General features: G+C 44.1%; 1 protein-coding gene across 4 annotated transcripts; it reads left to right on the top strand.

Moving 5' to 3' along the window:
• The first annotated feature begins 154,131 nt into the window (after positions 1-154,131).
• On the top strand, positions 154,132-287,431 carry SEMA6A (semaphorin 6A). 4 transcript variants are annotated; one of them, XM_039257534.1, is made up of 19 exons: positions 154,133-155,011; positions 224,079-224,216; positions 226,669-226,786; positions 231,774-231,834; positions 232,807-232,869; positions 233,598-233,699; positions 239,237-239,327; positions 242,528-242,647; positions 243,343-243,431; positions 244,295-244,512; positions 248,648-248,779; positions 250,989-251,144; positions 252,625-252,801; positions 253,153-253,293; positions 253,382-253,462; positions 255,884-255,942; positions 258,287-258,307; positions 263,795-263,959; positions 283,253-287,431. In XM_039257534.1, exons 2-19 carry the CDS (start codon positions 224,117-224,119, stop codon positions 284,449-284,451), a joined length of 3,093 nt encoding a protein of 1,030 aa, XP_039113465.1. In that variant the 5' UTR covers positions 154,133-155,011; positions 224,079-224,116; the 3' UTR covers positions 284,452-287,431. The 4 variants fall into 4 exon arrangements, with proteins under 4 accessions (XP_039113466.1, XP_039113465.1, XP_039113467.1 ...); XM_039257535.1 differs by lacking the exon at positions 253,382-253,462 and having other exon boundaries at positions 154,132-155,011; XM_039257536.1 differs by lacking the exon at positions 263,795-263,959.
• Positions 287,432-288,358: the final 927 nt, after the last annotated feature.

Genomic DNA, 288,358 nt, shown 5'->3' with positions numbered 1-288,358 from the left:
TTGGGGGAAGGAGAGCACAAATGGGAGAGAGACAGAGAAAGAGCGAGACAGAGGACTCGAAGTGGGCTTGGCGTTGACAGCAGTGAGCACCATGTGGGTCTCAAACTCACAAACCCTGAGATCTTGACCTAAGCCAGACGCTCAACTGACTGAGCCACCCAGGTACCCCGCGTTATCAAGGCCTTCTGAGGGATTCTGGAGTGAACCTCCAAGGACCTCCCTTACCCAGCCTCAAACAGCACCTGCAGTGAGTACACAGGAATTGCCTCTCCTCCAGCCTTGACTCCCTGCCAATCCCAGCTGATCAGCGTGATGACCAGTAGTGCCGGGCTGAGAATGTGCCTTTGGCTGATTATCCTGGGATCAGCGAACAAAGGCACCGTGAGTATTGGCCACCATACAAATGCAGGAAATGGAGGTGTGACTTAAGGGTCTGTTGCATCACTTTGCTTTCCATGGTGTGTTTGTGACCTGAAAGCACACATTTTTTTCCAACCCTGCCTTCCTCTCCTGAAAACTTCCACCACACATTATTATTATATAATTCTTATATATTATTATATTTTGAGAGAGAGAATGCACATGAGCCAGGGGAAAGACAGAATCCTAAACAGGCTCCATATTGAGCGTGGAGCCCGACATGGGACTCAATCCCACAGGATCCTGACCTGAGACAAAATCAACAGTCAGAGGCTCAACTGACAGAGCCAACCGGGCACCTGCCACCACACATTAGTTTAACTTCAGTTGATTGGTTGTCTCTTCGGAGTGCAAATCTTTTTCATTGTAGGGGTGAGGGGCGGGGCTGGGAGCTGGGAGAGGACAGGTAGCATGCTGGGTAAATCAGACTCATTAAAAGCTTAATTCCACTGTCTTTATCAGACCTGGCAAGGGGTTCAAACTGGGAGCTGTGGAAGCTGGTGGAAGCCTCCCCACAGATGCGTTTTCCTGCACAAGCTCTGAGGTCAGAGGTGCCCTTCAACTTGACCACTCGAGACAGAGCACGACAGGCTCCCATCCTCCCGCCAGATGACACCCAACACTTACCCGAAGGCAGGTGTCTCAGGTCGTTCCCCTGAATTCTGAGTCTCTTCCACCTAGGACATGGCATTGGCTATTTCCCATTGAGCCCTGAGCCACAGGGAGGCGACAGGCTCAGATGCAGAGAGAATGGGGCATCTTCTCTTTGGGGTAAGCAAAGCGGTAAAGCAAGACTGAAAAGGGGAGGCTGCCAAGGGAGAAGGGTTACTGAGATACAATAAAAACCTACTTGACAGTTTTGCTTATAATGGAGCCACCGCAGTGAGCTTTTAGAGTGCCCACTACCGCCAGTTTGCAGAAAGGCTGACCCTTCAGCATGCGACCTCAGCAGAGAGAGGAGGTCCCTCACCTCCTGGCACAGGGCAGCAGGGTCGATTTACCTCCTAATCCCAGACTCGGGGAGTGCGTGACCTGGCCAATAACTTCCTACTCTTTGGAAACGTGTTCTCATTTGCTTGTTCCTATCCTCACCGCCTCATGACAAACGGTCTCTTTGTAGAGTCCACGGTCCTCGGCCGCCCCATACCTCGAAGAGACTCTTATTGCTTCTGATCTCCTTTTTGTTGAGCTAACCCCTTTGCATGTCGGATTTGTTGTTTGTGTACGCTCTTTTTAAACTGATGGAAAAGCAAAGGGACAGCAGGGCATTCTTCGATTTTTGTCTCCTGCACACGGAAGATGGATTCCCTGTGTGTGTTCAGAAGTGACTTGTTTCCTCCCAGATTTTATTTTCATGAGGTTAAGAAAGCAATTGAACAAGGAGTAAGGATTCCAGGAACTGCGACTGCAGCGTGTATTAGATACGTGCCACTCTCTGCTTGTGTTCAGACTGGGTTCATCAAGCAAGTGGAAGCATCTTTTCCTGCGTGCTTCTATTCTTCACATTAACATGTGAAATTACACTAAGCGACAGGATTATTATTATTGTTTATTTATATCTGCTTTGTTCCAGAAATGATTTAAAGCAGCATTATGGGGGCGCCTGGGTGGCTCAGTGGGTTAAGCGTCCAACTTCGGCTCACCTTAACATCTCAAAGTTCATGGGTTTAAGCCCCACGTCAGGCTCTGTGCTGACAGCTTGGAGCCTGGAACCTGCTTCGGATTCTGTGTCTCCCTCGCTCTCTGCCCCTCCCCCACTCTCATTCTGTCTCTCTCTCAAAAAGAAACATTAAAAAAATTTAAGCAGCATTATGTATGAATTTCTGATCTATGTGCAAGAGCAGTTCTATTTATTTTTTATCAAATCCACTTGTTAATGATTGATATGTTAATGATGTGATTAATCCATTGGGCTTGATTCGTTTAGATCATCATTTACATTTCATCAAGACATGTTTTCAAGGCAATACTTGATGTCCTTCTCAAAATGCTCCATTTCTCAGCATGAGGAGTCTCTCTTTTCCATAAGCAAACAAAATCTGAACTGCACATCCTGACTGGCAGCAAGCTGAAATCTAAGTGTGGGGAGGTTAAGTAATCTCACCAAGGTTTCCAGAACACTGGAGGAGCCCGCTTTTCCTTATGCCTATGGTTTTTCTATAACGTACATTTCTCTATGAGATATACAAGTCTGGGGGCCTGGGTGGCTCGGTTGGTTAAGTGTCTGATTCTTGATCCTGGCTCAAGTCCTGATATCAAGGTTCATGAGTTCAAGCCCTGCATCAGGCTCTGTGCTGATGGTGTGGCACCTGCTTGGGATTCTGACTCTCCTTCTCTCTGCCCCTCCCCTGCTTGTGCTGCCTCTCTCAAAATAAATTAAAAAAAAAAAAAAAAGGTACAAAAGTCTGTACAATTCCTCCAAGAAATCTAGGAGACAATAGTCACCACCTACCACCAGTAGGCTGAAGAAGTGCCCAGAAAGCCGCAGGCCCCAGGCACAGGCTTTCTCCAGCTGGTGGAGAAAACTGTGCCCATGAGCATCCTTTTCTGATGCCCCACAGTCAGGATGTGACCTTCTGGGCATTCTGAGTAGGTACCAGCAGAGTCGAGATCATGTGAAATAGAATGGTCAGGCCAGAAAGGTGGCACGTGTTTTTAGTAGGACACAGGACGTCAGAAAACGTTGAATGCACAGGGAGAAAACTGTTCTCTGCTTTCCTTTTCATGTTCAATTCCTTCTCAGTGCCTGAAGTCTCCCCTGAGTGGTAGCAGACATTTAACATCCGTCTCCCTCCGGCTAAGTTTATCTACCAATCAGGAGCTGACGTCAGGTAAGAACCTTGGGCAAGCAACAGGAACTTGCCACAATCTAGTGATGATGCTTTCTTTTTGCTGTATTTGGATCAATGTTTACCTTCTCTTTCTTGTTTTTTAAGTTTTTTTTTAAATGTTTATCTATTTTTGAGAGAGACAGAGACTGAGCAGGAGCAGGGGAGGAGCAGAGAGAGAGGGAGGTACAGAATTCCAAGCAGGCTCCAGGCTCTGAGCTGTCAGCACAGAACCTGACGCGGGGCTCAAACTCACAAACCGTGAGACCATGACCTGACCTGAAGTCTGAAGCTTAACCAACTGAGCCACCCAGGCGCCCCAATGTTTACCTTCTCTTTCTATCAAGTGATGCTAGTTGTCCACTCAGATAGTGATATAAAGTTCTCATTTAAAATAAATGTATTTAGGGGCGCCTGGGTGGCTCAGTTGGTTAAGTGTCTGACTTCAACTCAGGTCAGGATCTCACGGTTCGTGGGTTTGAGCCCCGCGTTAGGCTCTGTGCTGACTGCCAGCTCAGAGCCTGGAGCCTGCTTCAGATTCTGTATCTCCCTCTCTCTCTGACCCTCCCCTGCTCACGCTGTCTCTCTCTCTCTCTCTCAGAAATAAAAACATTTAAAAATTTTTTAAATAAACACACTTAAGTATTTTTAATTAGTTTTTTAAAATTGAAATAAATGATGTATAGGTGATACGTTTTTTAAAGTTTATTCATTTATTTTGAGAGAGACAGAGAGTGAGAGAATGAGAGAGAATCCCAAGCAGGTTCCACAGTGTCAGTGCAGAGCCCAGTGTGGGGCTTGAACTCACAAACCCTGAGATCATGGCCTGAGCCAAAATCAAGAGTCAGATGATTAATTGACTGAGCCACCCAGGTGCCCTGCTAACCATGACACTGGGGTAACAGGAAGAAAAACATAAAGGGTCTTCAATGAAAGACAAGAAGTTGATGTCCTGGGAGCAAAGTTGGCATCAATCTCAGAAGAGTCAAGCCTGAAGCCAGTACTCCTACTGATAAGCCATGGAAGGTGAACGTCTGCTTATCGATCACCCACTGATAAACTGGCTGTACTAAGGAGCACCTGGGTGGCTCAGTAGGTTAAGCATCAGACTTCGGCTCAGGTCTGATCTCACCGTTTGTAATTTTGAGCGCTGTGTCGGGCTCTGTGCTGACAGCTCAGAGCCTTGAGCCTGTTTCAGATCCTGTGTCTCCCCCTCTCTCTGCCCCTCCCCCACTTGCACTCTGTCTCTATCTCAAAAATAAATAAACATTAAAATAATTTTAACTGGATATAATAAAAATGTTAACTTAGGCTGCCTGGGTGGCTCACTTAGTTGAGTGTCCAACTTTTGATTTCAGCTCCGGTCATGATCCCAGGGTCGTTATTATATCAAGCCCCCTATCGGACTCCATGCTGAGCATGGAGCCTGCTTGAGATTCTCTCTCTCTCTCTCTCTCTCTCTCTCTCTCTCTTTCTCTCTGCTCCTCCCCTACTCACTTTCTCTCTAAACTAAATTTTAAAAAATTTAAAAAATATATTTATTTGATCTCTTCATAGGTTGGTGTTGAAGGATCAAATGAGAATGTGTAAGGAAAAGCCTGTGACAAACTATAAAGTTTTACATCCATGCAAGGAATTATCACAATAAATGAGCAATGGGGGAGGAGTAAGGGAGGATCAAAGCAAATTAGCTGGAAGAAAATTAATTAGCTAGAAAGAAAAGTCTACCCTCCCATTAGGTAGATGAACCTGGGTTTTGGGAATGCAGGAAGCAGTCCACGTTATCATTTGGTTTGTACGAGCGCAGGGATCAGAAGACGAAAAAAATCAAAAACAAACAAACATAGCCTCCTTCACTGGGAAGACCTACATGAAGACAAGAGAAAGCTGGGGAGACTCAAAATCTGGGTGACACCGTCCTGAGGGTCCAGGCACCTAATAACAGGCTCTGTGCCCCCTTCCACACTTGCCCTGGTCCCTGCAAACACGGCTGTGTCCTGACAAATCCTGGCATGTGCAGGTGAGCGCTTGGGTCCAGAGCCCATGAGGCTGCTTGAGGTGTCATAGATGAAGGGGTCAGGAACGGGCAGTGGAAGTCCCACGAGGCAACAGCGTGGTCGGCTGCCCTTGGCACTTAACACCCAGAAGCCAGTACAGGGGTCCAGGGAGCGCTGGTTTGGTGAGTGCAAGGAAGAAGGTGGGGGAGGAATGGAGACGGAGAGACAGAGACAGAGAGGGAGGAAGGAAGAGGAATAAATCTCCGGCTTCTAGACCCTCCCCCCCCCCAAGCTGAGGCCAAGGTGGGAATTTAATCCCATGCCTCCTGGGACAGCAAGGAGACATTGGGGGTGCTGAGCGTGGGGCCGAAAGTCCAATGGAACTGACTCACAACCTCCCTTGGACCCCTGCTGTGACTGTGGGGCGCTGGGCATGCTCCTCCTTCTCTGACTATGAGTGTGTCTCACCGACACCATGGAGATGGGCAGCCCAGCCTCCCCTGGAGTTACTGACATTAAATGGGGGGAAAATATGCGCACACAGTGGATGAGCCAGAACTGTAGCTTCAGTTGTTAACGGTTGTTGGTGCTATCACATACACTCTACGAAAACGCAGGGGAATTATTTTGATTCTGTTAAAAGTGTGACACGATATGGATTTTCATTCCATAAACAGATTCTTATAACTTTGCTTCCTAATTAGACTGTATCTGTCATGTCTGTAATTCCTGTGTAATTAAATTGAAATTAAATGTCAATTTACTTTGAATTACAGAGTAATTCTATGTATACATGCTACGCAATCTGCATTTTGTTAGGAGACGACAAGCAAAAATACCCTGACAGTCCCTCTGTAATTACACAGTGATCTGATTAAGATCAGCGTTGACAAACGACCTGCCAAGGCCTGAAGAAGAGAAACTGTGGGCTGGTGGAGTGGTTGGCAGGGGTTAGGTGCAGGAAGGAGGGGGAGAGTGAGCTCACCGATGACCCCTCCACTCCCCCAGGAACCCACGCATCCTGCTCCAACATCAACGGCTTGTGCAGGCGGTGGGGGTGACCCTTTAAAAGAAAAAAAACCCAGGAACCTTACATCCTCAACATGCTAACTGGCACGGCTCCCTCTTCACTCTCAGGCCCAGCTGTTTTAATTAGGTTGGCGTTTGAGGTCCTGCATCCCCAGGTCCCCAGAGACAGTGACAAATGTCGAGAGAATATTTCAAACCTCACCCAGGAATGTGATCTTTCTGTAATACATAAAATGGCTTCCATCCTCCAATCTTAAAAAAAAAAAAAAAGAGGGAGAGACATGGAAATAATTCCTATTCCATTCTTATAATATCAGTGTCATTACTGAGTGCAGGGGCAGTGGGAAAAGGTGAGCTAAGTGGGGAAGAGTGGGGAGGGGAGAGCCAGGACATGGAGGAACCAGGTCAGGAGCAAAGGTGGCAGCACAGAGACAGAAATGTTGCCCCTTGTGCTTTCTCCCTCGTTTCCTTCCTCCAAGTCCACTCTGTGGCCAAGGAAGGTCACTTTCCCTCAGCCTCCTTGCCCTTGGCTTTGCCCCTTGGTGTCCTGCTTTCCCAGATATGGCTTCTTTTGGACACTTCACCAAACTCTACCCCGGCATTCCTGTGGGATGAGAAGCTGGTTATTTCCCGTTTACTCAGTGGAAGTCTCCTTCTGCTCCTCCCCAGGCCTCAGACTCCCCTCCACCCACCCCTACCCCAGCAGAGTCTGCAAGACCCCCAGTGTCAGCCTTCAGAGGTGGGGGGGAGGGTCTCGGAGATTATAGGCCACCAATGCCCAAGACAAGGGGCCGGTCACAGGCTCTCTTTCTTACAAGCTATGACCCCAAGCAAGTCATTTAACCTCCATGGGCCTCCGTCCTCCCAAGTATAAATGGAAATGAATACAAGCTATCCTGACTATTGCAGAGGGTCGTTGGAAGAGCACATTAGCTAATGTAGATGAAGATGTGCAGGAAAGACTAAGGCCTGTCCAGGTCTCCTACTATCATCCTTCCCATAGGAGGTAGGTCAGTGTTCTCTCTTTCGCAGATGACTAAAAACCCAACCCAGCCTAAGGAGACGGGGGTATGGGGAAGGGAATTGGGTTTCAGGGACTCTCTGAGCTAAAATGTCCAGGGTCAGTGTGGTTTTGCACCTGGCCAGGTGCAGGGATCACACAGTGTCCGCTGCATGGACGATTCAGCTCACATCCTGCTCAGTTCAAATTTAGTGACCAAGAGCATGTTCCAGAAGCTCTCTCTCCAATCTCAAGACTCATGATGCTACCATCAATTGGTCACACACAAATCACCGTGGCCAAGGGGCAACGAGGCGTTCACGGGTACGAGTCCCAGCTTCTGGTCCTGGGTATCCTCACTACCTGAACCGCACAAACTGACCCAGAAGAAGGGGATGGCTCTCCAGGGCACGGAGAACAAGTAAGAATGGAAGTTGGGCAGGATGGTCACACACATGCACCCTCGGAAGTCAAGGGATTTGTGGTTAGACTCAGTCTTAGAACAAGAAGGAAGCAGATGAGCTCAGGTCTAAGGACAGAGACACTCCTGTAGAGTGCCCACGTAGAGAAATTCCTGATTGAAAACAGCAGATAAGGTGTCAACATTAAATGAGCAAGTGTGTCCCTAATTTATGCAACTTAGGAACGGCACACCTGGAGGGTTCTCTTACAGAAGAGGGAGCGGAACAGCTACTGATTGACAGGAACTCAACCCAAATGACAAAGACAAGAGCTAGACGTGCAGCAAAGGGTTGCCTGAACTCTGTTTTCCCATCTGGAGGCTGGAACCCCCCATCTCTGTGTTTCTCCCCAAATGGAGTGTTCCTGTCACCTAACTCTGAATAACATGCCTCACTCTTTTATTTTTTTAATATTTATTTATTTTTGAGAGAGACAGAGTGTGAGCAGGGAGGGGCAGAGAGAGGAAGAGAGAATCCCAATCAGGCTCTGCACCATCAGTGCAGAGGCAGATATGGGACTCGAACCCACGAGCCGTGAGATCATGACCTGAGCCCAAGTCAGACACATAACCCACTGGGCCACCAAGGTGCTGCATTATTTTTCTCACCTTCTCTTTAAAGTGAAAGCTAAGGCACATCCCTAGACCAGCTTCTGTGAGGGAGTCATTCAGCCAGCCAATGGCTCCCCCGCTGGCCAAGGACATTCGCAATGTGACAAGAATTTTCTTTCAGGTCATTGCGCTTGTGGCGTGCATCTCTTGTGTTCTGAATATTTCAGAATTTTGCATCACGGCAACATGAAAAAGCCAACATTTTTCTTCTTCTTTTTTTTATCTGCCAAATTCCATGAAGGATATTAAAAAAAAGTGCAACTTTTCTATGGAAAGGAAATTGTTATCGCTGAGTAGCTCTTAAACCTAATCCTATTACTGCTCAGAATGCTAAGCCATCTATCATCCGTGATTGCCTTTTGTGTCTATTTGGTCATTTTGGAATTAAAGATGTGTCTCCAGGACTTCGGCTCTACACATTATGAGCTTGGCTTTTCCTTTAACATTGATTTTCACTTGGCATGGTTCTCTCCATCCAGAAGGTCAACTCAGCTGTTCAGAAACCAATAAAGCCACATGTTGGTCCTTGACTTTATGTTTTCCTTTTCATTTAACTAATTATTATCTTTTCATACACATGGATGTCCCATGCCTATAGAAATTGTTTATATATATATTTCACTTTTCCCATGAGGGGCACATAGTGTGTATTTTTTTGAAATTTGCTTTGGCTTCAGTTTTAGGTGTTTTTTAAAAAATTGTTTTTATTTGTTTTTGAGACAGAGAGAGCAGGTGAGCATGTGTGGCAGAGGGAGAGGGGTAAAGAGGATCCAAAACTGGCCCTGTGCTGAAAGCAGACAGCCCCACACAGGGCTGGAACTCACAAACTGTGAGATCACGACCTGAGCTGAAGTCAGACGGTCAACCGACTGAGCCACCCAGGAGACCCTTCTGTTTTAGTTTTTAATTGAACACTATGTCTTGGAGAACACTCCATACCACCACTCACGGATTCTTCATTTGAGCAGCTGTGATTTATAATCATAAACTAAACTGTCAGATTAATTATTAGTGGTAGAACTGTCTCATTAATTCATGTGTGCATTTGACTGTTTTTAAAATTATATTAACTTTAAAAGTTATAGGGGTACCTGGGCAGCTCAGTCGATTGAGCATCCAACTTCGGTTCAGGTCACGATATTGCGGTTCGGGAGTTTGAGCTCCACATTGGGCTCTTCAGACATTGTGGAGCCTGTTTGGTATTCTTTCTCTGTCTCTGTCCCTCCCCTGTTCTCTCTCTCTCTCTCAAAAATAAACTATAAAAATATTTTTAAAGGTATAAAAGTGTATTTATGACAAAGTAAGCTTCCTGAATACCAGTGTTTGAAAGCCATTCTATTTCCATTCCTTCTGTTAACCTGTTTTTTTATATATCCCTAGAAATGGAATGTTCTACACCTCTCCTTTTCTCACTTAACCATATATCTTGGCTATTTGGCCATGTATCAGGATATAAAGAGGCTCTCATTCTTCTTTACAACTAAATAGCATTCTATAGAGGGATGTGCCACAATTTAATTCAGCCAGTCCCCTTTTAACGGATGTGTAGGTTATTCTCCGTTTTTTTGCTATTTCGAACAATGCTGCAATAAATAATCTTCCAGACACATCATTTGGTGAAAGGACGAATACATCCACTGGAGGATACATTTCTAGAAATAAAACTATTGGGGCAAAAGGTAGCTATGTGTTAAAATATGGTAACTATTGCCAGACTGCCTTCTATGGAGGCTGTTACCAAATTACATTCCAAAGGAATTTATAGGAGTATCCCCATACTCCCACCTTACCAGAATACACGTAATGCACAAAGGAATTTTTTTATCTTTGCCAAACTCAGTGGTATTCAGGGAAATTGAATGGTATTTCATTATGGCATTAATCTGAGTGTCTCTTCTTACGAATAATCATTTTAGTATGTTTAAAAAACATTTATAGGAGCGCATGGGTGGCTCAGTCGGTTAAGTGTCAGACTTTGGCTCCGATCATGATCTTGTGGTTGGTGAGTTCATGCTCCGCGTTGCGCTCTGTGCTGACAGCTCAGAGCCTAGAGCCTGCTTCGGATTCTGTGTCTCCCCTTCTCTGTGCCCCCTCCCGCTCACACTCTTGTCTCTCAAAAGTAAATAAACATTAAAAAAAATTGTATTTCCTTTGCTGTGATCTGACCTTTCACATTTGTCTATTTGTTTTATTGGTTTGGTGTTCTCCTTACTGACTTGAAGGAGATTTTTGTACACTAAAGCAAGGAGCTCTTTGTGCAAACTATTCAGTCACAATTTCCCATTTGTCTTCGACTTTACTTTTTTGTCATGCAGGAACATGGGACTCTTATATAGACTAATTATTGATCTCTGGTGCTAAAGGCTTTCTGTGGCACATAGAAATGGCTTCCCCAACTTGGAGGGTATTGTTTTAATTTTTTTCTTTTCTTTTTTTTGTTTCTGGCATTGTTTCAAATATTTATAGATTTTGCCCTTAAATTTTTGGCACATATTGATAAATTGTCTTGCAGAGAGATTATACCCACCTACACTCCCAGGGACCCTGCATGCTTACTCTTAGAAGTGTCTGTTGCTTGTCTCCTATGAGTTGCCCATTCTTGCCTCCTTAACAGCCTTGGGAGCAAAGACTGTGTCTTCGATCTAATCCCTCTGAAGTCGCAGCACGGGATAGTGCACATAAAGGATGGTCACGAGGGTTCTCTTATTTTACTGGGAACAACTTCTGACCAAGCATGGATGGTGTGCCACATTGCTGGCCACCTTCCACGGTAAGTGGTGCTGGGAAGGAGGGCCACAGGGCATTAGAGATGACAGTTTGGGAAGCACAGATTAGAGTCATGGCTACTTGGTTTTGGATTTTAAAGAATTTATACATGAAAACTGACAGAGCACGGTAGTTAAAAACCTGCTGAGTGTGTATCATGGATCTCCTTTATTGAGGGGAGGTGAATGCATGAAGTCGGGGCTCCTCCCAAAGTCCAGAATGATACCAGTTAGGACACTCGGGGAAATGCATTGGATCCTGCAGGGTGAATCCCTGGGGAAAGTAGACAAAGCAAAGAGAGGGACTGTGCCTACTTGAAAGCATGTTTAACCCCTAAATAGGGTGTCTATTTTTGCATAATAGGAGACTTGGCATATAATTTCTGGAATATTATTAAATATGGACCTATTGGTACAGAGCAGAAAGGCTCTTGGAAAACAATTCTCTTCCCTGTGGCCTGCTCTCAGCTTATATGGAAGTTTAATTTACTCCCTTAAATTAAAAAAATAATAATAAGATATAATGAAATATGGCCCTTCGGCATAATGCAAAAGCCTTCCGATGAATTCAACTCTCTTTCCCATCACATTGGCAAACAGAGAAGCATGTATTGTATAAATTGGTAGAACAGGAGGCTGGGGGAAAATCAGACTCACACCTTTCCTACAGTTGCTGGGTTTCTACCAAAGAATAGATCTCAGCTTCGTCTTCCCTTCCTAAGACTCCAAAATCTTGGTGAAAATCTCCAAGGTGAAGGCTTCATAATTAAGGGACTTAGGACCTAATGAGGTAACAGTGGACATCTGTGGTCCTTTGTCAGCTCAGTGTGTTTCCTCTTCTGGTTACATCCCCTCAACGTTCCTTGAGGCAATTACCTGTCTCCACTTCCTTCCTGTGTTTTCAGGTTGTGCTTGACCCCATCCCTGGGGGACTGGCATGTTATTTAGGTTTGTGAATTATTGTCTTCTATTCCTTAGCTGTGGTGGTTAGATCAGGAACAGGTACGCCATCCAAGTCCCATTCAATGTGACCTAGACCTGAGGCTTTTTTCGGAACAGTTTTAGGAAAAAGAAGTGCTCTTTCTGCTGGGATAGCGCAGCTGAGAGCAATGAGGTCAAGGATCTGCTTGAGAAGGAAACCAACTGGATACAAAGTAAGGCTGAGGGAAAAAGGGAACTCTCCGGGCCTAAACACCCGATATGACCTCCTGGATACAGCTATGCCAGAGACGGTCAACAGATTAATTCCTCACCTCCCCTGCTTTAAAATTTTAAGTCAGGGCCACCTGGGTGGCTCAGTCAGTTAAGCATCTCGACTCTTGATTTCAGTTCAGGTCATGATCTCAGGGTTTATGAGAGCGAGCCTCACGTCAGACTCCATGCTGACAGCGTGGAGCCTGCCTGGGATTCTTGGTCTCTCCCTCTCTCTCTGCCTCTCCTCCACTCACGCACACAGACTTTCTCTCTGTCTCTCAAAATAAACAAACAAACTTTTAAAATATATATATTAAAAAAGAAATCCACACAGGAAAGAGGTACACAGGCACACTCAAATACCCACATGTGATACAACTTCATGACAAGTAGCCTCATCACTCACCTGTATCATGGATGATTTAGAAAGAAAATTTAAGGAACAATTTAGTGACAATGAGACAGATTTTTCATAGGCTGATGAAAACATTTCCAGACTCAAGTTCTCCAGAGCCCTCCAAATGTAGGATGGGTATCTTCACTTGTTAAAATCAGCTCTGTTTAATGGCAAGACAGTGTTCTAGACCAATGGTGCCTAAGCTTGTTTGTGTATCAGAATCACCTGGAAAGATGATACACACAGATGCAGTTTTCTGCTGGGGGAGCCAAGCTGACAGACACAGAGTTAGGTCCTATACTATACCTTCTGACTTAAAACCTGCGTGCCAGTCACAGGATCTAAATCAATAATAACAGTCAAGTGTATGGATATATGTATGTATATTCACATATACATAACTGCAGACACTCCTTATTTGTGCCATGGTCTTATTAAATCCTCATGATAACCCTACAAATTAGGTACTACTAAGCAATGAAAGAGTGCCAATGGTTATGTCTTGTTACAGATTAAGAATATAATGTTTAGAGAAGAACGGGCAAAATAGTGGGGGAGAGGGAGGGAGGCAAACCATGAGAGACTCTTGAATGCTGAGAACAAACTGAGGACTGATGGATGTGGGGGGGAGGGGTCGGGGGGTGATGGGCATGGAGGAGGGCACTTGTGGAGATGAGCACCGGGTATTATATGGAAACCAACTTGACGATAAACTATTTTAAAAAAAGAATATAAAATTTAGGGGTGCCTAGTGCCTGGTGGCTCAGTCAGATATGCATCTGACTCTTGATTTCAGCTCAGGTCATGATCTCACGGGTCTTGTGTTCCAGCCCCATATCAGGCTCTGTGCTGAAAGCGTGGAGCCTGCTTGGGATTCTCTCTCTCTCCCTCTCTCTCTGCCCCTCCCCTGCTCTCTCTTGCTCTCTCTCTCCTCTCCTTCTCAAAATAAATAAATAAACAAACTTAAAAAAAAAAAAGAATGTCAACTATCAAGAGTTTGAACACCCTTCCCGAGGTCATACAACAGGGAAAATCCAGGACCTGAAACCCAAGACTCTTAACCACTCCACATACAGGTACGACAGCCAGTGTCATGACTGGTGCACGCAATCAATAACTGAACTTTACTAGCAACATTATTAGAAAATTGAACAGGGTAACGCTGCTCACAAAGGGAAAATAAGCAATGCAAACAGTTCCTAAATATAAAGACAGGTATCCAGAGAGCTGAAAGCAGCCTCTGCTTAACTCCTTAGAAGCCAATTTTAGAGGACAAAAAAAAAGAGCTGTTGCCAGGTTATGTGAAAGGTCTGCATACAAGAAACCGTATCCCTTCTGTTACTACCAAGACCTATGCCTCATCTCTTCTCTTCTCGTCCTTTAATTAAGAGTCTGAGTCCCAATAGATGTCTTGGGTGTTGCTGTGTGGGTCCAGGGAGGGGCGTCACACAGGCATCTAATTCATGCCACCAAGAGCCACAGTAACAGGGTGGAGACCGGGAGTAGATTTCACCAGTGTGTAAATGACACAAGTCCTCTGTTTTTTGCTTTTGCTCCCCCTTAACTGCAACTAAATGACATTAAAAAAAAAATCCCTTTTAGAGGCAGGCAGGATACAGGAAGATTTTGAAGCCATCCTGAAATAGTAGCAACTGCTATACATTAAAGAAAAGATTCTGAGAGAACACCAAATTGCAAGGGTCTGTAAAGGGTAGTTTAAAGAACTGGCCCTGGGGCTCCTGGGTTGGCTCAGTCAGGTAAGCAGCAGACATTGGCCCAGGTCATGGTTTCACTGTTCCTGAGTTCAGCCCCACATCACGCTCTCTGTTGTTAGCACGGAGCCTGCTTTAAATCCTGTCTCCCCCCCCCCCCGCCCCGCCCATTCCCCACTTGCTTTCTCTCTCTTTCTCTCAAAAATAAACAAAGAAAGAAAGAAAGAAAGAAAGAAAGAAAGAAAGAAAGAAAGAAAGAAAGAAAGAAAGAGAAAGAGAGAAAGAAAGAAGAAAGAATTGGCCCCTACACTGGTAATGAACACAGCAGTACAATCTCAGGTTCCTTCCCAGCTCTGAGTCACTTTGTCTTCCCCAGGACACTCTTATTGGGAAGTTATATTTTTGATGCGTTAATAAAATCAGGAAAACCTCGCGATGCTGTACAGGTTATTTATATCTCAATATTCTCTGCCAGTGTCCATGCATTTTGTATAAACAGAACGTCAGGCTTTCAGCTCTGGCCAGCAGAGCCTCTAATGGTACCAGGAGATTGCGTGAGCATTTTTAATGGCGAGCATCTGATATACTACTGGTTGCCAACATCCATATGCTTTCGCCAAATGTCCTGCTGTTGGGTACTGAACAGCTAATGGAAAAATCGCTCTTTGATAATAAAACATCAGTGCTTGACTTTCTGGCTTAGTAAAGTTTTCTCACATTAGGGATGGCAAATGGGGACCTATCATGATGTCTCTCGAAGACATAAACATTCTTGCCATTGTCCTTCAACAATTTCTGAAGATGCTAAAGTAAATTAGGATAAACTTGACAGATATTTAAGCATGTTGATGCCTTTGATAGGTCTTCTGTATTTTTTAAAAACTTTTTTTTTAATATTTGTTTATTTTTGAGAGAGAGAAAGAGAGCAAGTCAGGGATGGGTAGAAAGAGAGGGAGACACAGATTCCAAAGCAGGTTCCGGGCTCTGAGCTGTCAGCACAGAGCCCAATGTGGGGCTCGAACTCACAAACGGTGAGATCAGACCTGAGCTGAAGTCAGACACATAACCGACTGAGTCACCAGGTACCCCTCTGCTCCCCCCGCCCCTCCCCATCTTTCGTGTTTTTGTATTTCCATTCCTCCTAATATATGGCAAAGAAAACCTTTTGGTTCTCTGGATCATAGGAGAGTACTGTGTCCCTCCTTCCTTCCCTCCCTCCCTCCCTCCCATTCGTTTATTGATCACCTACTATATGTCAGCTCTTGTCCACAAACACTACATGAAGACAACGCATTCCCAGCCTTCAGTCCTCACAGTCTAGTGAGAAGTGAGGAACAGAAAATATAATCAAGAAGCAACATCATCTGAAATAATCAAAGACTGTAACAGAAGTTTGGCCAGAGGGCAAATGTCACCTCCTAGTCTGGAGACTGAGGGATGTCTTCTCTGAAGAAATAATATTTGAGCCAATGTTGAAATAAAAGTAAAAGTCAATGAGGAAAATAAGAAGGAGAGTCAATCCCAGACAACTGGGGATGTGCAAAACCAAGAGACTTTAAAGAACGTGGAATTCATGGATTCAGAAAGAACTCTGGCAAAGTTACATAAACAAATAGATGAAGGGACATGTTGGGAATTGATGCTCTAAATATAACCAGGGGCAGATTCTGACGGGTCTTATAAGGCAAGCTGAGGGGTTTGGTGTCACCTCATAGGCAAGAAGGAGCTCTTTATGAACAGGGTCGTAGAAAGTTGGTGACAAGCTCAAATAGGTGGTATGTTGTCGGTACTACCTCATCTCACTGAGGCAAACCAACAGGAACAAAACAGTTACTCCGTGGCATGAGACATCTCACTGAAGCACAAAGGAGTATTTAGAGTCAGGAACATTGGCTAAATTTCAGAATGTGTTCCTCAGAGAGGTTGGAAAATCACCTCAGAAGGTCTTTAAGGATAGACTAAATTGTAATTTGTTTGAGATGCATCAGATGTGATTGCCCGTTAGGGTGAAGGGACTGACTTGAAGTCTCTTCCTGACTTAGAGTTCCATTGTTCATAGGATATTGCAGTGAATAGGGCCCTGCATTGGTTAATAATCTGTACTTGATCCTGTGGTTGCAGATTACGAGATCACAGAAGCAGAATGTGCACTTGAGAAATATGCATAGAGTGAACCCCATATGCAAGGGAAGCTATTGGTCTGCTGAAGGTAGAGCAACCTGGTTTAGGAGAGAGGTAAATTTCCCCTGACTTTCTCAGAGGCTCGTGATAGAACCTTGATGTAATTCCATTTTTCTCAAGGCTATCTGAACAGTAGAGCAGGTGCCCTCAGGCACAAGAAGACCCAACAATGAGCTCTATGGGGAATAAAGGAACTCATCCCGGATTAACTCACTATGTGGGGGTGCCTTGCGTCAGTGCTCAGGAAACTAGTTAAAACTAGCTATTATGGAAAGTGCCCTCTGAGACTATTAATAATCCCCCCAAATGTCATAGTTTTAGAGTTTAGCAAGCACATCCATGTGGATTATTACCTTAGCTGCTCTTCCCAAGAACACTGGAGTGAACAGGCTTTGACAAATGAGGACACTGAGGCCAGGAAATTTCAATGACCAGCCCCCTCTATTTAGCTTCCAAGTCGCCTAACCTGGACCCAGCCAATCTCAAAACATGTTATCTAACTCTGAGTTCCTAGTACTCTTTCCAAAGGAAGGGAGTGACAGTTTGGAGGGATAGGAGAAAGAGAGGAAATGTAGCAACAATCTCAATAAGATAATGCTAAATAAAACGATTCCAAAAAGCCAGAACTTTAGTTTCATCTCAGGGTCATGAATTATCCCAAAGTGGATTTTCAAGTGGCAAATACCTACTCTTGGTAAAAATTAGCTTTTGAATGAAGAAAAATCTCCTAAAACACTGATGAGGTAACAGATTAAGGAGAAGCTAATAATAATGATAATAATGAATTAACCATAATAGCAAGCTCTCCAGTGTACCTCCATGTGACAGATCTCATCAGCAACATAAAATAACATTGGATTGATAATTTCATTAAACTATGTATAACAACTGAATTTTATTGGAACTAAAATATCACCGATTATAAGATGTACTATTACCTTATGTCCTATGAAAGAAAAACACTGCCAATTTCAATACGCCATTGATTTATAAGGCATGTCATGATCCCGAGGATGCTAAATGAAGAAAAAATTCTGCATTTTAATATATGTGAAACATAATGGTTAAATACATTTACACCAGGGGGTTAATAATAAGTGGAAGGGGCGCCTGGGTGACTCAGTCGGCTAAGCATCCAACTCTTGATTTCAGCTCAGGTCATGATCTCATGACTTATGAGTTCATGATAGCACAGAGCCTGCTTGGGATACTCTTTCCCATTCTCTCTCCCCCTCCTCTATCTTTCTCTCTCCCAAAACAAATAAACTTTTAAAAAAGTTTTTAAAAAGTGCTGAAAGCACTAGGGACATACCCACCTCAGGGGATACGGTTTCACAGAGATTGGTTTCTGTGCCAGATTTTTAAAGAATGGTGGACCTCCTATCTATTCATGAAGAAGTCATGGTCCATGAGCTCAGCTATTTTTGTTTGTTTTTTATTTTTTTAACGTTTATTTATTTTTGAGACAGAGAACGAGTGGGGAAGGGGCAGAGAGAGAGGGAGACACAGAATCTGAAGCAGGCCCCAGGCTCTGAGCTGTCAGCACAGAGCCCGACCCGGGGTTTGAATTCATGAACCGAACCGTGAGATCATGACCTGAGCTGAAGTCACACGCTTAACTGACTGAGGCCCCGCAGGCGGCCCAGACAGCTTAGTTTTTAATGCTAGAAACATCATTTTTAGACGTAGACAGTAGAGGGTTTTGTTTGGAGAAACCATATACAAGGGAATAAAAACAGGAAAGAGGAAAACATTTTACGAGAGCAAAATATTCTAGGAACCACGGAGTTGTAGATTCATCTAAAGAGATGTAGGGTAGTCCTCTGACCTGTAGAAACCACAAACTGGAGAGCCACCCAGTAGATTGATCCTGGGGTATGTAGACTTCAAGACTGAGAAAAGGAAGGTCCCTGAAGCATCCAGTTGGCCCTTGCACTTGTCAGTAGAGAAGCTGCAATATAATAAATCCTTGAGGTAGTGTTTTTCTATCAAAAAGTAGAAATATTTTTAAATGTGATGAGTACTATCAAGTTGCCTTCCAAAATGTAGTAGTTTATAAGCATAAAAGTGCATGGAAATTCTCATTTTCCTAGAACTCCACCACCCTTAGGTATTATCAGTGATGAAATAATTATAAATATAACAGGTAAAACATGAAACATCATATCTCATTTGAATTCAAATCTCAACATTAGCAAGTTTTAGACTGATTTTTGAACATCTGAATTTACTGTTCCAAATCACTTGTTCATAGGTTTTGTTACAGTTTCCTATTGGGTTACTGTCTTCACTTCGTTGTTTAAAAACTTTTTACATATCACTGATATGATACTATATATATACACACTTAAATAGAGTTATTATAAATGTACTTACAGATCATTTTTTGATCTATCATTTATTCATTAATGTAATTTGTTGTATAGATTCTTCTTTCTTTTCTTTCTTTTCTTACCATATCATGCTTTTAAAATTTTATATACTATGTATCTTGGGGTACCTGGGTGGCTCAGTCGGCCAAGTGTCTCACTTCAGCTCAAGTCGTGATCTTGCTTTTGTGAGTCTGAACCCCATGTCGGGCTCTCTGCTCCCAGCATGAAGCCAGCTTCAGATCCTCTGTCTCCCTCTCTCTTTGCCCTTCTCCTGTCCTTGCTCTCTCTAAAAAATAAATAAACATTTAAAAAATAATAAATAAATATATTCTATATAGTAATGTATCTTAATCTTTTTCTTTGTGATTTATGAGCCTTATTTCATACTTAAAAGACTTTAGTTACCTGAAAATAATAAAGTACTGCCTTTAGTATTTACATTGTTCTGTTTTTTATGTTTAGATCTTTAACTCAATGGAATTTATTTATATATTTGGTACAAGTAGATACTTAACTTTTTATCTTCAAACAAAAATTCAATTGTCCTAATGTCATTTATTACAAAATATTCCTGCTCCACAGATTTCAAATGTGATCTTTTTTTCTCCCAAATCTCAACGGACCCTCTTAACTGTTTTATTGATTCATTTATCCATTATGTACCAACGCCACAATGTTTTAATTATATCATTATAGAATGTATTAATACCTAGTAAGATAAGTCTCCCCACAATAAAATCACTTTCAAAAAAACTGTTTGATTAATCTTTTGAAATTTTTTGCAAGTGTTTAAGCAAACCTTCACATACAGTCTTTCAAATAATCTTTAAAAAAAGGTTGGCAAGTCTCCTTCCACTGACTTTCCATCAAAACTGCATTACAAAATATGACAGACGTTTCAAAAGATTGATAATAAGAATTTAAGAAAGAGGCCATCCTGACTGCTACATTTATTCAGCCCTACATCTTTTTGGGCAAAAGGCCACTGCTGACTTCATGAAGGCTTACATTCCTTATCACCTCTCGTCTGAGACTCTCCACAGTTGTTACTATCATTAATGAGAATTTTAAAAGCTCATATTAAAAAAAATTAACGTTAATTAACTACTTGTTGTTGGTAGAATTAAACTACCTCTGTATATTTACCTTGCTTCCAAACACCTCGGTGAACTTTATGATTGGTTTGGATACTACTTCACTAGGTCCATTTCACTTTCTAGACATATGGTCATGTTTTCTGAATGTAATGAATGGTAACTGTGTCTTTTTTTAAAGATTTTTTTAAATGTTTATTTATTTTTGAGAGAGGGGGAGACAGAGTGTGAGCAGGGGAGAGGCAGAGAGAGGGAGACACAGAATCCGAAGCAGGTTCCAGACTCTGAGCTGCCAGCACAGAGCCTGACATGGGGCTCAAACTTGCAAACCAGGAGATCATGACCTGAGCCTAAGTCTGATGTTTAACAGACTGAACCACCCAAGCGTCCCACTGTGTCTTTTCTAATACTGCATTGATACTTTTCTTACTGCATTAATTAGAATCTTCTAAAATCTGGGGGCGGAAATGAGGGGAAAAATGACAAATGCCATTCCTACTCGCTTCGAATTTAAAGAGAATACATTTAGTATTTAATGTGACAGTTGCTATTTATGTCTAATACTGTTCTTTTTTAAGATTTTTATGTTTAAGTTATCTTTTCACCCTATATGGGGCTCGAACTCACAACCACTGAGATCAAGAGTAGCACACTCCACTGACTCAGCCAGCCAGGTGCTGCCCCTGCCCCGACTTAATTTTGCATATTTAGGAGTTTTCCATTTCTTCCTATTTGTTTTTGAGCTTCTGCAAAGAATACATGCTAATTTGATGGAGTTACTAATGTACTAGCCTTGTATTCTTTGAATAAGTCCCATTTGATTACACTCTATTTGCTAAAATAATTTAGAGCATCTTGGCATGCCTAGAATAAATCTCATTTGACCAGGAAGTCAAGTACGTGAGTCTAGTAAGTAAGACTGCCTGTAGTTGGGGCACTCTTTCTGCTCCCTTGCACTCTGGGAATCTCTGAGCACCTAACTCCCCAGTCATCCTTTGGGGGCTTCGTGGATTTTCTCTTCATGCAATCTCAGCAAAAACCTTAGGAAAAGGCAATGCTGGTCTTGAAGCTCATGCTTCTCTACAGGACCTTCATTTCTGGAACTCTGCACTGAATGTCTGGTCCTTTCAGCCCCCCATGCCCAAACTTCACTCCCTATTCTCCACAACTAAGCAAGGCATTCTTTTTCTTGCGTTTCTTATTCCCATGCCTATGTTTGAGTATCTCCTGCCAAGATCGCAGGGCTTACCTCTTGGGCTCCCTTGTCTCAGGGATCATGGTGCGTGCTGTCCGTTGTCCAATATCTAAAAATAGTTGTCCTGTAAACTTTGTCCAGTTTCACTGCCAAAAGTTGTCTGGTCATTGTTACTCTTCCAAGGATGAAAATGGAATTCCTAATGTCTTTTTGAGGACAGAGAGTTGATATCCTTTGTCATTTCTGCAGTACTTAATTCTTTGTTCAGTTTTGGTTTCGTCCACTTCTCTTGAAGCAATTTTTGTCATTTTAATTCTCTTACAAAATGATCTAATTCATCTATAGTCTCAGGCTTCATTAATTATTCTATTCTACTGGTAACAGTGCCCCATGGAGCAAAAAGGAGCAACAGAGGATCCACAGTTAACTGCAAATTTCCAGGAAACAATAAATAATAATTTAAGTATGTGTCATGCATTTGGGACATTATTGGGAATATCCCCCACCCTAGATTATTTGTTGTTTCTCAGAAATACTAATTTGACTGAGTGTACAGTATTTTATCTGGGAAGCCTATCTATTATGCATCTTTATAAAACAAAAAACAAACAAAATTTTGGTTTTATGGATTAAGTCCAGTGTATTTGTTCGTTTGGGTGGTAGGTTTTTAAATAATTTTTTTAAATGTTTATTTATTTATTTATTTTTTTCGAGAGAGACAGAGCACAAGCAGGGGAGGGTCAAGAAAGAGAGAGAGGGAGACACAGAATGGGAGGCAGGATCCAGGCTCTGAGCTGTCAGCACAGAGCCAGACACGGGGCTTGAACTCAGGAACCAGAGATCATGACCTGAGCTGAAATCAGATGCTCACCAGGTGCCCTAAGTTTTTTTTTCAATATAGCAATTTCTGCTTTACATTTATTAATATCTTGCTCTCTTGTTCACATTTGTGGTTTGTTACTCTTTTTTCTAGTTTTCTAAGTGTTTGAGTCATTTGTATTAAAATTAAAAAAAAAACATTTAAAGTCATGAATTCTGCTCTGAGTACAGCTTCATTCACATCATGGAGACTTTTCAGTGAAGAGAGATCATTTGCATAAATTGCTAAAGCATTTGTAATTTTGGTTTTTTATTTCCTCTTGATTCAAGAGTCATTTAGAAAAGTATATATATTTTCCAAATCCTAAGTGGTTTTTATTATTTTGTTTAACCATTGAAATCTAATATTTTGGCTTTTTGGTCAGGATGAGTTCTACAAGTGTTCTAGTTTAAGAAAAAAAATGTTGAACCTTTTTGCAGCCCAAGTGTTTAATTGAATTCTGCACACACTTTATAAGCAGAAGAGGGTCATAGATGTATTCCATCTTTATTGGGTTCAAATAGAGAATTATAAAAAAGTTGGGTAATTGTATTCTTTAAATCCTTCAAATTTTTACTTGTCTTTGGCCAGTTCACCTTGAATGAGATCCATCCACAATGAACTTGTGCTCAAGATCTGCAAATGCAACAAGGTTTACTCTCCATGATTTATGATGCATTTTTTCAACATGGCTGAATAACTATGAAAAAGTGTCCTTTCACAGGGATTTATTAGATAATATATCATTGAAAGCCAATTAGCCTCTTGTTCAGAAGATGGTAAAGACCAAAAACATGAATGGGATTATGTAGACAAGATGCCTTAGACAATTCACCAACACCAATTTGGCCCATTCTTCTATATAAAAAGCATGATAGTCTTTGTTTCTCTCAATGGATTGTTTGAGGGGATGTGGAGAAGGCTTTGAAAGATTTTTGCAACGTTTGAAGTGAGCCTCTGGAAGGAAAGTCTGGAAAGGTCAAACTAGAATTTTACTCACTGCTAACAAGTTGGTGAAAATAACAAAAAACCCATGAAGCTTGGATGCCACTAATAATAACGAGTCAATTACAAAATGAAAGTGAGAAGAAAGGCCACATTTACATGTAATTATGAAAATTTCCAAAATGGAGTTGTTTTCAGTTTTCAGCCCTATCAACTACAGATTTTTGTGATATAAGTAGACAAGACTTTCAAAGTGTGGACGTCTTTTTTTTCAGTTTTCTGAGCTTTTCAATGGATGGCACCTAATTTTTTGAAATACAGTTGATCCTTGAACAATGCAAGTGTTAGGGCACTAACCCCCTGAATGGTCACAAATCCACATATAACTTTGGACTCCCCCAACACTTAACTACTAATAACCTACCACAGACTGGATGCCTTACCAATAACATAAACAGTTCACTAACAAATAATTGTTAGTTATACACATTGGACTGTATTCTTACTATAAAGTAAGCTGGAGTAAATATTAACAAGAAAATCATAAGGAAGGGAAAATACATTTATAATACTGTATACTAGGGACGCCTGGGTGGCTCAGTTGGTTAAATGTCTGACTTTGGCTCAGGTCATTATCTCACAGTTTGCATGTTGGAGCTCTGTATCGGACTCTCCATTCTCAATGCAGAGCCTGCTTCAGATCCTGTCTCCCTCTCTCTCTGCCCTTCCTTGACTCTCTCTGTCTCTATCTCTCTCAAAAATAAAAAATAAATATTAAAAAAGTTGTATAATACCATACATGTATAGTACTGCCCTGTATTTCTTGAAAAAAAAATGGGGAAGTATAAGTAGACACATGTAGTTCAGACCCATGCCGCTCAAGGCTCAGCTGTGCTTTCTGAACTGACTAGACCAAGGACTGGTATTACAATCGTAAAAACACAAGAAGTCTGGAAGTCTCTGTGATGCACTGATACAGCCAGTGCTCTCAACCTTTCTAAGTTTCTCAGGGAAACCAAACCTTCACTAACCTTCATCTACTTGACAATGTGAGGCTTCCGGTGTCTTTCTCTACGAGGATTACGGCATCATGGTTAGAGCAGAAGTTGGGAAATTAGATCACAAAGGCTCAAATTCTAAGTCTAACACTTCATAGATAAATTATGTAATCTCTCTCCAAGGCTCGGTCCCTCCATTTTAAAATGGAGATGATGATAATAATGCCTTCCACCAACAAAGTTCTCATAAAGCATCCATCACAAACCTGACACTTGATAAACAGTACGTATTGTTAGATGGTATATTGTAAGTGTGCTATCTTGATTTAGCAAAATCTCTAAACAGAAATGGTTTTCACATGGCTTCTTTAAAGCACTTCAACATCCTGGTCCTTATGCTTTTTAAGAGCAATACCAGCCACACCTTTTACAATGAGCAACCCCAATCAATTTTAAAGATGATCAATGGTGCCATGTTCCAATCACTACAATTGTATACTATTTTAGAAAATTGAAGAAAGGGGTACACCCAAACCACTGACCAAGTCAACTCAATGACCTCCAGCATATAGTACATATGATTCTCCCCAATAAGGCTACTCACCAAGGCTTCTCCCTATAACCGATCCCAGAAGGATAACATCTGGTAATTCGCCCTACACTGAAAACTGAAAAAACAAAAAAAATCCTCTGCATTTGGATTGTAGATTCCATAAGAGTCAAGATCCTGTCCTTTTTTTCTATGTTGTATCCAGAAGCTAGAACAACGCCTCACTCATATCGAAAGTACAATACGTATTTTATATTGACATATAATTGACATGTCACATTGTATTAGCCTCAGGTGTCCAATATAATGATTCAGTCTTCGTATATATTGCAAAATAATCTCCATAGTAGGTCTAGTTAACATCTATCGCCAATACATACTATCAAACACATTACTGCACACGATACTGATAGTGAAATTAAAGAAAGTACATTCTTAAATTCTTCAGTGTGTATAAAAAAATGAAAATTTCAGGTCATCCGGCCAAAGCCATCCTGAAATTTCAGTCTGATTTTCAAAAATTGTGGTAAGGCTTCAAACGGAAGCAAACATGCCGGGCAACCAGTGTGGTGTAATGGAAAGCCCAAACACTGGGAGTTAGAATGCTAGGGTCTCCAACACAGCTAGGTTGTTAAGCAAGTCACTTATTCTCCCCAAGCCTTAGTTTCCTGATTTGGAAAGCAGCTGTTGCCTTGCTGGTGTCACAGAAAAGTTCAAGCAAGGCAGAGGATTGGGATGAAAAGGCTTTGAAACACAGAAAGTACCGCACAGTACAAATGAGAGTTAGAAACATAAGGTGTAGAACTGTATTCGTCGCACCAAGCACATAAGGACTAAGATGACTCATTAATGGAAAAGCACAAGAAATAGAAACATGCAGCAGAACTATTTTCTTAAAACAAAAAAATCCAAAAGGGGTGTCTCTATAGCTGATGTCCATTGTTTGATATTTAAAAAGAACATCTAATAATATATGCAATACTCAACTACCAGAAAAAGCTATTTCCTTTTGTACACTTTTTCCTCTTTATTTTTGCCCCAAATTAAACTTATTAATGGTCACCATTTATAGAACAAGAAATAGCTCTGCTGCTTACATGGTGTCTTTCCTAACCTGTCAACAGAGCCCAGAGAATGGATGAAACACGCTAATAGAAGAATTCAAGAATCTCTGAAGACACATCTACTAGTCTCTGTACAAACACAAAAGATTGCAGAAGTAAAGAGAAAGACAAAGAGGAGGGGACACACACATGCAATGCGCCAACACACAAATTCCTACAAACATGTCTCTGAAAAGCAACTAGGGAAGAGATTTAGTAAACTTGCACAGGTGTTTGAACTGCAGGGATAAGAGTAACTAGTGACACAACTGCTTTGTAAAGATGTTGAGGTGACAATGAAATGCTCGTTGAACCTGCTTTTTCTTTTACTGGGTTGCCTGATGCAAGTCTTTTGTTCTTCCATTTTTTTTTTTTTAAGGTTATCTCTACACTGAGCATAGGGCTTGAACTCAACCCCAAGATCCAGAGTCACATTCTGTATCTACTGAGCCACCCAGGCGCCCCCTAGATGGAATACCTTTTTTAGTGATCTGGCTACTTAGAAATTATCTACAGAGAAAAGAGACCATGGACAATGTGAGTAAACATTTAGATAAGCAGGCAGCATATAGAACCTCTTCATCATGAATGTCTAAATGTTTTGCACCTTTATATACATGTAAGAACAGGGGCGCCTGGGTGGCTTAGTCGGTTAAGCGTCCGACTTTCGCTTAGGTCATGATCTCGCAGTTCGTGGGTTCGGGCCCCGCGTCGGGCTCTGTGCTGACTGCCAGCTCAGAGCCTGGAGCCTGTTTCAGTCTGTGACTCCCTCTCTCTCTGACCCTCCCCTGCTCACACTGTCTCTCTCTCTCTCCTAGAAATAAATAAAAACATTAAAAAAAATTTTATATACATGTAAGAACATAGCCACTAAGACAACATAAGATCTGTGATTCATGCTTTGGGAAATAATGTTTCTGAAGGGAAGAAAACTTATTTTCTTAATTTCAAATAGTCACAAAGTTTTATGAATCATTTTCTTCTGGCCAGCATCCATCGCAGTTGAGCAAACTTTTAAAATTCCATTTCTCTTGAAAGTCTACATTTCGTTTCCTTTCACTATACTTCCTGGGATTATCATCTTCTTCACTGTATCCTTTCCATCAGCACACAAACACTTTGTTATTTCTTCCATTTAAAAAATGTCTTGATCTCCTGATCTCTTCCACTATTGCCTCATTTCTCTGCCTCCTTTTGTACCAAAACTTGGTGAAACAACAGTGTATAGCATATGTTTCTTCATCTCACCTTCTCCCCTCAACCCACTCCAGTAAGGATTTGGTCCTCACTGCTCCTCCGGAACCACTCTTGTGGACCTCACCGAGGCTCTCCATCTCGCCAAACATTTTACTCCATTATTCTATGACTTCAGTTAAACTTCAAATGATTCCCACATTTCCATCTGAGTCCAACTTCTCGCCTAGGCTCTAGACTCATATACATGTAACCACCCACTCGACATTTCCACTCTGAGGTCTAACAAACCTCACATTTTCAGAAGACAACTCTGCAGTCCACCCTCCACGCCATGCTCCCCCCAGATTTTCCCTTCAGGAAATGAGAGTCCCACTCACTCTCTTGATCAGGCTTTGGACTGGCATCATCCTTGGCTCCTCCCTCCACAAGTACTTGGACTCTTATCTTCATGATGGATCCAGCATCCGCACTGCTACCACCACAGCAAGCCACTGGCATCACTCACTGGCCTTTGCTTTGGGAGGGGTCTCCTTGCACGTCCAGTTCATCTGCTAAAGACCCTTCCCGACCCAGCAGCCTGAGTCATCTGCTAAAGACAAACGTCCTGTCTCTTTACATTCCCTTCCTCATCACAGGACTCCAGTCTCATACGGTCTGAATCCATCTTCACTTGGTCAGTTCCCTCGGGTCATTCATATCTGTTGTTCAGATAATACCTCCTCAAAGAGAATTTCACAGCAAACCTCTTTGAAAGAGCTACTCCACCACCTTGCTCTCCATCTTCTTTAACAGCAAATGTATTTTCCTTGAAAGCCCTTGTCGCAGGAGGAGGGACTAATGGGGACAGTAGTCCTCTGAATGTGGCTGGTGGTGTAGCACTTCCTAAGGTGAGCCAAAGTGTCTTCTACGGTCTTTTAATTATACACCTGTAGGACAGCTATACAAGCGCTAGCAAATTCTTCCTGTGTCAGTGTGTGCAGCGACAAAAGCACAGTAGGGAGCTGAGTAGCGTAGGCAATAACACTGACTCCAATAACCACAAGAGAAATAAGTGAAAACAAATCATTCTCAATAGCCATTTAACCCGTAAATATAGGAAAAGACGCAACCTTGTTAGTAATTGAGAAATGCAAATACAATTATAATGAGATGCTACTATTCAGCCCAAATGGCTAGAATTAAAAATAATCACAAGACCAAGTGTTTATCAGCATGGAGAACAACATGAACTCTCACACACTGCTGGTGGGTGTGTAAATTCATGTAAGTGATATGGAAAAATATCTATTTTCCATATCAATGGGTATAGCTTGGCAGTATCTATTACAATTAAGATTGGTTAAAAAAAATACCCCAGTTCCAACAATTCTATGCCTGTTAATATAACCAAGACAAATGCAGGTATGTGTATATGAAAAGGCAGGTGCAAGAAGTGTTCGCAGTCACAATATTTGTTATTATAAAAAACTAGAAAAAACCCTAAAAAGCCATCAACCATACAAGAGGTGAATTAACTACAGTATATTCATACATGTAATAATGCTATTCACCCGTGTAACCAAATTAACTCTCATTCTTTCTGAAACCTAGAAGCTCGCTCAAAATAATACACAGTACATGACTCCATTCTTATAAAAATTTTAAAACAGGTAAAATTAATTCATGCTGTTGGCAATCAGGAAAGCAACAGAGGAAAGGGGATGCCTGGGCTATGAGGGACATTCTACTTCTTGACTTCATTTGTAGTTACACGGATGTGTCCTCATATTCCCATTCCAAAATAAATTGTGATCTACTCATGTAATATAATACTATCAACAAATATAAATGAATGCATTGCTGCTATATCCCAAATCTGGGCTAATCTCAAACATAATTTTTTTAAGATGAGTGTGATTAACAACAATTTTTTTAATGTTTACTTATTTTTGAGAGAGAAAGAGAGAGTGCAAGGAGGGAAAGGGCAGAGAGAGAGAGAGAGAGAGAGAGGGAGACACAGAATCCAAAGCAGGCTCCAGGCTCTGAGCTGTCAGCACAGAGCCAGACACAGGGCTTGAATTCACAGATGGCAAGATCACAACCTGAGCTGAAGTCAGAGGCTGAACCGACTGAGCCACCCAGGCGCCCCTCAAACACAATTTTTGGCAAAAGAAGCGAACACAAAACAGTACACACTATGCGATTCCACTTCTACAAAACTTGAAAAGCCCACCAACATGAATTAAAGGTTTTGAAAATCAGGAGGAGAAAGAGGAAAACAAGGAAGAGCTATTTATGTTTTTCGATGGAAGCACCCAATTCCACGGGTTTTTCTTTGGCCCAATTTTTCCTCTCCTCTAGAAGTAAACCTTGTCTCCAGGCCCGGGATTGCCCAAAGATCTCTGTGAATGTAGGAGATTGAGGGTGAAAAGCCTGAACCCTGGCCCAGGGCAGAACGTCCATTCCTGGAATACTTACTTGCATTCAGCCTGCAGGCCAGGAGATTAGCATTTCCAAGAGAAAACAACATGGCCTTCCTTGTCCTCTGGGTCCAGCCCTCTGAGGCACTCCCTTCCCTTGAGGCTACCCTCTTTTCTATACCAGAGAGAGCAGCCTTGGTGGAGATAGGGCAGATGACTTCAGAATTACATGCAGTTTGTGAAGGGCTTTGCTGTATTTGGGGCTAAAAAGCACTTCGGAAATACATGCGATTATTGTCACATTAGAAGTAAACCTAGGATAAGAAAAACCCATTAGCAAGTGTTTCTGCCGAAAGCTCTCTCAGGTGGCCATTCGGAGATACATCTGAAGACACAGAATGTACCAGGATCCAATTATATCTTCCTGATAAGAAATACTTTAAGGGTCCGACAAGAGATAATCATGGGAAGCCATTGGCGAGCTGCAATTTGAGCAAAAAGCAAATCCCTCCTTTAAGGGTAGCAGCCTGAAGATTTGCTTAAATAATACCATTTTAGAGGCTTCCAAAATAACTTGCCTGTATTTACCCAAACAAAAGGTCACAGTAACAAGTCGATCTCCCAGTCTGTCACCAGCCTAGCATATCTGAAAAACCTGGAATTTTCTATTCCTCTCTTCAATCTGTAACATTAGGTCAAAGCCTATTTCAAATTAGGGTTGAAGTGATAGCAGAAATTGATGGGCGTATTTTAACACTAGTAAGGTGACTTACATTGTTAAAGATCCTTTAGAATTTATAAGTAATGCTTAGGGTCAGCTTCTGCCTGTGGGTGAACACTACTTTTCAACCAAAATGCAAGTGAAATCTGTAAACCATTTAAGCCCCTGAGCATTTAATAGACACCCAGTGAATGTTAGTTACCTTCTCTTTTCCTTTGTTCTTTCAAATTTCTTTCTTTTTTAACTTCTTTATTTGAGAGAGAGAGAGAGAGAGAGAGAGAGAGAAAGAGAGAGGGAGGGAGGAGGAGGAAGAGGAGGAGGAGGAGGAAGAGGAGGAGGAGGAGGAAGAGGAGGAGGAGGAGGAGGAGGAGGAGAAGCGTGGAAGAGGGAGAGAGAGAAAGGGAGAGACAAAATCGCAAGCAGGCTCCGGACCACCAGTGCAGAGCCCAACACAGGGCTCAAACTCATGAACTGTAACGTCATGACCTGAGCCAAAGTCAGATACTCAACCGACTGAGCCACTCAGGTGCCCCTCAAATTTCTTTAATCTCATCTGAAAAAGAAAAATAATTACATCAAAAACAAGAAGTCTAACTATCTTTCAGTTGGTGTCTAGGAAATGTGGTCATTGTGGAAACTACTATACATTAAATATTCTCTAATTTGACCAAACTATGGGATACATCGTATCATTATCCCCATTTTACACATGAGGCTAAGAAAATCGTCCACAATTTAGATTATATACAAGGAGGATCGTCTCCTCCCAACACTGGTCACAAGGGAATGACTACAGATTTCTTTCCACACATTGTAATGAATCTTTGGGACTGAAGATCGCTGGTTCCAAACTCGGCACTCTTTACATGCCTTACCAACATCCTGAAATAGTCAATTTTGCTAAAGAAGATTGGTTAGGTCTTCTTCTATGTCCAGAACTCATCTTTCAGGATTCTGTGTTTGTGGATGGTGACTAGACCCACAGAGTTAGGGTCTGGAAAATTTCTTTCAGTTTTCAGAACAAACGGCTCATTTGACTTTCTTCAGGGCAAATGTGTAAGTGTGATTTCCGTAAAGCCTCACAAACATGTGGGGGTGGGGGTGGGTGTAGCAGAGCACTCAGGATGCTGTCAAGGCCAAATGGAACATTATCGTTATCGAGAAGTCCTTCAGAGTTCAGTACTTCTCATCCTTGAAAATGAGTTTAAATTCCCTAGTTAGTGAATACCTCTATATGATTCCCCATTGCTCTGCCGCAGAGCGACTACACGGTGTTTCATTAATTACTTGCAACTATCTATTAAATCTTCTGAGAGAGCAAGGTGATTTTCTATGCGGGATCATTTTTCATAATGAAAGAAAACATCACTCTCCAAAATAGGTCCCATTCATTCTGTTTTTTTTAAACATTTATTTATTTTCAAGAGAGAGAGAAAGAGAGACAGAGCATGAGCAGGGGAGGGGCAGGCGGAGAGGGAGACACAGAATCCAAAGTAGGCTCCGGGATCTGAGCTGTCAGCACAGAGCCCAACGTGGGGCTCGAACTCAGGATCATGAAATCAAGACCTGAGCTGAAGTCAGACCCTTAACCAACTGGGCCAGCCAGGTGTGCAGGTCCCATTCATTCTTAACCCTGTATCTTCACTCCTGTCATGGTCCTTATTGGAAAAGCCACACCTTGATCTTATTTATTATTTATTTATTTAAATTTAGTGCCTTTATTTCTTTTTTGTTTAATGCTTTTACTTTTATTTTAAGTTTAAATTCAACTTAGTGAACCTACAGTGTAATAATAATTTCAGGAATAGACTTTGGTGATTCGTCACTTACATATAACACCCAGCGCTCATCCCCACAAGTGACCATCTATTTAAATTCTAATCCTCCTTCAAGGTCGAATAATTTGGGGTCTGTAGCCACCACTGAGCTCCATCTGCCTGTTGCTTTCTTGATCATGTACACCTTACCTCTCTTCTCTTGGTTCCTTTGAAAAGAGCCTTAGTGTCCTACGTATAATGGCACTCAAAACATTCTGCTGAGGATATGTCATTTGTGACCTGTGTACACACTTCAGTACTGAGTCATGTGTTGTTTTACATTGTTCATCTCTAAGCCATAAGCATTAGTCTGGCACGTTTAACTGAATTACATGATCCCTAAGGGCAGAAATTAAGTGGTATATTTCTATCTTATCAAACATATAACTAAGAACATAGTCGTGATGAATGAATAGAATCTTAGAATGGCTAAACAAGTCACACACACACACATACACACACACAAACAACATTGTGAAACCTAAATGAGATGATTTAGGCAAAGCTTTTAAAATAGCAAGCTCTTGGCAAAATTAGGCACCTACCAAGTACACACATGTACTTGATTTCTATTTAATCAGAGACTGCCATCTTCATTTGAAGCAAGTATCACAGCACCAAAAAGGCAAAGACAATTCACAGTCAGTGTTAGGGAGAGTGTAGGGACAGGGCACTTTCATCAACAATGAAAAGCGAAGAAAATCAACATAGCCTTTTTGGAGGGAAATTTGGCAGTCTGAAGCAATGCCCCCAATAATCATCTGTTTCTTAGATCTTTTAATTTTTTTAAAAAGTTTTAAATGTTTTTTATTTATTTCTGAGAGAGAGAGAGAGCGTGAGCAGGGGACGGTCAGAGAGAGAGGGAGACACAGAATCCGAAACAGGCTCTAGGCTCTGAGCTGTCAGCACAGAGCCTGACATGGAGCTTGAACCCATGAACTGTGAGATCATGACCTGAGCCAAAGCCAGAGCTTAACTGACTGAGCCACCTAGGTGCCCCGTAGATCTTTTAATTTTTAAACTCAAAATGTTTCCTACATTAAGACCCATGTTACTTTTCTAACATATATGCCAAATTATTGTTGAGAACATAGTGGGGTAATGATCAGTGATAAAATATCCCAGAAAGAAGCGCAAATAAAGCAAACACGTCCTACATCATAAGTAACCCTTTGGACCATCAACAAATGAAGGACAGTTGCTGTACTTTGGTTCCAGAGTGCTTATATTTTAAGTTTTTATTTATTTATTTATTTTGAGAGAGTGAGTGACATTGTGGGGTATGGGCAGAGAGAGGAAGAAAGAGAGAGGAAGAAAGAGAATCCCAAGCAGGTTCTACACTGTCAGCATGGAGCCCAGTGCAGGGCTTGAACTCACGAACTGAGACCATGACCTGAGCCAAAATCAAGAAGCAAATGCTTAACCGACTGAGCCACCCAGGTGCCCCTCTCATATTAAAATTTTTGAGGGATGCCGGGGTGGCTCAGTCGGTTAAGTGTCCAACTTCGGCTCAGGTTATGATGTCCTGTTGCGGGTTTGAGCCCTGCGTCAGGGTCTGTGCTGACAGCTCAGAGCCTGGAGCCTGCTTCAGATTCTGTGTCTCCCTTTCTCTCTGCCCCCACCCTACTCATTCTCTCTCTCTCTCAAAAGTAAATATTAAAAAAAATGAGACACTGCTGTAGTGGCTGAGAACACAGAGGCTGGGGCCCAGGCTACTTATATTCTAGTCCCAATTCTGTCACTTACCAGCTGTATGATCTTGGACAGGTGACTTAACCATTTCTGTGTCATTTTCCTTATCTGTTAAATGGGAATAATAGTAATATCATTTTAGGACTATAGAGATGATTGTGTTTGTAGATCTCACACTGAAAGCGGTGGTATGAAGGGCTTCAAAATGGTTCATTTTATTATTGATATCACTATTTATTAAGTACCTGTTAGGTGCTAGGGGCTGAGGATATAGTAGTGAAAACTTCAAGAGACTTAGATTCTAATAGAAAAAGTTATATAGGTTATAACAAACATAGTAGGGGACTTTAACACCCACTTACATCAATGGAGAGATCATCCAGACAGAAATTCAACAAGGGAAGAGTAGCTTTGAAAGACACAGTAGAGTGTTGCCGGGGTGGCTCAGTCGGTTAAGTGTCTGACTTCGGCTCAGGTCATGAGTTCGAGCCTAAACCCTGCATCGGGCTCTGTGCCGACAGTATGGAGCCTGCTTGGCATACTCTCTCTCCTTCTCTCTCTCTCTGCTCCTCCCCTGCTTGTGTGCATGCTCTCTCTCTCTCTCAAAAATAAACATTAAAAAATTTAAAAAAAGATAGAAACATTAGAGCAGATGGCTTTAACAGATATATACAAAATATTCATCCAAAATTGGAAGAATATACTTTATTTTCAAGTGCATGTGCAACAGTCTCTAAAATAGATCACAGGTGAGGTCACAGAACAAGTCTCAATAAATTGAAGAAGACTGAAATGATATCATGCATCTCTTCTGTCCTCAACACTAGGAAACTAGAAATCAATGATAAGAAAAAAATCTACAAAGAACCTAAACATATGGAGAGTAAACAACATGCTACTAAATAATGAGTGGGTTAACCAAGAACATCACAAGGAAAATAGAAAGGCACAGCAATCCAAAATCTTTGGGATGCAGTAAAAGCGCTTCTAGGAGGGATGTTTAGAGCGATAGAGACTGACCTCAAGAAAAAGAAAAAGCTCAAACGACCTAACTTTAGAACTAAATGCACTAGAAAAAGGAGAACAAACCCCAAATCTAGTAGAAGGAAGGAAGTAATAAAGATGAGAGCAGAAATAAATAAAACAGACAAAAAAATAGAAGTAAAAAAGTAATCATATAGGTTGTTGACTAAATCGACACACAAACTCTTAAACCTGTGGTAAATATCCTACTAGAAGAATCATAGTTAAGAATACAAAAGATACCAAATACACATTAGGGGTTGGCAGTCATGTAGGATAATCGAAGAATCAATGGGAAGAAGAATGCTCTAGGCAAAGAAGATATGCAAAGCACATTCAATAAACTGAAGAAAATAAGATGGATGGCTCAAGATCAGGGAGTGATGGAGGAGAGTGTCACAAGATGAAATTACAGAGGTTGGCAGGGGTGAATAGAGCAGAGCCATACGGACCGGACCAGACTTGTGTTACAGATCCGGGATATTGTCTAAGTTCAGCTGAAAGCCAATGAAGAATGCTAGGCAGGAAGTGACATGATCAAATTTATATCATCCTGGCTGAAAAATTATGTAGAAGATCTTGAGTTCTTAAACACGAGCACAAAGACCTGTACAATAAAATCTCCACACTTGGAAGAGTGCAACCACACATGACTGTGAAGATTTGTACTATGCACAGTGAAAGTTATTACGGATCCAATTTCACCTTGCAGGGGCGAGGCGGTGGGGGGGGTAGGTTCCCTGTATTTCCAATAAGCAATTCATGGAGACCAGTAAGGTGTTCAAGAATTCAACTCAATTATGATACTTCCTACCCAGAGACAGCATCAGATCCCACAGGTTAAGGGCTCAGTTCTGAAAGATGCCCTCCACCACAGTTCAGCCATAAAATGAACGATATACATCTCTTCAGACCAAAATGGAAAGGTTAAGGGGGAAAACAAGCAATTTATAGGAACACACAATGAGTAATAATAAGATTTTTGTGAAGATAAAAAGTAAATATGAATCACTGAATAAAAATGTCAATGTTTGTTTATCCAGATCTGAAAGTATGCACATCACACCATCAGTACTGATGAATAGTAGGATCCTTGAATAGTAGGATCAAAGAAATGCTGAGTATTTACTTCAGAGGCTTCTGATTATTTGAATTCTTTATAAAGAGTATCTGTCAATTTGCAATCAAAAGCAAGCAATAAAGAAGGGGCGGGCACCTGGGTGGCTCAGTTGGTTGAGCGGTTGAGCTCTTGACTCTTGATTTCCCTTGGGTCGTGGGATCAGACTTGGTACTGGCACTGAGCATGGAGCCTCCTTGGGATTTCCTCTCTCTCTGTCTCTCTCTCTATCTCTCTCCCACCCCCCCAAAAGAAAAAAAAAAAAAGGAAAGGCAAGCTCTAAAGATAAAAAATAAAATCACATCCAAGCTTTGCTTTCTATTTAGCCCAAGTAATTCATAGCATAATAAATAATAAAGTCACAAGTAGTGAGTGAAGGGAAAAGATTGATCTCTGCTATTTATAATTTTTTAAGAGTGGCATATAATTAAGGTATTTCCTGTTAATTACTGACAGGCAGAATTAAGGAATCTCTGTCACCCATTAAGGATCAGGTAATACAACCTGATGTCAGGCTAATACATGACCTGTAGAGGACTGGGCTTCCTTCTACACCGGATTCCTCTTCCTTCTCTTAATCTGCCTGTCTGCTTCAATTTGTCTTTTTGCGAACACTTGGACATTGAAAGACTTTGATCAGAGCAGATGTAGAAAATCCAGCTCTACTAATCAGTGTTCCTAAGTCATGGAGCCTCTACCTTGTCCACAGGTGTCTGAAAAATATCATGAACCCTCTTTACCAGCTCATAATTAGAGGGACAAGCTAATTGTATCATACTATTAAGATGTACTCAACAGAGACATGAGAGGGTAAAGCCATCTAATTCAGTATGATTCACTTCTCTGACTCAGCTGAATGACAGGTCCCAAAATACCAGGCTTGCCTTTCAATAGTTTCAAGGCAGCTGCCTGGAGATTGTACCAACGTTTTTTTTTATTTACCTCAATGAGTTCGTCATATTGTGGACCAGCCATATTAAAGCCAGGCTGTTCTCCAGAACACTAATTTCAAGTGCAGTTTTTAGGTGTCAGGTGCTTTTAAAAAGCAGGGGTAGGTTATTGATTAAGTAAACTTTGAAAATGCTGAATAGGGGCACCTGGGTGGCTCTGTCGGTTAAGCATCCACTCTTGATTTCTGCTTAGGTCTTGATCTCAGGGTTCAGTTCTCGGATCGAGCCCTGCTTGGGATTCTCTCTTCCTCTCTCTCTGTTCCTCCCACACTCGCTCTGTCTCTCAAAATAAATAAATACTCATTTTTTTTTTAAGTCTGAGTAAAATGAAGGTATGGAAGTTTTTTTATTAGACTTTTTAGAGCCACTAATGTGCTCATATGAATTATGCATCTTCAGGATATTGATAGAATAGATAGTATTTTCAAATACCCAATTATTTTTCTAGGAAATCCTTTTATTGGTGATATTAGAGGCATATGAAGGATAATATTAGGGTTTATTGTTCTTTTGGAACCTCATGGTCGATCCTCAATTTGGTGCTTAAAAACTACAAACTATAAAAAAATTTTTGGTTGCTTTTTTACTTTAATCATTAATCATTTAATGATTAATCATTTACTTTAATCATTAATCATTTAAAAGAGTTTTGCCCTCAGGGGCCCCGGGATGGCTCAGTCGGTTAAGGGTCCAACTTTACCTCAAATCATGATCTTATGGCTCATAGGTTCGAGTCCCATGTCGGGCTGTTTGCTGTCAGCACAGAGTCTGCTTCAGATCCTCTGACCCCATCTCTGTCTGCCCCTCCCCCGCTCATATACATGTGCATATGCACTTGTTGTCTCCCAAAAATAAAAATTAGGAAAAAAAAAGTCGTATGACCCTCTAAGACAAACTTTGCCATTTTGTCACTCTCTCTAAAGAATGGTTTTGTCTTCATCCTATTAAAAATTTCTTGGGGCGCCTGGCTCAGCCGGTTAAGCATCTGACTTGGCTCAGGTCATGATCTCATGGTTCATGGGTTCGAACCCCACATCGGGCTCTGTGCTGACAGCTAGTTCAGAGCCTGAAGCCTGTTTCAGATTCTGTATCTCTCTCTCTAGCCCTCCCCTGCCCACGCTGTGTCTCTGTCTCTCTCAGAAATAAATAAAAAACATTAAAAAAATTTCTTTTCTCAGGATCCACATTTGATCTTCCTTTTAGGAAGTGATCACCAAAATACGTGGAGGAATGATTATGGATACTTTATTCGTAATAACCACAAAAAGATGGTACTCACACAACAGAACCTTACTTGGAACTTTGAAATGATGCTGTGGAAAAATATTTATTAATGTGGGAAGATACATATGTCCATACATACACATTTTTCTTTTTTTACTAAGTCATTTTGAGAGAGAGAGAGACGGTGTGAGCAGGGCGGCAGAGAGAGAAAGAGAATCCCAAGCAGGCCCCACGCTGTCAGCGCTGAGCTGAATGTGGGGCTTAGTCCCAAGAACCATGAGATTATGACCCGAGCTGAAATCAAGAGTTGGACGCCCAACTGAGCCACCCAGGCACCCCTATATGTGCATTTTTAAGAAGCAGATATACCTGGGGTGCTTGGGTGGCTCAGTTGGTTAAACATCCGACTTTAGCTCAGGACCTGATCTTGTGGTTTCGTGGGTGTGAGCCCCACATCGGGCTCTGTGCAGACAGCTCAGAGCCTGGAGCCTGCTTCCCTCTCTCTCTCTGCTCCTCTCCCCTTGTGCTCTGTCTCTCTCTCTCTCAAAAAAAAAACAAAATCCACCTAAATTCTTGGGTACATATATACTGGTATAAACTGTATCTGCATAGATTATATGGAAGAATATATAAATTGAAAACAGTAGGTACATCTGGAATGGAGAACTGGGAGACTGAAGGATAGGGGAAGGGGAGAGACTTTTTCCTCTATTCTCTTGCTCTGTCTGAATCGTTTACCCTAATAAATTAAAACAGGAATAAGAATGAATGGAAGGAAGGAAGGAAGTGTGGGAGGGACTGACCCTTTGATTAAAGAAATTAGCAAACAAAAGGTGTCTTCAATCTTGCTTGTAGCCCAAGTAATCAACTCAGGATACTGATAATTCAGGCATATCAAGTTTGAGAATTGTTATTCAAATTCTCTACAGTTTACTTTAAATTTTGCTCATTTGATGTCTCAGTTTCTTAAAACAATGTTAATATACATTTTCTCCTATTTTTAGAGATTTCTGCCTGAGGTGATTTGAAATGATGAGTGCTTAACAACCTTTTATCAGCACGATATAGATTGCTTTTTCCCTTTAAATAATTTTAGCCTTGGATTTGATCTTCTAATATTAATATGTTTGGCTTTTGTTATCATTATTGTCACTATTAGCATTTGCTTAGATTATCTTTACTCATCCATATAGTTTCATCTCTCTTGGGTCATTTCATTTTATGTGTCTCATAAAGAACATAAGGATGGATATTAATTTGTCTAAGCTGTAGTTCTTTGTTTTTTTCTTAAGAGGGTTCTTTAATCCATTTACATTTATTTCTTACACTTTTTATTTGTCCCAATTCATTGTTTTGGTGTATATTATATTTGTTGTGCCTTATGATTTATTCTTTGGTAAATGTATTGGATTGATTCTATCTGTTTTATGCATTGGTTTTATTCCAGGTTTTTGCTTTAATTGTTTGGATGTTATTCTCCTGCTTCTGTTTCTTAGTAGTTTTACCCAAGTGTCTAATAGACATATTTAAACTTATGTTACATTTACATAAAGGCTTACATTTATCTATGGAAGCCTAGCTTATAACCTTATAACCTCCTGTCCTCTCCACTTCCCTCTGACCTTCCACACTGTGACATTATGTGGGAATTTAGTTCTAAATTGTATTAGATTTTAAATAATTGATGCTTAATTAAATAATTGATGTTCAATTATAAATTATGTTTATTTTTCTGCTTTGTACTGCTTCCCTATCTTCCTTTTGAGTTGGCTTTTAATATTGCTGACGTCTATTGTCTATTAATCATTCCGTGTAAGGTTCACAAATGGTATATTTTTAAGTGTTTTGTTGCTTAAAACGTCCTATTTTACCTTCATGCTGGAATGACAGGTTGACGTGGTATACAAACAAAGCTGTTTTCTCACGGCTCTCTGAAAATACCAATTATACACATTCTAAAATCTCCTTTTGGTTGCTCTATTAATTATGTCTCTTCAGATATGTCTTTTTTTGTGTGAAACACGATGCCTGCCTTTCATGATGATTGCTGTCCCATAAAGTCGCATGGCTTTAGGCTGTGAGGTCATTTTATTAGCCTTTTCCTTTTAGCATCGTCTGTGCTCAGCCTCTGAGCAATGACCAAAGCGGGCGCAGGGGCTCATCTCACCCTGGGGGCTTCACCAACCACCACAGACATTCCCCTTCTCCCAGCTTTCCAACTGCTCCCTAAAACCGGGAAGGAGAACGCCCTCCCAGCAGCTCACAACTGGGTCCATCCTGCCCTTACCTATTGCCACCCAGCCCACAGCTCCCCTGGGACCACCACCACCTCCATCAACCCCCTCCTGATCCTGTTTTGGGCTGTGGATTCATGCTTCAATCTAATCTCATCTAAACTCCCAACTTTTGGGGCACCTGGGTGATTCAGTGGATTAAATGTCCGACTGTTGATTTCAGCACAGGTCGTGTTCTTGTGGTTTGTGGGATCAAGCTCCCGCATCGGGTTCTCGGCTGAGGGCAGGGAGCCTGCTTGGGACTCTCATCTCTCTCTCTCTCTCTCTCTCTCTCTCTCTCTCTCACCCTCTCTTTCTGCCCCTCCCCACTTGCATTCTGTCTCTCTCCATCTCTCTCAAAATAAATAACCATTTAAAAAAACAGACTCCCAACCTTCAGAGTCTCCTCATTATTTCCAGTTCACTAACATTATGTCCTCTCTTTACATGTATTTAAGATTTGTGTCTATTAATTCTAAGGACTTAGGGATAGAGGCGGTTGGGGGTAGAGAGAATGGGAGCTGCTCCATCCAGCCCTTTGGTCTAACCCCCAACCTTACTAACATTTTAAGTCACACACACACAGACACACACACACACATTCTCTCTCTCTCTCTCCATATTCTTATGCTAAGTCGAAATAATTAGGCCTGCATCGCATACTCTCACAAACAGCAAACCACAGTATTTCAGTGATGTGCTTAGATTGCACAGCTTTCCCTTACATTCTTTCTACCCAAGAAAGAGTTCCCTGAATTTATTTCGATCTCCCATCCAGAATGGGAGATCAATTCCCAGCTAAGGATGCCTGCTTCTTGGTTTGGTGACCCCTGTCAGTTTTGGGCACTTCAGGGCCCCTCTCTCCCTCTCTCTCCAACCGCACAGGACTATCCTGGGATCTGGGGTTTGGCAGATTGCAGAACTCCTCTCTTTTCTCGACATCTCAACTTTGGAATTTGCATTTAGATGAAGACACACAGCCCCTGTGTCAGAGGCCACAACTAACACACTCAGGAACAAATGGACCAGACTCTAAAAATGTGGTCCACTCAATTTACTGCCACACACACGCTATGCCCTTCACATCCGTCAGCCTTGCAGGGAAAATGTCTAAGGAGAGTTACTAAGTTCTTAAGTTCTGTACAGAGATGTGGATGCCTATGCGTAGGGCTGAGCTGTTTTTGTTTTTGTTTTTTTGTTTTTTTGTTTTTTTTTTTGGTCTCTGAGATAAATCTGCTTATGACTGCCTCAATCCGGCCACATATTTCCCCTTACTAGGCTATGAACATACAACCAAACAAAATGTACCTGTGACAACATTCACAAGGGAAGCCCATCTAGCACAGTGATTAAGAGCTCAGTCTACGGCCAAATTCATATTCTTCTATTCCAGTGTGGGATCGTAGCCAAATTACTTAACCACTCTGTGCCTCTGATTCTCTATCTATAAAATGGGGACGATAATGATACTAAATTCTGGGAACTGTCACAAAGATTACACAGCTTAGTGTACACCAAGTGCCCAGAACCAGCACACAGTAGGCCCCTATACGTATTTGCTGGCATGACTAATACTACTAGCAATTGCTCCTACCCTGTTCAGCAGAACACACAAAGCTGTGACTCTAGTTCTGGAAGGCGTGAGTATCTCTTGGCACTTTTCTGACTCCCCACAAAGACATTCTTGCCGTGGGCATCTCTGCACAGCAGACCACACGAAGGGGTGCAGATGAGAAGCCTCTGTCAGACTCTTGGGCTGGTGCCCAGGCACCCTCAAGAGATGTGTGGCTTTCCATCCTGCAGATCTCTTAAGATAGTCCAGAGGAACTCCCTGTAGCTCAGTAAACTCATCAACCCTCATCTGTTCAGGGGACCAACTGGCCCATGAGTACAGTGCCGCTGTCCTCACACACCCTCCAGGCACCACTCAAAGAGCCTGGCCCCAAGGTGCAGACAGCCTACTTCCGCCTGGATCCCGTGCACACTTTGCTGCTGCTGCTTTAGGCTCTGCAGATGGCAAACGGCCGTGGGCATCCTGGAGCCCTGCTCAGCTTCTAGATGAGAACATCTCCTAATCAGTCCTGGGGGTCCAGGCTGACTGCGATCGCCCCGTGAAGGCACCCTCCCAGCCAGGCCCTGCCAACAAGTCTCTTTCATCCCCTTATCTTAATTTAGCCAGCATCCGTGCTTTGTGGATTACCAGCTTAAGCGCTTGAGGGCCATGGGGAGGGACAATGAGAAAAGCAGTGAAAGATGGTGTTGCTCTCTGGTTATAGAAAAGAACAGGGCTGCTCATGATTTGGGGGGTGGAAGTGGAAAGAAAGAACAGACTAATGAAAGATTTCCACCCCCTCTTCTTTTCATACTGATCAGATAGGTAAGAGTTTGAGCAAATATTTCCTTGGCTTTCTCCCTTACCTCTCCCATTGTTACGGTGGTCACACAACCCCATCTGAGCATGCATTTGTTTGCATTCCTCATTAACTCGGCAGGTCTATTTACTAAATCCTAGAAATCGGTCGTCTGCTTTGAAGGCATGGGCCCTTGCCTTGCTTTCCTGTACGTGCACACACACGGGTCTCTGTCATTTCTTTGATGGTCAGCAGACATGCAAAATCTTACCAAAACCGAGTCGGACACTAAAAGCAGCTGTCAGAACAATGCTTTTCATCAGAGCATGCCAGGACCACGTGAAGACAGGCGGGTGCCCCAGAGACTAAAATTTACTTTCTCAGCCAATGGATCTACATTAACATATTGATAAAAGAACACCTGTCGGATAAATTAAGAGGGGAATCCAGTCCCTGTGGCAGCTCACCTCCTCTCTGCTACCCCAAGCAATCTACATCTCCCTCTAACTTGCACTCCCAACTCTGCAGAACAAAAGCCCTGCAATTAACCAAATCCCCCATCCTTAAAGGCAATTTAGCAACTTCAGGACCTGCTTACGGCTGAAAGTTTCCTTATACCCCTACACGCAGAGCACGGTGCCAAATTATTCCAACAATGAAAACAAAACCATTCTCAGCCAGAAAGGAATTCTGGTCAGTATAAATTTCCCACTCCGTTATAGTTCCAGGGGTGCTGTGGTGCTGTTTATGTATCAGCGCCCCAGACAGCTCCCCAGCCCCATGAGCGCAGAATGGGAACCAGGCAGGAAGAAGGAGCAGGGGAACGAAGGGAAGCTGTGCTCTTAGACTCAGGCCAGGCTTTCGGGAAAGCAGAAAGACCTGCCATCCTGTGAGCACGAGGCCATTTTCGAGATGCAAATCCAACAACTTTTCAGAGTCCACAGGAGGAAAGGGACCCAGAATGTGAAGTCATGGTGAAGTGCCAGCTTTGATCATATCATTCACAGAATTCACAGGGACTTTGTTTCCAGTAATCTCTCTGGTTTCCTCCCTTTGCAAGTTCCTTAACAGACCACTTGAGTTGGTCTCAGAGGAAAGGTAGTATCTACGTCTTCCATAGCACTGATGCCCAGCAGAAACTAATAAGAGCCATAGTGTATAACTGTTAAATTTTCTAATAGCCACATTTTCTTTTCTTTAAAAAAATTTTTTTAATGTTTTTATTTTTGAGACAGAGAGAGAGACAGAGCATGAGCAGGGAAGGGGCAGAGAGAGAAAGGGAGACACAGAATCCGAAGCAGGCTCCAGGCTCTGAGCTGTCAGCACAGAGCCCGATGAACGGCTCAAACCCATGAGCTGTGGAATCATGATCTGAGCGCAAGTGGGATGCTTAACCAACTGAGCCACCCAGGTGCCCCAATATTTTCTTTTTTTAAAGTTTATTTTATTTATTTTGAGAGACAGAGAGCTTGATCAGGGGAGAGGCAGAGACAGAGGGAGAGAGAGAATCCCAAGCAGTCTGTGTGCTGACACAGGGCTTGATCTCCAGGACTGTTAAGTTCATGACCTGAGCTGAAACCAATAGTCAGATGCTTAATTGACTAAGCCATGAGACACCCCTCTAATCGCCATATTTTAAAAAAAGAATCAGGTGCCAATTAAATTTAATATCCCCGTTAGCCCAATATATCCAAAAAAGCATCATTTCAACATACAGAAATATTACAGTGTATTAATTGTTTTAATACTACATGTTGGACAATGCAGGTATTAAGGCTTTTAGCCTCAGGATATTAGTTCTTGTTCCCAGGAAATTTCAGTCTGAAGAAACAATTTGAAGAGTCTCTGTCTGGGAGTTAGAGTTACCTGAAGGTCCCATCCAGGAAAAAAAAGCAAGCAAGCAAAGAGGTACTGTAAGTTAGTGATTGGAGGTCAAGGCTCCAAGCTTAGACATAGATCCTCAACTCTGCCTCTTCCTAAAGAAGAAACCTTGGAAAGTATACTCAGATTCTCCAAGCTTTAGTTTCTTGACAATGTAAGGCTGTTTTGAGGCTTGACCCTAATAAGTGATAGAGAAATATTAGTTCTAATTATGCAAATTATGAAATCTTTATCATCCATATTTTTATGAAGTGTTGGGCATAGTCTCTCATCTCCAGATCACTGAAGGGAAGATTTCTAAGTTATCAATAGCTGATAAAGCCCTATAAGGAGAGTGAGAAACAGAAAGAGAGAGAAGAGAGGTAGGTAGTTAATAGATCTAGAGAAAGAGAATGCGGAAACAGAACTCCAACATTCGGGAAAACGATTCCCTGTAGACAGATACCCAGATGCTGGATTTACCCTGTCTCTGAAAGTATTAAAGGAAGGACAAATTCAGCATTTAATAAGTGGGGACATTTCCTGAATTAGGACATCAATGGACAGAATCATAAAATCTCTGAAGTGCTAAGAACGTACATAGCCCAATCTCCCATTTTCCCCCACTGTCCCTTTCTATGGGTCCTAACAGGGTCTTGATTCTTTGATTGGCCATTTGTTCAAGTAAGCTCTTTGCTTGATAAGGTGTTAGAAAGATCTCCCCTACATGGAGCCAAAGTAAACTTTCGCTGTAAGTTCTAGGTCACCCTGGGCATCGGTCTTGCCCTTGGGACATGCATAATATAGTATCTCTTCTACAGGCCAGTTTTCAAGTCCACAAAGGCGGCCATCACATCTCTCCTTTGTGTTTTGTGAGTGTGTGCCAAAGGAACAACTTAGGATTCTTTAGTTCCTTTCTCGTTCATCAAGGTCGCCAGGCCTTTCCTGGCTCCGGAATCTGCTGCGTTGTTTGAATGTTCTCTTAAATTGCAACGCATGGCGTGGAACATGCTCGCCCTGCTCTGCACTGAGCAGTGACCAGCACAGGGGGGCGGTGGCAGCACCACTGCACGACCGCCTTACCATCCTCCTGGCCAATCAACGCCCCCTCTTCTTCTCCCACTGTAGATGCTCTCTGTTCTCCCTCCCACACCATCTCTCCTACCTCATCCATGCCACCCCAGCCCCGCCTCCGCCCAGGGTTTCATCATCGCTCACTGGGATTACTGAGATGGGCTCTGATGGCTTTACTGATCCCGTCCTCTCCCATCTGCCATCCATCTCTCACCCTGTTGTGAGACGGTTCTTTCTGATCCACAAATCAGTTCAGGTCACACCCTTACACAGAAACAACCACAACTCCCTATGGCCTTCAGAATAAGTCTTAGCCTCGTGGTATAGTTCCAACTTCCAGTGATCTGGCTGTAAAGCTATCTTCTTGACCTCATTGTCCTCTACACCCTTCCAGCCATGCCGGTTGCCTTGCCATTTCCTTTGAGCCTCAAATATTCATATTTGATTCCTGGTTGTAGAAGCCTTTTTGATCATCCTTTAAAGCCCAAAGTCAAAGTCATTCTTATGATGGCTTTAACGACCTTGGAAATCCTACAGCATATTAGCTTTATTTCCTTATTGGGCCATTCACTTGTCCTTTCTTTTGCTCATCCCCTCCCCCCTTTCCTTTCCTTTTTTAAAGTTTATTTATTTTGAGAGAGAGAGAGAGAGAGAGAAAGAGAAAGAGCGGAAGATGGGGCAGAGAAAGAGGGAGAGAATCACAAGCAGGCTCCGGCTCAGAGCCAGACACAGGACTCGATCCCACGAAATGTGAGATCGTGACCTGAGCCAGAATCAAGAGTCAGGTGCTTAACTGAATGAGACACCTAGGCGCCTCTTCCTTTCCTTTTCAACCAGACACTCTCCCTATACTAAAGGAGGTTCTCACTCTAATGAGAGAAATGGACCAGCAAAAAGCAGACAGAATCATGAATGCTCTGAGGGAGGACAGCTATGGGAACGTTAGGTGGAAGGGGTAGGTGTCTAACCAGACTGACTTTGGTGACAGGAGTCTTCACAGAGAATAGGTCATTAAAACAGAGTGGGAGCTCCAGGCTAAGGGAGCTATGTGTGAAGAAGCCATATGTCGAGTGAGATCATGAAGCACTGAGAAAAATGAATATGCAGATCTGTGGCTGCTGCTCAGAATAGGGATGGGCCATGGAGAGGACAGAGCTGGGAGGCTGGCCGAGGCTGGTTCACACAGGACACTGAAAGTTACAGTGGGGGGCAACAAGGAAGGGGTTGAGCAGGGGACTTAGGTGCAGAGATTTTGAGCTTAGAAATACCATTTTAGCAAGCGTGTGGAGAGTAGCTAAGAGCCAGTCTGGACTGGAGTCAGGGAGACCCATTTTGAGGCTAGAGTAAAAACTACAGCCGTCAGGCCAAAGATCAGTGAACAGATTCTAAACCACAAAGGAGTAAGAAACATCAAAAGGTGAACTTGAACGTGAACAGAGAAGGATAAATGCTGAGTCTCTAATTTGTCTTTTTTGGTATAAACTGCCTCCAAAGAGGGAACACCTCCCTCAGCAAAGCCTAAAGTCCCTGATAACAGGCATAATCTCTCAATCGGCTATAGATCCTCCATGTTGACTTGACAATATTTTGCATAGGTAGTGTCTTCTTCTTCTTCTTCTTCTTTTAAAGTTTATTAATTTCTTTTGAGAGACAGAGAGAGTGAGCAGAGGTGGGGCAGAGAGAGAGAGAGGGAAGGAGGGAGGGAGGGAGAATCCCAAGCAGGCTTTTTACCATCACTGCAGACCCTGACATGGGGCTTGTATGGGGCTCACAACTGGGAGACCATGACCTGAGCCAAATCAAGAGTCAGATGCCTAACTGGCTGAGCCCACCCAGGTGCCCCAACACAGGTAGGGTCTTAATAAGCTTTTGCCAAACCTGGTTAAACACCCAATTTTCGGTAGGCAGGTTTAATTTATGACTTAAAAGAGGGTGTGCTGGCCATGCCAGGTTTGGCAAGAGCTTATAAACAGTGACTGGGTGACAGCTTTGAGGTTCAAAGAATGGGGAAAGAAAGGCTGAAGAGAAAAATCTGGCTTTGTGCCTCTTGCAATGAGCATCAGCATCAAAATGATAGCCATGGAACACTGGTCTCTTCCAGTTCGCCCCCAAAAAGAAACAGAGGTAATTTCTGAAGTTCTGAGGAGAAAAACTGGAATAAGCAAAGATCACAATGGAACCACAAACTGAAGGGAGATATGGCAAGCCCTCTGATTTCCTCCACCCTGTTTTTGCACAAAGTCTTTCCTATGCCTTAGAGAGCCCAGAGAACTTTCTAGAATACGGAAAAAAAAAGACTTAGAACCATTTAATCCTATAAAGAGGGAGATTATCAATGGCAACTGGGCCTCTGATGAGCAAGTTCTGTTTTGTTTTCTCTTATAAAGATTAAAACACGAGGGCCTGCCGTGGTATTTTAGTGACAATCCATCGCCCCTGTCCCGACTCTCCTCCACAAAACAACCACCAAAAATTTCCCCATCCTTACAAGAGAAGCCTGTTTTCTATTACCTCTGGATCCGAAGATGACGGTTCCTTTTCTGCTCGCTATAAATGTGGTTGGAGCCACACTGTACACTCTGGGGTCTTGGGTTCTTTGGCCCAGCCCCTAGGAATTAATCCATGCCCTCGTAGTTGAATGGTGCCCATGTGTTAGTGATCTCACAGATACACCATTGTAATGCTTTATTATGGTTTTCCTTTGTGGGGGAAGGGGGGAGGAAGCCAGGGGTGGGTGGGTGGGGGGAGTTCTGTATGAGTTCCAGCATGTACAAAACACTGCTGTCAAAATTTTACCCACAGTAGTAGCCTGAGCATGTCATTCTAATCACAGGGGAACCATATTGGCTCCTTGTCAAATGTTGAATTGATTTTCAAATGGCTTTGATGACTTATATATTCAGCGCACAGTCTGGGGCCTCTGTTTATCTCTCCGTATGAGCCGAGTCACAGCTTGAGAGCATTTGGAACTTGTTCTGTTGGCCATTTGAAAATATAGGTTTAAGTCACTCTTTGGTTGCAAGAGACTCACATTTGGATTTCATTCCTGGCTGGCCTCCAAAGTACTGAATGAATAGATCTATTTAAGATGAAATTTGAGTTTTATCTCTACATGGAATGCTTTTGAATTAAACATATACATAAGTTGTGCATGATTTTATTTGAGGTTATATAGCATATGAGAGCTTGAAAGAAGAGAAGAGGAGAAGAAAACAAAAACACCACCCAGCTTCCTGGTTAACTTGGTCACATGCTGCCTAGTCTACCTTCCAAGTTCAGCCAGGTGTTCTGTACGGCAGGAGATCTGACTTTTGCCTGAGTCTCCCTCCAGGATAGATAAGAAAATCTTGCCAGCATGGAGTGAAAATTCAGAATTGGACTAGAAAGATGAGACTTTTGCTCACCTAGGAATTGATTAATAGATAAGACAAAGGAGGAAGGGAGTGAAATAAAAACCAGGAGGAAATCTACACCTGGGATGTGTCTGGGGCCGGAGAGGGGGAAGGCTAAGCTTTTGTGCAATGTGTTAGATTAGTGAGGATGGTAATTAGTTGAAATTAGGAAAATGGGAAGCAAGACAGGAATGTGAGAGCCTGAAAACCCATAGTCGCTGGAGCTCTGCTTGTCTGATCATGACTAGCACAATTTTTCCCAGGTGGCTGCAACACAAAATTCCTTATGCTTATGGACACGTTTGATGGATTAAATGAAAATCCAACCTGGGATATCTATTACATTGCAAGATGCATGCTCAATACACGTGGACTTGGTTGGAAATGTTTATGACAGGAGGCAGAGATGAGTCAAGCCTGCTTTTTAAAATTCATAAGGTTAATGCTTATGTTCTCCAAGGTCCAGAGAGCTAATGATTTCACTTTCTGATCATGCTTTGTTCCTATCTATATTGGAAAGAATTCAGTTGTTTCAATTCTGTCTCCAGAGAATTAAAATACCCTTAAGTCATCACCATGGATGTAAAAGGAGAGCAAGTAAGCCCTGAATTAGCTAGCATTCCTCATCCCATTTCAGGGTTCGATGTCCACTGGAAGAGTCAGAAGGAAAGGAAATGAGGTTATAGCCAATCCTGGCCATGTTCTACCAATACCAGCACTTCATTTCCCAAAACTAATAGGTTCTAAATGCTGAATTCAACATAGGAAGGGATGTTAAATCTGGGACATGAGGACAGCTAAATTATTCACAGCTCTAAGGTTGCCAATCCAGAAAGGGTGAAGACCTGAGGTCAAGCCAAGATGGGATCAGTCTGTCTCTGCCAGTCAATAGGTTTCCGAATAATGGTTTTAAATCTGAACATTTGAGGTAGATTTCCAATGAGGCCAATTACTTTTTTTTTTTTCTGGTTATTTATTTACTTTGAGATGGCAAGCAGAGAGAAAGAGGTTCTACACTGTCAACACAGAGCCAGATGCAGGGCTTGATCCCATGAACCATGAGATCATGACCAGAGCTGATATCAAGAGTTGGACGCTTCCCGACTGAGTCACCTGGGCTCCCCTCCAATGAAGCCAATGCCATTTAAGCTTCAGGACCCCTTGCTTTGTATAGAACTTGAAAGGGACCTTAAGTATGCATTCTCATGGTCATGTGTTTTTATAAAACTTGTAAAAGCAAAGTCCTTTAATTACCATGGAAAGAAACTATGGTCTACTCTGACTTACTCTCCATCATACTTCCCCTCATGTTGGGAGGTCTCCAGAGTGGCTGTGCTTATGCTGAGTATCTAATAAGGGAAAGTCAAGTTGGGGATCCCTTGGCTTGGGTTTAGGATGACATATTTATGAAGTTTTCAGCGGCTTCTGTGTATAGTTAAGTGATCGCTAGTCATGCCAGAGTAACAGTGACTTCAGAGGTGGCCCAATCACGCACAGTGCCAATTCTTCCACTGTTGGTTCACGAAGGGACAAAGTCTGAAGTAATATTATGAGATGAATTTCTCCCTCGGTAGATGGAAACCAAATGTTTATTGGTTGGAAAAGAGAAAAAAAAGTTGTGCAATGCTTGGATCCAGAAGCCATTTTGGCTTTTTTACTGGATTTGTGATGTTAGTGGCATTTGATAGCTGTTTTAAATGTATGATTTGTTGTGATTTCTTTTCTTATTCTAAATTAATATTTATTTTTACATCTATTTTTGTTTTTTTTTTGAGAGAGAGAGAGAGCAGGGAAAGGGGCAGAGGGAGGGAGGGAGGGAGAGACAGACAGACAGAGAGAGAATCTTAAGAAGGCTCTATGCTCAGGGCATAGCCCAAAGCGGGGCTTGACCCCATGACTCTGGGATCATGACCTGAGTCAAAATCAAGAGTTGGATGCTCAATCAAGCCACCTAGGCACCCTATATTTTTACATCTAACTTACATTTGTCATCATGTATCATTTTTCTACAGAGCCCTAAGTGATTCAACCCTGCCAATGATCCAAGACGTCAACCAGATAGCATCAGAGACTACAGACACAGTTAGTATAATAAAACCTTCTGGAACCTGAGATTCCAGAAGCTGAAGGAACAATTCCAGCATTGTTAGAGATTCTAGTATAGCCTCAAGATACGCCTGCTCTGACCAACCCTGTCTGACCAGTCCACCAGTGGATTCTGAATAAGGTCTTTCACTCTAAACAACTTCTTCCCAAGAAGGACAAACCCTTGAAAGAGGGTCATAATCATGTGCCATGTTCCTTCCCGCAACAGCTGCCATCCTCCTAGGGCTGGATGGAGTACCCTCCTGAAAAAACTGTGATAGTCTTGTCTTTTCTTCTCCTCCTCCTCCTCCTCTCCTCCTCCACTTCCCCCTCCCCCTCCTTCTCCTTCTTTTTTTTTTCTTTGAGGGAGAGAGAGAGAGAGAGAGAGAGAGAAAGAGAGAGAGAGAGAGAGAAAGAATTCCAAGCAGGCTTCATGCTGTCAGCACTGAGCCTGACATGGGGATCGAACTCAGAATTCCTGAGAACATGACCTGGGCCAATATCAAGTCAGATGCTTAACCAAATGAGCCACCCAGGCATCCCAAAACTGTGATGTCCTATCACATATACTTGGTTTAACTCCTATTATCACTTAACCTCAAGGTAGGAGGGGTCAAATCCCAGAGCCCCTCCCTATCACCTCAAATCCCCATTTGTGTTTCTCCAGGATGCCAACCTCCTCACGCCTTTCAGGATAAAAGAAAATGAAAACCAAGCTCAATATGATTTACTTAATCGCTAGAACACACTCTTCTCTTCCAATCCTTAAAGCTCCTGAAGTATTCTTTTCCACAACACAAGGCTTTGTTACATGTCCTAACATGATTTCATTATCTTTCAACCTCTCTGCTTCTTTCAGAGTTCACCTGTAAACCATTCTCCAAATGATGTTAACTAACAGAAAAAAGTAGCTGATGGAATGCAGTGTGGGGTCAGGACCTATTATCACACATACTTCCTTCTATTGAGACACTATGGCCTCGAGTAGTGCAAATCCATCAAATGGGTATAAGTAAGGTATTTTCGATATAGGCTATTTGCATGTTTATTCTTGCACAGAATTATAGCAAATTCGAGACAATTCAAAAGAAAATATAATTAACTTTGGAAGAGTAAAGAATAGGCAAGTTTACATCCCATATATTAATACTAACAAAAAGTTCACAGGTATATGAAGCTATGTTAAAGTGTGCATGCATTATTTGGACACTTCACACCACTGATGCTATTTATGTGTCAGCAACCAGCTATAAAACCATTCAGTGAGATGTGCTGTCAACTATTCATTTAATGAAGTTGAATCTTATGTTCAAAGGCATTGGACTGCAAGCACAATAATAAAAAAGTCCCAGCATTAAAAATACTTTTTTTAATGTTTATTTATTTTTGAGACAGAGGGTGAGTGGGAGAGGGGCAGAGAGTGAAGGAGACACAGAATCTGAAGCAGGTTCCAGGCTCCGAGCTGTCAGCACAGAGCCCAACACGAGGCTCAAGCTCAAAAACTGGGAGATCATGACCTGAGCTGAAGTTGGACACTTAACTGACTGAACCACCCAGGCGCCCCAACATAGTCCCCGCATTTCAAATGTCTACAAGTAAAGACAACACTGAACATCCTAGTCTTAACTATATCCTTTACCAACAGAATACAAATAGTCAAATTTTACCAGAAAGTTTCCCAAACTGTAAACAGCACCCTATGATAGCCAGCCTCCAAGATGGCCACAAATGACTACTGGTTCTGGGAATTCACGGCGCCTGGATAGTCTCCTCCTGAACTGTATCGGATTTGGCCAGCGTGGTCAACAGAATATGGCAGAAGTCATGATATATCACTTCTGAGATTAGGCTATAAGCTTGTGGCTTTCAGGGCACTTTCTTGCTTTTCCATTCAATTTCAATTCTTTCCTCCCCCCACCCCCACCCTTTCTCTCTTTCCCCTTTCTCCTCACATCACTTCTTCTGGTGGAAGCAAGCTGCCATGTTGTGAGCTGCTCTGTGGAGGGTGCACGTGTGGGGAACACTCAAGCCTCAGGCCAACAGCCAGTAAGGGACAGAGGCCTGCCAACGTCCGAGTGGATGGAGACTTGACTGGTACACCACCCGCAGCACCGCCCCCCACCCCCACCTGCTGCTCCAGAACCAAGTCCAAACTTCAGTAACTACTGGTTGAGGGCGGATCTCTATGACCTCATAGAGATGAATGAGAAAAGCCTGTGTGTACATTTGAAATGGAGAGGGTCACATGCTGAAGAAATAATCACCTCCCTTGTTCAACCCAAATACAAACAAGTGTACTTAAAGGCCATGAGAATGAGCCAGAGCACAAAGAACACCATAAATGGTTCTTTACTGTTTCAGCTTTAAGTACACCATGTCTTCTTAACGCAGGAGGAAGAAACACGCTTAAACCTCACATTTTAGGGGCATGTAAAAAGTGCATGGGGCTGGGTGGCTCAGTAGGTTAAACGTTCGACTTTGGCTCAAGTCATGATTTCACGGTCTGTGAGTTCGAGCCCTGCATCAGGCTCTGTGCTGAAAGCTCAGAGCCCGGAGCCTGTTTCAGATTCTGTGTCTCCCTCTCTCTCTGCCCCTCCCCTGCTCTCTCTCTCTCAAAATAAACATTAACAAAAAAAGTGCAAGGCATGGAATTTCCTGCAGATTTCTTTGATTGACTATGCATTTGCTGTGCATTTAGAGATTGTTCCTGATAAGTCAATTAGTGCTTTTCAGAAACTGTTAACTCATGCAATATGTCAAGTAAGCAAAGACTTTTTTAACCTACCAAGGGAGTAGAATATGAAACATTCAATTCTGAAAGTTTCCAGCGGTAGAGGTCAATAGGAGCTAATTCACTGGTATTTCTGCCACAGATTCTATAGACAAGAAGTCAATATTTTGACCCCAAAACTTTGGAGAGAAGCAGAGTGGATTTCCAAGCGACTGTGCATATTTTAAGAAGCCCCTTTCTTTCTCGTTCTTTCTTCCTCCTTCCCATGTAGAACTGTCACTGATGACTCTTCTGCTACCATACCCTGGAGGGGACAGACTGTGTCTAGTTCACTTCTGAGTCCCTTTCACAGTACTTCTCACAGAGCAAGTAGTATCATAGACATAACAAATGGTTTGATGGTAATCAAGCCCTTCCTTCCCAGGTGAGAGCCAATGAGAACCAGAGTCAGTGAAATAAAAAGTGAGTAACGTTCTAAAACAGCAAGAAAACTAATACATACGCATCCTGCGATATCCTCCTCATGAATTCTTGTTTGATTCAAAGACGAAATATACTCAGTATACTAAAATAGAACAAGAGCTAGTGTGTAACCAAGAATGATTTGGAGCCAAAGCAACATATACGGATTTGCCAGAACAAAGTGGGGATTTTTCTGATTCCATAGAAATCTTTGTACATGTGAAACAATGAAAACAAGAAAAGTGCTGTGTTTTCATAGGTAATAATGGGTTGTAGTGAGCAACTTTTCCCATATGTGTTCCCACCAAAAAATGTTTTTCCACGAAGAATTGACTGCTCCTCAATCCAGGAATTTGTCTCATAAAACCCACACGGAAATCTTCTCGGTCTTCTGGTACATGTCATAAACTTCTCATCCCAGGCATCCAGGAAACAGAACTTTATTTACAAAGTTAAAATAGAAGCTGCCATAAATAATTACTGCCAGAAGGCTAAAAATAACTTTTACTCCTAATTACTATTAAAATAATACAAGGAAATGTTGGAGCCGTATTTCCCAGAACTTCCTGGCTATGCAAATGCCAAGGAGTCACTTGGCAACGGGGAGTCAAACAACAGAGTTTTGTGTCAATCAAGACAAAGCAACTGGGATGCCTTGGGACCTTGGGAGGCAAGGCGGGGTGGTGGGGAGGGCAGTTGGCAGTTCCTTTACGAACAAGATTATTATCTGTACCCTACCCCAGCCCTTTCGTATTTTTATGCTTTTCCCCCAAATCACTTGTTAATTTCCCATTAGACTGAATCAAGAGGAAACGTTCTCAAGTATTGAATAAGCATCTGGTCATAATGCAAAACAACTGTGTCAGTGAATCAGCACCTTCTCTAAAATTGAGTCTGACCAATGAAGCAAGCAGTCTAGGAGAACTTTCGTGTTCGACAACATCTGGCACCAACGGAGATATTTCCAACTGCTCTAAGTTTCCTATCTGCTAAATAGTTCCCACATCACTAATCCATTCAGTCTGCCTTTGCTAAGCCAGTATCTTCAGGGCGATCGGATACCAAGTACATACTGCCCAGCAGAATGGACTGCCGGGGTTTGAGGCTCACTGTACCGCTTACTAGCAATGTGACCCTGGTGAAGGAACTTAATGGGCTTTTCAGCAATGGCAAAGAGGAGAGAAGAAAAGAACCTATTTCAAAGGGTGACTCTGCATACTGAAAGAGGCAAATGAGCATATCACATGCTTGGTACAGTACTGGGCATAAAGTTAAGTGCTTAACGAAAGAGTGTTGGACCTCATTATTCTTGCTATTTCTTTAAGTCTTATTTCTGTTGTTAATATTATTACTAGTCCAAAACTATGAGGTCTGACCTCCTAAAATAAATGTCCAGAGGCATACTCCCATGTAAAAGCTTGACTGAGTCCATGCATTCATAGGCTATGTTATTAAAGGCCACATTTATTAAGCCCACACCTGTGTATCGATCTATGATAAGTATGGAAGAAACAGGGTATGGGCTTTACACCCTCAGAATCAATCATGCATGTTCTTTGGACCTGTTTTGAGTCATCAAGCTGTTTCTCCCAACATTCGGCATGACAATTATTTCACATCTGCTATGAAAACAGATTCCATTCTTCTTCTTAAACCCAGACTCTTACACCCTTCATAGGAATTCTCAACTTCTCCAGTGATAGAATTCACAGTATAAGGGATGAAGAGAACTTCTAAGAAATTCAGCTTCACTCCAAAGAACAAAACCATAGCCAACAGGGATTCTATAATTTACTCATGTCCTTATTCAAATTAAGATATGGAGACACCGATAAGGGAAACCAGGAAAGCTATAGGTTAAATAGCTCGCCCAGAAGGAAAAAAAAGGGGGGGGGGGAAGGGTGGCTCTGAAATGAAGTCTTCTTCATAAAAGCAGAATTCCTGCAGGGCAAGTCAGCTGATTGGTTTTTAATGGAGTGCAAAGTTTAATCCAGTTACACTAAATCGTACCTAAATCAAATCGGAATCCCTCCAGCTGATAATAAAAAGAATCTAAGAGGGTACCATCCCTGTTACTGCCCTAAACATCTCACACCTCCATGCTGTGGTCATCATTCTATAAAATATAGCAATCATTGGGGCGCCTGGGTGGCTTAGTCGGTTAAGCAACCGACTTTCGCTTAGGTCATGATCTCACGGTTCGTGGGATTGAGCCCCATGTCGGGCTCTGTGCTGACTGCCAGCTCAGAGCCTGGGCCTGTTTCAGTCTGTGACTCCCTCTCTCTCTCTGACCCTCCCCTGCTCACGCTGTCTCTCTTTCTCTCTCCTAGAAATAAATAAAACATAAATATATATATATATAGTGATCATTTACCAATAACTCTTTGAGTCTGGATTTACATTTAGTCAACTGCCTTTTGGGGCAAAAAATAAAATAAAAAGTAAACTGTCTTCTCTTCCTACGGTCAAGAATAATCCAGGGCTTTTTTGAAACAATACAAGAGACAATATACTTCAAAGAGGGCTCTCAGTCATGCAAAAGTCAACTTTCATCTATTTTAAACTTAGCAAAAATAAACCAAGTAGCGGATGTGTTTGAAGGTCTGACAAACTGAGAAAAAGATCATTTAGGTCAATGGGTAGAACGCATCTGGCCATGGTAAAAAAAAAAAAAAAAAAAAAAAAGAGAGAGAGAGAGAAAGAGAAGAGAATGTACCATTCATTGTGAATCTATTATGTGTCAAACACTAATGTTTTATGTAAATTGTCATTTACTCCTTACAACAATCCAATGGTGAGAATATCATTGTCCCCATTTTAAGGATAATCAAAGAAATGGATATTCAAGGAACTTGAAATGACTTCGCCAGAGTCCTCCAGCTATTAGTGACTCAGCCACCAGAGACCAAAAACCCATCCCTGGTCTCTACACTAGACCATTAACCTACCAATGGACCAAGCTACTTTACACAGTCACAAAGACATTAACTTTTAAGCAAGTTAAAAAAAATTATTAACTTGGATATTGGGAACTCAAGGTGCATTTTGATATAGACATAACCGTATAAACGACAGACATGTGGACCACTTTGCGAACAGGTAATAAAGCCAGAATGTCGCAAAAGTAAAGAGCTGAATAGCTTTACTGCTGTTGCATAATTGTTGGTTATTTGGTTTTCCTTGATTTTCCCAGATAAGGTATTTCAGTCCATGGGAGAAGGAAGATGAAGAATTGCGATTAGTGACTGCAGATTAGCTAGGGACGATCTGGCTGCAAGAACCAAAACTCATTTAAATTAGTTTAACTAAAACAGGAAGAACATGGAGACAGACTAAGGCCAAGACTGGCAAGCTGGTACCACCAGATATTCCAACTTCCAGTCCAAGGGTTCACTTCTTGCCTTTGTTCTGATCTGTGAGGCTGCTTTTTTCTTCTCTCTCTGTGGATAATTTTCCCTGCCTTTTTTCCACATTCAGGGGGTGAGGGGAGGCCTACTTTTATCATCTCCCAGTTCAAATACTTCCCTGGAAAAAAAAATCTCTGAATACATAGGCAAATATTCTTTAGAATATGTGGTTCACTGGAAACTTAGATTTCTTTTCTGTTCCAGCAGCAGAAGTGGGACTCTTCAAACACTCAGCTCACAGGCCTGTGTTTTAGTCTGCTCAGGTGGCTACAACAAAATCCTCAGACTGGAGGGGCTCGAACATCACACATTGATTGCTCACAGTTCTGGAGACGGGGAGGTCCAAAAGGCAACTATAGACAGCTGCCTTCTCAGTGTGTCCTCAGATGGAGGAGAGAGAAAGAACTCTGAGCCTCTTCATGGTACTGTAAATCCCATCATGGGGATCCACTCATATAAATCTAATTACCTCCCAAAGGCCCCATCTCCCTATACCATCACCCTGGGGGTTAGGGACACACACATTCAATCCATAACAAGGTGGCTCACCCCAGTGCCTTGGTTCTCAGCGTCCCTAAGGGAGTCCTCGTCCCACACTTCCTGGCCTCTCCTTCCATCCCTAATCTTTCTTCTGCTGCTGACACTTCTTTTTTCTCTGTTTCATCGACTGGCAAAGCTCTGGAAGAGCTGTTGGCCAAAGACTTTGGACCAAGTGCACTTTGGGCATCAAAAGCTCTAATAGCAGGTATATAGCTCTGGTGGGGTCTCTGGTGGAAGCAGTCCCAAACGCAGCAGCCCAAGAGCAGATTTAGGGATCGCCCATTCTGGTATTTTTTTTTCAGGAACCATCACCTTTTACGGTTATCTTGGGCACTGCGACCATGACGCAGTGTGAACTTGCCCTCCATTCATTTAACCTGAAGTCTATGTAACTGGACTAAATGCTTAAGCTACATCTACGCTCATATTACAAATTGCTTTCTCTCCATACCTGTGAACACACTGATTTTTAGTTCTTCAAATTTCACCATCAATCAAAAAGCTTATGTTGTGCTTATGAGCTCTTCACGGCAACTTGCACTCCAGGGGAGTTATTTACTCATTCATTTCTTTTGACCATTGCTTAGTGGCATGCAGGAAAGGGTAAAGACATGGTACAACCTCAAAGGAAGCTGAACTTCAGGGGAAAGAGAAAACCAATCACCGTCAAACAGTAGCAGAGAATATTAGCAGCTTTAATGAAGGCTAACCATTACAGCAGGCCAAAATGCCTTTAAAGTTTGGAGAAACTGGAAAAACATCTCAGTGATGTTTGCTGGATTTCTAAATGTGTCTGAGAAAGCTGAGTCCGTACCAGACCAGCTTCAATAAGCTGTCTTCTAGGGGAATTAACAAGTCACAAAGATAGACCGCAAAACTGAGCATGAAGGGAAACGGGGGAAGGGGTATTACTAGTTGGATCCAGGTCCAGTTCTTATCTTTCTGCTACAAGTGGAGAGGGGAGTGGCAGAGAAGGTAAGGGTTTCAGACATCTCACCTTCATGATGTCATACTGCACTGGGACAAAGGTGATTCACAGAAGGTCCAGCCAGCCAGCTGTGTGGGTCTTCCTGGTCATTTCATTAACGCCCATCACCATCATCACATAAGCCAATAAAAGAAACTCATGGTCTACATGATTGAATTTTCCCTACCTGTATCAGTCAGCGCTCCTCAGAGAAACAGAAATCAGTCTACCTACCTACCTGCTTGCTTACCTACCCAAATATATAGGTAGAGCAATTATGAGGAATTAGTTTAAGACATGATGGAGGCTGAGAAGTCCCGAGATCTTCCATCTGCAAGCTGGAAACCCAGGAAAGCTGGTGGCATAATTCACTCTGAGACAGAAGTCCTGAAAATCAGAGGAGCTCTTGGGTTAAATCCCAGTCCAAGGTCAAGAGAAGATGAAATGAGATGTCTCAGCTCAAGTAATGAGGAAAATAAAGGGGTGGTGGTGGTGGTGGTGAGTTCCTTCTTCCTGCACCTTTGGTTCTGTTTAGGCCATCAACAGAAGGGACGAGGCCCACTCATACTGGGGAGAGCAATCTTCTTTATTGAGTCCAGCGATTCAAAGGCTAATCCTTTTCAGATACCCCCTCATGGCATGCTTATAAATAATACCTCATCTGTTATCTGGGAATCCTGTAGCCCAGGCAAGTTAATACATAAAATTAACCATCACAGAACCTACCACACTAGGACATGGTTGTTTGTACTCTATGTGACTAGCTTATAAGTCGGGGTAAGGAGAGTGGGAGTGGGGCAGAATAATTAGAGAAATGTGAAGTAAAGGCAACTCTAGGCCTCCCACAGGCAAGAAAATATGCTAGAAGTCTAACCAAACAACAGGAAGGCTGATCTGTGAGGTTCTGTTCTTCTTCGTGAGTGTCTTCACACTCATGTTTTCTCTCTACTCCCAGGCTGCCATCTTGACTCATTCACTGTGGGGTTCCCAGGTGGCCTCCCCAGGGCTAGGCTTCCTATTCTTCAATTGTTATTTTCAAAACTTAATTAGATATCTTCTCGGACTGATTCCATCACATCATTCCCCTCTCAGAAACTTGATTCAGTCTACATCAAGTACCTGGACATAGCATTCAAACTTCCTGTTCTCCATTCCCGTCAAACTGGTCTCACTCCCACATATAGCATGCTCATTCCTGCCCCTCTGCTACCCTCCTCTTCTTGAATACTTGACTACCTGCCCATCACTGGCTGGGATCTTCCAGTCCTTCAAAGTTAAGAAAGGTCCCCCATCTTCATAAAAAGTCAGCTGTGGCCACTCAGATCCTCCCTCTGGGGATGGTCCCTTCATCAAACATCTACACTGCCATGTCAAACAAGCTTGCAAGCAATGATGTATTTTAATACCTTTTAATCTTGTGTCTCCAGTTAGAGTGTCAGCATCTGCCACTCCACTGGTCACATAGGCTCCGCTGGTGTTTAACAACTACAAGAGTGAATGACTATACTAGGCCATATGACCTTATCCTTTAACCTTTAGATAACAAGTCACACAAGGCAGTACTGACATTTCAGCCAAAGTGTTAGTGAAATGGTTTCCCCATAGCACCTGGAAGAGCTGGGGGTTGATAACGCAGGCAAACTCTTGCCTTCGTGGGGCAAGCCACGTAAGTAAGAAAGACAGCATCTGACGTCTATATGGTAGGTTGAAAATTCTGGATGCACAAAGGATAAGGAGATAGCGGTCATGCGTACAGGCTATGAGTGGATGTGAGGGCAGTGAGATGGTAGGCAGAAAGCAAGAAGAGGAGCAAGAACTGGATTAATAACGAAGAAGAGCATGGAGACATCGGTCCACACCTCAGCGTGGATAAGGGTAAAGGCAAAGAATTGAGGAAACGGGCACAAGACGTATGTACAGCCTGTTACCCCTTCAGCTCCGTCCCCGAAATATGAGTGTGGGCCTGTCGGAGTTGCCAAAAGAAGGTGGGGACTGGTTTGTTAACCTGTTGGTCGTAACTTCAAGGATCTGAAAGGCCTGTATCTAGTCACCGGCTCCAGGTGTTGTGTGTGGGTTCTGGTGCTGATTCAGCTGTTCGTTTGCTATTTTACTAGGTACTTACTATTTGCTACCTTCCCTGCCAGCTGATGTTATAAAGCAGGCAAGGCCCTGGGCTGGCCCTTCAGGTGAAAATACAGGCTGATGAGAAGGCAGGAAAATGATAATGTGAGAAGACCAGGCAAGGACCCTGTGGGCGGGACAGAGAGTGACCCTCTATGTGTCCAGAGTAGAAGGGCTGACTCTGGAGGCCGCTGCTGAACTAAGAGTTGGTTGGAGCCAGTTTTCAAGAATGTTAAATTGTTTGGGTTTAGGGTATACTTTTTTTTTTTTAATTTTGCATTTTACTGTATCTGACATCAGGATAGTAATAATAGCAGACATTTAAATAGCATGTGCTCTGTGCCGCGATACATTCTAAATGCTCTACAAGAGTTCATGAGTCTTCACAACGACACAATGAAGTAGATACATTACCAGTCCTATTTAATATAGGAGGAAACTGAGGCACAGGAGTTAAAGCGCTTGCCCAAGACCACAGGGTTTGTCAGTGGGGGAGTCATAGTGTTCACACAACGAAGCTGGGCGCCAGCATCTCCTTTCATCAGCAGTAAATTTAAGGGAATATGCACGTGTGTGCATCGAATATATCCACCCCCAAACAGTTACTAAATCAAAGTGCATTGTAAAACCAAGGGCTCCTTCAAATCGCAGAACTCTGTATTGCATTGAATTGGGGGTGGGAATCCTATGTGACTTAGCAAATATTTATGTAGCTGTGGAGGATTAAGAGATGAATAAGATGTAGTCACTCCTTGTAAGGAGGTCAACACGTAGTGGGAAACCCAGATAAGTAAACACCTCATTACGGTGCACTGTGCTCAGGGCTGTGGTACTGTTTCTATTGTGTCGACAAAGCTCGTGGGTTGCTAAAAACAAAAGGATTCATTCTGTCTGCCAGGTCTAAGGAGGCCTCATAGCACTGGTAATCACTGAGCTGAGCCTCAACAGAAGACATATTTCACTCAGGCTAGCGGAGGGTTGTAAGTGTTAGCAGAGACCTCCTAGGAGATAGTCCTACAGAGAGCTAAAGAGGGGTGATCACGAAATGGAACTTTAATAGTACCTAAATTCTGTTTTGGCCTCTCCAGTCCTTTTTCTCAAAGGTTTCTGAAGGGCCTAGATGCACAAGAAAAGCCCAGGCAAGGTCAGCTAATATTTTCTTCTCAGCTTCCTGTCCCCCGACCCCCCACAACCTCCACCTCCTACTGTCAAGTCAGAAGCTAAGCTAGACCCATGGAAAATGCCTTTATCTAGGTTGGGATGGTTGACTTACCCTAGAATCCCAGCAGTGCAGAACTCAGACCACATGGCTCACCATTCTGGTTTGAGGAGAAGCTAATCCAGGGCGTAGGGCTGGAGTCCAGGGGGGCCAGGTAGAGAGCATCTGGGCACCATGTCCAGGGCAGCACGAGAGAGAAGGCAGCCTTCCAGCGAGGAGCCTGGGTCTCTGGCACGGCCTCAAGCAACCCCAGGCAAATGGAAGCAAAGGATGTGGGAAAGAGCGAACGAGAACCAGGCTGCTTACAGGACTGCTCCCGACCCTCAGTACCACTCCTGCCTTGTGCGAGCCTCTGAAATTTTCATCATAACATGCACTGGGACTTTATTTATGTTTTTAAAAAAGATATGGTATAATGAAATCTTTAGCCACCAGCAGTCCTTATGAGAGACTGACTTATAGCACCCATTCCTTCACAGAGTGGAAAAGCGAAGTAAAGAGGAGACTGAGGAGCAAATGGGTCTCCATCCCCCACATCACACAGAGGCATAAAACTCTGCCATGTATGTAGGGGGCTGGTCTCACTCAGCACTGCAGAGCATATATTCAGCGAAGAGTCAAGGACGTGAGGTCATATCTTCCAGTCTGCCTCCCCATTTGAAAATGAAAGAAATCATCTTGAGACTTTAAGAGGCAGCAGTTATTTCTGACACTTTAAGCATTTTTTGGTCCTAGCTGGGAGGAGACACAAGGCTTGGAGGCGAACGCGATTTCACTTCCTAGCTCTGTGGACTTAGGCAAGTCAATGACCTTCCTAACCTCATTTTTATAGGCAAGGATCTCAGCAAAATGGCGGTCGTGCCTACCTCCTAGGGTGACTGGGATGAGCCAGTGAAAGAATGTATGTCAAGCGCCTCACATGAAGCCTGGCACATGAACTCGTTGGTTCTCTGTGAGAGCCTAGTGTGTAAGAACAGTCCCTGCCCTTGAATTCTGTGAGACTGGACATAATTACTGTTAGTTGCAGTAGGGCCAGTGCAGGAGCCAGAATTCCCCCCACATGTTTTCAGCAGAATGGGTTTAATACAGGGGTTGAGAGGCTTACACATTCGCTGGAAAGTGAGAGATGAGCTTTTTGGGATGAGTCCCAGAACAACCCAGAACAGGCCTAGCAGAGGGCCTGCAAACGCAGAGGCGAGCTACAGCCCTGGCAGAGGTCTGAGGCTCCTGCTGTGGCAGGAAGCAGAAGAATGGACATGAGAGGCTGGAGATCAGATCAAGATGTGTCCACTACTCCCACTGCTTCCTGACAAGCAGGAAGGCACAGAAGACCAGGAGCCAGGGCAGGAAACCCATGACCTTGCTGGTCAGTGAAGACAGCCAGAGTGGAAAAGAAGCCCCTGTCTCTCTTCTTCTACATCTCCTATGAGAACTTATATCAATGGAGTCTAATTTATAGTCCAAAATCTTAGCTCCAAGGAAGCCTGGGAAATGTAGTTTCTAAGGAGTCAACCATGTGCCAAGCCAAAATGCTCGGACTCATGAAAGAAGGAACAGAATTTCATAAACAACTAAAAATCTATCTCTTTCAGTACAAGATGGAGGAGAGGGTATGTGAGGGCACAGAATAGTGTCCCTAAGTTCCCAGGGGTAAGGAAAGAGGAGTCAGCAAGAAGAACTGGATAACCACCGAAGGGAGAATAAGAAGGACACTATGAAGAATGTTAGAAATTGGGTACGTGACATTGTCTAACAATGGAAATAAAGACCATTTCTGATTTTCCTATTTGCATCCTTTTTTTAAAAAAAATTTTTTTAATGTTTTATTTATTTCTAGGAGAGAGAGAAAGAGACAGCATGAGCAGGGGAGGGTCAGAGAGAGAGGGAGTCACAGACTCTGAAACGGGCTCCAGGCTCTGAGCCGGCAGTCAGCACAGAGCCCGACGCGGGGCTCCAACCCACGAACCGCGAGATCATGACCTAAGCGAAAGTCGGACGCTTAACCAACTAAGCCACCCAGGTGCCCCAACTATTTGCATCCTTTTGAAGAGTAAAAGCTCCTAATTCCTTCTTCAGGATTCTTCTTTCCTAAGAGTCCCCAAATGCTGTTTAAAGTCTCGTTAACTTGTCTAGTATTAATGAGAGCATCATTAATTGGGTCCAGAAAGAACCAGAGGCCCCTTCCTCAAAGGCTGGCTCGGCATGGAGCTAGTGTCCACAAAGCTGTGCCATATCATCTGCTTAGTTCAATTAACACACAAAGGAGTGGTTAGTAATTACCTGCCACTAGGTTTTCTGAATTTCCCTTTTAAAATGCCGTGTATTATTATTATTAATCAAGGTATGCTCTTTGAGCCAAGATTGCTTAGACTTGAGTACTGAATGGCAAGAAGGAAAGCCGACCATGGGCGGCAATTATGTGTTTACAAGGAAACATATTTTACATCTTGAAGTACAAGCCTCTGATGGCAGATGCCATTTTTCATTATCTGTACCCACCGGACAGGGAAAGGCGCTAGTTCTTTACTGGTGAAAATGGGACCGGCAGAAGCAAGCAAAAAGACACTATTGTTTTCATTTTGCACTAAGGTCCCCAGACAGAAGCAGGCATTTCTCACATTTGCTTTCTCAAGGCCTTGATTGTCCCAGCTTCCTGTTAAAAAACGAGCTAGTGATGGCAGACCCACGCGCTCCCATTAGAATACTGAAAGCAGTGTATTACAGTACCAGGCAGGAGAGTGAGGGCCAGACAATAGGTATAATGGGAAAGTATTAACCCCAAATGAAATCGATAGTAAGCTGCAAATTGCAGAGCTCGGGCTACGGCAGACGAAGACACAAGTTACCATTGATGGGGTTTCACAAGCAGGAAGATCGGAGAGGCTGAGGGCAAACAGAGAGGAGACAGAGAGGTTCGGGGACCCCCAGCTTCGTTCCTGACAGCTCTCCCAGGGAATTTGCCGCATCTCTCTAATTTACATGGAGTCTGCGCTATCAGACACAAGCGTCGCTTGGACATTGAAAGAACAGTCTTGAACAGAGGAATGTGGACAAAGAATGCTAGATGCGTCAAATGGAGACACATGCTTGGGGCCTTTCATCTACGGTGTGTGCCCCTGTGTGCACTGTTAACTCGAATGCTAACTCCTCTCTTTGCCTGAGCAGGGGGAAAAAGAAAAGAGTGTCTTTCAAAAACATAGAAGAGGAACTTTCGGGTCAGTTTCTTAAGGGCTTCTGGCTAGATTTCCTCTACCCTCCAGTGAATCTAAGAGGTAGACGGCCAGAGAAAGATTTGTAAGCAGATAAATATATAAGAATAAAGGTGAGCGATTCTTCGTCTGGACCTTGAACATGCGCCAGCAGAAGAAGTTTGCTGAAATAGTTCCAAATTATTACAGAGCAGGTTTCTAAAGATGTAGACGTACAGCCAAAGGTCCATAGCTTATGTCCATACTAAACCTTGTCTTAGAGAAGACAGGCCATCACTTGCACAGAGATGGATTCGAATTTCCCCATAAAGGTATTTATTCCAAGAAAACAACAACTTACCTTTTCCACATCCTCCTGTCAGGAACAAATGTCAAACCTTCTAGAAAGAGAAGACACATCTTAATGATCTGAGGTACACAAGCTTCTCAAAATCAGCCTAGATATTTTCAACAGAGAAGATGGGTCTATTTATACACCCTGAACTGAAGTTGAGAAGTGGGAAACTGTAAGATTACTCATGTCAAACAAAAGACTTTTGCCTTAAGACATACAAAATAAAATCATAAAACTTTACTGAAGGACATAAAAGAAGATTTGGATAAATGGGGACATACCACATTGCTAGACAGGAAGAATCTATGTGATAAAAATGTCAATTCTTTCCAAATTAATCTAAAATTCAATGCCATTTCAAACACTCATGGATTCTTTCATGGAACAGACAAGGTACTTCTCCGGGTTTCTGTGGAACAGAAAGTGTCCAAGAAGAATTAGCAATAATGCTTTAAAAAATTATTTAAGTAAAGCTATAATAACTAAAATAGTGAGTGATTAGCACAAGAAAAGTCAATGAGAATAGTGAGAATAGTGAACCACAATAATGTACTGAATATCTCCCATGCATGCATGTATATGTGTGTGTGTGTGTGTGTGTGTGTGTGTGTGTGTGTTGTGTGTATGTATGGGAATTTATTTCAAATTAGTTAGGGGGTGGGCACCTGGGTGGCTCAATGGATTAAGCATCCAACTTTGGCTCAGGTCATCATCTCACAGTTTATGAGTTCGAACCCCATGTTGGGCTGTCTGCTGTCAGCACAGAGCCCACTTCAGATCCTCTGTCCCCCTCTTGCTCTGCCCCTCCCCCACTCATTCTCTCTCTCTCTCTCAAAAATAAATAAACTTGAAAAAATCAAATTAATGGGGAAAAAAGGATAACCAATGTGAATGTAATTTTTTAACCCATCTTAGAATATAGATGGGTAAGAAATATAAGCTCTATCCACACCTTCTAATACACCCTTCAAAAAAACAAACAAACATTATCATAAAAGCATTAGGAGATATAAAATCAAGAAGAAACAGAAAAGATTGGCAAATATAACTGCAAAACGAATTGACGATTGTAATGAAATATCATAAAACAAAAAGACAAGGAATAGATGAGAAGAGAATATTTGGAACATGTATCAGAAAAAGGGATAATAGCTCACAATCTAGCAGTAGGTACTGCGAAGGAATGACAAGGAGAGAGCACCACCGTCAAATGGGCAGAATGTTTGAAAGGCAACGATAGAAGAAACTGGGCAGATGGAATGGAATCTTCCTCATCTTTTTTTTTTTTAAGTTTACTTATTGATTTTGAGAGAGAGAGTGATAATGTGAGTGGGAGAGAGGCAGAGAAGGGCAGAGAGAGAGGAAGGGAGGGAGGGAGGGAGGGGGGGAGAGGGAGGGAGAGAGAGAGAGAGAGGGAGAGAGAGAATCCCAAGCAGGCTCTGCACTCTCAGCACAGAGCCAGATATGGGGCTCAAACCCACAAACCACAGGATCACAACCCGAGTCAAAATCAAGAGTCAGACAGTCCGCCCACTAATCCACCCAGACGTCCCTCCCTTGACACTTCTCTCCCACGTGGCCCTACATGCAATACATGATCAGTTCTTGTCTCTCCAGCCCCACCACCAGTACTCTAGTTCATGGTCATCTCTCTCTCCCTTCTACCCCGACAGCCTCCCATTGAATCCCTGGGCATCTAGTGAGTCCTCCCCACTGAAGCCAGGCTGAGTTCGATGAAGCATGTCACCCCCACGCCTGAACCATTTCTTCCATTATTCCTGGGGGTGAGGACCAAATCCCAGCAGGGTCTACAAGGCCCAACAAGTCCGGCCCTTACCAACCACTATGGGACTTGGAGTTTATCTCCAATGGGGACAAACCTATTCTCTGGATATTAGCCTTGAATATTTTTCTCAAAGGCATGCATCTTCTCCTATTATCCAGTCTTTTCTCAAGCAGCTTCCTCTTCCTAGGAAGCTCAGCTGCTCTGGACCCTCTTCCCCTCACGCCTATCAAGGCCAAGGACAGGCCACTTGAAGGCCAAGGGCATTGAACACACTTTTGAGTTCAAGGCAATCAGAACCCAGGAGATTCAAGAGGAGCTCTTTACCTCCCCTCCATTGCCTGAATTTACATGGGAAAGGTGAGCTTATACCAGGGAGACAACTATTAACAAAAGATACCTCTTTACCTGAAACATTTATCTGCTTAATAAAGCAACTTTTATTTTTCAAGCATCTCCCTGACCTTTTTTTTTTAATGTTTCTTTATTATTTTAGAGAGAGAGAGAGACAGACAGACAGACAGACAGTATTGAGTGGGGGAGGGGCACAGAGAGAGGGAGACACAGAATCCGAAGCAGGCTCCAGGCTCTGAACTGTCAGCACAGAGCCCAACCCGGGGCTTGAACCCACAAGCCATGAGATCATGACCTGAGCCAAAGTTGGACACTTAACTGACTGAGCCACCCAGATGCCCTTCCCCTGACCTTCTTGCTAATGGTCTTTCTCCCCTTTGTATCTCCAGACCTCACCCCTCTCCTTGACTCAGGATGCCTTATACACCTCAAGTTGCCAATCTTTGGAATTCTGCGGCTGGGTAAACTCCGTGTATGTACAGCACTAAGTTTGATTTTCTGTTAATTCGTCTCCTACCAATTTGATTCTTAGTCCAGCAAGATGGACCCAAAGGGGATAGGAAATTCTTGTTCCTCGACACCGCTGTCATTTGAAGGCACAATCTATCTTCTTCCTGAAAATCTAAATTCGGCATCATCAGTTCTTCCAGGAAACCTTCCCTGGCATCTTGGATTAAGCCCTTGTCCCCAGCATAAAGTCTTATAATCTGTACCTCTCCTTTATGGCACTTGCCATATTTGTAATGTTATGGGAGCCTGTAATTAATATCTCTCTCCTGCAGTAGACTGTTAGGCTTCACAAAAAGAGGGACCGGGTCTGGTTTTGTTCACCATGGTATCCCATTGCCTGGAACATAATAGATGCTCAGTATATAATGTGGAAAAAGCGAGTTTTTAATAAAAATGTACATACATACATTATATATAAATTTATGGATACATATAATTATATATATTTGTATCTATCATTTATATTTATGTGTCATATGCAAAGTGCTGGAAAAACAGACACTCAATTTTAGCAGAGTTTTTCACTGGGGATTTTTGAGGACTGTTCCTTACTTTGAAATTTTAATCATGAGTATCTATCTCATGTGGAGGCTAAAAACAAATGAAGTTACTACCATTCGGAGAAAAATACTCAAAGGTAAAAATGAGAGATATGTAGCAGCTGGAAAATTTAAAAATTTATCAGATTTGAGACAAAGATGATTCTGTATTCCTTTGTTTTTTTGGTGTTTTTTGTTTTTGTTTTTTTTATGAGTTGGCCAAACACCACTGCTCAAGCAGCCCACTCACCTACAGCTGCAGGATTTCCTGGTTACTGCACAGCTCACTACCTCAGGATAATTTCTCGTCACTTCAGTTTTTTTTACCCTCCTCGGTTGTTGTGGTTGCTTTACTATTGTTATCAGTCTTCTTCTTCTTCTTTTTTTTTTTTAATTCAGCAAAGCTCATTTTAATTGCTCACTGCAAATACCACCTACTTACCTGGCAACAGAGACTGCCCTCCTCCTGTCTGAAAAAGCGAACCTAATTAGCAATAATGCTAAGAAGAAATGAGAAACAAGAGGGTGGAGGCGGCAATGGAAAGAATCAGCGAGAAAAAGTACTTCCAACAGTTCCGAGCACAGTCCCCCCCATGCCAAGATGGCTCTGAGGTTTGAGTGATTGTCGGGCATCTTAAAGGTGAAGCTTCTCAAATAATTACGGTAGTGGAGTCTGCAAAGGTGTTAATTGACTTGGGGACTTTTCACTTTGCATAGATACTCAGGAAATGCAAGGCAGCTGTGGGCTGTCCTATATGAGTCCATCACTACAGTAACCCAGGAAGGGAGGAGGGTTGTGATAAAAGAAAGTTAATGAAGTGAGGATTTTTGATTAAAAGTTTCAGATTTTGGCCTCAGCATTTGTAGGATTTCATTCCCCATGCAGCGTTGAAAACGATCATGCCCTCTACCACATTTTAACAAAATGAAAGCCATGTACCTTGGGGACCCTCAGCAACCCAGGCATTTGCTCTGATTTTTATAGCTATTATGAAATTATTGCAAATCTCACCTTAAAAAATTAATAAGTGACACTCCGTGAGCATAATTACATTGTTCATCTTTCCATAATCCATAATTCCTCTGCGTGTAATAACATGTGATCGGTCCTTCTTGTAACCCAGCTGCTTCACATAATTGCTTGCTGTCCTACTGAGAAAACTTTTAATAAAGGACACATTAGGCAAAATAGTGCAACTCTGTTCTCCTAGCTACAAAATCAGAAATGGTTTTTCCCCCGGATCTGAATCCTATGATTCTTTCTCCCTTTCTACAATAGCATTGGTGGGTTGGGGAGGAGGGCAGATTCGAATATTTCAATTAGAACCCCACAGTTCTTGAGGAACACTAGGATTCTGCTACTGATTGAAGAAATAGATAACACGTGCCTTTCCTTCAGCGGCTCTTATTTCCTTAATAGACATTTTTTCAGCAACTTTAAGAACTGTTTCCCTTTTGAAATACAGCATCACATTACGGGCCCCATCTGGAATGGAATGCACACAAACTAAGAAATGGGGGAAGAAAATATCTTCTTTTTTTTTTTTTTTCGGTCTTTGTCTAGGGTGAATAATTGCAATTAGCTACTGTACTATCTATATATATGTGTTACCATTATAGAAAATGAGCAAAGCTTTTCAATGACTAGGAACTCCAAATCTTGAAAAGGCTGATATCCAAGGGAAAAATAATCTTGTTTATCCAAAAGGGAACCATTTTGTTTTCTATTTAGTTCTATATTACCTTCATTATTGATAGTTTGGCTTTTTTTTTTTTAAACATCCATTTGGAATAACATTTGAACTTTCTAACCCCCTTCTTCAAACCTGGATGAATTCTTTGGTGAATGAATCTTCTCTTTCAGTCAAAAAAACCCCCCAAAAAACCAAAAAAACAAAAACAAAAACAAAAAAACCATGGAGAATTTCACAGGGAAAAGCATCCTCTGAAATCTTACATCCTAGTGTTGGGGTAAATGAGGACTGGATGAAGAAGAAGGATTGAAGACCTAGGAACAGACAGAAAAATATTAAATCAGAGCTGCTGAATCTCTCCACTCTGTAACGATTTCCTAGGTCTGCCATGAGAACTGCAGGTATAATTTAAAACACCAAATACCCTGTAGTGCATGAAAGCCAAGGCCCAATAGGGGAGATATGGACCAAATATGACAATTGGGAGGAAACAATAGATCAATATAGGATAAGGTGATCATTCTTTTGAGAACCAAACCAGAGAGAGGTTCCTAGTCCTGTGTGGAAAAGGGCCCTAAATTTCAAATCATGGCAGTGGGATGGGGTGCCTAGAAGGCTCAGTCGGTTGAGCATCTGGTTTTGGCTCAGGTCATGACCTCATGGCTCATGAGTTCAAGCCCACAGAGCCTGGAGCCTGCTTCACATTCTGTGTCTCCCTCTCTCTGTGCCTCTCCCCTGCTTGTGCTCTCTCTCTCTCTCTTAAAATAAGTAACATTAAAAAAGGCTTTTTTTAAATATTAGGTCTGTTAAGTGATACCCTATATCCCAGCTTCGGCAGATACTGACAGTTAGGATGGCGTTGGTTGCCACATTAACACAATTCTGTTCTTTCTCCGCCTTTCTCTGCCATCAGTGGTAAAAACCATGGGACCAATCCTGGAGAGCTGTTTCAGGCTGTGGCAGCCATTTCAACTCCTTCCTTTAGTTCTACTGAACGACATGGTTCCAAATCAACAGTTTTTAATCCTGTTGATTAAATCCTCTTCTCCCCCCTCCCAGAAATTAAGAAAGGGTATGCTACCTGGCAAATGAAGAAGAGAGCAGGGGTTAGTTTTAATTAAAAGCAGAACATGAAACTGGCTTGAAAGCACTGGATGTTGAATTCTCCTCGTCATTCTATCTGAAGGCCTTTAGAAACCCAGCATTCACCTATGACAGCCAGAATAAGAAGCCTTCTCATTCTCCTCCAGCCTTTCTATCGAATAGTCTTGGGGCTACTGATTGCTAAAATGCAGACCCTATTACAGTGTCTGTGGATGGAAATAACAAGTGTCTTCCAGGATAAAACAATGAGTGTGAGGCTCAAGCATTAAAAGGAAACTACCTGTATTTTCAGACCTCAACGGAGTGTCTATCATTGGACGATAATGACATCTCGGACACAAAAATCACTACTCTACAATGGAAATCTCTGATATTCAATCTGCCTCTGTCAACATATGTTTAGAGCTAACACATGCTGCTTATTTCATTAAATCACCAGGAATCTGGGATTGGAATCGTTACACTATTATAGTCCTGTGCCTTCCTCTGAAGCATTATGTTCCCCTTAAGTGTTTACTTTCATGCTTTGTTCCGGCCTCTATCCGATTTCCCCTCTCTCTGGCAATTATCCATGACAATAAGAATTGCCTGCTGGTGTCATTTTGTAATTCAGGAATATAGGGGATCATACAAAAGTTTTACAGTTAACTTTGGGGGACGAGATCAAAGCCTCAACCATAACACTCTATGATTGAACAATTACCTACCACTACAAAAAAAAGTAATGTAGTAACTACTACACGGAAGGCATACCAACTCGAAATTCCTCCATTTGTGGGTGGTTGGGACCCTCCTGAAGTGCTGTGCATCCAGCAGTCATAATCTACAGCCCCAAATACTGCAGCTCCAAAATGTGGCGAGTCCCAAGGGATCCCTCCAGAGTCACAGATATCCCCCTCAGGGTGACATCCCAAGTCATTGAACCTCAAGTTCCTGGTGAAGAGAGGTGAGCACAGGTAAAAGTAACGTTCCAGAATTCATCTTCCACGAACAGTCAATCTAGAATCTGTGTAATTAACATGTTGCAAATGTTTCCCTCGAGGAGAAAAGAAAAATTAGATAAACACTCCATATATTCTCATAGCAAAAAACGGCAATGTTCTGATTTCAGCCCAACCACCACATAAACAACTGACAGACAGGACACCATTAGAGAGTGCCTCCGAGGCTTGATTAAAGGCTCGCTGCACTTTTCCTAAAAATCGCCGTGTTATGACACACTCCCTGGCAAACTCTGAACCCTGTCATTAGCCTCAGTTCAGCAACACTCAGAAACTTCGGTCCCCAGGGCTGTCGTCATGTTTCACAAAGGGCCACATTGTGTCTCGAATTCCTACTCTTCTCGCGGTTCGTTTTATATGCTCTGCATGTGTGTTTGGATTTTCCGAACATGACTCATACCTTTTACATCCCTCCGCACCTCTGCAAATGGGAGAAAAGGAGTGATGGTTAGACTGATTGGAAGTGAAAGAAGGTGTCCTTCTCTCCCTGGACAGTATGACTCTTTAAAGAATGCACTAACTGACTTCCCCGGCTCACCAAGATCAATGTGATGTGACATCTGAGAAGGGACAGGAGTAGTGGGTGTTCTCCTTACGTTATTTTTAGACAGCTCATCAGTTTTTCTCACTGACGGAAATAAAGCTTTTTTTCTCCCCCGTCTTTCTCTCAGTAGAGTAACAGAGCAACACGGAATGAGTCTAGCTCTGTTAGCTCTTCACACAATTGCATCTAACCGAAAGATTTCACTAAGTGACCTATTTAGCGTCATAGTCAAAACGCATTGGACCTGATTCTGTTGTTACCCACTTTCAGCCCTAAGAGGCCCCAGAATTTTTAAGTAGTATGGAAATTTTTCACACTTTTGTCAGGGAGTGAAGACAATTTATTCTCTGGATTGACTTGGAAGCCCTCTTCATTGGCTGAAAGAGTGCCTTCTGGAAGAGGAGGAGCCTCGCCCAGGGGCTTGGGGGTGGGAGCAGGCAGCTGCCCTGCTTGAGACAAGGAGATGACATCTGTTCTTTGGCTACCTTAAGGCATCAGGGATGAGGGATATGGGGAGTGGACAGAAATGATAAGGGACAGGGTGAAGAGTCAGCTTTTGGAAAGAGGCTCTCAATCGCCCCCCGAAAGGAGTGGTCACTCAAGATGTGTCCTGAATGGGGCGCCTGGGTGGCTTAGTCGGTTAAGCGTCCGACTTTCGCTTAGGTCATGATCTCGCGGTTTGTGCATTCGAGCTCCGCGTTGGGCTCTGTGCTGCCAGCTCAGAGCCTGGATCCTGTTTCAGAGTCTGTGACTCCCTCTCTCTCTGACCCTCCCCTGCTCACACTGTCTCTCTCTCTCTCTCTCTCCTAGAAATAAATAAAAACATTAAAAAAAAAAAAAAGATGTGTCCTGAATGGGGTACCGTCTTCTCTGTTGCCAAACACACCGAGTCCCACCCGCACACCCATGCCCTCTCCCCCACTCCTGCACGATGGACCGCATGTTTGGGATTGGAGAGGCTGAGCTTCCCTGTGCTATCTCTCTAGGTCATGCAGCAACGAGTCTGCCTGTAGGCTGCAGAAACCACAAGACAGAAACCAGAAAAGCTTGCGTAACCATCAGAAACCTGGGGCACTTGTAGAAATCTTGCAGAGCCTCGGGGTGCTTGGAGATGTGGGCAATCTGACTCAGATCTACGAAAGCAGACGTTTTTCTCGTTTTTCTCAATATTTACACAACACTTTTGTATTTCTTAGGCGAATGTCTTGCGTACACGTAGGTTTGGGTCTGTGTGTGAGAGAGAGAACTTTTACAGCAGTATCTGACCCAACATGGGAGCTCACTGCTCTTTCCGATTCCTCTTTTTCCCCAAGAGTGTGGTTAGTTTGAGACAAATCTGTTAAAAACTCGGGTGAAAACCCTGGTGCCTCCAGAGGAAACCTGGCTTGTCATGGAGCATTCCAACTGTCCTGGGGTGGAAGGCTCTGACATCACTGGAATCATAACACTTTTTTGTTCTGTGATTCTTTGGACATACGTCTTTACACTTTTTAAAGGACTTTCACATCCATTATGTCATCTCACACTGACGACATCCCTGCAGGGTGGAAGGACAGGTATTACTATAATAACTCGGCCACTCTTCCAACAACAGTCATTGTCCATGACTAAAGCCCCAGAGTGCAGAGCAGGAAAAGCAAGGCAAACACTTTATGGCCACCCACCATTGCCGCCCAGAAACGTGCCCCGAGGCTGACTGTGTGGCCAGGCTTTGCAAGTGGCTGAAGGAAAGAGTCCTGGTCAAAGGGCAGCCTGCCTGATGGTCAGATACCAAAAGCTCTGCCTGCTAGGAGCCGGGTGGGAAGGGGACAGAGATCATGTCCTGTAGGATGACTTTGTTTTCAGTCTTAGGGCACACAAGTTAAGGGCTCTTGGGGGCTCACCAGAGTGTTTGCTGTCTTCCTTCAGTTGCGAGACAGAATGCAATGGGACAGGATGAGAAAGAAAGGCCCCTCTTTTTTTGTTCAGAGCTCTTTCTTTGGTAAAGCAGCAAGAAGGCAAAACTCTCTTGACTTCAAGGAAACATACATAATGTTCTTTTGTCCCTGCCCAGCCGGTGACGGCCATACTTCCGTAGAGCAAATGACTGGACTATTTCACGGCCTCAGTGAGTCATTTTATGTTCCTCACGAACTTCTGTGTTCACAGCACGAGGTGAAAAACAATGCACACGGGACGCCTGGGCGGCTCAGCCGCTTGAGCGTCTGACTCTTGATTTTGGCTCGGGTCATGGTCGTGGGCTTGGGCCCCACGTTGGGCTCTGTACTGAGCGTGGAGCCTGCTTGAGATTCTCTCTCTTCCTCTCTGTCCCTCTCCCCTGCTTGCGTGTGCTTTTTGTCTCAAAATAAAATAAATGATAAATAAATTAAAAAAATAAAAATGCCAGGGCGCCTGGGTGCCTCAGTCCCTTAAGTGTCCGACTTTGGCTCAGGTCATGATCTCGCGGTTCGTGGGTTTGAGCCCCGCATTGGGCTCTGTGCTGGCAGCTAGCTTGGAGCCTGGAGCCTGTTTCGGATTCTGCATCTCCCTCTCTCTCTGACCCTGCTCTGCTCACGCTGTCTCTCTTTCTCAGAAATAAATAAAATTTAAAAATAAATAAATAAAAATGTGTAAAGATATCAACCTAGTACCTGGTACAAAGTAAAAGTTCAGTAAGCATGATCTATTACTATAATTGTATGCATAATTATATATATACATATGTGTGTATATATATGTCTATAGATTATATACATATATGTATATATACACAATATAATATATACATACATATATAATATATACATGTGTGTAAATATACGCGTATATTAATTATATATCTATTTAAATTATATATGCATATATATAATTTACTCCCTGCAACAGAGAGTAAAGATTGGTTTGCCTCTTGAAATGGCTGGAGATGCCGCACAGTCCTTCCGTGCCTGGGCTTGTACAGGTAAGGCTAATAGTTTGAAATAAGAAAACCAGCGTCCTGCCCGTCCAAGAACTGGGGTAAACCCAGCCCGCATGGAGAGGAGAACGGGTGTAAGATTATCACCAGCTCTGCTGGACCCACGAACGCAGGGTGAGCGCACCTGCGAGCACACACCATTACTTGGCATGAACAAGTGAAACCATTCATTAGGAGCAGGAAGGCGGTTTACCGACTCCAACAGGCCTATTCACATTTGTTCCATGATCCCACACACAACTGCAAAGGCAGGAGCCTACAACCATTTTTCAGTGTATCCATTTCACAGCCAAGTGAAAATGTTTCTGTACCAAGAATAACCTCACATTACATTTCTCTTTTCTTTTCTTTTTTTCTCCAGCAGCCTAAATTTAACCAGGGGAATTCTTTTTTTAGACTCTATTCTATTCAACCTTTAAAAATGAAGGATCCGAATTTAATGTGAAATCTGCATTTCATCAAAGATGGGACACTGTGTCCTTGGCTTAATTATTCTTTGGAAATCGAACATCTTTACTACTGCATGCTTAACAGGTGGAAGGAAAAAACAAACTGCAGAACATGTGATTCAGGCCTGAGGGACTGGAGGTACTGATTCTGTCTATACCGATAAGGCTCGGAGGACCCACCTTGCATTGATAATACTCACATGCTGAACTAGCATGTGGTAGAGCAGTCAGTGATAATGTCGCTCATGTCTACCCTCAGAAAGAATTTAGAGCCTGAATAAGTAGAATAACAACACCCCCCAATGACATGACACTTTACTTTATAACCCCTCCTATAATATGAATCTCTCCATTTTAGTCTTTTATTAGCCCCTGGAGAGGAGAGCCACTAGAGCTCAGGGAGGAGAGAGTATGGCAGTAACCATTCAGTTTGCAGGTGGTAAAGCAAGACTTGCATCTCACCCTTCCACAGCACACGTCTTTCTGTGGTGCAGCCTCCTAATGAACACAGGGTTTTGTGGATGGGGGTGGGCAGGAGGTATGGTAACAGTACTTCTGGAAGAAAACAGAGGAAAGAACTGAGGGATGAAAGTCAAACTCAGCTGGAGCCTTGATCGTGCTTTTGAGGCCTCAGGGTGACCCGGGACAAGTGCCCTAAGTATCCACTCCCTCCAGTTTGCACCTCGCAGGAGGGAATGTTGACTCTAGTTTTTTTCCACCTTATCACGTTTTTAAGGAAAGAAGGAGCTAATGAACAGAAAACTGTATGAAAAGGTTTTAACTCTTTTCAAAATGTAGGCATGGAGATGTCTGAAGTAAAGTATATTGCTCGCTAACAGAAGCACGTGGATCAAATGAATGTCCTAAAGGCCTACGAGGTCCACTCCACTACTGGCCATTTAGATGATTCCAGAAACCAGTGATGGAGTGGGCACCCGGTCTCTGTGCCGGTTCCCTTGCATTTCCCTTCTGATGGTAAAGGTATTGATTTACCTCAGGAAGCTCAGCTCTCTGGATCCAGATATGAAGGGAGCGTCATCAAGGGACCCATCCTCCTTGGGTGCAGGCACACTGCCTGGAAACTGGAGCTTGTGCAGAAGGTTGTGGCACCTAAGGAGGGTTGGTGTTCAGTAGCCTCCAGGGCAGGGCTCGTAAGGGGTCCCCCTGCCTCCCATCTTCCAACAGCTCCTCCCTCTTCCGCCTGCCCTGCCTGGTGTTTCAGCCTTCCCTTTGATTCTGGAAATTCTCCTGCACTCTTGTGAGACATCCCATCCACGCCCTCTTGGTCTTGTTCTCTGAGTTGGCCAGTGTTACTCCCAGCAACTTGCAAACAAGGCACCCTGATGGTGAAGGCAGCGACGCTAACTGATGGTTGCAGCCAGAGGAAGGTGGACAGAAGAGTGACGATAAAGAAAATCAAACCATTGGGTCACCTATTAATCTACTACAGAACAAAAGGTGGGCAATGAGGTAATGAGCCGCTAATATGTCTACAACTACCAGCCTTAAAAAAGTCTCCCTTCTTCTTCCTTTGATAAGTCAATAAAAGTTTAAAAGATCAAGACAGAAATATTACGGTAATGACAAAAATTAGTTTCGATAGTAAATTATACTGAATATATATATATATATATATATACGTAATATATATACTTAGTAGAATATAGAATTTAGTATATATATGTAGTATATATAGCAATATATATATATATATCCTTGTGTGGCCATGTAAGTAGTACTGTTTAGTGCTATTAGTTTTATATGAATGTACTAGTAACTCTGCTAAGGAAGTTGTCAACTTTTTGTATGGAAGTTAACTCTCAGGGCACCTGGGGGCTCAGTCAGTTAAACATCCAACTTTGGCTCAGATCATGATCTCACGGGTTGTGAGTTCGAGCCCTGCATTGGGCACTATGCTGACAGCTCAGAGCCTAGAGCCTGCTTTGGATTCTGCGTCTCCATCTCTCTCTGACCCTACCATGCTTGCCCTCTGTCTCTCTCTCTCTATCTCCCAAATTACAATATTAAAAAGGAAGGAAGGAAGGAAGGAACGATGGAAGGAAGAAAAAAAACCTCTCTTCAAGACTTGTTTCTGCTAAAGTGTATTTGATGGTATGGGGTCATCACAGAATGAAATAGAAAGGAAGAGCTACATTCCAAAGTCTTCAAAATGTTCTGGAATCAGACAAATAAATATCTGGAGATAGTTCCACAAAAGAGTGTTCAACAGCCAGAGCATCAAACATGAAAGGGAAATTTAGAAAGTTCCCTACACAATAAAATCACCACCCTCATATAGTATCACGTTGTCTTCACACCTAAACACTGATGGGGTTCTAATATTCCCTCTTTCCAGAAATCTGTTCTGGGGCGCCTGGGTGGCTCTTACGATTTGTGAGTTCAAACCCCACATCGGGCTATGTGCTGAGAGCTCAGAGACTGGAGCCTGCTTTGGATTCTGTGTCTTCCTCTCCTCTGCCCCTCCCCCGCTCATGCTCGCTCTCTCTCTCTCTCTCTCTCTCTCTCTCTCTCTCTCTCTCAAAAATAAATAAACATTAAAAAAAAAAAGAAGAAATCTTCTGTTCTGATCACTATTGTGACCTGGCAAGCCCCTCTTAGACTGAGTGGTGTAAAACAACCATTTGCTAACGCTCACAGATTCTGCGGGTCAGGAATGTGCAGTGTAGCAAGGACGGCTTGACTCTGCTCTGGGAGGTCTGGGGTCCAGGCTGGGAAGATTGCCTGGCTGGGGGGTGAGGACCGTGTGGAGGTTCCTTCCCTCACACATCCCCTGAGGATGCCGGCTCTCAGCCAGGACCTCAGCTGGGACTGTCAACCAGAGCACACACAAGCAGGCCCTTCCATGTGGCCTGGGCTTACTTGCAGCCTGGTGGCCTCAGGGCAATGGATTGCTCACACGTTGGCTCGGGACTCTTTCCACGATATCCCAGCCAACAGGGTGGAACTCAATCTCCTTTTCTGTGCCAGCCTCCAAAGTTACATGGCGCCATTTCTGCTGGGTGCAAATGAGTGACAAGCCCATTTAAGAGAAGAAGACAACCAACGTCTACTCTGAATGTGAAGAGTAACAACGTCTCCTGATAAAAGGCCATGTGGGACGGGAGAGACTGGCCACCCTAGGAAGATACAACTGTCACACCATCATGGGTCTCTCCTTTCCAGCTAGAAATAAGCTTTTCTTCTCTAAATTCTCACAATGCTCTTTTCAAATTGAGACTTACAGATTTCCATCTTACACCGTAGTTACCATGGAACATGGTACCATCTTCACCACTCAAGCTCCTAGGGTTTCCTTTCCTTGTTTTGAATCTTCACAGCACCTTACAGAGCTCCTGGCACTTAGTAAACACTCAATAAGGTTTCCTGAAGAAATGTGGATTTCTTTTTTAAAAGTAGTTTTGGTCGGGACTAGAGCTGACCCTTGAACAGCACAGGGTTGGGATGCCAAGACCCGGCCCGATGCAGGTCAAAATTCACATAGGAATCCTGACACCTCCCCCGCCCAAAATTTTACTAACAACTTTCAACTGACCAAAAGCCTTACAGATAACATAAAGCATTGAGCAATACATATTTTGCGTGTGATATGTATTATATACTGCGTTCTTAACAATAATACCCAAATTTGTGTTACTTTTTGGGGTATTTCTAGGCTATGTGCTTCACCTGGGAGTTTTTTCAAATTGTGGTAAAATCTCCCCCCAATTTCCCAACATATTTATTGAAAAAAACCCGCATATAAGTGGACTCACACTGCGAGTTCAAGGGCCACCTGTATTATCTACCCAGGAGACATTCACACGCCCTTTTGGAAATAAGGGACGGGAAGGGCGAGCAGGTGGGAGGGAAAGGAGTTGGGGGAGGGTAAGACAATGGAAGGCAAACAGGCAGGCATAACTGTCCGAAGTGGATCTTTCATTCTGGAAACATTTACATTGCTGCATTTAAAAATTTTTCCAAAGGAGAAAAGATCCAGTTCTCCACCTTTCATGCACACAGCTGAAGATCCCTAGAGAAAAACACACAATCACACTGACAGGTGTCATTTCAAAGCCATGACTGTGAATATCAAGGAGGCCCTTGTGTGCGGCACTTGTGTCGCACTTCCCTAGTGCATTCGTGTCCCTCCCTTCCCAGGTGTCTGTTTCACACCTTCTCCTCTTGTCTCAACCTTCAACATCTTCTCCAACATCTTTGTCTTTGGTTGATGACCTTCTTCTGTGAACAACAAAACAGTGCAAAGGGAGGCCCCAGAGACCCCTCCCCTCTCACTGTCCAGCTGAACCTCTGCACAGAGGCCCGCTGTCTTCCCACCACCACCATACATGGGCGATCCATGCCCCCTTCCACAGCCAGTCCCGTTGCTCTAATGCTGGGCTCTAGTCCTACCTACCATAATGCTCCCAGAAGTCCCACCCCCGTCCCCTGCGCCAGCAATGCCAGCATTGTGTCAATAGGCTGGTATTTCCCCCATCCTAAAAAGATATTTCTCTTGACCATACTTTCACCAAACAGCCCATCTGTCTTCTGTCCTTCATAAAGAAAAACAAAGTTAGTTGAAAGAGTTGTTTATATTTACTGTCTTATCTATCCATATCTCCTCAAACTGTCTCTTCAACTCAACCCAGTCAGGTGTTCACCCTTACCACTCTATCAAAAATGTTCTTGTCAAGGTCACCCTTGGACCGACTCGGGACCAAATCCAATTTCAAATTCCCAGTCCCCATATTGCTTGACCCATCAGCAGCATCTGGTGCAGGTAACATCCCCTCCTCCTTCATTTCCGTAATTGACTTGGTTTCCAAAATACTGCACTTCCCCCCCGACTACCTCCCCGACACTCCTCTATCTCCTTTCTTGGTTCCTTCTCCTCTTCTTTGCCGTTAAATTTTTTTTAATGTTTTTTAAAAAAATTTATTTCTGAGAGAGAGAGAGACAGCATGAACAGGGGAGGGTCAGAAAGGGAGGGATACACAGAATCTGAAACAGGCTCCAGGCTCTGAGCTAGCTGTCAGCACAGAGCCCGACGCAGGGCTCAAACCCACAACCATGAGATCATGAGCTGAGCTGAAGTTGGACACTTAACCCACTGGGCCTCCCAGGTGCCCCTTCTTCTTTGCCTTTAACGTTTGGTGCTCTAAGCTTAGACCTTGAATTCATCTCCATCTCCCCCTATTACCTTCTCAAGTTTCTAGTCTCAAAGCTTTAAATTACCATCTCTATGTGGGAAAGAGCTCCCATAATGTATCTTCCCCCACAACTCTCTTCCAAACTCCAGACTCAACATCTCTGCTTTAGATGTCTAGGAAGTAGCTCACACTTAACGTGCCCAGTACTGAGCTCTCTGTTCACCTGCCATTCTTTTGCTCATGGAGTCTTTCCCATCTCAGTTGATGGCAACTCCTATGTTCAAACTGCTTACACCAAAAACACTGCAGTCATTCCTGACTTCTCTCATATTTTATATCCATTATATCAGAAGTCCTATATCCAGACTTTGACCTCTTCTCTCCACTGTTTCAAGGCACCACCATCTCTTGGCTATTGGAATTGACTCCTGACTGGTCTCCCCCTCTCTCTCCTGCCCCCCTACTGTCTGTTAGCAATAGTGAAACCAACATGGTTAGTTAAAACGTTAGTCATATCCATTCTTTCCTCTGGCTAAAGCCCTGCAACACCTCCCCATTTCAATCAGAGGGAAAGCTAGAGTCCTAACAATGACCAACAAGTCACTACATGGCCCGAATTCTGGTTACTTCTCTGACTTCACCTTTTATTGTTCCTCGCCTCCTTCGCTGGCCTTGTTCTTTACTTTGAATGTTCCAGGCATGATCCCACATTAAGATCTTTGCCTTGGCTCGTCCCTCTTTGTGGCCTCCTCTTCTTCCAAAAATACGAATGGCTTATTCCCTTACTGCCTGCAAATCTTTATTCAAATGCCATCTTTTCTGTGAGTCTACCCTGAACACTCTATTCAACCTTCAGTGACCTGCCCCTCGGCATTCCCAATCTCTCTTACCCTGTTCTGTTTCTTTGGTATCATTTATCATTGTCTACCAGACTACTTAATTTTTCCATTTATTATTTATCATGTCTACTGTTTGTTCTCTATCACTCTCTGCTACAACACAAGCTCACGAGATCAGAGCCTTTTGTCTCTTTTGTTCACGGACATGCCATAAGCCCTAGAGTACTGCCTGACACATAGTAGGTGCTCAATGAATAGTTTTTGAAAGAATAGTGTGAATACAAAATGTGTAGAGAAATGGAGTAGAGAGGGGGACCTGGGTGGCTCAGTCACTCAGAGTGTCTGACCCTTGATTTTGGCTCAGGTCATGATCCCAAGGTCATGGGATTGAGCTCTGCTGCATCAGTCTCCTCACAAGGCATGGAGTCTGCTTGAGATTCTCTTCCTCCCTCCCTCTAAAAAAAAAAAAAAAAAAAGGAAAAGAAAAAAAATGGAGGAGAAGAGAACTTACATGGTATGATTTTAGGGACATCATGGCATTTCTCTTGCCCCAAAGCAGCTTGCCCCTCACAATACCAAGGTGTGACCACCCTCTGTTTTTCTCTGGTTTGCAAGTGCCACCTTTAGACTCAGTCATTATTAGTGCAGAACAGTGCAGTCAATAGCTAAAACACACCCTTATTCTGACGCGTTGGTAGGGGCTCACAGCAAAGTTGGGTTGGGATTGGCAAAGAGGTGAGAGAGACAAGAGACAGGGTGTTAAAGTCAAAAGAGCACTGGACTGAGGTGTCTGGCTGGTTCAGTCTGTAGAGCACATGACTCTTAATCTCGGGGTTCTAAGTCTGAGGCCCACATCCAGTGAAGAGATTACTTAAAAATAAAATCTATAAAAAAGGAGTGGGGGGACCACTGGACTTTGGAAGAGTTAGATAATCTCCTTTCCTCACCTGAAAAATTAAAGAGGTGGACTGTGATCCTGTGTTTCACTCATGCAGTGACATATAATAAACAGCCATCATATTGGAAGTCAGACAGCTAGACCCAAATTCTAGCTTTCTCAGTAACCAGAGAACACTGCCTAACTTCCCCGTCTACCCTGACCAATAAGCAGCACGAAGGCTCCCAGGCCCTGAAAAACAATGCTCGTTGTGTATTCTCAGAAAGAGAAGTTAAAGGATTTGGAAGGCACTGAAAGATAAATATGGCTGCCTCCATCACTAAGCCTTGCTCTATAGTCTGCACATGGCCAAGACAAACATAATCTCCCCCACCTTTAAAACATCCCAGCATTACAGAGAGGACATACGACATGTCAAAGGGCTAAGATGCTATTAACCTTGTCATCCATTTATTACCTACGACTGTGATGAAAACCTAGAGGGAAACGTCCTTATGGTAGACCCTGGGGCCCAGGACTATAAGGCAAAGGAGACTCAGAGGCAGTACTGTAAAATTCAGCTGGGTCAATCCCCTGGGATCCTCTTAAGGAACATAGGAATCAGAACCACGTGTCTACGACCCCACTGCACAAGCCAAAACAAGTTAGTTCAACAAGACTTTCATTTAGAGCTCATTCACGCCCTCCTGTAAATAAGGTCTAAGGTGGTCATGAACTGGCTAATGTAGCTTGTTTATATTCTTCTACAATTTTTTCATGGACTATATCACTTTCAGAGTAGCTACAGACATCTGGTACCCAACAAACACTCCCTCTCATGCTCTTCCCCAACCTCCCTTACTGCCTCCCTCCTGGCCTCCAAGATTGGTGTGGAAACCATCAATAGCTTTATTTACAGAATCAAGAAACTCTGGAGGTGTTGATAAAAAGAAGCCAGATACCACATAATGGATACTGTATGATTGCATTTATATGAAGTTCAAAAATCAGCCAAACTAATGTGGGAGGTGAGAGATCAAGGTCATAGTTCAGTTAGTGGAGGCTGTTATTATGAGCACCTGCTAGGGAGTTTCTAGAGTGCTGGTAAGCTTCTCCCTCTTCACCTGGGTGATGGTCACATTATAATGTACTTTTCCATAGGTTTATTTTACTTTATGTAAAAGACAAACTGTGAATTGTTTTTGAGGGAACAGCCTCCTTCATATTATCAGCGAGCCAAGAGTTCAATCACACTTCAATGAATATTATGTTAGTTCTGTTCCAAAATTAAGTATATGGCTTACAGAAAAAAAAAAGTCACAAAAATTAGTGAAAAATTTATCATACCATCACATATTTTAAAAATCAGCATGGGGATGTCTGGGTGGCTCAGTTGGTTGAGTGTCTGACTTCAGCTCAGGTCATGATCTCACGGTTCATGAGCTGGAGCCCCACATCGGGTTCGCTGCTGTCAGTGCAGAGCTTACTTTGGATCCTCTGTCCCCTCTCTCTGCCCCTCCCCTGCTTGTGCTCTCTCTCTCAAAAATAAATAAAACATTTAAGTAAAATAAAGTAAAAACTGAAAATAAAAATCAGCTGGATGTCTATAATATTCTAGTATCAAATTATTCAAATATTTCAAACAAAAAATCTTCAATGTTCACATTTATTAAAAAAATTTTTTTTAATTTTAGAGAGAGCATGAGTGGGGAAAAGGAGCAGAGGAGAGAGAGACTTAAGCAGCCTTCACACTAAGTGTGGAGCCTGACACAGGCCTTGATCTCACAACCCTGATCATAACCTAAGCCAATATCGAGTGGGACATTCGACTGACTCAGCCACCCAGATGCTCTACAAATGTTCACATTAACGAGGCAGCTATTGCCTACCAAAATACTGAATATATGCAATGCATGCATTCAATTAGCATTTGAAAGTTTTGGCAAAGCCAAAGCATGGCCTGAAAACAAAGGAGAAATTGAATTCTAATAGATTTTCTGAGATGTGTTGCTGAGAAAACCCCCAGACTATAATACTGCAACAAAAATTGTGATATGGAGGGGTGCCTTGGTGGCTTAGTAGGTTAAGGGTCTGACTCTTGGTTTTGGCTCAGGTCACAATCTCAGGGTTCCTTAGTTGGAGCCCCATGGCGGGGTCTGCGCTGACAGTGTGGAGGTTGCTTGAGATTCTGTCTCCCTCTCTCTCTGCCTCTCCCCTGCTTGCTTTCTCTCCCTCTCTCTTTCTCAAAATAAATAAACATTAAAAAATATGTATATATGGAAACTCTCCTCCCTGCCCAGATTCTGAACCAGTGAGTGTGGAGAGCTGCCTCTGGGGGAACGGAAGAGACAACGTGCTCAGTGTAGCTGACCTTCTCCAAGAGAAAGAAGGCAGGTAAGGCGAAACTCACCAAATAGGTAATTTCACAGCGTCGTTGGTTCCCCAGGGGAAGGAATGAGCAAAAGCCAAGATGGCAGCCCCAGTGCACTTCTAGTCTTTTGGAAGGAAGCACAGAGGGGCCAAACTCCCTCACTTACAGATACCAAGATTTGGTTAGTAAGTTAAAAGATGCCTTTTAATGAGGTGGCTACTGCTTAAAGGACATTCCTCAGACCCAGTCTTCCACAGAGGTGGGTGCCGGCTCCAACGCTGCTTTTTCCTATCTTTCCCTCGAATGTTCTGTGTGGTGCTGGGCTTTGCACCCATGAGCTACTTTAGGGCACATAACTGCCTCCAAACACTGGCATCATGTTTCCTTGTGGTGCGACTAGCTCTGGAAGTAAAGAGGGATCAGACTGCCGCTGAGGGCTACATTCCAAACACGTGAGTAACAGGACACACTGGCCTTGCCCACAGTTGGATCAACTCTTATACTGTTTTTAAGGAGACCATCCTGGGGGCGCCTGGGTATCTCAGTTGGTGAAGTGTCCAACTCTTGATTTTGGCTCAGGTCATGATCTCACGGTTCTTGGGTTTCAGCCCCGCGTGGAGTTCTGCACTAACAGTGTGGAGCCTGCTTGGGATTCCCTCTCTCCCTCTCTTTGCCCCTCCCCTGGTCAGTCTCTTGTGCTCTCGCGCGCTCTCTCTCTCTCTCTCCCTCTCTCTCTCATACACACACACACACACACACACACACACACACACACACAATAAATACAATTAAAAAAAGAAAAGGGGAACCATTCTGGAGTGCATGAGGTGTGACACCCACGTGGAATCCAGAGACCAAGTCTGTGCTGGGGAGATCTGGGTGACAGGCTTATGACAGCAGGAACTCAAGGGCCAGAACAAAGGAGAGGCCGTGTGATGTCAGGAGCCAGGGACCTTGGGCTCAGGGACCTGCCTGCTCCCGTACCTGGAGCCCCACCAACCCAGGCAGGGACCTTAAACTCTGTGTGTCTCAGGCTCCTCACTGGCAAAATAGGATAAACACAATTATCTCATGGGTTTATCATAAAGTTTAAATGAACAAAAAGATGTAAAGCATTTAAAAACACCTGGCATATAGAAAATGTTACATCACTTTTGCTGCTATTCATATAATTGCACTAAATAATGTGATACAAAAGGTAGGAAATATTGGAAGCATGGAAATATACATCCTTTGTTTTGTTTTTCTAATTGATCAAGGGAGGAAGTAAACAGGGATGTCCAGGAGTAGTATTAGTTGAACCATGTAAAATTGATGATTTTTAGCCAGTGATTTACTTTGTGTTTTTGTTTTTGCCTATGCAATAGCACTTTCATGTGATGTGAACTATTATCAAGAGGGCAGATACAAATGTTAATTTTCCCTGTTTTTTGAACTTGTCTGGACCCCTCTTGAACCTAAGGCCAAGAAGTGCTTATGGATTTGTGGTCCCACGGCTCATCCATTAAGCATTCTTTACCCTCAGGTACTGTACACATCCTCGCTGGCAAACGTGTGCAACTGGCCATGGCTACCCTGGGAGATACTTTCTTCCCGCCTGAGCTTTTAGGTGGGCAGGGGAGGTAGGGAGGGCCTGAAGGCAACCTTGGTTTTACTCAAACTATTTTGTGGGACTCTTTAAGTCAGTACACTCTTTAAACTGGAAAAAAAAAAAAAAGTGACATGACCTCCTTCTACTGCAAATCCCAACCCACAGCTGAGGCTGCAGCCTGCTCTTCCTACACTGCACATACCCAATCTGTTTCAAGCGCAGTTATTTTTTCTTGATCCATAACGGTATAAAATAAATACGAAATCTTCCTCGCCTATCCTCAATAAGTGACCCCCTTTCCTAAAATAAACACTCCTACGGATTTTTTAGGTATTTAACCAGAATAAATTAGGTTTTTACTTGTATTTATGTTTCTGCTTTTTTAAAAAGTTTTATTTATTTTGAGAGAGAGAGAGATAGAGAGAGAGCAAGAAGGGCAGAGGCAGAGAGAGAGGGACAGAATCCCAAGCAGGCTCTGTGCTGTCAACACAAAGCCCGACGCTGGGCTTGAACTCACAAACCTGAGCTGAGATCAATAAACAGATGCTTAACCAACTGAGCCACCCGGGCACACCAATGTTTCTGTTTTTTTTTTTTTTTTTTTAATTTACTCAAATGATGGGATCTGGCCATGCATGCTACCTTTCTTGCCTTTATTTCCTTCCTTCACTTAACAATCTACTTAGAAACCTTCTCGCTATCGGGGCGCCTGGGTGGCTTAGTCGGTTGAGCATCTGACTTTCACTTAGGTCATGATCTCGCTGTTCGTGGGTTCGAGCCCCGCGTCAGGCTCTGTGCTGGCTGCCAGCTCAGAGCCTGGAGCCTATTTCGGAGTCTGTGTCTCCCTATCTCTCTGACCCTCCCCTGCTCGCTCTCGTTCTCTCTCCTAGAAATAAATAAAAATATTTAAAAAGAAAAAAGAAAAAAGAAATCGTCTCGCTATGTACGTATAGGAAACCATCCTGGAGTCCATGAGGCGCACCCCACCCCCCCACAGGAATCCTAAAGGCCATTTGTCTGTTGGGGCAATGGTTGGTCATGTTATGAGAAGAGTAACAGTCATATCGTAAAGTAGCTAGAAAGCTCAGATGCTAGAGAAGAGAGATCTAACTGTGGGAAATTCTACTGCATAGATGTGCCCCTAATTTTTTAAAAGTTTCTTTTTCATGACCTTCCACATTCCTCCCAGTTTTCTCCTATTTAAAATGTTGATATGCTACTATCTTTGGCTCAGAGATGCACTAGTTTTAAGACAATCTGCTCCCCTGTAGGACACTCCAGTTATTAGGAAATGTGTCCTTGAAGTGATACAATACCCAACACTGTTTGAGTTCAAAGTGTTGGTCATAAATTATTAACTTCAGAGTCATGGAGAAAAAGAAGCATGTGGAATAATGTACTCTGAAGTTTATAAGACGTTGCCAGTTAAGTACTGCATGTGTGTCCCTGGTAGGCTGGACAGATTGAACAAATGAAAATACAGGAGACCCCGTCGGATTTGAATTTCAGGTAAGTAATGAATAACGTTTTTGGTTTGGGCTTTTCCCATGCAATACCTGGGGCATAATTATACTTAATCAATATTAATTGTTTATCTTAAATGCAAATATAAAGGATGCCCTGTATTTATCTGGTAAGTATATACTCTTAGGTTTCTTCTTCCAATGACAAAGGTCCAGTTCCTGCGACCATTTCCCATTCAACTGTACTCCCAGACCCTCTGGCATTGGGACATCCTTTTTCAATTTTTTTTTTTATTTTTTAAAGTCTATTTATTTATTTTGAAAGTGAGAGAGAGAAAGCATGAGCAGAGGAGGAGCAGAGAGAGAGGAAGATAGAGAATCCTAAGCAGGCTCCGCACCGTCAGCATGGAGACTGAGGTGGGGTTCCAACTCAAGAACCATGAGATCATGACTTGAGCCAAAACCAAGAGTCAGACACTTAACCGACTGAGCCACCCACGTGCCCCAAGACCCTCTAGCATTAGGACACCTTTAAACCAGAGCTCCGGAGCAGCCCAGAGCTGGTCCTTGCTGGTGTTAGCCCATGAGCACTGTGTCCACCATGGTCATCCAACCCGTAAGGACTGTACACCTCACACAGTCCAACCTGTAAGTAAATGAGCACACATTTGGATCCAATCATACCAAATGCCATCAGAAAGCAGCTGAACGGGGAGTCCCACCTTGTGCCCTCACTTTCCTGGGCCACTACTCACTCTAACGCAGAAAGAAGCCATTAGACTGGAATTCTTCATTTCAAATAATCCACAGGCTCTAGTAGCACAAAATACAACTTGTGCTTCCTTTTCTTTTTTAATGTTGATTTATTTTTGAGAGAGAGACAGCACAAGTAGGGGAGGGGCAGAGAGAGAGGGGAACAGAGGATCTGAAACTGGCTCCATGAGGACAGCAGAGAGCCTGATGCAGGACTCAAACTCAAGAACCATGAGATCATGACCTGAGCTGAAGTCAGATGCTTAACTAACTGAGCCACCAAGGTGCCCCAAAACATGAACTTTCCTTATTGTAAACCGTAGACTTTCATAATGTCACCCACCCTTGAAGTTTCTTTTTTCCATATATTTTTTGTAACTTTGACGAATTGTAGGATTGTCTCTGAGGTTTTACAGGAGCCAAAGCAAGCAGGTTTCCATAAAACAGATCATATCACTGCTGCTCGCTCAGTTATTCCTTGGCCAGAGTGTGAGAGCTGGGGCGTGGGCAACGGGTGCATTTGTTGTGACACTTCAGCTCCCGGTTTGGATGGGCTGTGCTGGTTGTTGATGACAGTAAACAGAAATAGTTCCAAGGACGTAGATTCGGCTCCCAATTTTAACCCATGAACAGAGGGATTAAGAGGGATTAAGAATGGGGAGCAAAAGGGAAGGCAGAAGTGATCAAGGAAAATGGGGGAAAAAACACAGGAGAGGACTCATTACTGTCTCTTTTTCCTGCTCCTGGGCCCCTAACCCAGGTCCGTCCTTCCTTCCTTCCTTCCTTTCTCTCTCTCTCTTTCTTCTTTCTTTCTTTCTTTCTTTCTTTCTTTCTATGTTTATTTATATTTTGAGAGAGAGAGCGCACTCATGTGCATGAGTGAGTGCAGGGGAGAGGCAGAGAGAGACAGAGGACAGAAGCAGGCTCTGTGCTGCCAGAGCAGAGCCCAAGGCAGGGTCTCAAACTCACAAACTGCAATACCACAACCTGAGCCAGTATCGGATTTGACTGCCTGAGCCCCCCAGAGCCCCTAACCTGGGTCATTTCTATTAGGCATTCATTTTCCTAAACAGCCCTGATAAAATAGAATTAAAGTAACTGCAACTTCCTTCTTCACTCAACACCTCCTGAAGATAATTCCATGCCAGTACTCACAGACCCACCTCATTGTTTTCACTACTGCATACAGCAGCATTGTAAAAATAGACAGCAATTTGTTAGCCCACCATTAAGTTGTTTACCATTATTGCTATTATAAGCAATGCAGCAAGAAATATCATGGTTCAATCATTCTCATACACATTCAATAGGTTTTCTTAAGTCTAACTTCTGAAAAGTAGAATTTTCCAGGTCAAAGAAAATGAATTTTAATTTAAATAGATAATGCCAATTTGGAAAAGGTTTGGAGGGTAATAGTCTATCTTCTGGGGCGGGGACTGGTGTGACAGCCAAAAGGAATTTTAGCCTTATCTGGAATGTTTTAAACAAAGAGAATGAATTCACTTATTAATTATATAATGAGAAATAATTTTTAGAAAAGGGATTTTATTTTATTTTTTTTTACAAATAGTTTATTAGAAAAGGGATTTTAGACACAGGACACATCAATGGCTTAAATAACCTTGAGAATCAAAGAGATCCAGTCAACCTGTGTGTCCTATAAGGGCCCCTGTCGAGAGGTGATAACAGCTGTCCTAGGGAATGGAGGCCGAGCTTGCTAGATGCTTCTCCCCGCTCACAGACACACACCACACCACACACACCACATACACATCACACATCATGCCCACAGCACACATGCCGCCCACATCACACCACACACACACACAGCCCACACATACACATCATGCAGACACTGCACACACACTGCCCACATCATACACATACCACACCCATATACACATCACACACACAACACACAGACACTATACACCATGCCCGCATACACATACCACCCATAGCATACACACCATACACACACACACACACACCACAGACACCACACTCTCACTACACACTACACATGCACACACACACACCATACCACATACCAGAGACACACCACATACACAGCACACACACAGGTACTGCCCACATCACCGCATCACACACACCACACACCATATATACCACATGTATACACATACACCACGTACACATCTCATATACACATCACACACACTACACACACCACATGATATATACACCACACACACACACCACACATACTGCACGTATACCACAAACCCTCCCATAGCTCCACACATACCATACCCACCACACATCACACATATGACACACACAAACATACACCACACACACACACCCCACAAACACCACACACACACACACACACACACACACACACACACAAACACACTGTCTACACGATGCCCCTGCGTGAGCCAAATTTGGTACAAGTTGCACTCGACGGACTCAGAGTTTCTGAGGAGCCACCAGGGGGTAGCTTCCCTGGGCCTGTTCTAAGTAATTTAAATGTGGAATTAACATAGAGGCCCAGATACCTTTACTGCTATAAGTGTCAGGATGCGGGTTCCAGCTGTGAGTGGGTGAGGAGTGGGTGCTCCTCCTAATATGAAACCTTAGAACAGGCCAGATTCCCTAGCAATCAGGCCTCCCCTGTGTCCCTGCTCCCCATCACAGAGTGTCCCAGCAGGATTCAGGGGCGCTCTCAAATCAGGGTAGTTCAGGGAGACTGCATCAAAAACATGGCGGGAGAAAGTGGTCCCGGGTGGAGAACAGCACTGTCTGAAGTCCGCGCCAGAGGAAAACTGCTCTGAGACAGAGAGGAGCAGCCGGGAAGTGTGCTGGGGAGCACGCTCAAGGCCCCACATGTCGGGGAGTAGAAGAGGTGGAACTTAAGTGCAGTGAAGGCCTCGAGCCATCCAAGGACCGGGACGAGCCTTCCCAGATGTCCTGCTCGTTGCAAGGAAGATGGGCCAGTATGCTGACCACAGGCTGGATGGGGGCTGCCTCTGGGGAGCCGGCTGTGACCCAGGGAGAGGGTGACCTTGGCTCTCTTTAGCGGAAGGCAGCTCCCGGAGGGGGCCGCTGCTGAGAGGCCCGGGTCACCAAGTCAGGAACATTCTCTGAAGCTGCGGGGATGGTCTCCTCTGTGCAAACAGCATCCAGCAGCTCAGCCCTGGGCCACTTGGATCCACTTTCTTCAAAGGGAACATCTGGGAACAGCTCCTCGAGGATTCTGGCTGACCTGTTTTTCTGGGCAAACTTCCTCTTAAGGAAGGTTAGTGACATGACATACAGCTCCCGCCGGTTTCAAGGTAATTGACACACATCTGTCCACTCCACTATTGCTTTAGATGCCTCTCGCTCTTGGCTAGCACCTCTGTGGGTGTGAGGGGCTGCCCGGCAGGGTCACCTTCACCTTCATCAATGACATGATCTGAGCCCACGGTCACCATGCCCTTCTCGGCCTGCGGCTACTGCCTTTGTCTATTTATCATTAAAAACGAATAAGGGGGGGATGTGCCTGGGTGGCTCAGTTGGTTAAGCAAAGGACTCCTGACTTCAGCGTGGGTCATGATCTCATGGTTCATGGGATCAAGCCCCTCGTGGGGCTCTGCGCATGTACACACATGCTCTCTCTCAGTCGCTATCTCTCAAAATAAATAAATGTCAAAAAAATGGAGGAGTTCCAAGAGACACCCCAGGATGTGACAATAGCCCTTCCTCTTCCTGATCATTCCAGTATATTACTCCTTCTTGGATAGAGAGTATTTCCCTTGCCCAGAAGACTCTGGCACAAAGGTTAGTCAGCAGACAGAGCTTAAAGCTTAATGTAATGTCTGGTGAGTTTCCTGATGGAAATGTTCTCCTTCTAGAAACTGAGGTATCTAAACCCAGAAAGCAGAGTATAGTAACAGGAAGCAGAACTGCCCTAAGTGGGTCGTTGGAAATGATATAAGCAGAGCCACACCTCCTTGGTTTCCAGACTCACACTTGCTACCCTACTGGTGACACAGCCCCATGTCATGGTGGCTGATGTAAGGTGCATTCTGTGTCCTGGGGGGGGGGGGGGGGGGGGGGGGGGGGGGGGGGGGGGGCATCCTCACAGCATATCATCTCTCAGCTGAATCCTCAGTGGCTGTTAAGAAGCTGTTTCACTGCGGCCAATAACTTCTGAGTGACACAATAGGTGACCAGGCCAGTGGATTCCACGGTCATGTGCCCACTGGCATACCTCTTCGTCTACAGTTGAGTCTCTCAGTCCCATGACATGGAACCCTGTGTCAGTGAGTTGAGTGCTCTGCAAGTCCTTTGGTAGGCATGCTGGCAGATGCCTCCAGGCAGAAGCAGCAATCTTATATCCGGTGTCCATGTTAATCCGGTGTCAGCATGATTTGCTGCTCCTTCAAGATGGTGGCTGTTGAATGTAAGCCCTTGCCAGCAAGTCTGCATAGGGGATGATGCCAAAGTAGCAGCTCATTATTGGTCTCTGTCCCTAGATGCTGGACATTTAGCAGTAGCAGATCACCCTTGGTGAGAGGAAACCCATGCGTAGCTTCCATCCCGGCCACCATGGCATGAAGCCCATTGTGCCAGTATTGGAGTGTCCAAGGATGGGGATCACTGGCCGAGGCATTTTCTCAAGTTGGTTGTTTAGTGTCTCCTCCATGGTGAATGGATGCTCTCTGCTGAGCGTTAACATTTAATCTGAAGTTTGCCACATACCATGCTCCCTCCCATAGATGTTTCTACATCCCTGTTCCCCAGACCTCCTTGTTCCTTCTTCTCCAATCTTTCTTCCCCGGATCAATCTGATCAGTCAGACAAGCCCTCAATTACTGGCCATGAGTCCATATTTATTATTCCTTTGGCTACTTGTCTCTCCACACAGAGTGACTAATCAGATACATCTCCGAAGTCCCTGCTTAGAGGATTTCCCTTCACTCTTTCTTTCAGGCTGTCCCTGAATGGAGCTACAGGACAACATCCTACCATCAGCTTACACCAATACTAAGAGCCAACTCATCTGAAAACCCTCTTTGGCCTTTTACCTCCTTCCACAGCTGGTGACAGGCGACCGTGTTGGGGGAGGTCATGGAGAGGACATGGTTGCTGGTTGAGCCATGAGCTGGACTCAGGCAACTGAAGGCTCCTCACCCTCGCCCCTGTCCATGGAACATATGTTCTGCCCATTGTTCCCACAGCAGGAGCCATTTCCGAGGATGCAGCCTCAAGAGAGCAATGTGTTGTTGAGATCATCTGGATGATATACCTGAGTGATCTCATTTAAGGCCTCTAGGTAAATGTTTTAAGATTCTGGCCAGCAGGTGCAGAGATCTGCTTGTCTTATGGTTGTATCACATGGTCACCCAAGACGAGCCTCACACATAAGTCCCCTTGCTTATTAAACCCACAGCCTACCCGTCTGGAGCAGTCTGCCTCTTTCTTCTGTGTCCAAAGGCCAGTGGGCAAACTAACAGACCCTCTCACACCCCTGCAGCCACAGGTGTGAGCCAAACGAAGGGCACAGGTAGAAAGGCGGTAGTGTACAATGGGCCTGTGTCACGTGCGTAGGTGACCTCCTTGTCCGTCTGACCCTGACCCTGTCCGCTGCCAGACATAAGTCTTCCATGTTACCAGCAAATGCTTTTGAGACTGTATGGTCTTTTGACATGGCTGGTCTGACAGAGGTCACAGGAGCTCACTGGGGTAGAGCATAGCAAGCTTCCTGGGGCCTAGAGCAAGGCGAAGGGTAGAGAATGGATTTAAAGGCACACAGCAGGTATTCAGGACACTGGACAAACTGCCCACCACGGGGGCAGAGCTTGTATTCTCATAGATGGCTCATCCCCAATGACTCTTCCCAAATAAACCAATCAGTAGAGCACCTCTACCTCCCCTCAGCAGATGAGTCAAAAGGCAGGGAGAGGTCAGAAATGAACTGGGAACAATTCCTCCCAAGGAACCCCAGAGTGGGACTAAGCACTCTCACTCTAATAAGCAGGATGAGCTGGATTCTCCAGGCCCAGAAGTACTCCCTGAAAGGGGAGGTCCCATTAACATTTAGGATGTTCCATATATCCAGCACCGAACATCAACACTTTCTGTGAAGATTCTAGAATGTTCTAGAAGCCTGTGCCATCCAGAAATATAGCCGCTGGTCACCTATGGTTACTGAGCACTGAAGTGTTGCCAGTGTGACAGAGGAATTGAGTTACTTCATTTTACTTTTACTGTTTTATTTTTGAAAGGGAGAGAACATGAGCCAGGCAGGAGCAGAGAGAGGTGGCGGGGGTGGGGTGGGGGTGGGGGACAGAGGATCCAAAGCAGGCTCTGCGCTGACAGCACAGAGCCCGATGTGGAGCTCAAACTCACAAACCATGAGATCACGACCTGAGCTGAAGTTGGACACTCCCTCAACAGAGCCACTGAGGTATCCCTGAGTTGTTTATTTTAATGAATTTAAATTTAAATCATAGCAAGTGGCTTGTACCTCCTGTACTAGACAGCACAGAGACTAGGGCGTACAGAGGCCCTAACCCTAGAGATAAACCCCTTAGGAGGCTCAATCACACACGTTCCCATGGAGCTACTGAAGGCACCGGGCACTCCCCACTAAATCCCTGGAACATGATGGAGGAATGCTCTTGGCCTAGGGTATGGAGTAGGCCTTGGAAGTCATGCAGGGCAGGCCATAGCTTAGCAGCTGTGTGCTTTCAAGCAAGCTGCTTGGCTTCTCTGCAACCCAATTTCCTCCCCCATGACGTGAGAACAGCACGCACTTTCTAGGGCTGATACGGGTATGAAGTGAGAACCTGGGGCACAGCAGCCACTTCATGGACACTGCTTCTGATTCCAGCCCCCAGCCTCAACTCTGTCCTGCGCCTTCCTTCTCTCATTAACTCCCACGATACCAGGCTGGCTAGCCCACTGTGGAAGAACAAAGCAAGCAGAGCTTCCTGCTTTGGACAGTCAGGTTTACTGAGCTCAGGGACTCGAGGCATGGATTGCTTTAGAGTACTGGGGCACCTGTGTGTCTGGGTTGGTTGAATGTCCACCTCTCGATTTTGGCTCAGGTAATGATCTTCCGGTTCTTGAGCTCTGCATGGAGCCTGCTTGGGATTCTCCCTTTCCTTCTCTCTCAAACCAAATAAATAAACTTAACAACAACAACAAAAGACTATAAAATGGAGGCCACGTAGTTACTTTTTAGGAAGAGAGGCGTGCAATTCATTCCACTATCTTACAAACATGGCGCAGCCTTCCACCCCATCCCAGCAACAAGAACAACAAAATCACCTAATAACAATCGGCAGCCTAGCCTTGCGGCATCAGAGGAAGTGAGATTCTCACCTATTTTGGCTGCCAGTCCTTCAGAGGAAAAGCCTAACGGGGGAGGCTGAAATTCACTGGCAGGCAGGGGAGGGCTCTTGTCTGGGAATTACGTAATTCCCGCAGGGCAAACAGCCAGAAGCCAAATCTGGCAATTCACCAGGGCTCGCTGATTTCTTCGCCTGTTTGTTTGTCCCTTTGGTGCACTGCTTTTGTTTTGGTTTGGGATGCTGTGAGTGATGTTTGGAGCCCTGTGAGTATTCTCAGGTCGGCCCCTTCCCTTGTTGGGGGAGAAGGAAGAGAGCTTCCTTTGTTTGTGAAGCTCGGTAAGGATCTTGTTATTTCTGTGGCAGAAGGTGTCGGGGAGTTCAGGGGTTCAAATTTTAATCTCGCTCCACTGCGGGTCCTTCTGATGCATCTGGGCTTTAATTTTTCATCCAGGTCTCAGCACCAGACGTCATATAAATAAGTGAATACATAAATAAAATTCATGAGGCTGGCCCAGGGGTTTGAAGCTGGGAAGCCTTGCTGAGTTCCAGGGACGAGTTTTAACATCAGAGCCTCCTCTTCCTGTTATTCTTACCTATGCAAAACTCCATAATGAAGGAACAAAGTAGGTCGGCCCCAGCTGTACTGAAGAGAAGAGTGAAAGAGCGATCAGAGAAATGCAAAAGCCTGGCGCAGCGATTAGGAGTGCACGCTTCTACAGGGTTTTTGTTGTTGTTGTTATTTCTTTTAGGGATAATTTGCCCGGCCAAAAACATGCCCTTGGACTGACTTCACTTTCGTCAAGGCAGCAGTCAGAAATCTGGATTCCTAACAAGGTTTGTGTGGAAAAGAGCAGTGGATATTCATGACCATTAAGAGCACTGAGAACTCGACCGATGTCATTCTTCTATCTTGGGGTTTTGTTTTCCTGTGTGAAATCATAAAATACCTTCAGTCTCCTCTGACCTCCTGAAAGCTGCTTTCTACTCTTCCTGAAGGTGACATCCACGTTTGGCGGACTTTTCCTGGGGATGACCTGCACTCAAATAGCTCTACCAGTCTGCAAACTTTTTTTTTTTTTTGGAAAGATGTAAACAAAAACAAAAATAAAACAAAGGTTTTTGGCAATTTGCCATCCTAAAAAGGAACTATAGTCAAATCCTGATTTATAGAAAAAGTGGGATTCAGGGGCACCTGGGTAGCTCAGTCAGTTGAGCATCTGACTTTGGCTCAGGTCTTATCTCATGGTTCAGGAGTTGGAGTCCTGTGTTGGGCTCTGCTGATAGCTCAGAGCCTGCAGCCTGCTTCGGATTCAGTGTCTCCCTCTCTCCTTCCGCCTGGCTCATGCTCCCTCTCTTTCTCTCAAAAATAAATAAACATTAAAAAAAATTTTTTTAAAGAAAAAGTGGGACTTGAGAGACAAATGTAAAGAATGAAGGCAGAATAAATTATGGACTATGGGTTCAAGCCCTGCACTGGGCTCTGCACTGACAGTGTGGAGTCTGCTCAGGATTCTCTATCTCCCTCTCTCTCTATGTGCTTGCCCTGGGCACATGTGTGCACACACTCTTGCTCCCTCTCTTAAAAATAAATATAAAAAACAAAAAGAAAGAAAACATTTATCACACAGATACAGTTAGCAGTATTAACACAGATACAGTGTTAGCAGACCGAGGCACAGGGTCCAAATCAGCTCTTCCCAAAGACAGGAGGAGACACACGTAAAGCCTGGAGCCTCGTGCCTGAAGCGCACCTGATCGATAAGTATCAATTCCCTCCTCACTGAGCTCTTCCCCACCTCCATCTGGAGGGTTGCCTGGCGAGGAAACAAGCCTCTAAATTCACGTCTGGGAACCCTGAATGAAAGCACTGCCCCACAATCCCCCTCGGCCAAGGGCCTGGGAAATCACGTCCTCTTGTTTGGTAGTACCTGACAGGCAGGGCGACCTAAGAGGTTTATTGCCCGAACAGAAGACACCCGCGTTCTTCCCTTTCCCTCCAAACTCCCCATCCCCACCCTGGTCTCTGGAAATATCTCTGCCATCTGACAGCGAGACCACACTACTATGTATAGTAGTGATGTCCTTATCGTTAACACCTCTGCAAGATCCTTTTCTCCTCTTGATGTCCATTTAGAAGGAAAAAGACCCTCAAAGTGGAAAGGAGAGAAGTGGGGCAGGTGGTTGGGGAATATCCCCTCTCACCGGGCTGCTGTCCTCAGGCCACACACACACACACACACACACACCCCGTTGAGTCCCTCCTGTGCATCAAGCTGCAGAGGCAAGGTGCACATCCTTGGAGGTCATGAGCCGTCTCCTGCCAAGCCATCCCTCACCCCCGGTAAGAAGCAGTTTTCTATGTCTACAGGTCTGGGCAGTGTTCCCTGGCCCCCTCCGGGGCCCTAGAGACATGGTATAATGGAACAATCCTGGGCCAAGTCAGCTGGGCAGCCTAATCCCAGCTCCCCATAGATGTGCAATCTTGAGCAAATTACTTAACCTCTTTGAGCTTTCATTTTTTCCTCCAGTATATGTAATAATAATAACACCTAGTTCACAGAGCAGATAGGGGGCTCAAGAAGATGATATATAAAAAGCTTCTAGTCTGGCATGCAGTAGAATCCCAATAAATTTTGGTGCTTTCTCTCTCTCTCTCTCTCTCTCTCTCTCTCACACACACACACACACACACACACACACACACTCACACTTAAGGGATGGAAAAGTCAGGAGAGGAACACATGCAGTCGTGTCCACAAGCCACTCAAGCTTCATGGGCCATGGCGTGGTCCACTGTAAAGTCAGGAGGCTGGATGTCATGATTTTGACGACTCCATGAAAAACAGAAGCGATCCATGATTGAGGGAGAGAAAAGAAATAAGTGAGCAAAGGAATGGCAGACCTCAGAGCTGGATGGCAAATAGGATCACAGTCTACAAATCCTCAGAAGACTAAGAAAGCTGACCTGGAAGGGATCACAAGGGTTCCTTCCGGTTCCCTTCAAGACCCCAAACCCAGAGGCAACCCCAGAATTCAACCTGCATAAACCCAACTCAACAAACGTGGGGAGGTAACGAGTTCAGCAGCACACACTAAAAATGTTGCATCGAGATTAGAAATGCTTCTTCCTCTTTGGCTCCTGTCGTACTTTCTGTTGAGCCAGGATGAGAAGTGGACAGGTGGAAGGGAAGCATGGAGGAGAGGTTCAAGCAGATCCCCGTCATACAGACACCCTTCTCCAGCCTTGCACCTCAACCCAGATTCCTTGAAGAGGCCAAATGACTGGGATTGTGAAAACACATCCAAGTGTAGATTGCGAATACCCCAGGGAATTTCACTTTTGACACACGGATTCTGAAGATAATGCACACTTATCAAAGGAGAGGCAGACCCTAGCCTCTCCTTCCATCTTGGAAGTGGGTCATTTCACTTCCTGTTTACCTTGGGAATTTATCCTTTTTTTCACATTTGATACAGGTGAAACAAGACAACTGTCAGGTCAGAGATTTCATTATGATGTGAAGAAAGGGGTAAAAAAAAGACCAGGCATTGTTCAGAACGGGCATCTACCCCACTCTCGTTGGGTGCTGAGAGGCCCAGCTTGGGAAGGTGGAAACAGATGTCCCTCCAGGGAGCACAGGTCCAGGGTTTCTGTCACTTTCTTCCTCGGTGTATTAATATAGGACATGAATACTGAGACGTACTGAGAATACGTCTGTAGCCACCCTCAATATGGCCAACTCATCTGTTCTAGTAGCGAATAATTAGAGAACACGCCCAAAGAAAACAAGCAGGATGTCTTTTAGGAGAAGTGTCTCTCCTTTAACTTGAGCTGGAGATGGGAAGATACCTGGGTGGTAGTCAAAAACTGGGTGGTCCTGGAGACCCGCCAGCAACCTACCCATTCCGTGCCTAGTAGATATTCCAAACAAGCAAAATGTTTTACATTTTTGGAAAGGGTGTTGGCTTTGGATTCAAAAATCAGTTTCAGTTCCACAACATTCTTTCCCTGTCTTGTACCGTCTGTGGGATGTGGAAGGCTGCCTGTTCTTGAGAGAGTGGAGGGTCGTCTCTGGTGCCTTTTGTTGGAGATTCAGCAACAGCGGGAGACCTTGATTCCCTAACTCTAGGCATTAGAGGTGCCTGTGATCTGGCGTGGAAGAGTCAAGGCAGCCACGCTGTACTCATTTAACCTTAAGATCGAAAGCGCCGTGCACTCCCTATTGAACACCTGACTCTATCTGGCCAGCATCACATAAAATGAAGCCAAACACTTTTTTTCTGGAAGGTGCAAAGGAAAAAACAGAAAAGTGGGATTAAGCCCTCAAAGGTGTTTTCTTCACTATGAGACTCTGCTTTCTCTCATTATAAAACTGTAAGAAAGGGGCAAACACAAAGAAAATAAAGATTTCTGGTACAGTAGGTATAATGGAGGTCTCCCCCTCCCCCCCCAGCTAGAAGAGTAATGGTTTTTTTTGTTTTTGTTTTTTTTTTTACAATTTCCTCAAATTCAGGCTCTGAGTAGGCGCACCCATTCAAAACCGGACCCCCGACTCCAATCTGTACCACGCGTATCAGCAGATTCCAGGAGTCACCCTCAAATGGCGTGACTTTGTGGAGAGTCCAGTGGTATGACTGTGCTCTGCACGGCCTGGCCCTTCTTCAGTGCGTACTGGATACAAGAAACCCTGGGGTGCCTGGGGGCGCTCAGTCGGTTAAGCGTCTAACTTCGGCTCAGGTCATGATCTCACAGTTGCAGAGTTTGAGTCCCGTATTCGGCTCTCTGCTATCAGCGCAGAGCCTGCTTCAGATCCTGTGTGTCCCTCTCTCTCTGTGCTCCTCTCCCGCGCTTGCTTTCTCTCTCAAAAATAAACAGACAACCAAACGTACGAATCACTGACAGAGAAGAGCTCCCCTCCTGTGCATCGCCCGTGAGGTCTTCTTGGCTTTACAGTGAGGTTCGCAGAGCGTCTACATCTCATGATCGAAGACACTGGGCCAGGTGCCATGGAAGGCGCCGGCCAGCAGTTTTCCCAGGTGGAGACGTAGAAAGAACGTGGATCTTTACCACTCAGCGTTTCTGCCAGTGAGCTGTCTGCACCCCCCGGTCCCAAGAAGATCGGGCCATTGTCAGAGTGAGCGCCGATTAGAACACCAAAGCCCAGAGCTAAGCTTTTTGCTAAAAAGGAAGCCAACATGCACACCTTGCAGGGCTGGGAGGTCCGAGTCTCGGGAGCCAGATGAGCCTGTTTGATTTAGTGGTGAAACCAATCTGATCCTTTAAATTGTTTCCTAGCAGAATGTAACCAGCCCTTTTGAAAGCCGGTCTGACTGTAATTTGCTACTAATTGTGGTGTAAAATGAGCTACTCTGGGTCCAGCTGATAGCAAAGCATAAATTCAAGTGGCTGCTCTCAGCATGTCCTTGGATTAAGGTGAGCTTTAATATTCTCTCTACCCGGGCTTCTGGAAATCGGATCATTTCCATGCCTGCTGCACATATCACACCACTCATCAAATTAAGGTAACCTCCCAAATGATGAGAAAGGTAACAATTGTTAGGACGGTGCTTAAGTTTCTTCAAAGAACAGGGTCGTAGTAACTCACTGTGCAGCTTGCTTCTATTACAAATGCCTTTGGGGGCGCCTGGGTGGCTCAATCGGTTAAGCGTCTGATTCTTGGCTTTGGCTCAGGTCATGGTGTCACAGTTCATGAGTTCAAGCCCCACACTGGGCTCTGTGCTGATGGTGTTAAGGCGTGCTAGGGATTCATGTTCTCTCCCTCTTTCTCTGCCCCTTCTACACACACACTCTCTCCCTCTTTCTCTCTCTCTCAAAATAAGTAAAACTTAAAAAATGTTTAAAATGCATTTTGCTATGGAAACCAACCTGACAATAAACTATTTAAAAAAATAAATAAAACGCATTTTGCTGGCTGCCCAATTTCCGACTTTTTTACGGCTCCTGTGACCACTTCCTCCTCAGGGCTATATGTGCCACGCATGGTCCACGGAGAATGCTATGCCCCTGCCAAAATACAGACCCCTAAGTCCTGATCTAATCCTACCAAATCAGAACTTGGGTGTGGGGTAGGAAACGGGTCCCAGACATCAGCACGTAAATTGAGACCCCAAAGGGATTCGATGCACACCCAAGTTTGAAAACCACTGCCTTAGAGAGAAGGAGGCTTGTTCAACGATGGGAAAGTTTTAAGTCCCAGAACCGAGGGCTGTGGTGTAATCAAAACCAAGAGGAGAGTGTGGAGTGGAGGGACCAGCAAGAGTTCCCCTATCTCTTCCTCCAACCTCCACTACTGTCCAAATTATTGTCGCTGCCCCCCTGGGTGCCAAAGTCCCCACCTGACAGGGCCAGTCAAGGGCTGGTGTCAAGATAACAAACCACAGGTCTGGGATCCCCATTGTTTGACCTGCATGCCCTCCCTCTCTCTCTCTCAAGTACATGCCACCTGGCCAGGTTAGTGGCCTCTCTCTGCACATCAGCTGTGCTCCTGTGGTCACGTGACCAGACCAGTGTCCAAGTCTTTGCCCAGGCTCCCTCTTGCCCCTCCCCCCGCCATATACAAAGTCTCACCTCTGCCCCTTGATACATCTCAATCCTACACGTGTTTCCTAAGTTCTAACCCCGGATGAACCTTTTCGGTCCACCTCGGAATACCACCTTCTCCATTCTCTGCAATTTTATTTCCCTGAGAAGTCGTCTCACGTTTTTGGTTAGCATTTAGTTACAACATGATAGGCCCATCTTGCCAGCTAGATTGGGAAGTTCTCTAGGCAAGGACACTATTGTGCTTTTTTATTTTTTAAGTTACTTATTTATTAATTTTGAGAGACAGAGAGAGAGCGCACAGAGGAAGGGCACAGAGAGAGGGGGAGAGACAGAATCTTAAGAAGGCTCTGCACTGTCAATGAGGTACCCGATGCAGGGCTCAGACCCACAAACTGTGAGACCATGACCTGAACCGAGATCAAGAGTCAAAGGCTTAAGTGACTGAGCAACACCACTGTACTTTTTAACATTTCCCTTAATTTTCAGCGCCCAGTGCAAAGAAAATATACAGTGCAAATCTATTAAATTCTTACTAGACTATCAGTTGACGGAACACACCTGCCTGCCCGGGAGACTGTGTGATAATTTCCTCCTGCCCTACCATGTCTGGCCCTGGTCAGCACTCACTGAGTCAGTGATATTACAGAGGACACTGAGAAGTGGCATAAGAAACATGCCCAGAGAGGAGAGGCCTCAACCAGTCATTATTTATTAAGCACCAACTGTATGCCTGACACTGGGTTAGGTGCTGAGAACACAGTCTCCTTATGGAGCTCCTGCCATCCCAGAGGACACAGATTATTCAGGCGATCGTAAAGACAAATATAAGATCCCAGCACGATACATATTAGAAGGGAAGGATTTATGTGGGCACCAAAAGCAAGATACGAGAGGACATTATCTTCACGCAGGATCAGAAGGAAGGGAACGGTGCTGGAAACAACTCTGAGCCTCCAGGTTGAGACTGTGCAAACCTCTCCCTATACTCCCCCTTCCTGCCCCATTCACGTAGCATGCCCTTCTCTTCCGGGCTCCCCAACAACTGCAGTCAAGCAGCTGAATCGCGACCACCAGGTGATTAAAAGGTCTTATCCCCTAAGGTGGCCAAATGCCTGGAATTCTCCTTGGACTTTCTGGCAATAAAGTGGGTATGGCAGGACAGCTCAGCTAAAGTCACACCAAAGATTAAAGAACAACTGTAATGCATTTGATCTCCTGGAAAGGTGAAGCGGTCATGGGCCCAAGCCAGCAGAATCAGCCTCAAATTTCTCTGCTACCCAACCCCAGGAAAATGTGAAGGAATGAGGGACGAGGATTGTGTATGTGTGTGTGTGTGTGTGCATGCGTGTGTGTGCACGCGCACATAATAAATTAAACTCAGTTACACAGCTCAGCTGTTCTCTTGTGACTTTCTGTGGATTGCAACAAAGGGACATTTTAGGGGGTTCCAAAAGAATCTTCTGAGGGAAATTTGGCTGCCTATCAAATGACAGAGGGTATTGTTTAGCCCTGAATAGCTTTGTCAGCAACAGACAAATTTAACAGGAGAGTTGTCCTGAAAACTCAGTGTGCAGGCAAAGCAGTAACATATGGAGATAGATACATGTTTTTGGCATTTTTCTGTCCTGTAAACGCTCACATAAAGTGGCCACTTGTCCGTCCCTCCTCAGAGTGTGTAGCAAGGTAGGGAAGGGGAACGGGGAGCCACCAGAGACGCTGGCAGGCCACTTAATAGAGCCCCATTCGTTCTGGTGGGTCGTACTGTGCAAACTCATACCCTGAAGAAGTTTCTCTCCAAATGTAACACAGGAGACTCAAGGGGCGCCTGGGCGACTTAGTCGGTTAAGCATCCAACTTCAACTCAGGTCATGATCTTGTGGTTCGTGGGTTGGAGCCCCGCATCGGGCTCTGTGCTGACAGCCAGCTCAGAGCCTGGAGCCTGCTTCAGATTCTGTGTCTCCCTCTCTCTCTGACCCTCCCCTGCTCACGCTGTCTCTCTTTCTCTCTCTCTTAGAAATAAATAAAACATTAAAAAAAAATTTAAAACAGGAGACTCAAAACAGCACTGTCATGAGACCCAGAAGATTCACACAGATAAGGCCGCTGATTGTATTTCACAAAAAACAAAACACTTCCAGCGACTCCATCTAGGAGCACCTTTGTATTAAATCTGATCTGCTTCTCCTAGCCGGTTTTATAGTTAATGTAATGTAAGAGCAAAAGAGACCTGTTTTGACAAAAATATGCTTTCCTGGTCTATCTGTACGGCTTGCATCTCCAAGAACTCAAATACTACATATTCAGAAGACAACGTAACGAGAAGAAAGTGTACTTCTGGTTTTCTTTCTCTGTGTCAAGCACCCTTCTGTCTTGAGTTATAGTTTAATGTATCTACTTTTTACATCTGAGCGTTGTTCCCATTCACAGCTGAGGAACCTGAGGCACAGAGAGGTTTAGTAGCTTGCCCTAGGTCACAGAGCAGCTACATGGTTAAAGGCAGGAGTCGCAGCCAGGCATACGGATACCAGTGTCCAGGGTGTCCCCACCTCTGCTATATCCTCTCTCTGACGCTATGTTAGAGAGATGGCTGGTTTTAACTGTAATTTTCTCGGAGGAGACTGGAAAAACACAGTGTTTCCCTACACTTTCTTTTTTCTTTTTTTTTACAAATTGTTTATTGTCAAGTTGGTTTCCATATAACACCCAGTGCTCACCCCCACAAGTTCCCCCTCCATGCCCACCTCCCCCCCACCCACATCCATCAGTCCTCAGTTTGTTCTCAGCATTCAAGAGTCTCTCACGGTTTGCCTACCCTACACTTTCCCTGGCTAAATTTTAAAACTCTCGTTTGGCTTGATGGTTAATGCTAAGGTAGTCACCAGTTAACTTACAGCAAACTAAACGTCATAAATAAATCACAAACGGCTAATTCGTACAGGCTGGGTCAGAACGTGCGACGAAAGTGAGAGGGAGAAAATGTGTGAGCTAAGTATCTTTAGAGAAAAAAACCTACTAAGTTAAAATGGACTCCCCGAGGTAAAAAGACTCTACTCTTTGCAATTTACCCAAGTGCTGGGAGGTGACTTAACAATTCCCAGCCTACGCTCAGATCTGAGTTTAAAAGTACTTCTTTTAGCAGCTCTTGCAAGGATAAATTATGACTTCAAAGCGGAAAAGTCTCCATTCACAAATGGGTCGCTGATGAGAGCTGGAGGGCGCAGAGAATGTCTAACAAGCAGAAGAAATACGGCAACAAGAAAAATGAATTTTTACCCTAGGTTCTGCTTCCTCTCGGCTCTTTCGCCTTCTCCTTCTTGTCACACCGGGCGGAGCATGAGAAGGGGAGCAGGCGCAATGAAGCCCCGTGGGCCGGGTCCCCGCAGAAAGAAGCGGCTGGCGCACGAGGCACAGCCGGCTTCTCCAAAGGATGGTGCGCCTCTCACGGCGGAGCTGCTGAGCTGAAGCCTCACGTGGAGGCTGACCAGGACCAGGACAGGAGGCCGGAGGTGACAGGGCAATGACCCCAGACGCATCCCGTGAAATCTCTCTGAGACAAGAGTGTCCAGGTCTTTGAGGATCCGCGTAGACCTGCACTGGCTTCTGGCATCTGTGCATCAAGGTGGGGCTTTCTGTCTCAGCGGGAATGGACGGTGCTGACATTACTGAACTGCATATGCAGGGATGGCTTTGGAAATGCCAGCGCTGATAGTGTAGGAATGAAAGGTGACAGCGTTCTAGAAGCCTGCGAACCTTCCATGCGCCCAGAGGTAGGAGGCTAGGATGTCCGGTAGAGCAGAGGAGCAGCATGAGCACCCAAGAAAGTGGTCGATGCGTGTGAAGGGTGGGGGCCTATGTCACTGCACAGATGGAGATGACTTGAGGCACCGTCGCCCCCATCAGCCAGGCGGGGAAAGAACTTGGAACCCAAGCCAGTTTGATAGGGGTAGGTGACGCCACACTCCACAGGCTCAACTGGGGAGCAATCCTGAGCACGAGTCTGCTCAGAACCTCCAGCCAGTGGGCAGTGGAATTTACTGGAAGGAGCCTTGCTCCACTGGGGTCTCTGGCTTCTGCCTCAGTTTCCAGCCTGGCACTGCAGTTCTCCCTGAGGATTAGAGCACAGCTGGCACCCCGGCCACTCGGCTGAGGCCCTGACGTCTTACGCGGGTCTTACCATCCTCCTCCTTCACCCCTCCCAGAAGCATAAACACGTTCCCCTCCCTCAACCCACAAGAAAGAAAACTTGGTGAAATGGAGCTCCGCTTCGTGATGAAGACGTTCAGAGAACCTGGGAGTGTTCCCAAGAAACGATGCCCGACCTGTTGGTGCCTTCTGGTAAAATGCTAACGGACTGCAGGCCAGGCTTTGTGCCAAACACTGTAGTTAATCTCCATGATCTCACCGGAGAAGGAGGTGTTTTTGTCCCCATTTTGTAGATGAGGCACAAAGGGGTCATGACTTACCCAGATCAAATCTGGAGTCGGCCCTTGCGTGGTACATTCCATTCCTTCCAAGACATGGTGGATACACCATATCCCCTCACCTTTTGGTGCATCCTCTCCCTTTTCTCTAGCAGAGGCACCAGCTTCGAGAACAGTGTCTCTGGGTGAAAATGGAATCCAATTCAATATAGTCATTAGAAAACAGGATCCCATCCATCAGTCAGCAACGCGAGGTAACTGGTGTGAAGGGGAGACCCTCTTATAAAAAGCACCCAGGGAGGATCAGTCAGTTTAGCTTCCAACTTTGGCTCAGGTCATGACCTCGTGGTCCATGGGTTTGAGCCCCGTGTCAGGCTCTGTGCTGACAGCTCAGCCTGCTTCGGATTCTGTGTCTCCCTCTCTCTCTACCCTTTCCCTGCTAGTGCTCTTTCTCTCTCTTTCAAAATAATGAATAAACACTTAAAAAATTACAAAAAAATAAATAAAAGGGAGAAAACAAGTTTCTTAGCGTTAAGTTATGTATTTGAGAGAGAGAGAACACAAGTGGGGAAGAGGCAGAAAGAGAGAGAGAGGCAAAGAGAGAATCCCAAGCAGCTCTGCACCACCATTCCAGAGCCTGATGTGGGGTTCAAACTCATGGACCACGCATGAGCTGAGCTGAAGTTGGACACATAACTGACCCAGCCACCCAGGCGCCCTCTTAGGGTTATTTAAGAGTTCCCTCCCTACCACTCCATCTCATTCTACTTTTGTGGTAATATAAGGAACAAGACAAAGTCAGCATTTCAATTCTTCCTGCTATCCTGATTCAGCCAAGAAAACATGAAAACCAGATCCAGCTCCCTGAGAAACAGAAATTGAGGAGCAGGGGTGGAAAGAGTTAGCCCAGGGCGGGGAGGTGGGGCGGGAGTTGGATGCATCAAGAAAAATTAGAAATGAAAACAAAAGTGAGTTATTTTATTACTGCTAATATATACCATATCAAGATACAGATGGAGGAAAACGTGGGGGAAAAGTAAATAAGGAAACAAAAAGAGGGGGGATTTCTTTTTGCAATTATGTCTCTTATCCCCAGTGGGATGATACTCTAATTGGCAGTGGGCACTGAGGGTCTGTTCTTGGCTGTGTTGCTAACTGGCTGTGTGACACTGGCCAAGGCGCTGCCACACCTGGGCCTCTGTTCTAGGTTTTCGTCCAGCCACAATCTAAACACATTCAACCAGTTCATCAGTCCACTGGCACTCATTTAGCATGAGTTGTTTCTACATTTTTATGCCCATAACATTCAGAGAAGCAAAAGGTAAGGAAGAAACCTATAATACTAAGTCACTTGCTTTCCTGTAGGAAGAGCTGTTTTATCTCAATGTCCTCACAAAATTTAGGGACATCCGGGTGGCTCAGTTGGTTAAGTGTCCAACTTCAGCTCAGGTCATGATCTCACGGTCTGTAAGTTTAAGCCCCTCATTGAGCTCTGTGCTGACAGTACAGAGCCTGCTTGGGATTCTCTCTCTCCCTCTCTGCCTGCTCAAGTGCACACACTCTCTCTCTCTCTCTCCAAATAAATACACTTAGAAAAAAAAAAGTCATCTTTACATATTCATACCCACACAAATGCTTTCCCTGTGATTTAAAAAAAGATGTGTACTGACACTGGGAAAAAAAACAAAAACAGCAGGTGGATAGACTGTGAAATTAACATTGCCACGTTTCAGTTCTGCCATCCTTAACCTTAGTCCGGATACAAATACAGCTGACGAAGCATGTGGGCTTGTAGAAAATAACACATATTTCATTTCCAGGAAGAGCTCATATCATTTCCTCCAGAGAAAACAATGACTCGGGGACTTAACCTTTTTTCTTTTTCTGGAAGTTACTAAATGTTGTAGGCACAATCATCAAATCTGATATATGTTTTCCAGAATACTACTGACCCTTGAGTAACACGGGTTTTAACCGCATGTGTCCCCTAATGTGGATTTTCTTCAATAAATAGGGGAGAGTACAGTACATCTATTTTCACTGCCTTCTGATTTTCTGAAATAACATTTTCTTTTCTTGGTTTTCATTGTTGTGGGAATACCATATATAATCCATATAACATACAAATCTATGTTAATTAACTAACCTATGTTATCGGCAAGGCTTCTAGTCAACAGCAATACTTAAGTTTTTGGAGGAGTCAGAAGTTATACCTGGATTTTCGACTGTGTGGGGATCAGCGCCCCAACCCCTTTGTTGTTCAAGAGTCAAGAGTAGATGTTTTCAGACATTCTTTCTTAGCTAAGAGGATTATCACCCACGTTTTTAAATGTTAGATACACACACTGTGAAAGTGACAAGCATAAGTGACATTTTGTATCAAAATTCGTCTTCCTGTGGTTGCTGGGAACTGAACATTCCTCTGAACTACGACTGTGATGGAGATGGAAACCTGGAAAATGGCAGACACATCTGACGGAAAGAGATGTGGAGAGCAGGCCTATACTCTCCACCCTTACCTACAAGATGCTAAGGAGAGAAACACAAGGAGTCGCTTCTAACCCTTGCTATGACGTGCTCCTTATTTAATGCGCTCAGCTACTTAATTAGCATGCCAATTTAAAGCTTTGAAAAACTGTGTGCAAAGTCAGCAGGGGGTCTGAGTCTTGATGTGATTTTTCCCACAGCTGAATACATGATTTCCACCACCACCACCACACTCGTACACTCACCCTCATTAGTATGTATGAAATGAGTGGAATAACCGTTGGGAGATTTATACCGTGCTGTCTCCAACTTAATTAATAAGAAAGGGAGCCGATTTCTGGAGGAAGAAGTCCGTGTGCACAGGTTCGTATGTACCTCTGTTTAATTAATAACATGAATCCATCATAAGGAGAGTTTCAAAGTGCCCTCCTCATTTTGTCTACCCATTTAACCATTAATTAAACTTTTTAGTAGCTTACAGATGTGAAGGTGTCGTGATCTTTGGGGTAAGCATCTATAATGTAATTATAACCTAATGTCCCCACCCCATGCCAACTCAGTCATTCAGAGAATATTCAATGGGAGTCAAGCAGGCGAGGCAGCACGTTAGGGATGCAGGACACACAGGTGAGCAAGGAAGCGCCCAATTTTCAAGCAACTTTCAGTTAAGCAGAGGAGACAGGGATATAAATAAATGTGATCCAGGGAGGCATTTTGTGAAGGGGGGTGGGTACGTATAAATTGCTAAAAAGAGCCTCAGGCAATGGTGGAGGGTGAGAAGAATACAGAAGAAAGGCAGGAGAGAGTTTCACAAAGAGCTGATATGGGAACACAAGGGCCAGGATGACAAGACTAAGTCCATTAAGTCACATACACCAGTCTGTTCCCAGCACCCAGCACACAGTATGTACCCAAAGGAATTTTCTGAATGACTGCAGCAAGTCTGCCAGGCATAGGATGTGACAGCATTTCAGGCGAGGCACAGGGACATGGGTCAAAGGTCTCGGTTTTGAGAACCACAAGTAACTTCTTACAATGGGAGAAGTGGTTTGGGCAAGGAAATGATGCGGGAACTGGAAAGGGCTTAATAAAAATCCTGGTTTGTAAAACTGGGTAAAATAGGGGCAACGGAGTGGCTCAGTCGGTTAAGTGTCTGACTTCGGCTCAGGTCACGATCTCACAAATCAAGGGATCGAGTCCCACGCTGGGCTCTGCACTGACAGTGCAGAGACTGCTTGGGATTCTCTCTCTCCGTCTCTTCCCCTTTCCTGCTCGCGCATGCACACTCTCTCTCCGAAAATAAAGAAACATTAAAAAATAAAAAATAAAATAAAATTGGGTAATAAATGGACGTCTTCCAAGAATATTTACTTCACTAAAACGTAGAAGCCTAGGACCCCACATGTCAACCTCATATATAAATTAAGCATACTATTAGCAGGTGCCTTGATAACTAGCCTACACTGTTTCTTGGCCAATCGTGCACGGAAGAAAGAAAACAGAGCCAGGTATCTCAATAAAAACATATTTCTTTTCAGTTCAGAATGATGAAAACGTTCTGGAGATGGAGAGTGGTGCTCTCCATAACAATGTGAATGTGCTTAATGTCACTGAATTATACACTTAAAATGATTACAGTGGTAAACTGCACATTATATATATATCTTACCACACACAAAAACTGTTCTTTGAACGCTTACCATGCCCAACTCACACAGATTCTACCCTACAGATTTATGGTAATGACTGAATATCAAGCTCACTGAGTTTTCATTATTTTTTGTTGCAACAGAATTTACATACACACAAGTCTTAAGTATATGAGTGTGTGAGTCTTGATCTTGGGGTCATGGGGTTGAGCCGATGTTGGGTATAGAGATTACTTAAAAATAAATAAATAAACTTAAAACAATTTTTTAAAAAAGGGTATGGCTTAATACATTTTAATATATGTACATACCAGTGCCTAGATCAAGCACCCTTATCAAGATGTGGACAATTTCCAGCACTGGCCTAGGTTACCTCTTGCACCTTCCCACTAACTCCTCATACAGCTACCACAACACTATTGAACAATCTCTTTCTCCTTCTTCTTTTTAAAACAATGTTTATTTATTTCTGAGAGAGAGACAGCACAAGCAGAGGAGGGACTGGGGGTTGGGGGTGGGGATCCAAAGTGAACTCTGAGCTGTCAGCACAGAGCCCAACTTGGGGCTCAAACTCACAAACCCTGAGAACATGACCTGAGCTGTAGTTGGACACTCAACTGACTGAGCCACCCAGGAGCCCCTTTCTTCTTTTGAAAATGTATGTTCATTGTCACTTTTTCCTGACTTTGAATAAAATCTACTGAATGCTAGAAGCATTTGGCAGTTGTTGAAAGGACAGTTTAGGTTTCTATTACAGTGTCATGAAGCACCACAAACTCCGTGACTGAAGACAACATAAATGCATTACCTCTCCAGGCCCGAGGGTTGAGTCCAGGCATGGGTTGGCTAGGAACTTTGCTCAGGACCTGTGCATGCTGAAATCAGGGTCTAAGAGGGGGGTGGAATCTCCTCGCAGATGCAAAGCACTCTCTACCACTCACCGGTGGAGAGTAGAATTCATTTCTTCACAGATGAATTACTGAGGTCCCTGTTTTCTTGCAAGCTGTCAGGCAGGGACTGCTCTTAGCACCCAGAAACCACCCTCTGGCCCTTGCCACATGGCGCCCTCTACTCCCACCAGGGCAGCAGACTGTTCTTTCAAAAAGAAGCCATCTTATAAAGGCCCACCTGATTAGCTCACATCCACCCATGATAATCTCCCTTCTGATTAACTCAAAATCCATTGATAGGACATTAATTATATCAGTAAAATTTCTTTTGCCACAAACTCAACATAATGATTAGGGAAAGTCGGCCCATGATAGTCATACTCAGGGGAAGAGACTATACAAAACATGAACCTTGAGGGGCAAGGGTCCTGGGACCATCTTAGAATTTGGCCTCTTCCGGCTACTCTTTACTCATGTCCCCGAGTCACAAAAACAACACTTTTATTTCTATTTATTTATTTTAATTTTTTAACGTGTATTTATTTTTGAGAGACAAAGAGACAGAGTGTGAACAGGGTAGGGCAAAGAGAGAGGGAGACACAGAATCTGAAGCAGGCTCCAGGCTCTAAGCTGTCAGCACACAGCCCGATGCGGGGCTCGAACTCACGAATCGTGAGATCATGACCTGAGCCGAAGTCGGCCGCTTAACTGACTGAGCCACTCAGGCACCCTATTTCTATTTAACACATTATAGAGAATTGAGAAGATCCAGATCAAAGAAAAGTAAAATACAAATTAATATTCTAATCACATAGAATCATTGTTATTATTCTAGCGAATCTATTTCCTTTTTTTTCTAGGCATTATAAATATGCAAATGTGGGCATTTATAGAATGGAGATTGTGCTGTCTGATGTTAGGTAGGTACTGAAACCAACTTTCAGTCCGGTTCAGCACTGTGTTCTTGGAGGACTATTTTCATCTTTTGATTTTGAGCATATGTGACAAACTAGCCCCGTGTTCATCTATGTATCATGCTTGCATACTATGTGTACAGACGTACAAGTCTAAGTTCCGCTAAACCAGCATGTGCAGTACGTCAACACCAGCAAAATATCCCAGAAGTCCTTCTTCCTAGGTGGTAAGCAAAGAGAAAAAGCGACAAGAAGAACGGTCCTCAGCTGAGGGGCTGTCCAACTGAGCTTTTATGGGATAGCAGGAGGCACGGTTCAAGAACAGAGCAGTGGGGTATGTTGTAACTCATTGCTTACTAATATTTTCTTTTCTTTTTAAATCTGCAGCGGTCATTCGAGCTTTCACAAATGTTCCATTTTCCCTTTTCTGAGCATATCATAGGACAGCCATTCCCTGTCCCCATGTAGCATGGCCCGTGTGACTTACCGTGGTCATAAAATGGGAACAGAAGTGATGTGTGTCATTCCAGAGCAAAAACGTGAAGAGCGAGCTTGGGATTGGTGACAGGATTTCGTCAGCCCAGCTCTGTGACTGCGTGAGCTGCTTGGAGATGCCATCTTGGCCAGCAGGGTGCCTGGGTGACCGTGATCCCTGGGTGGCCGTGAGGGGCAGAGGGCCTCCCTGCACTGTAAGAAACAAAATGGTGTCTCAAGCCACTGAGAGTTGTTTCTTACTGCAGCATAGTCTAGCTTAACCTGAATAAGGCAGAACTAAAAGTTTGAGAATAACCAGTCTCTTTTTATAAATTAGAGCAGATTCAAGCTCGTACCTGTATGAACATGTCTTGCCCTCACTTGCATCCTGATGAGTCTCAGCGGAAGGGGAGGGAGCAGGTAATGGAGACACGGATGTGCTGAGCATGCATCGGAGCCCGTCCTCAGGGTGAACGTCTTCCTTCACGTGTGACTTGGCGGAAAAAAAACGTTGAGAACAGCAGATTATTACACTGGAGCTGTGAGGCCGGGGGGCTGCAGTGTCTGCCTCCCTCGACGTTTGTGTGTTCATCCACTGCTAGTTCATCAGGTTTATTAGGAACTGTAAGTGAATGTATCTAAATGTGTACCCAAACCAGGGAAGTCTGAATTCCACTAAAATTCTCTTTTGAAAAGTAGGGTGCTATAAAAAATTACTTGTAAAATATACGGATAGGCCTTAGTTGGTATGCACTTAAACCTTTGTAGTAATGTCCAATAGGAATTAGCAGAGGGTAGAGTCTGACCACTGTTGCCAATTATACCACGATGTGTCCAAGACATGTATGGACCGTGGTGCTTGCTGTGGGTAGAGAACAAAACAGACAAGCGGACAAAAACAAAAACAGTTTCACTGAGTGTGACGAGCTGAAATAATAATTTTAGCAGAGAGCAGAAGAATGCTTTGAGACCAGCTAAAATCTAGCATCTGGTCAGGTGGCACAATTATTATATTTGATACTGAAATCACCCCTCCCTCCTCCTCAGCATCTATTCCCCCTTCTTCAGGTAACTCTCCTGATTTGGTTTCCAGGTAGCCACATCTTCCATGAGCACCATGTGCTTGGGAGAAGGTGACTGTCCCTTGCGCCCACTGAGGGTGGGCTATGGAGCTCAGGCTTAAGCTAACCTCAATGTTCCTCTCCCATGGCTACATTGATTGGCTCAAGTGGAATGTCCATCAAGTGGATGGACAAATGTGGGGCAGTAACACTGGAGGAGATTTTTCTGAAAATGGCCACCTCTCTGGATCTCTCCAAGGATACTTGTGAAAGCCAGCATCCTGAGAATCTATTAGGAGCCAGATTACCATTGTGAACCGGCCTAAGGGTAAATCCACTGTTGTGGTGAGGAAAGAGGAAAAATGAAAAGAACTCTTGATTATGTTGTCGAACTACTGACTTGAAGTAATCAAGAGGTCTGTCCTACCTGTAAACTGCTAGCTCGACACATTAATCTATGTGCTTCTATTATTGAAGACTGTCTTTGTTGGGTTTTTGACTCTTTTTTTTTTTTTAATTTTTTTTATTTCTGAAAGAGAGAGACAATGTGATCAGGGGAGGGTCAGAGACAGAGGGAGACACAGAATCTGAAACAGGCTCCAGGCTCTGAGCTAGTGGTCAGCACAGAGCCCGACGCGGGGCTTGAACCCACTAACTGTGAGATCATGACCTGGGCTGAAGTCGGACGCTCAACCGACTGAGCCACCCAGGCGCCCCGGGTTTTTGATTCTTTAAAAAAAAAATTTTTTTTTAAATATTTTTATTTATTTCTAGGAGAGAGAGAGACAGCATGAGCAGGGGAGGGTCAGAGAGAGAGGGAGACACAGACTCAGAAACAGGCTCCAGGCTCTGAGCTTGCAGTCAGCACAGAGCCCGACGCGGGGCTCGAACTCACGAACCGCGAGATCATGACCCAAGCGAAAGTCGGACGCTTAACCGACTAAGCCACCCAGGCGCCCCTAAAAAATTTTTTTAATGTTTATTTATTTTCTGAGAGAGAGACAGAGCACAAGCAGGGGAGGGGCAGAGAGAGAGAGGGAGACACAGAATCCAAAGCAGGCTCCAGGCTCTGAGCTGTCAGCAAAGAGCCCGAAGTATGGCTCGAACTCACAAATTGTGAGATCATCACCTGAGCTGAAGTCGGACACTTAACTGACTGAGCCACCCAGGTGCCCCTGTTGGGTTTTTGATTCTTTACATCAGACACACTTAAACAGATACAACTATAGACTGACTGCAAACCCAATTGCCTAAAGGCCTATATAGAACACAAAAATCAGAAAGCAGTTGCCCTTTTGAAGCAATGGCTTTAAGAAGACCTAGTCTAAACTTCCTAAAATGATAGGTCACAGTAAGACCCTTGCAGTTCCGATTATGTTGAACAGAATATAAACTGTAAAGAAAAGGATCTTTTCAGTGTTTTGGGGGGAAAAGGAGGTGTGATCAGGAAGGGAATGACAAAGAGAACAAGAAGGGAACATCGATTTGATAACCATAATAGCTAATGTTACACTGTCCTTACCGTGTGCCCAGGAGTATCGTGGGCAGTAGGCATATTAACTCATCTACTCCTCTTAACAATCTTATGGTAAATTTCTATTTATTTCAAAGAAGGAAATAGAGGCGCCAGAGGGGAAGCACCACAACCTTGCTGCAACTCAAGTGGGGGATCTGGCCCCAGTGCTGGCAGCATTTGCCATTTTGGTCCCTTCTTAAGAAGACAAGTAGAGGGGCCCCTGGGTGGCTCAGTCAGTTGGGCGTCTGACTTTGGCTCAGACCAGGCCATGATCTTACAGTTCATAAGTTCAAACCCCACATCGGGCTCACAGCTGCCAGCACAGAGCTTGCTTCAGATTCTCTGTCCCCCTCTCTCTGCCCTTCCCCCACTTTCGCTCTCCTAAAAATAAATATATATTTTTTAAAGGAGATAAGTAGAAATACCTTGCTATCAATATTGGGCATTCCCTGAGCACACTTTACGTGGAGCTTCCTTTGAAACTCAGTGGACATACCTAGGATTCATCTGGATGAAGCAAGATGTTCAGACAGGGATGTACCTGGCAGAGCCTACGTGGACAGTATTTGCAAATGAATCATGCCAAGGAATGAAGTAAACAAAGGTTGAGTTCTCCAGCCAGTTACCTGCACAGACTTCACCGCCACCTACTTACCTGTTGATGTCATTGAGAGCCAAAGCCTCTTCTCTGTAAACAGACTCTACCTTTCTTCCTCGCTCCTACACACAAGGATGTTCTATGATGATGAAAAACCACCTATTTGGAAGAGGACATCTTTTGTGCTTAAATTGTAGCAATGTTAGTCAAATCTAATTTGGCTGTAAAAGTCACTAAAACAAATGAATGTATTAAAAGTCCTTTTTAAAAAAAATATTTTTACATTCTTTTTTTTAAGATGATAGCTTTACTTTTTTTTACTTTACTTTTTACTTTTTTTAATTTTTAAAAAATGTTTATTTTTAAGCATGCACCTGAGAGAGAGAGAGAGAGCACACGCACACACTGGGGAGAAAGATGGAGAGAAGGAGACAAAGGATCCAAAGCAGGCTCTGTGCCGAAAGCAGAGAGCCCCATGCAGGGCTTGAACTCAGGAACTATGAGATCACGACCTGAACCAAAATCAAGAGTCAGAGGCTTAACTGACTGAGCCACCCACAGGCGCCAATTTTTTTTTTAAGCTCTTATTTAAATTCCAGTTAGTTAACACACAGTGTAATACTAGTTTCAGGTGTACAATTTAGTGATTCAACACTGCCATTCAACACGTAGGACTCATCACAGCAAGTGCACTACTGAATACCCATCACTTATTTTGCCTTTCCCCTCACTTTCCCCCTCGTCCCTCCCCTCAGCTTCACCCTCTTAACTATCAGTTTGTTCTCTACAGTTAAGAGTCAGTTTCTTGGGGGGCACCTGGGTGGCTCAGTTGGTTAAGCGTTCAACTTCGGCTTAGGTCATGATCTCGTGGTTCGTGGGTTCGAGCCCCGCGTCGGGCTCTGTGCTGAGGAATAGCTCAGTGCCTGGAGCTGTTTCAGATTCTGTGTCTCCCTCTCTCTCTGACCCTCCCCTGCTCATGCTGTCTCTGTCTCTATCTCAAAAATAAAAAAAAATAAAAAAAAAAAAGAGTCAGTTTCTTGGTTTGCCTCTGTCTTTTCCCCCCTGATCATTTGCTTTGCTTCTTAATGCTAGAAAGACATTGCTTTCACCGTAAATGTAAATTACAAGCTCAAGGAGTTAAATGAGGCAGTTTTTATTAAGCTCCTTTCGCATTATCACCACTGTTGTGTAAAGCATAATAGAAAACAACAAAAATAGGCCTCAAGGTTAATTTTTTATTAATATTCATTTATTTTTCTTCTCCTCTGTATTTTCCTTTTTTTCCCCCATTTCTTTCCCAGTAAAGCTCTCCCACCCCACCCCATTCCAACATAAGAGCAGATCTCCACTCATTTGGGAAGGGCACACAATAGACTGGAAAACGGGGCAAACCACAAGCTTTTGTGTCTTTATTTTACAAAAGCCTAAACCCATGGGGAAAGAGATGGTCTATTCACATCCCAAAGACAGAGGGAAGGAGAAGTTCCCCTAAACTCTCCCAGGTTGCTGGGCTTGGGCAAGTGGGAAGAGGCGGGGGTCTGGGACCCGTCCCAAGAGTGCAGACTGCGCCCCGCATTAAGCAGCCTGCTAGGAAGACTGCCAGACCCGAGAGGGACGGCTACATTGTGCACACTGACAGAAATATAAGCAGCCTTCACGAAGATTCCTGGGCTCCCAGCAGGATGTGGGAACAGCAGAGGACCATTAAAACCGAGCACAGAGACGAGAAGCTCTCAGGCCTACCCTGTCTTGGAGCATTAACAGAGGATCCAGTGTCCTCCTGGTCGTGTTTTGCTTGTCGGCTTGTTTTTCTACAGGCCCAACAGCATGGGCAAATCACAGTCGGATCTCAAGGTGAGGTCTACAGAGTGAAGAGATGTGGTACTTCTTTGTAGACCAGGGTTTGGGGTATGGGGCTCGTGGATGAAAAAGGACAATGCGTTGACTTCTACCATAGGCTTTACGATCTCATATATATATACACATATATATATGCAGGCTACAGAGACTAAATGAACCTGAGAACAATAAACACAGAAAGCAGCCCAATGGTGAAGGAGATAGGACGGTGATCCAAGTGAAACCCTGGGGAAGGTGGAGTCTGACTTGGGATCCCAAAAGAATACGTAAAAACAGGAAGGAAGACCAGGGGATGAGGCAGAGCTCTCCAGGCAATGTGATGGTACGCATGAGCACACAGAGCTGAAGGTGAGCACATTTAAGGGTGCTAATGAGACAAAACTGGCAGACTGAAGTGAGGGAACAGCGAGTGACCAGAAAAATACAGTAAGGCCACCCTGTGGATGGTCTGGAGCGTCTGACTCAGAGTCTGTATCGGATATCGCATGCAACAAGACACCCACTGCGAGTCTTGACCCTGACTGTGAAATGGTTTTTGAAAATTATATTCTTCGGGCACCTGGGTGGCTCAGTCAGTTAAGCGTCTGACTCTTCATTTCAGCTCAGGCCATGATCTCATGGTTTGTGGGACTGAGCCTCGGGTCAGGCTTTGTACTGACAGCATGGAGCCTGCTTTAGGTTCTCTCTCTCCCTCTCTCTCTCTGCTCCTCCCCCCTGCTCTCTCTCTCACACTTTCTCTCTCTCTCTCCTTTCTCTCTCTCTCTCTCTCTCTCTCTGTCAGTATAAATAAACTTAAAAAGAAGAAAATTACATTCTAAGATTAATATGACCTTGGCATACCAGCTTATGAAGAGCCAGGGAATGAGACTGGAACAAGGTGGCAATATGGGGCACCATTCCTATAAACTAGGATAAAAAGGAGATTGCGCCTGCCTTCAAGGTGGATGGACAAAAGAAATGAGAGTGTGAGAGTGGAAGGAAACATTTCAATGAGTGGAAGTCATGTCGGCAAGGTGGAGCTATGATTTTAGCATTCGTTGAGCTATCTTCCAGTCAAACGTTGACACCAGGGGCATAAGATAGTTCATCGCGTCTAAGGAGCATTACTGGCAAAAGCCCTGTGATATATTTCAGTTTGCTATTGGAAGCTGCTGTTCACATTTCATCCCTTAGGAGAGGCGCTATCTTGGTTTGGACTGGAAAAGAATTACAAAAGTGAAGAGTGAAGTGTTTCCATCCTCGGGATGTTTTCACGCTTATAACGTTCCAGTGGTACAGTTGTTTGATGTCTCCTGACGCTTGAACACACTGTTACATGAGGCAACTGTGAAGACAAACATGTCCAGCTGCAAGAACAAAGCCACCTAAGAGTACCTGAATTTGTTATTCCCATGGAAGTAGGAGAGACTTCATAAAGAAACAAGGAGTTGTGCCAAAGAACCCAAACACAGACAAAAACAAACAAACAAACAAACAAAAAGGCAAGAAAACCACATGGAACATAAAATACATTCAAAAGGCAGGCAAAGAATTGCTTCAACAGTATAGCAGAGTTTTTAGGTGCTGGATCCTGTGTTCAAATTCTAATTCTGCCACTTTGTGACTGTGTAGCCTTGGACAAGTTACTTCAAAGGCTAGCCAAAAGACCTCCTTCATATTAGAAACAGATGTCCCTCTGGGCAGATGAAATCCAGAGGAGGCTGGAGAGTGCATCGTTGACCCCCACCCTCCCTTCTGTCTGAGCACCCATGTGCAGTAAGCAATCCGCACGACTGTACACTGTGGCTCTATGGCTTTGAATCTCTGCGATTTCATTTCCTCTTCATAGAGTGAAGGAAATGAGAGTATCTACCTCATGGGGCTGTTCTGAGGATTAAATTGCTATAGAAGATGTAACGTGTTTAGTATAGCATTTGGCACATTGTAAACAAACTGCAAATGTTTACTATTATGATTGCATTTTTATTCATCTACAGCTCCCATATTTTAGGGCAGAGGTTAGCAAACTAGGGCCCTCAGGCCAAATCCAGTCCACCACCTGTTTTTGCACAGCTTGAGAGGCTAACGAGTGTTTTTTATAGTTTGAGACAGGTTGGAAAGAAAGCCGAAGAAAAATACTTTATGACACATGAAAATTACATGAAATGCAAATTTTATTGTCCATAAGTAAAGTTTTATTGGATCACAGCTACTCTCAGTGACGTAGGGATTGTCTACGGCTGCTTTCATGGCATGGCGACAGAGGTGAAAGGTAGCATCAGAGATGGCGTGGCCCCTAGAGCCCAAACTATTTTCTACCTGGCTCTGTAGAAAAGAGTTCACCAATTCTTGTTTTTTCGGGATGTGCTCTTCTGTATTTCCCAGGGATTAGAATGAAATCAAAATGATTTTCAAAATTCTTGAGCACCAGTGAACATGAAGCTGTTGAAAGAGAGGCATTCTGATTCTTTCCAAGTATTTTGCGATATCTTTCAAAACACTGTCACCTCCTTTCATGGGTGATGACAACGTGCTTAACATTAATTCTCCTTCTGATATACAAAGATAGTGGCAGCACAGGGCTGTGTTGGCGCCAGAGCAAACACGTGCCTGTAGAGGCTGCCCTATGTGTTGCTACATGTTAAACAGGCTCAAGATGGAAACGTATTTCATGTGGACAGGTGCCAAGCCATCTTTGGCTGTCACATGATGTCAACATATATACCCAAGCAAAGCAGAAAATTCAGTCCATCACTCAGATATTTTATCTGTTTGATGCCAAAAATCCAGATATTTGGAAACATCTGGATAACTGATTACATTTTTCACGTTTCATCTGGATTTGGCAGTCAGCCTATTTCAGCTGAAGAGAACGGCCAAATATTAGCTGCGTTCTCAAAACTAACATGATACACAGAAGCGACTTTCTGCATAGCTTTTCCAAGGTAAGTTTCTTGGTCCTACTTCTTTTTAGTACTTCCATATTCTCTGTTTATCTTCTTTCTTTATCTTTTATACTTTTTTCTTCTTGCCCTCCCCCCTCCCTTTTTTGCCTTCACTCTTCTCTTTAGCACAATCTCTACCATAAAACTTTTAAAGAGTGTGATCTTCTTTCCAACCCCTGCTTTCCAATCCAAGAAGAAAAATGAGTGGCTTCATAACAAATGAAGTTTCCAAAGAAAAGCCAATGTCCAAAACCCTCATGGTGTCAAATGACTTCCAAATTGCTGGGAGACTGCTTTGTGTTCAATTGAGCAGACCATGTCTGTGGCAGAATTCAAGGGGAAGGTCACAGGAACAGCTTTTCATTTACCTATTCACACTTTTTCTATTGTTTTCAATTGATTTTTAACAATCTGTTCAATGTTATAAGTATATATAAAATCCCTGTGATATAATACAGGCTTCTCTGAGTCACTTATTTACAATTATGCCAATTACACCCTTTCCTTGACTTTGGCTATTTTGGGAGGCATGGTTATGGTCTACACTAGTCCACAGTCTTCTCTCTATAATACTATGGACGTTGCCGAGACAAATGCATTCCTCTCTCCCTGCTCCCCTAAATTCCTGATTGATGTTCTGCCTTTATGAAGTCTTGCTGTGAACACAGCATTTAATCCTTGATATTCCTGTCTGGATATCTTTTGTATACTCTCAGTGAGGGCCTTTTCTTCTCCAAACAACACTGTAGGGGTAGCTGTAGCCTCAGATCATACAAACAGGGATGGCAGCTGCAAAATGGAGAATGTTTTTGTCCTGGCTCCTCACCTGATGACTTCATATTTAAGGAGAAAGAGCTTCAAAAAGAAAAGAGAAGGGGTGCCAGGGTGGCTCTGTCAGTTGAGTGTCTTACTCTTGAGATTTTGGCTCAGGTCATGATCTCACAGTCAGAGGATTCAGCCCTGCATCGGGCTCCACACTGAGCAGGGAGCCTGCTTAAGATTCTCTCTCTCCCTCTGCCTGCCCCTCACCCCATGCTCTCCCTCTCTCTCTCACACACACATTTAAAAAAGAAAAAAGGAGAAAATATCTTGGTGTTAAGGTAATTATTGCATGATTCCTGGAGGTAGTGAACTATGTTATGTTTAGATGCATGCTTGGTTTTCTTTGCTTAAAGATCACTCAAAAAAAACAAAAACAAAAACACACCTATTTTTGCCTGAAATCCTTTATAGTTAAAGGGGGAAAAATTATGTTTCCAATACTAGAGTACACCACCTAATTTTAATGCCAGCTCAAATCATAGAAATATTAAATACAAAATTGCTAGAAGAATATAAGTAGTAATGATGAAGTAGCAACCAATATGGCTGTGTGATGGGAAAATCATGGCAGACCAATATATTCTTAAGGTAAAATTATAGTACTTTACAAAGTATACCATTACAGAAATATTTCTCTATTGCTCAAGTGTCTTACTGTGTTGAGAGATAAACCTGGATGGCAGTGATTTTTTAATTCAATTAAGAACAATCCTCTCCAACAAACTATTTTGTGGAATACACACTTTTTCGGGTAACTGCCTGAAAGCTTATATCCCCAACCCTTAGACACCTTTTGTCCTTTACCTGTGCTGGAAAGAAAAACAATAAAGGAGAAGAGCCAAGATCATCTCTACTCTTCTACTAACCTATCTACTAAGGAAGCGCGACTTTCTATTCTCCTATCCACACTTTCAACACCCAACCACACCACTGCACACAGCACTCAGTCCCTCAGAGGTGGGAGGGGACATGCATGACCTCTCACTCTGTTTAGAACCTACTGCTCTCTTCGTTGACTGACTTACCAAAGGGCCTGGGAATCAATCCTGTTTGCTCCTAAAACCTCTGCTAAGGCTGGAATGTTTGTAAGTTCACTGATTTCTAGAAACTTATGAGATTGTACCCCTCCCCTTCTCAAAACCCTCTAGTAAGCCTACTACCCCACTCAGAATGAAATCCCCAATTGTTTTCTAGGGAGACCTATGAAAACCCACATATCCAGCACCTGCTTTCCTTAGGACCTCAGACTCTGCCTCTTCCTGCTCCCTGTCCACTCTGTACCAGCCACCCTGCCTTTCTTCTGTTCCGATGTATGTGCCCAGCTTGTCTTGCCAAAGAGTTCCTATTCTCGCTCTTTGTTGAGAGAGCCTTCCACCAGGGTCTCCCATGGTTTACTCGGGTCTCTGCTTAAAGGTCAGCCCCCTAAAGAGACTTTTCCAGCCAGGCAGAATAATAATAGATATCGACATTCCCAATTTCTGAAATCTGTGAATATATTACCTTACACAGCAAAAGAGACTTCACAGGTGTGAATAAGTTTAGAATCTCAAAGACAGAAGATTTTCCTGGGTTATCCAGGTGGGCCCAAGTAATCAAAAGCTTCCTTATAACAGGGTAAGTGTTGGGTTTGCAAACTGGCCTCCAGACACATAGGGCAAGGAGAAACTGGAGAAAGAGGCAGAACACTCCAGATTGGTAGACGGCCATTTTAATAAGCACAGGAACTAACATACAAGTATGGCTTGTCTTAAGCACCCATGCGATGAGTAGATCTCCATACCAGCCACCAAAGTCTTAAAATTTTGTAGAGAGGTCTTAACTGGGTTCAGTCATGTATACCAGGCAAATGGTTCCAACAATACCTTTCTCTCTCAAGGCTGTGTCCTTCAAACAGCTCATACTGTGGGTACACTGGACATAATGTACATTCCAAGGACAGGTGTCGGGGTAAAGAGCCTCCCAGTGCCCTGGTTCAGCTCCCGGGTCAACCAGTGGCTGCATCCTCTCCATGACCTCCCCAACAGTTAAGAGTCAGAGACAGATTTGAAGATGTTAGGCTGTTGGCTTAAAGGTGGAGGAGAGAGCCATGAGCCAAGGAATGAAGTGAATTCTAGAAGTTGGAAAAAGGCAGGAAACAGATGTTCTCCCCAAAAACTTCCAGAAGGAAGGCCACCCTGCAGACATCTTGACTTTAGCCAAAGCAGCAAGACTCATTTTGAACTTTCAGTAAGACTCAGTTGGGCTTTTGGCCTGCAAAAGAATAAGATAAACGGTGTTGTTTTAAGCCACCAAGTTTGTAGTAATTTGTTTCAGCAGCAATAGGAAACACATACACATCGCTCTAAAATAACTTTGCCTCCCTACTCCCTGCTAGCTTGCTTTCAGTGCCTTGCTCTGCTTTATCTTTCTGTATAGGACTGGCTACTACTGAAAATCATATTACTTTCTCACCTGTTTCTTTGCTTGTCTATCTCTTGCAACTGAATGCAAACCTCATGGAAGTAGAAACTTTGATCCATTAACCTTGGATCTCACACATCTACAAGATCACCTGAAGAGGGTAGGCACTCAATGGATCTTTGCTGAATGAATGAATGAGTGAGTAAATTAATACTTATTAAAACCAGACCCCACTGAAGTATAATTTTGATGCTAGTGTAGTGTGTGTGTGTGTGTGTGTGTGTGTGTGTGTGTGTACAGCAGTCAAAATGGAGTAGGAGGACTCATAGTGTCAGGCTGAGAGCAAGAATAGCAATGCAGTGGTACTACTGTAGAATTCAATCCATTTCTGTGATAGAGCTATGGCCCTGACTGTTATTAGAAATACATCCATATTTCAAGAAGGCTTTTAATTTGACCCCCATATGAAAATGCCCTTCATATATAGTGTCAGGATTGTTCTGGACTATGTATCCTTACCATTTAGGTAACATCCTCAAATGAAAGGTCCTACTCACAGGGCTATTATCAGTAGTTTACTGTCCAAGCATGGATTGTACACTTTGAAGAATTTCCCCCAAATTATGTGGCTAAAGTAGTCAATGTAGTTGTGATCAAAGTGGTAATGAAAAATCAACCCCCAAATTGGTCAAAACAGTAAGATATTGGCACAATTAGACACATCGATCCATGGGATAGAATTGAGAACCCAGAAATAAACCCATGGGCATATGGTTATTTCACCTGCAACAAAGAAGGCAAAACTATTAAATGGGGAAAAGACAGTATTTTCAATAAATGGTGTTGGGAAAACTGGACAGTTACGTGCAAAAGAAGTAAGGTGGACCAGTATCTTGGTACACAAAAATAAGCTCAAAAAGGATTCAAGACCTAAATGTAAGACTGCACACCATACGACTCCTAGAAGAAAACATAGGCAATAGTCTCTTAGTCATCAACCTCAGCAACACTCTTCTAGATAAGTCTCCTGAGGCAAAGCAACAAAAGCAAAAATAAACAATTGAGACTGCTTCAAATTAGAAAGCTTTTGCACAGTGAAGAGACCAAGAATAAAACAAAAAGGCAACCTACTAAAGAGAAGAAGGTATTTGCAGCTATGTCTGATAAGGGATTAGTGTCCAAAATATGCAAAGAGCTTCTATAGATCAACACACAGAAAAACAAACAATCTGATTAAAAAATGGTCAGAGGACCTGAAAAGGCATTTTTACAAAAAAAACATACAGGAACTTCAAGGGCGCATTGGTTAGCACACGGTACTTATAGAGCACTGGGTATTATATGTAAGTGATGAATCACTGGGTTCTACTCCTGAAACCAATGCTACATTATATGTTAGCTAACTTGAATCTAAATTAAAAAAGAAAAAAAAAGAAAGAAAACATACAGATGGTAAACAGACTCAAGAAAAGATGCTCAATGTCACTCATCATCAGAGAAATGCAAATCAGAACCACAAGGAGGTATCACCACATACTGGGCAGAATGGATAGTATCCAAATGACAAGAGGTTAACAAGAGTGGGAAAGGATGTGGAGAACAGAGAATTCTTGTGCACTATGGGAGGGGGTGCAAGCTGGTGCAGCTATTGTGGAAAACGCATGGAGGTTCCTCAAAAACCTAAAAATAGAAGTACTATATAATCCAGTAATTCCACCTCTGAGTATGCATTTGAAGAAAATGAAAACATGATATACATGCACCTCTATGTTTATTGCAGCATTACTTACAACAGCCAAGACACAGAAGCAGCCTGGTGTCCTTTGATAGATGAATTAATAAAGAAGATGTGAGATGCGCATGCACACACACACAAATGGAATATTACTCTGCCTTAAAAAAGAATGAAATCTTGCCATTCACCAACACAAGAGAAACAGTCATAAACATAGTCAACAAATTGGTGGCTGAGGCTCCTGATTGGCTAAGTTGGTTAAGCATTCATCTCTTGGTTCTGGCTCAGGCCATGATCTCTTGGTTTGTGAGTTCAAGCCCTGTGTCAGGCTCCATGCTGGGAGTGCAGAGCCTGCTTGGGATTCTCTCTCTCTCTCTCTCTCTCTCTCCCTCTCTCTCTCTGTCTCTCTCTGCCCCTCCCTGGCTTGCATGCTCGGGGTCTCTCAAAATAAATAAATGAACTTAAAAATAATTACTGATGGTTGTCACAGGAAGAGGGGTGGGGGAGGTAAAAAAAGAAAAAAAGGTAAATAAAATTAAGAGGTTCAAACTTCCAGTTATAAAATAAATTTTTAAAAAAGAAAAGTTAACCCAAGAAAGAGCATCTCATTTTGTTTCAATTTGCAAAACTTTAAGCATTGGGGAATTTGAAATTTTCAGTTTCTTTTTGAGCTTTTTTTTTTTTTTACCAGTCAGTTCTTTTTGAACTTTTTAAAAAAACTGTTTCCCTTTTTCCCCTAAGTTTATTAATTTATTTTAAGAGAAAGAGAACGCGTGCATGAGAGCAAGCAGGGGAGGGGCAGAGAGAGACAGATCCCAAGCAGTCTCCATGCTCAGTGCAGAGCCCCATGCCAGGACTGATCTCATGAACCTTGAGATCATGACCTGACCAGAATCAGGAGTCTGACACTTAATCAAATGAGCCAACCAGGCACCCCTGAACTTATTTTGATAACTGTGTGCTTATCATCTTCACAGATTTTTCTACTTTTTGTTCTTATTCTTATTGGTTTATAGACATTAAAAAAACTACATGCTGGATATCAATTCATTGTTTGTTACATATGCTACAAACTCTTTCTCCCAGTCTGTTTTAACTTTCACTTTGTTTTCATCTACACATTTTTCTTTAGCCTTGCTTTTAGAAATAGGCCTGATAAATCAGATATCCATTCAAGTTAGATGACTGGAAAACATACATACATATTTTCTGGCCTTGCAGTCAGAAAATTTTGTTAAGGGCTCAAATTATCTTTAGCATAACCACATGTATTAAGCAGAAGTACCTTTCTTAAAAGAGTCATTCTAGATCATGGGTAAAGACACCATAACATTTAGTAACATGATTTTCCTTAATGCCCAATCACTGTATTTCCAAATACAGTTAAAATGTGCCTATTTATTTGTAGGAAGTTTCAGGAAGTCTTAATATTCTTTCCGCATGGGCATGTTCAGGTTCAGCAGTTTCATGGTATCTTCTTGAAAAAAAAAAAAACAAAACTTCAATACTTATTTTTTGTTATCATAGGGCTAATTTTACTTTTGTGAACCAAAAATGAAGAAGTTCCCATATCGCAATAATTTTTTATTTACTGTCAGTGATGCCTTTTAAATGACACATACTGGGAATAGGTTTCTTTTGTTATTATGTAAGTAGTATGCAGACTTTAGTATCATGTAAGCAAAATGAAATAAAATGCTATAGATTATGCAGTTCTTTAAATTTCCCCAGAAATGTTGAAAGAATGATTTTTAAAGACTATCTAAAAGAGACCTGAAATTTTCATAGAGCCTCCCTCAAAGAAGCAGATGGATGCAAGTTTGAGTGAAAGACCTTCACCTGTTATGATAAGACATTTCACCTACAGAATGGGTGGAACTGGCAAACATTACAAGTTCTCAATGAGTCAGTAGAAGGAGGAAGAAATGCCGAAGAAAATTTTCATTTTGAGCCACTATTTCCGACCTCTTTTGCCACTGATTCTCTTGTAAGAACTAGAAAGATGCAAACATGCATCAATGGGTGGACAGAAGGAATGCCTTTTGCTTCTGTAACATACCAACTTCTCTGGAAAGCTCTTTTAAAGAGCAGAACAGCCAAAACAAAGGAGTAAATTGGCCAACAACTGAGTATGCACAATCCACAAATAGGACCATTCGCTTCTAGAGTTAATGAAAGCAGTGTTGAGAAACTTAACTTCTTTCTGGAAATGAAGAACTAGTAAATAAGGTGTGTGGTGGGAGGCCAGGGTTGAGCATGCAGGTTCACTGTGTTCTGATTCACCTAAGATTTGTATTTTTTTTAAGTTTATTTATTTATTTAGAGAGAGAGTGTGTGTGAACTGGGGAGGGGCAGAAAGAGAGGGAGAAAGAAAATCCCAAGCAGGCTCCACGCTCCGCACAGAGCCTGACATAGGGCTCCATCCCACAGACTCTGAGATCATGACCTGAGTGGAAATTAAGAGTCTGATGCTAAACTGAATGAGCTACCCAGGCGCCACCTAAGATATGTATTTAAAAAATCAAAAATATGTTGTTTATGGGGAGGTACACTGCGGATAGAAAGGGGAGAAAAGAGGTGCATTTCTTTTATCTATTTATTTATTTATAATTTACATCCAAGTTGGTTAGCATATAGTGTAATAATGCTTTCAGGAGTAGATTTTAGTAACTTATCCCCTGCATATAACACCCCAGTGCTCATGCCCCTTAGTCCACCCCCCGCCAAAGCCCTCCAGCAACCCTCAGTTTGTGCTCTGTATTTAAGAGTCTCTTATGTTTAGTCCCCCTTCCTGTTTTTATATTATGTATGATTCCCTTCTCTTATGTTCATCTGTTTTGTATCTTAAATTCCACATACAAGTGCAGTCATATGATACTTGTTTTCCTCTGACTGACTTATTTCCCTTAGCATAATACCCTCCAGTTCCATCCACATTGTTGCAAATGGGAAGATTTCATTCTTTTTGATTGCCAAGTAATATTCCATTATATATATACCACATCTTCTTTATCCATTCATCTGGCAATGGACATTTGGGCTCTTTCCGTACTTTGGCTATTGTCGATAGCGCTGCTATAATCCTTGGGGTGCATGTGCCCCTTCGAAACAGCACACCTGTATCTCTTAGATAAATACCTAGTCGTGCGATTGCTGGGCTGTAGGGTAGTTTTATTTTTAGCTTTTTGAGGAAGCTTCATACTGTTTTCTAGAGTGGCTGCACCAGTTTTCATTCCTACCAATAGTGCAAAAGAGATCCTCTTTCTCTGCATCCTCGCCAACATCTGTTGTTGTCTGCGGTGTTTATGTTAGCCATTCTGACGGGTGTGAGGTGGTATCTCATTGTGGTTTTGATTTGTATTTCCCGGATGATGAGTGATGTTGAACATTGTTTCATGTGTCAGTTGGCCATCTGGGATGTCTTCTTCGGAGAAGTGTCTATTCATGTCTTCTGCCCATTTCTTCACTGGATAATTTCTTTTTTGGATGTTGAGTGTGATAAGTTCTTTATAGATTTTGGATACTAACCCTTTATCTGATATGTCATTTGCAAATATCTTCTCCCATTCCATCAGTTGCCTTTTAGTTTTTCTAATTGTTTCCTACACTGTGTAGAAGATTTTTACGTTGATGAGGTCCCAATAGTTCACTTTGCTTTTGTTTCCCTTGCCTCTGGACATGTGTTGAGCTAGAAGTTGCTGCAGCCAAGGTCAAAGAGGTTTTTGCCTGCTTTCTCCTTGAGGATTTTTATGGCTCCCTGTCTTACATTTAGGTCTTGCATCCATTTTGAGTTTATTTTTGTTTATGGTGTAACAAAGTGGTCCAGGTTCATTTTTCTGCATGTTGCTGTTCAGTTTTCCCAGCACCACTTGCTGAAGAGACTGTCTTTATTCCATTGGATATTCTTTCCCGCTTTGTCAAAGATGAGTTGGCCATATGTTTGTGGGTCCATTTCTGGGTTCTCTATTCTGTTCCACTGATCTGAGTGTCTGTTCTTGTGCCACTACCATACTGTCTTGATAATTACTGCTTTGTATTACAGCTTGAAGTCTGGGATTGTGATGCCTCCAGTTTGGGTTGTTTTTCTTTTGTTTTTTTGTTTTTTTTTTCTTTTCAGGATTGCTTTGGCTATTTGGGGTTTTTTCTGGTTCCATACAAATTTTAGGATTCTTTGTTCTAGCTCTGTGAAGAATGCTGGTGTTATTTTGATAGAGATTGCACTGAATATGTAGATTGCATTGGGTAGTATTGACACTTTAACAATATTTGTTCTTCCAATTCAGGAACATAGAATATTTTTTCCTTTTGTGTGTGTCTTCTTCAATTTCTTTCATAAGCTTTCTATAGTTTTCAGTGTATAGATTTTTCACCTCTTTGGTTAGGTTTATTTCTAGGTATATTTTATGGGTTTTGGTACAATTGTAAATGGGATTGATTCCTTGATTTTTCTTTCTGTTGCTTCATTATTAGTGTATAGAAATGCAACTGATTTCTATGCATAAGAGGTGCATTTCTTGAAACGACAGACCAGACCAAAAGCTGGGCAGACTGCTCAGTGAACCCTCCTGAGCAAGAATCTGTAATGACATGATGACTTCTCCTCTGCCATCATCTAGAGGTTTCTCCTCTAAATACCTCTCTTTTTTTCCAGGATCCTTTACCTCAAAATATCTAACCACTGCAGGGGCATAAGCCACTGTAAAAAATACGTAAGCTGTTTCATTCTACTTGGAGGGACTCTATATATAGACAGGGATTGTGGAAGGAGTCTGCCACAAGCCTGCAATTGTGGGTCCGTGCTATTGATGTTGGATAAATCTCTTGGGCGGTCTATTCCGTGCCAAGCCTTGAGCTAAATTAGCCACTTCAGCACGCTCAGAGTGGCATTCTGAAGAGGACAGTGTACTAGTTCTGCAGTTAGATGGCTGCAGATTTAAATCCTGGCTCCGTCCTTTCCCTAGCTGTGACCTGGGAAGGTGGTTAGTGTCTCAGAGACTCAATTTTCTTATCTCTCAATCCAGGGTGCACACCTGCCTTTCAGCTTTGTGGTGCAGAGTAAGGATAGTGAGTGTCAAGTGTGGCAGAAACGGTGCTCCTGGATTTCACTTGCAGTCAGTGGATGGGGAGCCAAGGGACCCATGCCCCAGGTGAGTGGAGGAGGCTCAGTGCCTCTTACATCTTTAAAGGTTGTGCATATATATGGTCTAAATATAAGATCTAAGAGGGCTGCCCATTCACATGGACCTTTGTGGAAGCAAAAGATACCTTTTGCTGTGTTATGCTACTGAGATTTTAGACTTTTTCTATTCCAGCAACACCTGGGAACTGGTTGGAAATGCAAATTCTTAGGTCCCACCACTGGCCTGGCAACTCAGAAAATCTGAAGATGGAGCCCAGGACTCCGGTTTTAATGAGTCCCTCATGGGTGATTCCAGTGTGCTAGCAAGTTTGAGAAGCATTGGCACAGACCAGCCTGACTAAACCAACCCCGCACCAAACAAACACTCAGCAGATAGGAGTTATGATTAGTTGCGACAAACTAGTTACTGCAACAAACTAGTTACTGCAACTACGTAAAAACAAGCTGGTTATATTTGTTGCTACAAAATACGCTGGTCATATTTTATAAATGTAATCTGATTCCCTATTAATACCTGCTCTTTCTTTTACCTGGTAAATGCAGACAGTGGGATTGTTAAGATGATCAAGAAACTGAGGATGTGGTAAATCTCGATGCTAAAGGCAAGTTTATGATTACAGTGAAATTGTATGTGAGACTCACTGGTGAAGTATGGAAATCAAATGCCCCAAATTTACAAATATTTCATAATCAATTATGCAACAAAGCCCCAGTTACCAAAGACTGGACCTCAAAAGAAAAGCTGCAGTTGTAAAATGTCTTTAGAATTATCGTCTAATTTACACAACAAAGTGAGAGTGTGTGTCTGTGTTTCTGGGATAATGAGGTTGCTCTTCTTGGATAGATTTCTTAAATTTAATTATAATGAGATTTACTACGATTTTGTCTGCTTGCTTCTTCTTTCTACATTAATGTCTGCTTAGATTTTAAATTCTGTTCTCCCCGACCAGTGCTTTAGGGGCCTTGATTCTCAAACATGAAAGTGCAGGCTCTCTGAGCTCAGGCTGAGGCATTAAAATATCATATGATGGCCTTGGAAAATTGTTAAATAGCCTGAAACCTTTCTATGACATTGTACAGAGCCTAAGGTTTTGATCGCAACATAATAGTGCCCTATTTATCATGGCTAGCCTCATTAATTTGATGTGATTATCCATTTTTTTCTCCTCCCAGTGCTGCATAATGTATATTTATTTGTCTTAATTAAAGTCAATGAAAACAAATTTTGTCTCAAGAATTAGGTGGCATGCATGGAGTTTTCCTGGAAATTGGCAAAATCAGATCTGGAAGCCACTTTTCTAAGGATACCACAACTTGACCATTTTAACGAGCATGCACAAGAGGAGAAAGAACAATGGAATGTTCTCCTCAAGGACTTTTCCCTTTAAGACTGAGAGAACAATTGTGCACTCGTATTTGGAATGTTCCACACTAGTGAGACTCAGAATTTGTCTATTTTGTCTGTGCTAAGGAATTTCGTTTTTTATGAAGTACCAGACCATCACTGCCTGCCAGTAATTGCCATCATTATTCTCAAAACCTTGGATGGAATTCTCAACGAACAAATACATTTTTTTAAGTTTTTATTGATTTATTTTGAGAGACATAGAGGGTGCACACAAGTGGGGGAGGGGCAGAGACAAAGAATCCCAAGTGGCGTCACCAGCACTTGGGATTCAGGGCTCAAACTCGGGTACTGTGAGGTCAGAGTCAGATGCTTAACCAACTGATCCAACAAATGGATTTTTATAATCTCTGTCCCTTCCTCACATTTATTCACCTTGGAATTTCCTATCACCTGTGTTCATTGTTCATTTAAGAAACATTTATTTTTTCTCACTTTATTTTTCTGTTTCATCTTATTTCCCATGCTCATCCCTCCCTTCTAGAAGCAGCAGCTCTAATATGTTACTGTATTCCTTTTTGTTTACATTCTTGAAAAACTTCTACTCTGCATGCATATATTTAAATTTTTTTAAAAATAGCATTGTGTTATACATCCAACTTCCTTTCATACTGCTTTCACTCAGTAGTATGTTTTGAGATATAGCCATAGTGCCATGGGTACAACCAGTCCACTATTTCTAATTCTTGGAGATTAATGATGGACACTTTTTTTAGCTATGAGGTTTAAAGGGTCAAATGATAAACTTCATGGCTCCTATTTCTACAGAGCTTACATCTCACTGGGAAAATACACATTAAACAAGTAACCACACGCAGTCAAGTGTTTGTCACTCTTTTTTTCCATAAATACTTACTGAGTGCCTTCCATATACTACAAAACACTGGGGATAAAGTAGAGAATGAGACAGAAGAGATTCTTGCCCTCATGAGGCTTACAGTCCAGAGGATTGGCCAAGTCCTGAAGATCATAATCATGATTTAAGGTCAATGGCAAATGATTACATGGTTTTCTGCAACAGAATGTGATCACATGATATGATAATTTTAGTCTAGATGCCATTGGAATAGTGGAGGAGAGGAGAACAAAACAGGGTTCAGGGGAACCAGTTAGAAAGCTGTGCAATGAAACGGCTTAGAATGGATAGTGCCTTCAGTGGGGCTGGTGGTAGTGGAACAGAAGAGAAAGAAGACGGTGATGTCTTACACACTGGAGAAAGAATGGGCAAGATGTGCTGCTCTACTAACTGTGAGGGGTGCGGAGGAATCAGTAAGTGTCCCTGGGATTCTGGTCTGAAAACTGAGAGGGAGATGACAGAGGGTATGTTGAGTCTGGGGAGAAAAGACAAGTCCCGTCTGGGTCAGGATGCTTAGGCAGCTCTACAAGGTAGCCAGCAGGCAGGCGAGTCTATGAATCTGAGGCTCAGAGAAGAGCTGTTGACTGAAGATGTATTCAAGAGTCATTACCGTAGGGATGGTCTTTAAAATCATGTATGAGGCAGGGGGCAGGGGGGTGCCTGAGTGGCTCAGTCAGTTAGATGTCTGACTCTTGGTTTCAGTACAGGTCATGATCTTGGCGTTCATGGGTTCGAGCCCGGCATCAGGCTCCACGCAAGCAGCAGGGCAGGGGTGGGCTCCTGGTGAGAAGAGAGTCCTCCCCATTGACAGCACCCATTCCATGCAGTTCTCTGCAAGCTATTCACTGACAGAGTAAGAAAAGAGGAGGAGTCAGTTTGACAGCTCTGTTCCAATGGGTTTCACAATGAGCAGAAGCAAAGAGGCCTAACTTCTTAAAAAGTAATTTGTTCAAAGGTCAATGTCAAAGAAACTAGGCCTCAAAACAAGAAGATATCTGTAGAATCTGGCACAGAAGCTGATTTTCTATTGTCACACGGCAAATCTGGGTTGGAAGAAGGCTGTCTGGTGGGAGAAAATTACTCTCTGTCTGGGAAGAGCCCGTAACAGGCTTTGACAGAAACTCAGGGAGACTGTGCTGCCTTTTTTTTTGTTTATCAAAAAACTGAAATCTCCCTCCTTTTTTCCAGCTTAAGGAGGCATACAGAGCAGAAGACAGATTCTCCAGGATACAGTAAATTCAGGAGTGTCAAAATAAGTAGGGGGAAATGACCAACCAAATGGATCAAGGTGAAAAGACACACTAACGCCTTCCAGCATCTAGGTGGGCACAGGCCCGGTCAATCTCCCCCTAAGATCTCACCTATGAGTCTGAGTGGACCAGTTTAATGAATTTCTACTTAGGCCCAGGAAAAGACTACACACAAATTAAATAGTATTTAATAACAGTTAAAGGATAGGACCACATATATCTAAATATATTTACTTCTTTAAATCTTAGACTAAAAGGCACAAGTGTTAAATTTTCCTGGTCATGGTATTTATAGTGTTTTCTTTTTTCTTTTATAGAGAGTGCACACGTGAGCAGGAAAGAAAGGCAAAGGGGGAGGGAGAAAGAATCTTAAGCAGACTCCACACTCAGCATGAAACCCAACAGGGGGCTCGATCCCACAACCCTGGGATCATGACCTGAGCCAAAAAGCAAAGTCAGACGCTCAACTGACTGAGCCACTCAGGCACCTGTGTTTTGGCACTTTCTGAGTTGACTGTTTATACATAGTAATTAATTAATCAAATCACATCCTCTGTTTCATTTTTCAGGTCTTCACATCATGGAGAAGTGTAAGGAATTGGGTCACAAAGCCAGGACCAAGAGGTCAACATTGACATGGTAAACAGGGCAGCCCAGAGGGGAGAAGACGTCTGTACAGGGTTAGACTCTCAACCCCAAGCTTATAAAATGCCATCACAGGTGGTAAAGAAGGGCAGTATGTTACATGCAAAGAAAGCTAACTTGGGAACTAACCTTTTACCACTGGCCTGCCCCTAACATATGGCTTGACTCTGGGCAATTTACAAAACTCCCCAAAGTTCATTCCACCTGTAAAGTACTCATTGGCACTCAGGAATTTTTAAGGTCTTAGATCCTAGTTTTAAAATCTCTTGATCTGGGGTGCCTGAGTGGCTCAGTCGGTTAAGCGTCTGACTTCAGCTCAGGTCATCTCACAGTTCGAGGGTTTGGGCCCTGCGTCGGGCTCTGTGCTGACAGCTAGCTCAGAGCCTGGAGCCTGCATCAGATTCTATGTCTCCCTCTCTCTCTGACCCTCCCCTGCTCACGCTGTCTCTCTCTCTCTCTCAGAAATAAATAAAACATTAAAAATTTTTCTTCTTGATCTGATGTATTATTAGGGATTAGTCTGGTTCCAAGTGACAGAAGCAGTCCTCAAAATGACTGAAATAAAAGGGGGAAGGAGGGGTGCCTGGGTGGCTCAGTTGGTTGAGCGTCTGACTTCCTCTCAGGTCGTGATCTCACGGTTCAGGAGTCAAGCCCCACCTCAGGCTCTCTGCTGTCAGTGTCAGGGCCTATTTCAGATCTCCTGTCCCGCTCTCTCTATGCCCCTTCCCTGCTGGATCTCTCACTGTCAATCTCTCTCTCTAAAAACAAATAAATAAACTTTAAAAAAGTGGCGGAGAGGGATGAAATCGATAGGTTTGTACAACTGCAAAGCTATAAGCAGCCCACAAAACCTCTCCTGAGAAATGGGGAAAGGGACTCTTGAGGGAGCGTGCAGCTTGGCAAGCGATGGAAGACTCTGTGTGAAACAAAACACAACAGAACACATCTCTTCCTCTGGATAGATGCAGCCCTGCTCCCCGATGCACCAAATGGATTTCAGCCCTACTTGCCCCTTTGGCTGGGAACCCTCTAGAGTTCACAAATTGGTCAATTCTATACAGTGGCCCTGAATCCGAGGGTAATCAAGCCCAGCTGGGTCCATGGACTCAAATATGATCACCAGGACTTAGGATCACTCTTTCTCCTGACTCTGCTGGTCTTCATTGACTGCATTCGTGTGTATGTGGGGGGGGGGGGGGGGGGGGGGGGGGGGGGGGGGGGGGGGGGGCGGGGTGTGAAGGGGTCTGTAGCGCTCAATCAGCTGACTGAGTAGTCTTGGAAGAGCTGAGGAACCATCCCCTGAAGTTTTTACATTAGCAAAAACCCTGAAATCATATTCACTAATGCCCACGAGGCTTCGGTAAAACCGGTATATTTGTATTTGTGTGTATCTAGGGCTCTGTCAATTGGCAGATGTCTTTGGAAAGCTATTGGGCAATTTTGACCAATAGGAATACAAACTGCTGTGTCATGTGACCCTTAGGAATACCCCTGGGTACTTATCCTAGGGAACTAACCCAAACTTAGATTTTCCCTAGAGAACTCACTCAAACTTAGGAGTTTACGTGCGTGAGAATGTTTATTCAACATTGTCTATATGCTAACAAGTTGGAAATGGACAGATGCCAACCACAGAGGAATAGGTAGGTGAATTACAACACAACAACAGAATGAACTGAGTGGCCGTTATAATGACATCTGTGGGAGCACCTAGCTGGCTCAGTTGGAGGAGTGTGTGACTCTTGATCTCAGGGTCATGAGTTTAATCCCCAAGTTGGGTGGAGAGACTACTTAAATAAATAAACTTTAAAACAAACAGACAGACAACCTTGAAGAGTCTATACAACCAGGACGCTAAGTGAAAGAAGGTATGGACAAAGTTACGTACATATGACTGTAAGCATACAGAGATGAAGCCTAGGAAGGGACACTTAAAAATGGAAATCATGTCTGTGCTTACAGTGGAGAAGTAATAAGGAAGCTGTTTCATCTTCGAATTTCTTGGCAATCTTGGTACAACGGTGTTTTAGAATAAATAGAAACTAGTGAGAAAATTCGACGATTTAAGAATGACTGTCTTGGGGTGCCTGGGTGGCTCAGTCAGTTAAGTGTCCAACCCTTGGTTCAGCTCAGGTTATAATCTCGCGGTTCATGAGCTCGAGCCCTGTGTCAGGTTCCACAATGACATGGAGCCTATTTGGGATTCTCTTTCTCCCCACTTCCTCTCTCCCACTTATGTGTGCTCTCTCTCTCTCTCTCTCTCTCTCGTTCTCTCAAAAAAAAAAAAAAACCCAAAAAACAATTAAACTTTAAAAAAAATGTAGAGAGAGTATGCGAGCAGGGTAGGGGCAGAGAGAGAGGGAGACAGAGGATCCGAAAAAGGCTCTGCTCTGCCAGCACAGAGCCCAATGTGGGGCTCAAACACATAAACTGTGAGATCATGACCTGAGCTGAAGTCAGATGCTCAACTGACTGAGCCACCCAGGTGACCCAAAGCCCCAAGGCTAAAGCTCAGGCTGCCATCACAAAATACCCCAAGCCTGGGGGCTTCAACAACAGACATTTATTTTTCTCACAGTTCCGGAGGCCAGAAGTGCGAGATCAAGTTCCCGCAGGGTTGGTTTCTGGTGAGGACTGTCTCCTTGGCCTGTAGATGGCTGCCTTCTTACTGTGTCCTCACAGGGTAGTGAGAGAGAGAGAGAGAGAGGAGAGAGACAGAGAGAGAGCAAGCTCTCTGGCGTCACTTCCTACAAGGGTGCTAATCTCCTCAGAGGTACCCTGCCCTCATGACTTCATCTCATTACTTACTCTCCCAAACCTGGAGGGTCAGTGCTCCAACACAAGAACTTTAAGGGACATACACATTCAGTTCAAAACAAGAGTCCTTTCCTTCCCCAACCTAGATGCTTCTTCCCCAGTTAGAACCCTGTGATCAGTTCTCAGGTACAGAAATATACTTAGACTTTCCCTTTTAAAGAAAAAAAAACCCTATAGATTTTATGAGGTTTATTCTGTGCAGTTTTTGAAATCTTCCTGAGTGTATACCTCTTCAAGTTCTTTTATTTTTTTTTTTTAAATAAAATATGCCTTGGTGAGTTTTCAGAGTGTCTATTATTTTCTTAAAAAAAATTTAATGTTTTATTTATTTCTGAGAGAGAGACAGCGTGAGCAGGGGAGGGTCAGAGAGAGAGGGAGACACAGAATCTGAAGCAGGCTCCAGGCTCTGAGCTCTGTCAGCACAGAGCCCGACATGGGGCTCGAACCCACGAACCATGAGATCATGACCTGAACCGAAGTCGGACGCTTACCTGACTGAGCCACCCATGTGCCCCTGGAGTGTCTATTATTTTTAAGTTACTGCATAATATTCTAAAATATGATATCCAGGCTTGAACTCACAACCCTGAGATCAAGAGTCACATGCTCTACTGACTGAGCCAGCCAGGTACCACCTGCATTAGCTACTTTAAGTAACTACTACCATATTGGTAAACATTTAAGTCATTTCTGATCTTTTTTCCCAATTAAAGACAATTCTGCAATAAAAATCTTTATGCATGTCTCTGTGCACAAAGGTGAATGTTTCTCTTGGGTTGGTACTCAGAAGTGGAATTGCTCTATCACAATATATGCACATTATCAATTTTAATAGATGCTGGCAAATTGTCCTCCAAGGTGGCTCTCCTACTTATATTCTCACTAGTAATTTATGAGGCTGTAGGAACCTCCTTGCCAACATTTGAAATTATCCACCTTGAATATTCTTTGCCAATCTCATGAGTACCCAAAATGTTATCTTACAATTTAAATTTGTATTTCCCTGTTCCATGTGAGGCTGAGCATTTTCTGGAATATTTATCTGCCAACTTCCAAGCAGTCCCTCATAAGTATTGCCTCTCTATGTGTTCTGAACATTTTTTCCTTGTCAAATTGTTTATCACTGTCTTATTCAATCTATACGACTCTTTCACAAATACCCTAATCCTTTATTGTCTGTTAGTTAGGTTGCAAATATTTCCCCCCAAATCTGCCAACTGCCTTTTTATTTTATTTATGGTACGTTTTGCTTTACTAAAAGTTTTTATTTGGGAAACAGTCAAAATTTCCGATTTTCTTCCCTAGAAGACTTTGCTGTGAGTGTTATAAGAAGGACTTTTCTGTGCCAAGATCATAACCATATACATACTCTTACATACTCACTTGCATCACTAAAAACGCTCTTGCATTTTTTTTCCTTCTATTTTTAGACCCTTCATCCATCTGGAATTTATTTTCACAAATGATGAGAGGGGGGCACCTAGATGGTTCAGTCGGTTAAGCGTCAGACTCTTGGTTTTGGCTCAGGTCATGACCTCACAGTTTTGTGAGTTTGAGTCCCGTGCAGGGCTCTGTGCTGACAGTGTGTAGCCTGCTTGGGATTCTCTCTCCTGCCCTCTCTCTCTCTGCCCCTCCGCCACTAAAACTGTCTCTGTCTCTCAAAAATAAATAAACTTAAAAATTCTTTTTACCGTGAGCCAGGAGCTAACTTTATTACTTTCTAGATAGGCAGTCAGTTGTCCCAATCAATGCACAGAGCTCTCTGCAGGGAGTGTAAACTCTACACTTATCTATCTCACTGTCTCTGGATGAAGCTCAAGAGGAAATGAGCTAGTCTAGACAGCTATATCCAACATGCTGGAAGAGCTGAACTTGAATCGAGAGATTATTTCAACATGAATGCCTCTTCTCAAAAGCAAATCATCTTTTCTATAAATTGAATTATCAACCCCCGCTTGATCTCTTTCATAATTAAGATTTTCCTCAAATTTGGTTTTTGGTTGAATGAGCACACATTTACATTTAAACAATTTTCTGAAATTGTGCTAGAGGAAGATGCGCCATAATGCCACACACATTTTGAACCAGACGCTATTTTGTTAAGTTAGCAGCAGCCTTAAACACCACATGCTTAGAGCAAGTTCTGGACTTCCATGTGTTTCTCAAAAGGGCTGAAACAAGGAATGAACTGCATGTAACACGCACGGCTCCTCTGCTTGGCAGTGTAGGGTAGCCGGGGGTGGAGCTGGAGATCTGGGTTTGAATTCAGCCTCCGTCACATTACAACCACGAGGCTTTGGCCATCTTTTCTTAATAAATGTTTGTTTCATCTGTTGAATGGGGACAATAAAACTACTTACTTATGAGAATCACTATAAAGACAAAATGGGTTAATACCCACAAAGCTCTTTCTTTTTAATGTTTGCTTATTTTTGAGAGAGAGAGAGTGTGAGCAGGAAAGAGGAGGAGAGAGAGGGAGACACAGAATCTGAAGCAGGCTCCAGGCTCCGAGCTGTCAGCACAGAGCCCAACGTGGGGCTTGAACACACAGACCATGAGATCATGACCTGAGCCTAAGTCAGATGCTTAACTGACTGAGCCCCTCAAGGGCCTCTGCCCTCCCCCCAACAAAGCTCTCAGCAAAAGCTCCGCCTTGACCAGTGTTCTGTGTTAGGGGAACGCTTTCAGCCCTGCAGGCTACTGCTTTCATAATGTCCCACTTTTGTCCTTTTGAAAACTTCCCAGGATTTTAGATTCATTTCCCTTTCTCATTCTTACTGCTTTTTTTCTTGTGTATTTGCAAAAATAGAGTCTTTGTCCCAAATTCTCTGTCAAAGAAACCTGGGGAGGTGTCTCTGTGGCCAGTCTGGTGAGAAGAACGTCCAAATCCCTGCACCTTAGCTGGAGTCCAAGAAAACCTGAGCCTCAATCACGGACCCTCTCATAGTTACCATGAAAAAGTCAGCTCCAGGGGCATCTGGGTGGCTCCATCGGTTGAGCATCCAACTTTAGCTCAGGTCATGATCTCATGGTTTGTGAGTTCGAGCCTTGCACTGGGCTTACTGCTGACAGTTCAGAGCCTGGAGCCTGCTTGGGATTCTGTGTCTCCCTCTTTCTGCCCCTCCCCTACTTGTGTGTGCGCGCGCTCTCTCTCTCTCTCTCTCTCTCTCAAAAATCAACATTTTAAAAAAACAAAAAGTCAGCTCTAGGGTGCACCCCTCCTCGTGGCCAAGAAGCTTTGAGAGCACACGTGCCACACATACTGAATGAGGTCTTTTTTGTGAGCTCTGTGCTGGGTTTCGGGTATGTGACCTCAGCTAAAGAGCTAAGGCTCAGGATCGAGCTAAGGCACATGCGCTCAGGCGCAAGTGGGTTTCCTGGGTCCCACCCTGTGCTTCGGGTGCACATGCTGCCTCCCCGCCACCCACACTGCATTTCACCAGAGGCCCCTACATTAAAGAACCCGGGCCTCAGTCCTTATGTGGGGTTCCCCCCTGTGAGCCCTTCCCTGGGAGGCGATCTGTCCGGGGAGCAGTTTGCATGTTCCTGGCTCTACCCTGAGGCCTCATGAAGTCCTTGTCACCCAACAAGGGCCACTAAGGGCCCAGGGACCTTTTGCATGCCATATTAGGGGAGAACCACAGGTGGAAAGATTAGCCAATGAAGATGTTGAGGACATGGGGTCACTGCTCATCTGGAAGGAGAAGTCTCAAAGACACAGGGACAATGAAGGGAGGTGTGCAGTGGAGGAGAGAGCTGGAAACCCCGCTGGGGCGGAAGCTGCACACAGCTCTGTGTTCAGCGAAACACGGAAGGATCGCTGAAAGGAAGGGCCCATGTGTGGGTGACAACGAAGAGTAAGAGGGATGGAGAGCATGGTGGACATAGTGCCCCAAATCTAGAAGGCAGTCCCTGTGAGGTCAAGAGAAGCTAGATGTTTTACCGTACTAAAAGAAAAGGTGTAGGGGCGCCTGGGTGACTCAGTCGGTTGAGTGTCCTACTTTTGCTCAGGTCATGATCTCGTGGTTCATGAGTTCTAGCCTCGCCGGGTCCTGTGCTGACAGCAGCCTCAGACCCTCTGTACCCCCATCTCTCGCTCCCCTCCTTTGCTTGCATTCTCACAAAGATAAACATTGAAAAAATAAATAGGGGCGCCTGGGTGGCTCAATCGGTTGGGCATCCGACTTCGGCTCAGGTCATGATCTCACGGTTCGTGAGTTCGAGCCCTTGTGCTGACAGCTCAGAGTCTGGAGCCTGTTTCTGATTCTGTGTCTCCCTCTCTCTCTCTGCCCCTCCCTTGCTCATGCTCCATCTCTGTCTCTCACGAGAGCAAAACAAACATTAAAAAAAAAAAAGAAAAAAGAAATAAAAGATAAAAAGTGTTAAAACAGGCTCATAAGCACTGTACAAATACTTAATTTGTAAAATATAAAGACAATGGTTTAGATGTCATGTATATTCTCCATATTTTACACACATACACATTACACTTATTTTTTGTAAGTGGTGTGTATGTGGTGTGGGTGTGTATATGGACATTATATGAAGAAAAGTTTAAAAGAGGTCATCTGAGAATGTTTCTGAACGTGAGACGGCCCTGCTGGCCCGTCTGCTGTGTAGGCCTACTGGAGGACCCTGGGCAGGGGGTTCAGAGGATTCAGCTAAGCCTGGAAGGGAGGCTGTTAGGGGCTGAGTGTTTGTATCCTCCTGAAGTTCACATGTTGAAGCCCTAACTCCCAGGGGAGTTGTATTCGGAGTAAGGAAGTAATTAAGGTTAAATAAGGTTATCAAAGTGGGGCCCTTATCGAACAGGATTAGTGTCCTTGAAGGGTGACCCAAGAGAGCTAACTCTCAGGGGTGCCTGGTGGCTCAGTCGGTTAAGAGTCCAACTCTCGGTTTCAGTTCAGGTCATGGCTTCACCAAGGGAGAGATCAAGCCCCGAGACAGACCCCCATGTTGGGCTCCTCACTAACCCGGAGCCTGACTGGGATTCTCTGTCTCCCTCTCTCTGCCCTGCCTCCGGGCACACAAATGAGCATGCGTGCACCCCAACCCCCAAAATAAATAAACTTTTTCTTTTTTTTGGAAGACAGAGCTCACTCTCTCTGCGCTCACAGGTGGGGAGGCAAGGGCCTATGAGGGGCACAGGTAGAGAAGGCTTGCCGGGATGAGTGCTCACCAGAAACCAAATGAGCCAGAGCCTCGGTCTTGGATTTCTAGACTCCAGAACTGTGAGGAAACAAGTGTGTGCTGTGTAAGGAAGACGACCAGTCTGTGACGTAGCAGGAAGGCGGCCCAAGCTAATGCAGAGACGCACATGGAGGTTATGATGTAAGTCAGCTGTCCTTTCCCTCTTGGTCTCTGGATGTGATGGTGTGAGTCACCACCACGCAGCAAGAAAAGTCCCCCTGGTCCACAGCAGACGTGTGCTCCCTCAGAACCTCCTAGCTCAGCATTCCCATTCCTTCTCTCTCCACAGAACGGCAGGCACTGCTCCGAAGCAAACTGTATTAAAAACAAACAAACAAACAAAAAAACACACCGCATGCCGTCTATTGTAATGCTGGGCAGAGAACAGGTTAAAGAGAATTCTATTTATGGGCATCTCTTGACAGAGAGCTACTATCTGTGCCCGAAATATTACCTGAGTGTATATACACACACCCGGGGACCCTGGCGTGGCTGGCGTTAAATGTGGGGAGTTGTGGGTGGTTCTGTGCTCCTTCGCTCAACACCTGTTCACCGCATTTCTAGGATGTGCCAGGCACTGTTCTAAGTCCTGGGAATGTGGTGGTACAGGACAGGCACTCCCAGCCCTGAGGAAGCTTATGACTGGGAGGCAGACGCTAAAAAAGTACATATTGGGGCGCCTGGGTGGCTCAGTCAGTTGAGCGTCTGACTCTTGATTTCGGCTCAGGTCATGATGTCACAGTTTGTGAGTTCGAGCCCCGTGTCGGGCTCTGTGCTGACAGCTCAGAGCCTGCTTCAGATCCTCTGTCTTCGTCTCTCTCTACCCCTCCTCCACTCTCACATGTGCACTCTCTCTCTCAAAACTCAACATTTTAAAAAATGTTTGAAAAAAAAAAAATAGGGGCACCTGGGTGGCTCAGCTGGTTAAGTCAGCAACTTCAGCTCAGGTCATTTTCTCATGGTTTGTGAGTTCGAGCCCCACATCAGGCTCTGTGCTGACAGCTCGGAGCCTGGAAACTGCTTCAGATTCAGTTTCCCCCTCTCTTTCTGCCCCTCCCCCACTCCTGCTTTGTCTCTGTCTCAGTCTCTCTCAAAAATAAACTGAAAAAAGATTTTTTCTTTTAATAATAAAAAACAAGTGAATATATACAGGATCCTAGGGCAGAAAGGGGACATGGAGGAAGTATTACAGCCTGAGGAGCCAGAATTTTCAATATGGTCGTAGAGAGCCCTGGCATTTGAGCAAAGGCAGGAGTCGTCCTAGGGATGTGTGAGGAAAGGAGAATCAAGAGCCTGAGGGGAGACGTGCTGGAGGCTTCTAGGCCACAGCCGGCTGGGGTGAGGTGTGTGAAGGGGAGCCCCGAGGGGAAGCCACATGACCCCGGCTTTGGCTTTTGCTCTGAAGGAGACGGACAGTTTTGAGCAGAGGAGTGACAGGATTTCACTCTAAATGTTGAAGGATCATTCTGGCTGCCCTTTGTGGACTAGAGGGTAGGGTACAGAATAGGGCAAGTCCAGGAGCAGGGAGATCAGATATGAAGCTCCTGGAAGACTCCAGGTGAAAAGGATGGTGGCCTGGACCAGTGTCGTGCTGGAGGATATGAGAAGAGGTCAGATTCTGGGTATGTTCTGAAGGTAGAGCCCACAGGATTTGCTGGTGAATCAGATGTGACCAATGGGAGAGTCGTCAAGCATGACTTGGAGCGGGTGGGCCTGAGCAGCTGGAAGGATGATGTTGCTTTGGGATCAAGAGACACGATACGGTGCGGTGCGAGGATGGCTCAGTCGGTTGAGCTTTCAACTCTTGGTTTCCGCTCAGGTCATGTTCTTGCAGTTGCATGAGTTTGAGCCCCGTGTCGGGCTCCATTCTGTCCCTGCAGAGCCTGCTTGGGATTTTCTCTCTCTCCCTCTCTCTCTGCCCCCCCCCCCCCTTGCTCATGTTCTCTTGTCTCTCTCAAAATAAGTAAACTTAAAAAAAAGAGAGAGAGGGAGACACAATACTGATAAGTCAAGTACCATCACATCTGAGTCACTATCACCCAGCAGCTCATCGGTAGGAACCTGAAAGCGCCAGGCTGATTCTTGCTCCATGCTGCGTGAATTAACACTTCCATACAGCATTCTTATTACAGTTTCTCTGTTGTGTTTTGTAAGAAAATCGCTGAACATTTTCGTTTCCCACCCCCTCCCCCACAAAAAAAAAAAAGGCAATCAGAAAAAAGTAATGTATCGATTAAAGCAAAAAAAGGGAAAATTCCCCACGGCAAGGGAATTCAGAGAAACAATGTAAACACTGGACCGTAATAATTCAAAAATCTATGCTTGGGGTCTTGTTTGGAGGTTAGGGAAGAGAAGGGCACAGTAATGGTGAGTTAGAGGCAAGGATGAGGGGCTTTCAGAAGTTTGCTTAAACGAGAAAATGCTTTAAAAAGGCTATCTGAAGAAAGGAAATGTCTCCATTGCTTTGAAGCGTGGAAAACAAAGAAATTACGAGGAAATGAATGTGTGTTTTCATAAGAGTCTTAATAACAGCTCATGACACGGTATCTCTTAAGAAAACAGGTGTGTGGGTTGTCAGTTCAAATGTAAAAACGCAGCATTCTTGTTTATATTAATAAGTACCTGGTTATGAATAAACTATTTAAGAGGGTTCACAAGGAAACTGACATCAGTGGCTCCACTCAAATTCTGGTCAAGTACAAACTGAGCATTAAAAACTAGTGAATGATCTGCAACTTTCAGGAAGTACCCAAGAATGGGGTTATTTCTTTCAAAATGTAATATGTAAGCTCATCCCAACCCATGAGTTACCTCCACAAACATTCTGAAATCCGGCTCGTTAAGCACCGTCAATGTTTTATGGGACTATTAACCAGAGACCTGCCGAGGTACAAGATTCACTGTCAGGGTGAGACACCAGGAAACCTTTTTTATGTTTTATAATTAAACGGTACTGGGGAGTTTTCAGAGGATAACTTTATATTTAAGGACATTATTTTTTTATCCTTCATTAAAAATCTACTTCAGATCCAAACACATCGTGTTTTAAGTATACTTTCATTGTCCACAATTATCCAGCCTCAATGTAGATGTTTAAAACAGCTGTCTTCTGTTTCAAAGTCAGAGCAAACAAAACACCCTCCGCTGTCTCTATTTCTCTGGTTATAAAATTACTCTTAAATACACATTCATCCTAAACAGCCTGGAAACAGGCCTTCAGTTGATATCAGTACAGCGTTTTCTCACAGAATCTAAAACCTAGATTTGGAACAAATTTGGAAGCCTAATTTTATATTTAAGCCGGGGCCAGAACAACTCCCTCTTCCAGCCGGCCTTCCACTACCTGAAAGCAAAGGCCTTGAAAACAGTTCTCTGCCCCCCCAAAAAGTTATAGTTTGCTTTTCATCATTCTGTTGGCCAAACAGCAAATCTCAAAGCGGTGTTTAATCATCTGGCTTATCTGGGTATGAGAGGTATAAATTACGTTTCGGTAACTGCGTTTTTAAACAGACTTCTATCCAAGCAGGTATTTTCAGTCTCACTGTTAGCAAGAAGGACAAGTGAGAGCAGTTACTGGGAACAGCAAGAGGAAAACAGGACTAGAAACAGCCTTTGCTCTGTATTACATAACAAAGCCTTCAATTAAATGTAAAGAGCTTTGGGGGAGGGGGGAGTGGGAATGGAGTTCTGGTTTACTTAACATCTATTGTTCATTCATTACCTTATTTCTAATCTACCATTCTCTTCATTTCCCAAACAATAATTTGATATCAGAACTGAATGGAGCCCCACGTCACTGCGGTACAGTGGCCTGACTGTTACACCCGGGGAGGGTACCACCCGTGAAGCTATTCATGGAGGGCCAGACAGTAAATCACTGTTAGCACGCTCTGGCTTGTGGGGAGAGGGGGCCTCGGAGATGCTCCTACAGTGTTCCCACTGGATCCCAACTGCATTTTCTCTCCTTCCATGGGCCTTACAGAGTTATGCATATATTCGTGCTGCACCTTATTTTCTTGCAAGCATCTCGTTTTGTAATTGTGGTTATTTACTTATCACCTCCATCCGTAGACCCTTCATTCCTCATTCAAGAAAGATATTAGACACTATGCATGAGAAGGTCTGTGTTGGAGCCAAGCTGAGTTTTTTGTTCACTGTTAAGAGACTCAAGGGGCACTTGGGTGGTTCGGTTGGTTAAACCTCCCACTTCAGCTCAGGTCATGATCTCACAGTTCTGGATTCGAGCCCCACGTGTCAGGGCTCTGCACTGACAACTCAGAGCCTGGAGCCTGTTTCAGATTCTGTGTCTCCCTCTCTCTCTGCCCTTACCCCCCTCAAAAATAAATAAACATTTAAAAGATAAATTAAGGGGAGCCTGGGTGGTTCAGTCGGTTAAGCGGGTTAAGCCTGTGACTTCGGCTCAGGTCATGATCTCACGGTTCATGGGTTCGAGCCCCACGTCAGGCTCTGTGCTGACAACCAGCTCAGAGCCTGGAGCCTGTTTCAGATTCTGTGTCTTCCTCTCTCTCTGACCATCCCCTGCTCACGCTGTTTCTCTCTCTCAGAAATAAAATAAAAAAATTTTTTAAAAACATTAAAAAAATTGAAACAAAAACTAAAAAGTAAATTAAAAAAGTAGAAACTCAAAACAACTTACTAGTGTTTTTTAAATTTCCATTTTTAAATGATTCTATCCCATCAAAAAAAAATCTATTTTTCCTCCTACTGCATCATTCGAAATCACCTCTCCTTTGTGTGCCAAGCCCTCATACTCTTCCAGATGCTGGAGATAGGAGGGAAACAAAAGAGACAGAGTCCCAGGATTCAAAGGAGCTTCTGCTCTAAGAAAAGGAGACAAGCTTCCAAACAAGTAATTGCACCGACAATTAATTCTAACTGTGATATGTGGGCTAAGATGGCAGGGTACTGAACACATAATGGAGGGGTAGGAATTATTCTGGAACATCAGAGAAGTCTTTCTCGTTGAAGGGATGCTTAGGTGGACATCTGAAGGAGGAGGAGGGTTAGCCAGGGAGAGAAGTGAAGGAGGGAGATGATCGCGTTCCAGGCAGAAGCACGCGGGCAGGTCTGCGGTTACAAAGGAGCACCGGGCAACACTGTATGGGGAAAATATGGATGGCAGCATGGCAGAGAGGAGAGACTAGAGAGGTGGGCAATAGCCTTGAAGGCCCCGTGCACAGCCCTGAAGGCCCCGTGAAGGTTCAGGGACCCCAGAGAGTATTTTAAGCAGGGGAGTGATGGGATCAGATATTCATCTTTCAAACATCTCTTCAGCTACAGTTTGGAGAATGAATTCTAGCACAAGAGTAAATAGGACATTACTTATGTTAATGGAAGGTGGGGGGGGGGTAGAAGCCATCAAAATCATTGCTGCATATTGGTTCTACGTACATAAGATATATGTGAAAGCTAGAAAATGAACTATAGGGGTGCAGAAATGTGGCCTGTGAAGAAGTAGAGGGAGATGGGAACAGTGTGGACTATATGAAAGTAAAGCTTTATACACATTTAAAAAAAATGTTTATTTATTTTGAGAGAAAGAGAGAGCAAGCACTTGTGTGCGAGCAGGGGAGGGGCATATTGTTTATTTACTTATTTTGAGAGGGGAGAGAGAATCCCAAGCAGGCTGCATGCTGTCAGTGCAGAGCCTGATGCAGGGCTCACACTCACTAACTGTGAGATCATGACCTGAGCCAAAGACAGACCTGTGACCCTAAGACTGCTTGGTTTTCAAGGGAGTTGAAAGTGCTTGCTAAGGAGAGCCCTTTATCACAGAGCTCTGCTGGCTGGAGAGGGAAGTGAAAGAAGGAAGCACAGACAGATAGCTGGCTGGATGCTGACTGGAGGGAGGGACAGATGGAGGGAGGGAGGGCTGGCTGGCTGCACGGATGGAGGAATGGATGAATAGATGGATGGACAGATGGATGGAAGGATGGATGGAAGGAGGGATGGACAGACGGACTGTGAGTGGCACAGCTTTCAAGTCTTCCAGAAATCAGAGCATGTGCAGAGGGCAAGCAAGTGATGAGAGAAAGCTGCGTCTGGAGAGCGAGAGGTCTGAATGAGCGATTTAAGAAATGGAGCTTTTGTTGGTAACAAGCCCTAGAGTGAGGGAAAAGAGTGCACACATGGAATGCAAGAAGCTGATAAACACGGTTAGTGGCTAAGTGGACATTAACACTTCCAGGAATGGGGACAAGTGGCAGAAGAGATAGGGGAACATGTAGCCTGGTGCTAAGTCTTTGATACCTGGCATACAATGAGGTCTGTGAATGACAGGTATCATCCATGTATTTGTAGGACACAGCCTCCAAAGTTCTAGGAGTTTTAGAGAGGAGAAATGATCCGAGGAGCTACTGACCTCACTTCCCAACACCAGGATAAACGGGCAAGAGAAAAAATAAACCGCTCCACCAGAAAAGGTCAGGGAAAAGCAGGGCTCAAGAACACAGCCAAAATTCACGTACATGGGTAACATGCAGAATCATCTTGGGAGCGCTTGGGAAAAGATAACCATTCACAGGTCCTACCCCCAGCCTGATAATTCAGAATCTCTGGAGCCTTGGGATTTGTGCCGTTTGAAAATTCACCAGTAATTCTAACGTGCAAATGGATTTTCAAACCGCTGGTTTAAAGCAGGGGGTTGAAGGGAACTTTGGAGAAAGGGATTGCAGAGAGGTGTTTCTTGATTATGATGGATAACGGCCTGGATGTACAAACAGCACTCCCCATGTGTCCCCCAGGAACAGATACCCACGAGAAGGTAAACGTTAAGCACCATCAGACCCCTCTTCTCTCAAGAGAACTCTGCTTTTTGTCTTCAAGCAGAGTTTCTGATGAAATAACAAGACATGGTCTTTAAAAGGATCCCGTGTGAGCCTGCCTTTTTAAATGCCCTCCACACTTTTTTCAGGTGATGTGGGGGGAAAGCAGGAGCATCACACAAGTATGTACTGAAGAGGTGTTAGGGGTAGTTCCCAGCACTGACACAAAAGAAGCCTCGTCTTTCCCTGCTGCTTCCATCTGACTGACACGGAGCACAACGACAACAGCAATACTAGTTAACCTTCACAGCGTGCTGTGTATCAGGCCCTAGACTTGTGGTTTACACTCACCATCTCATTTAATCCACACAGTCCCTGGGAAGTGAGTCCCTGGGCCCCAGGGGAGTCCACTGGGACTTCCGAGAGCTAAGGGACCTGCCCAAGGTCACCAGCTCTAAAGTAATGTAAGCAGAGCCCACCTCCATTTTGTCCAGCCCTGGCAGCCTCTCTCCCCTGGCAGGTGGAGATGTAATCTCACCTTGTCAGGACGGAGGGGCACCTCATTGGACGGTGACACTTCGGGACCTAGCAATTGCCAGGATGATCCTGGGTGGTATTTCTTAGCCCTGCTTAAGTTAACTCCAATTCTTTTCTTCTTGTCTTCCGTAATTTAAAATTAGGTAAATTTAATCTCTCCCTTCTTGGCTCAGATTTACTGCAAATTAAACACGCGAGTATTAATAATGGAAATAATTTCCCCTTAAAAACACATCCTGAAACTGGATGTGGGGCATTTCCAATATATCCATAAAGCAAACAAGACAGCTTAATTGTTTGTTTCTCCAAGGAAGGAAGCTAAACCCGGAATTAATTTGGTTCAGCCTGTGAAACAATTCGTTTGCTCTGCCTAATTCTGCCAATTAAAGAACTTTTTCCCAGACACAATTAGCATGTAAAGCAGTGGCACAAAGCGAAGAAGGGGCCTCAATGATCCCGGCGGGGTGGAGGTGTTGGACGAGAACCCCTGGGGACCCTCTTGGTCTCAACTTTGGGGCGGAAGGAGCGCGCCGGAGGGTGGGGGGGGGGGTGGGGGCGCACGGAGGAGCTCCAAGACCCCTTTGACAGTGGCCCTGCCATCACCAGCCGAAATCAGGGCGTCGAACGGCGCCGCGGAGGATCCGGCCCGGGTCCCTGAGAGCCCCTGAGGCAGGAGTGCGCACGGGAGCCCGCCGCCCCCCACGCCCCTGGGCACTGGCCAGGAGCCTGCCCCCGTGCTGCGGGGGCTGCGCGCGCACCCAGGGCCGCGCCCCCCATCACCAGGGATCTGTAGCTTGCGCTTAGGCTGGGGATAGCGGCCCCTGCTGGCAGCTCTGGAGAAGAGCAAGAGACTGACTTTCCCTCACCCTTCTCGCCACCTTTTCCAGGTGGTTTGTAGGAAAGAAAAGAAAAAAAAAAGGTATATACAGGGTGTTGTCTCATGTGCGCTTATTCTTCGTGAGTCCCCAAGAGCAGATGTCTGTGCGTAACTTGCGTTCCCCGCAGAAACAGTAGAAAGAAGAACGTGGGTCCTTGTCCCCATGAGGGAGCAGGTACAGTTTCTAATGCATTTATTTGAGGTCACTTGGCCTAAGGGCAACTGGGACCCTGCTCCTCCTCCCAAGTGCTTTTCACGGCCGCCCCCGTGACGGGTAGATGTTGCTTGGCGGCCCAGGCTACTTTCTTTAAAGGCCGTGGCTCCAGCCCGCACTCTCTGCGAAGCCCACTGGGGAACGGCGGCCACCTCCACAGTGGTTAGTGGGGCATGTGGGCGCGGCGGGGAGCGAGCGGCGGCCCCGGGGGGCTGGACGCGGGGTGGCCTGGCCGGCTGGCGTAAGCCTGTAACCGCGAAGCTTTCTGGCGACTGCAAGTTCAAGCGGCCGAGGAGGGCTGTGCCTGCCATTCTTCGTGTGATCCTAACAATAGCGCTGTGTAAGAAGTTGGGATTTACTTCTTTCGCGAAGCTGTTGGGTTCTCATTGGAATGGTCTGCGTCCTATTTCTGAAGTTTACTTATATTTCCAAGGACAGCCCACACACTTTCTAAGTTTCAAAACGGACTGTGGCTGTTGGTGACACCATTCTTTGTACTGCAGTCAACGTGCTTACTTAACATGCTGTATGTGCGTTAACTAATAGCAGTGTTCATATCTCCAGCGTGTGTATGTGTGTGTGTGTGTGTGTGTGTGTGTGTGTGTTAACCGCATCGGCTTTCGTCCAATTCATCTGGGCGCATAGGGTGTCCATCACTTCTGAAATCTACCTCTTGATACAGTAATCAGAATTAGAAAGGCTCATCGTTCACTTACCCTCATCCTTTAAAACTTTTCCATTTAAGAAAATCGATGAACAGATCCTTTCTTGTAACTCGCTCCTGCACTACGTCTATTTTTATTTATTTTTCTGATTTGGCAGGGCTCAGCAATGCTGTCCGGGATTTTTTTTTTTTTTTTTCTTTGCTAGAGCAGATGTGGGGGTGGGGGAAGCAGGGGCTGGGCTCCAGCCTGAGTCAATCCCACCGGGACCTCCACCCAGCGCGCGGCGGGGCCGAGAATGCTGGTGGAAGAAAGCCTCGCTGACCGGTCGGTTCAAGGCTCCACCTGCAGCCACACCGCGTAGGCTCTCCCTCTCTCGGCCACGCTCGCTCACATTCACACACAAACACCACAGCCCTCCTTTGGGTCGGAGGAGACGCCAGCCAAAGGAGGCGGGGTTGCAGGCGGAGAGTCCGCTCTGCGCAATCCAGTCCGGGACTTGGCTCCGCCCGGGAGCAGCGGCCTCTCCAGTGACAGAGGAGTAGTGAGCGGCACCGGGTGAGGCTGCAGCCAACTCCGCTCCCCGTCACTCGGCTGCCCAGGCGCTCGGGACGCAGCAGCGGCGCTTCTCCGCGGGGCTCACCGCCCGCGATGCCCGCTTAGGAGCGGCGGCAGAGGCTAGCATCGCCACACCCGCGGCACAGCCCTCGCGGTCGCCGAGCGGGGCTACAGCCTGCCCCCCCTGCCCCAGCCCCCACCCCGCCCCCCACCCTGAAATGACTTGTTAATCGGCGCAGACACCACCGAAGGGACTCACCGGAGTGGAATCCAAGTGGAATTTGGACCTGGAGAAGAGTTTCTTGAACATTTACTCCTTCCTTGTTGGTTTTCTTTCTTTCTTTCTTTCTTTTTTTCCTCTCCCCTTCTGCGCCTGTCATTGGAGATGAACACAGCGCGTTTGCATCCCAGAAAGTAGTCGCCGCGACTGTTACCCCCAAAGAGACAAGCACACATGTAGGAATGACAAAGGCTTGCAAAGGAGAGAGCGCAGCTTGCGGCCCGGAGAGATCTCCTCGATAATGGATTACTAAATGGGATACTCGCTGTACCAGCCCGCTCCGAGCCCCGGCCGCCCGCCCGTCGATGCACCGAAAAGGTATGGCTGGGGCGCCCTGGCGCGCCCTGCCTCTCTGGGCGGCTCGGCTCCGGCCAGCGGGTCCCGGGGCCGCGGCCGGCACGCGCTGTCGGCTTTGTGGTAGCTGCGTTTTATTTTGTCTGGTGTCTTGTCTCCCGAGCGTTGCCGGGCCCTTGGGGAGCAGTCGTGAGCCCAGCCCGGCGCTCCTCTCCGCCCTGTGCCCGGGAGACCGCTGGGCTCCGTGTTGCGCGAGCTTCCCCACCCGCGCCGCGCACACGCCCGGCGCCGCCCGGGACCGCGACCGCGCGGCGCTGCCCGGCTGGGGGATGTGTGTGCAGGACCCGGGGCTCGTCCTCACTTTCTGGCCAACGGGCAGCAGAGAGGCCCCGAGAGGGTGGGATTTTCAGAAGCGTCCAGTCCTGGTGCAAAGGCTGGGGAAGGGGTTTTGCCCTCGAGGGCTGGCGAACGTTGGGTAGAAGAGCGCTGTTTTCGCCCAGCACCGGGTTTGGGTTCTGGGGTGGGAAAAGAGGTTCCGCAGAGACGGTGGGAAAGCGAACAGAATCTTTTGTTGTCCGCCCGGGGTCTGGGCTGGGCTCTGTGGAGTGCGGGGAAACTTGTAATGGCCCTGGTACCCGTGCGCCCTGCCACTTGGTGACATCCCGGCTTTCGCGGCTGCTGGCACCAGAGGTTCCGGGCTTTGTTTGCTCGAGAGAGTGCCCAGGAACGGTCTCCTCCCGGTGTGGCGTGGCGCTCCCCGCTCTGGGTTCTGTCCCCCGCTGCAGCTCCCTTCTGGCCGGGCGAGGACGGCATCTGTCGCAGCTGCGTTCCCCTCTAGCACAGGGCCCTCCACGCCGGGGCTTGGCGCCCGCTGCGCTCTCCTCCAAAATCTACGAGGTCCCTCCAGGGAAAGGAGTTGTCCCTGAGCGGGAAGGGTGGGAAGACTTGGCAAGAGATGACCCAGTACTTGCTACCCAGACCAGGGCTTTACCCGGCCCACAGGTTCTGGATGTCCGAACTACTCGTGGCGTCCTACAGAGCTGCCTCGCGGGCCGTGGGGCGCTCGGGAGCTAGCCCGACAGTGCCCACCCACCCTGTAAGACCCTGCTGGGGTGGGCAGTGTCTCTTCTCCAGATTCTCTTTTATCTCAGCTCCCCACTGTGGTACACAGTGCAAAGCGGGATCCTGAGGTCCGCTCCCTCCTCCCTTGACCCGAGCGGTAACGGGGGAGCCAGGGAGCAGTCCCGAACTTGTGCGTTTCGGGAAAGGAAACAGGATTCGGCCGTCTTTCCCGCTCCCTTGCCTCCCCTCCGCCCGGCGCCGCCTCCTTTTCCACCACTGGGTCCCCCGACCAGGCGCTTCTGGAAAGTTTCTCTGAAAGCCAGGGGCGGCGAGCACGACAGGATTGGGGCTCAGCGTGTGCTGTCCGCGGGAAACCGAACCCAGAGGCAAGCGGGTAGACCGCCCAGGATGCGGGGAGTTGGGTGCTGACCCACAGACCGTGGCGTCCGAGGCCCACAGTCAGTTTGGATGGTGTCTCAGCGCTGCACTAGCTGGACCTGTCGAGGAAGGGGGTGGGGGGAAGATACGGGGGAAGAGGGAGGATTTAGGGTGCTGGTGCGGCCACTGGACAGCGGCTGGCGCACGGATGCCCAGGAGCCGGGACTCACTGGCTTGTAAGTACCAGTTCCAAGCGCAGCGTCCCCAGGCTCCCCCTCCCCAACCCCCTCCTTGCCACGCGCAGTTTTCCAGCCAGCGGGTTTCCAGGGAGAGGCGGAGCAGGGAGCCAGGTGTTCATGGAGCGGGGGAGGAACTGCTGTCTTCACAGCCAAGGAGAGCACTTACAGCCGCGGCCAACGGCCTGTATCGCAGTGGGCAGCCCCAATGTCCCTTCCGAGTCGGTCCTTGGGAGAAAGGTGACTGGCTGCTTTGAGAATGCGGTGGCCAGTGACGGCCACGGTGGGATCGCTTTCTGCTTCCGCTGGATGGAAATCAAGTTGCTACTTGCTGAGGGGGATCCATGAAAGGATTAAAACACAGGCAGGCGCGGAAACGCGCGCGCGCACACACACACACACACACACACACACACGCAGATGCTTGCACTTGTACGCACAACTTTCTCTGCCTCAAATCTGAAAAGATGTTTCACCCAGATACAGTGTTCTGCCAGCAGGTCTCAGGAAAGCTACGCAATGCCCCCCAGCGCTGGTTTTTAAGTCTTTCCGGGGTAGGGAGGTCGAGTGCCTCTGCCTTGGCTAATCCCGGTAATCGTTGGTCTTCCTTCGGACATATATCTGGGGCATCAAGTCCTCTCTGATGGCAGAGGAAAGACTGTTGGTTCCAGACACATGAATTCTTTATTTAGGCCTTTTCCCTAAAAGTAAAGATGCCCGTGCCTGATTTTGAATGAAAATATCGTATTTTTATACCTCATCCAAATGGCTACCAGAGGTCAAGATGGCAAGCATTCTGTACGTGTTTTTTTTTTTTTTAATGCCATGTTTAGTCTGCATGGAGCATTTTTATGATTTACAGTAAGCTTTGATTAAACTACTCCAGGCACCAAAGTTAATTATTATCCTAACCTTAAATGCAGTGGCGGACTGGTGTCTCCACCTATTAACCTAAACTATCTGTTAAAATATAATTGCACTCACTATTTGAATATGGTTTGCCCATGCTTGTTTACCTGCTAACTTTTATTTGAAACTTGAGTAACCCCCACCCCGTATGTTTATTTTGGTTGTAGGATATTCTTAAATGGGGCACTTTGCAAAACAATCTGAAAGCAGAAAAGGATGGAATATCAGGCTTAAAACCGCATTTCTGTGTTGTCTTTTTTCAACGTGATATAAACAAGCATTCCAGCTCCTGTTTCTTACTTACAGTGTTCCCAAAGTGTTATGTTTTGCAACTACCCCCCGTGTGGAGATGGGCCGCACTCTTGAAAAATGCATGTAATCCACATATGTAAATGTTAAACAGAGAGCCAAAATCATGGTCTCAGGAGCCATCTGTAAAATATATTGATTGCATAAAATATCTGTTTAAATAGGTTAAAAATTCCTAAGAACTGGCATAGAAACTCAAATGTTGAATGGATAAGTCAATGAAAGAAATAGCCACAAATGATTTTCACATGTCTCCACTTAGAGTGGACCCGGTCCCCGCGCCCCGCCCCCGTGGCTTCAAATAAGTGGTTATTATCAAGTGGCAATAAGTGCAACTCTTTATTTACACACAGTCACACACACACACACACACACACACACACACACACACACACACGGCCCTCAAGTTCCTTCCAAGTCTAGTGAATGCTTTTCCCATCATTAAAAAAATATAGCATTTGCATTTTGAGTAGGCGGATAACATTGCTTAGTATGTTGAATCAGAAGGATGGCAAGAATTAGGAAGACTGTTATCTTCCCTGAATAAAAATAAGACACCCAGATTAGGAACTTGTATTAAATTCAAAATAAATACTCATGCTTTAAAAGCAAATGGGCAATTGCACTCACACATGAAATGGAAGGAAAAATACTGTTTTGAACGGGGAGGTAAGTCAGATTCTTTACTATGTGTACAGAGTGGTTCAGCTCTTTTCTGAGCAGGACAAAAGAGTGATCATGGGAAAAGAAGTTTTTTGGAACTAGATTGCCAAAAGCGAATATATTCTCCCATCCTATTTGTTTGCAGAAAGGAATCACGGAACAAGCCAAACTAATTGCAAATGCTTTAATTAAGCATCTGCCGTTTGCAGCAGTATGTAAAGCCTGAGAGAGACTGCACGGATCTCTGTGTGGTTCTTCCCCCTCCCCCACCCCAGGTTTAGGCAATTTATTGTCTTCTTCTTACGGTGGGTGTGCCTGGGGGTTCACACATCCAGAGGAAGGCGGAGCCTGTAAACATCCTGCTGTGCCCTCCCAAGTCAGTGTCCCCCTACTCTCAAGGTACCTGGGAGCCAAGTCCTCTCTGAGTATTTCTACTCCATGGGGAAGGCTTTTCTCATCCACTGAGCTATTCTCTGCTGGCAACCACATGGCTGCCTCCTGGGGATATGGTAAGGTAGAGGAGGGCGGGAGGCATTTAATCCCTCTGAAATGGGCAAGTAAGATGTAATACCACACAAACCTCAAGGGGGAGGAGGCAGTACAGGCTCCTTCTCAGCATGGGACTGTAACAGTGGAGTATATACACAAGGGCATCCTGCTTTGTGAAGCAGGTGAGTTCTTGCAAAACTTTCTGATTAGAGAAATTCTAATTACGCTAATGGAGAGTGTCCTATAAAAGTGTCAGTACTCTGATGTTTCCCAAGAAACCTCTTCCGCCCAGACCTCTCTCTCTTGGGGCTCTCCAATAGTAAATGCCTGCAGGATAGGTAGCTCTTCTTGGGTCTAGTAGGCACCTCCAACCTAACATGTTTAGAACACCCGATTTTGGATCTTTCCCCCAAGATAGGATTTTTGTATCATCTTCTCCATCTTGGTAAATGGCAGAGCTGCTCGCATGTAACAAGAGTTATCCTCGACTCTTCTTTTTTCGTAATCACATCCACTCTGGCTCAAGGCTGCTGACCCCTCCTTCAGAATGCGTGAGGGCGCCCTCCAGGGCTTCTACCACTGTGACCCTCACAGTGGCCAAGCCAGTGTCCTCTGCTACTGGGTTACTGTGCCAGCCTCCCAGCCAGTCTCCCTGCTCTGCTCCTGGCCCCCTATAGTCTTTTCTCAACACAGCAGCCAAAGTGACTTTTTAAAACATTGAAGCCAGGGGGCGCCTGGGTGGCTCAGTCAGTTAAGAGTCCGACTCTTGGTTTCTGCTCAGGTCACATGATCTTGCAGTTTCATGGGTTCAGGCCCGCATCGGGCTTTGCGCTGTCAGCACAGAGCCTGCTTGGGTTTCCCATCTCGTACTGGAAAAAGCCAGAGTCTGTCCTATGGCATTTGTGGCCCTATGTGATCTGTGCTCTGGTCCCTACCTCACTCTCACCCCTTTTTGGGGTTATGTGAATATGCCAGGTGTGCTCTCTTTTTTTTAAATTTAATTTTTAGTCAATATACAGGGCAATATTGTTTTCAGAAGTACAATTCAGTGATTCACCACTTACATACAACACCCAACACGTGCCCTCCTGAATGCCCATCCCCCCACCTGCCTCCTGCAACCCTCAGTTTGTTCTCTATTGTTAAAAGTCTCTTGTGGTTTGTTTCCCTTTCTGCTGTTCACCCCTTTCCCATAAGTTCATCTGTTTTATCTCTTAAATTCCACATATGGATAAGTCATATGATATTTCTCTCTCTGACTTATTTCACTTAGCATAACATACTCTAGTTCCATCCATGTTGTTTGCAAATGGCAAGATTTCATTCTTTTTGGTGGCTGAGTAATATTCTATTGTATGTATATGTGTATATTCCATTGCATGTATATACACACACATATGTACACAACACCTTTATCCATTCGTCAGTCAATGGACATTTGGGCTCCCTGCATAGTTGGCTATAGTTGATAATGCTGCTGTAAACATGGGGTGCATGTGCCCCTTCGAATCTGTGTTTTTGTATCCTGTAGGTAAATACCTAACAGTGCGATTGCTGGATTCTCTTCAGGGTCCTGTGCATGGTCTCCACACTTGCTCATCCATGACTTTGTACGATTCTTTCCCCAGACTGCCATGTGATTTGCTCCTCACATTCTTTTTAGGCCTCTGTGCACATGTCACTTTCACAGTGAAGCCTTTTCTGATTGCCTTACTTACTTCACCCTTTTCCCCAAGACTCCCTACACTCCCCGCCCCCTGGGACTGCCTCAATTTTTTTTCTCTTCTCACCTTTTACAGCCCAACAAGCTGTATGTTGTCCATACTTATTTTCTGTCTTCCACTTGAATGTAATGCCATGAGGAAAGACTTGCTCACATGTTGTTCACTGCTGGATCTCCAATACCTACACCCTTGCCTGGCATATCATAGGCTGTTCGTAACAAGAATGCTTTGAATCAATTCACTGATTGATCCATAAAGAGTGAATCTTTTTGCAAAAGCTTCTAGTCTTCATCTCTTTTGTCGGCTCTTGTTTTCCTCTCTTATGGTTTCATCCAATGGAATACTTCCTGTGTGTGTGTGTGTGTGTGTGTGTGTGTGTGTGTGTGTGTAACACTGTCTTCCATGCACACAGGTGGTATGTCCCATGCACCGTCAGTGGAGTGTTCGTTGTGGCTTGTTTTCCCAGGCTTGGAGGTGGGCTAGAGCCTGCTCATTCCCACACTCTCACCCAGTCCCCTTCTGCGGCCAAGAGCACACATCTGTGGGACACCTGGGTGAAGTGGAGAGAATCAGAGTTAGGTAAAAAGCAACTTGCCAAGAAACAGAGCCAGGAAGACAGCCAGCATTTATAGGGATTGATCTTTTGACCTTGGCCTCATTTGGTTTGCATTCTAACCACTGGCCACAGAACTGCCTTGCTCTTCTGGACTCTGCCAACAGTAGTTTTTAAAATCCACCTTTCTAGTAGGAGAAAATGGTATGCTAATGGCCCCACACTCCTGCCCTGTACTACTACTGGTACAGTGATAACTGGTGTTAAAGATCCTGCTCTTGGAGTCGCAGTTCCTGGCTTCAAGACTCTTCGTACCTTGGACAAACCACTAAACCTCTCTGGAGCTGTAGTATTTTATTCTATTTTTTATTTTTTAAGTTTTCTAATGTTTATTTTTGAAAGACACAGAGAGACACAGAGTGGGTGAAGGGCAGAGAGAGAGAGAGAGAGAGAGAGAGAGAATCCCAAACAGGCTCCAGGCTCTGAGCTGTCAGCACAGAGCCCGACGTGGGGCTTGAACTCATGAACCCCGAGATCATGACCTGAGCTGAAGCCGTATGCTTAATCGACTGAGCCTCCCAGGCACCCCAAGAGCTGCAATATTTTAAATAAAAGCTGTGAATAGTAAACCTATGCTTCCTACCTTGTATGACTGCTAGGAAAATAACATGAAGTCACAAATGCGAATGTTTTTGGTAAAGTATGAAATGCACTCTGGAAACTTGAGAGGTCTGATGCTAATTCCCTTCTCCCCAGCCCAGGCCCTCCTGCCTCCAGCCTAGCAGAGAACTTGCTTCATTGTCTTCTAAATCATAAAAGAAAGATTATATTCTGTTGATGTCACATTTTAGCATAAACCACATTATGAAATTAAGTAAGATCCTCAAGTTCAGTGAAAATTCACAATCTACGCAGAGCATGTAGAGCAGCCCTATTAATGAGGATGCCAACCGCCTGGAGTAACGAAGTCTTTCAGTGTGACCATTAAATCGGGCAAGGTCATGGGGGTGGCACTCTGCCAGGCATTATAAAAAGTAAGGGTATTGTTTTTGCTGAGGTAAGTCCTAAAGCAGTTCATGTCAATGTAAGCATTAATGTAGAACAGACACGTCAGGGTGAACCAAGGGGAGCAGGAGAGGAGTTCTGATCTTGCTGTGACAAAGGTGAACTCATTAAGATTTTGTGGCATACAGTTTATAAATGTGGAGAGACTGTCAGGGGCAGGCAGTGGGCAGGTAGAGGGGCCCTGCAGAGGCCACGCTTCTCAGGCACACACGACACACTGGGATCTGCATCCCATATTTTGCCATTTACAAAGAGAGGACTTGGAGCCAGTTACATCTCTGCTTCTGTTTCCGTCTGTAAGATGCTAGTATGATGCTAACGTCATGGTTGTTGAGAAGATTAAGTGTGTAAAATTCACAGCACAATGCCTGGCACATGATGCATGCTCATTAAATACTAGATGTTATGACTTTCTGGGTGACGGTAGTCATGGAGAGTCCCCCGGTGGGGACAGTACAAAGGAAATGGCCACAAAGGTGTAACAGACAGAGCAAAGGAAACAGCCCTTGGACTAGAAATGAACTTTCACACTGTGAGCTGGCCACAGGGACAGGGGTTTTAATCTGGGAAGTGAGTGAAAGGGTCATTTGCGTGGGAAGAGGAGTCTTGATCCTTTTCTTAACTTTGGATGTTGAAATTCCGCACCCAAAAACATGGAAGACATTACACAAATAAAACCACAGCAGGCTGCATAAGACTTCACATCCAATAAGAGCGCAAAGGATGGCTGGTTTGGTTTCTTTCTTTTCTTTTCTTTTTTTTTTTTTAACAGATAGCCTCCACTTCCTAACATTTAAAAATAAAATACACAACCTGCATGCACTAAAGAATCTGAGAGCAGCCCATAATGGCAGTTCAGGGATGAGCCGAGTTGACCCCAAGGGCCATACCTGTCATAGGAGATAAGCGTGTATCCCCATTGACTGCTCCAGGAGGCTGTGGCTGGGACTCCTCTCAGAGGGGTGGGTCACTCTACCCTGGCCACGTGTGAAATCAACTTGGGAGAGCATGAGTCTCCACGCAGAAGCAAACCACTGCCTTCCCCACCATATGGAGCAAGTAGTTGGCCGACCTCCACAGAGAGCGTTTACTCTACCCACTGGTATACTGCCGTGTTACCTGACATCTGATTCAAATGATAGTCCTGTCCTACAAGTTCTTAGCAGTGACAAGAGTCTCACTTCTGAAAGGCACAGGAGAAGGGGCAAGAAACTGGCACTATCACAATTCCCTGATGGAAACCCTCCCCACCCAGGAGGAGCAAGACTCCCTCCGTGGCTTAGAATCACAGTTATTTTCACCGAGGAGGAAATAAAAAACTGTCTCTTCGACTTTGTAAGTAGAAAGAGGATGTCAAGAGACTGAAATAAATTCGCAACTAACACACCCCAAAGATTGACGGGCCAGGTTCTTTCTGAGTAGCAAGTGTGATGGCTGTTGGTTTGTAAAGTACTGTTAGCCAGGTATTTCCACACACAGCCCTTAAACCATAGAGGCTTTCATTTAACGTGACTCAGCGCTTTCTCATGGTTTCCAACTATCCTGTGATGGTCATCTGTAGAAAGTTTAACTTAAAGAATCCATGCCAATTAAAACATTTAGAAGGCTCCCTAAAACTGATGCTCCCTCACCCCTCTCTTATCCCTTCTGTCCCCCACCCCCGCACATGTTTAAGACCAAGCCTCTGCCATGATTTCATGCGATCTGAAGCATTTCTAGAACACAACAGGCTGTGTCACTGAACACAGTGACAAGATGCCCCTGGAAAGTAAACATCTTAGGAAGTGGGAGGAAATAAAGAATATATTAATTACGTTCTGATGTTAGATGAGCCTTTTATAGACAAGCTGTTCTGTGAGTGCTCCATGCTTCTTTCCTTTCTCCTATTCCTGAATCTTTTCTTTAAGGAACGGATTTTCCATCTTTTCATGAACGTTACAGCGACTCCAGCTCTTCCCTCCCCCTCCCCCTACTGTCCTCCAAGGAGGAAACCAAGAGAATACTGATTGAGCCTGTGAATGGCCACGTTCCTTTCCTGAAAATGGAATGCCTATGAAAAACTGCTTTCCACAAAAAAACAAAAAAACCCACCCAAACAATCCAACAACTGTCTTTCCTTCTTTTTACGCCGGAGAACCACATGACTTCATTCACATATTTTGGTGTTTGACTGCATTTTGTTCTGAGGCCTCAAATACCCAGGTGGAAAACCAGTCTATTAAGCCTTTCATTATTCTAAAAACGTGAGCATCTGAGTCACTGAGAACATTCTCATCTCTGCATGGGGAGCAAGAAATAGAAACCCAATTGTTTACAGCATTCTAAACCAGAGTGTATGCAGCCGAATGGCAGTTGGGTGGGTTGTTTTATAGGAAGGATCCTCGTAAGTGGTTTGCGAGATGGATTCCGTGCTAATTCTTCTCGCATCATGAATGATGGCTCCAGCCAGACACTGTCGCTGGGATCTTCATCTATTAATCATGGAGGCTGCTTTCTTATTCGGTTGCCATAGTTTCAGTGCCTCAGACAGTGCTGGGGTGTCTTGGGAAAGGTTCGAGATATACTGGGGCGTGCAAGCCTCGCAGTTATCTTGGCAGTTTGTGGCGCTCTGAAAGCACCGAAAACCGCCTCTCGTATAATTCAGTGTTGGATTAAAAGAGACAACTTCTGAGAAGGTCTCTCTGGACCTTGTTATGTGCGCATCCAGCTGATATCTACTCCAGGATGTGCCACTTGCTTGGTCTTCCTGGTGGGGGGAGGAAAAAAATGACCATCCAGGGGCAGAAGTCACTTTCATCTTTCGACAAGAAAGCCAAAGGGTGCCAGCTCCCCCGTTCAGGCTATTCACAAGTGTGGAGGTAAATGAGGGCATGCATGGCTTTGCTCAGAATGTCAGGTTCATGATTCGGTTTGGGCTCTGCAGCTTGCTAACCACACAGAAGGACCTCGGGAGTGCTGCAGGCTTTGGCGTGGCGGTGGAAGCGTTCCTCGCTTTTACTTCAGGTTTAAACTCTATCATTGTTTAGGCTTGACACACCTTCCTGAGGAGCGGGGATCATGTCGCTGTATCTTCCGCCGTGGCCCACAGGGCTAACAGCTTTGTCAGCTCTGGGGTCCGTGAGCTTCTTTTTAAAAAAAATTTTTTTTTTTCCTTTTCTGGAATTCTCATCTTTGGCGGGGTTGTGTTGTTAGGTTTGTGACTTCAGGGTTGATTAGGAAAAGCTGTCTGGTGGTGTATATATTGGGTGACCGAGTCCAGAAAAGACGGGGAGGAGGAAGTGGCTGCAAGAATGAGATACACACACCCAGTGATTTATGGGTTTTGTGGGTGATGGAGAACACAGCTCTCCTTTGTTAGGTGCATTTGGCCGTGTGTAACAGATACTGGTACACGTCGTAATGCTGGAGTCCCATTTCTCAAGTGGACTTTCAAGGACTCCCACCAGTTGAAGCCAAGCCATTTCATTCCTTTGTAGATTAAAACATAAAACAATCTCACACTTCAGGCACACAGCACGGAAGTCCGGACATGCAGGGCCTCAAAGAAAAAACCCAGACCGATTCACGGGAAGAAAACCTTGAATTCATTACCAATGGGCCTAATCTAGAAAACTGGTCACTTTTTTTTCCCCTTTACTTACTAGAAAATGACTAGTTTTTATTTCAGGGTGGGAGCTTCAAAGCAGCCGTTTTAAATTTTCCCAGTCCCGGCCTGCCAAAATTTTTGAGTAAGATCAACAAGCGTTGTTAACACACGTGCCTATTATACTGGCCCCTCCCCTCCCCGACCACACTGAATGATTGATTTTAGAGGCCAATGATTTCAAGTAAATTAAAAGGATAACATGGCCTTAATTGCTACTGGCTTCACCAGGCTTCTGGGCACCGGAATTCCTTATGGAGAAACACTTTTAAGTGTCACAGCAGATTCTGATCATGTGGTCTGGCTTATCCGTAGGCTGCAATTATCAGCGCCCAACCAACCTTCTCCCCCGCCCTCATCCCCCTTTCGCCCCCTCCCCTTCCCACTATCTCTGTGAAGCAAAGAAAACATGCATTTGTAAATTCAGTCTTATGGACCTCTGATTATTTGGCAGGGTAGAAAATAGGTCTTGCTCATTTTACAGTAGTCTCAGAAGTAAGTTTTTTTCTTCTTAAAGGCACAGTGATGGGGAGGACAGTGGGGCGAATATTCCCGATCAGAGGCTTTATTTCCTTGGAAGAAGAGTTTGTGTGAATTCAGTTTGCTGCCCTCTTGACAATAACGAGATTGTGATTACACTCTGGTGTCCAAGCAGACACAGTATTGCACACGGAGCCTAAAGAAAAGTAAGCAGGACTTTTGTGTGAAAGTCAGATACAATATGGACTTTAATTAACCTTAATTAATGATTTCTGATTACCGATTTTCCTTTGTGCCTCCGAGACATGAGTGCCTTGGAGGCTGTGGCTGTGTTTTGGTGGAGTGTTTTCGGACGGCAGTGACTTGAACACGCTTCCAGCCCGTTGCCATGCAAACCACACTGGGTTCTTCTATGAAAAATGTGATTCTATATCACTTGCAAAATGGTCATGTAAAGAAAGACGTATCACTGGAGAGGCAAATGACACTTATAAGTGTTGCAGACTACTTTCAATCTTTGGGGGACCCATTTTTTAACGTTAAAGGAATTTGCTTAACAAAACTGATGGTATTTACTGGTGCCTATGGGGATTAGAGGCCATTCCTCTTCAAGATGGAATGGGACTTGGAGTTCTTTTTTTTTTTATTAATTTTTTTAATGTTTATTTATTTGAGAGAGACAGACAGAGACAGAGTGTGAGTGGAGGAGGGGCAGAGAGAGAGGGAGACGCAGAATCCAAAGCAGGCTCCAGGCTCTGAGCTGTCAGCAGAGCCCCATGTGGGGCTTGAACCTGGCAACGGCGAGATCATGACCTGAGCTGAAGTCGGACACTTAACCGATGGAGCCACCCAGGCACCCCCGGACTTTGAGTTCTTTCAAATGAAAGCTACTGTGTGCTGGGGGTAGTGGACCAAGCGGTATTTCCTTTGCCCAAAAGTACCTGTTGAGCGTGTGCTAAACATAATGACTAGGGAATAGTGTAGGCATGGGAGAGAAATAGGTCTTACTTTTGGTTAAAAGTACTTTTTCCTGTGTCATGAGTTTTACTACAGATACCAAAAAGCTGAATGATAATGTTAATGTGCCACTGACGTTCCACTTTCCACTAGAGGGTCTAATAAAAGTTAGATATAATATATTAATTAAACATATTATAAATATCTTATTAATTAAATTTCTGTGTGAATAATCATTTTGCAGCTTACATAAAACTCCAATAGCACATAACACATCTAGTTTAGCATAATTTATGCTTATGAATTATAAATGCTTAACTTTTACAATTAAGCTTACAGATCTATAAGCATCATAAGGAGAAATTACCTAAATTAAATGGATTTGTCATATTTGCTGCACTGTGTTCTAGGATAGTGATCATCTAGAGTAATTTTCAAGACGCTTGTCCCATTGCGTGCAATATGGGTTTCTTTTAGTGCAAATAAAGTCAACCCAAGATCCCAGGCTTGCATAGGCACGGGGAGATGCTGACCGTACGGAGAGTAGAAACCAGAGTTGTTTTCCAGCATAGCCAAGAGAAAAGGTCACAAACATCTACTGGATACTCTTCTCTGTAAAGGGATGTACAGAGCACAGGGAAAGGCTTTCTACTGAAAAGTCAACTTTTCTCTACAAGGTGTTTCCTCTCATTTGTGAGGAGGGGAAGTTCACCGTGTTGAATATGCTGATTAATGAATTCTCCTGGGATATCTTGGAGGGCGGAGCTGTCGTTCCCGTATTTTGTCATGTCCAGAACAGACGACCTGTTAATATTGCCCAAACACATCCGCTCCCAAGAATGAAAAGGACAACATAATTGCCTCTGCTGTTAGAAAACAGCCACAGCCAGTTCCCCAGCAGATCCTACAACATGCCAGGTGTGCAAGAGAAGGCTTTGAAATGTTGTGAATAGCTTGACATTATCACGGTGGTATTGAAATGCAAATTCTGCTGAGCAGAACTTGAAAAGGTTTTCTATGTAGAACTAGGACAATGTCTTTTCTTGCTTGTTGTCAACCATACCTACTAGTCTTCACTCCCAGGGCTCCTTCTATTAAAAGTAATCATAGCACATTTGCATATTTCATTGTTTCTCACTGCCTGGGTTTCAAGTGGAGACACATCTTCCCAGGGGAGAGGACGGACTGGCTTCCAGCAACGATGTGCCAACACCAGGCTGTTCTGCCTAGGAAGGAGTCTTGCTGAGGCCCGCATCACATTCAGTAATCAGGTGTGCTGATAACCACCAACATCAACAGTATTTAACAGTGTTATTAGTAATGATCACAACCTTATTTATATCATGAGGATTTTTCACAGAGCGCATTTATAAACACTGCCTCATTTAATATCATTACAACCTGGGTTAGGCAGGGCAGGTATCATTATGCCCAATTTAAAGATGAGATAACTGAGGTTCAGAGAGGTCAAATAATTGGCCTGAGCATATACCTCCAGTGAGGGAAGGGCTTGCGACAAGGTCCCCAACCTTCCGAATATCAGTTCTGAGCTCCTCCACGCCACTCCCTGTTTGCTCAGTACTTTAAAAATTCTGAAAAACGATGACAGCCTCCCAAACCCAGATGTTCCTACTGTGCAGACTCAACACCAACAGAACAAGTTCAGAAGTGGCTTTCCAAGGGGGCACCTTGGTTAATGACTCGGTTAAGCGTCCAACTCTAGATTTTGGCCCAGGTCATAACCTCAAAGTCATGGGATTGAGCCCTATGACAGCACGGAGCCTGCTTGGGATTCTCTCTCCCTCTCTCTGCCCATCCCTGCTCGAAATAAATAAATAAAATTTTTAAGAAAGTAGCTTTCTGAGGACTCCACCTGAGCTATCAGTGCAAGTGGAATGCCTTTTCAGAGCATGGTCTCCAGAAGCTCTTAGGGTCTTGAGTTGTCATCTGAAAGGAGATGAACTGAAAAAGGGGGCGTGTTTGTGATGGGGATTCTAGTCCTGTTTGATAGAAGGGATCCAAACAAACAGCACCATCAAGGTGTACACCTTGTCCCTGGGGCAGGGTAGAACGGAGGGACACAAGGGTGAACCAAATATTCCGGCAGGAGTATCCTCTGGTGGCTGATAATGTGTCCCTACTGAAACAGAGACATGTTTTTAGCAAGGAATAAATAGACCATATGGTACACTGTCAGTGGATCTTGCCTCTGACAAAGGTCATTTTACGGACCAGGCTACCAGGTATAGTAAAAGCAACAATTCAGTTTCATCCTACAGATTATATACTTAGCACTTACGTCAGGCAAATTCTAGATATATCACAGAAGTACAATGATGACCCAGTTCAGAATTTACCCAACGACTGAGTACCCAACATGGGCCAGACCCTGGGCGCACATTCTAGCAAGCAAAGTAGACACATGAAAAGTTGCTTTGCTATAAGGTCTGATTATTCTCCATCCCTAAAGCAGTGTGTATTTGCTGAGCTGGGGCACTCAGCTAAGGATGCTAGAAGGACAGGAAGGGAGAGCTCTATCCAGCTGGGAGGTCAAGGAGGACTTTGTGAAGGAGGCAGCATCTGAGTTGTCTGAAGCAGTGAGGTTTCAGTAGGTGAGAGGGGAGGGAAAGAAGAGCCGGGGGTCTAAGGGAAGAGCAAGAGCAAAGGCCCAATTCAGGGAAACGGGGGACTTGACCCCAGGGCAGCAAAGGGTCCTCTTGGTGACTTGGGGATGTGGCATGGAAGGCTGAACACAGAAGGGGATCGAGAGCACCCTGTGAGGGACATGCCATGCTCAAGAGGGACCTGGAGGGGCAGGCAGGTGAAGCTTCTCAGAAAGAAGATGACGTCATCGGAGGTGGGCTTTGGAAGTAGAAACCCACCAGCACCATGCGCAGAACAAAGGAAACAGATTCTGAGGGTGTTGGCAAGAGACAGCCGTCAGGACATAGGGGACCAGTTGGACGTGGTGGGTGAGGAAGTAGAAGGAGGGAAAGTGGCTCCATGAGGCCATATCTGGGGAACTGAGAACTGAGGTGGGGGTGGGGGAGAACACTGGTCAAGAAGGAACTCCAGTTTACAAACAAAAGAGTTCATATTTCACAGCCATCTTACCCCAGATTTAAAGGACACGTAACAGGCCAAACCCCAAAGCCTTGGCGCTAGCCCGACTGTTCACACCCAGCTCTGCAGAGTGAGCACTAAAGATTCTGAAATTAAAAGTGTCTTAGCTGTTGGGGCGCCTGGGTGGCTCAGTCGGTTAAGCATCCGACTCTTGATATCAGCTCAGGTCAGGATCTCACGGCTTGTGAACGTGAGCCCCTCATTGGGCTCTGCGCTGACAGTGCGGAACCAGCTTGGGATTCTCTCTCCCTCATGCTTGTGCTCTCTCTCTCTCAAAATAAATAAGCTTTAAAAAAAAAAGTGATTCAACTGTCACATTTGGTCTGGCAACTGGGACCACTTTCTCCACATGAGGGAGGTCAATACTGTAAGAAGAAATGGATAATCTGAGAAAGATGGAGGCACCCTCCAGTGCATCGATAAAAACGGGTTACTAAAGTGCACGAGTGGCCAAGTCCTGGGGGCTCCTGGCCTCACTCCGTGTTGGGCATATTTATATGTGTTTAATCTCTTGCATTGCCTGATGCGACCGAAAATGTTACAGATGACGTAATTTGCAAAACACAAATAACACCTAAATTGTGTTGTTTATTTAATAAGACAGGGTTAGCAGACAGCTAGGACTTATTTGTTGCCTTGTGCTAAAATTGAATGCCGCTTATGTAGCAGAAGAAAAAAAGTGTTTAATAAGATTTTACTTTGGAAGAAATAAATCTTCATTACATCAGTGATTGAGGTACTACGGGTTTCATCTTATGGTTTCAACCTTTAGATAAGAGTCGACAAAGTACAGCATCCAGCAGAACCCTCCGATGTCATTAGGAGTAGAAAATAACTAATATTAACACTCTTTAAAAAAAAAAAGAATCCTAAAAAGATGGGTATTCTATATTTACCCTTCACATGACATCTTTCTTGCAGGGGTTTCCAAACAAAACTTGTATCAGGAAAGCCTTAGTCTATAGTTTAAAAAGAGAGTATGTTACAGAAGTGACACAAAACAGGAGGAGCTTCCACAGGGAGGTCTAACAAACTGAGTTTCTAGAAGGGAGACAAGTTTCCTAAATTTGCCTTCAGGTCTTATTTTAAAGGCCAACTCAAATTCAACAATAAGGAGTAATCTCAAATCTATATGTTACGTGGGGACACCATATTTGAGTTGGGTGTCGGAATGCTGAGAGGCTGAACTCCAGATTACTTACTGATTGTGATATGCCAGATTATTGCTTTGGTGTCGTGTTCCTGGTTTCCAACTTGTAGGCTGCCCTCTAGTGTTACTTAATCTCAACACAACCACTTTGGTACAGCTCCCACTGAGGTTAAAAAAGAGACTCAAACCAGCTAGTCAGCGGTTAACCGAATCCAGCTAGCCACCATCTATCTCTAAATAGAGCATCAAGAAGCTGATGATGCCTGGGGCGCGTGGGTGGCTCAGGTGGTTAAGTGTCTGACTTGGGATCAGGTCATGGTCTCAAGGCTCGTGTGTTCAGGAACCGCGTCGGGCTCTGTGCTGACACAGCTCGGAGCCTGCAGCCTGCTTCTGTCTCCCACTCTCTGCCCTTCCCCGGGTTGCGCTCTGTCTCTGTCTCTCTCAAAAATAAACATTAAAAAAAAAAAAAGAAGAAGCTGACAATGCCTAGTTTGGAAACACTGAACAAATTTAAATGTGCCCATCACCAAGGCTGCTGATGGCACAGAGGACCATACTGCATGGAAAAATACACACTCGGATGACCTGTGAACTGAAGTCAAACTCCGAATACGGAGTCAAACAGTGAACAAGAAGTGTTAGGACTAATATTTTGTGTGTGTTTGTGCGCAAAAGAGCAACATACGATAACATAGGCTCTGTCTAACTATGTCTAAAAGGCCTCTGTAATAAGTTTAAAGAAAAATTACAACTGTCAAGAAAAAAATTTCAACCAGTGCTGGGTGGGAGATGATTGACCAGATAAAGCCTCAAAGCCTATGGCATAATTAGCCCTCAGGGAAGAGCTCTCAAACTTCAATACACTCCCCTCTTCCACACCTTCAAAGAGTATGTTCCAGCTCTCTGTAGATTATTCTCTGAAGATAGTAAGAAGAGATGCATATAGTGCAGCCTCAACTATGGCAGTAAGTACTTTCTGACAGGAGTACCAACTCGGCTCCTTCTTGGATGACGAGTAAGCACACTACAGTCTACCAGAAGGGGACAGAGGCCACTTCAGACTTGGGAGCTATTTTTTGCATGTACAATGTTGGCATCCTCAATAAGTTAAGAAGGTAGCGTTATAAGTTCCAAGGACATCCAGCTCATGGCAGCAGAATGACCGACACGGATCCAGTGAAAATGGTTACTGATAATCATGACCATTTCCCTATAGTTTTGAGACTTCACATCAGGAAGAACGAGACCACATGATTGCTAGACACAGAGTGGAGCGGAGGGTCACAATGACACTTTGGGAGTCAACTTCTTTTCTTCTAAAGGGCTGACATCAGGGAGTACTTAAAATACGAGTTCTGGGGGTGCCTGGGTGGCTTAGTCAGTCAAGCACCTGACTTTGGCTCAGGTCCTGATCTTGCAGTTAGTGGGTTCAAGCCCCATGTTGGGCTCTGTGCTGACAGCTCAGAGCCTAGAACCTGGTTCAGATTCTATGTCTCCCTCTCTCTCTGTCCCTTCCCCACTCTCGTGCAGTCTCTCTCTCAAAAAATAAACATGAAAAAAAAGTATGAGCTCTGGAGTTTCCTATTCCACTAAGATCTTGAGAAAGTTACTTAACCTCTCTGTGCCTCATTTTCCTCCTCTGTAAAATGGGAGTACAAACAGTGCCTACCTCCTAAGGCAATTCTTATGACTCAGTGTGACCATCTGTACCACAACGATGTCTAGTCTACAATAAGTGCTCAATAAAAATTAGCTATTAGAACTTGATGACAAGCCCTCTTACTAGAATGGGCTAAATTCAGTGTTTTATGTCACCAGCAGGGTATGGTTCTTGGCATAGAAGTTAAAACTGAAAAGACAAGATGATGACAAGATGACAGCACCCAGAAGAGGCTTGCTGCCTGCTTCTGTCTCCGCTCGCCTGCTCTTTTGTACGCCAGGGCATTATGCAAAATAGCTGGTTGGTTCGTCATTCGTTGTTTTAGGGAATATTTAGTGCATTCCTACTATGTGCATTGAGCTATATTATATATTAGATCCTACTGGATATTTCCACAATAGTAAATAAAGTGTCAGGTGAGGCAACGAGGATGTGTTCCATTTTAAATTCGCCTTTGTTGGGGTCTGGTGCCCAGTTAGGAGCCTGGGCTTGTCAGGGTTATGCCACATGTCCCGAGCGGCAACCTTCCTGTGTTCCGGAAACAGAGGATCTAGAAATTCCGGGGGAATAATACGTAGGGGTTTTATCACTTAGTTTTGTGTATGCGGTATTTCGATTGCATGTAACACAGTATTTGGAATCATGAAATTCAGGAATTTTCACTGACAAAGAGAGCCCAAAGATCCCTATTAATTTAATACCTGGCTCAGAACCAATGTATAAATACAGAAAGGTTCTTTTCTGTGATACAGCTTTCAGTTATTAGGCGGCATTAAGCACTTATGCTAGCAGACTGAAAACGTCACATTGACTCATGGGCTTTGAACCCTTGTTTTCCACAACACCTACCCAGTGAACCACGGAATGGCAGAGTGGATGGGCTGCAGAGTAAACCCCTAGTCTGACCCAGCCTTTGCCCTTACGTCTCTGAGGTATAATGAGAAGGCAGAAAAGAGGGTGGGAGATCACAGAGGAAAAACAAGGACCAAACGGATCATCAGTTCTCTGGCAAACACAAGTTCATTCTAACGTTTTCCACCCCGAGTATTTACTGCAATGGGGAAAACCCAATTCACAAAAATCAGCAAGCTACTGGTCAGGAGTTGGGGAATGTGCTAACAAGTCAGAGCTTGGAGACTGGGTACATCTGGAGTTGGATAATAGGAACCGGGGCCCCTCTTCCTTGGTGGCCTAGAGGACTGTGTTCATTTGGTACCCATCCAAACTCAGGACCATCTGACAGCTGTTTGGTGTTTCTTGTGAAATGGACTTGGGCCCTGGCCAGATGCTAGTGGACAGATGTTCACAACACAAAACCTTCACCGAAATAGGCACTAATTGGCACCCTCGTAATGATCTGAACAAATAAGGCAGGCGTGGGCTGGGTCTGCCAGCGACCATCTCAACGTCCACGCCTGCCTCCCTCGCTTAGTGGGGAGGCCTGGTGGGAAACCGCGTTCTCCACACTTGAGGACTTCAGGTTCCCAGAGCCCTGGACAGAAAAGGAGTGTCTATTGCTTGCGCTGTGTGTAGGTATGCTTGCAGGCGTGTGCCTATTAACAAGTGAAACCTCTCAAAAAGCCGAGCACATCAGGGCCCTCCGGAGTTCACTCACTGGCCACCGAGACGCGTCTTAAGGCACAGAATTTTCTCCACAAATTTGGTTTCTCTGTGGTAATTTGTGAACAAATACTGTCCAAATAATCACGTTACCTTCATGTGAACCCTCAAACAGAATGTGTGTCCTTCATTTCATACCTTTGATTGTGACAGTCAGTAACAGCTGCAACGTAACTGTGTCCAAATATTTTGGCTAAAATGGAGTTTTAAAAATTCGTTTCAAGGGAGTAATTTCAGGGGCAAACTGGTTTGACAATGCCCTATTCATAATTAGGTGGACTTGCTTCCACATGTACAGGCTACAATTTACTGTGTTTGATTTGAACAGTTAAACTGTCTTTTTTAGTGCCCGGAGCACTTTGTGAGTGGGGATTTCTCTCCTTCCCTTCTCTCTCTGTTTTGCAAGTCGGGAGCAAACTTTTAACTCCTGGCTTATTACTAATAGCATCTGTTACCCAGCTAGAGACTGACAAATAATGTTGGTCTAAGGCAGGATCTAGTTTCATCTTAGCGGTTTAGAGCATCTTACTGATGCTGTCATTCACTGTTTTCCGTGGAATCCAATCACCCGTGGATAAGGACACAGAACAGAGACCCTCCCACACTCTGCAACCCCCACTCATACCCATCAAAGCCTCCTTGTCCCCGTGCCTCTCCAGAGACAAAGATCTAATCAAGAGGTGCCCTCCGCCTAGATCTTTCTAAAACAACAATCTATACTGCATGAAGCCAGATAGCCTGGGCACATTTTATCAGTCACTTCTGTAGTTCTACATCCCCCCACGTGACAGACTTGCTGGAAGTGTGTTGCGTATAAGAGGGTTTCTCGCTATGGTCTTCACCCTGGTTCAAAGTCTCCTGGTTTTTGTCCCTCTAACATCTTACCCTCAGGATTTCTCTGGACCAATAACAACACCCACCCCCTTTCCATCCTCCAGTGCGGCTCCTGCTCCCTTGAATGAAAGGCAGCTCCCACTGAAGGAGCTAGAATATGCCCGGCAACCAGTGCTGGGTACTATTGAGTCCATTGTTTGCTCTCAGCACTGTGGAGCCAAATCGCATTTTATAGCACAGTGTGTTCTAGGAATTCCACTTCATCAGGACAACAGAGCTTCTCTAATGCTTTCCTCTTTCCCCCCTTTGCCGCTGTCACAGGCAGCGCCACACAGTCCTGCGGCGGGCAATTATAATTCACTTCTCTCCAAGGCTCTGCTCTTGCCCATCTCCAAGGGACCACAAGGCATCGGCTGCCATATTAAACAGACGCTAATGACACCAAGTGTGAGCGGCCAGAGCGGTCAACGAGATGGTGTGTTTAAGATTTAATACCTTTGAGGGGCTGAACTCAGGAGTTCAGAAGGGGCCTCCCTGATGGAAGGTTTATAAGAAATCCAGCCAAAACTGTACGTGGTGCTTCTGCAAGTGTTTAAAGGTGAAGGAGGTGACTGTGTTCCAGGTGAATGTGTTAGTAAGAGCTTCCCAATACAGTCACCAAAAAACAGGTCTGATACAGAGTTATGTGATGTGTAGTGCATTATTCAAATGTACGAGATATACTTATTTTTCCTCTATAGGGTTCAAGGCAGTTTGCAAACTAGTAATACTGCCCCTGTTTTCCGAGTGGAGAAGTGTCCTTTGGTGACTCACAGGATTCTTGGCAATGAACGAGCACTCTCTAGAACACAGCCAGCTCCTCCCAGACCCTCGTCTGTGCAGGGAGCTGCTCTTCCCCTGGAGACAGGATCTCCATCCTGGCTTATTTATCCCTACACCCAATCCACATAAATTTTACTTCACCTTGCTAGTATATTCTGGCAATGGCTGCATGACAGTGTTTCCATTTCGGTCACCTCTGGCAACACACGGTGCCACTTATGAGACCGTGGTTAAGACTGCCCCATTACTAGCACCTTCCTGTAACTAAGTGTGAGTGAGTGCCCCCACTGGTGTAAGGGGCTCCGGAGGGACACTCATCTGCCCTCGCAAGAGGAGAAGCTGGTGTGGATGAACCCTTCTCCTGGCCCCACCTGAGATGGATGCCCTCTCGCCTTCCACCTTTCTGGGCTCTTATCTGACTTGCTCCATGGCCTGGTGCAGCTGTGCTGAGACAGTTGAAGGAGCATCATCCAAACAGGCCCGACTTTGGAGGATTTCATTTCAAACCGTTAAGTGACATGGAGGGGGACTAAGTCAATGTGCAAGACTTTCCTACGGACCTTCTCTATGCACCAACCCCACTCTGTCCTTACAAGACACGGTGGCACCTGTCTTTGCCCTGGTATCGGAAAAGCAGAGAAACCTTCTCCTCTTGAATAAAACGACAGTCGATGTAAAGTCATGTGTTCTTCTCCTTCTGCCCAGCTCTCGCGCTTTGTAATTTTCAGCTTGGCAAACTGAAACATGTTGAAAAGGACGGTTGGCTACAAAATCCTTTTTTTTAAAAAAGACATGTGAACACCAGAGGAAGGCTTTGGCCTTGAATAGTTATTTTACACATTCTGGGAAATTTTAAAGAAGAGGAACAAAGGCCGTGGCTCCCCTTTGTTCCCTCCAGATGAATCCCTCCAGATGGTCCCTCCAGATGAATCAGTAATTCTGTGGCTGATGTGGGGACCAGGGGAGGTGGAGAGGCTGCACCTTCTGTTGTCACTGTTCTTCGGGGTAATGGAAATGACCGAGTCCAGATCTGTAGACAGGATCCTGTGACAGACTCTCGGGAGAGTCCTTGTGGTGAACATCAGGCAGGTATTTTTTTAAAGCCCTACCCTAGCTGCCAGAAAGCTGATGGCTCCTGACACTTTAACTTGTCAGTCCAGACATTCTAATTCCTGAGTGGGATTATTGATGATGTTGCTGTGGAGGTCTGCATTTAATTGCAAACAGGAAGCTGATAGAGCAAGCTTGTTGTGATCACATCCTCTGAGATACCTATTATGTCTGAATTCAATAATCCAATCAAAACTTAGGAGTGGGAGGGAAGGAGACTTTGTGTGCAAGAGATGAGAGAAGAGAGGCAGCGAGTCCATGGTCACTTGCAGAGAAAAGCAGAGGCCTGGGTTCAAGTCCAAAGTTCACCACTCACGAGGTGCATGACCTCAGGCAAACCACTTAACCTCCCCGTGTCTCAGTTTCCCCCTCAGTAAAATGGCATAGTAATAGTGTCTGCCTCCGGGTTGCTATGAGGATAAATGAGTCAATATGTATAAATTGCTTTAAGGGTCTGTTATATAGTAAGTGCTAGATAAGTATTTCCTATTTTTACTCTTTTCCCCCAAAATCTGTTCATGTAAGTATGCTGATGAGGCATAAGCTGCAAAAAGAATGTGTGTGTGTGTGTGTGTGCATGTGCGTGTGTATGCACTTGAAAATATCAAGCAGAGATGATTCTACACTTGAATTGGCTTCTACTGCCTGCCTCTTTTGACACTTTATCAACAACCAAAGCTTTGTCACTCTTCTCCCCATTCCTCCTTGAGGCTCCTCAACCTGCATATTCGTTGGCTATGGCCTCTTATCTCCTCCAAATGAGGCTTTATGAACTCCATAAAGCCCCTCACCTTTCAGATCTCCCAAAACAGAGGCTATATAGCCTAATTATGTTTGCATTCAGAGTTACTTGTTGAATGTGTTCATGGATGCTAATATTTAAAAACAGAGCTAACCCAAGACCTCTCTCAACAACAGTGGATTCCTTTCCTTAAGGGTGAGAATTATAGGCATGAAGCTATTTGGGAAACAGGGTTGCCCAAGGCCAACCTGATCAGAATCTCCACGGCTGAGGGCTGAGGCCTGAGAATGTGTAAGTGTCAAATATCCCTCAGGACTGCCTTGGGGACCTCCAATTTAATCAGTCATTCTGAGAAGGACGTTCCTCACATGTGAGGTGATTAGACAGCCAGGCTTCTGTGCCCAGGTTCTGGTGCAGACCAAACAATGTCATATGTTTGTATACAGTGCAAAAGCCCAGGTAAACCTAAGACGTTGTTCTCACTATTAGGCGCCGAGCACCTGGGTGCCGTGGAAGGTCTCCGGGGCCCAGAGGTGTCTGCTGGGCACATGTAGACAGCTCACTGGAGAAAATCTTCCCTTCCGCACCATCTTTGTTTTTGCTATGATTCAGTAAAGCCAGTTCAAGGCAAGGTTTCAAGCCTGCGGAGCCTGACACAGAGCTCTCTGTACCATTAGTTAGATATTATTAACATTAGCACTTTTAGAGTATTATTTCACAGACCTGGTTTCAAGTTCACGGACTAAAAGGTGGCGAAATGGTGTCGAATGACCTGGGACAGGGTCTTTCCCTTGGTAATCTCTTCTTTCTTAAAATAATCCAGATGTGCTGTGTGAAACTTGTAACTAACCTGCAGTAGTAGATATATTTATTTCGCTAGCATAAAACCAGAGGCTCAGGAGTCATCACAGAACTAAATGTCGTGGAAATTAATGACCTGAAATAATTGAGGGATGGTTATAACATGTATATTTTGAAATGACAATGACTGAAAAATGCCTCTAGACTGATAAACTCTTCAACCACCAACCCCTTTCCATTCAAATCCTAAAGGAATGCTATTGCTTACTTCTGTTTGTACAAGTTTAGGATCCATCACTGCATTACATAAAATCCTAAGATGCCCATGAGCAGGGACACCAGTCACAGCCGACTGAATTGGGTCCATACTGTCACCACCCCCGAAGGACGCACTGGCTTTGGTGGTGAGGTGTCAGTGAAAGTGCATGGGCATTGGCTGAGTGTTCTGATTCTTGTCTGGATACCATTACATGCGCTGAAAATGTATAACTGATATGCGGTATGACTGGCACAAGGGAAAACTCTTGTGAATTTTGCGTCAGTGATGGACTGCATTCCGGCGGTTAACTTGGAAAGTGCTCACGTGCCACACTCGGTTAACAGTATCTGGGTACTCATACCTCATTAGAAGAGGAGAGCATCCTTTCTCACCTATTATTAATAAAATCATTTTTACCACGTGTCTCCAGTTCCAACTCTGTTTACATTTTGTTTCTCTGGTCAGTGTTGGCAGAGGTGAAGAGAACATTAGCCTCTGTGACCACCCCACACCCCGCCCCAGTCAGAGGATGGGCAACAGTGGGGCACTGTGGGTCCCAGCAGGAGGCACCCCCACGGTGCCTTCCTCACCTTCTACATGTCATGAGGGTTTCATGGAAGTTTAGACTTCTCCAGAAGATAAACATAATCATCCACATCCTTCTGCTTCTTATCTCTCTTGAGGCTTTAGCCTGAATTGTGTTCTAGGATCTGAGATCTCCATATGCTGTGGGTAACATAAGAGTTTACCCATTCAGACTAATTGCTCAGACTCTGAGAGAAATTATTATTTCTTGATTCAGTCATCAAAGGGTACATGGTTATAAAGCAACCTCTTAGTAGATCCCTGGCTACCTTAAGGAAATTTAGTGTGCGATTTTTCCCCCCTAATTTTCAGAGACCTCTAAGAGAGGATAGATCACGTCCATTTTGTTGTTAGCTTATAAGGAGTTTTAGTTTTAGTTAGTGGATCCACTGAGAGGCTGAAAAGTGCTTATTTGGTTTTCCCATCAGCCAGTACCAAGAACCTTTAAATTAGTGGTTTAAAATATTGTACCTACAACATCAGGCTTTAGTCACTGTACACTTCTTTCTAGAAGTAAAAACTGCAGACAGAGAAGACTCGGCCTGTCCAATTACTCTTTTAGTTTCCAAGGCAGCATTCATGTAAGAACAGAGTTTAAAGGGTTTCTGGGTAACGACAAAACCATCGTGGTTATGCACTGTGGCTTATGGAAGGGAATGGTGTGGAGCAGTACTGTTTTAAGTACTGAAGCAGTACAGCCAGAGAGAATAGAAGCATCTTCTTATATCTTCTGTTGACCTGGTATACTCTGTAGGCAGGCCTGTTTGGCCCATGGCCTCAGTTTCCCAGGGAAAAAGGGATTTTAGGAAACATATCTTAAAACCCTCCAGCTGAAGAAGCTATATCAATAAAAACATGTATTATTTAAGCACAAGAGCAGTGTCTGCGTGGTATGTACCATTGTATTTATGGACTGCATCTTGAAAAGAGCTTTGAGTATAATACAAATACAGGAGGCCTGTTTTGTAATTCTTGACCATCGAAAACCCAGAGATGTGTCGGCAGCCCGTGGTGACCCCCGAGAGCACATTCGCAAAGTTGCCTGTACAAAATGACAGCACAGTGTCTGTCCTCCACAGCAGGAGCTTAAACTCTCCTCTGTACACCACCCCAATGTGAGGTTTCTGCTCCAGTGTGACAAGAAACATGGTATTCACTGAAACATGCCATGGGCCTCGAGAACCACTGCTGAGCTGACATGGACGTGACGGCTAAACGGATAGTATCGAGACTGTGCCAGCCTTCCCTGGAAGGAAGACTTAAGGTCTATTAATCAAACCTCAAGTACGGCAGAGAAAGAATGAGAAGAAAGCTGTCAACGAGAGGGAAGGCATTACAACTGGCCCTGGCTGGGCCACGTGATGCCTGGTTGTGTTGATACCAACAGAGCTCTGGAACTGACTCAAGACTGATCAACGCAGAACTTGACGGTCAAGTTCCAGGGCTGCCAGACAGCCATCCCTATTTGTAGGTGCAAATGCAAGTGAGAGGGGAGCTGGTCCTCCACAATAACCAGGACAGCCACGTGGCCAGAGCTCCCCGGCACTGGGGCATGCCCAGGGATAAAGTGTAGCGCTCTGCACGTGGCGTTCATCTGCAGCCCATAAACACATTTTAGCTCCTCTCAAAAAGTAGCTTACATATTGCAAGGTTCTTGGTATAATATACCTTAATTAGCACTGCTAATCATGTTCTCTCCTTATTTGCAGAATGCTTTGCGTTCATGGGTGTTGACTCAAGGGATTATTCAGCTTCTTGTATTAAGTATCAGATGTATAGCAGTTTACATCATTGGATCCTCTTCTCTGGTTTAGATCCAAAGACATTATTAGCCAGTCTTAATGCTTGCCTCTTAGTAATACTGTTATGAAATAAAAGCTTCTGTTGCAGAAGCTTCCTTAACAGATAAAAAACAAAGGTCTCTTCTTAATCTGTACATTAATATTAATCAAATAGTTAAGTAGGGAGAAAATGGCAAGTGCTTTGAAACCTAGGCCTTTTCACCTTGAGAATATACACCAAACGTTAATTTCTGATAACATCCCCCGCCCTCAAATCTGCAGACAGGTTAGTTCATTCTTAGGAGTTACTCTCCTATGTTTGAATCCTGAAAAACAAATGAATACGAATGTAGTGCGAACACCCTGCACGGGTTTAGTACATGCTGTGACTAGGGATCCGATCAGGATGACCTGGGAGAATAGGATCAGAGCAAATATTTCCACAGACTCGAACACATGGCTTTTCAGCAGCCTCGATGCTGTGGCTCCCTACTGCACACTTGGTACACACACCTGGTATCATCTTCCGCTTCTGTAATGCCGCTGGAATAAAAAAGGATAGGTTTTCTTTTAAGCTAACAGATTTCTTTTAAATCCTTTAAAACTCTTTCTAGAGGAGCAGCAAAACAGTGAAGCAAAAGCAGGGAGCAAACAGGATGACTTAATGGAAATGAGGCAACAAGTCTAGGGAAAAAAAATAGGTTCGGAACCGAAAATAAATTGAATATATAACACCTTTCCATTCTGTTCCCTTTTCTTTTTGTTTTTCATGGCGATCTATATTTATGGAAAAGTCAGTTGATTGCTTATCAGGCTGCAGCTTGTGTTTGCTCAGAGTAGTGATAATGAACAGTAAAAAGAGGTATGGGAATGGCTGAATTGTGAGGAGGTGGAATCAGGGGGAAATGGGTGGGTGGGCTCAGGACACTTCTCTTGATCTAAAAGCTGGGTTGGGAAGCACTATAGTTCTCCCTGTGCTGCTGTGTTAATGGGGCGGGGGCGGGGGGGAACATATAAGGATAAGGATCTGGTTTCCAGGCCATCTGGCAAGTCATCCAGCTCCGGGGAAGAGCTCCCAGTCATTTCCTTGTTACAGTGCTTTGGTCCAGATGACAAGGGATCTGAGGCCTTGCTTTCCGGCCCATTGGCCAGCAGCAGCACCAAGCAGAGCTTCTTAGAAACGCAGGTGTTCAGGCCCCACAACAGACTGAAGGGGAGTCTGCATTTTAACAGGGTGGCTGGTGGTCATGTTTCTGGTTGAGAGGCAGTGGTCAAAAGGACACAGGGATGTGGGAGATGAGGACACGTTGAGCGTGGGGTACAAAAATGGGGTTGTCTTGGAAAACGGAGCAGGCTCTTGAGACAGCTGGCTGACGACACTGTAGGGATGTGAGCGTATCTGCTGGCGGTTTATCTTTCTTAAGGCAAATCAGAGTGTCTCGGGGAGGTAGTGACTTGGACCTTTACAGGCTTGCACTTCTCAAGTCACAGGAGCCCAATGTTTTCCTAATGGCCCCAAGGCCACATTAGCAAATGTAGCTGAGGTAAGAGAGCTGGGTGATAAGGGGAATGACATCAATCTCAATGGCCTTTCAGATTATGGCTATGGGTGGGTTTCAGACCTCTGACTCCAGTGAACCAAGACTCAGCCCTTGGTTTCCAGCACATACTTATTACTGAAATGACTTACCATTTCATTAAAGCTTCTTGCTTCTGAAAAACTTTATAGCCCTTTAAAAACCATCTTAATCAGGGCACCTGGGTGGCTCCATCAATTAATCAGCTGACTCTTGATTTCCGGTCAGGTCATGATCTCATGGTTTGTGAGATCAAGCCCCATGTCGGGCTCTGCACTGACAGTGTGAAGCCTTCTTGGGATCCTTTCTCTGTCCTTCTCTCTCTGCCCCTCCCCTACTCACACGCTCTGTCTCTCAAAATAAACATTTTTTTAAAAAAGTCTTAATCATCATAACAGCCTTGTGAGATAGCTCAGTACTGTGTTTCTCTGATTCTAAAAGGCAAATGAGGGTTTCTCTCATCACCCTTGAAGTTTCCATGGACAGCAGAGCACGGTGGGGCCAGGAAGATGGCAAGATGAAAAGACGGCCCTCTACAGACCATTCCGCCGCCCACATCTGAATGGCATCTCCAGGCATACAGGAAGAGACCACACTGGCCCTGTCTTTACCCTCCTACCCTGGCTGCCATTTTCTAGGGCAACCAAGTCCATGTGTGAATAAACCTCTCACACAGTTTCCTGTAACAGTGGAGGGTGAGGCTGCAGATAAACCCTCTGCCACTTCACCTTTTGTGCCGAAGTCTAAAAGCAATAAATACCAAGCTAGAGAAACATTGACTAGAAATGGTGATATCACAGTAATTACAACTCTGTTTTTGTCCTTGTAAATGGTTTGGTGAAACGATCCCAGTCCTGTCTGGCAGGGAGAGCCCATCCTAAGAGTCAATGGGAGGCCTCTTCTAAGAACGAAACAAGGACACTGCACACTGCATCTGTGCCCTAGACTGTGCCCAGGACTGGGAAAGAGGATGGGGAGGGAGGTTCCTCAGTGATCCCAGAAACCAACTGTGATAAGGGAAGGCCACCCAGTTGGAGGGAGTGCCTTCGGCAGGAATAAACCAGAAGTGGAAATGTGTTACTGAAAGAAAGCCTTGAGTCTATTCCAGCTTTTCCAGTACCCAAGTTTTTGCTTGGAAACGTCAGGGACCATAGGGAATTCTTTTTTCCTATCTTGACCAGGTACATTTCATCTGCATGAAAAAGGCGGCAGAGAGCACTGGCTGCCATGTAAGCAAAGACCCTCCAGATGTATTTCAAGAGCTGCCCAAAAGAATAAAGGACTTAAGAGAGAAGTAAAGGAGAAGAGAGAATCTGTGAAATCCAACACAAAAGTGAAAGGGGCTGCTGTGGCCATGAATTTGACTATGCTGGAGACTTGATCAGGGGCAGTGAGGCTTGACCACATTATCTCAAAGCATTTGCTTGCCTTCTCCTGTCCTATTTACTTTGCTGCTTCTTCCAGCACAGATTAGTGTCCACGTGTGGGGGTGGTATTTCTGCTCTCTGTTCTGCATTCAGCAGACCTGGAAGGTCAGGAAAGTAGTCTAATTGTAGATTTTGGGGGAAGATCTAATAGTTATCACAAGTTGATCCGTCTTGACCGTGTGTTGCTGGGTTCTGACCACTCTGAATTTAAAACGGAAATTCTTGGCCTTATTTAGAAATGCAACAAGTCTTGGATGCTAAGGACAAGAGTTTTTTTTCATTAGCGGGTATTTCTATACAGCCTGTTTTGTGTCAAGAGTAATGAGAATTATTCCACAAAGAAAAGAAGTATTTTCAGCATAAACGAGACCAAGAGAAAAAAAACAAGAGGTTGAGGCCCTTCCGCAGCTTTGAAGCCTACTCCAGAAAAGGTGAGAATAGGGGAAGAAGTGCCAGGTGGTGGAGAACCTGCCATAAGTGGGGTCCTTTTGGCCACGTGCTACATGGAAGGGAGCCAGGGAAGGGGACGTGGCTGAATCCAGAGGGTCCTTTGGGTTTTCCAGAAACATTGTGTACAATTTAGTTAGCTATAAAATAGGAAGGCAACACTTCTCTGATTTAAAGAAATTCAGTGATAGGCCTAATAGGAAAAGCAAGCACCATCTTGAAAGAGAAAAGCTGGGCTCCTGGGTGGCTCAGTCACTCAAATGTCCAACTTCAGCTCAGGCTGTGATCTCATGGTTCATGAGTTTGAGCCCCACATCGGGCTTGCTGCTGTCAGCACAGAGCCTGGTTCAGATACTCTGACCCCCTCTGACCTTTCCCATTTACACTCTCTCAAAAATAAATAAACATTTAAAAAGAGAGAGAAAGTCTAGTATTTTTGGGGGGTGTGCAGGGGGGAAAAACCTTCAACTTTATGATATGCTCCTTGGGCTTTGTGAGTATTCAAACAGACATACATGCCCAGAATTTCAATGTTAAAAATGAAAAATGATGCCATCTCCTAAATAACAAACAAACAAACAATGTCAGGGCAAGGGTTCAAGTGGTGTTGAGGCAGCAAACGCCAGAGGTAAAGGAAGTGGCTGCCAGGCTAGGGAGCGGAAGACAGACAGTACACAAAGTAGTCCTGAATGGAAGAGCCTCTATGACTCTTACCACCTTGGACTTCTCACCATTCAGCCAGAGACAGGTCCTGTTTCTCCAAGCACAAGGCAGGAACCAGTTCTGTTCAGGGTTTAAAGTCATGAAAACCTGCATAAGGTTTGCCCTGATCTACCAGTATCTGCGAATGGTCAAACCTCACTTCCCCCCAAATCCAAGTTCTTCTGGAATCCTCGTGTGTAATATTTACCCTTTTTAAATTTTATCTATTTGCTTGCTTACTTAGTTTCTTTGAACAGATGTATGGATATGTTTTGTTTTTAAATTCCCTGAATTCTCAGGTAAATGAGAGGGGAGAAAACAAGTGTTCTGTGAACCCTGTTAACGAAAGACAAAGGGACAGTCAGGTCCTTAAAAAAGACTATCAAAATTGGTATGTGTGTATTAAGAGGGTGGGGGGCGGGGCTCCTGGGAAGAAATAAAACACCGGAGAGCCATGAAGAAGAAGCAAATGCTGAGTGTCCTGTAGAAGATACTCTACTTGCTAAAAAGGTGGTCAGATTCCTTACTTCCATTAACACCAGAGTATGGGTCAGTTACAGTAGCGTGGTTCCTAGAACTCTACATGATTTGGGTAGCAAACACGGTCTGTAAAGGACAGAAGAAACCATGACCTCAAGCTCCCCACCCAAGTGAATGGACAACCATCAGGGCATTTACCAAGACTAGACAAGAGCTGCTGCTTCTGCACTCGAGATGCTTAACTGGGTAACTAAAGCATCTTTTTTTTTTTTTTTTTTTCTAGGAGAGAGAGAGAGACAGCGTGAGCAGGGGAGGGTCAGAGAGAGAGGGAGTCACAGACTGAAACAGGCTCCAGGCTCCAAGCTGGCAGTCAGCACAGAGCCTGACGCGGGGCTCGAACCCACGAACCGCCAGATCATGACCCAATCGAAAGTCGGACGCTTAACCGACTAAGCCACCCAGGCGCCCCAACTAAAGCATCTTAAAGAACTTAGTTAGAAGTTTTCTTCCGCCCTAGACACCCATTCATGTGGAAGATGTTACCAACTTCACTCTAACTATTAATTAGCGTTTGAACTTGTACTGACAATAACTCCGAGCTTGGTACTGACAGGATGAACCTGAGTAGGTGGCCTCTTAGCACAGGAACACACACCGTAATTAACCCTTTATGGAGTCCTGTTGGCCTGGGATTGTTTGTTGCCTTTTAAGAATGTGCCTTCAGGGGCGCCTGGGTGGCTCAGTCGGTTAAGCGTCTGACTTCGGCTCAGGTCATGATCTCACAGTTCATGGGTTCGAGCCCCGCATCGGGCTCTGTGCTGACAGCTAGCTCAGAGCCTGGAGCCTGTTTCGGATTCTGTATCTCCCTCTCTCTCTGCCCCTCCCCTGTTCACGCTGTCTCTCTCAGAAATAAAAAAAAAAAAAAAAAAAAAAGGAATGTGCCTTCAGATGACCTCGAATGCTAGTTATCATTTAAAAATAATAGTTCTGATGACTCTGCTTCTCTCCTCTCCAACACATCACAGACATAATAAGACTTCTGAAAACAGATACAACAGGTCTAGATGAAAGACCTATGGTGCTCATTTGAATTCCGATTTTGAACACTTAAAATGCACTGGACACGGTGATCACCGCGAATTAGCATGTCGTGTGGCCAGGCCAGCTTGTGATTCAGCTGTTTCTGCGTTCACCCACCATCCCCTACCACCCATCACTGCTGTTCCACATGAGTGTTATCAAGTCTTTGCTGCCTGAAAAAGACATGATCTAGATCAGACTCCTTTTTTTTGCCCCAATTAGCATCCAGCGGGGCAGAACGGTCTCTACTGTAAGTCATTCCTGTTGCCATCTTACTATTCTCATGACTGTGAATTTCACTCTCTTGGAGATGGATTGAAGGCTTTGACATCAGTTCAATGTTGCTAATGGAAAATATTATTTACACAAGACTTTTTCCTGTCTGCATTCAGCCATGCAGAAATATGCTGTCACCTAAGTGCCAAAAGATGCTGATCTGAAGTAGAAGTTGTTGGCTGGCTTTGGTGCCAGTCAGATGAGAATAAACTGCCAAGGAAGACACAAGTGAAAAATGATGGTCTGGGCTGAGTTTCTCTCTCTCTCTCTCTCATTCTTGAAATTAGGTATGTAACACATGCATACACACATCGGTCTCGATGAAATATGCCTGGTTGCAAGCAAACAGGGAACTGTGGGGCAAAACTCCAGTGTAGCTTCAAAGCCTTACCCCCCACATCTTGCCATGTCGTGGTTCTGACAGTGAGAGACGAAGATGAAGAGTTCATTTCTTCTCAGCTTCAGAGTATGGACAAGGAACCGGCTCCTCCCAGTCCAAATGACTTGAAAAAAGCAGCAGCAGCTAGGAATCGGGGCATCTGTGTGAATGCCTGAAGAGGGAGTTTATCCAGTGACAGACAAGCTTACCCAGTGGTCTCTGGTGGTGGAGATGGCACACAGGTGCCAGCCAGAAAATGGCCTCCGTGCTGCGATGTCTGTCCTGATGACCGAGCGCAGACAGCCTGCGTTTACCATAGTAATATTTTAGTCACTTTACCACTCTGCAAGTGGCATTTTAGATGAATGTGACTCAAAAGCATGATAATGGATGCTTATTCCAATTAATACAGATTAATTATACTTGTGTATTAATATGCTGACTATATTTAATATAATATATATTAATAGAATTATAATGTCCAATTATATATGTGTGTGTATGTATATACTTACCTTATTGTTTAAATAACCACATGTCCTGAAAACAATGAGTTATTGAATCCTATCTTACGTGAAGAAAATGTCAGACTGAGCATATAAAGAAGATGGGTCTTGTACCCAACCAAGATGTTACAGTATAAGAAAAGGAGTTTTACTTAACAAAATACAAAGTTTAGGGGCACGTGGGTGGCTCAGTTAGTTAAGCATTCAACTCTTGGTTTCTGCTCAGGCCATGATCTCATGGTTTGTGGGACTGAGCCCTATGTTGGCCGGTGCACTAACAGCATGGAGCCTTCTTGGGATATTCTCTCTCTCTCTCTCTCTCTCTCTTTCTCTGCCCTTTCCCACTTGTGTGCCTGTGCTCTCTTGCTCTCTTTCTCTCTCTCTCTGAAAATACATAAACTTAAAACACACACACATACAGTTTAGCACAAAGAAACAAGATGAATCTGTAATGGGAAATAACACAATTAACAAGGAGATCAGAAAATTCTCAAGAACACTTTACTCAACAAACTAAAAATTAATTAAAGCAACATAATGCATTCTGTGACTAGTGTTAATTTATGATGCACTGGAAAGAACAACTGATGGGACCGATGACCTAAATAGTTAACTTTTTATATAAAAATCAAATAGTTAAAGCCCAGAAGTGGAATAAAAACTAAAATATAAAGTATGTGGACTTCAAAGACCTGTAAATAATTTAGTCTGGGCATCTACCACTGACAGAAATGGTGTTAACACCTCTAGTAATGAAAATCAAGGTACTGAAGGAAACTCATCACTTACTGAAGGAAACCATTACTTATTGATTTATGTTTGATTTGAGGAGAATTAATCAGGCACACATGTCAGCATTAGAGGAATTTTTAAATGTACCGCAATAAGGGGGCACCTGGGTGGCTCAGTCAGTTAAGTGTCTGGCTCTCGATACCGGTGCAGGTCATGATCTCACTTTTCCAGGGATCGAGTCCCGCAGTGGGCTCCATGCTAAGCATGGAGCCTGCATGGGACCCTCTCTCTCTCTCCCTCCTGCTACCTCTCCCCTACGCATTTTCACTCTATCTCTCAAAGTAAATAAATAAACTTAAAGCTTTTAAAAAGTAAAATGCAATGGGAGGTACTGCAATGAAAGGTACAGGTTATCATGCTGGAATACTGGGAGTCATTCCTTTGGTGTATTAGCCAACAGTATGGATGGCAGCCCCATACATCAGCCACCTGTAGGAGAAAGATGATTCTTCCAAGTAATCACTGTCAATGATTTGTTTTATTCTCAGACCGCAAAAAAGGAAAAATGCTTCCCACACCATGTCAGATAATGTGCGTACTCCGCAGTCTATAGACCTTCAACAGTCTTAAAATTAGAATATGTGACCTAGGGGCACCTGGGTGGCTCAGTCGGTTAAGCGTCTGACGTTGGCTCAGGTCATGATCTTGTGGTTCACGAGTTCAGGACCTGGGTCGGGCTCTGTGCTGACAGCTCTTAGCTTGGAGCCTGGTTCTGTCTCACTCTATGTCTCTCTCTCTCTCTCTCTCTCTCTGCTTGTACCCTGCTCATACTCTGTTTTTCTCTCTCAGAAATAAATAAAACATTTTTAAAAAATGAAGTATGTGACCTATATTCCAGAAGAACACCAAAACCAAAAACTGCAAAAGCAACCCAATACCACTTCCAGCTTTAGGAAGCACAACTACCATGTCACGTTTGCCCTGTGCATCACAACTAAAATCTCATTGTAAAAAAAAGTTGTCTGGTGCTTGAGAATGAAATGCCGTTTGTTCTGACTTCCAGATGTGGGGGCACTGGGTTGTAGTACATAAGGATAAGGTGCAGATGGTTAAAACCACACCTTATATACAGAGAAGAAAAATTTGCTTGATTGTAGAAGTACCGTTGAAAATGTTATTTTCTATTAATGACTTCCACTTGGAAGTGGAAAAACACTACCAACTCCAAGATTTCCTTTAAGTTTATTTATTGTTGAGAGAGAGAGAGAGAGAGAGAGAGAGAGAGCGCACACACAAGCACATGAGTAGGGGAGGAACAGAGAGAGGGAGAGAGAATCCCAAGTAGGCTCTGCACTGTCAGCACAGAACCCAATGGGGGGCTTGGACTCACAAGCTGCGAGATCATGACCTGAGCCAAAATCAAGAGTTGGACACTCCACTGACTGAGCCAACCAGGTGCCCCTCCAAGATGAACATAAGTATGTGAAAAGCACCTATTAAGTATATCCAAACAGATACAGAGTATGTTAACTAAGATAACAAAAATATTACAAACTGTTTAAAGCAAAAACCACATCTAACAACCCTCAAGTGAAATTCTGCTCTTCTGAACAGAACAATCTTGAGAACGCAGGCAAAATAATGGTGCCGGGGGAGAGCTCTGGAAACCATGGACTATGGAGGACATGAAAGAATTAACGGTGCCAGCGATCCAGGTGACGCCGCGAGTGTGAGGGTGACAGTCTCAGGGGCAGTAAGGCTTGCATCTTGGCCATCCCAATTCCTTACTTCAGGACACCCACCAGTCACCAGGAGAAAAACGTTAATGCCCGGTAATACATTATTTTGAGGGAAAGAAGATTCTTTTTAAAGAATCAAAAAGCGCCTATTATTAACTCTGGAATAAACAAAACTCAAACCACGGAGCCCAAGCAGATGGACTGGGAAAGTGTAAGATTAAGATTCACCAGTAAAGACAGAAGATAGCAATTCCCACAAAGCTGGTGGCTTATGTTTTTAAGCGTAGATAAAGGTGGGGCACCTGGATGGCTCCTTCAATTAAGTGTCCGACTTCGGCTCAGGTCATGATCTCGTGGTCTGTGAGTTCGAGCCCTGTGTCAGGCTCTGTGCTGACACCTCAGCCTGGAGCCTGCTTCGGATTCTTTGTCTCCCTCTCTCTCTGTCCCTCCACCACTCTTGCTTTTTCTCTCTAAAATAAACAAACATTTAAAAAATTGAAGAAAGCGTAGATAAAGGAATGCAGATAAAGCAATTACACGTTTTGCTCGTGTGATCGGTCTAGCATTTATTGCCCATCTACGTACTCCGATATGTTTGTGGCCATATTGCACATTCTCCCTGTTCTTTCTTTCTTCCTAAACGTATTAACATTGCCGAGAAGGTGAAAACTCTACCGTTAATAGTAAGAGCAATGATCATAGTAACCAACATTTATTTAGTGCTTCTTACTGGTTCATTTAATCTCCGCAGCAATCCCCACAGGCATGTGTTACTACCATTCCCATTTTTTTTAGTTAGGTCAATTAAGATTCTGGAGAGTAAAGGAATCTTTCCCTTGGTCATACAGTTGGGAAACCACAGGAGTCAAGCCCAGGCTGGACTGAGAGAAAAACGCACGATGTGGCCTCCACTGACCCCTAAGCACTGTCCCACAGGCAGGGTACCACATGCAAGCCTCAGGCCATCCTCCGCATGGTGGGGGGGGGGGGGGGGGGGGGGGGGGGGGGGGGGGTGGGGAGGGGCAGTGTTCAGAGCTTGGTTTCTTATGAAGTATCTCTGTGTCTTTTGGGCAAGCCACTTCTCCAGAAGAACAGGATTCTCTGCAGACCAAGGGACTGGAGTCGATGAGCGCCTGCTCAAACTGACCTGTGATTTTATCTTCCATTCCCACCCTCCTCCCTAGGAATGTATTTATTAGGAATGCATGCTGTGGTTTCCTAGTGATAGGTCCTGCAAGTGTGTGAGTGTGTGTGTGTGTGTGTGTGTGTGTGACTGTTGCCAAAAGATTTTCATGAAAAACACTTAAATGCTGAGTGCTGTCTGAACTGCTTCTGGCCAGGTAGGTGTTCCACATATTGGGCTGCTCTTATTACGGACTCGATTTGAAGGCATGCCGTGTCTTGTCTTTTCCACACATGCTAATACATTGTCCATCTTGCCTCTCCTAATAGCCCCTGAGTCTTGAACTTGGAGCCAGAAAAGTACTGCCTTTGTAAAGAACAAAAGAACACCAGTGGGTTGTTTTTTTTTTTTTTCCTCAAATCACACGAGGCCTGAATAAAAAGCTCTCCGGCCATTCAGAGGCCGCTTGCATTGTGCAGCTGTTCCCTGACTGCTGAGAGCATCTCACCGCTGACAATGCAGTACCTGAAGGAAACCGCGCACAGGGCACTGTGCAGGACTCACAGGACCTGGGAGTTTTGCCAGTGGCCGTGGAAAGATCGAGGGCTCTTTTTTCTCAGTTAAACCCTGATAAGCATATTGCAGTTTGTTGTCGTTGTTTGCCTGCCAGTATCTGTCTCACAGTTTCATTACGGTGATGTCTTCCCAACCCGCTGGCATTTGGGGACTTTTTCTTTTCCTGTTTCGGTCCTACCTCAGTGAAATGTACAGTGCGGCTTTGATTGGTCCTATTCCACTCCCAGTTAGCAATAGATCACTGTGTGGACTCAGTTCCCATGACTTTGGTTCCCCAGGACAATGTCTCTTTCTTCACCAAGCTGATGGTAAATATCTGGTCAGCCTTGTCTATTTAAAGCCAGCCAAGCAGGAATCCTAGTGCTGGAAAGAGGATTCTTTTGTTTGTTTGTAAGTAAACAATGGGCTCAACTCTTCCTCACTAAAATTAAATTCCAATCACTCTTAAAATAATACCAAGAACTAATCTAATTGCAACAGGGAGGCAGAGGGCAATGAAGGCGAGTTTCCTGATGCCAGCTGCTGCTTCACCACTGCCTTCCGTGTTCTCTGGCGATTCTAGAGAACCTGCCTATGCAAGGGAAGTTATTATCTCCCTTGCAGGGGGACAGAGCTGGGTGAGCTAAAAGCCAGGTGGGCAACTTTATCCAAAATCATTTCCTTCTGAGTAATCAGGACTAAGTTGACAGAGCTATTTCAGGGGTGGCATTTAACTTTCCTCATGCTTTAAAAAATTTTTTAAAGTTTATTTATTTATGAGAGCGAGACAGAGCAAGCAAGGAAGGGGCAGAGAGAGAGGGAGTGAGAGAATCTCAAGCAGGCTCCAATCCAGCGCAGAGCCCAATTCAGGGCTCGAACGCACAAAGTGTGAGATCGTGACCTGAGCCGAAATCAAGAGTCGGACACTTAACTGACTGAATCACCCAGGTGACTCAAGTCTTTTCACATTTTAAAAAAATGCCTTAAAAACAAAAAGCTGAGCAAAATGACTAGTGTCTTTCTGGTTTAGAGTGTTCTGGAGGATGCCTGCTCTAATCCGTCTCAGTGGAGGAAAATCTGGATTGATGAAAACTCAAGGGAAGTGGGTGAATCATTTCTAGGAGGAGCCTCCAAGGCAGCAGCTCCCCTTCTGGAACTATAGACATGACCTATACCAAAGCTACAGACCTATACAACACAGAAGTGTGCAAAGGTGCTGTGTATTCTTTTTTTTTCTTTTAATGTTTATTCATTTTTGAGACAGAGACAGAGCATGAGCGGGGGAGAGGCAGAGAGAGACGGAGACACAGAATCCGAAGCAGGCTCCAGGCTCTGAGCTGGCAGCACAGAAGCCATTGTGGGGCTCGAACCCACGAACAACAAGATCATGACTCAAACTAAAGTTGGACTCTTAACTAACTGAGCCGCCCAGGCACCCCAGGTGCTGTGTATTCTTATTTCTTCCACGGCTCCATGTCAGCTCTACTGGGACGAGCGGGATATCAGTATATGGTAACACGTGGGCTGCTACCATTTTCTCCCTCAGCCTGAGGGCAGCCCTCTTTCTTGGCAGTGCACATTTCTATCTGAAACACCATCGACTCAATGACCCCCGTTTGCAAAGTCAGGATAACTGCAATACTACCTTGATCAGTTTCAAATCATCCAACATCCAAAGAGCACCTGCCTATCAAGAAACCCCTGCTGCTTACTCATATGTTCTCACAACAACCGCCTTCTGACTCCGGGCCTTTTGCTCATCGCTGCAATTTCTATTCAACTCCACCCAAATCCTTCCTGTCCTCTGCCCTGAGACATAGCACAGCCAAGTCTGCATCTGTGCAGACTTGCATCCCTGTTTCCTGGCCAGGTTGATGACCTTATTACTTTGTCTAACTGTAGCCTCGCCTGGGCAAGGTTACCCCCCATGAGCTTACTTCTTTGAACGGACCCCTCTCATCCGGTGCACGGGGCTGCTCTCCTTCCTTCCTTCGGGCCACCCTGGCCACTGTTTCTCAACACAATGTCTGTGCTTTCCTTGAGAACCTCATTTCCTCAGCCAAGGACCAGTATTTGTATTATGGTAAATGCTTCTCTCCTCCAGGATAAGCGGCCTGATTTATGTATATGTAAGGATCAGTAGTCATTTCAAATTCCAGGAAGCTTAACATGTGAATATCCTCAGTCGTTCCTTACTGAAGTGAGGTTTCTGCTTGGGTTTCTGTAGTCCTTCTCAAAAAGGCTTCTATAGTTAAAGTATTAAGTCTTCATGCGTTCACTCATTCATATTCATTCATTCAATAACTATGTGCTCCCTGTGGGGCTCGGCACTGGGTGTCTTGCAGTGAATAAAAAGGACACGACCCAAGGGCTCATGGGACTTGCAGCCTCGTGGAGGCAAAGTCTGCCAGCACCATAGGAGAACATTTTCCATTACAGCTGTGGCCACTAGGGTGAAGGTAAAGAACAGGGTGCCATGAAAAAGAGCATTGTGGGGACGACGGGGTTAAGGAGGGTGCAGGGCTTTCAGGAGCTAAGCCTGCAGAAGCACGCATGTTCCGAGTGCACTGGGAAGCAGCGGGTGACGGGTCTGATTTACACTCTGTCCACGTGAATTCTGCACAACGGTGGGGGCAGGAGGGATGGACAGAAGGAAAGGGGCTCCGGCTGTATTCAGGAATAATCCACAAGGCCTTGCTGAGATAAGCCACTGGATTCTGTCTTGCTGGTTTCTGGGCATGTCAGTGGATTTGGGAGAGAAGGGCATAGAACCTGAGCAACCTCCTTGGGCAGAGTGGGGAGATGATCCCAAGTGCAAGGGAAGGAAAGGGCGGCCTTGGATGCAAGTGGAGAATGGACAGCGTGAAGCCTGGAAGGGCCAGGAAGGTAAGGGAGGGCTGATGGCCTCCTGGCCTGGGTTTTATCCACTGGGTAGAAGTGACATCTCTGCCCTAAGACTGGAAAGAGGTTTGGGAGAGAGCAGTCCAGAGAGGGGCTGCTTTTGAGCACGAAAAAGGAATGAGGAGCTGAAGAGCTGTTTGCAGCTTTGCTAAATATGTTCTGCAGCCCTTCCAAATAACTATCTACAATTTTTCTCCAGCCGTGCAGCCTCACTCCAGAGAAAAGTGTACTGATGTACTTTGGAAAGATTTTCGATAACAAAGACTTTCTAAATAACTTTCAGTTTAACCAGTAAATCACTCACCCAGAACCCCCCTCCCTCAAGTATTCCAGTTAGTCAAAAGTTTTTCTGAAACATGTCAGCACTGAAAAATGCAGAAGGCAGCTAAGCAGGTTGAAAGGGCGTCAAAAATCCCATATCTGTGCACAGAGTGCCAATGGCAGGGTCTCTTTAAAGACAAGTCATTTCAAACCCATCATGTCCAATGCATAGGTGCGCCACAGGTTACAAAAAGGAAAAACAAAGAAAGAAACCTTCAGCACAGAGTAGAAAGACACTCAATCCAGTGTACTCCATGTGTTTGTTTAGTTGGCACAGGGGCATTTTGAATTGTTACCTTAGAAATTAACCAATAGTGGGGCGCCTAGGTGGCTCAGTCGGTTAAGCATCTGACTATGGCTCAGGTCATGATCTCACGGTTCATGGATTCAAGCCTCCATGTCAGGCTCTGTGCTGACTACTCAGAGCCTAGAGCTGCTTCAGATTCTATGTCTCCCTCTTTCTCTCTCTGACCCTCCCCTGCTCGAGCTCTCTCTCTCTCTCTCTCTCTCTCTCTCAAAAATAAACATTAAAAAAGAAGAAATTAACCAACAGCTTTGCACAGTTTGAGGTGATGGGTAAAAGGACTCAAAAGATCAAAATGTTAACAGGTGCATTTAATAGGTGTATAAGATTCATTTTCAAACCATGTGGTCAAAATGTGGACAGTCCATAGTACAGAGCCTGCTGTGGATCTTCTGTCCCCTGCTCTCTGCCCCTCCCCTGCTCATTCATTTTCTCTTTCTCAAAAATGAATAAACATCGAGAACAAAAGCACATGGGCAGTCCCACCCAGGGCCAAGCTGAGGTGTGTTTGTGAGTTGCTGGCAAAGGGCACAGAGAAGCCTGACCCTGCACTTTGTAAATTATAAACTGTCTGTACCTGTCATCTGTCTGGGTCTGTGCTAATGACACTTTAACAACTGACTTATGTGTGACAGAGCGCTAAGAGCCAGCGGTTCAAAGCAACCACCTCCAAAGGCGTTGTTATTGAGGTCCACAGGAGTTTGAGGGAAAAGAACAAGGGCTGTGACACAGGTGAGGACTTCTGCATTGGGTTTAGGGTGCTTTTAGAAGGCGGGGCCCTGGAAAGGCCTCAGGTAGATTGGGCCTGGAATGCAGTTATAGCCCAACAGGACCCAATGCCTCGGAGACACTAATCTTGCCCAAAGTTCTCAAAGTGGAAGGACCAGTTGGAAAACGCAGGGTTCATTACATCATATTACGGTCCCTAAGTCCTGTCCATCTGGCTCAGAAAACTGCGGTAGGGATCATGTGTTTTTAAAACGGTGTTTCCTTTCTCCCCCTCCAGACCCCCTCCATCCTCACTGCCCAATGCCTACTACAATGCCCTGCACACAGCCTAATAGGCACTTATGAAATGTTTAGTGAATTTAAGATTTGGGAAATACTGTAATTAGAGGGCAGGGCACACCACAGTTAAGGATGTAGGCTTTGGAGCCAGCTTGCCAGGGTTCTAGTCCATCTGCCCCACTTACCAGTATGTGACCTGGGGAAGTCCTCCCACCTGTGGCACGGGGATAATGATAGCATGCCTCTCAAAGTGTCTCGAGGACTAAGTGAGTCATTACACAACGACGTAGATCAGGGCCTGATGCATAAACAACAAAGGATGATTATTTTGCAAAAATAAATTCCTCTTGAGCAGAGAGAGCCCTTCTGAAAATACACCACCTAAAATAAAGGTAAGCAGGCATTTCTGGGCACTAAGAAAGGTTCTACAACTTCTGCATATTCCATAGCCTATTTTTAAAGGTAAGAATTTTATTTTTTATTTTCTTTTAATATTTTGGGAGAGAAAAAGAGCGAGCGAGCAGGGGAGAGGCAGAGACAGGGAGAGGGAGAGAGAGAATCCCAAGCAGGCTCCACACCCAACAATGAGCTACAGTGCAGCTCGATCTCACAAACCAAGAGTCAGACTGAGCCACCCAGTCACCCCAAAACTATTCTTTTAAGATTTTATTTTTAACCAATCTCTCTACCTAGCCTTAATATGGGGCTCAAACTCACCACCCCAAGATCAAGTTGCATGCTTTACCAACTGAGCCAGCCAGGCACCCCAAAAGGTAAAAATTTTAGATTAATATGAGTTTTCACTCCTCATAAGTCCAAAGGGTATACAATTATATACAAAAGTGTATACAGTTTTGTTTAAAACAAAGCACAAAAGGGGGAGTCTTCTTAAATAATAAATTAAGCTTTTAAAATATTTTTCCTCCAAAAAAAGTACCAGATTCTATTTCCTCTTGGAAACAAATTCACATCTGGGATGCCAAATTTCAGTCTTAATACAGTATGGAACAGTTGAGTTATAATTTTTTAACTTCCCAGAACACACAGAATTCTGATGGGAACATGGGAAAGGACATTTATCTTTTCAGCTGCATGAAAATGAAACTCGTAATATTTTAGTGAACTGAAAGAAAAACACATATTAAAAATTAAGACCATGTGTAACAGGGACTGTGTCTATAGCTACATCATTAGACTCTGTACAGTGACCATGCTCTACAATACGATGTCCTAGACCAATGATTGGAAGTAACGGTGCCTTTTAGATGAGAATGAAAGTAATTCATGGTTATTTTCATTCTAAGACACTTAAGATTGACAATGTTTATTTCAAAGGGATGGATGTGCAGCCATACTAAAATAAGTCACCTTCTGATTAGGAGAGCAAACCACAGCACTCAAAGTAAAGGGGGAGATGCTGATCAAAACTGCTCACTTCATTCTTAGTGGAGAGACCTAGTTTGGAACTCTTACAGCTGTGTCTCAGGATATTAAAGTAACTAGTTGAAATGTAAAGTATTCAATTAATCACTATTTGTACTAAACAGATTCTCTATTGACACTGGCTAGATTCTTTTTTGTTTGTTTGTTTGTTTTTGCTGTTTTATTTTAATGCCTGAGGTTAATAACACTCTTAAGAGACTGCCTACGTGTCCACCCAGTACCAACAAAGCCTAGGCTTATCATTATGCCAGTTTCACAACCAGAATCCATTAGTTAATTTAACAGAGTCCGAGAAAAACTCATTTGTCTCCTTCAGCATTGTGCACAAAGTGACACAGGGTCAGGCATTATCTGGTGGAGGGGGGACACTGAAATTAAAGTCCCTGGGCACCAGCCATTCACAGCAGTAGAATGGATGATTATCAGGCTGGATATAATTATAGAGCCAAAGCAGTCCCTAACAATACACTGGCTATCTGCCGAGCACAAAGGTTTAAATCCTTAATTTGTTGTGGGCCAGAATTATCTGCGAAGTGTCCATGCATTTTTGTGTACCATCAATCACAACACAGATAGGCAACCGCTGCTGTGTGCATTTTGGACGCTTGGCAGCTGGTAAGGTTCTGCCTAGTTTTCTGACAGAAAGATAGGAAGCAGGGCTGGGGAAAGGCTTTTAGTGGCAGAAGGATGACACTTCTGCCAAGGTCCTATCGCAGGCTCGTTAGCTGAGTGGAAATCTGAACCTCGTCAGTTTCAAAGGTATACTTAGACATATACAAAGTCCTCTGTTTCATTAAGTTAATTTACCTGAGCGGCTTGCCCGATAATCAAACTGCTTCTGCACTGTCAGCACTGTACCTTAAAGGCACATGAGGATGGAGTGGGGTGAGAGGCATTGCCCATGAGGACACTGGGGGTTTGGTTACATGGCATACTTTAACTGTGTGCTTCCAGAAATCCACATTCTATTCATAAGCGAGAAACATGGGCAGGAAGTTCATGAAGTCTTGTTATTCACTTTTGGTTCCAAAGGATGAAGTTGGAAAATGAGAAGAGAGACCGTGCGCTATGCTAATCACTTAAGAATAGTATCCAATTGTTAAGACAGGAAATGAAAAAAGGAAAAGGAAGCGGTAGAGAGAGCTATGCATTTGATGATTAGGTGTTTAACCTCTTGTGAGCCTGGAGAATGCAAATTCCTGTACAGCTAGATTCACTCAAATGCAGGACCTCCAGGAAACTGTACCCGCAACTTCTATCCTGCAGAAGTTGCTACTTAAAGAAAAATCTGTATTTCTCTCCCGCCCGCCCCTCCCTTTGTTTGGTTCTCAAAGTGGTGTCTTTGTTCCTTTTTAAATATGCCTTTGTGGTATTTAGACTTGAGTGTTATCACTTGAGAGCTGTTTGCATGTTAAAATTTAATCTTATCTAATGTTTTGTGGTCTCAGGGTTGACTTTCAACTGAAAGCTGTTACTGGCTTTCATGCCATGCTGTTAACTCTGTTTAAAACAAACAATAAGATTTCATTAGAACCAACTGGTTTGACAATGAAAAATGAGGACATGTTATCTCCCCTTTCTCCTAACACTGCGCTAGGACACAGCTCTCTGGAGGAAGATGGCAAAGAATTCCTTCTCCAACCTCATGTATGCCTTCACCTGTTCATGGTCTACTGGGTATAAAAGATCACTTTCTCAAAGTACTTAAGTGAGAAATACTTCCCTACACAAAGGGGAAAAGTCCACATATTTTCTTGCATTGAATCATTAGAAATAGTTAGCAAGCCCCATATCCATTTGTTTAATTTGACAATAACTGTCTTTTAGTGGCCATGTTTAATTTTCTTTATCTAACATTTTGGAAGATCCAACTCCACCCATTTTTAGGGCAGTATTGTTCAATTGCTTAGCTCTGATGACAAAATGCTTAATGTCAAGTATGACTGTGAAGGATCAACCCCTGTCTGAATGGATATTTTGCTAGTAGGAGCTTTAAGTAACAATTTAAACTTCATTGTCAGGAGTAGATAAAATAAATAGCATCCTTTCACACCCAGGGGATTCTGGGCCAGCTATATCTTTCCGAGTTCTGATTTCATTGTCCACACAATTGAATAAAATATCTACTCTAATGCAATATTAAGGTCACAGATTTAATAATACAGAACTTGGGGAATGCAAAATTTACTTCTGTCGAGATAACAATTTCTTCCGCACGCTGGGCATTAGGTGCACTTAAAGCTACGCTTTCAGGAACATAACTAGGTCAGGGATTTCACAGAATGTGGAGGTGCTCCTGTCATTGTACCAATACCTTCCTCTTAACATTTCATGTATATTTCAACAGCCTGCATGTGCCAGTAAAAGGCAAAAGCTATGTCAGTCTGATGTGTGTTACCAGGGTACGAATACATAGTAGAGTTTCTGAGACCAGCTAGCACTAAGGCCTTTAAAGAAGAAACTCTGGTGCAATTGACAGTAAACTGCTTCAAGGCTCCAGTCCATAACAAAGTGAGCTACATGAGCACATCTAAGCCTTCCTGGAAAACTTAAAACTTAAAATGTGTAGCATTTTTCTTACAGTCCACATGTATTTGTACTTTATTTTGTGATTTGTTAATTGCTGTATCTGTGTCCCCCATAAACTGTAAATCATCTGAGGACAGATATTATATATTTGATGATTCGTTCACTTTTTCACTATCTAGTGGTAGGCAGATTACTAAACAAATAATGTCAGTTTGATTGCTCTGATACAGCTCTTTCATGTGGAAGAAAGGAGAGAAAGATTAGTGATTAATGGGGCCGGGGAGAGGGGAGGAATCAGGGAAGACTTCACAGAGGAGGTGATATTTGTTGAGTGTCTTACAGAAAGGGTAGGAATTTCCAAGGTAGGAAAAAGAAGGGGAAGGAGAAGTGGGGTGGGGTAGGAAGTGGGGGGCGGGGAGGAGCAATGAGGAAAGCACTGGAAAAAAACCCCAGCCTAGGGAAGAGCAGTGCAGGATACAAAACAGTAAAAGAGGAGAAAAGAAGGCAAAAGACAATCCAGTAGGACCCATTCTCACAAACTCCTCCAATTCAACTGAATTGTGCGAAATGCTCAACCTTACAGGTAGGGGCGGGTCCCGGAAACCCTGGTGTATATTCTTAATCCTGGGCACAGGCAGGAAGGCCAGGGCAAGCCACCCACCTCCGACTGCTAGGTGAGAAGATGCCAGAGGGCTCTAAATGCTGCTTCCTTTCAAGTTCTTTTACATTAGCCCTCCCTCGTCTCCTTCCTACTGGCCGCGGTGCCTGAGACAGTGTCTTGCTCATAAAAACACAATAAATGCTCAACCTGCTGTCTTTTGTAAAAGCGCCTCTCCGTTTGAGATGCCTGTAATTGCAGTTGGGAAGAGGGATAGGTCGATAATGACGAACACCAGTGACCATAGACTGTTCCTCATTTTTCACTCTGACGTGGCCCTGAAAACTGCATTGTCAAAAGTGCACCCCTCCCGTGGCGCCTGAGGGACTCGATCGGTTAAGCCTCCAACTCTTGGTTTCAGTTCAGGTACTGATTTCACGGTCTGTGAGTTCAAGCCACGCATCGGGCTCTGTGCTGATGGTACAGAACCTTCTTGGGATCCTCTATTTCCCTCTCTCTCTGTCCCTCCCCAGTTTGTGCTCTGTCACTCTCTCTCAAGATTAACAAACTTTAAGAAAAAGGTACACCCCTCCCTTCCTGAAACAAGTAATTTAAACTTCCATAAAGTCTTGGTGAAGCACCGAACTGCAGTTACTGTCATCTGAGAATGGCAGCCACCCATGAGTGCAACAAAATGTGAGTGCCGGCAATGCAGGGTGCAGAAGGCTGTGGCTGGGAAGCTTGGGGGTCATGGGGAGAAAGCAAACAACAGTGAAGAAGTAATTTTGGGAAACAAGTGATGCAGAAGTATACAAAATCCAAAATGCTGAAATGTAAGGACACTTAAGAATTTCCAAATGCCAACCCCAGGCTCAACGGGAATTGAGAAGAAAATGGAAACATCCATTTATTAAATGCCTCTTTACAGGTGAGTACTTTTAACCCTAAAAACAACTGTATGAAGAGAAAGCACCATTAGCCCACTTTTACGGTGGAGGCTAACTGAGCTTAAATCAACTAACCCAAGGCCACGTGGCCACTAAAAGATGGACTAGGACGAAAATCCACTATAATATAAGCCCCATCATTCACTGAGCAAGCCTCAGTGCCTACAACACACCTAGCACACAGTAGGTGTGCAGGAATTATTTTATGACATCACCAAACTCCAAAGCCTGTGTTTACGAAGCAGTCAGGGTCAAGTTAGTCTCAGAGAAGATGAACTTCTGTTCCTCCTCCTGGGATAAAGAAAGACCTAGAAAGGCAAGTGAGCAGACATTTAGTTGGAATGAAAGACTAACAGCAGTAGAAACACACAAGACAAGGAAGATGAAGAGTTAAAGAGTTTTGCCTAGATCTTTCCCCAAAATACTGCTTCTTGTACTAGCAGAAAATGTTTCCCTTGTCACTGAAACAGTAGCTAAGACAAAGCATAAAACACCTGACCCCTAAAGAATATCTTCTAAGAATAAAGTGCGTGTGTGTGTGTGTGCGCACGCACGCATACATAATCATACATTCTGCGGAGGTTAGGAACCTGTAAAAATAAATGGTGATATTGAAAGAGGTTTTTAACCTTAACTGTAGCATTTGCTAGTGGAAACTCTAATTACTGTTGTATTTTTGGTGGTGACTGTTCGTGATTTTTTTAAAGGTCTGACAGCTGCCCTCTTGATATTTATGTATTTCTTGCAAGGGAGCCCAAGATTCACAACTCTGAGCTTGTAATGAGGAAAAGAAGACAATACAAATATCATGAAAAGGAGTATGAATTGAATATCACCAAAGAGACAAATCACATATTCTATGCTGCTTTAATTGGAAAGCCATTCTTTCCTGGGGTTACTTTCTCCTCAGCTAAGATAATTAAGTCTGGGCTGACACTGGTGACCAGCTACTGATGATATATCATCAGTTACTAACAATGCAGGAATCAGTAATCAAAATTTATATTTCCCAGGTTACCAGGGCGCAGTTGAAGAAGAAAGGCCGTTTTGATAAGGCTGGGGGACAGGGTTCCTAACACAGCACCCACATGGTCTCTATCCTGGGGGGGTGCAGTTAACGAGGCCTGCTTTATTTCAACTCTGTCATAAAAGAGAACCTACCTATGGTCTATGTTTACATGAAAAATACATCGCAAGCCCCATGCTAGAAGTCTCTGCCTCGCTCCCTGTCATTTTTAATGGATTGAATTATATTTTCTTACTGGTTTGGCATGAGGGCAGATGGGCACAAAACAGACTTAGGATTTTAGAAGTCATGCTGTGCAGCTGGCATAAGTTTTTTGAATCATGATCAGTTATTCCTGAGCAGAGCTGAAGGCACTGAAATGGAAGGATCAGGATTGTAATTTGGCTACCATGTGTTTGTATCAGCGGCTCCCAACTTAATCTGCTTCCTATAATCCCCTGGGGATCTATGAAAATTTTCAAAGCCCAGGTCACACACACCCCCAGACGGAGGAAGTCACAATCTCTGAGTGTGGGACAGGCATCTTTAATTTGCAAAGCTCCCCAAGCGATTTCAAAGTACAGGCGAGTTTGGAAAACACCGGTTTGTATTCACAGTACGGTATGTGTTTGCGTTTAGTTGTGCACAGAGAGGCGTATGCGGGTGGAGGGAGGAAAAGGGAACACATAGGATCCAAAGGGCAGCACCTGCCCCTGCAGTTCAAACTGGAGCTGAAACTGGATTCTGAAACCGCCATCTCTCTCCCCAGTGAGAAAAGCAACTTCAGAGTGGTTGAAAAGGACCCTGGGGACAGCAGGGAATCCAGAACGGGAAAAACAAGCCTTTGGCCCCCTCTGCTCAGCACCTAAGCTCAGTGTAGAGTGCACAAGTGGCAAGGAGGGGCACCTGGGTGGCTCAGTGGGTTAAGTGTCCAACTTTGGCTCAGGTCATGATCTCAGTGTGTGGGTTCGAGCCCCATGCTGGGCTCTGTGCTGACAGCTTAGAGCCTGGAGCCTGCTTCTGATTCTGTCTCTTTCTCTACCCCGCACCGTGCTCTGACTCTCTTTTTCTCAAAAAATAAATGTTAACGCGCACGCGCGCGTGCACACACACACACACACACACACACACAGGAAAGGAAAGAGGGAGGAGGAGTGCCTTATAGCTCACCTCCCAGAAAGGGATGCTAGGGTAGAATGAAAAATACTTTTCACTGATCATAAGTGGATACCTCTCCTCTCTGCCCTCTTTGCTCTGTTGCTGAAGTCTTATTTTCTCTCTACTCTAGTCAATGTCCCCTCCTCTCTGGGAACAGTCATTCTGGGATAGTCTAAGGTGACCATTGCCAAAAGAGAACAGGCATTCTGCTTCTAAAAAGCTCAACATCATTCAGGGATGCTCCAGAAGCCGCCTCTGGCCTCCTGGGACATGGGAAGGGAACACCAAGAAAGGGCAGGACGCCAAAGGACATCAGGGGAGGGGAGGGCAGAAGTCTGCCTGGAAATGAACACTCAAAAAGAGGGAAAATTAGGTTCCCATACACAGCACTGGAGTCTTGTTTGTGGAAAATAGAAAATATGAAGGGTAGCTGCTTTGAGCTCATCTGATTCTTTCTATCTGACCTCACTGTGCCCTGCCTTTCCGAGTTGGTTACATTTTTATTTGAAAGCTAATAAATTAGGCAGACATTCATATGGCGTGCAGGCAGGCGGGTTAACAGTGTTGGGTAAACTACAAGCCAACGTATACATCCATCTGTGTCACAGATAAACTCACAAAGTTATCTCTATGGACACCACGATGCCCGTAAACGTCCCTCACCCTCATGCTATGTTCCAGGATATTACCACTAGCTGAACAGACTACGAAGGCACAGAGGTCCTGGGAAACATTCTGGGAATTGGCATAGAGCAGGAGGCCTGAGTCCCGGGTTTGCCTTGGGAGACAAAGATTTTTAAGAAGTAACTAGTTTTGGGTTCCCCTCCCCCCTCAAAATGAAACACATGCACAAGGAACGAATTTTTTAAAAACTACAGGAGTACAATACAAAAAATTAGTCCCTTTCCCAGAGGTGACCTCCAGTCCCCTCCCTCAGAGACAAACCTGTGTTACTAGTTGCTTATATGATGGAAATGAAATATCCACAACACTTAAAAAATCAATCTTGGCGTGGATTTAAATTTGCATTTTAAAAAATGCCCCTTTCACAATCACTGTAGAACCCAAGGTGGTGATATTTAAAAATACTCAAAGCCCCTTAGTCAAAATCAGCAAATATTTAGGGGTTCCTGGGTGGCTCAGTCAGTTGGGTAATGACTCTTGATCTGGGCTTAGGTCATGATCTCACAGTTCGTGAGTTCGAGCCCTGCATCGGGCTCCGAGCTAACAGTGCAGAGCCTGCTTGGGATTTTCTCTCCCTCTCTCTCTGCCCCTACCAGACTCATGCTCGCGCACGCGCACTCTCCCTCTTTCTCTACATAAATAAACTTAAAAAAATTCTTTTAAATCAACAAATTTAGCAAGACTTTTCAACGTGCAAGACGTTGCCTAAGTACGGCATTTGTACTGAGGATTCTACACATTCATGTTTCAGATTTTCTGGTATATAATCAACTCATCTAATTTTACGTCTTTGCTTTAAATCCTTTTTCTTTCCAGAAACAAAGAGCATCTCTTTCTTGTGCCTCCCCCACCTCCACTACCCCCTCCCTTCACTTTTGAACTTTTCACACTTTCCCTACTTTGAGATCTGTTTTGAGCCCAGATATCTGGGTGGGTGGTACATTCTGGCCAAAGTACTATCTCTCATACCTTCTCCAGATGGACTGGCTCAGGATCCACTGTTCCCCAAAGAAATAAAACTTCTCTGAGCTGCAGTAGAAAATGAGCTGCAGTGCTGTGCGCTGAAAGACGCATGTGCTGAACGATGATGGGCAGGCCAGGCCGAAGCCAACGTCCCAACCCGCATCCTGTCTGTGAAGGGGGAAACACCCCACTCAGTAGGCCACCAAGGCCTACCGTGGGCTGGCTGCACAGATGAGCTCCCCACAACCCCTCTAACTCCAGCCAGCAACATCTATATGTCTCTCCAGCTGGCTGGCCCAGCTGCTCTGGTGTCAGGAGAAAGTTATGAGTCACCGGGAAGGGATTCGAGGCCACAGTGCAGTTAAATCATCTCTTGGGGTCTGTATGTCATTGGCAATACAGCCTTAGTAACAAGCCAGTGGATGACATTCACCCCCAGGAAGGCCACACACCAGAGCTTAACTTTGTATCCCACACGTGAAGACCTCCTCTGAGCCTTGCAGAGATGAGAAGAGGTGGGGCAGTAAGGACGCTGAACGTTCCCACCCAGAAGGCCTCTGGTTGGTGCCCATCATGTTCAGTAGGTTGTGACCACCTCTCGCCTTGCAATCAACGTATCCCTATACAAGCTGGTCAAACTGGGATCCTGAATGAATGAGGCCCAGCCAAAGCCTGAGGGCATTCTCCTTGGTGGTTTGAGCCCCGGCAGGCTATTTCATCCTTCATCCGGAGAGCTGTATGGGCAGCCTCCAGCAAAAACTTGAGTCAACAGCAGGATTTTCCTGGACCATCTGTGGTTTCCTGCTTTAAGCAGTGCTTTCTTGGTACGTGGGAGGAAGAACTTGTCAGAGGATCCAAGAATCAGAGGCAATCAGAGTTTCTACTGGGACCTTACATGTTGTCTGGTCTAGCCTCACATCCGATGTCTGACTGCTCCAGACAATATTCTTTCTCCTTCAGCATTCATCCAGCCTCCCGCGCCCTTAGGGAGGCCAGTCCATGGTTGTGCTATTGGGACTACTAGAAAGCTCCTTATGTGGACCAGAAATGACTGCCTAATAATGGTTTCTGCCCATTGATCTCAGCTCTACCCTCTTAACTGCCTTCCAGGTTTCTCTAGGTATCTAAAAACACCGATCCTCACTCCTTGAGTCTCCACCTTCTTTTTTTTTTTTTTTAATGTTTATTTATTTTTGAGAGAGAGCTAGAGACTGTGAGCAGGGGAGGGGCATAGAGCAAGACACAGAATCTGAAGCAGGCTCCAGGCTCTGAGCTGTCAGCACAGAGCCTGAAGTGGGGCTGGAACTCACAAACTGTGAGATCATGACCTGAGCTGAAGTCGGACACTTAACCAACCCAGGTGCCCCTGTTGCCCTGTTGTATGTAGCTTTGATTTTTATTGTTTTCTGTAGTACTGCATTGTAAAAATGCTTCATTATTTATTTATTCTATTGCTGATAAGTACCTGTGTTGTTTCCAGGTTGAAATAATAAACTTTGTTTTTTTTTTAACTGCTTATTTATTTTGAGAGAAAGAGACAGTAGGCCAATGGAGGAAGGACAGAGAGAGAGAGACAAAATCTGAAGTAGGCTCCAAGCTCTGAGCTGTCAGCACAGGGCCCAACGTGGGGCTCGAACTCACAAACTATGAGATAGTGACCCAACCAAAGTTGGACACTTAACTGAGCCACCCAGGTGCCCCGCAGCTCTACCTTTTTAAAACACTGGTTTGTCAGAAATTGTTCCGATGTTCTTTCTTAGGGTAACGAAGTACTCATTATTCGATGAATATGTGTCAGAAGTTCACTGTGTAGTAAGCTTTGTTCCTGCACATGGAGATAACTGTGATTAACAAGACAAGCTTGTCCGTACCAAGCTGACGTTCTATTTGGTGTGGGTGGGGGCTGGGGAGAGACAGATGAAAGCAAATAAGAATATAAACGTGGAAATGCTGACTAGGGATAAATCCACTAGAGAAATTTACAAGAATGTGACTTAAAAAAAAAGGCATTGGGTTGTTTATCGAGGTCACGAAAGGTCTGTTAAGGAAGGGACATTTTCACTGAGTTCTGAATGACAAAAGTGAATCTGCTGTCTGAAGAATAAGAATATTCCAGGTGGTGCAGGGAGCGAGCTGCAGGTCCAGGTCCAGAAAGCAGGAATGGAAAACCATTCAGGTGGGTTGGGTGGAGCAGAGTGTAGAATGGTGGAATGGAACCAGAAGGGATCGGGGAGACAGGTGGTGCTTTTTGCACCCAGGGGAGGCGGTTTCAACTACGCCATAAAGGCAGTAAGAAGCCACTAGAGAATTTACGCAGGGGAGGGTGTGACCTGACTGCGCTTTTTAAAAAGACCATCAGAGGAAGCGAGTAGAGAGGTGGACAGGTATGGCATGTGTTTTGGTTGTAAAATCAATATCTGGATGTTATCTCTCAGTCCCTTTGAACTTGGGAGTATTTTGCGTTTATACTGCTCTCTACTTTGTACCAGCTGCTCCTCCTGTGCTGCCTCCCGAAGCAGTCTGGGGGCGCTCTGTAAGGGTAGAACCCACAACTGAGCCCCTGATCTCAGGGTCCCCCACATCCCAGCTCCGTGCCCTGCCTGCACAGGCAACGTCACCACTGGCTGAGTGAATACATGGATGAATCCATGAGGGAAGGGGGCCCACTGACAAAGGCAGTTGCTTATCTAACCCAACACTCAAAGTCAAGTCCTCTCTCCCCACCAGCACGTTTGTATGCTGGCAACTCCTGACACGTTAAGGATGGAATCCATGGTACACGAAAGCAATGCCCCCTTGGAATAAAATCACTCAAAAAAATGGGAAAATTACTGATAAGGGGTCTCAGCCTTCAAGGCCACCTTTTGTGCGAAGGAAGAAGAGTGTCCTCATGCCAGATGGTGACACAGGGTCGTGCCTGTCTAGACAGTCCTGCCCCGGTGTCATACAGCACCTTGCTCCCTCCTCACTGAAGATTCTAGAGGAGCCTCAGCCTTTTTTCCACGCCGTAGTGCTGCTGGAAAGGGCTGATTAAATAGATATGTGAGGAACACATCTGCCTCCTCTTGCATAACACTTCAGAATGACTTTTCTTTTTTTACTCTTCGGAGAGCTGAAGACTATGTTAACTGAACAGGAAGAATATTGCCATTTGAGTAGAAAATTATCCTGCCTTAGTCTTTTACTCCGTCAAAGTGAACCTGGGGAATCTCCCTTTCAAAAAGAAGTTCATGCATTAGTCCCTCTCCATGTGTTCTACAGCTGTGGGGTTTTTTTTGTTTGTTTGTTTTTTGGTTGTTTCCCATCTCACTCAGACCTTAGCATCCTTACCAGCGAGAAAGCTGGATGATCCAGACGGACCTCCACGCTTTGCAGTAACCAGAGGATGGGCAGCCTTTCTGAGCCAAGTATGCATTTCCTGGGCCCCCATTTCCTCCCCAAGAAAGCTGTGCATGTGTGTGCGGGAGATCCCTGTGCTGTCTTCGGGTGACCAGCCACCTGGGCACGTCTGCTGGGTTGCGGTTTCCCATCTCTCTTTTGTCTGACCCTCAGCACTTTACTTTGGTTTCTGCCTGTCACACTCGAGCTTCCTGGATAATTTCACTTTCTCCCAATTCTGGTCTCTCTCACAGAGATAGTAATTATACTGATTGTGTGCCATGCTATTAATTACGGGATTTGCTGTTTATTTATTTATTCATTCATTCATTCACTCATTTTTAGACTGGGGGGGTTAATTGGTGATAACCATGGGCTGTTTTCCCTCCAGACAATTTGGATCACCATCATTAACCTTGTGTCCCGGTGATCTACCATTAGCTTTTTACCTCCATTTTTAGCTCCGAAGTAGAAGAAATCACCATTGTGCCTGATGCCTGGTGACCATTGTGTGAGAACCAAATGAGGCGGGCAGTTTGCAGGGGCTACAATTTGTGGGGAGGCCCTCAGAGAAGAAGGGAAGAAGTACGTCTTCCCCCTCTGCAAACCCCACTTGTTGCCCAAGATAACAGCTGTCCTCCCAAAATATTCTTGAAATGCAAATGCTTCATTTTATTAATGAGCCCTTCAGTGGACTGGTGTTATCTATGAAAGGACAGGTGCAGGTATTTAAAAATTAAAGGCAAGTACCTCAAGCCGCAACTGCCAGCCCACAGTTCTCCCTGATTACAGGGACTGGAAAGAGCCATTATCCGGGTCATTCCATGGGGGAGAGAAGGTTTACAGACTGCACACACTATGAGCACTCCCCTGGAGAAACCACCCCCAAATGCACAGAAATGGCAGTGAAGTCTATGCCTTTAACACACCCAGAGAGAGAGAAGGGAGTCGTTGGCAGGGTGGGTGGGAAGAAAAATGAAGCTCACCCAGGCGGGGCAGATGGGGTTAGGGGGGATGCTGCTGCCCCAGGTGAGGCTGTCACTCCTGCCTGTGGTAGATGCCACTGCTCACCCACCCAGTCCGTGCAACCCTCTCTACCAAGATCATCTCCACTGCACTCATTCTGTGTAAGCTTGTTCTTGTCAGCCCCTCATAGGGACTGGAGCCTGTTGCTGTGAGTGCAGAACAGAGGAAATCAAGATGAGGTGGTTCAGTCAGCGATTCCTAATCTCTGAATTATTCTTTCAAGTGTAATAGGATGCACATTTTTTTTTAAACAAGGAGATCAGATTACATTGTTTTTCATTGTGAACCTCTCACAGCACACCTGGGACAATAGAGAGCTCCTGGGTTTAGCAAAGCTGGTGCTGGGAATCATGCTCTAAAGCATCTCCTTCGCTCTTATTCTCATCCTATTTTTATTTTTAAAAATTTTTTGAATGTCTATTTTATTAATTTTTGAAAGAGAGATAGAAAGAATCTCAGCAGGGAAGAGGCAGAGAGAGAGGGGGAGACAGAATCCGAAGCAGGCTCCAGGCTCCGAGCTGTCAGCACAGAGCCCGACACGGGGCTCGAACCCACGGACTGCAAGACCATGACCTGATCCGAAGTTGAATGCTTAACCAACTGAGCCACCCAGGCGCCCCTTTTATCCTGTTTTTAATCTCTTCAGGGACAAAGGAATATAGTTCTGCACTCTCTTTCTCAAAACCTTTGCAATAGATGTGTTTGAGAATTTTTAATTTTTCAGATTTTAGAAAAGTGACACGGGACATATACCCCAGCGGGGGCAATAACCAGTAACCATTCCATTAATACTGCTTGCAGTGGACATTACTTACAATAGCCAAGATATAGAGGCAGCCCAAGTGTTCACCCATAGATGAATGGATAAAGAAAATATATATACACACACACAAGGGAGTATTACTCAGCCACAAAAAAAAGAATGAAATCTTGCCAATTGCAACAACATGGATGGACCCAGAGAGTATTATGCTAAATATGATACCTATGATTTCACTCCTATGTGGGATTTAAGAAACAAAACAAACAAGAAAACACTCTTAAATACTGAGAACAAACTGGTGGTTGCCAGAAGGGAGGGGAATGGAGGATGGGTGAAATAGATAAAGGGGATTAAAAGATACATACTTCTAGTTACAAAATAACTAAGTCACAGAGCTGAAAAGGAGAGCAGAGGGAATACCATCAATAAGACTGCACTAGTGTTGTCTGGTGGCAGACAGTGACTACACATACCAAGGTGAGCATTGACATGGTGAGCACTGACAAATATCTAGAGCTGCTGAATCATGTTAAATACCTGAAACATATAATACTGTATTTTAACTACATTTCAATTTTTAAATACTTTTTGCAAAGAAAACTTTATTTTTGCATTGAAATGTATAAATATTCACCTAACAAGAATAAATAAAGACTACAAATGGTCTCATGCCAATTTAGGTCAAATTTGGTCACCAAATAAATGGGGGAAAACTCGTAAATTTTCAGGCAGGTCTTGATTTGTAATTGCAAATGAAGAAGTTTGTATACCTTTATTTCAAATCCAACTTGCTTCATCTATAGCTAAGAAACAGAAAATCAAATCTTGTTTTTCTTTAAACTTAAGAACAACTTCTGCTATGAAAACAGTTCATCCAGATGCCAACCACCTTCATCTCAATGAACAGGACTTTAAATCCGTTTCTGTGCAGTGAACTTTAAGTCACCTATGTCAGGAATAGAGTCATTAAGTGGCAGAGACATTTAAACAAACCCATAATTTCCTGGAACGTAGTCTTACTGGCCTTAAGGAAGCATATTTTCAGGATGTTTGGAAATAGTTATTAATTTTGAGGGTAAGGTTTCACATTATAAATAAACGAACATTATAGGGAGTGTTATCACCAGATTTGACCTGATTTGAAAAGCAGCAGCCAGTGAGTGGCGCTCTGTTTACCTCAATTCAAACAGATACCTGTTCTAAGTATATCAAGCCAGCCTAATAAAGAACATGAACAAAGGCAATAAAAGTATCATTCATTTCAGAAAAGTTCAGCAATGTCTACCAAATGCAATAATACATTTAAATAAATTAAATTTAAATTTATTAAATTTATTGCTGTTTTCATCCGGTTCCCTAGGACATAAAGAGGACTTGTTTTTCTTTTTAATAAATGAAATGAATTTCCTAAAGAATGTAAGAAAATTGCGGAAACTCCAGGGATAATGCTTCCATCTCATTTCTGTCCTGGATGTGTCTAGACATAGACACATAGATAATCCACTGTGTATGTAGATATTTCACTGATGATAAGAACCAGTCAGCAACAGCATTCTTTATTATGGAGCAGATCCTGAAATGATATTATGTTTCTCTATATACAATTAGAAGCTTGTAGTCAACTATCAAGTCTATTTTTGGCTTGCATGTTACTGGAAGAGCTTAAGACCTTATTGAAAGAGCATCAGATCTCATTGAGCGAGACAAGGAATACAATGAAAGCTAGCATGCAAGCCTCAAACCCCAGAAAACCTGATTCAAAAAGCTGAGTTCAAGACAATGGTTTCCACTGCCTGATCTTGAGACTATTTTACCAAAAAGAAAAAAAGTAATAAAAATTTGTAGGGCTCAAAATTTCAATTATCTGTGACTGGTGAGGTTGTTATTTTGGGCTGTTATTCGGAGCTCAAAGGAGAGACTTGCAGGTGTTTTCATTTCTCTCTGAGCCATGTTTGAAGTTGACTTCCACTCCAGAAGGGGGGAAGAACACTATCCGAGCAGCCAGCTACGCCTGAGGGAATCCCAGGCCAGTGAGGAGCAGAAAGATGAGAGCAGTGGCTGGGAGAGTCTGCTTTCCACTAACTCACTGAGAGCAAACAGAGGAAAAATTATTTATTGGGGAGAAGCGTCCTGTCAAAAGCTAGTAGTTTTGGTTTTAAATCAGCTCCATTTTAGTTTAAATCAGCTCAGGATTTTGACAATGGTTCACGGAAAACTCCTGACACTAATATCTCTAGTTTGTTCTCTACAAGGTCACTCTGCAGATATCTTTCTATGGGCGACAGGAAAGTGCCTTCAATTTAGGTCTGTTATTTTTGCCCTCTGTTTCATTTTTAATGAAATTACCAATGCACAGAAAACTAGGGAGAGGAATATGAAAACAGCTCACATAATCAGCACCTCGAACGAACTAATACCAATATTCTGAGCTACTACTGAGATCTTTCCCCACCCCCTACCCCTGCCCTCCCGCTTCCTGGGTTCTGTTCTTAGAAGGGAAAAGGAATCTGGCCCCATCTTCATTGTCAGCTAGAATTCTTTAAACCAAATTTTGGGTGAAGTGAAAAAAATTCCATCCATTACTTTAGACAAATATTTGAAATTCCTTAAGCAAAGAGTGAAATGGTTCAGTTTCAGTGTCAGAAAATCTGATCAGCATGGAGTTGCTCATTTCACCACACCGTTCTCCAGACCTGGCTCTGCTTGGAATCTCTTAGCCCCTCTGGCGCCTCCTCCGTGGTCCACACTGGACCACCATGCAACCTGCCAAGTCCTCCTCCAACCAGAGGCTGTGGGTGAGCGGCCCAACCCCGTACCTCTCTCTGCAACACCTTCCTCTCCGGACAGTATTCTTTCCCATGGGACTTGTCTTTCTTTCTGAAACCTTATTGATATTTGTTTATGCACTCTATTCTGGGGCAATGGGCAGGAGTTACAGGGCCCATCTACTAAAGAGTATGTTCCTAGGGAGTGAGGAGATCTTGATTTTCCATCTCTGTCTGTGGCAGCAGCTAGCACAGAGCCTGGCTCCCAAGAGCAAGCAGGGAACCGGGCACTGGAAGTAATGAGCATCAGGCAGCAAGCCCAGGAGAAACGAATGAGTCTTGGCTTCCTTTCTGAAAGCAATGTAATATAGGGACAGAGCTCGGCGAAGGAGTCAGGGGCCCTCGACTGCTGTTCAACTTTGCCATTTCTGAGCTGGGCCACACTTGGAGAGTGATCTTACGTCTCGGGGCCTCAGTTTCCTTACCAGTAAAACAAAGGGGGGGATCTGTTTCTGCCTCGGGGACAGATGCTGGAGTTCAGCAATGTTATAAAGGCTGAAAAGATGGAGATGGCCAGAAGCTGGTGTGTGACATGGGTGAAAATGGCTGGGACTGTTGCAGCTTTCAGAGGTCAAGACAGTTAGCTATGGTATTCTCAGGCCTGCTAAGGTCATGACTATGTCTACAAAGCCCTGGTGAGGCGGGAGACTATATCTGAAACACCCGAGCGAAGTGCACTGAAGGCCCTGGCTTAGGGGCGTATGTGTGTGTCCGGGAGGAGGGCTCTGTGTTGGTAAAGACAAAGAAAACCGTTGAAACAAAGAACCTCCTGAAAGCTAAAACTTGCCTTCTCCCTTTAAAAGATTCAATCGGTTTACAACCTTATTTTTTCCCACAATTTTTTTTTCTAAGGAGACTTCCGAATTCACAGCTGTTTTTCCGCTCCTTTGCAACAGAGGCTTCAGACCTAAGATGGAACATCTGTTACACACAGTCGGTGTTTATTATTATGCTCCACTGAATGCCAGCATCACTCTCCAAAATGTGTTCAAGTTGGGTCTGTGGCATTTCCCTTGAAGTGGGTGCTTTTATGTCTCTGCTAATGGCTGAGAAGAAGAAAAAGAGAGAGAGCGGAGTCTTTATTAAGAAGCCAGGGCTAGGGGTGCCTGGGTGGCTCAGTCGGTTAAATGTCCAGCTCTTGCTTTTGGCTCAGGTCATGATCTTGTGTTTTGTGGGTTCTAGCCCCAAGCTGGGCTCTGCGTTGACAGTACAGAGCCTCCATGGCATTTTCTTTCCTTTTCTCTCTCTGCCCTCCCCTGTTCATGTTCTCTCTCTCTCAAAATAAATAAATAAGCTAAAAAAAAAAAAAGCAGCAGCAGCAGCCAGGGCTGTTTTTCTCATTTGCATGAACTTTATGTCTTAAGCAAGTATCACCCAACAGGTGGCCAGATCTGGTCCCTAAAGACTGGGTTGAACATAGGTCTCAACCAGGATCACGGGACCCATGGTGTTCCTAATTCCATCTGGGAAGTGTTCTTTGGTGGCCACGGCCATACATCCTGTGGACAGCAGCAGCCCCTTCATACCAGAGCCCTTGAAACAGGGCTGTCCAGGCCAGTGAGGGACACCTGCTGTTTAAACACTTGTAATTCTTGAGATGGTGCAAGAGTAATCAGCAGTTGGGCATCTGGGAGATGAATCTCGAGCACTGAGCAAGCTGGATTTTCTGCACCAGCACCTGCTCCCCCGCCTCTCTGGGCAGAGGCTCCTTCCCCTGCCTTGAGGGGTGTCCTGATCTGTTTATCTTCTTGGCTCCTGAAGGAGGCGGCCTTGTTCTTGCCCTTCATATCAGACACTGTTCTCTATGATGCATTGGCTTTAAAGCATCACTGCTGAGGAGGCTGCAAGCTGGCAAGTGGTTCCACTTAACACGATGTTGTCACGAGACAATCAATTTCTCCTAAAACTGTGGCCGAGAAGCATTTGCGTCTTTCTGTCACGTTAAGCGTGCAATCACAGGGCCGTAAAGTGGAATGAGCCTCTGCATGCCGACATGTTTGGAAGCCACCTGTGTACTCCTTTTATAGAGTTTTATTACTGAAGCCATTAGGGACATTCAGCCACTCTGTCCACGTGAACAGAGATGCATCAACCTATATTCAACTATTACCTTAAGTGCAGTTTCTATTTATGTCAGCAGCTCTCTCTTTCCAGCCTTCCTTCTGTTCCCCTTTCTCTGATGTACTGGAAGGACATAAACGTTGGCATCACACAGACCTGGGTTTGCGTCTGCACTTCCCATTCTTACTGCTGGTGTTGTAAATAGTGCGGTGTGCCACCTGGCCGTGTTGCTTCAACTTCCAGAGCCTCAGTTTCCTTGTGTGCCTGAGACCATAAGGTCTGTCTCCCTGGGTGGCTGCGATGTTTAACTAAAATAACATGCATAGGTACCTTGCACGCAGAGGGTGCTCAATAGATCTCCACTCCCACCCCATCCCTTTCCCATTGTCCACACTGTTATCTTCCTTTGCACTTGAGTGAGTGTTGGGATCCACATTTCACAAATCACACTATGTCAGTTAATGCCATTCTAAAGCAAGCTCTCCACCTGTCCCAGATGCCCACCAGACACAGGAAGCTTAGTGACCAAGAAGGAGAAAGAGGGGAGTGAAGGGCAGGGGAAAAGCGAAAAGAATTCCTCTCCCACCAAAGAAGGACACCCCTGTTGCTAATCTGGGGCCCACCTGAGAATCTAAGGAGTTTCAAGAAAAGCTATTAAGAGGAAATCTTTTGGTATCTCAACATAAGAATGAACATTTATTTATTGAGGGCTACAGCTTTTTATGTGCATTATTTCATCACTAAACTTAAGACAGTTTTTACCCACCCCAAAGATGAGGAAACTGAGGCTTAGAGACAGACTTTTGGCATGTTACCAGAGGTCCCAGCTAGTAAGTGGGAATCAAAAGCCCATGTTTTTACTCTGCTCTTTCTATCCTCCTACATTATGAGCAATAGTCTGCTTTCACATATTTCAATTCAGATTTTTAAAGGCAGTCACACTACAAAGACCAAGACGATGAGGTCAGGAAGCTGAAGCACAACAGTCAAGATGCAGAAGCAACCCAAGTGTCCATCAGTTGCTATAAGGAAGTGGCCTGTATGTGTGTACACACGCGCAGCAGAATATCACTCAGCCACAATAATTATGAAATCTTGCCATTTGCAACCTGGATGGATGTAGAGGGTATTCTGCTAAGTGAAGGAAGTCAGACTGAGAAAGATAAACATGTTTCACTTATATGTGGAATCTAAAAAACACAAATAAATGAACAAACAAAATAGAAACAGACTCACAGATACAGGAAACAAATGGTGGGTACCAGGGGAGGGGTGGGGAAGGGGTGGGTGCAAGAGACAAAGGGGATTAAGAGGTTCAAACTTCCGGTTATAAAACAAACACATCCCTGTAATGTATAGCACAGGGAATACAGTCAGTAATACTGCAATCACTTTGTACAGTGACAGATGGTAACTACTCTGAATGTGGGGATCATTCCACATTGATATAAAAATATCAAGTCAGGGGCACCTGGGTGGCTCAGTCAGTTAAGCATCTGACTCCTGATCTCATCTCAGGTCTTGATCTCACAGTCGTGAGTTCAAACCTCGCACTGGGCTCCATGCTGGATGTGAAGCCAACTTAAAAAAAATACACACACACACACACACACACACACACACACACACACACACAAAATCACTATGATGCAGACCTAAAACTAATAAGGCATTATGTCAGTTACATTTCATTTAAAAAGGATTTTTTAAAGCTAGAACAATAAAAATAGAAGTGTTACCCTTAGTGTAAAACCCACCTATCCAAAAGTGATTAAATGGAAATAAGTATAGTCTCTATGACCAGGTTAGAACGATGTATGGGACTTGAACTTTGCCTGTCCTGATGTTAAAACTGGGTGGTGTCACATGCTGGGACTTCTCTGCTCTAGCTCAAGGATCTTTTCACAACAGGAGTGACCTGGCTCAAAGTCACTCCATACTGTCAGCCCTGATCACCACCACATACCCACTCCCTTCTTCATTGGGGCAGAATCACCTACTCTCTCAGAGCCTGGAGGAGTTCCGGAGGCCATTACATTTTATATCCTTTCCTTTTACAGGTGAGCAAACAGAGCCAGTAAGGCTACGTGACTTGCCCAGGGTCACCCTGTTAGTGCGCCCTTCTTTCTATTAATGACAGCGTGAATTATTGAAACCTCCTATGATGTCCAGCAGAAAATGTGCTCTTGAAAAGAATTCCTGAAACATTGGTAGTAAATGATTTGCATAATAGTGGGGAAAAAACCTGCCACTACCATCACTTCCTCTTTATTTCTAGGACACTTAAACGCTCTTATCAAGAACATTTTGCATTTGCAAGTCTCCAGGTAAATTATTTTTCTCATCATTGCCATGTATTATTGAAACGTTCACTGGATGCCAACATTCTGGAAGACTGTTACACAAGGTGTCTCCATACAGCCAAGTCCAGGTGCAAGGGCAAGCACACCATGCTGCAGGTGCATGGGTCGGCAGCGTGTGGAGCAGCCCATTTGAGTCTTTAAAATGAGCAGCATCCATCCATCCACTCGAGTGTACAGACACTGGGTCCCACTGGGTTCATTTGTGAAGACTGACACACAGCTGCTTGTGGATGCAGTAAAAACAAGCAGAATAGCTTGTGCAGCAGAGGGGCTGTGACTTTCCTGGGCATGGAGGTGGCCCGCAGAGGCGAGGCCTCGGGGGTCAGACAGGTGAGGTAAGGTCAGCAGGTAGAGAGGCTTCCTAAGACAATGGAACATTGCGGGGAGGCGAGGGGGGGAATGTTTCCAAGTGCAGAGGGCTAGCCGCTGTAATCTAAGTAGCCACTGCTGGGCTCCAGAGCAAAGCCAGATCTCAGATTTGTCTTTTTTTAAGAAGCCAGAAATCCAGAGTTGTACGTTAAATCTGATTTTTTCCCCTGAATGTTGGCAACTAATTTAGGGGGTTTTTGTTTGTTTGTTTGTTTGTTTGCTCCCTGCTCTGTGAGCCAACCTTTGGCCAAGTCCTACATACCAGTTTGTGCACCCGAGCAGAATTTTCTAGGGCAGGAACTGAGGGAATGGTTGGGCAGAGGATTGGAACCAGTATCCACGGTTAAGCATGAGTGGTACTCTGGCTGCATAGGCTCGTCATGGCTCCCCAGTGCTCATGGTGCTTATTCATCAGGTTTATTTACCTGATGAATCAGAAGTAAGATGTGGCAATTCTTCATTCTCTGACTTCATAATCATTCCCAATTCTAGTGACATCCCCTTTGTTTCATGCTTTGCTGCCACAGGGACCTGCTGTATGACAAGAGTACAGGCAAGAGAGGTGGATGGAAGCACCAATTCCTGAAAATATTTATTCATTTTAAAAACTAAGTATCAACACAAATGCAGTCATGAGACTTTCAGACAGGCTTCCTTTCAGCCCCTTTGGTTTGGCCCTCGATCTGGAATACTGAAGGCTGCTTTCCTGGCCAGTCGGCATTCTGCACAGACCATTGAGCTCACGGGAGCCAACAGCCACACCAGTCACATGCCATGGCTCCGTTACTCAATTTGGTCTTAAAAACTGTAAGGGAAAAATTACAGTAAAAGAGAATTTGTGGGGCACCTGGATGGCTCAGTTGGTTAAGCGTCCAACTTCGGCTCAGGTCATACGTGATCTCATGGTTCGTGGGTTCGAGCCCCGCATCGGGCTCTGTGCTAACAGCTCAGAGCCTGGGGCCTATTTCAGATTCTGTGTCTCCCTCCCTCTCTGACCCTCCCCTGCTCATGCTGTCTCTCTCTCTCTCAGAAATGACTAAAACATTTAAAAAGTTTAAAAAAAAAAGAAGAGAATTTGTATCTGGGCTGATCCTGTGTAGTAAGTTAACACAATTCCTGCCCATGTGACTCAGAGTAAAGTCAGGTCATCAATTTTAGATGAATCTAAATAGAGCTAATAAATTCACCAAGCAGATGCCTATTGAAATTAAGAATACTCTTAAGGTTTTCCACAAATACTATAGGTTGGAGAGACGAGGATTATAACTTCATAGTAATGGTGCATTTTACAAAGGCCATTTCTCTTCAGGCTAAGAATTGTGGAAAGTTGAGACAATTAGATGGAAAATTCAGACAGGATAAGCTTACTTTCAAAGTAGATGTTTTTGCTTGGAATCCTCACATTGAACAGCCTTACCATTATCTAAATGTCTGGATATTTGCTGAAACCGAAATCATATTTGCATTCTGTATGCAGAGTCACAGAGAGGGAAATGGGCAAATGTGTGCAGAGACCTATAAATATGCTCTACATGGGTAGCACTTTCAAAGTTTCCAAAACTACTTAAACAACCTGTCTAACCGCAGTGTCCCGGCGAGGTTCAGAGTTTTAAACCCCGCGCCAAGCTCCTGCCTGGGTTTTGGTTCCGCACTGCCGTGGTCTTAGCAGGGAGACAGACACAGCCCATGCTCTGCAGAACAGGAAATGACAATGCGACTGACTTGGGGTCTCTCCACAAAGTAATGGTTTCAACAAGAAGATATATCCTCCGCATATTTGCAAGGGTTAGAGCCCCAAGTTGGGTTGGAAGGGGATAGCACATCAACACCGCAACTGAAGACAACTGCAAGGTGTTCGTGCGGGCTGCCCGCGGTACTGCCAGAACGCTTTCTCCCATATGATGTACATGTTAACAACCTGATGATATGACGACAGAAAGACATATAAAACAGCTATTTTTCCTGGCACACAGCCCTACTGTAAACCTGGAGATATTTAAATAACCCATCTCAGCCACGATCCTGGCTATGTGTTAAGGATTCAAAGCAGCCATTGAAGTGCATAATGGGTTTCTTCTGCGAGCACTGCTCTGCCCACCAGCTTCGGGTACTGTGCATGTTGCGTCTACCCCTGGCCTCTTAGGATGGGAAACATGAAAATTGGGAGCAGGACTTGGTCTCGTTAGCTTGTAGGACATTTGTTCGAAGATGAATGCCAATTGTGGAAGGCTAGGGACTCATTTGTCATGTCAAGACAAATTAGTCTATAAAAGTATACATATATTCCCCAAGATTTCTAAAGGAATGACAATCAGTGTTCTGAGTCTCCATCATTCTTCCATGATGTGCTGCAAACTCTCCGAGGTAATATGCTTCTGTATTATACAATAATACTGCTCTTGAGCCCTGGGTAAATGTTGCCACTTCCTTTTCCCTGTGTACTTCCTCATCTAAGAGTGTAACAGCTGACTGGTATCTGGTTTATGTCTTACTTACTCTTGGTATTGATTTCTCCTCTTTAGTGTTAAACTGAACAGACCCCATGAGAGACAAATAAGGGGACCTCAGAGCTTCTTCCCTTTGGGTTCAGTTTCTCCAGAATAGGAAGAACTAGAACTGGCAAATGAATGCATGAACAGATGATTGCTTTTAACCTGTCTATAAATACATGTTTATGTCTCTCAGTAATGGACTGCCCTTGTGAGCAAGTCATCATTTAAGGGTTTAATTTTAATCTACACATCAGAGATGGGAGATATGAAATTGCTCGGGCTTTGCTCACAAGCTCTCTCCCTCTTTTTCAAGATAAAGTAAATTAATTAATGTGTACTTTTCAACTGAAGAAATGATTAAGCCCCAGCTGTGTCTGTGAAATCGTTAAGTTGCAATGCAACACTCCGGGACTTGTTACTGCTTTTTTTGGCATGAAGAAGAGAGACACAGGTATCTAATATTAAGTGGTGTTCTAAAAAGCGTTACGTTAGCAGTTTGTTTGCCAAATTAACTTTCAAAGACGTCTAAGTTACTAAGTTTGACTTTTCTGCACACAAATCTTAAATGATTGATGGACTACTGTAAAATAGCTTTGTTCAAATCTTTGGCAGGCTACTTCAAAGGCTTTACCACTTTGGAAAGATGAAAAGATATCCCCATTTTACATTATTTTCCTGATAGATCAACACTTACTTGAAATATGCCTGAGAATTATGCGATATTTACTGTATTACGAGTCTTCTTTCACTGTATCCAGCAGCCCCACATGGGATAGCTTTTACTTCTAAGATTTAGGAGAATTTTCTACACATAAAGAGCATCTTTAAGAAAATACAGCTGGGCAGAACAGTATATCTGGCATTTTTAGTCACTACTGTTTCACTGTAAGGCAGTATTTGAGACTAAAATATACAGGAATAGGATTTTTTTAAATCAACAATACGACCATAGGATGTGGTTTCAGATCCTCCCTACAGTATTTTTCAGAGTCTAAAGGATCCATTTGTTTCTTTTAAACAGAGACTGTGTGACTTTATTTATGTCTAAGGTCACTCTAGAATTACTGTGGAATTGTATAAATCAAGGGTGAATATCTCAACTAAGGGGTCAAGCAGATAACAGAAATTAGCAAACAGGGCCCCAGTACAGGGTGTGTGTGTGTGTCTCTTCTGAGGTGTGGTGCCTGAAGGGAACTGTCACTTGAGGTCAGTATGTCAGATATTCCGATTTTTATTAGAAACCTAATTTTGGGGGGTGTCTGGGTGGCTCAGTTGGTTAAGCATCCAACTTTTGGTTTCAACTCAGGTCATGATCTCACAGTTCACAAGTTTGAGCCCCATGTCCAGCTCTGTGCTACCAGGTGCGAAAGAAACCTGGTTGAGATTCTCTCTCTCCCTCTCTCACTGCTTCTCCCCCACTCATGCTCATGCGTGTATGCTCTCTAAATAAATAGATAAAACTAAAACAACAAAACGAAAAACCACCTCCTAGTTTTTCCAATACTGACAACTACTCTAAATTCTTGAAAGATCCTGATCTGGCCAAATAGAAGATGTCTGGCAGATGGCATGCTGCTGTAAACCTGCTCAGAAGAAAAGTATTTACATTGAACACAAAATGCTTTCTCAGTTGTCCACATTTTTTAGAATGCAATAATTGTGAAATAGCCACTTTTAATGGCCTAAAAATGGCTCAGGACAAAGGAACTCAGACTCAGGGTCATGTGTTTGGAAGCAGCTTTGCCTTGGGCTCAGGTGCATGGAGAAGGAGCATGCACGGTGTGTAATGATTACATGTGTCCTACGTAAAAACACAATAATCCGTGAACTCACAATGGAAAAGATACCAAGCTGAGGCCCCTGTTCTCTTAAATTTAACTTCAAGGCCATTTCATTTTCTGGAGGTGAATAAAGCTGACTTGCAAAAAAAGAGATTAAAAAAAAAAAAGAAATTCTTTCTTTGCTCTCTGGCAGGGTGAAGTAGAGAAATAAAGTCTCCCCGCTGAACTACTATGAGGCCAGAAGCCTTGCTGCTATATTTCACACTGCTACACTTTGCTGGGGCTGGTTTCCCAGAAGATTCTGAGCCAATCAGTATTTCGCATGGCAACTGTAAGTATCCACAATCTCACTACCCTTGTCTCCCTCGGTGGGCACTGTAGGCTGCAACAACCAGCAAAACATCAAAATTTTCTAAAATTTAATACAACAGGACACTTGTTAGTCACTTTGACATGTAGGTGACAGGTGTCTCATCAAATCGGTGAGATGGCTGTTCTGTAACTCTGTTGAACACTGCTGCAGCGACACACATGTGAACACGTGTGTGCGGACTGGAAACGCTCCTGAGTACCTCTGACGAAGCCTCCGGTCACTGCAAGGAAGCCATGATCATGCCCGAAAACCTGCCGTGGGAAAGTGTCACTACCTTCTGGGGATTGCCAGTGGGGCACGTTTTCATATGTAGCTAATGCATGGGCATTGTTACAAGATAAGAACAGGAAATAAGACTGTTTTTGGAGTACTTAGGGACAAAAATTAACTTTTTGTCTACACTTAGAACTTCTATCATTGGTAGACTTAAGAGTGATTCTAAATTCACAGAGGACCTATTTTAACTACTTACAACTTTTCTTTTGGTCTCTGCTTCATTGTCAAGAGGAGAATACCACACGATTAAGAATTCAGTTGACTACTCGAGGAAAGTCCTACCTGTGTGTGGGATGGAACAGCCAAGTAACTACATCTTTTTTCTTTCCCACCAAAAGACAAAATATTTTATCACAGTAAAGGTGAAAGAGAGTCGTTTACCCAAATATCTATTTTCCCAGTAATCACCCCAAAACAAACACTAAAGAAACCATAAGGAAGGTGTTTAGCATTTAAATGGGATACCAAGGAGATCCATCAATGCCTGGCTTTCTGCTGGACAGTCTAGGTTGAAAAGGGAAATAATTTTACATGAAAGGGAAGTGGCAAGACTTGACACAGGAAATAACAAGCAAACAAAAGTCTGGGCATGATTTGAGGACCAAACTGTGTCGTTCGAAATCACTGTTCTTAAAGTGGCAGTCGACCTGACTCAAGGTACCACACCTTAATACACATATCTTAACCTCTTAATTAAGATGGGCATTCTATCTTGAGTGCCCTCATAACGAAGTACCCCAGTGCAAATATGCTGCTGAAAATCCAGTGTTAGCGGACACTCACATTCCTGATAGGAGAGAGACGTGAACTGTTGTAGCGAGCTCCTTGATGAACAGGTAAAAGACTTTTCAGAGCAGTGCAGGGGGAAGCACAAGATAATCCCACAGGAAACTTGATATACCAAGGTACATTTTACTCTCTGAAACCCACTGTGAGTAGTGCTCAGATACTGCAGGGGTTTAACGTGGCGGGGTGGGTTCTCTGTGGCCCCGGGATGGCTCATTCGGTTGAGCATCCGACTCTTGATTTTGGCTCAGGTCATGATCTCACAGTCTGTGGGATCAAGCCCTGTGTCAGGATCCACACTGACAGCATGAAGCATGCTTGGGATTCTCTCTCTGTGTCTCTCTCTGCCTTTCCCCTGCTCGCATAACATGTGCACTCTCTCAAAATTAAACTTTTTTTTTTTAAGTGTAGGGATCTGAGCATAAATCTGAATGGTTTTCAAATTAGTATTTACACCCCACCCCACCCCAAAAAGCATTTTTAAACGTGACTCATCTTTCTTTCCTCTTGAGTTTCTCTGGAGGATTGCCAGTGCTCTGGAGATTATAGGTTTAAGGCAGAGAGATTTTTGAGATGTAGGTATTTCTAAAGGTCAGGTATTATTACAAATTGCCGGCTCTCAGCTAAAGAGAGCTGTAGGAAAGCAGAAATATGTTCACTGACTCTCCAAGTCAGGGAAAATTCCAGATCAGCCGACCAGCTACACTCAGTGTGACCCTGTCCTGTCCAAGCCCCCACTTCTGTGAGATTAAGCCAATTGCTTAACTCAAGAGTGAACTTCCCACAGTTCCTAGAATGCCAACCAACCTAGCGGGGCTGCCTTCAATAGTAGATTATTCCAACTGGACGCCTGTGGAGACTGTATTTTTCTTCTGGCTCCTGGATGAGGGCTCTCGCCTCCAGACCACATTGCCTTTGTGGTGATTGATGGGAAAGCTGCTTTGAAATAGTTTTGTCCGGAGACAAGATCTTTGGCAGGCTGCCCCTCGGGCTTAGCACTCTAAAGAAGATGAAAAGAAAACGGGAAGAAAAGAGCACCTTCATGTAAAGGGTTCACTTGCAAGTTTAACCCCCAGAAAGAGGGACAAGTCAGAAATTGTGACACTCAGAAACAGAAGTCCAGGCTTATTATCATCTGGAAATGAAACTGTAACTTGATCGTCCCTTACAGAGCACTTGTCTATCACAGGCTTTCCTAAAATAACAGACTCATTGGAAATGGAAAGTGGTGGCATGGACTGACTCAAATATGGTTTTGTTTTGTGGCCGGGCCCCCCTCCTCTCCCGGCCCTGTCAATTCTTGGCTTGATTTCCTTTCCTTCTCTTGCCCCATCTCTTCTTTTCACAGATACAAAACAGTATCCGGTGTTTGTGGGCCACAAGCCAGGACGGAACACCACACAGAGGCACAGGCTGGACATCCAGATGATTATGATCATGAATAGAACCCTCTACATTGCTGCTAGGTGAGTGGCCTTGTCCTCACATATGCCCTCAAAGCTTCTGATGACAGTCCTGAGATCCGAGTGTTCCCGGGATACCTCGTTTTAAAGATCATGACATTCCCAAACAAATGTTATTTAATTTAAAGGCTACCTTACTTTGTCAAGCCATCATTCTTTCAAGATTTTCTGTGTCTATTTAACTGTAGGTGGATTTAGGTTGAAGTAATTGCATATTTTGGAGCTTAGATTCAAATAAGCCACTGTCCTGAACATATATGCAAATATCTGAAGCAACCAGTATGATACTTAAATTAACTTGAATGTGTAAACATTAATTATATAGGATGTGTGTATATGTGTTAGTATTTTTGTAGTGAATGTATGGTGTATCTCATTACTGTCATAGAATGGCAGTAGAAAGGTTTTGATTTGGATCTAGTAAGAAAATACTCTTCCATTGGGTAATGTCATCTAAACAAACCATGTCTTAAGGCTGAATGGCAGGGTAAGAATACAGCCTAAACAATGCTCACATGGACTTTAGGCTTTTGTCGTAATTCTATTCTTAACTTAACTGGACCATAACTTCTCTAGACATACGTGTCCTATGTCAAATGAGATCTTAGGTTAAGAAGTCCCTTAGGATTGGGGTGCCTGGGTGGCTCAGCTGGTTAAGCATCTGACTTCAGCTCAGGTCATGCTCTCACAGTTCATGGGTTCAAGCCCTATATCAGGCTCTGTGCTGACAGCTCAGAGACTGGAATCTGCTTCAGATTCTGTGTCTCCCACTCTCTCTCTGACCCTTAAGTAAACATTGAGAAAAAGAATTTTACTTTATTAAAATTTTTTTAATGTTTTATTTATTTCTGAGAGAGAAAGAGAGAGAGCATGAGTAGGGGACCGTCAGAGAAAGAGGGAGACACAGAATCCGAAACAGGCTCTAGGCTCTGAGCTAGCTGTCATCAGAGCCTGACGCGGGTCTTGAACCCACGAACTGTGAGATCATGACCTGAGCCGAAGTTGGACGCTTAACCGACTGAGCCACCCAGGCACCCCAAGGAAAAGAATTTAAAAAAAAGAAGCCCCTTGTTTTTCTAACAATATATGGTTCCCAGTTTTGGAGATACATGGCTCATTCAAAATAATTCTAAATGGAGAGTGACAAAGAGCACTATTTTGTGGGGTTCCACTGTGATCTTGGGTCTAGACTGATTAATCACTTCACACTGGGAAGAAGACATAGACACTATGTTTGTGATACTTGTATGACTGTGAACATAGATAAGCAACAGGTAAATAACAGTGCATGACTCTTCCAAAGCACTTAGGTGTTGTAAAATGACAAGCTAGGCAACATAAAGCAAAAGCCACTGGCCACATTAAAATACCCTACGAGTATCCCAGGGAGCAATGCCAAAACACTTTAACAATTTTACTTCACAAATACTTACAGGGTATATACTACTTGTACGAGCTATATAAGTCATACTATGTAAATTTTTTATAAATGTTAATTCATTCAATCCCGGAGGGGAGGGGAAAAAAACCAACCTTAGGTGAAAGAGCTATTATTATCTTCATGTCTTACAGGAAGAAAGCAAGGTACAGAAAGGTGAAATGTCTGGGCCAAGACGGCAAAGGCAGGATTTGAAATGGGGTGGCCTTGCTCTAGAATCTGGGGATTTACTTCCTGTACTAGGCAGCCTACTAAGTAGGAAAGCCGGTCCTATTTGTCTGGCAGTACCCTTCTAACAGCTGATGTCTAAGAACCTAGCCAGTGTGGGTATTCATTAGAAAGCATTCTCATAAGGTTCTCAGCAGGTGCCTCTCTGGTAGAATATCAGGTCCTTCTGGGGCACCTGGGTGACTCAGACGGTTGAACATCTGACTCTTGATTTCGGTTCAGGTCATGATATAATCCCAGGGTCATGGGATCGAGCCCCATGTTGGGGGGGCACTTTAGATTCTCTCTGTCTCCTCCTTGGCCCCCTCTTCCCCAATCATGCTCTCTTTCTCCCTAAAATAAAAATAAAATAAAAATTATTAAATGTTTAGAAAAAGAATATTAGGTCCTTCTTAAGGATCATTTTTAGTTTCCTAAATGTAGCAGGGCTGGAAGGTTACATTTGTACCCAATTATCTATGGGCAGGTCAAAACAAATGATTACACACTGGATCTGTGATATTCTGGAGTCAAGAATCTGTGAATGATTCACTTTGTAACTGAGTCTCTAGCAGACTGCCCCTACACCGGATGAATTAATGTGAGTGTGGACTGCAGGTCCAGGGTGGCACCAGAGTTAGGAGCAAAGTGCCACGCAAACTTAAAAAGTGACCATTAGCCCAGCCTGTTAAAACCAAGACCGTTGTTATCTTAACCCTCATTCCCCGGAAAGGAGAGAGCAGAAACGTAAGGGAAGAAAGGAGAGACACAATTTCATGGCTTTTTTGAGACTATAAAACAGACTTGGGGCACCTGGGTGGCTCAGCTGGTTAAGTGTCCGACTCATGATCTCACAGTGTGCGGGTTCGAGCCCCAGGTCGGGCTCACTGACAGTGAGTGTGGAGCCTGCTTGGGATTCTCTCTCTCTCCCCCCCTGTGCACCTCTCCCACTGGCGTGTTCCCTCTCAAAATAATTAAACTTAAAAAATTGAATTAAAAAAAAAGACTATAAAACAGACTTGCCTTTTGTGAAAGGTCAGATTTGTAAAACACCCTCACACTGACATGTTGGCTTCCACTCTACACACGCAGCCCCTTCCCTTCAATCCACACCCCCGGGAAAACTCAAAGAGCTCCCTGGCCACCATCTTTAGGGTCCCTCCTCACCCTTCGATTTCCCAGCACTGCCCAGAGAGACCCCTGTTCCTAGGCAGCAAGGGACACAATGTAAAGTTTTAATCCTTCCCCCAGGCTCAAACCAGGGCAAGACAATTGTTTTGCTCAGTGGAGGGGGGAAGAGGGAAGTCTTTGGATTAAGTCAGTTTGTGTTCAAATAACTTAATTCAATAAGAGTGGCCTGTGAACCCTGAGATGAACATACAGGTAGCTGGGACTAGCCCTCTGCCCTGGTCTTAGGTTTAGCACAAAAGCGCGGTTTCTGTTTGCTGGGCAGTGGGTCTCTTGGATGTTGAAAAAGACTGCTACTGTCCAAAAGATTTCATTCACAGAATTCCACCTTTTAAAGGCTTCCCGGTTCTTCCAGACAATCGGTGTCAGCAATCGGAAGCCAAGGCCTACCAAGAACCCAGAGATTGAGTGAGCCTTGATGGCAGGGACCCCTTTCAATTCTGCTTTATTACTATCCATTTTGAAGATTTTTTTTTGTTGGTTTGTTTGTGTAATCTCTAAAACTGCTAATTAACATAAACAGGCTATGCCAGAAGGGGGCAATCCGAGAGCTTTCTGAGGAATTGCCAATACATATTAATCAGTTGTTATTTTACAATTCATATATTCCACTCCTACTTAAAAGTTTTGGAGGAGAGGCGGCAAGGAAGAAACTAGAGCCATTGCAAACCTGATACTGAAGTAATAAGCAATTCCATCCCAATAATGAGCCTGACCCACAGCACCACCAATAAAGTCAAACAAGTAATAAAAGAATGCAATAAAACTGCCTTGAAATTAAAGGGCAGAGTGATTCTGGCACCCTACCGAGGTTCCAAGAACTTCCCAATTCAGCAATTTAAAAAAAAAAAAAAAACAGGCTCACCATTCTCTTCGACCACCCTCTCTCTCTCACACACACACACACACACACACACACACACACACACACACACACAGAGGCTCACACGCTCACAGTTGCAAGGAAATTTTGTAAGCCAACCGCCTTGTCCCCAACTTTTATTTTCACATGAGAGAGGCAGTTTTGATTTCTCTTTCTCTCTGTTGTAATTTTCCTAAAAGCAGTAGCAGACAGATTTCCAAGGAACCGTGGGGGAAAAAATTAAAGTGAATCCTGACAGCAGATCATTCCTTTCTTTTTTTTCTTTCTTTCCTTTATTCTTCCCCACTCCCTCCACTTTCTCTTAAGTAATGAGGGGGCTTGAAAGTCTACATGTGGGAGCCTTGAGGTCCTGGTTGAAAGCTGTGGGTAATTTTCCAGCCCCAGGACTTCCTGCATAATGTTATTTCAAGGGAAAACGAGCTGTTTTGCTTTCCCTCACTAGTCCCCCATCTCCCTAGTTGAACGTAGTTCTTTTCTTTTCTTTCTTCTGAATTCCAGACAAAAACGCCCTTGTACTCTGCTCACACAGAAGAGGGTGTTTAAATATAGCCCCACACCTGAGCTGCCGATTCTGTCTCTTCCCTTCCAGGGGGAGATTGGCAGCAAATCATAAAGACGACCAAATTTCTCAACAAAAACAAGAAGGTGAACAGAAGCAAGAGATGTAAACTTAAGTTCAAGTACATTTTAGACCTTAATTGACCATCATTGTGTGAAGAAAACAGTGCTTTCTGGAAATAATTTCACCTTCATCATCTCCCATCTTGTCAATCAAATCATCAAAGCTAAGGCTGAAAAAACATTTTGTAATGGGAGAAAGAGCCAGAGATTAGCTTTTTGTTAGCCCCTGTGATGAACGAATGTGGTATGCTGACTATCAAGTGTTCCGTATGTGGATTTGAAGATGTTGTAAAGGCATGTGAACCCATCCGTGTTCTGGCTTTGGGGTCCATTTAACTTTCAGAGTCCTCTCTCCTGAACTACTCACATACAGATACTGTAGTTCTGGTATGAGGGACACCATGGCGAAGTTTTTTTTAAGAGGTGCCCCCTCCAGAGAGATCCCATGATTTGTCAGAAGTAGCAGTGTTATCCGTCGGCACCTCTTGTAGGCTGAGCGGTTCCCTTTTTCTTGCATGTGGATGTCTCGTTTTTTAATAACATGGATATGGATTTATCTGCCTTGAATGAGATATATACTCATACTCATTCAAGAGAAAACTAACTATCTTGACTCTTGTGTTTGACACTGTTAATTTTTCCACTGTTTACAGGGACCATATTTATACTGTTGATATGGACACCTCACACACAGAAGAAATTTATTGTAACAAAGTAAGTAGTTTTGCAACCATCTTTCTAGAATGATGAGCTTTAGGATAGTTCTTGAAGGAAATATGCATTTTAAATGCATTGATTGAGATGACATGGCTAATAATTTGGAACTTTTTGTGAAATCCTACTAATTTGAGGCTAATACATGGCCAAAAACAGTTACATACTTCAGAGTTTATTCATCAAATATGTGTACATATATAACTTTGGAGTTTTGGGTCATTTCTAAATTCCTTTAATAAAATACTGCCATGTTTGTCCAGGAAAATATCAGTTTTCTTATGTAAAATTTTTGCCCCACAAATGTTTCAATGTTACATTTCCATGTCTTAAGGTATTAAGTTTGATTTGACTGTTGTGGCTCAGGAATTTGATCATTATCCATTTCAGACAGACATAAAATATAACCTAAGCTTCCCCTATAACTCCACATGGAGGTATTTTACTTAATAAAATCTGCCACAGAAGTAGACGATTCCTTCAGTCCATGAATTTACGTGGAGTGTAACCTGAATTAAATCTTTGTCCACCTAAAGTGAATGTCCCCTTTATGTTTAAGTAAATGACTTCCATATTTTAAGGAAAAAGCGTGCTTTTTGAAAACTGATTTATCAACTGAAAGGAGAGGGCCAGGACATGTATTTTATCAAAATGAGTGTAATTTAGCATGTTGATTTGTATATTTTATGTGAAATTTCCACACTGTTGTTTGTTCCTCCTTCTCTCCTTCATCTTTATCTCAAAAGAGAAGACCATGCCATAGTTTAATGAATAGATAGAGGAGTTCAAAATTAAATGAATGGTTCCCATCTCTGATCTTTTGTTGTTATGGTGAATTAATCATGGAGAAAGGGTGAGGAAAGCTTTCAATAAATATACGTTCAGCCTCCATCTCCCCAAGGGAACGCTTACTTCTGAAATCAAATGCAACCACCTCTGGACTCTAATTGATTTCTTTCTTGGTCCCTGCAGAAACTGACATGGAAATCTAGACAGGCTGATGTAGACACATGCAGAATGAAGGGAAAACATAAGGTAGGCAATTTTCATTTCTCCTGCAGCTGCCACTTTGGGTTAAGTTTCTGACTGTTATCTCCAGCCGTAGATCACGATGCGGAATGGATCGTCAGAGTCCCTTTTCCCTCAGTAATTGCTTTTTCCATCAACTTATTGAAGGCTTTAATTTGCAGAAATAGTTTGCTTTTAACGTGATGAAATATTACGACAGCTGCTGGGGCTGCATCATGAACTACTTAGGGGCACCTGGGATTACGGCCGCAAGGCTGGCTGCCCCGACCCTTCTGAATGCACTGTCCGCCAGCCCCCCACACAGGCCCAGAGCCCTCGGGGAGGCCACGGCAGCGCTCAGAAAAAGGCTGCCGCAGACACGCAGGGGGTTGTGCCTTTAGTCCTAGACCAACATAAAAACATACTTCAGCTGGGAGCCTTGCAACATCAAGGGACCCGGGGACATCTGGCGTTAAAATTAATATAATGGAAGGCTCGCACTTCCAGGCTTGCCTTCCTTTCATGGCATAAACACACTGGCTCCTGTCTACACCATGTTTCCACTGTTACAAAAGCAACTGCGGTCAGCGTCATCTTCTCGTAGACAGTCAGGAGGGGCTCAGCAGGTTTTTAACAGGGGAGCCCCACGGCCACCTTCGCTCTAACCTGATGGCCCACAGATCGTGGTACACAGGAAAGAACGCATTTTCTATACTGAACCGACTGGCTACAAACGAGTCTGAATTATTTTTCAGGATGAGTGTCACAACTTCATCAAAGTTCTCCTAAAGAAAAACGAAGATACTTTGTTTGTCTGTGGAACTAATGCCTTCAATCCTTCCTGCAGAAACTATAAGGTAAATGCGGTTTTGTCTGTCGTGACCACACAGGGCCGGAGGTATTTCATAATTTACTGTGATTGTACCTGCAGTGACCTAAGACGGTAATTCAACACCATCTGGGTGCGTCTCGCTCGCTGGGACTTACCGTATCGCTCCACGCGAGTGATCCTGAGCAGGCCTCTAAGCTTCCTGTTTGTACAGGACTGACTGACACACCTTTTGGGGGCCTGCCCAGCAAAGTTCGTTTCTGTTAAGACCCTATTCTCTATTGTTAGGAACACCAGCAGACTTTCCCATGGATACCATGTGGGTTTCCCCTCTTCTCCCTTCCCTTCCTCCCTCCCTCCCACCATCTCCTCTCTGAGCACAAAAACACACTTCTGTTGGGAGTGATTGCTATTTTAAAAGGTATCTCAAAAGTGCGCCACTGGAAACTGTAGACTTTCTTCTAGGTAAGATTTCTAAGAACACAGAAATTTAATTCCCCTAAGCACTCCGCTTACTTGACTGTGGCTTTACCTACTCTGGCCTTTATGCAAGGGGGGGAAGCGAACTGTCGAAGCATTCATACGTACTGCCAAAGCAGCAGGAGCCGCCGGCTGAAGGCAGGGCAGTGATCTGAGGTCTGGGCTCCTCACTTGTTAGCTCTCCTTGCCCCTTCTTTCTGCCTCAGACTTCCTTTCAGCAAACACGTATGGAGCTGCTCAAATGGCCAGGCACTGACTGGGGGTATAAGGACAAACAGGAGGCCTCCGTCCTTAAGGAAGATGAGAACCCCCAATTCCAAGGGGTTGTGCCCTGACATAACGCAGAGCATTACAGGGTCACGTCAGAAAGGTACTAACCTTAGCCTGAGATGAGGAATCTGAGGAAGCTTCTAGAAGAAGGGAGATGACCCCTCTCTTCAAATGCTCCCCCTGCTGTTCTCACATATGGAACATGAGCACCTCCAGCCCAGAAGACACCCTAAAGTTCAGTGAGTACAGACACCAGGTCTGTGGGTGTCCAGAATCTGACCCAAATACCTCCGAACAGGCGCTCTGCTAATTCTAGTGGGGTAAAGAGTGAATGAGATACCTAATTTTTTATTTAAGGAAGTCTAAGTTAGCCAAATGAAGGGAGAAGGGCATTCCAGATAGAGGGAACAGCATGAACAAAGGCACTGAGTAAGAAACGGTCTGTTGAGCTTGAGAAACTTTACCTGGTTTTGAAGTGCTGGACTGGGAAGTGACAAGTTATAACAAAAAGGAGGCTGGAGAGGGAGGTGGTCCGGGGATAAATGGGAGAGAAGAGACTCAGGAAATACTTAAGCAACAAAAACCAGCAGGATGTAGGCACTGATGAGAAGCACATGACAAGGAGAGAGAGGAGTAAGGAATGACTGCTAGGCTGTCTCTTGGGTGAGTGGATGGATGGAGCCGCCACGGGCTCAGACACGGAACAGAAGCAGAAAGGCGGCCTGGCTGGCTGAGGCAGGTAGTGAGAAGGCACCCGAGGCTTCAGTGTGGAGCACTGGGAGGGCACCCGGCTCCAGATGGGTGGCACTGCCTGCTGATAGAACGGGAACAGAGCTAACGAGAAAATGGGTGGCTTAGTCTTGATTTAAGGAGAGACATGGGGAGAAGAATACACATTTGGGTTTCACCAGGCATGAAGTGAACCCTGAGGGATGAGAAATGATTGGGGCATCTGGGTGGCTCAGTCGGTTGGGCATCCAACTTTGGCTCAGTTTGTGGGTTCGAGACCTGCATTTGGCTCCGCCCTGGCAGTGTGGAGCCTGCTTGGGATTCTCTCCCTCTCTCTCTACCCCTCCCCTGCTTTCACTTTCTCTGTCTCAAAAAAAAAAAAAAAAAAAAAAGAAGAAGAAGAAGAAAGAAAGAAAGACAGAGAAATGATGGGCTCATATCAAAACCAGAAGGCTCACCACCTGGTGTGACAGTGTTAAAAGACCCTCAGCCTTAGCACAGACATCAAAGGGAGGGTCTGTTTGACCCCCACAAAAAGCTCATCTTCCCTCTTAAATTTGAAAATGGCACGAGCAAGGCCAGGATTAGGGTGAAGAAAGGGAGGCACCTGCCTCAGGCACGGGAAGTAAGGGAATTCCATACCAAGGTTAAGTGATTTTTTTAACGCAGTATTTTTCAAAATCTAAATTGCTGTAGAACACACTACCCTCTAATAGCAAACTTTTTAATAATGACAGGACCCGTTCGGTCTGTAATGGAGGCAGTCCGTCCACACTCTTACTCAGGCCAGTGACAGCGTGCAGCTGACGTTGTGACTTTAATTCTCCCACTTAATATTCCATCCCCGTATGTCATTGTTTAGGACTCATTAAGATTAATGCTTTTCACAATTCCCAACCAATTCCCTAGCTGGAAAGCTATCTTTCATGACAAATTACAGGCTTCCTCGGCACAGGGATACCCGGGCCAGAGTGGTCTAGCTCATTCTTCCCGCACACGTTCCATTCCAGGGGTGCCTCACCCAGGGCGACACCTCCCACTTCGCACTTGTTCCAGCCGCCTCTGCTGAGGCACATTCAGGGGCCTGGGCCTCGCAGGAAACCGCACACGGGACGGTCTTCCCGCACAGGCCTGTCTGTCTGCCTGCCTAGCACTGCAAGTGGTAGCAAGCACCCTTGACATCGGTCAGAGAAGTGCTGTTTTCAGACTCAGGGCACTGCAGGGACACGCTGTCCCTTAAGCACTTTGTATGAACGGATCAACATGAAAGGTTCAAAGCAAAAACGATGACCAGTCTTCCCCGCCCCCCACAAAAGAAAACCCCAGGTCTCACAGTGCCAAAGCATCAAGTTGATTATAATAACTTGAAGCAGAAGGGTGATGAATTTTCGGTCTCTACCTCTGCACCATGCCATGATTCATAAAGTTTTTAATACAGTAAGTATTAGGAAGATTACAGCCCCCAAAGAAGATGACCTGGGAAGGAATTCTGAAGGCTGCCCACTATAAATCTAAAAGTTCACTCTGTACCTTTGGCCTTCCTGTTCTCCAAACCTCTTGAACTTCTGCAAAAGTAATTATCTATACCCTCTGGTGATTTAATTTCCCAGGGGCTGCTGTTAAGTCTGAGATTTGGAGGCTACCACAAGGATTAGTTCTAACTTCATGGAAAGAGGATTTCACCGTGGCATTGTTTTGTCTCTGGACCCTTCCAGACTCACACACCGAAACATTAATACTTCCCTGCTCCTTGCCTTTGACTGGCTATAGCTAAGGCCACTTTTTTTTCTTTTTTTTGAAGTAGATTCATTTAAAAACCTAAATCCTCCCTTGTATACTGTCTCCCCATTGCCAGGATTACAGCGTGCACTGCTTGGGATAAAGGCATTTCTGCTGCATCGCTGTGTACTAAGCATTACCTCTGAGGACATGCCAGACCCACAGACGACAAAGTCTGTCACAGTCCAGCAGGATGCTCTTCTTGGGATAAAATATATTAAAAAAAAAAAAAAAAGACTTTCATAAAAATGTGCTGAGGGGAGAAGAGTACATCTACAGGACGTCTCAACTAAACAAATAGGATGCAGGAGATAACAGAGAGAGGAGACAGGGGCTTTCTCAAAGTGGTTACAGAAGACAGGTCCTGCCATATCCGTGAAACTGTTTTCTGGGGGGGAGTTCAGGGCAAAAAGCATCAATGATGGAACAACACTAACAGCTGTTCAGAAAGCACCTCACTCTCCTCCTGGGCAACGACTCCAAACACTGTGATCTAAGGCACCGTGATGGAGTGCTAAAGGCCTTTCAGAGAGTTCCCCCCTCAGCACCACTGCTGTCTTAGATTCTCCCAGTTTCATATCTGTCGTCAAACACTGCAAACTGCCAGATGAAAACAAAATACTCTCACACTATACAGAGAAGACTGGACCACGGAAGGTTTAAAAACATTAATGAGGTGGCGGAGACCACTTTACGGACCCTGTGGTACTGAGACTTACATGCAGGGGAGAGCCCATAATGCGAGGAAGAAGAGCATGGGGTAGACGGCGAGAGCCACCCAAGTGCTGGCCAAGGTGGGGCCACCCTCTGAGGAAAGTTAGTGGCTGGGCAGGGGAGGCCAATTTACTGCTCGCATCACAGCTGAGTGCAGGTGAGTGACAGAGGGTCTGTCCCACTAGGCTTTTCAGAATGCTAAGTTTCTCCCTGCCCCTACCTCTGCCTGCTCCTAGGACCGTGGAATGCTGTACTGGATGCTCTGTATCTAGCGGGTGGTGTGTGGAAAGAAAGCAAAAGTGGAGGACCTCAGAAGGTTTTTAGAGGCAAGACCCAGAGGTGGCAGGCAGGCTTCTACTCACATTCCCTTGGCCAGAGCTCATCATGTGATCACACCTGACTTCAAGGGGGAATGGTGGGGGTGGAAATGTGGTTCAGTGTGAGATGGGGGCAAGGGAAGCAGAAGCTGGTGAGTGACTGAACAACTAGCAAGGCTTTGCCACACTCACAAATGTCCATGAAGCTAGGCAGGTACCTGCGGGAGTAAGACAAGCAGGTGTACATGTATCATACGGGTAAAGAGGCCTTGATGCTGAAAGCCATATGCTTGTTTGGGAAAAATGGCAGAGTGGCCATTACTTAGCTTGTGGCTGGTTGCCGCCACTTGGGAAAAAAGGTCCTGAATTAACTTTCCCACTTGCTCGAAAGAAAAGTAAGAAATCAGGTGTCATCTGCAGTCTCCTTATTTTAAACTAGAGCTCTTGCTTGCTTATCTTTCTTCTTTTCCTTTGATTTCCTTCCTTCCTTCATGCCTTCCCTCCTTCCTCCCTGACATACCTAACAAAACTCACTGACAGCCCAGTTACAAGCTCCAGCACGTAGGAACGAGGTCGAGGGTGGGCACACAGATGGATGTCCAATGGCCGCCCCACACCTCATTGTGTTTCACTTGTGTGACCCCCCTCACCTTCTAGGCTTCTCCTTCTGATCTACATGATTGGAGGCTGGGACATGTTTCTGAAGTTGGTGCAAAAGGCCACCTGAGCTCTTACTGCGTTGATGTTTTTGCTCCTTTACTGATGCCATACTATTCTGCAGGCTAACCAGATGGGGATTCCAGTGTCTTCTACTGGGATTTAACCAAAAAGGCAGGACTCCTCACACAAAACAAAACCAAAGATGGAGATCATTCCTTACAGAGTTCATGAGTCAACAGGTCATTTAGAGGCAGTGAGGGAGGGAAGGAAGTTTTCCCAGTGATTGCCTTAAACATTCCTTTTCCAAGGAAAAGATGCATGTTTCTAGGTCATTTCAAAAGGATATTGGAAATCTATTTACTACAATGGTTAAGAGGCAAGCAAATACAACTGAATCTCAGGCTCTCCAAGCCAGAGAACCTTGGTCAAGTGACTTAATCTCACTAAACCTCAGTTTCCTCATCTGAAACCAACAGACTTATCTCAGAGGGTATTTGAGGATCATGTGCACTTACGCATATGAATTACTTAGCACATTACGTGCTTCATAAATAATAGCTGCCATGACTACTGTTGGTTGTCGTTGTTCCTAATTAAGTCCTATTATTTCATTTAGATGGATACTCTGGAACCTTTCGGGGATGAATTCAGCGGAATGGCCAGATGCCCTTATGATGCCAAGCATGCCAACGTTGCACTGTTTGCAGGTAAACCACCTAGTTTCTTCTCACTGCATGTGCTCTCCTGGGCCTGTCGCCACGCACCTGCTCTGGAGGATTCGTAGAGCCACAGTCATGCTGCGCTTCTCTGGTGAAAACCGCAATTAAGAACGCCTTCTTCCACTTGAAATTCATATGGAAATTTTAATTTTGCTTCGTAAAAGGAGTCTCTGTCACACTTACCCATGCTTGCGTGCCTTCAGAGAAGGATAGCTCTGCTTCAGCTTTGCACGGACTGTGCAACATTGGCTACTAGGGCATGTTCGGGTTCAAATAATAAAAGATCCCACCTCAAACCAGCAATGTGGATTGATCATTCAAGCTAGGATTGACTTTGGGGGTAGTGTGATTCAACAGCTCAGTGACATCATACAGGACCCAGGGCCTTTTCGCCTCTCTGCTCTCGAAACTTCAATTCTTTATCTGAGAGACACCGGCTGCCCTCACAGTCAGTGGGGGTGGGGGCTGCCGACCCCAGTTAGGAGTTGCACACACTCCTGTCCACATACAGAAGGGGAAAGGAAGGAGACAAGCAGCGAGGCCACAAGCCCACAAGTTTCCAGCAGACACCTCAAATATCATTGACCTGTTTAGGGTATGTGCTTATTGGTGATGGAAAGATAATACGGCAGCGGTGATGCTGATTAGTTTAGGGTGACACACACTCCTCGTCCTCTCTCCCCTTCCTTCCTGGGAGCTGCCAAGGATACAAAGCAGCGAAAACTAAGCCATCATCTTGAGACTGGGATTCTCGTGTATGAGTGCGTGCGTGCGTGCGTGTGTGTGTGTGTGTGTGTGTGTGTTAATTAGAAATTTATTTAGGAATTCATTGCCAGCTGTGTGGAGGTGGGTGTAGCTCCAAGAAGTGTTGGTATAATAGTGATTGTTATAGCATATAATAAAGCAGTTAGCTATAATTTCCATCACAACAGCTAAAAAACGGGCACGTCCGCACCATGAGGAACCTAAGGGCTCTGATTATGAAACAAGATTAGCTCCTCGAACCTCGCCCTCCGTGTCCTACAGTTGGGGCTGATCTGAAGGCGTGGACTGGAGAAACGGCCTGCGCCAGGAAGGAAGGGACCCTCGGGTTTGCCCCCAGAAGTCAGGGCACAGCACTGGCAGGATGTGGCCTGGTACAAAACACAAAGCCCTGTAAACCTACCAGTCGACACGGACGGGAGCAAGACCAGTGCACAGGGTACTTGAGTGGATTCTCAAGTGCGTAACTTCAGCTGCAGCACCTTTCTGACCCACGAGCCTGCTGGCCCCATGGAGGATGTGGGCTACGGTGGGAAATGTAACTGTCAACCAAAAAGAGGACTTGTTATAGCCTGAGGCAGAAAGGGGACAGTGTCAGAGTATCAGCTAAGGCCACCAACTTTGCAGCCACTATGCAGAGCGAGCCCCATGAGACAGTACTGTGAGAGCCCCTCCTTCTCCCCCTACGGGTACACGTGGACAGCTTTTCAGTAGACCGTTTGAGATCCCTTAAAAGCTCATCCCTTATTAATAGAAGATCCTCGTTGGCAACTGAATGGTTGTCATGTTAACACGAGGGGCGGAACAGTGCTCTGATTTAGAAGTAAAAATCCTGGTGAGATACCCAGTGTTGAATGTAGAACAAAACGCATAACAGAAGGGGCTCCCCTGGCGGCTTAGCCTGGTGAGCGTCCGACTCTTGATTTCAGCTCAGATCATGATCCCAGGGTCGAGGGATCGAGCACCACACTGGAATCCACACTGGGTGTGGAGCCTGCTTAAGATTCATTCTCTCTCTCTCTCTCTCTCTCTCTCCATCCTCCCCTCCCTCTGCTGCTCTCCCCAACTCACACGTGCTCTCTCTAAAATTAAAAGGAGAGAAAGGGCGTAAGGGAAAGTGGGTGGGAGGAAAATTAAACACATGCCGCCCTCCTGCTGCCCACCACCACCCAGCATATCTGCATGACCTGGGGCTCTGGCTGTCTAAGAGAAGCTGTGATTTTTGTAGGTCTATTTATCAACAGATAGGTTTCTGTGGTTCAAATCTAACTAGTCAACCTTTTATTGATAAATGGCTGTTAATAACGCAGATGTCAAGACAGCTCCAAGTTGAACCTGAGCAAATTTCAGTTATTTTTAGATCAAAAGCAGACATCAAGACCTCTGCTTAGAGAGATCTGGACAAACTTTTCTAAAAAAACCATTACACCTAATGGGACTAGAGTGCATATAAGCCACTCCGACATACAACTCAACATAAGTAACCACTAAACATGAACCAAGGAACTAAATTCTACTTTTGAACACAATTACTGTTTCTGTTTCACATACTGCATAGATTTTACTATTCTAGAAGGTCCCATTTGATTATTTGTGTGCAGGATGTTTCTTAATCCAGGAAAAGAGGCCGAAGTGGTAGGGATTAATCTTCAACTTTCTTCATCCTCTTTTGCCTTAAATATACCCTAACCTAAAGGACATCCCCCAAAAAGCATGAATTCCCAAAGGCCAGATTCAACTCGGTGTCACCCCTTCCCCTTTCTTCCTTGCTTTAGCATCTTGAGTGTCAGAATGTTTTCAGTTCCTGACTCTCAAATACTGAAGCAAATATCTCTTATTTCAGCTAGACTGTCAGGGCTCAGTGGCTCTCATGACTGAAGTGACCCTCATCATGAATATAAGGAGCCATTCAGTCAGCTTTTTTCTTTTTCTTTTTTGCTCGTAAGCCCCCTTTCTCTGACTCCCCTCACCTGCCCAAGCTTAGGACTCTGTCCCTTCTGCACATACTTAAAATTTCTTGTGATACAATCAGCTTCTGTCTTTCCCTGGGCTCCCATCTAATCCGGTTTGCCATGGTGTGGTGGCAGTAGCAGTGTCCAGGGGGCCTTGGCCTTGAGATTTCAGTCAAGGTCCATCTAATCAAGAGAAGCAAACAACATTTTTCATTTACTCTGTTCCCTGAGCTGCTGCTTCTGCTTAGAAATTGCCATGCAATTTAAAAATGAAAAATGCTTCATCTCTCAAGATCCTAATTTAAAATGGTTAGGAATGTGGGCCAAGTATTTTCACAGCGACTCTTGGATGTTCCCCAGTCGTCCTATCTCATTTGCCTGATGTAGGAAAGCAATCTGGGGGATGTCTCTATTACTCTCCCACGCCCACTGTTGTGCCCCCACCCCGTTCACGTCTTTTCTTTCTCTTCTAAGATGGAAAACTATACTCAGCCACAGTGACTGACTTCCTTGCCATTGATGCGGTCATTTACCGGAGTCTGGGAGACAGCCCAACCCTACGGACCGTCAAGCATGATTCCAAATGGCTGAAAGGTGAACCAACAATTAAGAGAGAGAGGGGTGGGTGGTGGGGGGAGGGGGGGTCATATCCTGAGGGGGATTTAGAGTCTGGACAGTCCAGACTGGAGTTTCATTTTGGTAATAGCTGCTGACAGACAAGAAGGTGGAAATGGCATCTTTTGCCCCAACTGGTTTATTTAACTCCCCCTTTCCATTTCATGAGTTTTGGAGTATTAACACACCTACCAATGCCACTACAATAGAACACACCACATTCATCTTTCCTGTCTCAAGCACTCATTCCGGAGTCCAACATGAAAAGAACTGTACATTCCATTCACGGAAAGGAACAGGGGATCAGAGGTGGTGGGGAGCAGGGAAAATGCTATTCACAGCCCTGCATGAGTCAGGGTTCACGCGGAGACGCGCACCAAAAACCCTTTCTGTAATAGGGGCATTCCGTTGTGGAAAATAAAATTACAGACATATGAAAATTCATTTATTCTTCATTGTTAATTGCAATCACTTCTGAAAGACAGAATTTTGTAGGCTCGAATGCCTTCTGAAATTACCAGTGCTTGCTGGTATGGTCATTAGAAATGGTTCATGTTAACCCAATGTCTAATGGCCCTACACTTTTAATTAATATCATGTCTTTGGTTGCAGCTGATTGAAGTTCTTTTAACTCTGTGTGACATGTCCCCAATTAAAGTGCCATTTGTCCACAGAACCGTACTTTGTCCAAGCAGTGGATTATGGCGACTACATCTACTTCTTCTTCAGGGAAATAGCAGTGGAGTACAACACCATGGGAAAGGTAAGAGAGGTGGATGACTTACCCAGTGTTGTTCTGAATGACCTTGTTGTAAGAACCATAAATCTAATCACAAGGTCATCATTTTGAGAAGACACGGCCAAAGTCTGGTGGAAGTAAAACACTGTTCTGCCTCAGAGCCCTTTAAGCTTTTCCAGAACAGTCCCAGATTGCAGGGAACCTCTTAAATATTTCTACTGAAAATGTAATCGACAGATGTTTGTTTGGTTGATTTCACACTGAGTTTCAAGTATCTTGAGATGTGGTTTCCTTCCAGGTATGCTGATCATTTTTTTGTTTTTGTTTTCTTTTTAATTCAGTTGTTCCACACAGAGTAAATATCCAGTATCTTTAAGTAAAATGAGAACCTTGAACGTCTTTTACTGCAAAAAGCAATAGAACACTCACGGGATGTCCATGCTAGTTATTTTTACCAGAGAGTAGATCAAGGTCACTAAATTGGAGGGCACAAATTCAGTGCCAGGGTGGCTTGCAGGGTTACAAGAATTCGGAGTATGAGATTGAGGGCCCAGAGGCAGCTAGTGCTGATGGCAGAGATGGTGCATACAAAGTGTGCTTTTGTTTGAGGGAATAAAAAGCTGAGCAGTCTGTATGGAAATGAGTTTATCTGGCTGGGAGCTGATCCCCTGAAGGATTTATGGCTCTGTATTAAATGCCACAGCCTTGTCTTTCAAAACACGCTGTTCCAATGAGTCCCCCGCCCCTTTTTTTTTCCTGCTACTAATTTTAGAAACACATGATTAAATTAAGCACCTTGTTGTGTTTCTGTTTTCTAAGAAAGGCAAATTCTACCAAGATCTCGAAAAGTGAGTGCATTTCATTTTCCCTGTGTTTTTCCTCTGCAGGTAGTTTTTCCAAGAGTGGCTCAGGTTTGTAAGAATGACATGGGAGGGTCTCAAAGAGTCCTGGAAAAACAGTGGACATCTTTCCTTAAGGCTCGCCTGAACTGCTCAGTTCCCGGAGACTCTCATTTTTATTTTAACATACTCCAGGCGGTCACAGATGTGATTCATATCAATGGCCGTGATGTTGTCCTGGCAACCTTTTCCACACCTTATAACAGGTAACCGTGCCCTAGCTCTGCTGACCTAATCCGTCCTTCCCGGCTTCCTTTCCCCCTAGGGGGTTCTCCCCTAAAGCACAAGATTCACAACTGACGCAAAAATTGCTGCTTAAGTGCTGTTTTCATCAACAAATTAATAGTTAGAAGCATTATTAGCTTAGGATTTTAGGGGAAGTAATTAAATAAATTATAACAATATCTTCTATTTATTTGCCTGGCATACAAACACTTCTTGTGTGTTATTTCTAAATCTCTCCAGTAATAATGGAAACTGAATACTGTTGCCCTCTTTTTAAACTTGAGGAAACTAAATTATATTACCTCTTCCAAGTCAGGAGATGAAAGAGGCAGCTTTAGAACTCAAGAATATTTCTCCTCCCTCTTCAAGGTCACCTAACGTTCTGTTTGACTTTTACTGTTTCTATGACTAGATCGGCAACTTTTAAAGTAAAAACACTGAAAATTTAAGTGCTACAGAGAGAAATTTAGGGTTCCAGCGAGTCCATCTCACATCCCCACCCCTTGGTTATTATCCTGTCAGAGGTACCTGGACCCAAACACCATGGACTCTAGGGGCACTTGAGTTTGGACTTGGAGGTCATCAAACACTGTACCTAGAAATACTATCAGCTTATCCATTCCTATTTTTGTGTTTATTTAAGCTAAGACTCTGAGTAATCGAATGACGCAGTAAAAATTGTTCTTGGAGCAGCAGAAATGTGTAGAGATTAAAAACCAGGAGGAAGACAGGCATGAGATTCTCTGGTACTAGCACTCCTAAACCCTAGAGTCCTTGCACGCTGTATAAAAATGATTGTGATGGTGGGTATGCTCATGAAATCTAAAAACACGTACTTTATTCTCCCATCCAAGTACTAACCAGGCCCGACCCTGCTTAGCTTCCGAGATCAGACGAGATCGGGCGCGTTCAGGGTGGTATGGCCGTAGACAACACGTACTTTATTCTCATTTCTGTGTAGAACTTTAGAAGTTCTGCATTATCTTCCTCTGGGAATGCAGGGTTTTGTTCTGGATTACACGTATTATACTTGTTATTCTGGATTACACTTCTAAAAATCTGATTAAGAGTCTAGATGACAGGCAAATGCATGATGAGACTGGAGGGCAGCATATAGGAAGAAATGCGTAAGAACTAGAGAGTCTGAAACAGAGCGCGCCGTAAATGCACTGATGTTCCCTTTGGTTATATGGAAGATGAGAGTCAAGAACTCTCCACTGAAGATACGTGAAAATATGAATCCATATTGCAACAACAAGTATTCAGTTCGATTTAAGTGAGCCTTGACCATCCACAGCTATTTTAGACTTGAGAAACAGAAAAGACACAAAAACTCAGGCCATGACTATTCACACTTTGAAATCTAAGAATCTAGGACTGTTTAAAAAGAATACTGTCTTGGTACATGGGAATGCAGGGGCTGGTAGAATTTCAGAGCATGTTTCTAGTTTGTTTGGCCAGAGGCAGGGGGACGGGTGTTGAGGGTGAATTGTGTAATTATAATACAGTAGTAGATTCTTAATGTGTTATAGAGACTCCACGTAAAGGATTTTCTGAAAAGACCCTTAGGAAACTCCCAGTCACTACATGCCTATTTGGCCTTAGAAACCACAATGTTCAGAAAAACCCGAAGTTGATAAAAAGGCACATACCCATTTTCATCTGCAAATTAGAGTTTCAGTGATTCTGGTTTCATTCCTTTCCACCTCATCCTCCACACATGCAAAGTTGGTCGTGAAGACCTCTTCCAAGTCCTTTAGGTGCTCCTCTTTGCCATGGAGATAAAGCCCTAGTTCCCCAGCAGAGCACACAGGCCCTCCCCCTGCCCCCCCCCCCCCCCCCCCCCCGCCATGGTGAAGCCCATCTCCTCCTCCAGCTCCACGGGCTCATTGGCTGGAGCTAGGAGGTATTTCTTGGATGTGCTGTGCCTGTTGGTGCCCTGCTCCCAGCCAGGTCTGCCAGTCCATCCAATGTGTATCAGCTGAGACCCTATGTTATCTACTGAACATTTACCTATGTTATTTACTGAGCATTTAATGTTGAAGATTAGGGATTCTGTTAATATATATGCTGAAGAAACAGAAGGAAGGAAGAAAGGAATGAAGGAAAGATGAACAGAAGGAGAGAGGGAGAGGGGCACCTGGGTGGCTTAGTCGGTTAAGCGTCCGACTTTCGCTTAGGTCATGATCTCGCGGTTCGTGGGTTCGAGCCCCGCTTCGGGCTCTGTGCTGACTGCCAGCTCAGAGCCTGGAGCCTGTTTCAGTCTGTGACTCCCTCTCTCTCTGACCCTCCTCTGCTCACGCTCTCTCTCTCTCTCTCTCTCTCCTAGAAATAAATAAAAAATATTAAAAAAAAAAAAAAAAGGAGAGGGAGAAAAGGTAGGAAGGGAAAAGAAAGGATTTCACATGCAATTCTAACCGTGGGCAGATTATCAAACTCTAGGGTATCTTTAGTTATTACGAGGATGAGGTGCCTCATAAGATACTTCAGTATTTATCCTGTTTGTCATAATATTTATTTTTTAAGTTTATTTATTTATTTTGAGAGAGACAGAGAGTATGAACAGGGGAGGGCCAGAAAGAGAGGTAAAAAGAAAGTCCCAAGCAGGTTCTGCACTCACAGTGCAGAGCCCCATGCAGGGCTCGATATCACAAAATGTGAGATCATGACCTGAGCCAAAACCAAGAGCCAGACGCTTAACCCATTGAGCCACCCAGGCACCCCTATATGTCATAATATTTACAGTAAGTATATATACTTTTAGGAAAAATGGAGATGTGAAGAGAGTTTTACCAAATTAAATACATAAGGCTAGAGCTGTGAGATTCCAAAACCAATGGAGATCACCGTCTTATCTACTCAATTCTGTACACGATGTATACATATTCTACACACTTTAAAATCCATCCTGCCACTTTGATTTAAATAAGCTTTCTAATCCTCTCCCTAATTCTTGCTTTATTAGTAATACTTCAGTAATTATGTTATAAAATTAAAGATGGCATAAAACTCTCCTAATCGTGTAAGAAGTGATTTCCAAAACCTTCAACATTTGCAAAATCAAGACTAAATCGTTCTCTCTGCCCTCGATGATGTTCTCACACTACAAAGCATCTGTGTCTTTCCCAGGATGCTCCTGCCTGTGCAGTGGCCTACCACGTCAAACCCTGACTAAAACTCTGGGCCAGCCGGTGCCCGAAATTTATTCGATCAAATTCAAGGAACAACCATACTTCAAAACACACATGGGCTGGGGGAGCCTGAGTGGCTGAGTCTGTTAGGCACCCAACTCTTGGTTTCAGCTCAGATCATGATGTCTTGCTTCATGAGATGGAGCCTGCTTGGGATTCTCTCTGTCTCTCTCCCTAATACATAAACTTGAAAAAACAAAAACAAAAACAAAAACATGAGTTCAAAGAGTTGTGCCCAGATGAATGAATAATTCATGCCTTCTTTCCATTAATTAAAAAATAATCCCAATTCTTTTCAGGAGTAGCAAGGAAAGATGCAATTATAGGTAGAGATTACCGCCATTATTATTATTTAGCACTTAACAGAGCACTTTATTTGCAAAATGTTCATGCTTTAGAGGCTTAAATTGTTTAATCTTAATGCAAATAAATACAAAGTAAAAACTGAAATGGATAGTGACTAACATAAAATAAGCATGTTTTCCCCACACATACCTTCTCACTGTCCTTGGCTGGAAAAACCAAATTCACAGAAGCAATATGTGGACACTGCACCAATATTAGAGATACAGAATGTTTTCCAAAGATTTTTCTCTTTGGGTTAGTGACTTGAAAATTCAGGGAATTCATGAACCTTCTAAACTACCAGTTCTAAACAAATGCAGTTCCCAAAGCAATAAAAACATGTATGGTTTTTTTCTTTTTTTCCTCTCTGAGTTTGCTGCCACTAGTCCTTTAAGGCCACGGATGCAAATGTGATTCAGAGAAACATTTGTCATATATACTGGGACCCTTTACATTCACAGTGATCAGGGTGTGAACTTGAAATTCCACTGCCCATAATAGGGACGTTGCTTTGTAATACGTTTTCCAAGCTGCACGCATAACTGTCGTGAGAGGAACACTGTGTGAAATGTTGTTACAGCATCCCCGGGTCTGCAGTTTGTGCCTATGACATGCTTGACATCGCCAACGTGTTCACTGGGAGGTTCAAAGAACAGAAGTCTCCAGATTCCACTTGGACACCAGTGCCTGATGAACGAGTGCCCAAACCCAGGTACGTGTAAATATTTATATGGCTATTCTGAACTACAAGAAATGGGCATCTTGGTCCCAGACAGTGAACATCTTAAGAACTGCATACTAGCGCCTTCTGTGCTGGCCACAGCAATACAACTAACCAAGCAACAGAAAGATCTATGAGGCCATTTGCCTTAATCCCCTTAACCAAGTTGCATTCAAAACAATGACACACTAGTCTTTTGCTTAACCTCTACCTCTGTGGCTTATCCAAGGTAATCCTAGGATGATGGCAAGCATCCAGTCCAGCCAGCCCCACTGGTGTATGGTTCAGGAAATTGAGGCCCAGAGAGTTAGAAAGTGTATTGTACAAGTTCACAGACCTGTGTGGATTATTTCCACCACTCCACCCTTCTTCCCTTCCCTTCTGTCTCTGCACTCTAATAAAATGTGGAATATAAATGGTGATCCCTGGAGTTTGGTGACCAGGCTGGATCAGAGCTGAGTCCAGGACTGCAGGGTAACTGCAGGTAGAGACAAGTGAGTGCACCGGGCCATCAGGTTTTCTCTGGTCTACCAGGTTCTAGTCTGTTTTGGACGCAGACTCAGTGCATATCCCTCCACCAAAACATCCCCCGGAATCGCTTGCATGGGGAACCTATTGTCCTGAGCCCAGACAGAGACCTCCTGGTCCTTTGTAACCTCCAACAAATCTTCACACTAAATCAGCGAATTCATTCTCTCCCACCCAGACAGGATGAAACCCTCCCCCAAACAGGCGCCTCCCCTTGTCATGCCGCACACGCTTCAAACTTCCATTACAGCATTTGGCATCTAAGTTCCATAAAAACATCCCAGTGAGTCCAGCTTCCTCCACAAATTGGTGTGCTTCTGCAAAGAAGCCCAGCATCTAAACTTTTTGGTTTCCAACTCTCTCCTTCAACCTCCAATCTCCAACCACCCCTGCTGTCCCCCACCCCGCCACCGCAAGACACACACAAAGCAGCCCACTTCATTTAATTGAGCAGACTCAGACAACATGAACCACTACACCCAGGGGAGAAACCTCTGTGGCTCATCCATCTTCATCACCTGAATTATCGGGGGTGTGTATATACTCTGCTGCCCCTGCAGAGCAGACTAGGTGCAGAAAGCACACTCTGGCAACCTCAGAGAGATTCTCTAAGTCCCTGCCTGGCAATGTTTAGCTACTTTCTAGATAAGCAGGAGAGGGTGTTAAGCTTGAGGAATGAGGTTTCAGGGAGTACTTAAATAACATGGTCTCCTCGGTGCAGAGAGACAGTGTCAGCCAGCCACTGACAGGGCACAGAAACTTCACTTTTCTACTGGTGGCAATGTGTTTCTCCCACCCTTCCACGTGCATTATCCCTCTTCTTGCCAACATCAGATGCTCTCATGGGGCTGGCTTGATTAGTGCCACGAAAGAGTGTGTTTGTGAGGCCAGATCATGCCAGTGTTATCAGGGTCCTGTTTACTCTCCCCAACCAGCAGGCAGAGCAGGGCTGTGGACAAGGACTATTGTTGGTGTCTCCCGGACATGACTTTACCAAGCTGTCCCGTGACTTCCTGAGACCACAGAACTTCTTATACAAATTAATTTCCACTGTCATTGTTCAAAAATAAAAGAAATGACCTTTCAGGAGACAGTCTTCAGTGTAATTGGCTTTTCATACGTGCCCAACTCAAACAGAAAGTGAAAACAATAAAAAAAAAAAAACCCACCCGCTCTCTGACCCCCAGGTAATGAGGGAGGATGAGGTGGAGCCTTGCTGGTATACATTGCTGCCTGGTGGCTTTACGAATGCCTTTGTTTTTGACATTTGTGGAGAAGTCAGCTGATTCTCTCCTTGTGTGGAGCAAATGCCTCCAGAACTTCCAGCGGGGTTGTAGGACAAGGTAGAGCAGTCTCTGGCACAGGTTTGCAAACCACACACTTCCTCTCTTGTCGAAAGCTCCATCACTGTTTATGAGGTTAGTGCTTCTGGGGGGAAGCCAAGCTGCCCCCAGCTGACGCTGAACTGCCCTGGCTGGAGCTTCTCTATGGAATGAGAAGGCGGCAGAGAGACAATCCAAGCATATTTTATTTGGTGGCACTCTGCATTGTTCAACTTCCTCTCCTCAGCCTACGGTACATTGTCCCGCGTGCCAGATGCTTAGGGAAGCAGTTTGTTCAAAGAATTTGCCATAAGGCACGAAATAAGCTCCCTCCCCCTGTTTCTTTTTAGGCCAGGTTGCTGCGCTGGCTCATCGTCCTTAGAAAAATATGCAACCTCCAATGAGTTTCCTGATGATACTCTGAACTTCATCAAAACACACCCACTCATGGATGAGGCTGTGCCTTCAGTCATCAACAGGCCATGGTTCCTGAGGACAATGGTCAGGTGGGTGTCAAGCAAATCATGTCCTAACTGGATTCTTCCCTACTCCATCCCATGCTCATAAAACCTATCAGTGCATCATGATTTGAAATGCCACAAACATCTTCTGTTATCCTGGGCATTGATTCATCTGTGAAAGGCTGGCCAGTTGAGTGCCTGCCACAAAACCCCCATAACCACATTTCCAGTGAGAAGAGTTCTGATATTTTCAGAACTGGACACATGCCCGCGATTACGCATAATGAAGTTATCTCCTTCTGGGTCAGCCTATTCTAGGCAAAAGCAGAGAAGGAGTGAAGGAGACTAGTCAATGGCTGTGGATACCTATTTGGTTGGATATGGCTGCAAATATGCTCCAGATTCCACCCGATTATTGCCCTGGGTTGTTAGCCATCCGACAGGCCAGCGATGAAGGGAACACTTGCACAAGTATGGTCGTGTGAAGGATTCATACTGTACCATTTGTAACCTGAAGTGGTGTCCAGAAGAGAGGGGATAGTTGATTAGAAATCTGTGATAGCATTAAATACTCCCTTTTGTATTTATTTGGAACTTATTTCCAGATGAGCACGATGTCCCAAGTACCATCTTGCAGTGGTAATCAGTGAACAAAACGTCATTCAACCTTACCACCATTCTTATTTTAGGTAGGCCCCATGCCCAGTGTGGGGCTCAAACTCACGACCCTGAGATCAAGAGTCACATGCCCAACTGGCTGAGCCAGCCAAGGGTACTACCACCATTTTTAAGCAGTGATTTTATTGAAAGATATTAAAGTACTATAATGGCTCTTGCCCATAAAATGAAAACTGTGGTATCTAACTTGCAAGAGGGTTCATGTTTTCTGGTTTATGCCATGGTGCTTGGCACAAATCAGTATCCATGGCATGGTGAATGGCTGAGAGATACCAGAGAAGGATGATGTCCTTCACCCTTAGCTTTAAGTAGACCTTGTTTGGAATGCACATCCTCATATTAATTAATGGTGTCATCAGCACCCTACCTGTCCATCCTTCAGAACTGTCAGCCCCTCTACACACACTTGGAAAGCTTTCCAATCTGACCTCTTGTTGACAAGGCTTTCCAGAGTATGGAAAACTGGTAGCCATGCTCTTCTTTTCAATGTTAACTGAAATGTTAAATGCGTTCCATGATTATCTCCTCCCCTCTTCATGGGACACATCCGCCTCTCCTTGGTGCTCATGGAAGAGATCGCTGCTGAGTGGTTTCATATGGCTCGGGCTGTCTCTTTGTTATGTAACTTGGCCTCCACAAATACATACATCCCTTCTACCCGTGGAGCCACACTGATGTGCCGCATATGGAAATAAAGGCCCAGAACAGCTTGAGAACATTATCTGTATGCATACATTTTTCTTGAGGTTATTACTAGAAAGCGATGTCACAACTCTTTGAAGTGGAAAAGGGGACCCTTGAATGACAGACCAGCAGAGAGATAAAAGCTGTGATCCTGTCATCTTAGATACCGCCTGACCAGAATTGCGGTGGACACTGCTGCTGGGCCCTATCAGAACCACACTGTGGTTTTCCTGGGATCAGAGAAGGGGATCATCTTGAAGTTCTTGGCCAGGATGGGAAACAGTGGTTTCCTAAATGACAGCCTTTTCCTGGAGGAGATGAGCGTTTACAACCCTGAAAAGTAAGTAGACTGTTGGGTTCTTTCTCAGTAATTATTTGTCATTACGATCCTTTTCATTCAGAGAAAAATCTGAGGAGAGGAGACTTCAGTTGAGTGCGTTTTTTTTTTAGGGGGCTTTTAGTATTGTTTGCAAAAAAAAAAAAAAGAAGCATTATTTTTCTCCTTGCCAATAAATGTGTGTTTATATAGAGACACGCACAGGGCCAGGGAGACGGGCACCTTTTAGGATCTGTTTCACCTTCAGTGAGATCAAATTAAGGGATCACCTTGTGGGCCAAGAGGCAAGGTGGCAGGAAGAAGAGACCTGAGTCGAGAAAGAGTGTTAACGGTATGATCATGCCTTATAATCAGGTGCAGCTACGACGGGGTAGAGGACAAGAGGATTATGGGCATGCAGCTGGACAAAGCCAGCAGCTCTCTGTACGTTGCATTCTCCACCTGTGTGATAAAGCTTCCCCTGGGCCGCTGCGAACGACACGGGAAGTGTAAAAAGTACGTATTTTGCCTCACGGACCATGAGAGTCCACGGTGGTGCTTAGAGGGGAGTCCAGGGTAGCTCATGGTCATCTTTCTCCTGCAGAACCTGTATCGCCTCCAGAGACCCATACTGCGGGTGGGTAAAGGAAGGAGGTTCCTGTGCCCATCTGTCACCCAGTAGCAGGTAAGGAACCAAAGGCGTGGAAGAGCATAAAGTGGCCCCCAGCCGCCGGGCTTTCTAGATGTACAATTACCTGTGCTCTCACACACTGCTGTCATTCAGCCTTCTGTGCACAGATCTCATCAGTGGGACTGCCGGCCAGTCCTCCTTCCTCTTCCCATTTCATGGAACACCCCACCATCACATGTGGCAGATCTCCAATTGATTAATCACCCATCCTGAGATTGATTAAAAACACAGAGAAAAGAAACACTGCGGGCTTCTGAGTATTCCCTGGAGAGTGGGACAAGAAGGCACATGCCTTGATCACTGCAGTGTAAGAATAGCAGCGGAGAAAAGAGGCAATAGGGTACCAATTAGATTAGTGCTGCGGTCTGCCCAGCCACAGCAAAACTGGCTCCTCTAATTGACCATGCAGGGCCAAGAAGAGCTCACAGAGCATTTGTTAACCGATGCATTTGTACTGCAAGTATGGTGTATGCATCCAATAAACCATTCTCCTGCACTGAAGAACAGTTGACCCTATTACTCGTTAAGGAGTCAATCAATTCTTGGCAGTTCTCCAACAGATCAGCTAGATTGGGCCAGTCTATCATGCCTGTGATTTGGGTGCTTAAAACTGTCACCCTGGTTTTAAGTGCTTAGATGGCATTAAAGGTTTCTTTCCGTTATTTTAGTGGATGTGAAATCCGGTGCACATCTTTGACAAGTTATGGCAACTCGAGGAAGGTGCCATATGGTAGGACAGTTCCGTCTTCGCCATTCCGTCAAGTCCCCCAGGCCTTCGTGGCACTCTGGGCCTCCTCTCCTAGCTCAGAATAGCTAGACAGACAGGAGGGCACATCTGATGACCACCACATGCAAAATCTGAGGCAAAGTATTCCAACAAGCGGAGCTAATGATAATTGTGAAGTCTGGCCTGGAAATCTGACTAACGCAAACGGTTGACTATGTATCACTAGATCAGCTCCACAAGTAGCAATACTGACATACTAGAACTTTCTATCTTTTCATGGGGACCCTCAAAGTGAAGGAGAAAAGATCTCAAAGCACAAGGAAGGAAGCTAAGAAATGACCTATCTCCTTTCTAGGTTCAAGGTGTGACCAAAGGTAGTAAGACTGACTAAAAAATCATTTTTAAGTCATGGGCACCTGGGTGGCTTAGTCAGTTTAGCCTCTGACTCTTGATTCAGCTCAAGTCATGGTCTCACGGTTCATGAGATCGAGCCCCCATGTCAGGCTCCAGGATGGGCACGGAGCCTACTTGGGATTCTCATTCTCTCCTCTCTCTCCCCTCCTCCCCCCCGCCCCTCTGCTCACGTGTGCTCTGTCTCCAAACAAACTTTAAAAAATATCATTTTTGTCAACATGTGAATTCCAAATTGTTCCCTTAAGGATATATATAAATATATATAAATATCTTTATATTTAAGCATACACACACACACACACACACACACATGCTTAAAACATGGTAGAACTCTCCTTGAAAAGTGGCCTTCAGGGACTGATGAATGCTGGCTTTCACTACCACTGAAAATCTTTATCCTTTGAATATGAATTTGATTTTTAACATAGAAAAAAACACTGGAAAACAAACATGGTGAATTATTAGATCAAGGTGTGACTTTCAAGACAGTTTTCCTATATGGTCCATAAAATAAACTCTAAAGACAGCTGCAGAACAGAGTTTCAGTCATGTTGTGAGAAGCGGTACAGAGTTCTCCCCAAACAGACACTTCTCCCCTGGACAATTCCAGTGTGCTTATTTTAAAAATCAGATTATATATATTAAGTTTGGTCTAGTTATATAACTCGTACAGCCCAATGGTGACCAAGCAGACTTGAAACAAAAGTGAGCATGAAGGTAATACTCCAGAATCACAGGGCCACAGGGTCTCAGTGAAATGCACCACCATGTCCCATCCCCTCAAGGGAGCTCTGTACCCACCAGCCATTTGTTCCTTTGAACACTTTCTTATATAGGTTATTTCTGGGCAAGGAAATAAAGGTCTAGGAAGGTGGTGCTGGGGTCAAGAAAAAGTAGAGAGGATTTTCTTTTTCTTTTTTTCTCTTTATAGACTTCTATATCACTTATAAAGAGTTATGTTGACATTTAAACTTTTTAAACATTTAAGAAATGCTCAATCTGTAAAAGAAGGATATAAATAATCCGCAAACTAATTAACTCCCTGAATAATATCGGAATTAACTGCTTAAACCGTGGAGAGTCACAGAAGACTCATTTCTGTAAACTTCAGAGACAAATTTTCAAGCTGTTATCTACTTCTGGTTTTTGCACCTGCCATTCAAGTTATCAAACTGTGTTGGTTTCTTTAGTGAAACTTCAGACAACGTTCTGGTGTAACAACTCACGATATTGAATTTGTTTCTTTCCCCTCCCCCCCTTTTTTTTTATTAAAGACTGACTTTTGAACAGGACATAGAACGTGGCAACACAGATGGCCTCGGAGACTGTCACAGTAAGTAAAGCTTTTTATCCATCCTCGTCTTTGTGCAAAGACCCTTTTATCGGACGGCCTAGAAATGTCGCCCCACATGTGGACCTAGTGAGGCTGGCACTAAACCATGCATAAGTAACAGAAATCATCTTCTAAATATCAAATCAAGGAAACAGCATGTTTTGAAGCTAGTGTTGTCGATGCTGTTGCTATAAATGCTGGCACCTATTCCATTGTCACAAGGCTGTGGAACAAGTTCACTCCAGAGAATAGTAATTATAGCAGAGCAGTATGTTAGATCAACATTTCCATTAAAAAACTAGTTTAAAAAAAACCGTGTTTTTACCCCGTAATTTTTAGCCAAATAATAAAAAGACTGATTGCCATGCTTTCGCTTTTTAATTGAATGGGAGTGTTTTGAATGTATCGACTAATAAAAGTAATTATTTTTCTAATTAGATTTATGTGTGTTACCATTCGCAGTAGAGAAAATTTTCAGAAAGAACCCACTCAAGTACAGGGGGACTCAAAATAACCTTTTTATCAGAATTCACCTTTTATGTTTACCTCAGAGTTCATTTCCAAAGTTATTAAATGGTAACATTTTAGTTGGAACCTCGTATAAAAGGTCCTGGTCAATCGTCTGCCCAGCTGTCCTAATGATCTGATTAAATATGAATATTCTCCTGAATATGTTTATTCATGCTAATTTACAGAAGAATGCCATTCTCTTGGAAAATGTTTAGTTCGCAGTGTTTTAAATATGCTGTATGATGAATTCTGGGAAGCCTGCATTCAAAATGGCACCCAAAAATGGCTCCTAAGGGAATGAACCAGGATTACTCTGATATAGTGAAAATCAGAGATGAAACGCTAATCTTTGAGCCATGAGTACTGAAATTCTGACTCTAAGGTACCATTCAACTCTCTCCCTTATCTTGTTTTGGAGATCAAACATAATCAAATAAAGAGGGCTATGGGCAGCCTCATCTCCAAATCTTTTGTATTTATTTTGTTTGCAAATATTCTATGCTGGCAAAAGCGTCTTCCTATGTCTTCAAACACAAAATATTTATGAGTTCAGAAATCAACATGGGGGACAGTGGCATCACCAAAACACCTCTGTTTCTTGTGTGAAGTGAGACAGTTGGAGGTTTGATCAGTGGGTCTTAATCACGTTGGTGCCTTATGGCTCCATTTGCAGGGAAATAAGTTTTGGGTTGTGCATGTGTCTATGCGAGCAAACTTAAATTAGCTGACTTCAGTGAATAATTTGCTTCATATTTTTAGGATTTGGTGGTATGGGCATCTGTAGAAAATAGGGGTGTGAACTGAGACTGAATAACTAAACACGTGAAAAATGTGAAAATGGATGTTACTGTCTCCATCACGTGTCCACGACACCAGTAGGGCTCACACCACATGTGTTTTCAGGCCCAGGAACCTACCGAAGCCTCTGTATCTAACATGGGGGAGACCTTCAGGCCAAAACCAGGGATTTGCTCTTCAATCTCAGTGGTCAAGCCTCCGTGTTTTCATGTGCTTCCTAACCTAGAACTCTACTCACACTGTGACACTTAGGGTGCTGGCTTAGGTCAGAAGGTGCACCTGACCTTCTGCTGCGTTTTCTAGTGGCTTCTCTGCTCTCTATGCTCCTGCTGGAGCAGGACCTATTTCTATGAGACATATCTATTCACACAGAGGCATGCAGAGGGTTCAGATGATTGGTGCACAGTGACTCTTGAACAGGATTTTAAGGGGAAATGAGGAAATCATGAAGAGTCGGTGTCAGAGGCTGAGTAGCAAGCAAGCTAACTGAACCAGTGATCTGACCCAGACACACAGCACCCACACGTGTGTGCATAGCCTATACGTGTGTGTGAGTATTTTTATGTTTTTAATTTCCCAATGAAAACCTCTGCTGAGTTCAGAACATTGTGATATTGGACAGTTCCTCACAGCATGGTCGAGAGGATGAAATGAGAATGTACAGAAAACAGTATTTTGCAAGCATGGTCCAGATGTCACTTATTTTGCCCACATACACACCCCTCTGTACAGAGTAAGGGACATAGAATGTCAGTTCCCAGTGCTTCTTCTAACTCTTGCTTTTTCTTTGAGTCTTGGCAACAAAGGCAGTGACTTTGAGGAAACTCGCTTGGGAAAGAGATAGGAGAGGATAAAATCGGACCCAGTACAAAGTGTCCTGTATCACAAGCAGAAATGAAAATGAAAAAGCGCTTACTTAGTATCGGGGATCATATGTTAGCATAATTCTGTATTAGCTCATTCCTACTTACAATGTAAGTGACACTAAGCAGAGTGTTAAACGTTAAGTAACCTTCTCCTCCCTTTTGTCTTCCAGATTCCTTCGTGGCCCTGAATGGTAAGGAAGATATTACTCATAATTTAATATCGATGGAAATCTATGTGGGGAAACCCTGTTTTACTAATCCTCTTGAGTATTTTCAAACCTTAGGTTTCTTTTTTAATTAATTTTTTTCCTCATTATTTTTTTATAGACATTTCAACTCCTCTTCCAGATCATGAAATGTCTTACAACACAGTATATGGTCAGTTTATGGATTTTTTTTTTTTAATTTTAAGCCACTCATCCTGTGATAGTTTATAGTTTCCATCCCTAAACATCACGGACCAGATTCTTTGTTACTTCAGGGCCCCAATTCACTAAAATTATTTATTAATTTCACGATGCTTCCAAAATCACTCTATGAGAGACAACTGACATATGAGATCAGTTCCTACCTTTTTAATCCACATAACATTAAATCTGCCAACCTTAAGGAATTTGGTGAACATGTTTAATGAGTTCTTGAGGGAGAAGCAATTGCTTTCTGATACAAATTTATCCAAGATAAAACAACAGTGCTTGTAACTAACGGGCAGTAGCTCTTGGCTGGAATACCATTCCCTAAAATGCCGACTTTCAAGGCAGTACTGTCTGCAGGGGGAAAAAATCTAGAAGGCATGCAAATACCATTAGGCAAACCTTTCCAGTATCACGTGGAAAACAGCCATCGAAATTTAAATTCACAAAGAGTATGACTATTTAGACATATTTTCAGTGAGCATTCTTCAGAATGTATACAGACAGGAGTGATGTGGGGGAAATGATGTGCAAGCAGGATTCCTCCCATTGTGTCTGCTGTGAAATACACAGACACTGTATTAAACAAAGCCATGAGGTCCATAAACAAAATATTCTGAGGCTTTTGGTAGAAGAATTGAAACGTAGCCAAGATGCACCACTGCCATTTCTCAGAGTTTCCCCAAATGTTTATGAGGATAAACCATTCGTGTGCTGTTTAAATGTTTATTTATTTTGAGAGAAAGAGAGCGAGTGTGAGTGGAGGAGAGATAGAGAGAGGAGAGTCCCCAGCAGGCTCTGTTTTGTCAGCACAGGGCCCTATGTGGGGCTCGATCTCACAAACTGTGAGATCATGGCCTGAGCTGAAATCAAAAGTCGGAGGCCTAACCGACTAAGCCACCCGGGTGCCTCCATGTGCTTTGTAAATATAATATGAAAAACACATGTGATGGAACATTTAAGCTTTGCATTCTAATGGGGACTAAGAGTTTCATAGATGTGCATTTTATAGCTTCTGTGTTAAAAGTATGTCATAGTAACAGTTCTAGAATGGTCTTTGTAGAGGTAGGTAACAAAGGAAGGGGAAAAAAGGAAAGAAGAGAGAGCAAGGCAGGTTTAGGATTCGAAGAAATAGTTCAAGATGACTACAAACGTGTTTAATAGTGCTATGTCAACTCTTCCTCCCTGTGTCTAATTGGCGTAAATAAAAAGCCTCTTGGAAAGTACTAAAGACTTTGCAGTCCTAAATGAGCTGTGCAGGTATGGAAAACGATGCCTGGTTTCTCCTGCCCATCCCCCTGGTGGAGGGAGGCAGTGTGGAGCACAAGTCCTTTAGCGTTTTCTCATCTGTGACCCATGCCAGAATACTGAACACCAGCGATAAAGAAAATTCCTCTGGAGGCCGATGTCGTCTAGCATAGCTCGCCCGTCAGAAAGAGAATCCACTTAGCATCTACTCTCCTCCAATATCGTACTCTGCAATCATTTCCTATAATTGAATAATCCTTATCAGATATTGAGAAATTCAGGTCTGAAGTCTAATTGAACCAGCAACCTCCTTAGTCAACTGGACTAAGACCAATTATAACTCCCAGGTAATTTCTCGTACAGAAAGAATAATTAAACCACGGGATGCATTTTTATGAACAAAAATCACTCTCCAATCTATGGATCTCTCTTATTTCCCTTACAAAGGGAAAGGAACTTATTAATTCCTCCATATTAACATTTTAAGGGATGTCTGTTTGCCCTCAGCTCTTGATCAGTGGCTTCTGTTATGAAACTAAAGAAGACTTGGACTTCTCCTTTCAACTAATGATTCTGTCCGTTTTAGGCTAATCCTGCCCAATGTTAAATGGTTACATGATTGACCGCCAAGATGAGAACTCATCCAGACAGTACTTATAAAAATACAGAGACTTTCTTTTCACAAACTATTGCAAGAAATGCTTATTTTGCAGTTAGAAAACCTAGAACAGATTTAATTAATTCACTCAGCAAATATGTGCTGAGTGCCTACTAGGGTGTCAGGCACTACTAGACTAGGCACTGTATTTCTACCATCAAAGGAAGGACCAAATTGTTTTTTTTTATATACATGGATATAGATTAGGAAGGCAACCACCAAGTCCAAAATCACCCACTGTTTCAAGCTGTGTCCTCTGCATGTCCCCATAAAATGTTCAGTGGCTGAGTGTGGGTTCTAAAGAGAGCCACAAAACTCAAACTGCCTAACTCAGAAAAAGGAATCATTACAATAAACCACACAAACTCTCTGCTTGGCAAAAGCTCTGTGCAACACCGGTTACATATGCGAGAACCCCTTTTTTTAGTGAATTGGACCCTATTTTCCTTCTCTCTCCCTTTCTTGCATTGATTTAATGTCTCTTATTTTGTGTCTAATTGGCTACAATCATTGTTCATAGGTTATAGTGGTTTGAAGAGTCTCTAACCTCTGGAATCACAAAGACTTGTAGATATAGAGAAACAATATGATGCACATTAAAGTTAACTTCTAAAATTTATCTATTTCTTTATATATTATAAGAATAATACATCAGGGGCACCTGGCTCGCTCAGTCAGTACAGCATGCAACTCTTGATCCTCAGGGTCATGAGTTTGAGCCCAACATTGAATGGTGGAGATTATTATTTAAAAAAAAAAGAAAGAAAGAAAGAAAAAGAAGAATACATTATAAGCTCCACTGTTTAAAATATGACCTTTAATAATGGATTAACAGGACAAAATAATACGTTCCAAATCTACTGACCTGTAATACCATGTCTATAAATGATTGCCTATTTTTGTAGCACGATTTTGATCACAGAGCCTCTTAGTGAATGAATGCACAAAAATTATGTAGCCTGTGGAATCAGATTTTAAGAAGGAATATAAGGGATTTCCTTTTAACATATTTACGTTTAGAGAAGCAGCAATAATAATACCCCTCTCTGATTTCAAACTAAGGACTGCTGTTTAATGGTGCTTTCATAAGGCGGTTCTACAATTTTTGAGAATTTCTTTGACCGTGATTCACCAGTGACACGTGTTGCCTCTCCTCACACATAAGTTCAAAAGAATACAAACCCCATGCTGCTCAGTTTTTTTAATTTTGTGTACATCGGATGCATGGTTTCTCTAGATTTACATATAGAAAATGGGGATGTGGTGGGTATTAGACTAACACTTCAGCAATAGGAAGGAGGTGATTTCTCACATTTGTGTAAAGCATTTTCCTACCTAACTACCATCTGGTCCACATTAATTTCCTCTCATAGCCATAGCTTTCCATTACCAATGAGTTTTCCATGTATTTGCAGCATATGGTCCAGGAAATCTTTCGACAGAGAATGTGTCCCTTAGGCATATATTTCCCCTGGATTACCGTATTAAGAAATGTTCTCCCTAAACCATACTTAGGGCATTACCATAAAATTGCCCCTTGAACACAGTTAAATTGAAAGTACTCAAAATGCATATCAATTCAGGAAAAAGAAATTCTTGCTACTTGGAGAAAAGGGTTGTTGTTCCGTCCCCCACACTCCCCAACCTTCCAGCCTTTCTAACTCCCTACAAAGCAATGTCTAATTGTTTGCTTATGCTGGGTGCTGAGTTCTCTCTTAGGTTGGCCATATATTTTGTTAGAGCAGAGTAGAATTCAAGAGTAGAAAACGGAGGTTACATTTTAGACCTCAGTATAAGCGAAAAAGAAATTCTGTATTTCGAAGTCCAGCTTAATTTCTCTACCTCTGTTCTCTTATCAGTACTGAGATATGAAACCCAGAAATGTAAAAAATAAATAAATAAGTCTAGAAGCAGGCATTCTTGAGTTTTAAATGAATATGTTCTTAACTGTTGCATATAAACCAGACTCTGTGCAACAAAGCTGATGTCTGAAGCTGTGCAGAAGCCAAACAAACTACAGAGAAAGGGGTTTCTTAAATGTTACTCAAGTTCTGTGGTGGCATTTAAGAGTGGTGCTTCCAGAGAGATCATTGTAGCCTAGGTGAGCTACCTGGCTTCCCTGATTCATCCCTGCCATCTTTTGTACAAAACGTTGCCTGTCACGTGCAGTATTAAAGCCGTCTGGGAATCCAACTTCTGATGCTAACTGTAAAAACAGAAGAATGCAGTGTACTGCTCATTCTCATCTTTCTGGTCAACAGTATTTTATTTAACACATATGCGGCGATCACAGCCCAAGGCTAGAGCCACCTGCGAATCCGCCCTACCTTCTACCAGAGGCAATGGTTACAAACTCGCAGTAGTTGCCTTGATAATCTTTTTTAAACCTTGTTCAAGAGGCTGCGATAGGGAAGACGGTTTCATAGACTCTATTCAGAAATCACAGAGAAGTTAAGTTTTCTTTCTCACAGAGGACAGGTAGTGGGAGTTCTTTAAGGCCTCGTGAAGGTGCCACCTGTATTTAGCCTTGGGGCATGACAGAAGGAAAGCGTAGGAATATGTTCACCGGAAATATCCAGAGTGTCTGCCCTAACTCCCAACCTGGCCACTCTTCTTCCAATGTTATCCTGCGATAGGCTACTCTGGATCCCAAAAAGCTCTCCCTTTCTAATCTGAATCATGCCAGGTGCTGTGGCCTCAAGAACAACCTTTACGGGGCAGGAGTCATGACACCATGGCTTTGCTGGAAGAACACAGAAAAGGCACAGCCATGGGAACATAGGGCGGCTGAAGCTGCCATCCCAGGGAGCCTTCAGAGAGGCAGGCGGTCACTTCTCTCAGAAACAGGAAGTCTGTGAGGTTGAGTTGAAGCTGGAAACCAGACACACACTGTGAGAAAGAAAGGCTCAGGACAGCATGCTGTTTGTAACACTGCCATACACCTGCCCTGTGAGTCACGAACGGTGTCCCCCAGAGCGGACCCATGCCGCCTTTCCCAGTGCTGAGGGAAGACCAGAGCTGGACACTAGGATTTTCTGAGCGTGTACTCTGTGCCAGACACTGCCAGGCGCTTCACTACCGTGTCACTTCCACCCTCCCAATGCAGGGAGGGAAGCGACACCATGCCCGGTTCACGCACACGGAAATGAAGACCCAGAGAGACTGAGGGAGTCTCCCGGGCTCACCCAGCAAGCATCCCAGACAGGATCTAGCAGCCAGGGCAGGGGGTCTCCTGCTGAACCCCCACCCCTCAAGCCTGTTCCTTCTCGGGCCGCCTCCCCTCAGTCTTACGGCCGGCACCCAGAGAATGCGGGGGTCTCTGGCGACGCGCTCCCTAACTGTATTTGTGATGAAAACAGGGCACTCCAGTTCCCTCTTGCCCAGCACCACCACGTCGGATGCAGCGGCTCAGGAGGGGTATGAGTCTAGGGCGGGAATGCTGGACTGGAAGGACCTGCTGCACTCACCCGACAGCACAGACCCTTTGGGGGCGGTGTCTTCCCGTAATCACCAAGACCAGAAGGGTAAGGCCTTGGAAATGCCTCTTCCTCTGGGGGGAGAGGGAGGGAAAAGCGAGGAGGGCTGTGTGACTGCTTCCAGCTGACTCACAGCAGCGTCTCAGGAACCTCCAGCACACGATGCTCATGCTCGATGCTCGAGAGCTTTCTCAAAAAAGACCTCTCTGCGCTAGGCTTGATTCTAAATTACTCCCCCCATCGAGGAGGAACCACACAAAACAAATAGCACATCCTTCTGAGCTTGCTCCATCCCCAAGGGGTGCGGTTTGGCCCAATGCCGCCCCTCCCCGCTCCTCTGAGCTCGGGCCCAGTGCTGGGTCCTCTTCTCCCATTCCCCAACGGGACAGAACGCGGGCCGGCCCTGGCCTGTGGAACCCACGAAAAGGCCCCGTTTAATGAGTGAGTGGAGAAATAGCAGGACAGAGCCTTTTCTGGCTGGTGGCATCTCTCGCTCGCGCATGGTGCTGAATTTGAATAGAGCCGCGGTCCTGCGATGTACTGTAACTGCCCTGTGAGGACAACGGCTAAGACAAAAATATGTTATTTAATCAAGCAGAATTGCTATGCATTTAAAATGGAAAGGAAGCTGCACTCAATGAAAGGGACTCTACTGTGAACTGTCCTAAATTCTCCCCCGCTTTCTTTGCGCAACTAGAGACAGGAAATGTCCTCTTCTTTTCTCGCCAGTGGCTGCTTCTGGTAACACATCCTACTTTAGCTGCAGCTGCAAACCAAAGAGGCCTTTACTTGTCCAAAAAACAGTCTTGTAAATCAGAGGCTGAAAAGCCCAGTTATGTTGTGAGCTGTTTCCCCTCATTCAGAATTGTTCGCTTCTATATGTTTTCAAGGGTTTCATCCAAGCGGGGGGTTTACCAGCCACGGTGACCCTTTGGAGGACCGTCTGTCATGTCCTCCCTCAGGATTTTCTCTCTATATATTTCCGTCTTGACTTTTAGAGGATGTTTTCCAGGCAGACTCACGCACTCAACTGTCACCCTCTTTTTTGTGACTCATGTGGTGAGAGTGCCATATACTCTGCTGCTCTTCGTGCCAAAACGTGAAGACTTTAGCCCTTCTAGCTTATTCTCGAGGACGCCGCCCTTAATCAGTTTGGTTACTCTTCTATAACTTTTCATATCCCCCGCCCCAAATCTTAAAAAGAGCAGCTTTTGTCTCAGCAGCCTCTTGAAGTTGGAGGCATCCCTGCTCTTACCATTCCCGAGAAAGCACCAGGCTCCTCAGTGATGGCACAGAATTATCACATCAGGCCACAAGCCCTAGCATGCGCCATTATTTGTTATGTGTGGCTCCAGACCGCAGATGTGGGAGTCTTGGCCGAGTGCTCGAGAAGAGACTGCTCTGTAAAATCGCTTCGTGTTTGCCCACTGCCGACTTTCTGAAAAACCAAATGGTCTTTCCAGGAAAGCATTAACTATGTCAACCAAATATCTAGCTGTTGGTTACAATCATTTCCTCTTCACTTCACTGAGACGGGTGGCATGAATCTTCTCCGATCGTTAACTCCCCCAAGGGATGGAGGTTATCAAAGAGTCCAATTAACACTTTGACAGATCATTTTAAAATTCGGCATTGTTCACTCTCCTGGGTCTTATTATGAATATTGACAAAGCTGGAAGCAGTCTACAAACTGTCAGACAATGGTGGCAGAGGTGATTGCATGGGTGTTTAACATGATCACTGTTCTTGTGCTATTAACTCCTTGCCTTGCCCTGTCAAATTTGAGTTTGGTTTTTGACAATTGATTATGTATTTGATGGGGCAATGACAATGGGTTGTTATGCAGAAAAAAAAATTTTTTTAAATGTAGCTTAATGTTCCTTTTACCATGATTCTTATGATTTTAATTTCCATTTTGCTCTGAACTGTTTTTCTGTTTTAATGTTCACGATTTATTTCAAACTTCTGTTCTGTTTTGCCAAGCACTGTGTGGTTGGACTTGGTGATGGCGTTACTCTGTTGGAAAAGTCTTATTTCTTTTCTGACCCATTATGACGTCCCTTAACTTGGCCCAATCTGTGATCTCTTCGCTTCTTCTCATTCCCTGATGTGGGTGCCTTAATGATGTCACATCCGTGTGTAGGGCATCTCCTGGGATGCGAGGGTTTCATGAGCTTCGCAAGGGCCTCTAGTGGGTGCTCTTTTCACTGGGACGATTGTCTCATGGGAATGTGACATTTGTGTGCCCCAGCTTTAGGAGCTAAATATACTCTGGAATTGTTTCTAAAATATCACACATTTCCCCACGAAGCAGAAAATGTGTCCCGCTCACCAGCTAGCTAAGGAGGAATCAGGTGCCCCGTGCCTTTTTTACTGTGACTGCACAATAAAGGCCAGTGAGCAAAAGAGCACATAGCTCTGCTCTGCAGACACGATGAACACCACCGGGCTGGGCCCGCTCTTTGCCCCACCTCATCCTCCAAACAATCCTGCATTTCCAGAGTATGTTTGCTTGCCGTTTTCTTTCTTTTCCTTGCTGTGTCTTTCGTCCTGATTTAATCTTGTGCGTCCCTCACGTTCTGTCCAAGCACCAATCCTCACCTTGCAATCTAACCCCCTTCTGCTACCATTGTTCTCAGCCTCCCCCTTTCAAAATAATAGACCCAAGCCCTCTGCCCTTCTGTGGAATGTTCCAAGGCTCTTTCCTTCTGCACTGTGAGTAGCATTCTGAGGCTGTATGTACACATATGGTCATACTAACAAAGCGTGAGAAGAGGCCTGTGAGGCTCGGAGAAGCATTATCACAGAAAATGAAGTAATTTTCTCTCTCAGTAACTGGCCTTGCCCTTCATTACCCTGCTGGCCTTGTCTAATGTCTCTTGTCCTTGCTGCTTTTCTTTAAAATTGCCTGATATCTTTCAAGCCCCAGATTCATTAGTAAAAACACAGCCAACTGCTCTGTTTTATCTCTGGGTCCCTAGATGTCTGGAGCCGCTAGAGCCAGCCCTTTAATCACCAAGTTGATAAATTGGATGCAGCCCTGGCTACTTCTTTCTTGGTTTGCCACATTTAAAAATATATATTATTTATTCATCCTATAACCATTGAGGTGGTAATGAGTAGTTACAAAGGGGCTCTAATTACACATGAATAAGAAAGAAAATCCACCTTATTTTTAGATCTGGCTTGTCTCCCCCCACCTCCCTTCCCACAGCAAAAGAAATAACGGCTTTCTTTTTTAGGTTAAGCAATACTGAAAATTAATAGCCACTCTTGTGCCTCTTGTTTCTGACCAATAGTAATCATACTATAAAACCTGATTTCCAAGAAGACTGCAAGATATGTGAGGGAATTAGCCATGTACCAATCTGCCAAGAGAGCTGTGTAGCATCAGTATAAAAAGTAAATGCTGACCGCTGCTGTTAGGTCCCAGGAATAAATCAGAACAGAAGGAAATCCCCTACTTCAGACTTGACAGAGTTCTTGTGAGCTGTCAGAAAACAGATAAAATGGTCAATATATACAAAGATGTTCCCATTCGGGTGGAAATGCCAGCACTGTCGTATGCTTATATATTTTGGGAAATCTTTAAAGTGCGATGTCACCAATTACATTTTGTCAAGAGAATATATTCACTGCAGACAAGAAAAAGAGGTAAAAGTAGAATTTAAATTAGAGATCAAATGAATAATTTAAACTAAAACATACAGTAGATGTTGAGTACCTTTTAATCAATGTACAAGCTATTTGTGTAAGCAATTTTTACTCGGGAAAATAATACTGCAGTAAGATACATAAAGGATGATGAGGAGTATATTGCTCATCCTTCCTAATAATCCTAAATAGAATTTTCCAAATCACAGAGTCTACCAACAATTCCTCCAACACAGGGTCGCCTACAGCAGTAGGGCCTCCCAGGCAGGGCGTGGGGCACCTTACAAGAGATGATTTAGGAGGCTCTGATGACCCTGGCATTCAAGACTACTGAATCCTGTGGGAGAAGTCACATCACACTCTTTGCGTTTCCCTTTCAGTCTTCTTGGTTAGGTTGAGGAAGATGTCTCAGTTTGGGGCTTTGTCATTAACAACTCCCTTAACTTGCTACTATCCGGCTTTGACAAGAAAAAAAAACAGGCTTTAGGCTGGGGGCTGGAATTAATACAGTTTTGCTTTTAATTACTGTTTTATGGCTACCTCCTACCTATGAAAAGTAATGTACTTTTTTTTCCCATTTGTGATCATGATATCAAGTTTCTACCTGAAATACATTTTAAAGGTAATTTAAATAAAATACTAAGTAAATACGAATGCAGAAAGTATAGGGATATGAAAATACTAACTAAATACCACGGTCAGTAAGGCTCACTGGTGTCACTCAAATTGTGGTACTGTAGTTGAATGACTAAAGTTTGGGTAACTCCGGCCCAGAGCAATCATATGAGTCCAGTGAGGATTAAACTCGCCTCTGCCTTTGGAAGGACAAGATTTAGAACCACAAGGCTTGCGTCCGGGCTGGGCTCTGAGTGCTGCAATGATATGATCCAGTGCCCTTCCAACTACTGAGCTCTGTGAGTGGGGATGAGAGGTTTGGTCAAGCAGTTGTTTAGAGCAAAATGGATCTAGACTAAAAGGAAATCATCCAGTCTAGCCTTGTTAAGCATCTGGTGAGATTTTTCTCTCCACCAGCAGTAAGAGCCTGAGTGACACTTAGAGTGAGTTATTCCTCAAGCTGTGGCCTAGAGAGAGCTTACCCTCGGCATTTCTGCTGCCTGTCTCTTTCTTCCAGTCAGAACAGACTTGTGATAGTGTGTTCCCCTAATCTGGCAATAACCTACACTTGACCCTTTTTTCCCTGTACTCTCCTTCAAGCTCTACCTATTCTGACTCTCTAACCCTCAGAGGCAGGCCTTCCTCATTAATAAGTTGAGAAATCCAGTTTTTGGTGAGTACTATAGATACTGGAGACCGGCCCTGAGTGCCCTTGCATTTTAACAATCTCCAATGCTTCAAATCGAATGGACTGGGGATTTTAAAATGCCCCAGTTCTCTTGATGGGGAAAATTATTTCTTGGCTCCTATCAAGTCTTATGTAGGTAGGTGATCTTACATACGGAGAAAAATATCACTGATGACAATAGTAAAGGAAGAAAAACAAGCTTCTCTTCTTTTCCTGACTCCTCAACCTGGGCCAGATTTTCTCTGCCATTTCCTCAGTAACATTACCATAACAAAAATGTTTTCTGAGGCGTCTCAAGCAAAATTTATTACTGGCTCCATAGCACAGTGCTGGATGCCAATAAGGAGTGAGAGGCTACGCGAGAGATAGACACGGTTCCCATCCAAGAACTAGCAGACCGCCAGACAGAGCGCGCGCACATACACACATACACCAAAGTACACCCAGAAAGTCTTCGCGACCACCACTGCCTGCGTGAACCAGGCAGAAGTGTGCACGGCAGGCTTTAGAAGAAGGTATCAGACAACTGAAGACAGCCTGGCTGATGTCAAGGACGTAGCCCTTTGGGAGAGATTTCTCAGTCCTTTCTCCTTAGTCCTTGCCTTCAACATGCCACTTGACGGGGGTAGAGGTGGGGTGGGGGGAGTGAGGTATGTTTGCTGCAGGATTCATAGTCTAAGGTTTTGCGGAAATGCTGCCAAACTCAGGCCTTTTTTGAACAGCCTGAGCTTTATTTCAAAAAGACCGAGCCCATGGTAATTTGCACACCTTTTATTAGTAACACCTATAATACCATGGCCATTTTAAATGTGAAGGTAGGGCAGTCTCCTCCGAGAATCCAAAGAAAAGGGATCCATCTGATAGGGAAGACTACTAGCAGGCAGGGGCAAGAGTGTCCGGCTCCCATGCCACACCCCAGGCCTGACTGCACCCGGTAGGAGTGGGCATGCTCAGAGCCCAGGAACATGACACAGACCGGAAACTGCCCGCTGTTGTTCCAACAACCATTCTGAATTCAAGTTCACTTATTTCTCTTTTTGAGGGTTACAGGAAAGCCTAGCCTTCAATGCTCACAACAAGTGTCTAAGATGCTATTGCTACTGCTAATGAAAAAACAAGATACAATTCTTGAAATTTAGTCAATTAGCATTTTAATTTGTGGCATTATACCCACCCCATAAGGTTTAGTATCATTTTTATTACTCCCTGTTAAACTATGTTACTCTCCAAAGTGGAGATAGGTCTAAAGAATGTTTGTGGGGCATTATTTAGGGGTGGCTGAGTAGGGTTCTTAGGTAAAATGCAGAATTCCTAGTTAAATTTCAGATAGGCCATGAATAATTTTTACTGTAATTATGTCCCATGAATTGCAGGAGACATTCTTATACTAAAACATTATTGTTTAGCTGAAGCTGAAATTTAACCAGGTGTTCTGTATACTACCTGGCAATCCTATTCAAAGAGACTGCTGATAATTTATTCAATGAGTATATATCCAATCCCTAGATTACATCTACCCTCTAACTCTTAGAAATCCTAGAATAACCTTTATAAGAGAAATTAAAATTTTCCTTCCGTGAAAAACATTATCATTATATTTAATTTCAGAGAATTATCACTGGAAGTTACATATGTGTTTGAGATGTGACAGAGTAATTTAAAAGACTATCACTGGAAAACAGGCTTTCAAATGCCACTTTTAAGTGAGAAAGGCTCAGAAATCAATCTGTTCCTAAACTGGGGCATAGTTAAAACTATTGATTCTTTTTTTAAAATTTATATTCTTTTCTGTATTTAAAATTTTTTCTAATGTTTATTTTTGAGAGACAGAGGGTAAATGGGGGAAGGGCAGGGAAAGAGGGGGAAACAGAATCTGAAGGAGGCTCGGGCTCCAGGCTGTCATCACAGAGCCCCATGTAGGGCTCAAACTCATGAACTGTGAGATCATGACCTGAGCCGAAGTCGGATGCTTAAAAGACTGAGCCATCTAGGTGCCCCAAAACTATTGACTCTTTCTAATTCTACTGAATCTCAGGTTTTTATCAACTGTTATGTTAACCATGTGTATTTTTTTTAATTATATGGCTGCCTTTTTTTTTTTCTATTTCCATGGTTTTGAAGGATATTAACTGGAATCCAGAAAGCACTAGAAAATATGTTTAATAATGGTGACAATAGCTCCAATCTCAAAGAAAGGCAAACCAACACCCTTAATTTCTTTCTTCATGCATTCAACAAATATTCAGCTAACAGGTACTATCTATAAACTGAGTGTTACAGTGGATACTAATCTGAATTTAACATATGTCCTTAACTCAAGGAGATTTAAGTTTTGCAGGGGGTATATGCAGGTGACCTCTTGGCTAGCCACTGGGGTAAGAGTGAAATCTGAGAGTAAGAAAAGTAAAGAGAAGGGGCACAGTAGAGCTCTGAGAGTGGATGAAGAGAGACATAACTCAGATACAAGTTGGGGACTAGGGAAAGGCCTTGCAAAGTATGAAAGGATAAAAGGAGAAGAAGGACATTTCATGCTAAGTAAGTGACATGACCAGGACATGAAGCTAGGCAAGTAGAGCGTGAATGTGCTGTGACCAACGCGATAGTGTCTGCAGAGTCCGGAATGAGACCTGAGATTGAAATGGTGGTCTGGAGCCTTAAAAGCCTCGCTAAAGGGTTTGGGCTCTAGCTATAGGCAATATTGGGGGAGGAAGGTGGATGGGTGGGAAAGAGGGATGCAAGGAGGGTGGGAGGGAGGTCAAGGCAGAGATGAAGAGGACAACAAATAACACAGAGATCACTCAATAACATTAGGTTGTTAGTTACATATACACAGTCAGTTTGGGAACTGGAATTTTGCATTCGTTTTGGATCTAACATCTAGTTCTACACATCACTGGCATTTCCCTGGTAGATGTGCCTTGTCAAGCAAAGAGCTCTAGCCTAGGTAAAGCCCCAAGCAAGCTGAACTCCAAATCTGGGCTTCTCTGTCTCTTTCGCTAAAAATCACTGGTTTCATCCAGATCAGACTTTGAAACGGGGGGGGGGGGGGGGGGGGCTGAGAAAGAAATGATAATCTAATTCAGGTGCCACCATTTATTTTCACTATATTAATACTTCTCCATCACCTACCAGAAAAAGAATCCATTTGTAGTCTCTGACTCTCCTTTGACTAACTGAAGAAAACTGTACAGTAAAGCGGGTCAGGTGCTGGGCTTTCAGACAGATGATGTGGAAGTTTCCATGCATCGTGTGCTGAAGAGGAGGGCAAGGACTGAGAAGCCCATGTGGAAGGCTGTAATTGTTCTTTCAGCAGTGCATGCAGGGATGTAGATTTGATCTAATTAATTTTGTATCCTCCTGACAACTTGCTGAATTTATCTAGGGTCTTGATGAGATTATTGTGGAAAGGGTAGAAGTAAAAAAAAAAAAAAAAAGCTAAATGTCAGCCATGTAGAAAGCTGTTTCATCTCCCTGCCTGCCTGCCTGAATCTGCACACCAGCATCTAAATTCCCCTTTTCTAGAGATACTAACCAAAACTTTTCTCTTAACCTAATATCCATTTTCTCAAAACATGAAGTGCTTAAATTATGATTCTCAAATTTTTTTCTTCTAAAATCAGCAACTTAAACCTTAGGGCATTTAAAAAATCAATTCACGTTCTAGAGGTGCTTCTTATCTTTAATCTATAGCCACTTTTCAGGCCAATGAACACCCTTGACATGAATTCATTTTACCCCGCCCTTTCCCCATTCTCTTTCCATTCTTTACCTTTTGCACAAAAACACACACAATGACAAAGTTTTCTGACAGCTTAATGGAAATTTCAAGGACTACAGGGACTAGGTTAGGCATGATCTTATTAAACGGAACATCTGGAGTCGTTAAAAATTTGCTCTTTAACTGGTTAAACTGCACGGTGTTCATCTAAAATTTGTTTTGTCCTAACAATAAAATGGTAAAGAGTCCATCTGTATATTGGATCACGTGTAGTAATGGAAACATAATATTAGCTTTATGTCAAAACTTTCTAAAAGCCTTATGTCCTGGAGTTTAAAAGCAAACAGACCAAAAAAAAAGCCTGTTCTAAGTTTCATTCTGCAAACCTCACTGCTGCATAGACAAAGTAGTCCAGTAAGGGCAAGAGAGTGGAAAATGGGTAATTTCCTGAAGACAGCTTCTCTCTCCTTGACATTGTGCATGAGAACAGCCTCGAAAGCTGCAAGCACTGCTCAGAGTACATGATTCACGTCCTTACCATAAAGAGAAGGAGGCCGGAAAAGCTGCCTTTGCACCCGGGTCTCAGGGAGACAGGCGGTGCTAGTGACAGGTGTGGGCTGCGCCACTGGCCTGAACGGACCCACACAAACTGCACCACCACATAAAGCTCCCAGCACCTTAAATGACAGAGAGGCCCTCAAGGAGACTCATGAAAAGTAGATGCGCGGTAGACGGGATCTTAATCGGGTCAGAAAGCTAATTACGGGCAGTATGAAGGTTTGTCATCTTTAATTAATATTTCTTAAGCTCTTGTAAGCCTACAGCCTGGGAACCGTCTTTGTGAAGAGATTCATTTTTAATAGGATAAGAGGAATCTCCCACCCCGCTTATTTTTTAAATTTCATAATTTTTAAAAGGATGGATTCTTTTTAAATATGTTTCTGCAACTGCATTTCTTCACCGAAGGCAGAAGCAGTCATGAACTGTACGGCAATAATGGAAGTCACCGCTGACAATGCTTTATTAGGAGGGAAAATAGTGTTGAGAAATTTATAGGGCAGCAATCTGCATTATGCCTAACCTTTTGGACATATTAAAGCTTGTCGTTTCCAGTCCTGCAGGCTCTTGTTATTCATAAATAATAGATAACACTGGACACAATCATCTGACATTTGTTAAGGCAATAAATATACTGTAAGTGCTGATGGCTCTTACACTGCATGATTTAGAAAGCACACAGCAGAAATTTAATGTAACTTAAAATGTCTTATATAATTCTATGGATTTGCAGATTCAGTTCAACTCAGCAGATCTGTAAGCACTAAGCTCTACTGACTCAGTACACTGTTGTGCTAGGCATTTTTATTATCATAAAGCAGGACCTTGATTTGGGGAATGAGCTCCAGTCCTTCCCTCAACCCAGAAATCTAAGAGAATCTTCCTGAGTTCCTTACTCTCGCCTGATCATGAAGAAGTAGGAGGAAAGATATCCTGAACCACCACTATCTAATGTTGGTTGGTGGCTATGCCTTGTCTGAGTGGAGTCAATTTCGAGATGACATGACGTATGACGCAGACCTCTAACAGAGGCTGCTCTGTCCATAGTGAGCCCCCCAAGAGAATCTGCCTCTTCTGGCCCTGGCACCCAGTTCTGACTGCGCTGACCCAATCTAGGACACATCTGGGCTCTGTAGTACCAACTGCTACCTGATGGCCCCTGTGACAGAGACGCGGAGCCTCAGAAGGTCCCCTCTGTGTCTTCATGCTGCGGCAGATAAAGAGACCATAGGTATTTCTCCAGCAGCTCTTGGCCCTAGCAAATTGGGCTGGTTCTCTTACGGCACTGCCGCTGTGTTTTCGGCCATATGTCAAGCTTCTGTCAGGTACCAAGGGGAAGTGTGAGGGATTTGCTTGTCTTTCTAATAAAATTGCATCAACTTTGTATTCTTTGTCAGAATATGGTAAATGCAGTAAAGAACAGCTGTCCCTGAGACCCACGAAAGCCTCATACTTTGACCACAGAAGACTGCATTTATTTATTTTAGAAATCATTTTGAAAGTCTGCCTATACATTGCCTCAGTGGTATATGAGGCTGGGCTTTAAACGTTCGTTTTCTGACATATCATTCGTGTCATGTAGGGCAGTGTTGCTCAAATTTTAGTAAAAATAAGAATCATCTGGAGGTCTAAAACACAAGTTTCTGAGCCTCAACTCTGATTCACAAAGTCTGGGTAGGACCTGGAGATTTGTATATTTAACAAGTTCCAGGTGAGGCTTGTATCGAGCAGCACAGATTTGGGACACTTTGCAAGCTGCTATGGACTATCTTACTTAAGGTCATTCTCTAATATTTTGCTTTATTTTTAAATCTTGACTTTTCTACTCTTGGCTGACACAATCAAACCCTACCAAAGCGTCACATTAAAATAGTCTATCTTGGGCCCTGAACAAGGCAGGTAACTTGTCTGAAATTCTAGAAACACTTCCATTACATCACAATGAGCATTAACAAATGCCTTGCACAATGCCAAGTGCTTTACATGCATTTGTTCATTTATTAAATCCCTCCAACAACACCCATCTCCTAGCAAACACTAATAATGCTTAGAGAGATTGAGTGACTTGCCTAAGATCACAAAGCTAGTTAGTCATAAGACCAAGATTTAAGCCCAGGTCTTTATGACCTCCAAGTTCATGTTCTTGACCAGGAACACACAGCCTCATTTATAATCCAGATCCCAAGAATAATATCTCCAGCAAGTTAAAGTTGGCAGCTTTAGTATTCAAACAGAGCTGTTTCCTTCTATTTGTGTTATTTTGCTTTGTAGAGAAAAAAAAAAATCAAAGCGCTGAAAATAATCCAAAGAATCACCTGAATTTCACAATATTAGTGAAATTTTAGTGGGAGATCCACTTGACCGTTTTGTGGTTTTGAAGCCTTGTGAGAGAGCAAAGGAAAATGGGACTAGGAAGTCAGAAAATAGAATTGCTTTGTCTGGTTTCAGAAACTCCTTAGACATTGGGTTTCCAGTCTAATTAGAAAGAAAAGCTCAAAAAGAAGAAAGATAAACCATGCAAATTCTGCAAAAACTTTGCCCATTTGAAATGATCATTACTTTACAAAGACAGGGACAGTTCTAACACGTGAAACCACAGACCCACACTGTCAGGGTATGGCTTTTAAAAATGATCTCCTCATGACTCCCAGTCTAGACTTCAATCCATGCTACGGATGTAACATTCCCATTGGCAGTGCCATGTCTAAAATGGTTACAGCAGAGAAAGATCAGAGATCCGAGGATTCCCACTGCCACAAGGGAAAATTAAGCTGTTTTTCCTCTTAAAAATATGAAATAGAATAAACTTCATGCTTGTTCTCCCTCTGCTACCTGTGATGGCATCCCAACAATAAAAAAATGCATCAATTTCAAAGATGACAAAACTGGAAGTGGATTCATCCACAGAAAACCACAGTAAGCACTATTTCTATATGTGAGTCTAAACTGACTAAAACAGCTTCGAAACTGAGGGTACTAAGCATCCAGGAAGCTGCCTCTACTTTGGCATGGTCAGTCATTAATCTGATACATCTTGAAGACCAGGGCTCCTCCCAGGACCCAATCTTCAACCTGCCAGGGGGAGGGAGGGGGTGAATGAAAATAAGAGGAAAAGGAAAGTTTGAGTTATAAACTCTGAGCCCATTTCCAAGGCTGCTGGTGTTTCAGTTTATTCTTAAGCCATCTGGTTCACGTTATGCCCCAAGACCAGAAGAAGGCTCCTTCCTGCCGAGATAACCACAAAGAGTTCCCACTGTGCTTTGAGTATGGTCATCTCCACCGGGTGGGGCATGGCTTTGAGGATAAACTGTCTCCAGTGAGGGGTTTTCCCCTATTTGTTTTCTTCTTTCCTTAACAGGGATTACAGCCTGTCCTCTGTGGTGAGCATCCATGATGCCTGGCCCGTGATTAGTTCATTCATTCATAGTGCCTTGTAGGACTGCACGTCTGGCATTCTGTTGCAATAAGATTTTCAAACAAGAAAAATTGGGTTGTTAGATTCCATTCACCCAAGTTGTTACGAGGATTTCAAGGAAATTGCAGGCTTGTCTTACTATAAAGGAAAATCAAGAGTTTATTTTTAGGGGATCCTACTCTGGGGCTTTTGTTGGTGTTTTGCCATCTTTGTTAGCTCTCAGACCCGAGACGAAACCCACTCCAACGCGGCAGCGAAGGAAATGTCCATTCTCCTGCTTGCCTTTGCATGTGTCTCTCAAGGACACAGAGAGGCTTTGTTGTCTTTGTGGCCATCGGGTCTGCTTTACACAGATGCCTAGTAATCACTTCACTATGGAGACAGACACATCCATCATATCACAGCAGCTCCGAAATAGGCTGTCCAGTGAACAGGGGTGAGAGGGGAAAGTGTGCACTTAACCATTTCAAGGTCCTAGCTGCCAGGGGCTCCTATACTTAGCAAAGTAATTGGTGGGCATGGGTAGGACTCCTCCCTGGTATTTAGTTTAACAGGTACAGTTGATTTTATGTATTTTTGTGTGTCTTGTTTCATGCTTTCATAGGACAGCTATCTCCCAGCTATTTCTGTAGGAGGCGGGGATAAGTATAGTGGCGGAAAAGTTTTAATTTTAAAAAGTTATAATAAATTTAGATGAACTTAGCTGTACTTCTGATACAAAGCTATGGCCTCTAAAGCCTGTTGTTTTTCTAATAATGGATTCAACGTCAAGCAGAGTAAGCTGAAAGTCAGCTTTGTCAGGCAAGAAGACGCTTAGAATTGCAGGTAAATTAACCAAGACTTTCCTCCCAAAATTGGCTTGTCTACCATATCTTTTTCAGTCATTCAAGGCTTCTCACAGCCTGCTTCTAAGTGGTGACTAGCTCATAACTCTTTCTTTTTCTTCTACAAGTACTCATGCATTCATTCACTATTTATTTAACAGATATTTACTCAGCACCTTATGCCTGGGAGTTTAGGGGTAAATCTCCCTCTTGGAACAACCTAGGTGAAAGAAACAAACACAGGGTAACAATGTAAAAGTGATGATTTTGGGACACCTGGGTGGCTCAGTCGGTTAAGCGTCCGACTTCTGCTCAGGTCATGATCTCATGGTTTGTGGGTTTTAGCCCCTCTTCTGGCTCTGTGCTGACAGCTAGCTCAGAGCCTGGAGCCTGTTTCAGATTCTGTGTCTCCCTCTCTCTCTGACCCTCCCCTGCTCATGCTGTCTCTCTCAGAAGAAAAGAAAAAAATTTTTAAGTGATGATTTTAGGATAGAGAAGTGCAGGTCTCTGTGGCACTTACGGAAGAGCTAACCCAGTTGGAGGAAGTTAGAGAAGGCTTCCTCTTTTAAGCCAAGGCCTAAAGGAGAGGTCAGAGGAATGAGAGGTGAGCAGGGGTATTCCAGGCACAGGGAACAGCCCATGTGAAAGCCCAGATGGAAGTGAAGAGTAGAGCCAAGTGGCTGGTGTCTAGAGCATGAGCGACTAGACAGGAGTTAGCTTGCACTTTCCTTCCCACTGCGCACTGGTTCTTACTGCTCTCTGCTTCTGCTGCCATCCTACACACCCTTAAGGCTTGGTTCAAATGCCACCTCCTAGGCTGTAGCAGAAGCAGTGCAGCTCCTGATGCTTCCACACCTTGGATGTAGTTCACGTGTGAGCACCTGCCTTCTCCCCAAGGGGATCACAGGGTTTGTGCCTCCTTCACTTTTGTCTGTCCAGCACCTGGCACAGTGCTTTGGTCTGTGCTCAGGAAATGTCTGAAGGCACCCACCAAATGCTTGGAGCTGACACCCTGTCACACCGTGACAATGAGGGTAAAGGCACAGAGAACATCACAGTCCAAGAGAGCATCTTTTCTGAGGTATGCTGTCCCAGAGCTTGGCACTGGGCTTCCAGCGCAGACGAGGCAATTGTAGAGGATCCAAGAGAAGGGCTACCGGAAACCGTATTATATATAACAATCTGAGGTTTGAAATTTCAAAATGCCTTCGCGTGGTCAGTATGGGAAGAGTCAGGACTGTGCTGGACTTCCTTTAGGTTTGTAACCGTTCTTATTTTAATTACACTTTGCAGGGCCTGGAGGGTGAGGTTGTTCATACTCTTTTCCTTGCTTCAGCCTCTCAAGAGCTTAAAATTGTCGCTCTGAGACCTCCCTCCAGCAACCCTCCAGCATCTAAAAACTCTCTCACCTCAGGGGGAAAAAAAAAGTGAAGATTCTATTCTTTCTCAGTTCTGCCAATTTAAGGCATGATTTCAGAGAAATCTCTAAGCCATTGTGTGCCTTGCTTCCTGCAATAGGAAGGTGGAAAGAATAACCATTTAGCACCTCATGACTGGTGAGAAATAGTTGGTGGTTAATGAATCAATGCAAAGGCTGTTTCAGATACTGTTTTCATTATATGTCCCATTTTCAACTGGTGAGAGCAGAAGCCCCAGGGGTTGGTGGAGGAAGGCATTTCAATGACCCAGGATAGAGAAGCCAACTCTTATCGGTCCTCGTAAGTGGGGGTGGGGGATGAGACCTGGAGAGGGAGTATGCCACCCTATAAAGGCCCCTCCACTTCCCTGGGGGGTGGGGGGATTCCATACATCAGAAGCAATGATGTTCTACCAGCTCCCTTTGTGGAGTTGTGTTTGTTTTGAATTATTCAATTATTTAATTACACCAGAGCACCCAATTGTTACAAATAACCTATTTAGCCTCATCATCTCTTTTGGAATTATCCCAGAATGAATTTCTTTTGACTTTTAAAATAGTTCCTCATCATTATTTTAAACATATACAGAGCACTTTTATAAATTTCTTCTGTCTAACGGCTGTTAGTATTATTATATTCTGTTCTATGGGTGGAGACCTCATTTGGTTCTGTGACTTCAGAAGGTTATGGTAACTCCAAAAATGACCCAAATTTAGGGGCCCTCTTAAAAATGTGTCTACAATGTATTGCAAACCCATTTACTTAATAATCATTTGTTAAGTGGCCAACTAAGATCCCTGGTGATGGTAAAGGTTATAAATGCACACAAACTACAGTCCCTTCCCTCCAGGAGCTGAATGCAGGATTATTAGTCCACCAGGAGTCTACAATCACTGGGTTTTACTCAACATTTCCTGCATTTGTTGTTTACTGACTTCACTCAGGACCTATGGGCAGTCCTCAAACAGAGGTATGTTCTCCCTTATGTTGCCTCAACAAATTATCCCTTTGGCAACATCTGGACCAGCACAGGGTTTGGAGCTGAGGACAGGTCTGTCCTCCTCCCCCCCAGGGAGCCCCACAGCAAATGGAGTCAAATGGAGCAGTTGTGACCCTTAAGCCCTTGGTGGGTGAGTGACTAACCAACCACTCTCTTTTGTGGCTTCTTTTGCCCTTCAGATCTGTCCAGGAAACTACAGCATTTAAGTTCTTTCTTGTTACATCATTTGATACTTGCAAAAACCCCATAAAGGCTTTAAAAGTGTGTGAACCCCATATCGCAAATGAAAAAAGTGAGGCCCGGAGATGATAAGTCACCTGCCAAAAGGTCACACAACACTGTAAGTGGGAGCTTAAGACCCCAGGCCTTTGGAGACCCTAGTGCTGGTTGCACCCCCACCCCTCTGACAAATCTGGTGTGTTCAGTTCTTCACAGCAACCAACGTCACAAAGTTGATGTAATCATTTCCGTGAATGCCCCTTTGCCCTTTTCATGCTATAAGCAGAAAGCCTTAAGTTTAGAAGGCATTTTCCAAAAATAACTTAAAACTTATCTTCTTGACTGCGCTTTCAACTTAATCTCTGATCTATTTCTAACTTTGGACATGGGATTTCTGGATTTACACAATCAGATGAGGGAAGCCACCTGCTTCATGGTAGTTATCTCAAAACTGAAGGGATGCAGGTTTTTAAGGGCACTATTTACATAAGAAAATGAAACGGGGGATGGGTGGGGGTGCTGTTTGAGACATGATTTTTCTTGGTCAGACCCTACTTGATTTGTTAACAACCAAAAACCTCAACTCAAATGTCATCCCCTAAAAAACGTATTTCCCAGTGAAAGAGCAAGTGGTTTCCATGAGGTTAAGATAGTCAAAGATCTTCAGACATCAACGAGTAATATTTGGGAACTATCAATAAAGCAGCCCTGGATAAACTTGAAACTTTTGCCTTTTTCCCAATTAAATAAGGAATAAAATACATGGGGCCACTTTAGCCTTATTCTTTTTGCCCTGTTCCTCTACAGTCGAGAGGCAAATTTAAATTGCCTTTTACACTGTAAAATTTTTTTTTTACAATGTAAAAATTACATTTTACAATTTAAATGTAAAATACCAAAGTCAACTGTAGATAACTACCTATTGTAAGCATGCATTTACTGGGAAGACACAGTCCCCATAGTGTTGCCATGAAGGGATCCATGAAATACCCACTGCTTAAAAAAAAAAATTTACCTAGTACCCCACCCCCACGGGTGAGGTCTACCCTGTGGTTAAAATCCACCGAGATCTCCAAGTCAGTGATGGAAATCAAACCCATTTTATTCACAGATGTACATTTTTGTGCCATTGTATGTGGGTGGTTAAAAATGATGTTCAATAGAACCCCCAATCAAAATTGAAAGAAATCAGTTGCTATTTCAGCATTACAACAAGGAAATGCAAAATTTAAGGAAGAAATTTTCATTAACACAGCTCCTTGGTGACCATGTATTAAAACATATTTGAATGCAAGGCACCTCACCGTTAGGGGAGCTCCAGCATATAAAAGGTGTGAGTTATAGCTGAATCCCCTGCTGGGTTTTTTTGGGGGGGTTGTTTGTTTTGTTTCTCAATTTCTACCCCTCAAAAGTTCATGAAGATAAGTCTGGAGATATGTGAGAAGTGTCACGTTTAGAAATTATTCAGAGTCTTGCCATCTTACAGACTCTTTCCCTGGGGTGAAGCGCCTGCCCTGTCCTTCATTAGCAAGGGCATTTGTTTAATCACAGAATCTTAGTTTCTCAAGAGATATCTACTGCTTCTATTTATTCCCCCTGAAGTCACAATCCTTTGTCTTTGACAATCATTTCCACAGCAACCAACAGTGATGTCACAATTAAGGGGAGGAGGAACGTTTAGAAGGAAAAGAAAATGTTCTCTTCCACATGCAAAGGTTTCTGAGCTATAAAACCACTGTTTCACTAATCAAAATATTTTAGCAGAAAGTTCCCACGACAAAGCTGCCTTTCTTCAAGGGCTCAGCTGTGATGGATACAAAGTATTTCAGCAGAAGTTGAAGGGTTGCATGGTGTGGGTTTAGGATGGGGTAAGAGAGTTTCATTTCGCTTCATTCTAATTCTGTGCCAGCTGATATCTGCCAGTAAAATACATTAAACATATTCCAGAAAGAGTTGATTTAGTAGATGAAAAATGTTTCTCCTGAGACCAGAGAAGGTACATTTTCTGTCTTACTATCATTTCCATAATAAGAACAATGTTTATATTTCCTCAGCCCATGCAGTGCCTCTAATGTATTCATGTTCTTGCACTCTCCAGAGGCAGGAATTGAGGTATCTGAGATTGTGTTTTTTAGCTACCGCATCAAGCACTTAAGATCTGACAATTGTGATGTGTATTCTCACTTGGTATTAAGAAATAAAAGCTTCAGTGTTTCCATTTGATTAGAGTCTCTCAGCTTGGTGGCTGATGAAGCAGGAAGAGGGAAAGCAACTTTCTTGAGAAATACGGCATCTCGGTTAATGTAGTGTAAGATTATTGACGGCTGTAGTCACATAATTTTTATTAAATTGAAGAGATTAGCTCTGCTGAAGAATCTCATCGTGACAGCAAACTCTAGCTGTAATAATGAGACCTGACACTTCTCAAACCCACTACAGGGCCCCAAATGGTCTTTTTTTTTTTTTTTTTTTTTCTAAATATTCTTTCAGTTCAAGGAAGGGAAGAGCTTCATTCAAATATTCAGCATATTTACCTGAAATTGAGTGCACATGGGTTTTTTGTGTTTGGGCGGGTTTTTTTTTTTTTTTTTTTTTTTTGAGAAGGATGATACAGAATCAGCATAAACGTTTGTAATGTGAGCTTTAACTATTTTCTTTCACTGTAAGTGACACACGCGATCTTTCCTCCAGTTGCGCGAAATGCAAACACAGCTTTTCTCCAGACAGAGGCCATGGTGCCCACAAAGAAGTCATCAGAAAAGACTCCCGAAGCCTGGAGTGTTCTGCCATTTGCTCATTTAACAGGCATAAAATTGTTGCCTCTTCCTCCCCCCAGACCCAAAATCTCTCTGTTATCCCAATTTTATAAGGGTAATAAGATGGAGGAAAGAGGAAGGGGGAGAGAAGGGATGAAGTCTGGAAATGGAAAATTGTCCTATTCCGGTGACCGAACTAGAGTAGAAAGAGCATATCCTTGTGAGAGGGAAAAGCACTTTTTCTGAACACAGAGAAGCAACAAAGGAAGTCTATTTACATACTTCACCGGGTGGGGGGGTGGGGGGTTGAAGAGGGTTAATTAGTTAACGTTTGGCAAGCTGCGCCCCAAGACAAGTTTTGCAGAGGTGCTATTGTCACTTATTACTGTTATTAATTAACGGGGTGAACGCCAAACAAAGATAAGCCTTCTCGGTCTGCTTTCATGTCTTAACACCGTCTGCGATGTCTATTGCAGGAGTGATTCGGGAAAGTTACCTCAAAGGCCATGACCAGCTCGTCCCTGTGACCCTCCTGGCGATTGCGGTCATTCTGGCTTTTGTCATGGGGGCCGTGTTCTCCGGCATCATCGTCTACTGCGTCTGCGACCACAGGCGCAAAGACGTGTCCGCCGTGCAGCGCAAAGAGAAGGAGCTCACCCACTCGCGCCGGGGCTCCATGAGCAGCGTCACCAAGCTCAGCGGCCTCTTTGGGGACAGCCAGTCCAAAGACCCGAAGCCGGAGGCCATCCTCACACCACTCATGCACAACGGCAAGCTCGCCACCCCCGGCAACACGGCCAAGATGCTCATCAAGGCGGACCAGCACCACTTGGACCTGGCGGCCTTGCCCACCCCGGAGTCCACACCAACCCTGCAGCAGAAGAGGAAGCCCAGCCGCGGCAGCCGCGAGTGGGAGAGGAACCAGAACCTCATCAACGCCTGCACCAAGGACATGCCCCCCATGGGCTCCCCCGTGATCCCCACGGACCTGCCCCTCCGGGCCTCCCCCAGCCACATCCCCAGCGTGGTGGTCCTGCCCATCACGCAGCAGGGCTACCAGCACGAGTACGTGGACCAGCCCAAAATGAGCGAGGTGGCCCAGATGGCGCTGGAGGACCAGGCGGCCACCCTGGAGTATAAGACCATCAAGGAGCATCTCAGCAGCAAGAGTCCCAACCACGGGGTGAATCTGGTGGAGAACCTGGACGGCCTGCCCCCCAAAGTCCCCCAGCGGGAGGCCTCCCTGGGCCCCCCGGGGGCCTCGCTGTCTCAGAACGGCCTGAGCAAGCGGCTGGAAATGCACCACTCCTCCTCCTACGGCCTTGACTATAAGAGGAGCTACCCCACGAACTCGCTCACGCGAAGCCACCAGGCCACCACTCTCAAAAGAAACAATACTAACTGCTCCAATTCCTCCCACCTGTCCAGAAACCAGAGCTTTGGCCGGGGAGACAACCCGCCCCCCGCCCCGCAGCGGGTGGACTCGATCCAGGTGCACGGCGCGCAGCCCTCCGGCCAGGCCGTGACTCTTTCGCGGCAGCCCAGCCTCAACGCCTACAACTCGCTGACGAGGTCGGGGCTGAAGCGCACACCCTCGCTAAAGCCGGACGTACCCCCCAAACCCTCCTTTGCCCCCCTTTCCACATCCATGAAGCCCAATGACGCGTGTACATAATCCCAGGGGGAGGGGTCGGGTGTCGAACCAGCAGGAAAGGCCAGGCGCGCGGTCAGCTCGGCGAGGCCCTCCACTGCCTGAGTACCCACCAGACCAACATGGCCGCGGCGGAGCAGAGGACGCTGGGGCCCCCTCGGGGCGCAGGGGGACTCGGGGAATTTGGGCCACGCGGTTTGGCGAAGGTTTGCGACGCGGGACTCACCTCCATTCCCGGACTTCACTCTCCCCGAACACCGTGCGACAGGTCGGACTCACGAAAGACTTCAATTATCATCACCAACACGAGCCAAAAGCACATTAGCCACCCACCCAACCCCTCCCCCACACGCATGCGCGCGCGCGCGCACACACACACACACACACACACACACACACACACACACACACACGTGAACGACGGCAACGTTTTTGTCCATGACCGCACGGGGCACTGCCAGACAGGGCTGGCGTTCCACCTGCGAAATACAAATACATTTTTTAAAAATCGTGAAAATTCAAAAGACAAAAAATAAAGGATTCATTGATAATTCTAACTCAGACTTTAACAATGGCAGAAGTTTACTATACTCAGATACTGTGAAATGCCCACCAGTGTTACAGCTTTCTGTTATTAGCAGATTAATGCCATGTTGGGCAACTATGTCATAGATTTCTGCTCCTCTCTTTTAATGAAATAACGTGACCGTTAACGCAAGTAACTCTTTATTTATTGTTCACCCTTTTTTTTTCCTTAAGGAAAGGACACTTCCATATACCATCCTATGAACAGCTCTTCAGAAAGCCCCTTGAAAGTTAAACTATTTAACGTGAAATCCATTAACTGGAATAATTGAGTTTATTTTTACAATAAATTCACTGAGTAAATAAGTCGGAGCTGGAATTTTGAGCTTTGTGTTTGGACTGTCTGATCTCTAGCTAAAGGAAAAAGTTGACAGGGGAATATTTATTCAGATCAACCAATTACTTTGCTGGTCAGGTCTCTGGCCTATAACATGCAAAAAATTAATTTAGCTTAAAAGTCCTTCCAGATCCTAGCTTCTAAAGCAACCGGGAGAGGAACTTTTAGAATGACACATCCACGTCCCATTTCTGCCAACATGGCTTTGTCAGTGGTTCCTACTTTCTGTGAAGGCACCAGCTTGTGATTCCCATCTCATTTCACCTTGCATGTGAGACAGCAAACTAAATCCACTAAAGGTGTGAACTAATTAATACGCTGGCTGCTACCTTGCATAAATTAATGGTTTGCTCACACGGGTTTTTCGTGGGGTTACATCTGTGAATAGCCTCTTTTCCACATGTAAATTTGTGCCTTACACCCTGAGTTGTGTACACGTGTAAACTGTCATTATGATAAACTTGCCCACACTTTTGAAATAAATGCAGATATTTATTTGACCCTCCCTCCCCCCACCCCCGCTCCAGCCCTCTGGAAGATTAGCATCTAGCAGATGGAAGAGGAATGTAGTGGTGATGGTAATAACACTGCAGCCTGGGAGAGCCGGCCAGCATCGTGCCCTCCAATTCACACTTCCTTCTAGTCGTGCCAATTCCACCCACCCCTTGGCCCTGCTACCAAGCGTGGCCCTCAGTGTTGTGGGTGGCAATACCCTTTCTCCCTGCAGCGTTCCCCGCTTCCCTTATATTCTCAGATCATTTCAACATGGTGATATCCTCACCGGCCAGCAGAGAAGGGACTAATGTCCCAGCTCCTCATTTCTGCTGTGTCCTCTGGCTGGAGAAAGCACCGTGTTCAGTTGCCAGGTACCTGGGAGGTGTCTCCAAGCCCTGGGCTCAGCACGCACATGCATTGCACACAAAGAAATGACGTGGAAATAGATGAGACGCAGGGAGGCTGGTCCCTGCTATGATGGATGAGTAACTCCAGATACAAAGCCAACCACAACGGATGCTGCAAAAACACTGACTGGGGCGGAAGATTTTTAATTTTTTAAAAACTTTCTTCATCCCTGTGTTGTTATTGTTTGTATGGGGGCGGGGTGGGAGGGTGTGTGCTCCCCCTCTGGTTTTCATTAGCCGGAGCACACAGAGGGGACTTCCGTTTACTCTATCACGAACAAAAGAATTGTCAACATACTGTGAGCATTGTTTTGGGTTGTTGTGTTTTGAAACAGTTAAGCAGTATATTTGGTGGCCTCTTCATCTCTTTTTATTTCCAGTTTGATCTTCTGGTTTTAGTCTTGTCTTTTAAAAAAACTCTCAAAAAAAGATGATTTTGGACAATTTTGAGGTGGCTGGTGAAACCATGGTACCTGCATAATCAGAGGGAGACCTAGGTGTGTAATGAGGACGCGTGCATATGGCCTTCCTTTCCGGTAAACATCCCTGGAGGCTTTGCTGCCATGTGAGATAGGCTTTTGTAGTTTTGTGTTGTTCTGTTTTTATTTCGTTTTGTTAGCGGAATCAGTGTTCACATCCTGTGAACTCCGTGCCCTCTTTTCTAGAAATTGGGATGATTGTTTTTTTCCCCTGGACTTTTCTTTGGAAATGCAGGACTTACTTAGGAAAGTGATGGGTATACATCACCCTGCTACCTTCTCCCCCACACTTGACTCCCAAGAGTATTGGCCATGCAGCACCCACTGTCTTGTCCCCCATGCGTGGGCATCATTGCCTCATCTGTGGTACAGGGACCTGTGTCAAAACTTCCATCCCCCATCCCCACAACTCCTCACTTGCGGTGTTCTCCCTAAAATGACCACATGTATTGAGCTGGTCTTTTGCATTTAAGTATTTTCTTCCCTTTTTTTTCCCCACTGCGTGTGGGGGGAGGGTCCATAAGCCTGAGTGTGCCTTTGCTTTCCACCCTTGCTAGACACTGGTAGATGCAACAAACTCAGATTTATATTTGTTGTAAAGTTGTAAAAATATTGTGATGTCACCAACTTTCCTTCCATCTCCACATCCCCTAACATCTGATTCATGACTTAATGTATGTTGTAAAATGGAAAAAAAAAAAGAAAAGAAAAAAAGGGGGGGAGACAAAAAAAAGCAAGGAAAAGGCTCTTTATTACTTAAAAGTAATAAAACAAGACTGTTCTACATTATTGTTTGTGTCCCGAATGCTTTTATTTATCTCTTAATTTTCCCCTTTGGAACCCCACCCTTCTGGGGTTGGATTCTCTTTCTCCCATCTCTATCTGGTTTCCAGAACATACATAACAATATGGTTAGACCCATTTGTTGACAATACTCACACCCTTCCCCCCACCCCACCACCCAAATTATTGATATGTTTTCTTTGCCTGTACCCAGCCTGGAGCAGAGTTGTAGCAGAAACCACCAGTAATTAAAAGGCGGAGCACGCATCAACTCCGTCTATTCATTTTACGCCTTTTCTTTTTATGGGCTTGTTCATCATCAAACATTTATGGTAAGCTTGGTAGTTTAAGAGATCAAGGCTAGGATTTTAGTATGTAGGGTCCACTAAAAATAGATCCTTGCACAGATGTGACTTCCAGCGTTTTTACATATTAATAAGATGGAGGGTGCCGGGATTTTACTCCTTGTTAGCATTTCTCTCCTGGAACCCGGAAGACGTGGTTGGAGGCATATCGAGACGCAGCCCTGACTTTTATTTTGCAGAAGAGCATTGCAAAACGCCTAAATAAGTTTTTCCCCTGTGAAGTGTTTTTAAAAGTTATTTACATAAGTTCTGAGCTATAGTATTTTACTGTTGACCTTCTGAAACAGTTTTAGGTCAGTTTGCATCTGGGAAGTTGCAGGTTGGGCCTTGGTTCACACCTATAGTGATCCAGTCACTTTGGGGTATTTCCAGTTACATTTCCTTTTTTTTTTTTTTTTTTTTTTTGTTCATTTATTTTGAAAGAGAGAGAGTGCACATGCATGTGATTGAGCAGGGGAGGGGTAGAGAGAAAGGAACAGA

The sequence above is a fragment of the Hyaena hyaena genome, unplaced genomic scaffold (genome assembly GCF_003009895.1).
Source record: "Hyaena hyaena isolate Hyena2069 unplaced genomic scaffold, ASM300989v1 scaffold_626, whole genome shotgun sequence".
NCBI lineage: Eukaryota > Metazoa > Chordata > Mammalia > Carnivora > Hyaenidae > Hyaena > Hyaena hyaena.
The sequence above is the reverse complement of the archived record's forward strand: the minus strand, read 5'-3'. Positions and strand labels throughout refer to the sequence as shown.

What these genes read in the sequence shown, in the direction of transcription:
- SEMA6A (XM_039257534.1), top strand. Translation starts at nt 224,117, where the DNA reads ATGAGGCCAGAAGCCTTGCTGCTATATTTCACACTGCTACACTTTGCT. An exon ending in AGTACAACACCATGGGAAAG is followed by an intron (nt 243,432 to 244,294) that starts GTAAGAGAGGTG and finishes TTTCCTCTGCAG; the next exon opens with GTAGTTTTTCCAAGAGTGGC. An exon ending in TTTTCCACACCTTATAACAG is followed by an intron (nt 244,513 to 248,647) that starts GTAACCGTGCCC and finishes ATGTTGTTACAG; the next exon opens with CATCCCCGGGTCTGCAGTTT.